The sequence below is a fragment of the Macrotis lagotis genome, chromosome 3, assembly GCF_037893015.1.
Source record: "Macrotis lagotis isolate mMagLag1 chromosome 3, bilby.v1.9.chrom.fasta, whole genome shotgun sequence".
NCBI classification, from domain to species: domain Eukaryota; kingdom Metazoa; phylum Chordata; class Mammalia; order Peramelemorphia; family Peramelidae; genus Macrotis; species Macrotis lagotis.
This window is the reverse complement of record NC_133660.1, coordinates 270,039,420-270,327,777: the sequence shown is the minus strand read 5'-3', so window position 1 is coordinate 270,327,777 and position 288,358 is coordinate 270,039,420. Positions and strand designations below refer to the sequence as shown.

General features: G+C 40.6%; 1 protein-coding gene and 1 long non-coding RNA gene across 8 annotated transcripts in view; both read left to right on the top strand.

The window, feature by feature from the left end:
- The window catches only part of LOC141518486 (uncharacterized), an 18,262-nt gene extending 11,592 nt beyond the window's left edge, over positions 1-6,670 (top strand). For 4 of the 5 annotated variants that reach the window (XR_012477205.1, XR_012477207.1, XR_012477206.1 and 1 more), the window contains exons 3-4: positions 6,023-6,192; positions 6,579-6,670. This is a non-coding gene — a long non-coding RNA (uncharacterized LOC141518486). The remainder of the gene's footprint in view (positions 1-6,022; positions 6,193-6,578) is intronic. The other variant, XR_012477208.1, reaches the window with a different exon arrangement.
- A 149,928-nt stretch (positions 6,671-156,598) lies between these two features.
- Positions 156,599-285,076, top strand: SYT13 (synaptotagmin 13). 3 transcript variants are annotated; one of them, XM_074230523.1, is made up of 8 exons: positions 156,599-156,695; positions 160,873-160,972; positions 227,246-227,346; positions 249,957-250,182; positions 253,253-253,387; positions 259,670-259,965; positions 268,316-268,445; positions 273,183-285,076. In XM_074230523.1, exons 3-8 carry the CDS (start codon positions 227,275-227,277, stop codon positions 273,485-273,487), a joined length of 1,164 nt encoding a protein of 387 aa, XP_074086624.1. In that variant the 5' UTR covers positions 156,599-156,695; positions 160,873-160,972; positions 227,246-227,274; the 3' UTR covers positions 273,488-285,076. The 3 variants fall into 3 exon arrangements, with proteins under 3 accessions (XP_074086624.1, XP_074086623.1, XP_074086622.1); XM_074230522.1 differs by having other exon boundaries at positions 156,599-156,750; XM_074230521.1 differs by lacking the exons at positions 156,599-156,695; positions 160,873-160,972; positions 227,246-227,346 and adding an exon at positions 227,892-228,118.
- The last annotated feature ends 3,282 nt before the right edge of the window (positions 285,077-288,358 follow it).

Genomic DNA, 288,358 nt, shown 5'->3' with positions numbered 1-288,358 from the left:
AATCCAATTCACTTGCTTGTCATGGCATCACTTCCCAATGCCATGGTCTTCTTCAGAACAAAGAATAAATGACCCTGATAATCCATTGAATCAGCTGGTATATATTTTATATTTACTTCCTGAGGATGCTTTTCTTTCTTTGCTTTCTCACCCCACCCCATCCCCAACACTTCCAATTCTCTCAAATAAGATATAAGCTTCTTGAGGGCAGGGATGGATTTGGTTTTGTTGCCATTCACCTAGCACAGTATCTGGTACAGTATAGATAAGTGCTTGTTGAATGAAATGAATGACCCTTCTGCTTGTTCTCTTTCTCAGGGAACTCTTTTCAATAAATAGATACAGAGTGCTTTGTAGTACAAGGATGGAAGGGAAATGGGGAGGGGGCAGAATCTAGGCTTTGATCAAGGAAGGAGTCAGAGCTTGCTAAAGAAAAACAAAAAAACAGCCAAAGAGAGGCAAGAGAGGAGTCAGATGCTTTGCAAGGTTCCCTTAAAAAGGAGTGGCTTTTGAACAGGGCCATGATATAGTGAGCTAGGAAAGAGCCTGGGAATCAAAAAGAAGGGTTCTAGTCTAAGCTCTGCCCCATCTGGGCTACCTAGGACAGGTTGGTGTTCCTCTCTAGACCTGGTTTTCTGACATGGTGTCAACTCAACTCTGACATTCCACACTATCTATTCATTTCCATATCTGACATCTTAAGTTGAGGTTCAAAAGCTCCATCTTACTTTTCACACTCTATGTTGTAAGGTATCTCCTAGTTCTAATAGCCTTAAGTTCTATGTACTAAGTGCCCCTCTCACATTCTGAATTCTATAATCAAGGGTTCCTTCCACTTGTAATGTTCTCGGTTCTAAGTTCATTTCCATTTCTGCCATTCTAGGTTCCAAGTTCTCTTCCTGCTCTGAGATTAGTCTAGCTTCTAAAGTCTCTTTTGGTTCTGACATCCTAGGTTTCCATAGTAGAAGGACTGAATTTTCCCCTTCTTTTTCACTGAATTGACCTTGTAAGAATAATAAAAACAAGAGAACAATGGATACAAATGAGAGCAGACACTTGGCACCCCTTTCCCTGGATTTCAAGTGAATGGCACTGAGCTAGTTAATGGAAATGAAAGAGAATGGTTCACCTTGACTGAGGGGCAGATCAACTGGAAAGCAGATTAGTACTTTAAAAAGAAAGAAGTCCTAATGAGCAAAGGACAGGCTTTAAGTGGGTAGGGGGCAAGTAGTTGATTAGATGAAGAATGTACATCTACAACTGTGCAGTCAATGGATGAAAAGGCCTTGTTACTGGTTGATGAAATGTGGTTGTCATTGCCTGGACGGTCCATGAAAAGTCCAGAATCAGAGATTAGCATTGGAATTAAGTACTGGGAGAGTTCAAGGAGGAAATAATCAAAATAAAATTCAATTTAAGAATTCAGTAGTAGAACTTTTTTCCTTAAGTCAGCCTTTGGTGATTTAAAATTCCTTGGATGTGAAAAGGTTCAGGGAACCAAGCACTGAATTTGGAGCTAGAGGTCTCAGGTTTGAATCTCAGCTCTTCCTCTTCCAGCTTTATATTTATGATCCTCTACCTCTGAGAGTTCTCCTGGCCCTAAGAGGTAAATGCCTCAAGTATTTGCCCTGACCTCCCAGGACCACTAAAAGAAAAAATCCTTTACAAACTTTAGTACAGAGATGGAAGGCAGTACATAAAAGAACATATGTTATCTATTCAGTTCTAAGCAGATGGATCCCAACCTCTGATGCTACAACAGAACTAATACCTTCCTCTCTAGTTGACTCTGCTTGTGACAGGGAATTTTACAAAGAGGAGATGAGGGGTGCTTGTGAAGAACTTGGATCTCGGGTCTCAAAGAGCCTAAAAGTAGGTTTCTTGTTGGTTATGGATAAGGGGTCCCACTTTCCTTATCACCACCCCCAACTACTGCTGACCAATTGCTGCCAACTGGCTGAAGGGCACAGAAACCCTAGGAGTGGCAGCAATTCACAGACCACTGGTCCTGCTTCAAGCCCATACTGCACAGCCATCATCAAGGGAAGCAACTCAACCAGTCTCAACCACTCAGGGCTGTCAAGCCAGTTGGATACCCTGAGGGAGAGACAAGAGGTAGCATGTCCCAGATAAGTCATACTGGTCACCATTTCTCCTCTTAGAGACAACCCAAGAACCATTGGCAGTCATGCTTCCTATACCCTGACTGCCTTTACCATCCTCGGAAGCAGAGCCTGTAGAAATGCAGCTTGGCTCCCATACCATCTATAGACCCAGAATGGAAAGTTCTGGTCACTAAAATCCTTGACCTGCTAAATGGCTCAATAATAGGGAAAAAGATAACAGTTTATTAGTAGAAATAGTATTAAAGAAGAGGCATGACCATCTGCTTTGCTGCTGCAACTGACTCTAGCTTCCTTTAAGTCCCAACTTAAACCCTGCCTTCTACAGGAAGGTTTTCCCAACCCCTATTCAATCCAGTGCCTTCCCTCTCTTAATTATCTCCCATTTATCCTGTATATCTTGATGTGTATACATTTGTTTGTATGCTGTCTCTCCCAGCAGACCGTAAGCTTCTTGAGGGCAGGGACTATTTTTTGCCTCTTTTTATAGCTCTAGGGCTTCCAAATGCATATGTGCTGTCTCCCCCAATTAGAATGTGAGCTTCTAGAACTCAGGGACTATTTTAGATTTCTTATTTGTATCACTAGAGCATAGCACAAAGCTTTGGATTTTACAAGGGCTTTATAAATGCTTCATCTCCTCACTCACTCACTCTTTCTTTTTTCTTTCTTTCTTTCCACTGGTTCTCCCATGGCAGGATGTCCAGTCTCCTCGTTGTCTTTGGTTCTGCTTTGACTTGTCTTTTCTCAAACATGGTGTCTACAACTAAACATTGCACTCTAGATGTAGTCTCAAGAACAGTGGAACTTATGGTGATTTCCTTAGTCCCAAACATTTAGTTTCTCCCTTAGCAGAATATTTGCTGCTTATGGCCTCCTTGCCATACTAATGACCTGAATGGAGACTGAAATTCACTGAAACACTGAGAGTTGTCTTTCACAAAGTGTTATCTAGCTCTTTCTTCTCCATTTTGGGGTTAGGAAGTTGATTTTTTAAGCCCAATTTCAAAATTTTACATTTATCAATTTTTATCTTGTCTAATTTGACCCATTCTTTTTGAGTCCTGTCTCTATTATACAACTCATTAGCTACCCCTACCTTGGTATCATATGCCAATTTGATAAGCATGCTATCTATAGCTTCACCCAATCAGACCTCCCTGGGGGGGGGTAATTTCTATAAAAAGCTATGCATGGCAGCCTTAGTCAGGAGGATAACCTCTTGTTTCTACTTTTCCCAATGAATTATCAAATCTGATTTACATTGTTTCAATGTTTAATGCCTTTCTTAGGAGCATAACCCCTCTTGGTGAGAGGGGTACTTGCCCTAGGGAGAAAAAACCCCAACAAACTACATAGATGTTTTACTGACGGAGCATATCAGGTATATTTTCTTTGTACACAAAAGACAACAAGTTCTCCCAGTAAACACAGATGTACACCTTGCAAGAAACGTGTAAGATCATGGATGAGTAAGAAGGAACTCTGGGCAACTTGCCCAAAGGCATCCAACCCAGTCTAGTGGCAGAAGATTAAATAGCTTAGACTGGTTGGTGACAAAACCCTAGATTTGGAGTCAGGGGACTTAAGTGTAAAGACTGGTCCTCCGACATACTACTTGATGGGCCTTAGGTAAGTCACTCTGGGCCCAATTTCTTAAAAAGTGGAAATTTTATTAGATGACCTAGAAGGCTCCTTTCGGATCCAAGTTTGGTAATTCTAAATTTATGATTTCATCTAAACTAAAGGTATAAGGTCCTGAAGGACATTAAGGCCAGTTTTAAACAAGGAAAAAAAGGCAAGTTGGGAAGTAATATGAAATTGATAAAAATGGAAAGTATGACTCACAGGATTAGGGCTGGATTTCTTCAAGCTGAATTTGTCATCAAAGCAAATTAGATAATGCATGCAAAGCGCTTTGAAGCTATAAAGTATTCTAAATATATGAGATATTACTATTACCAGGCATGGAGATTTGTGGTGAAAATACTTGCCTTGCATAAAATTAGATTGTATTTGGAGGAATGGGGAGGGAGAGAACATGTTGCACTGAACATCCTGGGCCTGCAATAACATTTATCAGATATGTACTCATAGGCAATTACCTTATGTATCCCCCCTGCCCCCAATGGCAACCCACATCCAAGTTCTTTGGTTTGGGGTCCTGTAACCCTGTTATTCCAAACCCTTATATATTCCTGCCTACCCACCCATCCCTACACATTTAACACTGGCTATTTTGAAATAATAGCATTTTATTTTTTCCAATTACATATATAATTTTCAAAATTCATTTTTGTAAGATTTTGAGTTCACATTTTTCTCCCTCCCTTCCCTCTCCCCTTCCCAAGCCAGCAAGTGATGTAATAGAGGTTTAGTACTGGAAGTTTTTGAACTTAGAACTGGGTGGGAGTGTGAGAGTTCATATGGGTCAGTCCCTCACAGACAAATATCCCCAAAGCAGAAGTCTCCCTACTCCCTTTTTGTCCTTTTCTTTGTTTTCCTCCAGCCAAAGTAATGATTGGATTAGTAGAGAATCAGAATTGCCTGTATCTTGTCAACTTCTGAAAGAACCATTGGCTCTGGTTGGCTTTTGGACTGGCTTGAACATAGGCATGAAAAGGAGTGACCCACTTATCTCTGAGACCCAATGTCATCATCCTTAAAGTGGGAATAATGATCTATCTATTATAACAGTCCCTGGATTATTGTGAGGAAAGGGCATCCAGAGGACTACAGAAATCTAAGTTGTGAATGGGAGTTTTAAACCTGATCCTAAGGTTTGTCTAGCTTTTTGGAATACATTTGTCAGTGGTAGCTGCTGGCCGGACTCAAAATGGGCAAGTCAGAAATGTTGACAAGAATATGAGCCTTTTGAGGGTGGGTAGTGTTTCTGTGTGTCTCTCTGTCTCACTTTGTCTTTGTCTCTGTCCCTGTATGTCTCTGTCTCTGTATGTCTCTGTCTCTTTCTCTCTATTTCTAATCTCTGTCTGTCTCTCTAGTCTTTCTCTCTTTGTCTCTCCCTTCAGTTCCCCTCTCTGTCTCTCTCTGTCTGTCTCTGTCTCTTTGTCTCTGTCTCTCTTCTCTGTGTCTGACTCTCTGTCTCTCTCTCTCTCTCCCCATCCCCACCCCCATTTCTAAGCCTGGTACATAATTGTTAAGCATTTTGTAAATGCTTCATGATTGGTCATTACTGATGCCCAAGAGACCTTGGTGATTCTGCAATCTGTCTTGTCTAGTCATTTAAGGGTTGCGAAGTCATGAATGACCTAGCCACACTTACTCCACCATAATCTGGTAAGGTTGGCTGTTTGTGAAGGAAGTTGTTCCTCCAAAGGAGAAAGGGTAGCGAAAAGAACCCTCAACTAGAAGCTAGACCATGCTAGAGCATGACAGGGAGGGTAACAGAAAAGAACAAAGGGTTGGAGAGAGATCAGACTTGACTTGGTCATTATTTAGGTGTAAGACCTCATTCCAATGACTTCCCTTCTTCTGGGTCAAAGTGTCCTCTGTTCAAAGATAGAGTCAGGATTGGAAGGGACCTTACAGAACATCTGTTTAAATATTCTGTAATCTTTTTAAGGTCTTTTCTAGCTCAAGTATTCTTGGAATTTTCAGCACTTAGCATGGTGCCTGAAAACAGTAGGAGCTTAATAAATGCATGTTGCTTGATTGACTCTAAGACCCATTCCAGCACTAGTATTCTATGTTGTATTCAGCAGCTGTGATCATCATGTTTTAAAGGCCCTTGTAGTATTGATATTCCATGAGTCTGTGAGTTGGGGAAGGAGGGTTTCTGGTTGGGAATTTATCCAATGATTTAAATGATTGGAGTGGACATGCTCACGTCCACTCCTGACTTCGGACTACCAATTACTAGCTTTTCTTTTTTCAAAAAGGATCATAAACATATTGATTTTACATCAAAAGGACAAGCTGGACAATCCCCATGAACAGAACACTCTGCAGAGAGGGGAGACACAGCAGAGACCTTTGGTTTTGCTGAATCATCTTGGAAAATGTTAATGCTGCACTGGAAAGGCCAAAGGGACTTGTCTACTTAATTCAGGTCTGAGCAATAACAGGGGCTAAGGTTTTTGGCAGTTTTTATTTCTATAGGGCCCTGCTGATTTAAAAAAAAAACAATACTCAAAACAGCTACCTAGGACCTTCAGTAAGTTTTACATTTTAGTGAGGACAACACTAAAAGAGAAAGGGAGATCCTGTCTTAAGAAACTCAATTGCTCATTTTAGTCTCTCTCTCTCTTTGAGATGTTTATCAGAAAGGGGCTTGATCTTTACTACAGCATCATATAACTGAAGTCAGGGAACTGTGAAAGACCATCAGGTCTAATTCCTGATGAGATAGGTGGCCTTAAGGGTCAGCTGGCCATCAAGGCCATTAGGCTGGACCGTGGGGGAAAGAAATATTTTTTCATCTCTCTTCCTCAACAGGACATATTATCTGTAAAGATGGGGAAGGAATGAGAAGATGGCAGGAGCACTATGACAGATACCCACAGAATGTGACAAATGATGAACTGATACCATGTGGCTCCTGGATCAATGGGGAAGAGTTGTCTTTAGTGGTTGTATCTCCCCTCTTCACCTCCTCAGGGAATTTCTAATCCTGTTCCCCCATATGGGCAAATCAGTGTTGTTTTTGTTCCTGCAGCTTGTTAAAGTGGAAGACTTAACTGGACTGGGTATCAGGAGATCTGAGTTCCCAAATTTGCTACTCACTCACTCTGAACTGGAGCAAATCACAAAGAATTATGGCATCTTGCCTAGCCTGTACTTGTATGATAATCTCCTTTACAACATATCTAACTGTTAAACAGGTTCAACCCAAAGACTTCCACTGATGGGGAGCTCACTATCTTCCCTGGCAGCTCATTGATGGGGAGCTCACTATCTCTTCTGGCAGCCTACTGATGGGGAGCTCCCTATCACCCTTAGCAGCCCACTGATGGGGAATTCACTATCTTCCCTGGCAGCTCATTGATAGAGAGCTCACTATCTTCCCTGGAAGTCACTGATGGGGAACTCACTAATTTCCCTGGAAGCTCACTGATGGAGAGTTCACTACCTTCCCTGGTAACCCCACTCAGTTTTCCACATTAGGGCCCCTAAATTATGCCTAAATCTAAGACTCTGCCACTTCTATCACTTCTGTCCTCTGCCTCAGTTCAGCAGTTGTTTCACAAGGCTATCGAGAAGAACAAATGAAGCATCCATTTAGGGTGAAAATGCTCTGAAAATGAAGAAGTACATTATAACACGGGGGTCCTTGGCACCCAGATAGCATTTATGAATTTGAAGCAGGGTGGATCTCCACAGAGCTAAGTCATGGTGCCCCATGTAGTAGCATAGGCTGAGGATGAACCCTAGCTCCTCCCTTAGTCTTTAGACTCCAGGGGTCAGAGCCTGGTGATGGTATAGTGAAGGCATCTATCACAGATGCTAAGAGCTGGAGGTATTAACTACTCTTACATATTATCTACACAATGCCCTCATTTTTTCAAGGGAGGGACCTAAGACTCAGAGAAATGATCTGCTTTACCTCCCCAGGCAAGTTCTTATATCCTTATCCTGGGTTCTACATGGAACAATTTCAGGGGTGGGGTGGGTTGTAACCTTGAATAGGGAAAAAAAATCTACATTATTTTTTACTTATTTTCTACATCTTTATTTTTACTAATCTCTAAGTATACTTTAACATTTGCTTCAATTAGTTTAAAACATTATTTTGAGGTGGGATTCAAAGTTTTGACAGGTGTCAAACCACAAAGGAGTCTATAACATTAAAAGGGTTAAGACTTCCATTCTAAGATCATCAGTTATAAGGAGAAATCGGCCTTCTGAATTGATGGAGGGAACTTTAGCACAGGGATTTCCCCACATTCATGATATCAGAGACTGAAGTCCAAACTCTCCCCACTCTGCCAAATGTAAGCCTTCCAGAAATGAGGTTAACCGTTAGCCTATTTGACAGATGAAGGGACTGAGGTAGTAGGATATTAAGCTTAGCCTGGTGGGGGGAGGAAGCAAGACATGGCAGGAATGCAAGCATATATTCATGTGTAATGATCAGAGAGAAAGGAGCAGAAAAGGAATCCCAGTTTGTTTGCTGTCGTTCCTTTGCCCAGGTTTTCCAGTGGAGAAATGGCCTTGCCACACTGCACCACGGGAACTGTGGAAACCACAGAGCCCCCATTATCTGAAGTGCAGGACTGATGGGAAAATATAAACTCCTGATTAGTGTTTTAATTTTAAGGATCTTTAGAGCAAGCTAAACAGCATGGGAGGGCCAACTGAGAAACTCAGCATTATTAAAGCTATAAATCCACTCTGGGAAAGTGGGAAGGGAGAGGACAGGAGAGGTGGGCAGGCTTTCCTTGGATACCCTAGGGGTGGAGAGGAGAGGGAGGAATGGGAGTGTTGGAAAGGCTCAGAGATTAAGTATGGCCAATGGATAGCTCTGTAGGCTGGGGTCTAGTAGTCTCCATGGCCTCATCATTGAGTTGCTAGGTGATCTTGGGAAAATTATCTCTGTTCTTTGGGCCCCAATTCCCAGTCTCTAAAATGTAACTTTATAGTGTGAGAGTAGATGAGAGAGTGTGACCAGAAAGATCTTTGATGATAAGAAAGGTAAAGGGATGGAAGTGGTGAAGCCTCATTTCAAATTCTCGAGGAATGTCTTTGTCATGGGCCCTCGGTGAATTAGTGTACAGAGAATGGGATTCCATCCAAGACTGGGATTGCCTCTTGATGAGGCTGTTGCTAAACCCTGTACTCTCCCTTTCTTGTACCCCAAAGCAGCCTTCAGATTAGCTAATTAGATTAAAGTGACTCAGCTCAAGAATCCAGCCTCCTTATTGCTTTCCCACTATCTGAACTGAAAAGTAGAATGCTGGGCCTCTTGGGATCATGGTGGAGGAAGAGAGAACTGGAAGTGGCTATTTCTATTCTTTTTCCATGAGCTCTCAGAACTTCTTCTCCAGTTCCTACATTTTATTTTTGTTCACTCGACCAATCAACAAATAGTTTTTAACCATCTACTGTGTGGAGAATTGGTGTCCAAACCCTTCCCCTCCATGTCAGAGACACAATAGAATGTCGGAGCTGGGAGGGACCTTAGAACAGGGAATGCCAGAGCCAGGAGGTACTTTAGAGCATGGAATGTTGACTTTGAATGGGGTCTACATGGTATTCTCCACATGGCAGATAGTTAACTATTTGTTGATTGGTCGAGTGAACAAAAATAAAATGTAGAGCTAGAGCCCAAGGGGACCTTAGCAATCATTTAGGCCCATTCCTTCATATTTTGGATGAGGAAGTTGAGGTCCAATAAGGGGGAAATAGCCATGGTGAGTTCATGCTGGAATCAGGATGAAAACCTAGGCCTCCTGATGACCACTGCAGGTGTCTACACCACCCTACTTGTCTACACCACTCTGCTTTGCTGTGCTGTATCTATCTCATGTACCATTGCACAGTATGGGAGAAATTAGTCCTTTTCCAGTTCAATAGCTCACTCTCTGAGGATCCCTGTCAAACAACTGCTATCTCTTTGTTCCTGTCATACCCATCTGTGAATTGTGGATGACTGTCTTCACAGCTCTCTCACTTCAGAGGATTTGGGATAAGAGAAGGAAAAGGAGATGAGTAGGGGAGCAAAGGGAAAGGGTAGAGGAGCTTATGAACTAGGGACCTATAACAAAACATCTTCAGAATTAAGACTGGGGAAAGTAGACCATAGCCACACTCTACCTTGCCAGTCTCTTTAAACATCATTTACTTTCATGACTAAAGACCAGTTAAATTACCTTCATAATTCTCCTCCTGCAGGACCCTCCATTCCCTTCTTTGTGGCTATACTGCCTGTCCCCCATTTCTAGGATGTACTTCACCCCTTCTCCCACCAAATACTGGAATCCCTAGTCTAGTCTCTTTTAAACTCCAGTTCAAATGCTTTCTTCTAGATGAAGCTTTTTCCTGAATTCCTCTGGTATACTCATAACTTTTTCTGAATTCCTCCCCTATACCCATAACTCTAGATATGAGACTATATATATATATATATATATATATATATATATATATATATATATATGTGTGTGTGTGTGTGTGTGTGTGTGTGTGTGTGTGTGTATGCATGTATGTTTGTATTGTAGGGGAAGTAGATGGCACATTAGGTAGTGCTCAAGAGGACCTCACATCCAGGGCCATCTCCAGGTATCCTGATCCATATCTGGGCACTGAACCCAGATGGCTCTGGAGGAGAAAGTGAGGCACAGCCTCCCCTCAGATGCCATGACGTGTTTGTCATGGCATCACCTCCCTGATGTCATGGCCTTCTTTGAGAATGAAGGGCAACTATCATATATGTACATGACATTCCCCCCCATCTTATTATAGGCTACCAAAGACAGATAACAGTTCACCTCTGGTTCTAGCTCCCCAGCCTCTCTCTGGCACAACACAGGCTCTTCACAAGTGCTGGCTGATTGACTGAGTTTGACCTTGGATGATGACTGTCTTGTTCTCTCTTTTCCAGACCAACAACCCCCCTGGTTCTTTTGACCATTCCTCATATGTCATTCTCAAATCCCCTCACTGCCCTCAAGACCATCCCCCAAACTGTTCCCTTGCCAGGTATGTCCTTTCTACTCATGACAATCCTCCCCCCGTCCTTCAAGGCTCAGTTCATCTTGCCAGACCATCATGATGCACACAGTTCTTGCTTGGGTGATTTTTTATCTTACTGTTTTCTAGAGACCTTGGAGGCCAGTTTGTCCAACCTCTCTCATTTACACATATGGAGCTGATGCCTAGACAGATTAAATAACTCACATGGGCAGTAAGCATCAGAGCAGCATTAGAACCCAAGCCTTGTTAACAAAGTGAGCATAAACTCCTTGAGGGAAGGGACCATGTCTTCTACACATTCCAAGACTTGGATTTTACTCCCAGCTCTGCATGTACAAAGATGCAAGGAAGATTTTTGTTTTTTCTTGCAGAGGCTAGAGGAAGAAGAGTGGGATTGTATTTCAGGATTCCATAGGTCCTTTGTTTTAGATCTGGAAGGAGCCATAGAGCTCCAGCCTCTAGCCTTTGATTAATGAGGAAACTGAGTCTCCAGAGTAAAATGATTTTTTCACAGTTCATGGGTGACAGAGGTGGGATCTGAACCCAGGTTTCCCTGCTCTTAGTCCATACCTCTATCCTCTGGGGCAACCTGTCTCTCCCAGGAAGACTCATTTGATTTCATTTTAAGAGATGCCATCCTCCCTCTATCCCCTCCCACTGACTTGCTAGCTCATGCCCTTGTCTTTTTCCTTGCTCTCAAACAATCTCTCACTGCCTCTGCTGTTGGCTGTTACAGGATTCTAAACCTTCTTGTATATCTACATGATAAACAAAGGGGAATTCTGCCCTTCTGTCAGGGCCTCGAACTATTCACGGCTCCCCAGGTTGGCCACTTTGGAGACATGCAGAAATCTTTCAGGGGAGGGGAGCTGAGCATGGAAAGTGGAGTTAGTTGAGGAGCTGGATGAGTCAGTTATTAATGAAGGGGCCTGCCAGAATCATCTGCATGGGGATATGGGAGGAAACTTCATGGAAAGTAAGAGCCAAAGGTGAGGTGGGTCCTCACACTGCACCTTACTCTCTTGCCCCTTCCTTGCCCAGAGGCCAGAGAAGGGTCATTGTCTTGCCAACTTGTTTGGCAAATCTCTAGTCTCAACAGTAAACCCTTAGAGATGTGCCTGGATTAACAGGCCCTGCTTCTGCCCTTTTTTTCCATGATTGGTAGCAGCTGAGTTTCTTGGTTTGGACTAACAATATAGGGGAGTAAGATGAGGCTAGGCATGACCTTTCAAGAAGGCTGTGGGTTTTACATAATGCCCCCTACCCCCACAGCTCCATAAAACCATCTGCTTTAGAAAATGGGCTGAATAACAGGCACAATTTCAGGTTTGTGTGATCTCAAGCTGCCTGGCTTGTTCATGGGAATCTTGTTCTGGTTTCCACTTCCCCACCCCCAGCCCTCATTTCTTTTTGAGCAGCTCATGGTTGAATGGTGAAAAAGACCAGTGAAATGCCTTGATCCTGTTTAATAAGGGGGATCTCAGCATGAAATATGGGGGTGGCAATACAGCCCAGGCTGCTTCTTTCAAATTCAAAGAACCCCAGATCTCCTAGAGCCATTGGCGAGATTTTGAAATTTTAGGAAATTGCCTTTGAGCAGGACTCTTCCCCATGGAGAAGGTCTGGTTGGGCCTGGGGACAGAAAGATGAAAAATGGCTATTAAGGTGGAGGGAGGCCCAGCTCCAGAGAGGCAGGGAAGAGAATGAGGAGTCGGGAGAAACCCCAGAGGACACCACCATCTTAGCCCAGACAGGGCCAGATTCCCAAGGAGGCAGAATGGGGACCACCTGCTTGGTTTGGAATAGAAAGGAACTCCCTCTTCATTATAAAACACCCCCTCACTAAGGTATTGAAGAACTTGAAATTCCACCATGAATTAGTTATTCATTCCTGTGTATCTGCTGCTGTTTGCCTTGAGCAAATCACTTCTATCTAGACTCTAATTATTTTAAATGTAAAATGAAGCTCCTTTTGGTGTCTTTAGCTCAATCATTCTATGTTCTAATGTTCTATATTCTATGTTCTAAGGTCCCTCCAAACTCTAGCATTCATATTTTAAGGTCCTTCCAGGGCTATCACTAAGTTTTAAGGTCCCTTTCCAGATCTAACATTCTATGATTTCAAACTCTTTTTCTTTCATATCAGCAAAAGAACTAGCTGGAGAAGGAATCAAAGAGGAGAGTGGAATGAGGAACCTAATGAAGCCTTTCCATAGGTCACTGGGATGATATGGATGGTTCAACTGTAAAATGAAGGAAAGGTTTGGATTGAGTAGTCTCAAAGTTTTCTTCCACCTCCAAAAAATAGACTTCTTAGGAAATAAGAGATCTCTCCCTCTTCTGAATGCCCATATCATTGGTCAATATAAATCTTATCTACCCCTCTCAGTAACACAGAAGGCAGGTGCTTTGCAGCTTTGTATCCCTTTCAGCATCAAATATAGTTCTTGGAACTAAAAATTTTGCTGCAGAACTTTAGGGGTAGGAAGAGCATTAAGAGAGGTCCTTTATTTTGCCCCAACCCTTCTCATCCTGGTGAAGTAATAGCAGGCAGATTGCCATGCATGGAAAGAACTAGCATCCATCAGTGTCCCTAATGCTGAAGCAAGGGCTTAGGGATACTTCTGGCTCAGGACCATCATGATCTGGTACTCTGAATATATTATCTTGAGGGTCAGGGGGGCTTTTGAAAGCATCAGTCAACATACCCTAGGGATGCTATCTTTAGATAGACTTCAGATCCCTTAAGAAGTGAGGAACTGAAGTCTCATTCCTATCCTGCTTGCATAATTTCCCAGACACAAGTCGACAAGTATTAGTCCATCCCCTGGGGCATAGCTATGGAAACAGAGGCCCATCTTTTCATTTTAATTTAATTGATATCTTTTGTTGTATCTCACCTTCACTTATGAATACACCCCCTCCTTCCTTTACCCACTGAGCCATCCTTTTTAATAAAATAAGGTATTAAATTCAAAGAAAAAAAGAGGCAGCTTGCAAAGTTGACCAACAGATCCATGAAACTTGGCAGTATAGACAGTGTTCCCCATCCATAGGCCCCCACCTCTTCAAAGAAGACCCAAGTGAATTTTCTCACCTCTAGTTGTAGAAGACGTATCTTTTTATTATAAGTATTCTTCTGGTGTTAATGTGGGCTGTGAGTCACGAAATAGCTATTACAGGTGAAAAATTTAACAAAAGCCTCTCCCAGAGAGCAATGGAGAGGTTCATGGCCAGTGTGACACATGACACGTCAAAAAGAAATTAGAGAAAAGGATTTTATTGAGTAAATGTATGCCTTAAAAAGGTCATGAGTTGGTCTTGTAGGTTAAATAAGACTTACATATGGACATTCAGAGGAGAGAACGATCTCTCCTTTCATAAGAAGTTATCTTTTAGAATTGGAAGAAACCTTAGAGATCACAATCCAAGCCCTTCCTTAACTTTATAACTGAACCATCAATAATCATCCCAGTTGACTTGGCATTAGGTCTCCCATCCCGTGCCCCAAACTTTCATCTTGGATGTTTTTTCTCTGACTCTTTTGCCAAACATGGAAGACCAGAGTTTGAAATGATCACTGATAACTTATGGACAGCCTACCTACTTCTAGGGTATTGGTGAGATGTCAACAGAACTCAACAAATGCTGTGGCATATTGGATAGATAGAATCACGAAGGATGGATGGCAAGGGAAGGATGCATTCTGATCACACACATCAGGGAGAGTCCAGAATCATTAGAGTCCTTAAATAATGGTCACCTCAATGGTGACCAGGATGCTGGAATTCAAACAAAACTCAGGAAGTTGTTCTGAGGACAGACTGGGGTAGAAGGCCAAATGCCGGGTGCTCAGCTGGCACTGACTATACTGTACAGAGAGAAATGGAGTGGAGACAGTCCCTTTAGCAAGATAATTTAATGGAATTTGAGGAGGAAAAGGAGAACTGTGGAGAAGGGAGTTGGCTCATAAATGAACCTTTAAAAGAGGGCACTCAAAATGACTAAATAGTAAAAGAGCATCTGAGAGTCATGTTTTATGGACTTCCAAAATATTGTGCCAGACCTGGGAGTACAAGAAAACCTTCAGACACCCAACCAAGCACATCATGCCTCAATCTATTTAACTCTAGACACAGATCCTGGGAAGTGGGGCTTTTAGTATGCTGGAGACACATCATATTTATTCTCTAGCTCTCTGAGTATATGCTTTGGAGGGAGAACAGAGGTCTTTCAGGGGTTAGGGAAACAAGGGACTCTGTATTGTTCACTGTTGTTTCCTTGTATCCTAAGATAGATGGTAAGCTCCTTGAGGGCAGGGACTGGTTCTATATTTGCAGACTATGTCATAGTATCTCAAAGTGGGAGGGTACCTTGGAAATGATCTCATCCAAATCCTGTTCATAAAACACCCCCCCAAGAAGAGCCACCTTTGGTTACTAATGAGAAGCCCCAAGGCAACCCACTGCATTTTGGGGTGACTCTAATTGTTAGGGCTTAAACGGGACTCTCTACAACTTCTATCTGCTGCTCCTGCTCCTATCCTCTGAGGCCAAGTAGAAATGAGCTAATCCCTCCTACACCTGACAGCCTTTCAAACACTGGATGAGAGTGATCCTGGCACCTCTCCCATTCTCCACAATCTTTCAAAAATCACTGACATCAGTTCAGCAATTGCAGCTGTTCGTTCTTTCAGAACAGGATGTAGGTCTGGTGACTCGAGCTCGTCAAGGGCAGCAAGCTGCTTTCTCACTATCTCCTCACATCACTTGGATTTGGGCTGCTGGTTAACCTCTGTATTTGTTTGTTCTGTCTGTTCCAGGCCAAAGATCATTTGTTCCCCTTGGCAGAGAAAAAAAAATCAGCAAGGAAAGAGTCATTCTGTCTTCTTTCCATTGGCCCTTAGCAGCATGGTCCCATCCCTGTTGCCATCTTCTTTTCTCAGCATGGCTATAAAGACTCTTTGGGCTGTCCTTGGTCTAAACTACCACCCCTCAGCTCATCCTGAATTTTACCCCATTGGAGTCACTCCCCTAAAAGGACTGTTCAGCTCTCTGACTTTCATCTGTAGTAACTTGTCCTTGATCCTTTCTTCTAAACATATCTTTCAAGTCACAATGGGTTGATGGGCTCCCTGGGCATCCACATTGGTTGTTTTAGATAGCTGACAGCACCCCAACCCTTCTTCTTCATTGGAATTTTCCCTCTGCTGATTCTAAGTTCATCAGTCTTTTTCATAACACTCTGCTTCTTTCTGGAGGTGCTGATCCTTACTGTGGTAGGACCCCAGTCCAGGCTGGGGGTGTTTCTCAGATTTCTCGATTAGTTCCTTCGTCTGTCCAGGTGGTTTGTAGGATTCCTCCATGTGACTTTGCTTTTCATTCTCCCTCTGTTCATCTTTCCCCAAATGTTCTCCCCAGGCCTTTTACTAAGAGTAAATCTTAATAGGCAATGTAATGATAGCTCCATTTCCCCCATCCCCTGGCTCCCCTCATCATTTCTACTCTTTTGAATGGAGAGTGTCCTTTTGAAGCCACATTCTCACAAGGTCCCATATCCGTGATATGCCTTTTTGTGTTGTGATTCATGTTCACCTACTCATTACCCACTCAGTGGGGAGAGAGGCAGGTGATGGAACAGATAGAATATCGGACTTGGAATTAGGAAGACCAAATTTCAAATCCATCCTTTTATTCTTATTAGCTGTGTGACCATGGGCAAGTTCTGAGTCTACATTTCCTCATCTCTAAAATGATTATGGTATTTACCTTATAGTGCTGGTAGGAGACTCAAGTGAGATTATATATTACACACACACACACACACACACACACACACACACACACGCATTTTATCAGTTATCCCCATCATCATCTAGAGATCTGGGGCTATGAATTTTTATTGATGTTTCCTCCCTCCCTCCCTTTGTCTCTACCTTCCTTCTTTTTTGGTTCCTTCCTCTTTTCCTCCCCCATTCTTTCCTTCCACCCTTCCTTCCCTCTCTCTCTCCCTCCTTTCTTCCTGAGGTATCTAAGTAGCACACTGGATAATGCATTGGGCCAGGAGTAAGGAAGATCTGAGTTCAAATGCAGCTGCAGATACTTCCAACCTAGGTGATCTTGGACAAGTCATTTTTACTGCAAGTCACTTTAAATGCTATCTGTTTCGGTTTTCTCAACTATAAAATGGGGATTATAATAGTATCTGCCTCCCAGGGTTGTTATATGGATCAAAAGAGATAAGATTTGTGAAATGCTTAGCATATTGTAATATATACCTTTTTCTCCTCCTCCTTCCCTCCTCCTTCCTTCTCTTCCTCCCACTTCTCCTCTTATTTTTCCTCCTCCTGCTTCATCCTTTTCCTCTTCTTTTTCCTCTTTCTCTTCCTCCTCCTCTTTCTTTCCTTTTTTTGCAAGGTAATAGGGTTAAGTGACTTGCCCAAGGTTACACAACTTTTTCTTCTTTTAAAAAAGATTTTGTTTCTGGGCTTTTCTACTACTAGCCTTCCTATAATGTAATTCCTTTCCTTTCTACAATCCTTTTACTTTTAAAGTTTAAGTTCTCTTAAATCTCAGTTCTCTCTACTTTCTAATCCATTCCTACACAACTGCCAAAATAATATTACCAAGAACAGGTCACTCCTTTGCTCAATAAACTCCAGTGGTTACCTATTTCCTATAGAATCAACTATCAGGTCACTACCTTCCTTTCCAGGCTCATTATACATTCTTGGACTTGGCTGGTTCTCTTGCAATCGCTTACACACAACATTCCATCTCCTGTCTCCAGGTATACACTCCTCATTTCTGGAATGTACTCCCTTATCACTTCTGTCTCTTAAAACCTTCGCTTCCTCTAAAATTCAAGTATCTCCTATATGATACTTTTGTAGATTCCATCAGCTTCCTCTGTCTGTCCCAAATTAGCCCATTTTTATTGTGTAAATATTTATATTGTACGTGTTTCTACTGATAGAATCTTAAGCTTCCTGCAGGCAAGGATTGTTTCATTTTTGCCTTTGTAGTTTCATAGCCCAGAAACTGCCAAATAAAGTTCTTAATAGACTGTCACTTGATCCAGTTTATAAGACTCCAGGAAAATATATTTTGATCAGATGATAATATGTGCACTCCTCCTCCACGAACCAGAAATTCAAAGTCCTTTTCTCAGACACCATAAACAACTGGTTGCTTGTTTACCTAATCTCCATCTTTCTTCCAAAGCCCTTCCTTCCAACACCTTTGCCCCTAAGGTCTTCACTTTATTTCCCAGGACTTCAAATACTTTATATATTTTTCTGGAAATATCATGAGAACTGCCAGAGGAGACAAGTAATCATAAGATTTAAAGGTTTTTCTTTATTATTGTCAAGCCTATGAATAGACTATTACCAATGACTATCACTTATTCTGATTTTTTTCAGGAGGATCAAGTCAATTGCAAATTCTCAGCATCCCTAATGTCCCTTTTCTTTTAAGATTAACAAAATGCTTTATGTAAACATAGTTTCAAATCATTTAGAGTAGAGGTTCTCAACCTAAGGTCCATTAGTCTATGGGATAGATTTCCAGGGGTCCATGAACTTCATTTGGGAAAAAAGCACATTATTTTAATATAATTGACTTCCTTTGTACTCAACCATATAAATTATGTTTTGTGTATCTGCAAACAAGATTCTGAGAAAGGGATCTTCAACTTTACTAGACTGACTGTCCAAGGTGTCCATGATATGTAAAAATAAGCCTAAAGAAAGGTTCTCAGCATGTTTCTCTATAGAAAATTTCAGAACATCAATATAAAGATTATTTAGAGCTTTCTATGTATCAGACACTGGGCTAAGCCCCACGGGTACAAAGAAAAGACAATCTTTGCCCTCAAGAAGCTTACTTTCTAGTGGGAAGCAGAGATTTTGAGAATGGATAGAGGAATTTTGATATTTACTGACAGAAAGTTCCACATTTGGCACCATACAATTAGGGCTAAAAGGGACCCTTAGAGTGATTTAGCTCAACTCTTTCAATTACAGATCCAAGTGATTTGTGATGATTGAGAAGGTAGTGAGTGACCAGGAAAAAAAATATGACAGCAGATCTTCTAACTCAAAATCCAGGATGCTTTTTGCCCTATACATCTTCCTTTTTCCTCTGAAATGTTTAAAATTTATATCCATTATGCCATTTTATTTTTAAAGCAACACCATAAAAAAACTGTTGATACTATTACAGTATCTCCATTATACTAAAGGGGAAACTGAGACTCAGGGAGCATACCTTGCTCATGTTTACCCAGCTACTAAGAGACAAGGTCTATCTTGACTCTAAATATTGCTGGGGTCACAGACAACATCCTCTTCCATAGGCTCCATAATGTTAGTAAGGAAAGAATCTTGGCTTATCTTATGGCTCCATGCATTCAGGAGACTTTCCTCCTGTCCCCCTGGGTCATCTCTCCCTTCTTCCCTCCTTATGACTCAGGCCAAGATTCCTTTTACCTCCTTCTATTTCTCTGTCTTTGGTACTCCTCTGAAGTGTGTTCATCATTCTTTCAAGGGGCACTTGCATTCCCTCAAGAAGCCTGGTGTGGGGAGTATTCTTCCTTCAGCTCTCCAGCCTTTCTATCAAGGAGGATGAACCACCTGGGCTCTAACAGATTTAACAGTTGCCAGATAATGGCAAATATCCACATGTACTATAAAGGTGGTGGCAAGGTTCCTCTGGTTCTCTATACTTGCTAACCCTAGCCCAAATCCCTATTATACAAGGCTCATGCGAGGTTAAGCATCTTGTCCACACTTGCACAGTTAAGTTTCAGTTAAGTTATCCTGACTCTAAATCTATCACCTCTACACTGAATTGCCTTCCTTGTATGGTAGTTACCGCAAAGAAGATGAGGATGATGATGATGAGGATGATGATGATTATCCTAAATGAGGTTTAGAGAAATTCAGATAAAATTCATTTCAATAAGCAACTACTATCTACCACTCAATGGGCTATGGGAGGCGGTGCTGCATAATGGAAGGGTCCTGGGATTGGGAACCAACATAGATTTGAATTTCAGTTCTGCATTTTTACCCATGTGAATCTGGGCAGGCCCTTTGGCCTTTCTCAGTCTCGTTTTCCTCATCTGTAAAGAGGGTTAACAAACAGTAGCTCATCTTTGTATAGTGATTTGAGACTTGTACTGCACTTTCCTTTGGTTTATAAAGACACTGTGAGGTAGTACCAAGCTTTAATTAGAATAGGAAATCCCATCTGGAGCTAGGATGCCAATCTGTGAGCCCAGGACTTTTTCTACTAGGCCAGTAGGGCATCTCAAGACCACCCCCAATAGAATGTAAGCTCCTTGAAGGTAGGGATGGTACCATCTTTGTCTTTGTATCTGTATGCTTGGGACATAGTCATCTTTATTGATATTTGTTGATTAATTCAGGAACACAATTTGGCAAACAAATTGTTAAGCCTCTACAAGGACCAGGCACAAATCAGTCAAGATGATTATAGTAAAATGCACCAAAATGTTCTATCTTCAGTTCCTGTCTCTTAGTTTTCTTCCTCAGACCCTGGAGAACTCTTTATAAATATGCAAACAGAAAAGCCTGAAGCCTTTGGGAGAGGAATAATGATTCAGAACCCTTGGTTCTTTCTGATGTTTTACCAGTAACTGAGGGAACTGATGTGGATAGAGCATTGGGTTCTAGAGCCCAGGTACTGCTTCTGACTCCCCTAGCCACTAGCTGGGTAACCTCTGTATCCCAGGCCTTGGTTGCCTCATCTGTAAAAGGAGGAAGTCAGAAAGTATGATGATTCTGTAATCTTGAAGGTCTCTGCCAATCTACATTTTACATTTTCGATATGATCCAACTCTGGCACTCTGTTCTGTGTTCTAAGGTCTCTTCCAGCTCTGACACTCTACATTCTAGGATTCCCTGTAGTTCCTACATTCCAAGTTCCAATTTTTAAGGTCTCTTCCAGCTCCTACATTTCTGTTCCATGTTCTAAGGTCTCTAACATTCTATGTCCTGTGTTCTAGGATTCCTTCTAGCTCCTAATTTCTAAGTTCTGTTTTTAAGATCTCTTTTTTAAATTAATTTTTGTTAAAGATATTGAGTTTTTCAATTTTCCCCCAATCTTACTTCCCTCCCCCACCCCCAGTTTTTAAGATCTCTTACAGCTCCTACATATCTGTTCCATGTCCTAAGGTCTCTAACATTCCATGTTCTGTGTTCTAGGGCCCCTTCCAGTTCCTACATTATACATTCCAATTTTTAAGGTCTCTTCTAGTCCTTCATTTCTATCACATGTCCTGAGGTCTCTAACATTCAATATTCTGTGTTCTAGGACTCCTTCTAGCTCCTAATTTCTAAATTCCATTTTTAAGGTCTCTCTTCCAATCCTGCATTTCTGTTCTATGTCCTAAGATCTCTAACATTCTTGTTCTATGTTCCAGGGCCCCTTCCAGTTCCTACATTATAAGTTCCAATTTTTAAGGTCTCTTCCAGTCCATCATTTCTATTACATGTCCTAAGGTCTCTAACATTCTATGTTCGATGTTCTAGGACTCCTTCTAGTGCCTACATTCTAAGTTCCAACTCCCACATTTCTGTTCTATGTACTAAGGGTTCTCTTACATGCTATGTTCTGTGTGCTATGACTCCTTCTAGCTCCTAATTTCTAAATTCCATTTTTTTAAGATCTCTTCCAACTTGTCCATTTTTGTTTCATGTCCTAAGGTCTCCAACATTCTATGTTTGTGTTCCAGGGCCCCTTCCAGCTTGGACATTCCATCATTCCAAATCCAGGCCATGTCTCTCCCTCTACCCAAATGGGTTAGACACTGTGGAAAGTACAACAGACAGGGTGCTATGCTCATCTGGCTGACATTTCAGCTTACAAAGATCTCTCCCTTAGGAGCCAATCTAATTTCCGTCCTGTGAAAAGCTGCTGTCTCACACACACACACAAGCAATACCCTCTGTGACCACAGATAGCTGCTTCAATAGTATTTAATTTACCTGAGAACTGAAGGTAAGGATGAAAAATATGTATCCGAGATGGTGCCAGGATTGGGAGCCATGATAAATGTAAAATAACTCAACTTTATGTACTGAGAGTTCTTGGGTGAGGGAGGTTATTGGGAAACTGTGTGTATGCTTGTGGGGGGAAGAGAAGGGAAGACGGTCCTGGGATGAGACTTGGAAAGCATCAGTAGCTCACAATAATTCATTGTGAAGTCCCTGCCCTTTGCTGGGTCTCATCTGTAAAATCTAGAGGCCAGACTACATGGTCTCAGGCTCCTCCAGCTCTGACATTTCAAGGGTCCTTCTAGCTCCTCCAGTTCCAGACTGACATTTTGTGATTTATGTTCTAAGGACCCTTCCAGCTCTGACGTACAAGGATTCTATGATTCTGTGTCTCATTGGTGTGGAGGCAGCCCTTGGGAAGAGGGTATTTAACAGTGGGTGAGGTAGAATGTAATTCATCTGTCCCTTCTCTCAACTAGTCCTGGGGGAATCAAGGAATATTGACAGTCTCCCACCATTTCAAGACACAAAAGGAACATAATATATTACCAAACAGCTAGGTGAAAGGAACATTTATTAAAATATCCCCAACTTCTGACTGGATCTTTTGGTTCCCCCTATCTCCCTTCCCACCCACCCTATGTTCCTCATTGGTCCCTGGCAGTGTAAGACCACTATGAAGAATACTGGCCTGGACCTCACTCTGGCTTTGTCCACTATACAATTCAGTCCCTCAGGGGCTCAATCATGGCTGTTTGCTGAGGTTTGCTCCTAATAGCCACAATCACAAAAGCATTCTAGTATCTTATTTCATACATTGTAGAGCCAGAAGAGACCTCTGAAGTCATCCTCCCTCTTTCCTTTCCAGATGAGGAAACTGAGGTCCAGAGAGGTTTACTGATTTGCCTAATGTTATATAGGAAGTAAGGAAGCAGCAGAGCTGGGATTTGAACTGGGGTCCCCTGACTTCAATTAGTGTCTTTTCTGCTATCTCAACCTGCCCTTTCCTCTCACAAGCTGTGCTTTGTTCTCCAGAGTTAAATGTTCTGTGAAAGTGTAGATATTCCTGTGAGCTACCCACAACTTGTACTGGCAGGTACAAGGTTTCTAGGTACATGGTGAGACTGCAATTCCAAAATTATAGTTCATGAACCCCAACCGATGTACTTACCTTTAATTGTTAAAGTGAAGAAACAATGATTAACTCAAAGCAAAGGCATTTTACTGAGATGTCCTTAGAGCAAGGGGATTCTCTCCTCTCTCTCTCTCTCAATATAAATTTATTTTTCCAACTACATGCAAAGACAGGTTTGAGCATTCATTTTTTAAGATTTTGCAAGATTTATTTTGAGTTTCACATTTTTCTCCCTCCCTTCCCTCCTGCCACCCTTGATGGTGAGTAATCTGATAGGGGTTATAAATGTATAATCATGCTAAACATATTTTCATTAGTCATGTTGTAAAGGAAGAATCATCACAAAAGGGAAAAATATGAGAGGGAAAAAGCATCAAGCATAAAATAAATGGTACATTCAGACTCTATAGTTCTTCCTCTGAATGTGGGTGGGATTTTTCCATCACAAGTCCTTTACTTTAGAGCAAGGGTGCTTAACTTTGGGTCCATGAGCTTGATTTTGTAAAAAACTATTTTGATAACTTTATTGCAATATGATTGGTTTTCTTTGAAATCCCATAATATCTGAGGAGTCCTCAGACTAAACCAGTTTGCCCAAGGAGTCAATAATCTACAAAAGATTAAAAATCTCTGCCTCAAATCCTTCTAATAACTATAATAACTAAACATTCTCCCATAAACATACATAGCATCAGTATGAAGAGTGACTATACTGGTGGAGCAGCACGAGTATGGAGGAATGTATGGCCAAATCGACTCATGTCTGAGATACTATGGTCATACCCCTCAGCACACTTAGCCTACAAATGCCTGGCCACCAAGGGTACCTGTAGACTTTCTGGGTGCTATGCAATCCAGATGCACAGACCAGTCAAGAAATCAGGCAACATGGCGGTAAGAAACCATCTTTGAGTAGAGAAGTATGATCTCACAGAGGAACCATGGTCTTCTTGGTCTTGACTGAGGAGATCCTCTGGTTCCCAAGCTGACAGAGGCAACAGGATCTGGACAAATGCCCCTAGAAAACTCCAAGCACCAGGACCTTAATGAACCCTTCCTAGAACCCCAGAGGTAGTGAATCTGCTTATTAACCTTTCCCTGGGAGATTAACAATGTGTTTTCTCCCAAGACCTCATGTCCATCTATTTTATTCTAGGAGGGGACAAGACTCCAAGGGGAAAAAGTGAGGAAAAAGAGCCCTGACCCTGGAGGGAAAAGACTGGTTTTTTTAAAAGATTATTTATTTTTAAATTTTTATTTTTTCAATTTAAATACAAAATAAGGAAAAAAATTAACTTAATTTTTTTTATTCCTCTCTCTCTCTCTCTCTCTCTCTCTCTCTCTCTCTCTCTCTCTCTCTCTCAGGTTTTTTGCAAGGCAAATGGGGTTAAGTGGTTTGGCCAAGGCCACACAGCTAGGTAATTATTAAGTGTCTGAGGTCAGATTTGAACTCAGGTACTCCTGACTCCAGGGCTGGTACTCTTTCCACTGCGCCACCTAGCTACCCCCAATTTTTTTATTCTTAAATATAAGTTAAGAAAAACATTTTGAGGATTCATAATATAAAGCAATAGTTTACATTTCAAGAATACCTATATAGTAAATACTACACATTGTGTTCAAAATTGTCCATCATTTTTTTGCTTCCTTTTAGATTGAGTTTTTAGGTGAGGCCAGGGTTTCCTATTAAGGGTAAGAAATTACAGGGGCTGGCCATGGAGCCAAGGAAACCTGAATTGAAGTTTCCTTCTGCTGCATACTACTTGGGTGACCATGGGCTAATTCAGTTAGCTCAACAGATGGTATGCTAAGTATGCTACTTCTGGAGAGGACCTGGGTTCTAATCCCAACTTGTATGCTTATTACCTGGGTTACCTTAGGTAAATTACTTTGATTTCATGATTTCATCCTTTCAATCTGTAAATTGACAGAGTTGGACTGGACACATCTAAGGTCACTTCAAGTTCTAAATCAGACATTACATCTAAGCTGCACCCACCTCCCAACCTTTTTCTCTTCACCACCATTAGGGCTGGATGTTTCCATACCATGAACTCTCTATATGGATAAAATTATGTGTCAAGACCACAAGGCAAGGAGTCCACTAACTTGGTTTTTCATAATTTGATAATTATATTTCAATACTGACATCCTTTGCAAACCAAATTATTCTTATTTTATGCATTTAAAACTATGATCCTGAAGAAGAGTCATAGGCTTCACTAGACTTCAAACGGTTGACATATGGGGCTGCTAGGTGGCACAGTGGAAAGAGCACCGGCCCTGGAGTCAGGAGTACCTGGGTTCAAATCCGGTCTCAGACACTTAATAATTACCTAGCTGTGTGGCCTTGGGCAAGCCACTTAACCCCATTGTCTTGCAAAAACCTAAAAAAAAAAAGGTTGACATAAAAAAAGGGAAGAACCTCTATAACAAAGAAACATTAGACCATATATGGGCATATTGATTATAATATTTATTTATGCATTTTTTTACACAAACAAATCAAGATGTTTTATGTTCTATGACATAAGGTTCTTTCCATCTCTGAAATTCTTTGTTCTGGCTATCTCTTGGTTTCTAATTTTATCATTTGTATATAAAAATTAAAAAATAAATTGTAATAAAATTGTAGTACCAAAAGATTTTGTATTTAAAATTAAAATGTGTATATAAAATTATAGTACAAAACAATTTGTATATAAAAATAAAATTTGTATATAAAATTATAAGATAAAATAATTTAAATTTAAAAATAATGTACTAAGTGTACAAAGAAATTAAGTGACTTGCTCAGGGAGACATGAGGTAAAACAACCCCATATCTTGTGGACTCTATCCTCTTCTCTTTAATTATTCTTTAAGTTTATCAGTTGCAGGGAAGTTGCCTCTCTAGATTGATAGAGGAAGTTCCTTATAATGAGATTTTTCAACAGATGAAACCTGTAAAATAGATTTTAAATCTCTCTAATTATATGTAAATATAATACTGGATATTATGTTCAGTCCAACTGACCTTGCTTATCTTTCCTTTTGTTATTCCAACTTTAGAGTCCAGGCCTCCATATATACATTCCCCCTGTTCCCTCCCCCCCACCCCAACTTCCAACTTCATGTCTTGAAATCCCCGGCTTGCTCCAGTTCAAGAGTCACTGGCTTGATCTATTTGACACTGAATCCAGATGATCCAGAAGAAACAATGAGGCTGGTGCCTTTGCTCAGCCCTCCAAAGGGCTTAAAACCAATTCACTTTTAAATTGTGGCACTTCCCTGATAACATGATCCTCTTTGAAAATGGACAAACAACATTTGTTATAAAAGGCTTTTTCCAATTCTATCAGCAGCTAGTACCTCTGTCCCTCACCTCAAGTAAAGAGTATATTTTTATATATTTGTGTATATTTGAATATCTAGAGACAGGTATACATGTGTTCAGATAGATTATAAGCTCCCTGAGGCCACAAATTGTTTTATTTGCTTTTTTTTTTTTGGTCCATTTTATTACCATTTTAAAGATGGGAAAACTAAAGCATAGAAAAAGCTCAGTGACTTGGCCATGATCTTAGAGCTAATGAATATCAATCAGAGTACGTATTTGAACCTGGCCAGGTTTTTTTCTCTTTCTTTCTTTCTTTGATTCTAAGTTAAGTCCTGGATCTTGATTTTCCTATCTTGTGAAATGAAAAGTTGAATTAAATTAGGAATTCTGAACCCTCTATGTGTGTATCATGGACCCTCTTGGGCAGTCTGGTGAAGCCTGTGGACCCCTATTCAGAATTTCAAATGCCTAAAATAAAATACATTGCCAAGGAAATCAATTATATTGAAATAAAGATGTAATTTTTCCCCTATCCAATTTCAAAGCCTCCTTGAAATCTATCCAAGAACCCCTTGGGGATCTGTTGACCCCAGTTTTAAGAACCTTTGGACCAGAAGGTCCCATCTGGTCTTTTATGTACTAATGTTCTTTCCAACTTTAATAATGTTCGAATGTCCTTTCCAGCTCATCCTACGTTCTATGGTCCCTTCCAACCCTGACATTCTCTGTTGTAAAATGCTTGCCAGGTCTGACATTCTTTGCTTCTAATGATAAAAAGGTGGCAAGAAGTAGCTCTTCCTCCTCTACCCCTCCCACCCTCCAATGTGGCCTCCTTCCAGAGTAGTCTGTTCCTAGGTCTGATGGATGAAAAGGTAATTCAAGCAACCGATGTGCACAAACAAGTTGGCAAAGTCCTTTGCAACGCAACGGAAATTAAAATGTAGAGTCCTGATTGATATGGTGAATGGAAAACAGCAGCCGGCTTGGCTGACACAGTGCCGAGACAGTAGGCTTAAACAACACTTCAAGTCAGTTTAATGAACATTTCCAGACATCTCCTCTACCTCGGAGCAGCGGGAGCCCTGCAAGCAATAGGGGACCCGTTAAAACTATTTATATCCTACCTGCCGACTGACAGTGGAATCGCATTTCCTCTCTGCCTTGACTTTTATTCTCCAATTGCATTTTGGGGGAAAAAAAAATCTAAGAAACTTGACTGGCAAGGAGCCATTCCACAAAATTGCAACCCCCAAGCAAGTTCTCTTTGGAGAGAGTTTAGAAAACTTAAAAATAACACTGGAAAAAAATAAAGGAGAAAGAAGTGAATTCTAGACCATAGTGTGCCACTCATAGAAGTGAGGGGCAGCTGTCACCTTCCTTGGCCCTCGGCTTTTCATCCCTAAAAGGCATCTCATGGTTTCCAGGGTCTGTGTTTTGTGTGTGTGTATGTTGGGGGGGACATTCTGGGATCTAAGTGTCCTTTTACACCTTCATTGAAGGGTGACAGTCTCTCTCAACTCAACATCCTGTTGTCCTATGGTTCTAGTTCCCTTTCACCCCCCCCCCTTTCTTTTGTGTTTGGGACCCACCTCGGGGGCACATGTTTGTTCCACCCTCCTCAGAATTTCACCATAGGGACTGGCATTGACCAAGTCTTACCCCTAACCAGGAGCCTGGACATGACTCCCCTGTACTGAGCAGTGCTCTTGGGGGGCCCTCAGGGATCATAAGCCTTGTGAAGACCCCCCTCCTCAATTCTCATCAAGGCAGAACTTGGCAAGCTGGCTGCCAGAATGAATGGGAATTTAAAGAGTTGTTGAATCTCCTGGTTCAGAGAGACGCCCACTGCTCAGAGAGTGGTACAGTATGTACTCACAGGACCTTAGAGAGATGGGATTGGAGCCACCCCTTGAAATTTTCCTTGGTGATAATAGGAGCTTAATGTTATTTTAACGCATTTAATCCTTGCCCAGACATTGCTCATATCTCAAATTGTGACTGCACAAAAGCCTCAAAAAGCTGGCCCGATGAGTTGGGTTTTCATCCGTGTGGATGACACTTTTTCAGAAAGTGGTGGATTCCATTTATCAGATGCTGTTTTTTTTCTCTTCCTCCTTATCCCCCATCTCCTCCACTCCAGGGTATAGTTGGAGGGACCTTAAGACAAAGCAGGAGCTAATCATTGAATTACCCCCCCCCATCCCAGCCCCTGACTCTGTTGACTCACACTGACAGCTGCTATTTGTGCCTGAGTAGAGCCAGGTTGAGTCACTCTCTTCTCCTGGTCCAGAACCCACCCCCCGCCATTGTGGGATGGGAGAGGGCAGTAACAGGTGGGGCCTTCCTAGCACCTGTTCCCTTGGATCTCCAAGGGCTTAAGGAATTGGATCCATGGTCTGGGGTCAGAAAGAAAAGAAGGGCAGCAGGTCTTCATGACCAAATCTGGACTTTGAGCTTACTAGTTTGGTGATCTGTGGCCAGGCTGGGCCTCAGTTTCCTTGTCTGTAATATAAAGGGTTGGCGATGGTGGACTTTCTAATTCTGTGATACAAAGGCAAAGTCACACCTGGCTTCAGGAAGTACCATCCTTATAGCAATCCAAATTGAAATATTATCACCTGAGTAATGAGGGCTCCAGGAGGGCAGCAGCCCCTTCATTGTCATTATGTCTCCAATACTTCACAGTGCTTTGCAATTGTCAGAAACACAAATATTCATTGAACTAAACTGAATTTAAAGACAGCTGAGGAAAATGAATGAGGCTCAGAGAGGATCTCAGGCTCATCAATAAGCTAAGAGAGACACGAAACTAACTCAGGTTTTCTGAGTTATTTTATCAGCTCCTATGATAGTTCTACGTTCTAAGTTTTAAGGTTGCTCTAAATTCTGACATTTCCTAGTTTTAGTTCCCTCCCAGCTCTAACAGTCTATATTCCAAAGTTCCCTCCCAGCTCTATGTTCTATGTTCTATGGTCCTTGTTATATGATATTCTGTGTTCTAAGCTTTCTTCCTAGTTCTGACATTCTAAGCTTTATGCTCTTATAGCATAGCTCTGATCAGAGCTTCTTAGCTCTGACATTCTGTACTCTAAGCTTTCTTCCAGCTCTAATATTTTATATTCTAAGGTCCTTCCTAGTTCTAACATTCTATCCTCTAAGTTTTCTTCCAGCTATTCTCTTATAGCATAGCTTCTGATCAGAGCTTCCTAGCTCTGATAGTCTATGTTCTAAGGTCCTTTCTAGCTCAAACATTCCATATTCTAAATTCTCTCCCAGCTCTAATAATCTATGTTCTAAGATACTTTGCATCCACATAGGCAGCTAAGTTTCATAATGGACAGAGCACTGAGCCTAAAGGCAGGAAGATCTGAGTTCAAATCCTTCCTCAGACACTTGTGTACTGCAGTATCCTCATTTGTAAAATGAGGATAATAACAGCATCTACCTCCCAGAGTAGTTGTGAGGGTCAAATGAAATAATACATGTAAGGCCCATAATAGGTGTGATATAAATGCTAACATGGTGACAAGGAAGATGAGGATGACAAGGGCAATAACTGGGTTGAAGGTCTCTCCCTAGCTCTGAGATTCTGTAATCTAAAAAATCTTCCAGGTCTGAGAGTCTATGTTCTATGAATGAATGAGAAAACTTTTGTTAAACCCTTATATGCACAGCACTGACTTTTTGCTGTAAGTCCATATACCCTGTAAATACCCCCTGGTAAGGGCACTGCAGAACGATGGCATATATCTAGTCACCTGACGAGCAGTCTCCCAACCAAGCCCTACTCTTGAAAAACAAACCAGCAGACAAATAAGAAAAAACCCCAGATAAACAGCCACCAGCAACTGGCAAGGCAGAGGAAGCCTGTCAACAGCTGGGGCTGGGGGCGGGGGTATCTCATAAAGCCTAGTAAACTCAACTCTGTGAATTTAAAATGCTGATCACTGGCCCAGTCTTATCGACAGGGATGTCTCGTTTCCTGCCAGAGTCCCCAGAGGGGGCCGGCAGTCACACGGCATTACTCTGGCATGGAGCATGAACAGAAGCTCCCCAGCCCAGATTCACTTGCACACACAGTCATCTTGGCAGAGGCTTCACTACCCACACTTACAGCAGACCCTCCATTCCCACCCAGCAGGACCTTGGCTTGGTAAACTCTGCTGCCCTATCGGTTTCAAGGTGGGTAGGCAGAGCCAACTCAGACCTGGCTGCTGGCTCAGGAGAGAATGAACTCTGTGGACCTACTGTATCCTTACAACAATAATGTTTTTGTTAGGGCTAGAGATGTGATCTCATGGTCAAGGGAACTACTTATAAGAAAATACCCTCATCCAAAGTAGATCAATACTCTTTCACAGTTCTTGGGAGGGGGGAAGAAGCACTGTAGAGTTAACCAACTTGCCCAGGGTGACAGAGTCAGTATGGATCTGTCAGAGGTAGAACTTGGACCTAGGGCTTCCTGATTCTTAGGACCCTCTCTATCCCTTTACCACACACACACACACACACACACACACACACACACAGTCTGTCAGGTAGATATGACACCCATTTTAAAGATGATGTTAAGGTTCAGAATGCTCCCTGAGGATAGGGATTGTTTCAGTTTTCTTTCTGTATCAGTGTCTCTCCAATATCTGTGAATGAAACTTACACTCGATCAATGATGGGGAGATGACACCCAGATAAGATCAATATGAAGAGGAGAAAGGCCAATAACTGATGCTTCTGTCTTCTAGTCCACCCTCCTCCATCCATGCAGGAGGGGAAGGACAGGGATGGTGACTGTGGCAATCCTTTGAGATTTGACATTCTATGTACTCTGACTCTTATGGCAAAACCAGGTGATGGGATCTTGGGGAGTTGTAGGGCTTGTGAGAGAGAAGCTAACTGTGGCCAGAGACCTGTCATGCATAGGCAGCTGATTAGCCAGCCTGGGAGGATGGTTGTGTGGATGCTGTAGTCCAAGCAGTGACCTAATCCCTCATTTTATAAATGGGGATTTATTCAAAGTCCTCTATGTGGTTCATCTTTCATACTGTTTTCAGGTCAAATTTACTTATAAATGGACAAAAAATATGGTCTCGTAGCTAGGCAATACACTGGAGAGAATACTGGGCTTGGAACCAGGAAGCATCATCTTCATGATTTCAAATCCAGTTTCACACACCTACTAGCTATGGGACCCTGGGTAAGTCACTTAACCTCTATTTGTCTCAGTCTCTTATCTATAAAATGAGTTGGAGAAGGCAATGGCCAACTATTCCACTGTCATTGCCAAGAAAACCCAAATAAGATCATGGAGAGTCCAACATGACTGAAATGACTCAACAACAAGTACATAGCTACCTCTTACCTCCTAGGAAAGTCCAAACTTCCCTTTCTTGGCATTCACTTCTCAGTTGCCTCATGCAATGACTAAGATGCATATGGAAGACACTTAGTACATGTCTGTGAATTAAATCCCATTTATAAACCTGTCCTTTGAGATGATGAAGGGAGAGTAAGGCTTAAGGGAGATATTTTTAATCCTTAATAGAAATACACATACACATACACACACGTGTCCCCAAGGTCTTTTCTCCTTTTTTGAGTGTTTGCAAGGCAAATGGGATTAAGTGACTTGCCCAAGGCCACACAGCTAGGTAATTAGTAAGTGTCTGAGGTCAGATTTGAACTCAGGTACTCCTGACTCCAGGGCCGGTGCTCTTATCCACTGCACCACATAGCCGATCCCCCCCCCCAAAGTCTTAAAAGTCCACTAAGGAGGCAGCTAGTGGTGCAGTGGATACAATGCCAGCCTTGGAGTCAGGAGGGCCTGAGTTCAAATTTGACTTTAGACACTTAATAATTATCTAGCTGTGTGACCTTGGGCAAGCCACTTAACCCCATTGCTTTGTAAAAAACAAAAGAAAAAAACCCCCAAAAGTCCACTAAGGTAAGATGAGCCATACTCAGCTCAAGAATATAAAAGAATGATACTGAGTTCTTGTAACAATAATTGTTAATACTTCTAGCCATTTTAACTTGAAGGTTTATAAAGCACTTTACAAATAGTTGATTCTTAAACAATTCTGTGAAGTAGATACTATCAAAATTCTTATTTTATAGTAGAAGAAGTCAGGGATGAAAGAAGTTAGCTCAGAGTTACACTGACTCAAGGTCACCTTCACAGAAAAAGTATGAAATGGAACATGGTCCTCCTGCCTCCAAATCCAGTAATCTATCCATTATACCACGTAGCTGCCTCTTAAAGTGGAATGGTACTTCCTTTGTCACTTCCATTAACAGATGGAAGATGAGAGAGAAGAAGAAAAATGAAAGAGGAAGAAAATGAAAATAAAAAAAAGAAAAAGAAAGAAGGAAATAAGAAAGAAAATAAGGAATGAAGGAAGAGGAAAGAACAAGAAAGAAAAAATAAATAGTATTCCACTACTGGCAGTGCCATTCTCCAGCTGTGTGGACCTGGGCAAGTCACTTCACACTTCTGGGTCTCAGGTCCTATTCTGCTTAAATGAGATGCAAGGAACAGAAGGCCTCTAAAAATCCTCTTCTAAATCCCGGGGCCCAATGACATGTGGGAGAAGCCAAAGTGAAGCCTCTATCATGGATAGACCAGTTAGACCCATGTCAAAGCTCTGGTACTATAACCACAGCTTTATGCCGAGGGTCAGAGGAAAGCAGAGTTCCAAAGTGACTTGGCAATCCCTTTCATGGTCTGGTCAGAAAGATCAGAAACCCTCCCCAGGAAATAATAGAATGGAAAATGTGAGAATTAGATGGGTCCAAAGAACACAATTATGGGGCAGAAGGACCCTTATTAACAGAATATAGCTTGATATGAGATTAATAGAACAGAGTTTGAAGAATCTTTAGAAAATAAAACATATAATATCAGCAGCAGAAGGAACCCTGGGTCATAAGGTATATGCCAAGAATAGAATAACTGACAGGCCCCTTAGAGACCAATTAGTCTAACCTCTTCATTTTTAGGTTATACACGTGCAGGCATGTAATTCATTTGCAGAATAGTTATGTTGTGAAAGAAAATATAAATTAAAAAACCCTCAAGAAAAATAAAGTTAAAAAAAGTATGCATCAATCTATATTCCGATATCAAGTTTTCCTCTGAGGATGGATAGCATTTTTCACCATGAGTCCTTCAGAGTTGCTTTAAATCATTGTATTCCTGAGAAAAGCTATGTCATTCACAGCTGATCATCCACAATATTGCTGTCACTTTGTACAGAGCACATTTCACTTTGCATCAGCTCATATAGATCTTTCTAGGTTTCCTGAGAGTATCCTGCTCATCATTTCTTATAGCAGAATGGTGTTCCATCATAATGACATACCACAATTTGTTTATCCATTTCCCAATTGATAGGCATCTTCTTAACATTCCCTTTATTTTAGAGAAGAAAGTGAGGAAAGAAATAACCTGTCCTAAGATATATGGAAAGTGATCTGGAACCAGCCTCAAGTTATCCTGAATGACTTGAGTCCAGAGCTCCCCTGGTCTCTTGGTAGCAGAAAGAGGCAGCTCCCTTCCCCTTATCATGGGTCCTGCAACCAGTTTTCAGAAGAAGCAGAGGAAAGAGAAGTTCTTTCCCCACCCCAGGAAAATAGGAACATGAGCATCTTTATATTTGCATGTCTGAGCACAAAGGGATGAATAGTAGGGTATTTTCTGATTGGGAAAGGCCTCAATAGCTCAGCTTCCCCCTGGAAAGGTCCAAGTTTAATGCCACCTGGTAACCAGGGGCTGCTGTGCCTTTGGCTGGCAGAGTGGTGCTCAGCATCGGGTGGCTGTGGACCTGAAGGGTCAACAGCCCAGGTATGCAGAAAATACCAAACTTTCCTCATGGTCAGGGGCCATACTGTCATAGTCATGATTTGAACAACTCCCATCTCTACCTCTTTGGTATCTTCATGACAAAGAGAGGATTCTTCCCACTGCTGCAGAATCCACTCCTTTCACTTGGTTTCATCCTGTGCCACTGCTATCCATGGGCTCCAAAAAATCTCTAGACAACCTACCTGTGAAACACCCTAGAAGTCTGCTTCTCGATTTTTTTGCAAGGCAGTGGGGTTAAGCAGCTTGCCCAAGGCCACACAGCTAGGTAATTATTAAGTGTCTGAGGCCGCATTTGAACTCAGGTACTCCTGACTCCAGGGCTGGTGTTCTATCCACTATGCCACCTAGTAGCCCCTGCTTCTCAATTTTAAAATAGATTTTTGTGGATGCCAGGATGGCATTGCCCAGATACTATACCATGATACTGGGCAATGGGACAATTATAACTGACTTAGAAATGAAAACTCCTATATATTTTATTTTCCCATTAGAATATGAGCTTCCTAAGAGTGGGGGCTGTTTGGCTTCTCTGTTGTCTTCTTAGTACTTAGCACAAGGTTTTGAATAAAGAAAGGGATTAATAAATGTGTTTTTTTCTCATTCATTCATTCATTCATTTATTTGGATTGTCCATCCAGTATTTTCTGTTCCTGACACAGTATGGGACCAGCCCATCTCCTTTTCTGGGTCCTCCTGCTCATGCACCTCTTCCTGAGTTCTACTTATATTCACCATATATCTCTCCATTGTCCTTTGAGCAATATTGATTTTTCTGAGATTGTGGCTGTCTGTTTATAATATCACCAGGAGAACATCAATATTAAAGAGATAGTATTTTGCAGCATCAATCAATTTTGGACATTTGCAATGTGATCCCATATGGTATCTTTTTCCTGCACAATTCTGGGCCATCTCATTTTCTCTCTCATTATCTTGACAAGTATCTCAGAGTTCAAGGTCACACAAAAGCAGGACTGGGATTTGAATCCAGATCCTTTAGATTCTAAATCCATGGCTCATTTAATTGATTGGGGAGGACTTTCTTTATTTCTGAAGGGCTATCACATGGAAGAGGGATCCAATTTGCTCTGTTAGGTCTGGGAAAGAAGAGTAACTGCCTGAAATTATAAGAAGATAGGTTTTGATATAATATGTGAAGATGGGAGCAAAGGATAAAGTATCAAGCCTGGAGTCAGAAAGACTCATCTTTCTGAGTTCAAATCTGATATCAGATGATTACTAGCTATGTGACCCTGGTCAAGTCATTTATCCCTGTTTGCCTCAATTTTCTTATCTATAAAATGAGGTAGAGAAAAAAATGGCAAACCATCCAGCATCTTTGCCAAGAAAAATCACAAATGGGGTCATGAACAATCAGACACAACTGAAAAACAACTGATCATCAGCAACAAGGATATTGCTTAACAATTAGTGTTTTAACAATTAACAATGAGAACAACAATGGACTTGACTGTCTTACAAAGTAGTGAGCTCTCCATCATTGGAAGTTCTCAAAAGTGAGTTGGACTTTAAGGTCCTTTCCAACTCTAAATCCGGATATGACTTTGGGGTAAAAATCTAGAAGGGATCCATATTTTGGGTTAGGGTTGGACTAGATAATATACTAATGTTGATTCTATATTAGGAATTTGAGGACTCTATTCTAATCAATCTGCATAAATAAAATCAGAAAAAAATAAAGAGAAAAACCCTAGGATTAATGAAGGGAAGTGTAGCTTGAACTTTGGAAGAAAATAAAGTCAGTAGAAGAGTTCAGGATGGGAATTTGTCTTGTCTAACAGGGTGGCACCTGGTAGGGAGGGTCTACACTTGAAGAGATGTTAAAATGTGGTAGGGTGAGATGGACAACACGCTGTGAACATGTAAACACTGGATGGGGACCAGAAGTCCAGGGCTCAATTAGCTCTGACACTTACTGGCTTTGTATCTTTGAGCAAATCAGTTTACTACTCTGATAAAATGTGGAAATAGAATGTGGAAATAACACTTCTGGGTCTACCTTCCTGGGTTGATGGAAGGTTGATGTAACCTGCTATTGTGAGCTTTTATTCTAGACTCACAGAAACATGATTTTTTTAGGAACTAGAAGAGAGACCTTGGCAGCCAGCTGGTCCAAGATATATCCAAAGGAATCCCCACTATAACATATTCAACAAGGGGTTATTCAGTCTCTGCTTGAAGATCTTCCAGGAGGGAAAAGCCTCCAATGCTTTCTAGCATGTCAAGATCTTTTTGGATCGTTTATGATTCAGCATGTTAGTTTTCCCTCGCAATTCTGGGTTATCTGAAAATCTGAGAAGCATGCTGTTGATGCCTTTTTCCAAGCCACTAATAAAAATGTTAGACAATTCAAAGCCAAGCAAAGATTCCTGGGGTACAGTACTGGAGACCTCCTGCCTTGGTGACGTTAATGACTACTCTTTGAAGTGCATTCATTCAACACTTCTGGACCTACCTAATTGTTTGATCTTCTAATCCACATATCACCAACTTCTTCACAAGATATTGTGGAGATAGGAACAACATTTGGCAACTGAGTGGTTATGTGAAGTGTGGAAAAGTAGTCTGTCAAGGATAATGCTGAGATTACAAAGCTAGAGATTTGGAAGGATGGAGGCACTTTTCACAGAGACAGTGAAGTTCAGAAGGGAGATGAGTTGGAAGGGAATATAATGAAGTTTATTTTATACATGATAAATCTGAGAAATAGAAAGGACAGTTTGTAATGTATAGCATGCAATTGGAGTTCAGGGGAGAGATCGGGGCTGGATATATAATTTTGGCAGTCACCTAGAGATAAGGAAGCCTATGGGGGCTGATAAAGTCACAGAGAGTATATAGAGAAAAGGATACAGGCTAAGGTCTTGGGATCACAGTTAGGGTTTGAGATGGATGATGAAAAGGAGGCTGAGATCTTAAGTAAATGGTAAACTCTGAAGGTACAAGATGCTCTGCCCTCTGGAGACAAACTTGAGTCCAGGCAGGACAAGGTCAAAGGGAGGTGGGGTTCAGAAGACAAGATGCTGAGGTTTAGAGGTATAGGAGAAAGAGGCAGATCAAATTGAGGACCTTGAAGAGCTCTTAGGACTAGAGACCTACAGAACAACATAACTGTCAAGACTGAATGATACTTTGACCAAGAGTCTAAAGTGAACTAGAGGATTGTATGGACCTGTTTTGAGGTCTACTCTGTCCATTCTTGTTCTTGAGATCTCTTGGTATTTAATGTCTTTAACTTCCCCATTTAGATAGGAACATAAAATACAAACTGTTGGGCTTTACCAAATAAAACTTAGAACATCAGAGCTTGAAAGAACCCAACTTCAATGAAGGATAAGGATGCAGGAGTTTCTAGAGTCTTGGAATTGTGGAACTTAGAATTTTGGCTTGAGATCCTAGGGATCACTAAGTATAACCTCCCCATGTTATATTGGTAAGGAAACTGAAGTCCAGAAAAGAAAAGAAGTTTCCTTAAGTTGACTGTCTTCTGAGTCCAATATTCTTCTGTCCATTACTCTGTCTCCTTGCCTGGTGGTAGAGGGTTACAATTCTCAGAACAGATTTGGAAATTATATATCCTACGATTATAGGTTCTGGAACTGGAATTTTATTCCATTAAAATGCTTATTAAATCCTCACTATATCTCAGGCACTAAGCTAAGCTGCTGGAACTACAAAGACAAAAATTGAATGTGTTAGCCCTCAAGAAACATTCACTTTACTGTAGGGATGTCTCACATATACACATTAGTAGGGATGTCTCACATACATACATCACATTAGTAAATCAAAGATAACTGGAAGACAGATGCAGCACTGGGAGGGAGACAGGTCCAGGAAGAGTTTACAAAACATGAAGGACCTAAGTCAGACCTTAAAGTAAAAAAAAAAAAAAGTAAGGATTCGAAGAATTAGTGCTGATGGAGAAGTATATTTTAGGGCAGAAAGAAGAATTACATGAATGCACCAAAGGGGAACTTGTAATGTCAAATCTGGCAAAGAGTAAGAAGATGATTTTGGCTTGAATGCAGAGCACTTGAAAGGAGTCAATAGAAATAAATCTGAAAAGTTAATGGAAAGCATTTTGTAGATTTTAAACATCAGACCAAGGAGCTTTTATTGAATCTTGGGGAAAATAGAAAACCACTGAAGATTTTTGAGAAGGGGAGCAGCATGGTCAGATAGACACTTTTCAGCAGTTGTGTGGAAAATGGACTGAACAGAAGGGAAACTAATTAGAAGGCTATTTGAGGAGTGATGGAACCTGAGGTAGTGGCTATGTGAGTGGAGAGAAAGAGAAGGATATGAGAGTCATGTTTGGAGAAGTAGCAACTGATAACTGATGGGAGTAAGGGAGATCAGGGAAAGGAGTCTAGGATGATTCTAAGGATACAAACTTGAATGCCTGGGAGGATGGTGGTGCTCTCAAAAGGAATAGGGAAATTTGGAAGAACAGATAGAGAAAAGGAAGAGAAAAAAAGTCTAGGACAATATCTCTGATGGCATTGATGCTCATGGGGTGACAAGGAAGACTAAGAAGGAATAGAAAGATAGACAAGGAGCTAATCATAAGAGAATAGTACTACAGAAGTGAAGGGGGAAACAGTATCCTGAAAGAGAAAGATAGTCAACAGTCTTAAAAGCAGTATTAAAAGAATGAGGATTGAGAAATATAATCTTTGGATTTATCTATTGAAAGACTATTGGCAATTTTTCGTGTTAGCAAAAACTGAAAATGAAGTAGATGCCCATTGATTGGTGATTGGCTGTACAAATTGTTGTACATGAATATAATGGAACATTATTGTATCATTGAAATTATGATTATGAAGAGTTCAGAGTAGACAGGAAGATATATATGAACTGATTCAGAGGGCAGTAAGTAGAATCAGGAAAACAAAATATATGATGACTTTAATAATGTGAACTGAAAGAATTTTTAAAAATCTAAATGATAAAGATAGTGACTAACTTTGGTGTTGAAGAAGAGATGAGAAAAAATATATATCTCCTTTCTTTGCAACAGTGTGGTACTGTGGCAGGGGCATACTGAATAAATCATAGGTTCTGTTGATATATTGGTTAATTTTGCCAGACTTTATTATTTATTTTATTTCTCTTTATTTTTTATTTTTGTTAAATGATCTAGTTTACTGGGTAGGAAAGAAAGAGGGGACATTTAGAAATGAAGATGATATAAAAAACAAAAGATCAATGTAAAATTTAACACTTTTGATGACTTTGGAAAGAGTAGCTTCAGGGGAGTGGTAGGGTGGGAAACCAGATTGGAAGATAAGGAGCAGTGAAGGAATGGTGAGGAACTAGCCATAAGAACTTTAGATATCAATTTATCCAAACAGTTCATTTTACTAATGTAAGGAGCAAATTCAGAATTCAAACCCAGATTTCCTAACTCTAAATCAGGACCAGCTGGAGGATCACCTTCCATCTGTATATTGGTATACTGGAGACTAGCCAAACAGCTCCCCTCTCACATCAGTCACTCCATCAAGCAGATACACTCCTGGGCCTGCAATGTGCTTCCTTCTCAACTCAAACTCTTGGAAAGATCAACTTCCTTCAGGATTGAGTTCCACCTTCTACAGGTAGCCATTCCAGATCTCACCCAACTGTTCTACCTCTTTTGCCTCCAAATTATCTTGATTCTCTTTTGTCTACCCCCATCTGTGAGACTGTAAGTGCATCAAAGGTAAGAGATGTTTCCCTTCTGTATTTGTATTCTCAGAGCCTAGCATAATGCCTAACATAATTAAAACAACAACAAAAAACAAAAAGCTTGTTGGTGGATTGATCTTAGGCTCTCAGTCTATTGCTTTAATGACATTCCTTTGTTACTGTGAACTCTTATCCAGATTGGGGGAAAGATGGGGGAACCAAGGATACAGATCTCAGAAGAAGGTGTCTGCATAAATGTTATCCCCTCCAGAAAAGAAATTCCTAAAGGTGGATGGCAATCATCAAGCTGAGAGGATTTCTCCCATGGTGAGCAGGCCAATTAGGAAGTGGAAGAAGGAACAATCAATCAGAACCCAAACAGATGGGATGCCTGTAGCCTGAAATGTAAGCCCCAGCATGGTTTCACCTGGACAAGATTGATAAAGGTTCAGACATATCAGAGTCTAGCCAGCCCCTTATAAACGCTGAAGGGCATAAACTTTGTACATACTCAAATTCACATACAAACACCCTGTGGGTTCACACAAATGTACATGCATACTTGCATACATTTCCATATTGGGGTCACAGATCCAAAGACTTCTACACATATTCACATTTGCACACATACACACACACACATGCATGCTACTAAGCAATATACATAGATCCCTTTCCATACCTAGACAGAACCTCCCTTCTTATCTAACCTGTCACTCACTAGCTGATGAAAATCAGGGAGGAGAGGAAGCATTCTGCTCATCTTAACCAATTCTGGGGCTTTCAGAAGGTCCCATTCCACTCCATCTGCCTGAAGCCCCTCAGTGACCCATGAGACAAATGAACTACTTTAATGGTATAGAGCAGTGCCAGGGGAAGTTAGATGTTGGGAAAGCTCTTCTCTTTTCATTTTCTTCTCTTCTCAGCTCACAAAATGGATCTGAGAGAGCACATTGGCTCATTCTGCTTCAACTGAGCCCCATTTCCCACTCTTCCCTGCATGTCTTCCCTGGAGCACCCCTCCTCTCCTGCCTGAAAGCATCAAGAACCAATCTGATATTTGCAGTGTGGTCTACAATTGTATTTTCTTGAAAAATGGACCTGTTTGACTCACAAGGGGCAGCCAAGCTTTAAATGAGTCAGAGCAGAAACCAACATGCGGCAGGTCAAAGCTTCAGCATATGAACAGAACTCTGGAGTTACTCAGCCTCTAGAGCTCTTAGCCTGGCTGTCATCAATCATGAAAAGAGTATTGGGGCAGCTGACTCATCACCTGTCTATCAGTCAGCCTTCAGGCTTTACTCCTTCCCTCTGATAGGCAGGAGAGATCCACAGGGACCTGAGGCCAGCGGCTGCTACCAAGAGCCAGAGAATTATCAGAGCGGTGAAGACTTGACTGAGATGAGCAATTAGTCAGATTACCTTACTTCTATTAACATAGAAAGTTTAACAGCTTCCAACAAAGAAGAATGTTAAAATTGGAAAGAACCTTAAAATACAGAACATAGATTATTGGAGCTAGAAGAGACCTTAGAACATAGACAATGTCATACTTGAAAAGGGCCTCAGAATCTAGCACACATACCAGACCTGAAGGAAACTTAGAACATAGAACATAGAATATTAGAATTAAAAAGGGTCTTCAAACATGTTATACCAGATTTAGAAGGGACCTTGGAACACAGAACACCGAACATCAGATGTGAAGGAACCTTAGTACATAGAACAGAGAATGTTAGAGTTAAAAGGGGTCTTCAAGGGGCAGCTAGGTGGCACAGTGGATAGAGCACCAGCCCTTGAGTCAGGAGTACCTGAGTTCAAATCTGACCTCAGACACTTGATTACCTAGCTGTGTGGCCTTGGGCAAGCCACTTAACCCAATTGCCTTGTGAACACCTAAAAAAAAAGGGGGGTCTTCAAACATGGAATGCCAGACTTCGGAGGGAACCTTAGAACATAGAATATCATACCTGAATGGGAACTTAGAATATAGGACACAGAGTTTTAAAGCAAGAAGTAACTTTAGGATGCAAAAGCTCATCTCTGGGTTATTTTCTTTATTTACCTTCTCTCCTCCCTTAACCAGCAGACACTAGTAAGAGAAAATGCTACAACTCTGATGAACAGGTTCCCTATCAATTTATGTTCACTAATCATAATTATCTTTGCTCTATATGGTAAAATCTTTCTTCCCCTCACATACAACAGTCATTCCAAAACTCTTTCCAAAATCCCTTACACATTTTACTTACCCTTCTTCAGCAGAAGATCTAACATACTGAGAAAATAGAGGCCATCTGTCATGGGCTCTTCCTTCTCTCCCACTTTACACCTAGAAAGCTCTCTCTATGACCTTCTGCTCTTCCTTTTTCTGAACCAGCCTCTGACAAAGAGATTGCCATTTTCCTTGCTCAGGTTATTTGTTTTAGTTTTGCCCTGGGTCCTAGTCTTCCCTGCCCCCCAGAAGCTTTCTTCTGCCTTATCTTCTGCCTTTCCCTATCCATAGGTTTGTCCACAGTCTACAAATATGAGAAGGTCTTTCTCTCAACATCTCCTCAAGCTTTTGTGCCATATTTTTTTCTCCTGTTCACTTAAAGTTGTTTGCTCTTGTTTCTTCAGTTTTCTCACCTCCCACTAAACCCTTTGCAATCTGGCTTCTGATCTTATCACTTGACTGAAATTGCTCTCTCCAGTTTAAACAAAACCCCTCAAATGATAAATCCAATGTCTTTTGCTCAGTCTTTATCTTTCTAATCTCTTTTAGGATTTTGAAATTGTTGACTGCTCCTTGTTCCTGAATACCCTCTCTTCACTTTGCTCCCAAGATCTCCTACTACCTATATGATCACTTTCTCAGTCTACTATGCTGGAGCATTTAGCTAAGTCCTCCTGCCCAGTTAGCATGGGTGATACCTGAACCCCTTTTTTTCCCTTGGGGAATTCCTCTGTTCCTTTTAGTTCAATTCTCTATGAAGATATCTCTCAAATATTTATATTCTCTAAGCTCTCTCCTGAATTCTTGTCCCTTATTGCTAACATCTCTAACTAGAATTACCATCAGCATCTTAAACTCAACATATCTAAAACAGAACTCATCTTCATATACTTCTCACTCCTCAACTTCCTTACCCTCCTTATACCTCTAAATATCTCTAATTCAGTCTTTTGGGCTGTTAGTTTGTTTTAAGTAATAAGCATTTAAAAAATTAATACTACTATTTAATTCTTTAATTTGAGAAATTAAAAAAATTAAAAAGCCAATTCCTTAATACAAATCTATACAGTCTAGTAAAATAAATTCTCATATTAGTTAGTCATATCTAGAAATGTATGTCTCCCTGCATATTAAGTTCATTAGCTCTCAGTCAGGTGAGTGGCACGCTTCATTTATCATCACATTGATCATAGTTTCAAAGTTGCTATTCTCTATAAGTTTATATAAACTGTTTTTCCAGTTCTGTTTAATATGCTCTGCATTGGTTCATAGAAGTCTTCTCAGATTCCTCTGAAATTGTTCATTTGATCATATCTTATGGCACAATAGTCTTTCATTGCATTCACATCTCATAATTTATTTAGTTATTCCCTTAGTTTTCCATTTTTGGCTACCATGAAAAAACTGCTATGAATATTTTTATACAGACAGATCCTTTTCCTCTTTAATTTTTTGGGGATATAGGCTTAATAATGACATATATAGATATGAATAGGGTGGCAACTTTCTCAGCATATTTTCAAATTGCTTTTCAAAATGACTGGATCAATTCCCAGCTCTACCAATATATACTAGAAAGGAAGGGAGGAAAAAGCACTTATGAAGTGCCTACAATGTGCAGGACATTGTGTTAAGAAATTACTATTACCAGTATTATTGCATTTGATCCTCAAAACAACCCTGGGGGGGATAGGCTGAAAAGTATTATTGTTGCAAAGATAGGTTAACTGATTTGCCCAGAGTCACACATCTAGGAAGGATCTGAGGTTAGATTTGAACTCAGGTCTTCCTGATTCTAGGACCAGTGCTCTTATCTACTAAGTCATTGGCTGCCTCCACTCTATTAGTATGCCGGTTTTCCCAAAGTTCCTCCAAAATTGATTATTTCCCTTTTTTTGTCATATTGCCAGTCTGATAGGTGTAAAGTGGAATCTCTAAGTTGTTTTAATTTGCCATTCTCTAATTATTAGTGATTTAGAACATTTTTTCATATGATTAATGATAGCTTTGATTTCTTTCTTTGAAAATTTCCTATTCATACTCTTTGATCATTTATCTATTTGGGGAAAGGCTTTTAGTCTAACAAATTAGAATGAGTACCTTATATTTCTTAGAAATGAGACCTTTATGAGACAAATTAGCTGCAAAGATTTTTTCCATTTCTAATTTTTGTTAATTAGATTTGTTTGTGCAAAACCTTTTAAATTTTATATAATCACAATTGTCTATTTTATCTTTGTGTAATGCTTTCCATCCCTTGTTTAGTCTAGTCATGAACTCTTCCCCTATCATTAGTTCCAAAAGCTAATTTCTCTCTTATTCATCTAATTTATTGAGACTTTCCAAGTCATGCGTACATTTGAAGCCTAGCTTCGATTTTTCAACCTCAGAGTCATTCTTGATTCTTCTCTCTAAGTGTCCTTTCAGCAGCCAAATTCTCAATTCTATTGATGTCCGACTTTGATCTCCTTCCTCATTATTCATGTGGCCACTAGCCTAAGTTGGGGCATATGTACCACCTTTGACTACTGAAAAAGCCTCCAAATTCCTCTGCCTGCTTCACATTTCTTCCTTTTCTCTTCCTAAAACCAAGGTCTGAGTAGTTCATCCCTCCCCCCCACCAAACTCTTTCCTCTTCCAACTATCTATGTGTATGTGTATGTGTATGTATATATATATATATATATATATATATATATATATATATATAAAATATATATGTACATGGGTATGTTTGCAGCTGTGAACTAATCCTTTACCAAACTACTCTAGATATGTATATATGTTGAAATAAATAACACTGAGATTTTCACTTTATAATTGCAGTCTCAACCCATTTAATGGAAAATAAGTTCTTTGTGAATAGGAATTATTTCCTTCTTCAAAGTGGTATCCTGAGTGAGCACATAGTAGACACTTAATAGAGTTTCTTGATTAATCAATGAATTACTGCAGAGCACAGAGCCAATGATCAAGCCTAGATGCCATGCTCCCTGCCCTCTCCCCCAAACCAAAACCATCTCTCCTTAGCAGCGAGCACCATTTTGTCCCTCTAGGTTGTCTTTGTCTCCATCCATTGAGCCAGTTCTCTTCCTCCTATTAATTTGATTTATTTACTAGTGTTGATTACCATCTGCTGCTCTCCTCCCTTCAGAAGTTTCCAGCTTCCTGCTCTACCTGGTGCTACAGGGGCAGAGTACATCACCAGCTCTGGAATGTGTTCACAGGTGAGGCGGGCTTATGGATGACCTGAGAGGTACTTGGCACAATCCTATCTTCCCCAAACACCTTCTGACCTGGGCCCCAGAGTGACTGAAATGTCATCATTAGAGATTCATTATTTTAAGATCTGAAGGCTTTTTAGACTTTTGAATCAATTCAATTTGATTCAGGAAGAATTTATTAAACAGTTATTATGTATTAAGCACTGGGATACAAAGAGGAAAACCAAAGTTTGACCTTCAAAAGGTCAGATTTATGGCAGAGAATCACTCTTCACATGTGCTGTATATGGTTCAGTCAAGCTGGCAACACTGATGTTCCATCTTGGAACTGCCAATCCTATCTTTTCTCTCTCCTTACTTCAACTTCACCAGGGAGTGAATCATGTCTGAAGGGAGAGATTATCTTCAGTTGGAAGCCAACTGAGTGCAAGGGGACAAGTCATGGTGGAGAGTCCTGGAAAAAGAGATACAGAGCACAAGCCTTACTCTTCATAGGCCAGTCTTAGTTCTGGAATAACGGCATCAAAAGCATCATGAGCCCTGACCTTGGGTCCTGATTCAGAAACCACCTCTGGCAAGAGAGGGGCTCCCTTGTGGGACCTCAGTTTCTTCCTGTATAAAAATGAAGGGGTTGCAGTAGATGACTGAAAAGGTTCCAACTTGTTCTAACCTTCTATGTTCCAGTTTGAATGTTGTTTGTTCTAAGGTACAGATATTCAGTGGCAAATGTTCTAATGTCTACCACTCTGTGTTCATGTTCTAAAGTCATTTCTGCTTCTAATAGTCTATGTTCACATGGATTTAGAGATACAAGGAACTTAAATGCCATTTAGTTAGATTAGGTAGATTTGGAAACTTCACCTCCTTAGGCCTCAGTTTCCAAATCTACCTAATCTAACTAAATGGCCAAAAGTCTATGGAACGAAGAGAGGTTGAATTTGAAAACTGTATCCTCCCCTCCCCAAAGGTGCAGGTGAAGAGAATGACACCTTTAACATTCCTTTGTACGTGTCTCCCCAGTCTCTAGAACTGTTCCTTACATACAGTAGGTATTTATAAACTCAAAGGACTGTCCTCCTTAAATAGTCACTCCTCTAGGCTGGCAGTAGTAGCTTCTTAGGTGGAGAGGAAGAGTCTGGCATTCCAGTCTCCTCTGGCTCCTGTCTGGGCCTTGTTTTAGTTAACCCATGGGGACTAAAGACCATGGCTGCTAGTCTCTTTTTCTCATCATATTTTTTTTCCCTCTCCTAAGTTCTGCTCTGATAATTTTATTGATCTGCTCTGGGTTACTGATGTAAGTTTACCCCCCCCAAAAAAAGCACAAAAGAAAATAGTTTATACCCCCCCCAAAAAAGGGTAGGCGGGGGAGTTGCAGCTACATGAGTTTTTGCTTATTTTCTGACCCTGGGGACACTGCTAGAACATGGTGCTGCATTTTAAATCGCTTCTGGGACTAGACTTTCTCAAGCCAATGAGAATGAGCAGGACAAATGGGCTGTCAAAGGTGAAGGATTGCTCTCCATTTGTCCTGACATTCAAACATACTCAACACCTCCCCACATTAAAATAACACTGAGGGTCTGTCAATCACAGACCACAAGTCAAGAGTCCTGACCTGGAGGGGAGGGGCAGGAGAGGGAGGGACATTATTTCTTCTACTGCTAGTTCCCCCTGTTCTACCAGGACCCTTCTCTTGCTTCCCTCACTCTTCTCTTTCTCCTCCTCTTTCTCTTTCCTCTTTCTCTATCTCTGTCTCTCCTTCCATCTCATCTCTCTCCCTGTCTCTTTCTGTCTCTGTCTCTGTCTCTGTCTCTGTCTCTCTCTTTTAGATTTTTGCAAGGCAAATGGGGTTAAGTGGCTTGCCCAAGGCCACACAGCCAGGTAATTATCAAGTGTCTGAGACCGGATTTGGACCCAGGTACTCCTGACTCCAGGGCCAGTACTTTATCCACTGCACCACCTAGCCACCCCTCACTCTATCTCTTTCTCTGTCTTTTTTATCTCTCCTTCCCTTGCAGTCTCTTTCTCTCTCTTCCTCTCTTTCCCAGTTTCACTCTCCCTCCCTTTCCTAGAGTCTCTATATCTTTTTGTGTTTCTCTCCTTCTTTGTCTCTAACTCTTTCTCTCCCTCTCTGTCTCTTTCTCTCTCTTCCTCTCTTCTGATTCTGTCTGTTTCTGTATGTGTTAACTCTCTTCTTCTCTTCCTCTCTCTCTCTCTCCTTCTTCTTCTTCTTCTTCTTCTTCTTCTTCTTCTTCTTTTTCTTCTTCTTCTTCTTCTCTCTCTCTCTCTCTCTCTCTCTCTCTCTCTCTCTCTCTCTCTCTGTCTTCCAAGACAGGGCCTCATTTTCCTTCCCTGAAAATAAGGGAATTGGGCTGAATGATTTTTTAAGGTATCTTCAAACTTTACCTGATCCAGTTTTAGTAAAGTCCAGGCTCCTGGGAAGAGCTTTAAAATGCTGAATAAAGCACCTGCCCTGGAGTCAGGAGTACCTAAGTTCAAATCCAACTCAGACACTTGATAATTACCTGGTTGTGTGACCTTGGGCAAGCCACTTAACCCCATTTGCCTTGCAAAACCCCCTAAATAAATAAATGAATGAATGAATGAATGAATGAATGAATAAATAAATAAATAAATAAATAAATAAATGCTTTTTCCACGACATTCTCAGAGAAGGCAATGTACAGGGCAGGGAGACCCCCACACACACCTTTTTCTGTGTCGCATTTATGGTTGGCTTTGCTAGCTGCTTTTCATTATTCTCCCTGCCCACCCACTTCCATTTCCTACCACATTGCCTTTAGGTAAGTCCCATTTTCCATAAAATCAACAATTTTGACATTGATATTGGAAAGGGTGTGTCAGTTTATTTCACCATGACTCTATTCACCATTTCTCACTTTTTTTGAAACCAAAATGTCTTTCCCTTGCAAGGAACTTCCCCATATTGTCTTCCCCTTTGGAATGTAAGCTCCTTGAGGGAAGGTCTGTCTGCTTTGTTTAGGAGTTCTCAATTTTTCAAACAGTAAGTACAAAATGTATACATTTTTCATCCATTCATCTATCCACCCACCCACCCATCCATCCATCCATGTATCTAATCTGGATGCCCTAGGAAGCCTTCATAGAGCATGGACTAAATAGTGAAAGCATTAATTCATGAGTAGGGATCATTTCATTGTAGCTTGTATGTCTCCCCAAATCATCCCACACAAAAATCTCCTGGGAAGCCATAAAAACTTCGAAGTAACCCTATTAGATGAACTCCTGCAGAAATGGCCAAAGTGGCCTTTGAATTCTGACTAGCCACCAATTCTCGCATTCTCGCCCCCCCCACCCCCGTCCTCATCTTTCAGTCATGAGTTGGTATCAGGTTTAAACCTTCACTTCACAACAAAGTAGAGATCCCTGCTCCTTGCCCCCATTGCCTGCTCAATAGACTGTCAGAACTAGAACAGGTCTGAGAAATGCTCTAGTGCACTCTTTTAATTTTATAAAGAGGGGAAACTGAGGCAGAATAAAATATATTTTCTCAGCAGTCAAACTGTATCAGTGGTCAGAATCTTGACTAACAGGTTCCCTGCTCCCTCCAGGGCATCATGGTCTCCCAATGGTGGCCTGTGTGCTAGGGGAACCTAGAAGTGCCCTAATCCCTGTCTAACCCCTCCACTTCCCAATCTTCTCACTCTCAGGATGGTGGCTCGCTGTTTAATTGTCTCTGTATCAAGCTGTAGGCTTTAAAAACTGCTGCCAGCAGATGTTAGCAATATCAATTCCCTACTTATCTGTAGTGATTGAAAAGGCTCTCTCTCTCCCTTCCCCCCCCTCCCTCCCTCTCTCTCCCTCTCTTCTCTCCCTTCTCCCTCTCCCTTCTCCCTCTCCCTTCTCCCTTCTCCCTCTCCCTCTCCCTCTCTTCCTCCCTCTCCCTCTCCCTTCTCCCTCTCCCTTCTCCCTCTCCCTCTCCCTCTCCCTTCTCCCTCTCCCTTCTCCCTCTCCCTCTCCCTCTCTTCCTCCCTCTCCCTCTCCCTCTCCCTTCTCCCTCTCCCTCTCCCTCTCTTCCTCCCTCTCCCTCTCCCTCTCCCTCTCCCTCTCCCTCTCCCTCTCCCTCTCCCTCCTCCTTCTCCCTCTCCCTTCTCCCTCTCCCTCTCCCTTCTCCTTCTCCCTCTCCCTCTCTTCCTCCCTCTCCTCTCTCCTCTCTCCCTCTCCCTCTTTCCCTGCTCTGTCTGTCTGTCTTTCTCCCTCCTCACCCCCACCCACCTCCCTCTCTCTCTTCTCATTTCCAACCCTCTAGAAGAAAACTCAGTTTAGGGATTAGTGCCACTTGGTGCTTTTCATGGTGGTGGTGGGAGGGGGTGTATTGGAATAACCAAGAGCACTTACCTTGGTCTCAATAGATCCAAAATGCCAGAGGGTTGCCTTTCCAGAAATGGCACTTCAGGGTAGACTGGTTTCAAGGCTACTTCAGGGCCAACCCCTATGAGTCTGACAGGTTCAGCTTTTCTCCCTAACCTATGCTTCTCTCCTTCCAACTGGGGGTGGGGGTCAGAGTAACAGGCAGAAAGCCCCATTGCCTCTCCCCTCTCCCGGTCCAGTGAGCACCCAACAGATGACGGACGATTACGGTTTTAGACAATGAAACGGATCATTTCCTCCTATCTTGAGCGAGGGTCATTACCCCTCATTTTTGCAGATGCACATTTCTGGCTTTGTTGTTATTGTTTGTATATGAAATCATTTCAATTAAAGATAAGGGGAAACATTTCCCTCCATTTCTTGAGCAAACAGAATCTTATCACCTCCCACAAAAATGAAAATAAAAAATCCCTAACTAGGGGACAGGAAGCTGTGGGTGAGAGGACATTTGTATATAGGAACAGTATTGGTAAAAACACATCCATCATCCTCAGCCAGAAGTCACTGTACAGTGACACTAATTGAAAAAACCCAGAACGCTCAAGCCTGCAGAATACAGGGAGAAGGGGACTCTGTACAATAGAAGCTCGGGTTCAAATCCCAGCTTATTCTACTTACTACTTGTGTGGCCTTGGGTAAATCATCTAATCTTTATGGGCCTTGGTTTCCTGCTCTGTAAATGAGGGGACTGGACAAGGCAGATCTCTTAGGTACCTTCTTGGTTCTAAATCAAAAGAGATAATATGTTAAAGTACTTTGCAAATTGTAAAGAGTTTTACAACTACTGACTGTCCAGAGGCAGCTAACCAGGTGGCAGCGGCAACACCTGGATTTGAGGCCTGCCTCAGACCTTTGCTTGCTGAAAGAATTACAAAAGAATTACAATTTCCTGTAGCCTCAGTTTCATCTGGCAAGGTGGGATTATTGATATCCCCTACCTATAGGGTGGTGGAAAGGATCAAATGAGCTATTTTTAAAGCATATTACAAATCTTAAAGCCCCATAGAAACACCAACTATTACTGTTATCCAGATGATTACAAGGATGATTATACCATATTAACTCTCATGGAGCTCTTGGGGGTGATACTACCTCCTTACTTATTTTATGTCATTTATAGAAACCTCTGTCATTAGAAACCTTATCAAGGTCTTTTTAAGATCCTTGAGAAACTCAGTGATGCCCAAATGTCCATGAAAACATAAAACAGCTGAACCAGAGACAAAAGAAGAAAACATGTTAAAACTCTTAGGGGCCCTCATACTTACGACACAAAACAAAGGTGACAGAATGTGAGAACTAGAAAGGAAGCTAGAACTCTACCTCTTAGAATGGCAAGGGACCTTAGACTAGGAATGGGAAGGGAGCATCAAATTGTTGAAGCTGGAAGTGGAGGTTGGTCATAGAAGACCCCAGGAGACAAAACAAGAGAATAATGGGGGGGGAGGGCCCGATTCGAGGCAGAAGACTAACCAGAGTTCAAATACCCTCTCTGATACTTAACCACCTTTCTGAGCCTCAGTTTCTCACCTGTTAAGGTGAGGTGGTTGGATTTGTTGGCCTTTGATGTCCCTTCCAGTTTTAGATCTATGATCTTTTGAACTCCAGAAGACCTTAGAAGAGAGTCCATTGAATATTAAAGAGGAGCCTCAAAACAAAAAAATATCAGAGCTGGGGACAGGGGGATTGCTTTTGTCTTTTCCACAAGGAGCCGCCATCCTTCAGAAATTCAATGCTGCCTTAACGTGGGTTCCCCACCACCACCCTTTAAATATGCCTACTCTGCAGCAACAACTTTAAATCTGTCCCCTTTATTAATGAGCCTGGCACAGCCTAAAGAGAAATGGGAAGGGAAGCTCTTTCAACAGAATCATTATGCATTAAAAATTAAGGGATCAAATAGGAATCACAGCTCAGCACCCTGGTGATAAACACACTCCTCATTTGCATAGATGGAGCTGAAGCTCCGTCTCCCACAGGGACCGCTGGCAGAAGAACTGAAGCTACTCTGGTCATCTTGGGACTTGTCCCCCCTCTTCTCTTCTAGGGTAGCCTTGGAGAAGAGAAGAAAGCTGGCTCATTCAGAGGCTGTGGAGAAGCTCTCCTCTCATTTCTCCCTTTTCTGCCCACTGACATTGTTCTTAGCCTGTGCCACAGTTGGGCCATTCCTACATCAGGGCCAGGAAGATGACCTCTTTTTTCTCTGCCTAGCCCCATCCTTCAAGACAAACATTCTTTATTAAATATATGAAGTACAGTGCATTAGATGTTATGTGAATGAATGGAGATATTTAAGTTTGGATGAGTCAGGGTCCCACCCTCATGGAGCTTATGTATCATACGTGAGCATGATATATACAAAGATATTGAATGCCTGATGTCTAAGAACTTTTACTATATATATGTTTCATAACTATTTTAATATAACTAATTTCCTTTGTAATCTTCTGTAATTTTATTTTTATTTAAAGATATTATTCTGAGTAGTTTATGAATTTCATCAGTCTGTCAAGGGGGGATCCTTGACCCAATCATTGAGGAAGAACCCCAATTTTCAAAGATGGACAGGAATTTTGAAGGCAAATTGAAGCAAGGACCTGCAAAAAGATTACCATGTCGGGGGTGGCTAGGTGGCATAGTGGATAAAGCACCAGCCTTGGAGTCAGGAGTACCTGGGTTCAAATCTGGTCTCAGACAAGCTGTGTGGCCTTGGGCAAGCCACTTAACCCCATTGCCTTGCAAAAACTAAAAAAAACCCAACACAAGACTACCATGTCTGCCAGGCCATATTTCAAGCTCTTATCACCTCTCACAGAGGCTTCAGGCATAATAACAGTAATAATAATAACAACAACAACAATAATAATAATTGCTAGTCTCCACCCTTTTTAATCCATCTTTGGCAATGTTTCTTCATGTGCTGCTCTGGTCACGGCACCACCCACCCCCTACTCAAAAGCCTTCAATGATTCCCCAGTGACTAGAAGATAAAGTCCATTGTTATTGGTCTAGCATGCTCAGATCCAAATCTATCCTCCCAAACTTTTTGCCTTTCTCTCTCATATACTTACATTCCATCCAAACTGGACTGCTCTCTGGCCCTGTTCTCATACAGCCCTCTCTGTATTTGTATAGACTATTTTTGCCTGATCTATGGTAGAGCCTTCCAAACTCATATTTGGTCTGAACAGCCACACTTGACTTCAACATAGTGGTGACATTTTGGTCATCTTCAAGAATGAAAGAAACAACCAACTAAACAACCATCAACCACCAACTGCCCTCTCCTCTGTTTCTTGTCTGTTCATATCCCATCTTTCTGACTTTCCTCATCCTTAATCTCCATCACAAAAGTTATTAATGTTTCCTTCCACCTCAAATTTTCCCTTTGGTTCTTTTTTTTCTCTCGGTACCTATATTGCTGTATATTTAACTGTATTCATGCCATATCCTTCCCAGAAGATCATAAGGCATTCCACTGAAGGTCAAGGCAAGTGACATAGGACTCTCACACTGTAGGTGTTTAACCAATAAATGCTGAATTTTAATTGAATGACTGTTCATGCTGGCTCCTGTTTGGCAAGGCATCCTCTACTTCTCCCTAACTCTTTGGATCATCTCTGATTGTAGAACTCTTTCCTTCTGGCCCTTCAAGGTCCAGCTTAGCCCCTTTACCCCAATGAAAGTCTTTCCTAATCTCTCCATTAGAAGAAAGTACAATAGAAGGATGAGGTCCAGAGTGGAAGGATTTGGGCACCCAAGTCTGACGATCTGGGTGACCTAATGCAAATGACTTCGACTTTTTCATTATTAGTTCCCTCTTTTGTAAAAATGGAAGGATTGGGATAGATTATATCCAAAGTCCCTCCCCACTCTAAACCTATGATCCTAGATGATTTCTTTAAAAAAAAGAAATTTGTCTTTGGAGTTCTCCTTTGTCTTTAGCACGTCATGACTTTACTCTTATTCTCTATGCATATGTCCTATCCTCCTACTAATCTAAAAACTCTAGGAGGATTGGAATTATTTTTAATTTATTTTTGTATCTTCTATAGTTCCCAGGTTTCAGCAAAAGACCTTCGAGATGCACATCATGTGCACAGAAAGTTTTGCTTTCTCTGAATTCCTATAGAATGCAGTGCCTTGGAATGTTTCTCTGATTAGGTGGGATTCTCTTATTTGCCCAAGGGAATTATTTTTCTCCTTGAGGAAGGAAAAGGGGGGAAGAAACTCCTTATTGGAAAGAACCCCAACTCTTCTATTACTCATGTATTCCCCACAGTCCAGCAACTGACTGGCAAATAAATGGTGTTCTTCAAATGCTTATCAGATCAAATCGAAATGAATTGACTTGAAGACCGCCATTTTGAAAATAAAGACGATGTTATTGAGGTTCAGTGTATTTCTAATGACAGCAAGAATAACGTTTAAAGGTCTTTTGTGAGGTATGAGAGAAGGCTGGAATCTGCCTAAGAACAGATTCTAAATTGGTCTTCAAAGCTCATAAGGAGACACCATAAATTAGTTTTTGACTGTATAGCTTTCTGCTTCATTAGCCAGGATAGTGATGACCTAAGGAGGGGACATCAGGTAGCTGCCCTCTCATTCCTCTAGGTTGCCTATAGAGAAATCTTCTCTTGGCAACAAACTTTGTGCACTAACACTTCTAGGTGACATTCAGTCTATTCAGGAACTTTCTATTGTTTTTTTCCTTCCAAAACGGGTAAAAAAAAGGAATCTCCAAAGAATAGGATGATTGGGAGAATAAGGAAACTATTTCCCTTTCAGACAGAGGAAATATTAACTTGTTCATTGTTATTCAGTCTTTTTTTCAGTTGTATGGCCCTGGAATTTTCTTGGCAAAGATATTGGAGTGGTTTGCCATTTCCTTCTCCAGCTCATTTTCTTGATTAGGAAACTGAGGCAAACGGGGTTAAATGACTTGCACATAGCTAATAAGGCCAGATTTGAACTTATGAAGATAATCTTCTTAACTCCAGGTCCAGTGCTCTAATATCTTGCTGTAGCTCCTTATTATAGAAACATGACTCCACCATGGACAATAACCTCTATTTCTGTAGCACTTTTGGGTAAGGGACTCTTTAGAACTCTATGGGGAAGGTATGTCACAGGTGATGTCACTTAGGAAGAAGAGGTAGAAAGAATTCCTCTCACCTTCTTGCCAATATGGGTGAGGTTGGGGGCTGATGAAGTTGGAAAAGAGAGTGAGTAGTTGCATTTCTGGGTGACCTAGTGCAAATTTAGGAACATTCAAGAAGTACAAGATGTGGTAGTGTAGCTGATAATGGCTTGTTTGGAAACCAGCCTGAATGCTGTGACTGTAGGACTGGTTACCATGAATATGTATTTCAGTTAAGAGAATTAATCAATTATGCAATTATGTCACGAGAGTGGCTACAATGTCCATATCCTTTGACCTAAAGACCCTACTGTTGGTCATATATTCCAAGGTGGTTATTGACAAAAAGAATAGCCCCTTAGACACAAAAATAATTATTTGTAGTCACAAAGAACTAGAAACAAAGAATATGCCCATCAATTGGGAAAATGCCAAACTGGTCTGTGAATATACTGGAATATTTCTGTGCTGTAAGAAATGATGAATATGATGAACACAGAGAAGCATGGGAACAGTTATCTGAACTGAAGCTGAATGAAGTAAACAAATCCAGGAAAACAATATATACAAATGACTACAACAATGGAAATGGAAAGATCTACCAACAAACAACTGAAATGGAATGCTTTGACAATATAATGGATAAGCTTAGTTCCAAAGAAGACAAAAGAGAACGTAGTTCTCCCTGCTTCTTTGCAGAAGTCAAGGGTTATAAGGGTGGAACATTGCAGGGGAGGCCAGAATTTTTTTAGTAGGTCTGGCTAAGGTGAGGATCCTCCCCCTATTTTTTTTTATTATTTGTTATAAGTGATAGGACTTTGAGAGGGGGAACAGAAGGTATATATGGTGTATGTAAAAAATATAAATGTAGAAAATGTAAAAGCCAAAGATATCAATTACAATTATTTTTAAATAAAGAAAGCAAGTAGAGAGAATGAGAACCCTTAATTTAAGCAGGTGGAATTCTGTCTCCTATAAGGTTTGCCTGGTATTTGCATGAGGATAAGACTTGTGGTCCATTTTCCTCCCCCATTTCCTTCCCCCTCCCTGCAACACATATCCAGTAGAAATCTGTACAGAATGGGTTGAGATGAGAACTATAAAATCAGATTATAATGTAACAGGAATCTTGGGCAGCTGGGCTGCCATCATTTCTTGGACTGACCCTACATGGCATGATCTCATGACCCTTCATCATCCTCTCCAGTGTATCGGTGTTCTTTTTTTTTTTAAGGTTTTTGCAAGGCAATGGGGTTAAATGGCTTGCCCAAGGCCACACAACTAAGTAATTATTAAGTGTCTGAGGCCGGATTTGAACCCAGATACTCCGACTCCAGTGCTAGTGCTCTATCCACTGTGTCACCTAGCCACCCCCTCGGTGTCCTTCTTAAAACAGGGTGTGCAAAAATTTGACACATGTCAGGTGAGGTCAACTGGACAGAAGGAAATGCCATGATCACTTCCCAGCACTGTACATCCAGTATTTCTTCATATAAAATTTTATTGACTGATATATCACATTGTCCATTCATATTCAGCTTTCAGTGTGAGACCTCTTCCAGAGGAACTAATACTATCTAGCCATACATCCCAAAGCTTCTGAAATTATTTTTATAATGTCTACTTATGCTGATCCTCATGAAATTCCATCTTCTTGCATTCAGCACATTGTTTTTGCCTGGTTAGGTCCTTTGGGATACTATCCCCCTCAGTGTTAGTTCTTCCCAATTTTGTGGCATCTAGAAACATCTGGACATAGTACATTGCTGCTTGGGCTCTCTTCCCTAGCACTGGTAAACATTTTAAAAAGCAGAGATGCCAGGAACAATAATATCTCACATCTAGATGAGAACAGTGTTTTTGTTGGACAATAGCCTTACTCCTAAAAAGGGCTTCTATTAAAGAACTGAGTCATTGATCCCTATTTTAAAATCTTGTGGATTCTACCCTACATTCTACATAGAGCAAGGAGTTTTTGGTCTTGCTTCTTAGTTGCCCTCTCATTTACTGGATGGATAGTGCAGGAATTGTTACCATGGCTTTAGAAGACAAGAAAATATTGTTTTCTTGTTATTAAGTGACTTTCCCAACATCAGAAATAGTGACTAAGGTGCTGTAATTTGAACTTACACCATCTAACTCCAAGCCTAGCCTTCTTTCCAAGGTGTCTCCTTGAATTCCTGCCACCAAAGGTAATATAGACAGGAACTCCTAACTCTTCCTACTTACTACTCATGTGATTTGAGGCAAATCAATTTTCTTCTCTGGGTCTCAGTCTCATCTGTAAATGGGCCACAGTTTCCTTATTTGTGAAATGAAGGGATAGAATTAGGTGCTCCTAGGGTCCCTTATTGTTTGAAACCCTATGGTCCCCCAAATCAGATCCCAATAATTAGCATCAGGGGGAAAGACAAAGAGCACACTATTTCTCCAGGGAAGTATGCATAGCTGAAAGGTTTGGTACCATTAAAAGTCTCATAGGAGATGGAGGAGATGATAGAAGGAAAAATCTCTAAATTGGTAGAAATCCCAACAGTCACTGCTTTAGTACCTTTCCTCCAAAGATATCTGATAACTCTCTTTTCAATTGCTTCCTGTAATGAGACATTAACCAGAGATAGCCATCACCTAACCCAAAGGTACCTTATATTGTTAACTACCAACAAAGAAGACCCAAGGGTAGGGAAAAATGAAACAGTGGTCACTTCAGCCAGTGACTATGCAAGGGAAGGTGTTATTAAGAAAAGATGCTCTTCCCCAAATTACCTTTTTGATATAAAAATCATCCTTCATTATGGCCTAAAAAGGGATTATTAAAGAGGTGAACATGGGGTTTAATGAATGTAGAGTAATAATGTACCTTGTATCAAATTAAAAATTCTAATGCCGCCATAAGAAGCAGTTTGAATACGAGTACCCAACGATGTATTCTTACTACTGGACTGTATGATTATCCTACAAGTTTGGGAATAATAGAAGCTGCTCTCTTCATCTAGTATTTAAATAATTGAGCCTTCCTCCACAGACAGAAACTGGTTGCCATTGAGGAACAAGACCATCAGACTGTGGAAGAAGTTGGAATATTAAGAAAAATTGACAGGATGAACAAGGATGCGTAAAACGAAGTCCCAGCATGGTGTAGTGGGAAGGATGCTGGGTTAAGAGGGTGAAGACGGGTCCTGCTACTTCCTACCTTCATGACTGTGGGCAAACAAGGAAATGTTTGTAAGCTCCTTGAGGGCAGGGACTTTGCTTGATATTTTTCTTTGGATATACCCTGAACCATCTTGAACACAAGTAGTTAATAAATAATGAATTCCAGAATTTAAGAACATTTGGATGCTAGATATTTCCCTTCAATATGATATAGTCCATCTATCCAGTAATTCTCTCTGGTCTGAATGCTCTTGTTCCCAAAAATGCAGCAAAGAGGATCTTAGTCTGTTCTCATGATCTAAAAATCAAAATGAATCTCCAGTACAAAATGCAACTGTGTCATAAAATCCTAATAGACTTTTATGTGTTCTGGACTCCAAACATTAGACATTTGCCAAGAATGGAAGAATAGTCCCAGACTGAAAAGTATTCTGGGAAAGTGGGTGGAGATATGTTTTGGGATGGATGCTTTAGAGGAAAAAGGGTTATAAAAATCTGGTCATTGCTAGCATGCAAAAAATGAATTTGAGGCACTTAGTGGGCGAATTAGAAGTGGGACATGGTGAATTTCACAGGAGAATATACGATCTTTCAGATTGGGTTTAAGGGCAGGGAGCTATGCCAGTAAACAGAAGTAATAATAAAAGTTGCAGAGAGGCAGATTCAAGTCTGAGGTAAGGGAAAACTTCATAATAATTAGTTTTTAGTTATCCAAAGTTGAAATGGACTACCTTGGAAGGTGGTGCATTCTTCCTTAATTAGAAGGTGTCAAGGAAAGGCCATTTATTTGAAAGAGATAATGAAGAAAGGACCCTTGTCCATATATTGGTTGGTCTGGATGTTTCTGAGATCTCTTATGATAGGGGGACTATTTTTCTGCTGAGACTTCCTTGTACCAGTTTTCCAGGTAATCCACATGAAGACTCTTAGAGCCTACTTGGATTCTTCCCTCTCCCATAACTCTTACATCCAATCAGTTTTGAAGTCTTCTCTACTCTGTGGGTACGACATCTCTTATTTCATCCTCTTTCTCTAGAATGACATCCTAGGCATCATGCTCTGTCTTCATCAACTTGTACCTGTTCTACTGCACCAGATCACCCAAGCAGATTTCCCTGCTTCCATAATTTCTTTCCTAATCCATCCACATAGCTTCCCTAAGACACAGGTTTGCCCATGTCACTCTTCTAACCAAAAATCTTCAGTAACTCCTTACTACCTCTAAGATAAGATACAAATTCCTCAACCCTCCATAGCCTGACTCCTGTTTACATTTTGATGTTTATTTCTTAATGCTCCTCTTCATGTACTTGGGGGCTCAGACAAATTGACCCACTAGTTTTCTCTGAAATTGGTTTATCAGTCTATTTCTGTCCTCCATGGTCCTTTGCTGACTGGATGCTCCATCTCTTTGTCTTTGCTTTTGAATCCCCATGTTCCTTCAAGACTCAACTTGGCTATCAACTCTTCCCCAAAGCTTTGGCAAATGCTACCTTTTCTCCAATGGCTTAGGTTCATGCCTTCCCATGTAATGACTCTAACACCCTAAGAGACTATAGCTCCTTGCTATATAGGCAAGATATTGTTTAGTTTTTGTCTTCAGGTACCCAGAACTGAGCAGAGAGAGTGGTTCATTTTAGGGGGTGGTGGTGGGTCCTGGATCACTCCTAAGGAGAAAGCATCCTCTTGCTATGCCTATCAACAATTAAGCAGATCAGTATAATCCTGCAATTAGTCTCCAAGCTACAATGGGTTAAACATAGGGTTTGAACTCAAGACTCTGTCTTAGGTTCCAAGGCCACACTCCCTTCTTCACTAAACTCTCATCAATGAGTATTTGTTGAATTAAATCAAATTATAAGAAAGACTACTCTATCTAGCAGACAAAACACCCAATTATGTGATGGGAGTCTCTATTCATAGTTTTACCATTAACACTTTTGGTTAGACAGTCCCTCAGTTTCCTCATTGGTAAAATGAAGGAGTCAGAAGATTTGGGTTCAAATTCCACTTCTGACACCAACTATCTGAATGACCTTGGACAGTTTCTTTTTTTGTAAAAACAAGGGGACCAGTCATCTGATATCCTTTCCAGAACTAGACCTATATTCATCTGATGATCCAAAAATTAGGTGATCCCTAAGTTTCCTTGTGGAGTAGATAGATGGTGCATAGAATGTTAGGCCTGGAGACAAGAAGACTGCTCCTCCTGAGTTCAAATCCTGCCTCAGACATTGTGTGACCCTGGACATGTCACTTAACCCTGTATGCTTCAATTTTTCATCTGTAAAATGAGCTGGAGAAGGAAATGGCAAACCATGTCAATCTCTTTGCCAAGGAAACCCCAAATGGGGTCATGAAGAGTTAAACATGACTGAATGACAACAACCAAGTTTCCTCATAGCTCTGATGATCTCCATGTTCTCCATTCTAAGGTTTTACCCCTGTTTGGACAGTCTAAGACCTATGTTCTAAGGTCTCCTAACTCTTACTTTTACATTCTCTGTTTTAAGGTCCCTTCTCATTGTACCCTCTTAGCATTCTATACATTTGAGGAAAAGTCCAGAATTACCAGCATAGTCCCTAAGACAAGATTTAAGACCCGGGACAGAAATAGACTATGGGGGGAAAGAGATGAGGGTGATTGGTGGCAATTAATTCCCTTTTGCCAATTGCAATAAAAACATTTTCTAGAGAGGAGGCATTTATTTCTCTCCATCCTCATGGCATGCTTTTTGAAATATCTCCAGAGCAGGAGAGATGACTGAGAAAATACAAATCTGTTAAACACAGGGCCAAAGAAAAAGTGGTTTCAATAAAAGAATGTCTAGCCTATATCAAAGGATTCTGAGGTCACAGATAGATGTTGGAAGTCTGCCAATTAGACCTAAATGGGCAAGAGCTTTAAATCTCAAAATTAAAGATGAGGACTGGTAATTAACCTGTCATCGAACTAAAAACATAACCATTAATGTTCAGTATAATTTAATATTTAAAAGATGATTGTAGCTAGTATCTACAAGTCCTGTTAGACAACATACAACAAAAGGTTCAAATCAGGTCTTAGACGTGGCTGGAGAAATTCCACAGTCATCCATCTGTTTTGAGGATGCTCACTCTTTACAAAACATCAGGGCAGTGTGGAAAGGACTAGAAATCATCTAAGAAGCTGTAACTGGAGCTCCATCTGACTCTTCCCAGATAAGAGTCATTCTTAGAACATGGGGTGGGCAATGATTGAGCTACTTTGTTATTAAGGACTTTTAACAGAGTCCATTAGGATGGATGATGCTAAACTGGGAGGACGCCAGGAATGGCCAACCACAACCTGTCTCTATGGTCAGCACCTAATGACCTTGAGTCAGTCATTGCCATTCACCATACTGGTGAAGCAAAAGGGCTGGAAGATCCCTGTTCATCCCCCCCTCCCCAGCATTATAATCAATTGAAAATCAGGAACGATTGGATTTTTGAAATATATTAGGATTATCAGCTCAAATCAACATGAGAAGATTCAACATGGAAAAAGTACCAGACTAAAATCCAAAAGCCTTGGTTTCTAGGCCTGCTTGGGAGGTTCTCCTAGTTGGATGAACATGAAGTCATTTAACCTCTCTGAGACTCAGCTTCCTCATTTGGAAAATGAGGACAATAATCTTCTACTTACTGGATTGTAATGAAGGAGGAAAATGGTTTGTAAAACTTTCAACATTTGGTGACTCTTATCTGCATTTTACAGAAAAAGAAACTGAGTCCCAATGTTAGACAGCTAGTGAATCAATTAAACTATTAAAATAAAAATGTATTTATTAATTGCCTGCTTTATGCCAGTGTCTGCTTTGGGGACTGGGAATACAGATACAGAGAAAGAGATAATTCCTACTCTCAAGACAGGAACCCATAAAGGATTAAGACAAAAATAATACAAATACACACAAATTGTGATTTTATGGTTATAGAACCCATTGCTTTGGCCTAGGAAGCAACATCCATGGACCAGGTGAGTTAAGTGGTCTAGACCATAATGGAGAGAAGGTGCTCTTATTGCTGTTGCTAGCCAAACTTCTGTCACTTGAGTTTGCCTGAAGAAGCTACTCCTCTTTACCTGCCCTCTTCAGGCCCTTTCACACCCATTCCCTCAGATCTGATTGGCTTCTGTGACATTTGGTCTCTCAAGTTGTTTGTGAAGACACTACAGACAAAGGAACTTTGCTCACATCTTCTGACCCTTTTCCCACTCTTATGCTGAGCCTGTAATTATCATTCTTTGTTTGGCCCCTTCACCACCTGGTGTATAGAAAAGGAACATCTGCATTGAGTTTGCTTGGGAAAAAGTGTCAGAGGAAAAGAGGTTTGAAGGAAAAAGGTAATAAATCACAATTTCACACACACACACACACACACACACACACACACACACACACACTCTTAAGAACACTGACAATCTGGCTTGCACCCAGAGGAGGGTAGCTAAAAAATAAGGAAGGGAGAACTGGAGAAAGTGTCACAAGGATCAACTGATTTTGTATGGAGTCTGGAGATATTTTACCTAGAAAAGGAAAAAGTTGGTGTGGGGTTATATGATCAATTGTACTTAATTAAGCATCTGAAGAGCATTTGATACAGAGCATCATGGAGTACTGGCTTAGAGTCAGGAAAGTTAGAGTTCAGATCTTGCTTCTAACCCTTAGGAGTTATGCAATCATGGACAAATTATTTAATTTTTCTGGCCCTCAGTTTTCTCATCTGTAAAATGGGGATAATAGCTCCACAAATAACTCAGAGGGTTGTTGAGAAGTGCAAGTGAGAGAATGTACAGTAAAAAGCTTAACTTTAAAGCACTATTTCAATGTTAGTCATCATCTCCATCCCCATCCTTATTATTATTATTATTATATATTATTATAAAGAGTGGTATACTGAATTGGAGCATCAGATTCTGGTCCTGCAGCTTGCTATCTGTATGACCTTGGGCAAGCCTCTCTATCTCTTTGGGTATCAGTTTTCTCATCTGCAAAACTAGAAGAGTGAGACTAAATCTGGGGCAGAGAAACTCTAAGTCCATGGGCCATATTGATCTAACTTTGTCAAGGTAAATTCAGGCAGGACTCAAAATCCAATAAATCTAGTAAGGGGGAATTAATTAAATGTCTGATCAAAAATAATCCATGAATGATGTTCTAAATATCCAGATGGCCCTTAGAAGATAAAAGGTTTCTCACCTCTGGACTAAGTGATTCCTCAAGGTTCCTTCCAGTTTCAAAATTGGAGGATTCTGAGTTGTACAGAAGAGACAGAATTGACCTCTATTTAAGGAAATCCTTCCTAATAAACAGAATCTTTCAGAAAGTGAGATGGTCTTTTATGTTGTGGGCTACCTAATCATGGATCACTTATAAATGTTATGCTGGGGGATTCCTAGAGAATTCCAAGTTCCTCTCCACTCCTAAGAGTCTATGATCTCATGGCGCAGTGGATACACTTAATAATTACCTAGCTATGTGGCCTTGGGCAAGCCACTTAACCCCATTTGCCTTGCAAAAACCTAAAAAAAAAAGATTCTATGATCTCTTATCTTTCCTATTGGGTTGTAAGGGCCATAAGAGAAAAGGCACAGTGTCCCAGGCATCTCTCTATCATCTCCAGAGTTAGTATGGTGCCTAAAGCAAGGGGTTATTGAAACTAAGGGGTTCAAAATCAGCACTCCTGTGACTCACATCCAAATCCTGATACTTAGAGGTTCTATTCCACCACCTTTGGTCTCAATACACCACTTGAATGGAATGAGGGGAAATGAAGGATGAAGACTGAATAGTATGTCAATGATTTTCTCTCTTGAAGAAAAAGAAACCTTTCTGATCAGAAGTTACCTTGAATCATACATTCCTTTCTTACTACCAGAAAGGGATATCCACAGAAGACTACCATTGCAAATCCAAGACAATTTCCAAAGGATTCATGATGAAAAAATGATGCAGTTTGAATGTAGATCAAAGCATATTATTTTCCCTTCCTTTATTTTTTTTTTCATTTTTTCCCTTTGGGTCTGTGTCTTCTTTCATAGTGTGACTGATATGGTAATATCTTTTCATGGCCGAACATGTATAACCTATATAAAATTGCTTGCTGTCTCAGGGAGGGGGAAAGTGAGAGAAAGAAAGAAAATTTGGAACTTAAATTTTTTTAAAATGAATATTAAAAATTGTTTTTTTCTTTAACTGGTAAAAAGGAAATATTAAAATATATAAGTAGATTAATTAAAAATAAAATGGAAGCTCACAGAAATTAAGGGTTTAGTTATCTAATGCATGTCCAATGTCTTTTACAGGATCAAGGCAAAAGAAGGCAAGAATTATTACCTCATGAACATTGTTCTAATGAAGTTGAAGTCAAGAATACCCTTCCTCTAATGCTTACATGGAAAACTTGGTTGTATCGTCAGGCCACACAAAAAACTATATAACTTACTTGCTCCAATGAGGGCACCTAGTATTTTGGTCAAAAGAGAGATGATGAAGAGGAAGCTTTTGGAGGGTTTTATAAAACTCATCACTATCTTTGAAAAATAATTAAATTGCTTCTATTGAAAATTGCTCAGTATAAGTATCTTTTTAAAAAGCATGTTATTGTGAAAAACTCTAATGAGCTGAATATTGGCTTTCAAGACTCACATAGCACCTTGGGTCATGTACTTAATGGAGGCTATTGTATGATGTCTATAATACTTTTGTTCTTTTCATGTCATATAGCAAACAGATATGCCACTCATTTTCCCAAGACAGATAGATATCAGGGGGAATTCTTAGGAAGAGTTACAAGACATTGGAGTTCTACTTGCTCTCTAAAAGCTGGAAAATACAGAATTGTTCTAAATGATTTACAGGGTTTTTGCTCTATAGCATTGATATTGTGCCACAAGAGGTAAAATTTTTGGACTGGGACAAGGTGGACCAGAGAGAAAGCATTTTTGTCAAGAACATTTTCATTAATCAATAATGAAAGTTAGAGGTTTGAAGATGATCAGATACCATCATAATTCCAATTAAATATATGATCCTACTAGTGACCCAGTGGTGTTATTCCCATGAGAAATCCAAGTCTTTGGGTTCCGGGGAGAGAATAGTTGAAGGTCTGAGAGGAAAGAGAATACGAATGATTAATTCATCAAGAGACAGGTTTGGATTTACCATGTTGTTGTAGTCCAATGTTGCTGAAACATCACAGTGCCTCGTGAACCCTGTGTTACTATTTTGTCACCAGATATCACATACTGGCACTTTGTCAGTGAGGTCACAGCATCCAGACCATCACCAAAATTCCTGTTTCCTATAAAATCAGACCATAAAGTGAAATGATTCTGGAAAAGGCAAATGAGAAGTCTATCTTTGCACAACATACCCCTCACTATAGTAAATCTAATGTGAGTCAAGCTAACATGAATATGTTTGGTGTGGTTTTGAATCGAAGGACAACTATTATTATTATTATCAGACGCAATTTACAGGATAAAAGAAATAAAGGAAAGGCTAGAAAAAAATTTAAAAATCAAAAAAATACTTTGTAGCCCTTAATAGATAGTTTTTGAATGAATAAGTTCCATGAGGTGGGGTATTACTTCCCCCATTTTACAAAGGAAGAAACTGAGGATCATATTGTTAGTAATTTCTTGTTTGCCACTCAGTAATTTTTCAGTCATGTCACACTTCATGACCCTATTTGGAGTTTTCTTGACAAAGACACTGGAGTGGTTTGCCATTTCTTTCTCCAGCTTATTTTATAGATGAAGAAATTGGGACAAACAGTAGTTAAGTGACTTACCTAGGATCACATAGCTAGTAAGTGTCTGAAGCTGAATTTGAACTCAGGAAGATGAGTCTTCTTGACTCAGACTCAGGATCTATGCATTGTGCCACCTAATTGTCCATTGTTAGCAATAATTGACAGTTTTTCTATAACGCCTTCAAGTCTTCGAGGTACCCTTAAAATGTTCTCTCACTTGATTTTCACAGTAATCCTGGGAGAAAGGTGCCATTATGACCTTCATTTTACAGCTGAAGAAACTGAAGTAAACAGAAGTTGTGACTTACCCAAGGTCATATAGTTAGTGAGTGTCTGAGGTTGAACTGGAAGGTCTAGTACACTATCTACTGGGTCACCCAGATGGAATGATTTTGCCCAGGGTGAACCAAGGTAAGGGAAAGATTCAAGACTGGAATCTAAGTCTTCCTTCTCCTGAAGCACAATGAAGAAAACATGAAAATACAACCAAAATAATGCCCCAAAATGGAGGTGGAGTGAGTAGCAGGAGAGACATTGTTTGCTTCCCTTTCCTCAACTCCAGAATGAGGATTTAGCTTCTTGGGTTGTTGTGAAGATTGAATAAGATAATATTATACAGCCCTGAGCATAGAGTACATGCTTGATAAATATTTATTCCTTTTTTTCCCTTCCATTGTGCTGCAGATAGAGGCAGAGCAGATGGAAAGGGCTGGTGGTCCAGCATCTCACCAGAAAGAATGGAGTTGTCAACACCTATTTCATTCAAGCCCTATAACCCATCAAACAGCCCAGGCAAAGAAGAAATGTAAGTGGGGGCAAGGGTGCCCCCAGTGATAAATGGGTTCTGGGGTGGAGAAGGGGTACACCTGGTAATGGGGGTCTCCCAAGATACCACACTGGCTCTCCAAGGAATCTGAGAAGGAATAGGTATTAAAAGTTAAAAGATTTGGCTGAAAAAATGTAGGCCATGTCCCTCCTTGCTGTCATCTCTTTAAAATGGAGGGGCCGGGAAAGTAGGTGGTACAAAGGCAAGATCATCAGCCCTGGAGTCCAAAGGATCTAAGTTCAAATTGGCCTCAGATACTTACTAGCTATGTGATCCTGGATAAGTCATTTAACCTCAATTGTCTCCTAACAAAAATAAACTAAAGTAGAGGGGCAACAGGGTGGAGATAATTTCCAAAAAAACAAGTACTGATCAGAAACAAGTACTGATCACAAATTCAGGGGTCTAAAAGCCAGTTTGAAATTCTCCAGAATCCAAAGGGACACTAAAAGCCCATTTCTTCCAGACCAGACTTGAATGAGGATCTCTCCTAAGACAGGTAGGGGTCATCTTGACTTTATGGGCAGAAACAGGTAGTTCACTCCTTCCAGGGCAGGCATCCTTTCCATTTTGGGTTAGTTCTGATTGTTAACAAGGATTTCCTCACCTTGAGTCAAAACTTGACTCTACCCCTCCTGCCCACTGATCTATCGCTGGTCTTCTGGGGCTAAGCAGAACAGTCTAATTGCTCCCTTGCAGGACAGCTCTTTAAATATGAAAAGACAGCTACTGGGCGTCCCCAAGTCTTTTCTGCTTCTATGTTACACATCATCAGTTCCTTCAATTGATACTCATATGCCATGATCTTAGGACCTTTACTCTCTTGGATGCCCCTTCTAGAGGCTTTCTAGCTGATTCTGTCTTGTTTTATTTTCATATTTTTGTCAAACCAGATTTCATGGGTCTAGGGGATTCCCAGTCTGGATTTTCCCTCTATCAGCAAGTTATAGTCTTAAAAGAGTTATCTGGGGGACTTAGATAAATATAATAACTGGATTCAAAGACTGACCTAGTTGCATTTCTGATACAGTGATCTGTCCTGGGACTCTGAACCCATCTTAGGAGCATGTTTGAGAGTCCCAGATGTAGCACATAGAACATTAATTACAAGGGACCTGAAAGCTATTCTGTTCCAATCCCTCCTTTTGACAGGTGAAGAACATCACAAAAAGGCAAAAGACAGTCCCTGCCCTCAAGGAGCTTACACTCTAAGGGATCTTGAAACAAGGTGATATGTCTGAGTTCTGTCACTATGCTAGGACTAGATCCCAAGCTGGTGCTCTTTCCCCTATATCAAGTTGTCTGTGGTTTGCCATGTGTTTTCTTTTTTAACCAGCTGTCTTGTGGAATGAAAGGAAATTATTCTTTTAACCATTGAGATGTTAGAGTGGTTTCATAGAATGCTTCTATCCTGTTCATCCCCCAACTGGTTTCTTCCCAAGGAGCCTGGCCTCTTGAATTCCAGGGCACTGGTTGTTTTGCTCTCAGGTGAGAATCTAGATCTCTTCCAAAGGGTGATGGGCCAGAGGCTTGGTAACTGGTCTACGAGTCTATGTGGTCAGCTCCTTTTGATATAGAAGCATGGAAACTTATGTCTAACTGAAGAAACCTAGCCCAAATTTAGCAGTCATGGACTTCATTGAGTCTTAATGGCTAGGACCAATTCCTAAATACCTGAGGACAGGGATGCAATTGCTCACAATGTGGTTCACCTTGGCCATTCTAGCTATGTCTGGGGCAGATCTCTAATTACAAACAAATCCTTACTATAACATTCTACAATCCACGTAACTGCAAGTTCAAAGTGAATCAACTGATCAATAAGTCAGATACAAAAGCTCATGTGAGGGGCAGCTAGGTGTGTAGTACATAGAGCACTGACCCTGGAGTCAGTAGGACCTGAGTTCAAATCCAACCTCAGAAACTTAATAATTACCCAGCTGTGTGACCTTGGGCAAGTCACTTAACCCTACTACCTTGCCAAAAAAAACCCAGAAATAAAAAAAGCTAATGTGATCTTGAATTGTGGGAAGCAAGGCATATATGACCAAGATTAGGGAGCTAAGACTCTCCCTAAATTCGGCCCTGGTTAACCCATCATTGAGTTTATTTTTATCAATAATTAACACATTTGAGGCAGGATGCTAAATATCTAAATAACATACAGAGAAGAACTGAGCTCAAATACAGCCTCACACAACACTGGCTGTGTGACCCTGGGTGAATCACTTAATCTCTGTTTGCCTCAGTTTCTCATCAGTAAAATGAGAACACACTTGAGAAGGAAATGGCAAACCACTCTAATGATTTTTCCAAGAAAGTTGATCAACAGTAACAATAATAGTGTGAAAAGACAACAACATGGAAGCATGGGAGCCAGATAAAGCTAAAATAGGGATTGGTAGGATTACTTCTGGTAGCAGGGTTTCCTTGGATGGATTCATCAGTGATTATTTCACCCCTTCCATTTCTTTGGGGAAAGAGGATTAACTAAATATATTACATCCCCAGCCAACTCTAGGATTCAGGAATTCCAAAGTCTAGTTCCAGATCTCATATTCTCTGTTCTGTGTTCTAACTGTTCTCATTCTGGTAAGGTGTGATTAGGAAGTCCCTTGTCTTTACAAGACTTGGCCAAGGTTCTTTCTGAAGCAGTCAGGGACTCCCCCTTTGAGAGCAAAAACAGGACCCTCTAATGGGTCTGTTAGAGCTTAAACAGGTGTAGTGATACCTCAGTTCAAATTAAACTTTAACACCTCAGGTCGCTCATGTCAATTTTTTCAACACAGTGAAAAAGGTAATTGTCAATTAATGAGCCCATCAGCTGAGGAGGGAAAAAAAAATCAATAACATGGAACAATATAGAGCTATATAATCCCAATCAGGCTTCTATAATAGAAAAGCTTTCACTCAGGTACACAGAATAATTGGCTTCTCCCTTGTGACCTGTCCTGTCGACTATACAACCCTTCAATTAAAATGTAATGCTGACAGCCCAATGGTGATTTGGGTTTTATACGTACCCGTCAATGTGCAATCAAAACTTGCAAACATGAGAGAAGCAGACGCAGAATTGCTAAAGGCTAGATCGGTGCCCGGGGAAATGAGCTAGCAGGACTGGCCAAATTGCAACTGCATTTTAATGGAAGCTGCTTGAGGGATTCCCCTGAAACTAGAGCACTCCAGATGGAAGCTTTGCTCCATTCCCATCTGGCCAGCCCTGTTTGGGTCTTGGCCCCTAGATAGCAACTCCCTGAGGCAAGTGATGAAGCATTCTGGCAGAGAGATGTTTCCCCTCCCTGTTTTGGTTGCTCCAAAAGCAGAGACATGTAGGGAAGGGAAAGGGGCTTCAGACTGTTGATTTGAGCTGATTCTCTCTTACTGTCCTTCATGTCTCTTCCAACCCAGCCTACAATCACACCAGATGATCCATTTCCCCCCTTTAATCACAGGCCAATTCTCATCCATGTCTGGAATGCTCTCACTCCTAATGTTCTCTCTCCTGGAGTTCTTGATTGCTTTTAAGTCACAGTCCAGGGGTCTATCACAGTTGATCAACCATACTCTTTCTGCCCCATCATTTTGTATTCACTTCTCTATGTACAAGGTGTTCTCTCTTTCTCCAAATCCAAAAGAAATTAAGTTTCTTGAAATCAGAGACTTTGAAAAAAGTTTTTTTTTATTTCCAGCTCTCAGCATAGTAGCCTTACATAATTATTCAGAAAATGTCCTATGGATTGAATTGGAATTAAATTGAATATGTACACATAAAAAAGAGAAAATAATCTACTGTGTAGATTATATTATTATTAACCATGTAAGATTATATTAACCATGTAAGCAACTGGCTTCATCTGTCTTCACCCCCCATTTCCCTTTCACATGAGTCAATGAGTATAAATCCCCAGAGGAGAGGTTCTTAACTTGGGATCCATGGACCCCTTTGGGTCAATGAATAGATTTAAGTGACTCTGTGAACCTAGATAAAAAAATGTCATATATAAAAATACACATATATTGCACATATGTGCATGTGTATTACTATATTCTAGTAAAACAAAAAAAACCTATAGGTTGGTGAAAATAAGGATATAAACCCAAATAAGGTTTAAATACAAAATACCATGATTATACATACATGCCATATATGTAGTATATTATATATGTATATGCTACATATCCTAGCTTATATAAATGTACATATATCTATATTTCCTTTTATCCCTACCTTGTGGTTTCCTTTGTAATCTTATATACTTTTGACATTTACAAATAGGATTCAGAACCTGGGCCCACAGGGTTCTCTAGACCACTTACTGCCCAAGGAGCTAGAACACAGACAAGGCAAAGAAGGCTTACTCCACAGTAATATGATATATACTTATCTATATGATTATATAATGTATGTACATATGGAACCAAAAACTTATGATAGGATGGTAGAGCTAGAAGGGAACCCATGGGCCATTCAGTACACCCTTTATCATTTTACAGATAAGAAAGATAATGCTCAGAAAAGGAAACGAACTCACCCAAAGTACCACAATTTCTCAATGGTAGAACTGGAATTTGAAAAGAGTTGTCCTGATTACTTTTGCTCTCATTTTAAAGATGAAGAAAATGAGGCACAAAGAGATATTTATTGAATAGGGACTTTGCCAAGGTTATACAACTAGGAAATGACACAACCAGTTCTCAAACCCAAGGGGTCTTTCAACCCAAAAATATTTATTGATTCATCAATAAGAGTTTATTAAGGGCTAACTACAAGTCAAACACTGACAAGGCACTAAGAATATACAAAGACAAAAAAATGAAACAGTTCATACTCTCAGGGAACTTTCTGTCAGGGGAGGCAGCAGTTATATATTTGAGTACATACAGAATAAATCCAAATAAATATGAGGCTGTTCAAAGATTATGAAAGGGAGGACATCGGCAGTTGGGGAAGGGCTTTGGGTAGAAAGTACTGTTTGACCTGCATCTTGAAGGAAGCTGGGGATATTTGGATATGAAGATGAGGATAGAGGTGAAGTGACTTGCCTGGGGTCACACAGCTCCTGAGTGTCTGAGGCTAGATTTAAATTCAGTTGTTTCTTCCTCCAAGCCCAGTGCTCTATCCACTGACTGCAGTGCCTAGCTGCCTCAATAGATAATGGAGCATTATATGGGAAAAACAGAGAAAAGTCCATTTTAGCTGAACTTGGCAGTGTGGGAAGAGTAACAGCTAATGAATCTGCAAAGATAGGGTGGAATCAGTATGTGAACAGTTCAAAAAGCCGAAACAAGGAGTTGATACATGACCCTAAAGGAAATAGGGAGTCACTGATTTATTCAATTTATCTATTTAATTCAATTTCTTTATTTAATTCAATTCAATTTGTTGAATAGGGAAGTGTCACAGTCAGATGTATACTTAAGGGAAAGCAATATGGCAGCTTTGTGGAGATTGAGTTGGAGTGGGAGGAAATGTAGTGGAGCAGGACCAAGGGGAGAGATGGAAAACAGCCGGAGCTGACAGCTGCATGGATGAATGGGGTGTCTCTTTCCCCCTCCCTCATCCTGCATGTGGCCACCAGATTCATCTTTGGAAAACATTTTCATTCAGTCTGGGTCCTGCTCAAAACCTTTCACTGTCTCCCTTTGCCCTCAGGGTGAAATCCCAACTCCTCATTCTGGTTTTATGAGACTCTCATTTCCAGCCCTTTCCCCAATGTCTTTTTGGCTCTCCCCAAGAGAAGTGTAGCTTCTTCAGGTCCTGTACTCGAGAGAGAGGAATTTTCAATGACAAAGCAGGTGTCCTACTTTTGGTCTCCTCCTAAAGGAAGAAAGAATCAGCTCAGAGGCAACAAGGGGAGGGGAAGGGGAAAAAATAGCTTCTGGTTAACCTAAGCAAGCGAGTGCTGAGCCCAAAAGACTGAGAAAGCCAGGAGCAGAGATGGAAGTGAGTTTGGAATACAGACTGTCAGAACAGGAAGGGACTTAAACAAGATCTGATGTTATCACAGATTTAACAAAAAGTTTGACATGGTTTCCTTTGATTTTCATAATTACCCTGAGTGAGGAGCATTATAACTATATTATATCCTTTATATAGGCAAAGAATCTGAGATGCAGAAAGATTAAATGTTTGCCCACAGTCATCTGGACAGAAGAGGCAAGGAGTCAGTTAGGTCTCTCCTGACTCCAAAGAGCTCACTTTTCAGAGTGCCACAGAACCCAGAATATTGGAGCTGGGAGAGCTTAAGAACATACCATATCAGGACCTTAAATGATTTTGAAAGATAGAAGATCAGAGCTGGAAGGGAGAGCAGAACATTGAATGGCAGAGCATTGAGGGGCATGGAAACATAGCATGTGAGGGTTGGAAGATCCCTTAAAACATAAACTAGCAAAGAGAGAAGGGACCCCCTAACACAGAGCACAAAGTCAGAGCCTGGTGTGTCCTGAGGAGGCATCTAGTGGAACCCTGTTACTTTACAGAAGTTGGAGAGGGACTGAAAACAGGTTATTTGGGAAATGGAATTTTTAGGGCAGAATAAAGTCATTCTGAAGACAAAAAAAGATTCTGTGAAGAAAAACCATTGCAGACTTCACACAACCCCACAGAGCATCATTCCAAGTGTCTCCATTAAGCATTGTTTGATGCTCTGTTTGTTTATCCTGGGGCTCTAGGCAGGTAATTTATCTGAAAAGAAATCTGTTTTCAGATGGGTCAAGTAGCCCACTAAGGCAAGGGAGAGAGGGGGGGGGGAATGGAGAAGAGGGAGAGAGAGAGACAGAGAAAGAAATAGAGAGAGAAAGAAAGCTAAATATACAAAGACAGAGAGAAAAAGAAGGGGGAGAGAAAGAGAGGGAGGAAGGGGGAAAAGGAGAGAGAAAGACAGATAAAAAAGATGAGGAAGAGGAGAAAAAAAGCAGAGGGAGAGATACAGATAGACAGAGACAGAGACAAAGACAGAGACAGAGACAGAGAGAGAGAGAGAGAGAGAGAGAGAGAGAGAGAGAGAGAGAGAGAGAGAGAAGTAATTCAAGGCAGGGGAAACCCAATGGTTGGTCTGACTAGATGCTTCCAAGGATGCGCTCTTGTCATATCCATTTTTAATAGCCTGGTATTGGTTAAGTGTGAACAAACCATGCTGATCTGCCCTTTTCAAGGATAGAGACAAAACACTACCAAAGTGCCTCAGAGGAATTGATATCTTGAATAGGTGAAGAATTCTGAGTCCAAAAGCAGATATGTTTTACTCAGGTGGGAAACAAGAAAGGAAGTGTGGCTCCTGCTGATCACACAGAGCTTTAACTACCCTGCTGGTAGCCTGGTCCCTGTTCCCTAAAGTTCTATGACATGGAAATTCATCTTGAAATCCTTTCTACCTTTAGTTTAGAAATGAGGCCAAGTGGAACTCTCCCTCTGCCAAGCCTGCCTCTCAGTTTGCAAAGCACACTGCAGCAGCCCTACTGGAATCTTCTGGGATCTCAGGATGAATCTAGACAGGTTGTTTTTCAGTATGGGGCCAAGTTCTTTCCAGAGACTGGGATTTCCTCAGCATGCACACCTCTCCCTCCACTGGTGCAGACTGCAGAACCTCCATGTCTCAGGAAGGAGTTTCCATGTGGATCTGTGACATAAAAAGACCCTTCCTGGTCTTTCAGTCCCTTAGAATTTAGTAAGGCTCATCCTTGACAGCAAACCCACTGTCAAATTCCAGGTCTGTCTAGTATGGTAGCACCTACTACCCCAGCTTGGGTTCCAGTTAATGAGCTTTTAAGAGCTCAGGGTCATCTCTAAAGGCACTGAATTACCAGAAGTTGTTAATGGAGGCAGCCATCCTCAAGGGAGCAAATGAAACCAGCAAGGGATCCCAATGTTTCCTAGGTCTGGGGCTGGTCAGCCTTGGACAAAACAGAGTTAAGACAGGGGAGAGGATCCCGATGCATTTTGCTTAGCACTTCCCATGTCTTGTGGAAGAGGGAACACAAGACATGGTTGGTTGTGAGCACCTCATCTGAGGAAAGACAATGATCATTGGGGATGTGACTAGAGGAGGCCAATGAAGGCAGTGAAGGCCTTTGAGGACATGCAGTATCACGACTCATACCTGGACAAAAAGCCCTTCTATAACATACTTGTCATCCAGACTTTGCTGGAAGCTATCTGGTAAGAAAGAACTCACTATTTCTTGGGGTTGCCCATTCCATTCTTAGATGGTTCAAATTATGAAGTATTTTTTTACACTAAGTCCAACTTTGCCTTTGTAACTTCTGCCCATTGCTCCTAAATTCTGCCCACCTGAGCCTTCAGATGGTATACAGGATAGAATGCTGAATTTAGACCCCATGAGTCTCAATTTCCCAACTGTAAAAATGGGAATCATTATTTCCTACCTCATCATATAAGGCTTAAATGAAATAGCATATATTATCATTTCACACCTTAGAGAACTAGACAAATGCAGCTTATTCTAATGAAGAAGCTGCTGGGTCATGGAGAAATCTATTTTCTTTGTCACAAGATAAACACGTCAGACCCTTGCCTAAGCATTGTCTCTTTTGGTCTAAATGGCCTCAATCCTTTCAGTGAATTCTCACATGGCTGAATGCTGAGTCCTTCCCTCATTCTCTTCCACTGAACATTCTCCAGATTATCAATGTCTTTTCTTGTGCTGATGTATATTGCGTGTTGAACATTGACTTACAGGTCTATGTGTTGTCCACCTCTAAGTACCTCAAAGGTAGAACCTACTTCATTTATAACATAGTACAGACACATAATATTGAATAATGAATGTTTATAGATTGATTGATTTCCTAAAATATGGGTGCCAAGAGCTTAACCCAAAATAACACACATGGAAGTCTGCTTAAGGCTGAAGACTGTGAGGGTATCACCTCCCTTACCCTTTACATTCTGCTTTTCTTAATACAGTCTTTGATCAAATTCATTTTAATAGATTATAGTTAACTTATGAACCATTATATCAACTGTAAATCCTATGAATCTATAATCCTATAAGACTTCAGATGTTCAAATGGAATGAATCTCTCTCTACTAGTGGGATTCTAGGTACTTTGGCAAGAGGAGAAAGATAAATAATCTGGGTCCAGAAACTGCCACCTATTCCTCAAAAATACCCCCATGTCCCATTAGGTCCATCCTCATGAGGGGAAGCAGTAGACATCTAATAACTGCTTATTGAATGAATGAATGCATGAATGATGAATGGAAGGAACTAATTACATTTCTTAAAGTTTCTTCCCTTTCATATCAATTAATTATGAACTCTAAGAAAAGGTAGAAAGTCCATTTAGAAGCTATGTATTTTCTATGCTGTACACAGTCCTCAGCATACTGAAACTAGTTAATGAACTTGGGGGCTATTTTCCCCTTCAGCTTGGGATTGTGAAAAATGAACCTTTCTCTGGTCAGCCTCAGCTAGTCACAGGGCCTTAGGGGTCCCTTCTAGTTCTAAGATTCCATACTCCTATGATATTCTAAGTAGAGGAATGGGGATAGGGTGCTTTTTTAGTACAAATATATAATTTCATCTGTGCAGAATCTCCCAGCATCCAAATTCTCTCCACAGATACAAATTGAGGCACATCTCAATCTAACAGGCTGACCTCAAGAGAACTGTCCCAGGTCCTCAGGGTGTTACTTGGTCAAAGTCAAGCTTGCTCTCTCTGACCTAATCCTAAGCAAAGCTCTCTCATGTTTCTCTTGTTTTAAAATCCTGTGTGGGTTCCAAAATTATATTGAACATTCTCCTCAATTATTACAGATTCTTAAAATCACTTTCCTCCAATTTTTGTAGGGAGCTCAGTGGAGCAGAGAAACAACTCAGCCTAGGAAGTAGAGAGATGAAGCCAAGCTTTGGTCCTGACTTGCTGTGTGACCTTGGACAACTAATTTCTCTTAAACTAGGCATCTATATCAGACTTGGTAGAAATAAGACAGGCTGAGATGGTCTCTGAAGTCTCTTCCAGTTCTGACATTCTGTGTTCTAAGGCACTGCTTCTTTTTCTTCCCCACCCCAAATCCTTGACATTATGTTCAAAGGCCCCTATTGGATCCAATGTTCTTTGATTCTGTGACTTTCAGCATAAGGGCCAAGCCCTCCACTTCCCTTGCATCTGTAACTGTCTTCCCTTCTCTCTTCATCTCATCAACTCTCCATCTGTTTTTAAATCTCCCTGGAAATCATCTTGCAAATAAACTACTCAGGCAAACTGTTGGAGCCTGCTCCAAGGGAGGGTGTACTTCTGCTCACACCTGTGTGTACACAGCTCACCTGTGTCTATTCTCCAATCAATCAAACATCAGGCACTTGGGCTCTCCTACTGGGTGCCATTGCCTCTTCCTCCTCTCCATCAATATCTCATCATCTTTCAGGATTTCAGAGCTTGACTCTAGGCTTGCATTCTTCCATATGGAAATCAATCCTTTGTAGTCACCCAAGACTACAGAAGGCTCCCTAACCTGGGGGTCCTGGCACATTCACTGCCCAGGCCTCTCCTCTGATACTTTTCATCTATTGCCTTTGTTTTCTGCTCCTGAGAATCTTCCAGTCTCCTCATTAAACTATAAATTCCTTGAAGGCAGGAAGTCTTGCCTTTCACTTAGTTCTCCCCTTTTGAATATCTAAAAAAGTGACTTCTTACACATGGAGGATTTGGAATCAGCCTTTATTTTTCCTTTGGGTCTGATCATGATAACACATATATAATACCTTAAAATGGGTAGAGAGCTTTTCTACCAATAGCCCTATTAGTATTCATTAATTAAATCCCATTTTACAGATGAGGAAACTGAGACAGTTTTAACGTGACTTGTCCAGGGTCACCCAGCTAGTCTGGGGCCAGATTTGAGCTCTGGTCTTCCTGAATCCTGTCTATCCAACTTCCTCCTTTTCCTAATGTTCTGGACCCTCTCTCCAGTTGTCCCCCATGAATGGAATGCTCTCTCCTCTGCTCTGACTGCCAACTTCCTTGATTTCCTTTAAAAGTCCCTGATTTTATATATATATATATATATATATATATATATATATATATATATATAATCAGGGAGATGATGCCATGACAAGCACATGAAATGGATTTGAGTGAGGGGGTCCTGTGCTAAGTCACCCGCCTCACCTTCTCCTTCTAGAACCATCTGGATCGGATATGAATCAGAACAACTGGAGATGGTCCTGGATATGAAGCAATCAGGCTTAAGTGACTTGCCTAAGGTCACACAGCTAGTTGTCGATTGTTTGAGGCTGGATTTGAACTTGTCCTCCTGATTTCAAGGCCAGTGCTGCCCTATTGACTTGAGGCTATGAATCCTTCCATATGGAAGATAGATAAATATAGATATGGATACTGATAGATGTAGATATAGGTACTTATATCTCTATATACATATGGCAGTAAATGCAGGTGTCTAATAGTTGTTTATTGATTTTTAATGATGATAGTAAATTTCTTTAGTCTCTAGATTCCCTATTCTCTCTGCCCATTGCTGCTTCCCGAGTACAGGCCCATTATTTTTAAAACCTTATGGTTATCTCCTTACTGATCTCCCTGATAGGACATAGCACCGGAAAGGAGTGAGCAGAGTGAACCTAAATTTGAAAAGGAACAAATGGAGGGGTGGAGAAGTAAAAAGCCTCATTATGTTTGTGGCAGAGGATTAGAATCCAGATCTCTTGCCTCCCTTCCTAGAGGAACTCGAGTTCCCAAGACAGACTGAAGTCATGCAGACAGAGCAGGCTGAAAGAAGGGGGTGGGAGTTCCATGTAGTAGCCACGACATCCTCAGAACAGAGATGTGGGAAGGCCCTGCTGGGTAATTGAATCTCTAAATGACTACATTTCATTCTAATTGAGACCTTTCTCTGAGGATCCAAAAGCTTTAAAAGGGAGGAAGTCTTCTTTCCTCAGGTGAGAGAAAGAAAAGCCAGAGCTCTCCTCTAATATCTAAGCCGAGAGAACCCAGAGGAAGGGAAGCCTGGGAGACCGTTAAGACTAGAGAAGAGAATCCTGGTTAGGATGAGAGTCCAGTCAGAGTCTGCTGTCCAGGTCGGGAGGGGGGCCTTGGGATGCTCAACTCGGCAAGGATACAAATGAGGAGCTAGCCCCAGATTTCAGCACTACGGAGAGTTCCACTTCTTGCCTCAGTGGCAATCAGGGTGCTCCCAGCCCAGAGGAGATGGTCCTGCCGCTGGTTTTCCTTGTCAGCTTCAATGATGCCCTTCATTATAGATGCAGGGGATCTGGGCCGGGGTCCAATGACGCTTCTCCATGGCTGCCCCTTTCCTGTGCTTTGGCACGATGCTCCAAACATGCCCTAGAAACATCTAGCCTGTAAAACTGCAGTTTCCTACCTAAGTTGGTGGTGGTGGTCTGACAGGGGCTGGGGCAGGCAGAGGGTATCCTGTGAGTGGAGTTGGCTATTCCTTTTTTTAATTATCCTTGGGAGTTGAATTTCCCATTGAACACTTGGGTTCTACTGCCATGCTTTAGTTTTTTGAAAATCAAATAGATTTTTCTCTTCCCTTTAATGAAAAACTGCACAGGGTTATTACTTGCAGGCTTGAAAGGGTGAGTCAAGTTAAAGATGTCCTGATCCCTGAGGCAGCTCACTCTATGGAAAGGCTCTTAAAAATAAAATAGAAATTGGGGAGGCAAGAGGGAGGGAGAGAAGGGGAGGAGGGGAGAATGAGAGGGCAAACAACTTGAAAAATAAATGTGGTGTTAAGTGAGGGCTTAAAAATTCCCCAGGTGATTCTGAAGGGCTGATCAGGGCCTGGAAAAGCAGAGCTGGGAAAGAGGGTGAGGGGGGCAGAGCAGTTTCTGTAAACAGCCCATTTGTTTGAGGTGTCAGTTGGGAAACCCAAGACCAACTGGCAGCTCATTAAGACCCCAGTCACCCGTTTGTTTACAAGACAAACTTCACTTTCAAAAGAGCTCCCTGAATTTTAAGACCCCAGAACCAGAGTAAGCTGGTTATTCCAAATCCTTGATAGCTTTAATGGTCAATCCCAAGGTTGGAAGACCAAGCTAGACCTGATTTTGGAAGCTCTGGGAAGAGAGGAGATAGTTATCATGGAGAGAGTGTTTCACAAAAAGCCTAAATTTTGATATGCTTGAAAGGAATACTGAACCTGTTAAATTTGACATCAAGCCTGAAATCAAATACAGCAATAGATTCAACATGTTAAAGGGGGAACATCGCCTTAAGTACCTGCATTACATTTCTCGGCTAGGCAGCACATTCCCTATGGAAGGCAGAGGCAGGAAAAGGAGGAGGGGAGGAGGAAGAAAGTCAATGCAAACTGGGTCATTAATTTAGTCTAGCAACAGGGGCCTGGATTAGTCAGAGCAAACAGTGAATGCCAATAAAGGGGTAGGCTCCGAAGGGCAAGGTGGGCATTAGCTGAGCCTGATGAGGGAGGTCCCCACTCATAAAGTGAACCCTCCCTCCATTGTGAGGGAAAGACATCAGCCTTTATCAATGTCATCCACCATTGAGGCTGCTTAATATCATTCTTCTTTAGCCTTGGGAACCATCTTGTTCCCAGGTTTCTTTAGTTGAAATCCTCCCCCTTAACTACATGGCCACTTCACAGAGCTGGCACTCCACAAAACTGTGTTCTATCAAGTGAACTGGATTTAACTGGATGGGGTGTTTCAGGTGGTTTGGGGAATCAGTGGACCTGAGTTTGAATCCCAGCTTGGCTAGTCCCTATCTGTGTGATTTGGGGATGGGTTACTTCTCCCAAGTCCTCAGTTTTCTAATCTTTAATAACAGGGTAGAATATTAGTCTCCTCAAGGTTTAAATATCATGATCTTATGTCTCCTCTAGACTTAATTTTCTTTTCTAAGATTCCCCCACCCTCCCACCCCCTACTGATATTCTGGTTCTGGGCAAAGTTTCTCTCTAGTGTCTTCCCATCTTCATGAACAAACCCTAATTCTTAAGATTCTCTTAGGAAGAATGTTGGGTTGTTTTTTTTTAGTGACATGTTTAAGGAATTTTTCTATTGTAAAACTAATGACAGAATTTTAGAAGTGCATTCTCTAGGCTGGTTATCTGGCTGGGACAGGGTGAAATGAGGGAGATGAGTTACCAAGAAAAGGTAGAGGGAATTAAAATCTGGGAGAAGGGAGTTTGCTTAGTCTTTAAGTTCAGGATATGCCAATCATTTCTATTCTGCCAATGATTGGAGTACAAGAAGGCTTGGCCACAGAAACTTAGCCTTGGTTCTGGAAGTCTTCAGAAAAGTTCGAGATAGAAGAAAGGTAGATTTCAGTTCAACATACCAAAAACCTTCCTAACTGCAAAAGGGGGAACAAGCTGCCTCAGGGTCAGGGAGATCCCCCATCACTAAAGGCCCTTAAGCAGAGGAGGTATTGTAGGTGTAACCTGTGACTTGGGTGTACCAGGACAAGTAACCTCTCAGGGACCTTTCTATTGGATTCTATGATTCTATGATTCCAGTGGTTTTCCTCAGAAGAAATGTGGCCTGGGGGGCGGCTAGGTAGCGGATAAAGCACTGGCCTTCGAGTCAGGAGTACCTGGGTTCAAGTCCAGTCTCAGACACTTAATAATTACCTAGCTGTGTGGCCTTGGGCAAGCCACTTAACCCCATCTGCCTTGGAAAAAACAAAAAAACAAAAACCTAAAAAAAAAAAAGAAATGTGGCCTGGGATCATCATGTTGGGGTGGGACTGATGATGACTACTTACAATATTAGGAAGTGATCTTAGAAATCATTTAATCACCCCTACTCCATTCCATTTGGGGATCTATGCTTCAAGGGGAGGTTAGATTAGGTGACCTCAGAGATTCTATGGATTGATGAGATGGTACCCATTTTCTAAACAGTCAAACAACAAGGCCAGTGAAACTTCACAGAGATCTTCCTGACCCAACCCTGCTTTCTAATATCATCTGCAATATTATGAAATGCAGTTTAAAGAGCAACAGGCCGTTTCTTCGTCTGCGCCCCTGCCTGGCAGCCACCCTCGACAACACTATAAGTCTTCACTTCAGGATCCATAACTCATGCTACGATCAATGACTAGTTTGGGGCTAGAATAAGCCAGAGATTTGGCAGAGCAGAGGAATGGAGAGAGAAGAATGGAATAGGCTTCTGAATTAGAGTCTGAGTTACAAGCTCAAGGTGTGAACAATTCCTTTCCCTTCCCTGGGCTTCTATGAAAAATAACCCTCCTCCCTAATGGCAAATGAGCCTTGAGTAGACCTGCTTTGCTGCAGATAGAAAGATGCCTTATGTATGTCATAATACAAAGGAAGGTTTTTGGTGGGGTTTTTTAATAACTAGGTATCCCTATCTCACCCAAGCTGAAAGTACAGAGAGGTGACTCACTGGTCTGATGCCTCCCTGACCATCACAGAAATTTGGACCTGCTGTTTTGTCCCTCCCAAGGCAATCTGGTAGCCCCATGCTCCCCCATCCTCAGCCCAGGGGCTCATCATATTAATGCAGAGCTTTGTTCCCTGCAACTCACACCTTTGGAGCTCAAGAGATCTGCCTCCTTGGCAGCATGCCAATTGAAGGTTCTGAGAACCTGTCATTTTAGGAAGAGGGTCCTTGAGTCTTCCTTTAGGAGAGGCAGGAAAGCCCATTCTGTGAGACTCCATCCAGTCTTTTTATCCCATCTACTCCTGTCTACTCCAGACTGACAGGTTAATACATCAGGTAAGCAGCTAGAATGTTCGGCCCTTCTATTCAACATTCATTCATGTATTCATTCAACGAGTATTTATGAAGCTGCTGTTGCAGGTGGAGCTGAGTGCCCAAGCACCAGGGAGATGCAGAACCCAAGCAAGACAATGACAGTTCTGTGTCTTCATCTAGCTGTGACCTTCACCAAGAACCTTCCCCTTCCTGGGCCTGGGTATCCTGCCCCATCCAATGATGGGAGGGTGGTGGAGGCTCTATATTCTTTGACTTTCTGCTGGCTATTAGTCCACACCCTGCTAGCCTTCTTCTCCTATTTGGAACTATTATCCCTCTGCAAGACTGCACACTAATCCAGGGCAGGGACTTGGGTCTCATTTATCCTTGTGACTCAAATTCTCACCACCCAAACTTGTTGCACACATGTCTTTTATTTCCCAGATTATTGCAATTGCTGCCCTGTGGACCTCCTTGTTTTCAGTCTCTCGCCCTAATACATCCTTTACATAGCTGCCAAAATGATATTTCTAAAGTAAAGCTCTGACCACATCACTCCCCTATTCAAGGAGTTTTTCCACTGGCTCTCTCTTATCTGTGGGTTTGAACTCAAACTCTTCTGTCTCAAATTTAAAGCCCTTACAAGCTTTGCTACAAGCTGCCTTTCTAGATTAATTTTATTCTCCTATTTAGCTCCTTTGCCTTGGAACCAAACTGACCACCTGCTATCAGTCCCTGTCCACAACCTGCTGCTTCCCACCTGCCTGATCCCTAAGTCTAAAATCTATGCCTCCCTTTGACTCCTAGAAGCCCTGATTCCTTCAGCAAACCTTTCCTGACCCCCACAGGCACATGGTGAGTGCCCTTCCTTCTTATCCACCCCTTGGGGAAATTATTTGTAACCAGTGAAAGATGCAGTGGACATAGCAAAGTACCTGGGGTAGGAAGACCTGAGTTCAAATGTTATCTAGTTGTGTAACCCAGGACAAGTCATTCAATCTGACTGCCTCAGTTTCCTTAAGCATATAATGGCCACAATAATACTATCTACCCTCCAGGGCTGTAGTGAGGATCAAATGTGATAATGTTTGGATCTAACTCAGATCAAGGCTAACTATTCAATTACACAAGCATCTGCATTTCCCTGGTAAAAACTCAGTTTCTCAGAGTAGGAAGTGATTTGTTTTTGTTTTGGTCTACCTGGAGTCTAACACAGTGCCTTGGTCATAATAGTAGGATCTTAATAAATTCTTCTGTAATTGAATTCTCTTCCCCATTTTCTGATACAGTACAGAGGACACTGAAGTCACTGAATGAACATTCCGAATGAATGAATGAATGAATGGTTTCCTGCTTATAACTCCTACAGTCTTAGCATAGAGGTGAGTCTGGGTTTTGGAAGGCTATGTCAGAAGGACACAGTTCTGGCAGATCCTCTCAAACTCCAAAGGTCCCTTGGCCCCTCCGTGTGGCTGCTGTGTCCAAGGACAGCCCAGAAGGCTTACACTGGAAGGGTATCCACCACAACAACCCCTTGACTGGACCCCAGCAGCAGCTACATGAATGAAATCACAGACCTCTGCAGGACTAATGCACTCACCTTGAGTGAGGGGGGTGGGAAGAAAGCTGGGGATAGGGGTGGGGTGGGGAATGAAGTTGGCCTAGTAGAAAGAGCCAGCAGTCTACAGACTGGTTTTGGCAAATCACTAGTCTCCTTGGGTCTTGTCCTACCTACCTTATGATAGTAGTGATAAAAATAGCTAGCATTTACTTTATGCTTCAAGGTTTGCAAAGCATTTTATAAATTTTTCATTTGATAATCACAACTACCAGAGAGATAGGGGATATTTTTATTCCCACTTTACAGATGAGGAAATTGGGACTGAAAGCAGTTAAGTGACTTGCCCAAGGTCACACATCTAGTAAGTATCTGAGGCAGGATTTGAATTTGGGCCTTCCTGATTCCAGATCTAACTTATCTTTCCACTGGATGCCTAGATCAGATGAGCAGGAGGCAATGAGAGATAAAAACCCACTGAAGAGGCCACATGTAAGAGATTATTAGGATGATCACCACTGTTCAGATATAGGCCTTCACCCTTCTCAGCTGGACTATTGCAATAGTCTCCTCAGGGGTTTTCCTGCCTCAAGTCTCTCTTGTTGCTGTTGCTGTTCAGTTGTTTCAATAGTGTTCAATTCTCCATGACTACATTTGAGGTTATCTTGATAGAAAAAGTAGAGTGGTTTGCCATTTCCTTCTCCAGCTCATTTTACAGATGAGGAAATTGAGGTAAACAGGGTTAAGTGACTTACTTACTCAGAGTCTGAGGTTGGATTTGAACTGGGAAATATAAGGAGGTCTGGGACTCTACCCCCTGCACCATCTGGCTACCCCAATAGCTATTCTGTATTTGTCTCCTATTAGAATGTTAGCTTCCTCCAAAGAGGCATTATTGTTCATTTATTGTATTTTTATTCAGGAGTACCTGGCATGTTATATGCGTGCAATAAAAACTTGTTGATTAATTGACTGATCCCAGTCATGGGAGGAAGCCAGTGCAAAGGCTGTCATCAATTGAAGAAGATACTTCATGTGTGAGTAGGGCAAGTATAACTGGAGTGTAGGGAATATGAAAGGGGTCAAAGTATCATGCAGTCTATGCAGAAAAGGGGTAATATCAAGGAATTAACCCACAAACTATAAGCCCCTGGGAGAAGAGACCCACACTATCACAGTCTAGATCAGAAAGAAAGCCTGAGATATGGAGAAAGATGCTTTGGGCTTAGATTCTGTCACTTGCTAAGAGTGTGATCTTGGGAGAGTCATTGTCAACTCTGCTCTGATGAAAGTACACCTCTAGATGAGAACCAAGAACAGGTCATGGCCCTCCCTGGATTTTGGGATAGCAGAGCTTAAAGAAACTTGAGAAGTCATGGAGTCCATCCCTCTCATTTTACATAGGAGGCCACTGAAGTCCACATGTGAAGTGATCTGTTCAAGGTCACACAGGAAACTTTAGTCTTCTTCCTTCTTGGGGTCTGGATAGAGACTATAGACTATTCTAAAGTAGGACACTCATCATCAGAGAGGTTCAAATACACTGCTATTCAGATAGGGTTGGTTTATGTTCTGAAAAGCAGCAGCTAATTGGTATTCTATTGCTGGCTAGCCCCCATTGGATGAAACTCAAAATGTAAAATGTGGCAGCTATCCATAGTTCAAGCTATATATAACATATAATAGATTTCTAGTTCAGGGGGGTGCAGTGGAAAGATGTGGGTCTCCATCCCAGGTCTTCTAGTTCTCATTCAATGACACTGAGCATCACCTCCCCTCTCTAAGCTTGTTTCTTCACCTGCAAGACAAGGCATTGGCCTGGTTGGTCTCAAAAGGTCCTTCTGTATTTAGTGTTTTCTGTTCAACAAATAGTCATTAAGCATCTTTTCTGTGGGAGGTGCAATGTTGGAAGTTTACCGTCTAGTGGGGGAATGCTTGGTATATACAGATTAATAACTAGAAGGGGGGGGGGGGGATGTTGACCACTAAGGGAGATTCCAGAAGGTTTCACAGAAGAGGAAGCAAATACAACTGGACCTGCCAACCAAGAAGAGTTTGCAAGATGGAGATGCCAATGGGTTCTGGAGTCCAACCTTACTGCTCTGGAAGATGTTTTATTTTCTCCTAATGGACATATGCTAGCAATCAGAAGATATTTCATCTAGTGTTTTATATTTCTTTGTTCCAAGATCCCTCCCATTCCTGATATTGGGTCAATGGTCTTTATTGGGGCACACTGAAAATAACAGAAATATTACCTTGGGATAAGAATTGGACAGACAGAATAAACAAAGAAGAAAACTATCTGGTCTATTTTTACCTCTGATCCACAAAAGGTTGGACATGAATCTGGAAACAGGCAAGCTGTTGCTGTTCTTCAAAGGGACCATCAAGTCTCTTTTTCTAGTCCTACGTGTAGTATCAGATTTAAACACAGTCTTGCTGCAGTGGATGTTCACTGCCCTCTACTTCAAGCCTTTGAGGCCCTCTCCTGGACCATCTGCTCTTGGAGTGGACTGCACAGAAGCTCGTTAAGACCAAGAATGATGGAGGATCCTCATTAAGGCACTGCTTTCCAACATCCAGAGAGATGCTTTTAGGGAAGGAGATGAAGGCAGTGAGAGCAGCATCTGGTCTCATGTTAACCTGAACAGTATCAAAGAGTGTATAAAGAATGTATGTGTCTCCAAGGTCATAAATTGTGTCTGTAGGTTAAGTACCCAGGATGATTTCAGGGCATCATCAACTACTGGCTAAAACACCACAGCCAACATTTTCATTGAGAATGAAATCAACTGTTGCCAAAATGCCTCTCCATCCTATAGGGAGGTCTGTTTGGTCTTAGCTGCTCAGTCAAGGCAGCCAAAGACTTGAGTTTTTCACAGAAAATCTTAGGCTGGAAGAACAGATGATAAGTCTATCAGGCTCCCTTGGCCTGACATGAGGGGAAGATAATGGATTTCTAAAACTTTGTTGATAGTGCCAGGACATTATCTGTTTCATTGCCCCCCTGCCCTGGGTGGGTGTGAAGTCAGTGCCAGAGAGAGAGAGAGAGAGAGAGAGAAGTAGGGAGATAAAAATGTAACCTGTCATTGGAAGGACCTCGGGTGTTCATCTCCCAAACTATCAGTCTAGGAAGTGGAGAGTGGTTGGTAGGGGGAGAAAGGGAAAAAGAAGAGACAGGAAGAAAGTCCTGGTAGAGATTCTCAAGCCAGGCCTCACAACCTTAAGTTTGAGTTCTGTTTCCCTTCTGTAGTGGACCTTCAACCTGAAAGTATCTTGGAAAGGGCCCAGGATTTTGAGTCAGAGGTTCTGGGTTCAAATTCTAACTGTCACTAGAACTGCTTGTGTGACTCAAGAGCAATCAGTTGTCCAGGTAATAATAACTCACATTTATGTAGCCCCTTACAGGTGAGGTGTAATAAAGGTGGCTTTCCATTTACCTTTGTAAATCAGGACCAAATTGTGAAGGGATTTTTTTTCTGTATAAAAGAGGAACTTAGATTTGTTCCCAGAGTTTGTAAAAGGAAGCCACAGGAATTTACTGAGTAGGAGAGTGACATAGACAGATGTGAATGCTGTTGGCTTCATGGAGGATGGATTGGAGCCAGGAAGGGAAACCATTGCAGGGGGCCATTGCAATAGTCCAGGTAATCATTAATGATGGTGGCTGAGCAGATGGCGATCAGGGAGATATGAATGTTGGGATGGTAAAAACAACAAGAGTGGATGAGAAGGTGGCGAGGGAGTCAGAGGTCCAAGATGACACCAAATTTGTGAGCCTTGGTGACTGGAAATGCCCCTGATAGAAATAGAGAAAGGTGGGTTGGAGAAGAAAGATAGCAAGTTCTGTTTTGAGCACACTGAGTTGGAGCATCCAGTTGGGAATGCCCATTAGATACTTGGTAATGAGGGACTGCAGCTCAGGACAGACTAAGGTTCAGGGAATCTCCGACAGAAATATGGTAGCAAAGCTTAGGGGAGCTCCCACTAAGTGGGAGAATGCAGAGAGTGGAAAGAAGGGGACCAAGAGCAGAGCCTTGGGGAGTCAGGGGGAGTGAGACACAGAGGAGTCTTGGGAGGGAGGGTCAGACAGCAGGAGAAGAAGTATCATGAAAACTCAGGGGGAGATACAGTCTAGGAGGTACTAGAAGAGGTCTGAGAAAGGACTACTGATAACCCAAGAGGGAAGAGTTTCAGCTGAGTGAGGAAGTAGAAAGTCAGATTGCAAACAGCTGAAGAAGGGGTAAGACGAAAGGAGCCAGAGACTCTTTGAAGATGCACAGAGGATGGATGGCCTGACCAAGGAGGAAAAGTCACAGATGTGTGCCTCAGTGTGAGCTGCCTGAATTCCACAGCCAGATGGCTCCAGTTTCCAGAGAATGGAGTGAGGAACTCCCGAAGACATAGGATCAGTCTAGAGTAGTGGAGAGGAGGCTGCTATCTATATTAAGACAAGGAAATAAAGAGGAAAAATTGAGTAGAGCAGAGACCTCAAATTCAAATGGAAACATCCCTAGGAACTGCAGATTGCTTCAGAAAACCACAAATTAACATTATTTACGTTGCATTGTATTTTTAAAAATTGTTAAACATTTCCCAAATAAATTTAAATCTGATTCAGGCCCAAACTGGAGTGATGAACTGGGAGTTTGACATCTTTGTAAAAGACTCATGGAGAAATGTGTAAATGAAAAAAGATGGTCTGATCATTTGAGCAAGAGCAAGGAAGGGGTGACCAAAGGTTGGGTGCTATGTTGATATCTTTTAGATGCCAACAGAAGGTCCTCAGCAGACTGGGAGATCTCCCTGTGGGAGATTTATGAAAGGATTTGGGCATGAGCTGCAAAGGAAGACAGAAATGAATTGATAGGGAGGGGTCTGCTAAGGGTCTGCTAGGAATGGTTGGGAAGGTATTTCTACCTTCAATCATAGGGAATAGCAGTCTTATTGGCATATTGGGGTATATATGTTTGTATGTGAGCTCTATGTAAGTATGAATGTCTATTGAGCTATTATACCTTATGAAGATGAGCATATAGACATACATGTTTACACATATATTATATATTATATACATATGCATAGAGTTGCATAGTTATTGTTCTGCCATGTTCAATTTTTTATGATCCATTTGGAATTTTCTTCACAAAGATACTGGGGTGATTGATTTGACATTTCCTTCTCCAGCTTATATTACTGATGAGGAAACTGAGTCAAACAGTGTTATGACTTAATTAGAATCTCATAGCTAGGAAGTATCTGAGGTCACATTTGAACTCTATCCACAGGAAGACTCATCTCCTTGAGTTCAACATACGCACATATGTGTACATATAAGTGTGTGCCTGCACACATGATTCACATGTACACATGTCTATCCATGTGTACCACACACATATGTGTGTATATATACATACATATATATATATGTTGGTATGTGCATGTGTGTTCATATATATCCTAGGAAGATTCACTCCTAAAAATGCTGTTACACTGAATGATGGTCACCTTTCTCTAGTGGCTTCTCACCACAATTCAGCCTAAAACAAATGATCTCCATTTTACATATAAGGAGATGGGATTAGAGTGGTAAGTAATTTGCTCAGAGATCCACAGATACTAAGCATCAGAACTGAGACTGGAACCCAGGTCTTCTGAGCAATTTTCAACTAAACTAAGGATTTTTTACTCTTCCTATTTCTTGCATGCCTGATGCATCTAAGTATTAAGGTGTCCTTGCTTTTAGATCACAAAAACCCAGACAGGAAGGAGGTAAAGACTCAAAAATCCCAGCTCAGCTTGCAGGTTTTTAAAAGATTTGACTGTTGCTGTTGAAATTGGGGGTAAAAAATCAAAGCCAGTCAAACACACACAAGGAAATAAATGTATGATCAGCTCCACTGCAACCAACAGCCTCAACAAACGGGATCAGTGGCCTGGAATCTCAACCCAGAGAAAGTCTCTATGGAAAACAGACTCAGGTTTACCCATGAAGCGTGCCTTCTCCTAGCTCTGTTTCATTATTCAAGTGCTATTCAGCCTCTGCTGTAGAAGGGGAGTGGAGAAAAGGCAGAGAGAATGGTTCAGGGGAAAGAGCCTTGGGTCCAAATCCGACTCCAATCTCTTGCCATTGTGGACAAGTCCCTTAATCACTCTAGGTCTCAGTTTCCTTATCTATAAAATCATGGAGTTGAGTGAATTAACTAAATCTGTGATCATCATTCTATTACATAAAACTGTTGTATAAAACCCCTTAACTGATAGGGGTTCCCTGAAGATGTTTCCCCCAGTCTCCTCCTCTTTTGGACTTTTGTTGATCCTGTCACAGACTCACCCCCCATGGGACTTTAGAAAACATCTAGATCAACCTTATATTTTTCAGATGATAAAACTAAGACCTATACAATGGTCTCTCCCCCTACTTCTGTGGGCTTTAAATCTTGCCTTTGTCTTTAAAGCTCATCTGAAATGCCCCCTCCTCCAGAAAACCTCCCCCCACTCCTTGTTGGTAATGGTCTGTAACCTCTGGCCTTCCTCAGCCCTTGGTTTATTCCTTTCTCATGCACTTGTCACTTAGTATTATTATATCTGAGAGTCATTTCTATATGCGCCCTTTGCCCTCATTTCTTTTCTCTGAAACATCTCTCCCCCAGTCCTATCTCAGGCTTTGTGCCCATCAAGGGTTGAATAAATGCTTTTTTGTATTGAATTGAATTGAATTTTTATAGGAACAGATAAAGCCAGACAGAAAGGTTTAGGGGAGCTTATTGTAAAGGAAATTCTGAATCAGTGGGTCCAGTCATATGAGTTACTAACAATTTAACGATTTTCCTGTTTCAATGAGGCCGTTTTCATGGCTCAAATGACACCGTGGTAATGTAGGCTGATGGAACCTGGGTTTGTTTTTTGAAAAAAACTAATCCTCTGATTTTCTCCCATTGTTCAGGTCTTACTCATTCTGTGCTGTTTATTAGAAAATTAGTAACCCCCTCTTTAATAGTCCCCTTATCGACCAGCCTTTTGTATAGGAAAGGAGAAAAATCAGAGAACGTGAGAGGCCAGATCTAAGCCCTGAATAATTTCTAGTTCAACTTGGGCTTTATTCCAAAGAGGAAAGACAAGAGGGGAAAGGGGAAGAAGGGAAAAGGCTCAGCCTGATGAACCCAAAGGAAAGCCTCATGGTGGAGAGGAATCTGTCCCAAGAACAGGCCCAGGGTTATGGTCCTAAAGAGCAGTACCCAGTTTGTCCATGACCCAAGCCAAGAACCTGATCTGGCTTCCCAATGTCCTTAGGATACGGACCCAAGTCCTCCTCATGATCTGAAGGATCCTCAACAGTCTCAGCCCTCTCCCCCAGCCCCTCAGGCCTTCCCTATGAGACCCTCAGTTTCTAGAAGCTTGGCCCCCTGATTTCTGCTGCATCTTTCTAAGGTTTGGGTGTGCCCTCTGACAACTGTAGTGATCTACAGAGCTGTTCTTTATCTCGGATGCACAGCATTGGGGCCTTTGGGGAGCCAGCATACAAATGTATGCTGATGAAATGTAAATCATGCAAACCCTCCAGAAAGGGATCTCTGGAAAGAGGAGATAGAGCTGACCCCACATTGTTTCTTCTCCACACTATTTCAACCTCTTTGCCTAATGTGGTCCAGTTAAAAGAAAGCTGGATTTGAACTCAAGGGACCTGAGTTCCAATCCTCCTGCTTCTGCTACTTAGAACCTATGTGACCTTGAATCTTTATCTTCTAGAGGTCCCATTTTCCTCAGGTATAAAAGGGGGGGGGTTGGATTAAACAGCCTCCAAGGCCCCCTACATTAATAAATTAATGTTTCTGCAGTCCCTGACCCTCCTCTTGGTCATCAGGAGCCCTAAAATCCTTTCCCAAAGGACATGGAAGCTAACCCCTATGAATTCTCACTAAGTCAGCTTCCTTTTTCTGGACCCTTGTCTCTTGCAGTGTGATCCTCCTCTTCTTTCTCCTTCCCGACTCCTCCCCCTAAACTAATCTTGGCTGATCAGGCGATCTCGAGAATCTGGATCCAGAGCTGAGGGGCATCATGTTGTCCTTCAATCCAATCATCCTCCTTTAAAACTAAGAAACCCAAGACCCAGAGAGAATGACATAGCCAAGTCCCACAGGATTTCAGAGGGATGCATGGAGATTCAGAGTCCTTGGCTTCAAATCCCAGCTCTGCCACCGATGCCCTGTTTGACTTTGGATGAGTTGCTTTACTCCTCTGTGACTTGATTTCTTTCATTGCAAAGTGAGGGGGCCTCTGTATTCGCTTCCCTCTCCAATAACTTAGATCCTCTGTCCATTCCATCCCTTTTGTACTGGGCCACTTGAGTACAAAAGCATTTACTAATCCCTGGCTATGTAGCTGGGACTCCCCAGGGAGGTTGGAGATACAAAGAAAAAGCAAAAACACTCTAGCCTCCAAGGAGATTATATTCTAATGAGTAAGGGGAACAATGTATACATAAATAGGCAACTATCAGATGCATAAAGAGTAGTGATCTTAGAGTGCAAGGCAATAGGAAAGACCTCCTGCAGAAGGTATCTAGAAGGATGATAAGGTTCTAAAAGTTGGAAATAAGTAGAGAAGGCATCCCAGGTGTCAAGGACAGCCAGTGCAAAGGCATGGAGGCTAGAGATGAAGAGTTGTGTGTTAGGAATGACATCAGCCAGGAGGGCAGGATCTAAGATTGTGTGGAGGGAAGTAATGGGCAATAAGATAGTAAATGTAGGAAAGGGCCAGGTTATGAAAAACTTTAAATGATGAATAAAAGAGTTTATGTTTGAATCTAGAGGTAATAGGGAGACACTGGGAATTTTATTGAGTAGTGATAGGTAGTGACAAGATAAGAGTTTCATTTTAAAAGCTCTATCTGTGAATGATAGATTGCAGGGCAACTTGACTTAGGGACAACAATTAAGGGGCTGTTGGAATAATTTAGCTGAGAGGTGATAAAGATCTGAATCAAGATGTTAGCTGGGGAAGTGGAAAGGGATGTATGCAACACATGATGTGGAACCATGGTGTCCAACTCCAGAAGAAATAGGGGTCATTAATCCTAATATAAGGGTCCCTATGGAACGAGATACACACTTGATTTCATTTTAAAATTAATTTTTTTCTATGATTTATTGTATTTTAACTTATTTTACTAAATCTCTCCCAATTACAGTTTAATCCTGAGTCGGGGCAATGAAACCTACAGCTGAGTTTGACACCTCTAATGTGAACATATAGATGATAATATTTGGCACCTGAAGGAGCTGAAAGTCCAGAGGTAGATTGGTTTTGGGGGTGGGTGATGCTTTTTGGGGGTGGGGGTGTTACCAAGATAAAGCAAGATACATTTATCTTCATTCAACTAAGTCAAGCATCTAACTATCACAAGAGACAAGATGGTACTTCATTTCTAAAGCTGGTGTGTCCAACCTTTGGGCCACATGTGGCCTTCAAAGCCCATTCAGGCAGAATTATTACATTTTATTATTATATTCATTGGTAATATGGGTTACATTATAACTAAATAAATAAACATTAAATTCTATATGTGACCCTTGACAAGAATTTGTTGGGCAATGCAGAGTAAAAGGTTGGATGCCTGTGTTCTAAAGAGTTGTCTTCAATTTTGATTAGTGTTATCTAATATTCAAGGAGAGATGTAACTACAATCAGATGTAACACGTAGATTTAGAACTGGAATGAACCTCGGAAATCACCTAGTTAGTGCAGCCCTTTCTACTTTTTTTTTTCTTACTGGTGAACCCCATAGAGATAAAGTGATTTGTCCCAAGTTTTCCAAATGGTAAGTCACTGTTCTGGGATTCAAACCCAGATTCTGTTCACTCAGAAGCCAGCATACTTTTCTCTACAGCATGTTTCCTGGATAGGCATCTTTAAAATCAATCATCAAGGGCGGCTAGGTGGTGCAGTGGATAGAGTACTGGCCTTGGAGTCAGGAGTACCTGAGTTCAAATCCGACCTCAGACACTTAATAATTACCTAGCCGTGTGGCCTTGGGCAAGCCACTTAACGCCATTGCTTTAGAAAAATCTAAAAAATTAAAAAAATTAAAAATAAATAAAAAACAAAACAAAATCAATCATCAATGCTCCTCTGCCCTCTTGTGCACCTTAGTCTCTCCTTGTCTTCGTCAGACCTTGGTTGTCACGTCTTGAGATGGGGGAGTGAAGATTTGAGATGAAGAGCTCTGGGAAGTCAGGGAGGGAAGAAGTTTGCTGTACCCCAGGTAGGAGGCCCGTGTTGCCAAGGCATGGCACAGGAAGATCACTGGGGAGAAAGAAGTCTGTCCCCCACAGGCTTGATGTCTTGGGGTTGTATTGATCCTACTCACAATTCCGAACCCAGGCTCAAGTACTTGTCTACCCACTCGGCCCAGTGAAGGACTCCTGGAAATCCCTAGTCCCTAGATATTCTGCTCCTGAAAACAGAAATCCAAATCATCTGGTGGAGTACAAGGTAGCTGGAGTAAGTGGGAAAAACAATAGGGGAGAGAATTATTTGCCTTAGAAATAGTAATCTTGGTTTTAAAATCTAGTAGGATAATGGTGTGTTTTTTCTTGTATTCAATGTTTAATTGTTTGTTAGGGGAAGACAAGTATGAGAGGAGGATGAGAGCCCTATCCTGGATAGGCTGAATAACAGAGTAGCCCTGGGTGGGGGTGGGGGTGGGGGTGGGGCACCCGAATTGTAGCTTTGGGTCTATGACTCCTTCACTGTAAAATGGGGGAACTGAACAAGGGGATCTCAGAGGTCCTTTCTAGTCTTGACATTGTGGGATTGTAAGGATGTCCATCACACCCCATCTTATCTAGGAGTGTCAATCTTGCTTCCTGCAGGCTCCCTAGGGGCTCTCTTTTACACTTACACTTCTGGGAACTTAGGCATAGGGGTGGGCTTTCTCTCCTGGCTGGGTCAGCCAACTCTAAGGACCTTGTTCTCCTGATCCTGGCCAGCTCCCCAAGCCATCAGCCCAGGAAAGCCCAGGGCAGACAAGTCCACTAAAGGTACCTAGGAACTCAGGGAGAGGGGAGGGCATGATACCAACCAGTCTTTAGCAGCTTGAGCTCAGATGAGAACGCAGATAAAGAACCTCTGAACCTAGGCAGATAGTGAATTCTGATCCCTCACGGAGAAGATGGAAAAACTGGTTCTCAGAAAGGTGAGCAGCATCAGACTGGGGCTTGCCCATGCTAAACCAGTCTTTGTCCTTCTTGTCCCATTGCTTTCACAAAATGCAAATACAGAAAAAGAGAATTTGTGGCTGGACAAACTGCCTTTTTAGATGTCACTTTCACTGTTGGATAGAAAGTCAGCATCACTTAATGGTTGCAATTCAGCACGGGGTGCGGTACACATTTGTGCAGCAAGAATCTAGAAAGGGACTGCTGAGAGATGTAGAGGAAGGAGGAGGAAGAAGAGAAGGGGCGAGAGACGGAGGTAGATATGTAGGAAGGAGCAGAGAGAAGAAAGACTTTAAAAGGGAGAGCAGGGAATTATGGAAACAGATCTATAGGAAGAAACAAAGAGCAGAAAGAGAATGAGGGACAGAGAGGAGGGAGAGTGGGGAAGAGAAAGAGGAAGTGGGGGAGAGAAATAGAGAACGGACAGACAGGTAGAAAAGAGCAGAGAGGGGAGAAACTTTAAAAGGGAGAATAGAGGCTGATGTACTAGAAGAAATAAAGAAAGGAAAGAGAGAATGGGAGAGGGAGAGAAAGAAGAGAGTGGGGAAGAGAAGGGGAGGGAGGGAGGGAGGGAGGGAGAGAGAGAGAGAGAGAGAGAGAGAGAGAGAGAGATCTGTAGAAAAGAGCAGAGAGGAGAAACTTTAAGAAGGAGAACAGAGACAGATCTACTGGAAGAAATAAAAAGAGGAAAGGGGGAGAGAGAGAATGGGGAGGGGGAGGGAGAGGAAGGTGGGGGAAAGAGGGGGGACGGGGGAGAGACACAGACGCACAGACTCACAGAGACACACACAGACTGACAGACACAGACACACACCCGGGGGGCTGCAGAGGGGCGGGGGGGCTATTCTTTCTGGCCAGACCCAGGGTTCTCCCCGTCACACTCCCCCCGGGCGCCCCCAGCCCACCCCGGCCCCCCAGCTCGGGGGCAGCGGCCCAGGCCGCGGTTTGCGGGGCTGCGGCGCCCTCGGGTGGCTGCCGGAGGAATCCTCGGGCGGGGCGGAGGAGCGCTGGCGGGGCCAGCCCGCTCCTGTCGGCCCCCGGGGCCCCGCTCCTGTCGGCCCCCCGGGGCCCCGCTCCTGTCGGCCCCCGGGGCCCCGCTCCTGTCGGCCCCCCGGGGCCCCGCTCCTGTCGGCCCCCCGGGCCCCGCTCCTGTCGGCCCCCCGGGGCCCCGCTCCTGTCGGCCCCCCGGGGCCCCGCTCCTGTCGGCCCCCCGGGGCCCCGCTCCTGTCGGCCCCCCGGGGCCCCGCTCCTGTCGGCCCCCCGGGGCCCCGCTCCTGTCGGCCCCCCGGGGCCCCGCTCCTGTCGGCCCCCCGGGGCCCCGCTCCTGTCGGCCCCCCGGGGCCCCGCTCCTGTCGGCCCCCCGGGGCCCCGCTCCTGTCGGCCCCCCGGGGCCCCGCTCCTGTCGGCCCCCCGGGGCCCCGCTCCTGTCGGCCCCCCGGGGCCCCGCTCCTGTCGGGGCCCCCGGCGGGGCCACGCGGGCGCCGAGCTTTCCGCAGGCCGAGGCCGGGCCCGGGGCCAGGCGCCCGCTCCGGGCCAGGCAGGCCGGTGGGGACGGGGCGCGGCGGGGCCCGCTCCCTGGTCCGGCCCCCCGGGGCCTCCGGGGCCGCTTCCCGCCAGCTCAGACCCGCGGGCCGGGGGTCTCCGGGACACGGAGGTCCGGGCGCCGCAGGCGCGGGCCAGCGGGCAGAGAGCGGGCAAGGCCGGGGCTGGATAAACGCCGACCGGCTGATCCGGATCCCACGCTGGTGCTGTGGAACCGAGGGCGAGGAGGTTCCTCCTCTCCGTACCTCAGTTTCCCCACTTGGGGGGCGGCAAGATGGCTCTGACCATGGGAAACACAGAGTGAGGATGGGGAAAACTTAAAACCGTGGTCCGGAGGGGAAGGCCCTTCTGGAGGCAGACATCCGAGGGACAGCGGATGGTCCTTAGGTTCCCTTTTAAATTTCCCACTAACTTCTTTATAACTGGTTTATTTCTTTCTTTATAACTGGCTTATTTATTTATTTGCACATGGTTACGCTCATAAAATTGTAGTTATGATAACAGGAAGTAAGATTACTCCAGAAGACGCATTTTCTTGGCTCTCTAAATGAATGGTCTGAGGCGCTTCCCCCATTCTGGAATAAGGAATTGCTTCATCCCCAACCCCTCCTTCTAGGAACCGTTATGTTGGGGCGTCCTCTTTTAATGATCTGTCATTCTTCAAAGGCCTCATGGGGTGGGGCCCCCCAGGAATCTGGGCTTGTAATCCAAGGGGCAAATACGGGAGCATCTTTGTAATCAATGTAATTCTGGGAGGCCAGATATTTTATTTCAAGAGTATTGGTACACTCCCATTTCTTCCCAGCCCTCCTTCCCCACCTCCTACAGACCGGGAGTGAATATACCTCCCCATTGGGAGACTGAAAGCACAATGATAAAACAGTGAATTAGTAGGACTTAGGCTGGGGACGGAAGGCCCGGGATATTCTCCTGGCTCCCTTGTGTTCTCATTACATTAAAGCTCACCAAAGAGAGCCTTCAATTCATAGATCCCAGAAAACATGAAAAATGATCCAGTTACAATAAGGGATTTATTGCATTTCTTGCCAAACATCTGATTTAATAGGGGGAAATGCTACCAGGAGGAACACCACAAGATAAAAAAGAAGAGCAAAAAAATGCACTTGTTAATGACACCTATTAAAAGAGCCTTAGAGATCCCTCTGTTGTAGTAGGGCGTTTTATTTAATGGCTACTGAGTTCTCCGAACTCCAAGATGGCTGGGATGTAATCAAAAGAAATTGATACTTGGAGGCAGAAGACTTGGGTTGGAGGTCTGGTTCTGCTGACTACCAAGGGGAACACCTCACCTGCCTGGGCCCAGCTTCTATCCTGGCTTCCCTGCTATGCCAACTGAGCCAGGCAACAGGTCCTGAGTTCTGGGGGGGGGGGGGGGGGTGGCAAGCTCCTCATTGCTGCTCCTTAATAGCTGGCTGAGCAGATAATGAAGCACTGCCATCTTCTACCCGGGTGACCCCGAAGAAGTGGCTTCCCATCTCTGGGCCCTGAGGGGGGAAAACACATGATTATTTCCAGATCTAAACCCCATCATACCTTTCAGACCTGCTGTCTTCCTTCTCCCCCTGGATTGGCTGGGGAGCCAATCCCCATCCTCAAGAATGCCTGGGGTCAAAGGTTACTTTTACTGCAGGTCTGGCCTTTCCTAAAGTCCCTCAGGGAAGCCTGGATCTCTCCGTGTTCATGCTGTCCAGGGCACCTCTCCAAGCCTCCAGCTGGCTACACGGAAGCATGCCTTCCCTCTCCTAAGAAACCAAAAGCAGATGGGCATGTTACCAAAGTGCCCAAATAACTGTTGGTCTGTATACCAGAGACAAAGGAAGGGTGGGGGATCCTCCTCATCCAAAGAGGTGAGAACAAGGAGAAAGCATCAGGGAAGTGTCTGATTTGCTGAGCTTGGGGATGAGGTAGAAGTTGAGGCTATGAGCCCCTCAGTAGGTCTTCAGATGAATCTAAAGGGGTGGAAGGGACACTGGAGACCATCCACTATCATAGATCCCTTTGGCAGGAACCTATTGACACCCTAGAATGTTTGAAAATACCTAAAATGAAATGCATCAGAATCCCAATTTAACAGAAAAACAACTATCATCAAAATAATATTTTGAAAAGACAAGTTCATGGCCCTCAAGTTTAGAACCACCTTTTAGATGAATGCAATCATTTACAGACCAGGAAACTGAGGTGAAGTGATGAGCCCCTGATCCCTGGTAACAAGGATAAGAGCCCAGTTAAAGAGGACCAGTCTGAACTCCAAGTTCTAGGCTCTTCCCACAGCACTCAGCTGCCTTTCAGACCCATTAAGGATCAAAGCTGGGTTTCAGCAGCACTTAACTCCGCTCCTTAGCAGTTGGAGATCAAAGCGAGCCATTAGCCCATCAATAATCCCTCAAGGAAGAAATTCACAAATGACAATTCTTTGGGGAATGCAGAAAAAACCCAATAACAACAACCAAAAAAAACCCCTCAAAACAAGCCAGGAAGTAGAAAATGAGACAGATAACCCTTGGCTGGGGCTGTCACAGAATCATTGACTGTTCAGTTCATCTGGTCTAACTTCTCTGTTACTGTTACTGATGGGGAAACTGAGGCTCCTAGAAAGTGAAGTGAATTTGGAGGTTATACAACTATTGTCTCAAGCTCCTCAGAAATGCCTTCTGGTCCCTGTTCACATTTAAAAAACAAAGCACTATCAAACAAACCTCAACCCATCCCTACCAGCACAGCTAAAATAACAGGACAGTCTGTTCTTGTGCCTATCAAGTCAGCATTTCAGGATAACAAGGTCGCACCCCATTTGATGTCGGAATCCAGTTCTCTTTAGGGAGTTGGGGGGTGGGGTGAAATAATTCTGACTTAGTGAAAAATCTCAGTTTCAGAATGTTTTCCCATTTTGAGATACAGTGAGAGATATTGGACAGAGTAATTCGGAGTTGGGAAATCTCTGGTCCTAGTCTTAACTCACTGTGTGTGACCTTGGAACAGTCACTTCCCACTTCTGAGACCTCAATTCACTTATCTGTAAAATGAGAACTTTTAATTGGATGCTAAGGCCCCTTCTAGGTACCCCATATATCGAAGGCTGACCTTCAATGTTCTGGGTTCCAGCTCCAATGCTCTCCATTCTTAAGTAACTTTCAATTCTGACATTGCAGGATCTAAGTCCTCTTCCTTCTCAGACATTCCATGTTTCTTGTTTGCTGTAGAATAGTAGAATGTGTAATAAGCTACAGGCATGCTTCTGTCTCAAGAGCAACTGCCCTCATCTTTTATTTCTGCAGTTTCCTTCTTTCAGGACCTCCACCTCCAAGGTTAGCACCAATTTTTTTCCTGTTGTTAAGGTTAACAAAGTACTTTACTCACAACAACCCAAGAAAAAAAGGCAAGGCAAATATTTTTATTCCCAATATTTCAATTAGGAAAGTGGGATTTAAATCAACAAAATTATTTACCCAAGAACTCAGACCCAGATCTTGGAATCTAAGATTAGAGCCTTTTCTAATCTGAGGGTAAGCCTCCAGACTCTGTCACTGAATTGCTGAGAGACCTTGGACAGATTGGTTGCAGATTTCTTCCCTATAAAATGAGCTTTATAATAAAACTGGCACTATCTTCCTTACAGGGCAGGGCTATTGTTAGGCTCAAGTGTAGGACTTTCTTCTGCTTAGTAATTAATTGCTAACTGATGTCTAAAGCTCAACTCTTATTGGTGGCAAGTTGTATGGCCCAGTGAGAGCAAGTTTGAAACCTGAAGACCTGGCTCCCTGTCTGGACAGGCAGATGCCTCCATGGTTCTCTAGTACAGCCTGTGCTAAAAAGAGAATCCCTTCCACAAGAGTGATCATCTAGCCATGGTTTAAAGACCATAAGTTAGAAAAAACCTACAAAATCCCAAGCCAATTCCACAATTCCACATCCTTTAAAAAGAAAACAAAAGGGTGGTGCAGTGGAATGGGCACCAGCCCTAGAGTCAGGAGGACCTGAATTCAAATCTGATTTCAGATACTTAATAATTACCTGGCTGTGTGACCTTGGGCACGTCACTCAACCCTATTGCCTTGTAGAAAACAAAACGACACACTTTTCCTAGAACTCCTTCTCATAGTCAGAACTCCTATCCACTCTCCTCACTAACATTTCCTCACATACCACTCACCTCTTAGCCTCTTATAGCCTAATTTTCAATTCAACCATCACTGAAATTATTCTCTCCAGGGTTACTAAGGACAGCCAGATCCATTGACTTTTATTAGCCTTCACCTTTCCTGACCTCTCTAGTCTTTGGTCTATTGACGATCCCTTGGTTTCACTGATATCACTATTTCAGTTCTCCCAACTTATTCCACAATGCTTTCTCAGGCTCTTTTGCTGCATCTTCACCATCCTTCTCCCTCCCAAAAGGCATGGGCTTGGTTTTGTTTGGCTTTAAAGCTATGACATTAAGGGAAAGGAGATGGTATTTCATCTCAATATGGGACAAGAAATTTTCCTTCAGTCCCTTAAATCATCTAAAACTAAAACTATCTCCTCTCTGGATCATTTATCTTGTTCAAATGGATCCTTAAAGTTCTGCCTTCAGATAGTCCTAGAATCATCCTTTAGGTCCAGGAAGAGACTTGGCCAAGGTTATACTGCTTTTGAATTGAAGGGCTGGGGTGCCCCTTTCCCTCTGCCTGCTGACCTTCTTTCCAAAGGAGGCTAAGCTGCTTTCCTGTTTACATGATTGATTTGCTCTGCAAAACCTTTTTTTTTCTATAGGTGGCAGGTTTAAAAGAAATGTCCAGATTATCTAAAAATTCCACATTTCCGGGAGTTTGAATTAATGAGGTTTTACTGAATTCCTGCAGATTTATTTTATTCTCCCATCCACCATCCATTAAAGCCTGGGAAGAAAAAGAGCCAAATTTAAAAGGTGACCTGAAATGGAAGTCTACATAGTTTTCAGTCAGTGGGGAGAGAGCAAAGGTGAAGAAGGTTAAAAGTTGGTTGATTGTCTGGGAAGAGGGAAAAACTCCCCATTGAAAGAAACAAAATCTTTTATTCCTTTTTCTGGAATGAGAGGCTTTGTTTTCTGTGAGAGATCTGACTTGAAATTCAGATCTCTTTTGGGAAGAGGAAAAGGTGACTAAATGCACACTGAGTTGCACTTGACTGATAGAAGAGCTTTTTCTTGAAGGCAAGTATTGATGAGGGTACCTCAAGTGGGAGAGAAGGGGGAGGACAAAAAGACTTGAGGAAGCCAGTGAGGCCAATCCCATTTTTATAGTTTTATTTCACATAAATAGGATCATAGATTTAGAGTTAGAAGGGACCTTAGAGGCCATTGAGTCCACCTTCCTTGTTTTACAGATGAGGAAAATGAGGACTACAGAGGTGAAATGATCTGCCCCCAGTCACAGAGTTGTGTCTGAGGTGGGATCTGAACTCTGATTATCCCAATTCCAAATAAGGAATCAATTAAAATGTTTTCTTCCCATCTTACAGACAAGGAAACTGAGTCTCAGATGGATGAAGTATCTGAAGTACCATCAGAAAGTGGCAGATTCAGGCTTTCTAATGTGGTAAGCAATGCTCTTTCTGTTTTTCCATCTTCCTCTCCACTATATGGCTGAAGAGGGGGACTTGCTATTATGAAGGCAATGAGTAGTCAGTTCAAGTGTGTGGGTCCCAGAGTTTGACAGGAAGGGATCTCAGAGACCATCTAATCTTGTCCATGGATGAGAAAAATGGACCAGAAAGAGTAAGCAAGTGAGAGATCAAGACGATACTGGATAAAGAAGAGCTGGGTCCAAGACACCACTGCTGTATACACTTGCAAGCAGATAACTCTAGGTAAGTTGCCTGGCTGGTCACCTTCAAGACTCAGTTTGTTCACTGGCACAATGAGGATGAGGCTCATCTATGAATGTCACAGGGCTGTGGTGAAGAACGTGGTGTGTAAGCCATATGGCTTACACTCGGTGAGTCAACTATCCTCATGTTGACTCACTGAGTAAGCCACAGGTACTTAGAGAATTTTTCTCATCTTATGCTTTTGTATTCACCACCAACCTCTCAGGCCCTTAGCCTCACAGCCTAGGAGTCAACCTGGACTTCCCACTCTCACCCTACCATGTCTAAGCTGATGTCAAAGTCTGTTACCTCACCTTTTCTACTCTGACCCAGTCCCCTCTGGTGCAAGCCCACATGACCTCACAGCTGGACTGCTGACACAGCTTTCTGGTGGACCTCTGCCCCAGGGCTCTCCCCACTCCGCTGCACCCTCCACTCCACTGTCAAAGTGATGTTGCTTAAGAACAAGTGTGATCTCCTCCCCTCATCCCCAACTCAACAAACTCCAGTGGCTTCCAAATTCTTCTAAAAGCAAACATAATTATTTTGTTTGGCATTCAAAGCCCCTTAAGACCTGCTCCCCACTTCTATTCACCTTTCAGAACTTTCATACCTTACATTCATTGACATTTTCTGCCATCCAGTGACATTGACTTGCTGAGCATTCTTTGAATAAGACTCTGGGTCTCCCCCATTGGCATTGTCACTGAAGACGACCAGACTGGAAGGCTGTTACATCTCCCTTCTGCCTCTTCAATTCCTTGGCTTCCTTTAAGGCCCAGCTAAAATTCTGCCTTTGATAAAAAAAAATTTCTGATTCCCCCTTAATTTTAGTGCCTTCTCTCTTTTTGATTCTTTCAAATTTTGGAGTAGCTAGATAGCACAAGTGGGTAGAGAGCCAATCCCAAAGCCAGGAGGACCTGAGTTCAAATCTTATCTCAGACACTTATTAGCTGGGTGACTTGGGCAAGTCACTTAACCCTGATTGCCTTGCATCCAGGACCATCTCCAGTCATCCTGATCCATATCTGGACATTGGATCCAAATGGCCATGGAGGAGAAAGTGAGGCTGGTGACAGCACAGCAGTCCTCACTCAAATCCAACTCATGTGCTTGTCATGGCATTACCTCCCCCTGATGTCATGGTCTACTTGAAGGATGAAGTACAAACATCATCACTTTTTCAAATTTATCTGAACTGACTGTCTCCCCCCAATAAACTGTCTTTTACTTTTTTTTGTGGTTCCAGCATTTAGCACAGTGTTGACCAACCCACTAACCTAATTTTTGCTGGTCTCCAAACTGGACTCCCTGCCTCAAGTCTTTCTACCTGACTTGCTGATGCCAAAAGATTTTCTGTTAAGTACAGGTCCAACCATGTCCTTCCCCATTTGGTCACCTCCATTGTTTTCTTGTGGTCTCTAAAATAAAAGAGACTTCTCTATAAAGTTTTTAAAGCACTCCAAATTGGCCTTCTCCTTATCTCTCACATAGACACCCCATTACTAATCTCCACGATTTTGCACAGACGGTCTATACCTCAGTTCCATTGAGTCCCTCAACTTCTAGAAGGTGTTGCCCAGGCACCATCTTTTATAAAAAACCTTTCCTGGCCTCCTTATAGGTAAAATACCTTGCATTTTACTTCTTTTTTTGTGTGTATATAATATATATATAAAATATATATGCACAAATAGATATAGATGCATATATGCAAATGTATATATATGTATTTCTATTTATGCTATATGTAGATATGTGTGTATAATATATATATATATATTGCTGATTGGGTTTTTTTTTTGAAGTTGCCCCTCCAGTAAAGCCAGGAGACACAATTCTTGCCCTCTGAAGCTCATGGTCTAGAGAAGGCAACAACCCTCAATAACAGCCTTCTTTGTCCACTATCAGACAGGGAGCAGCCCCGTGGGTCCAGAAAGGATCACGGGGGACTTCTATCTGCTGCTTTTACATAAACCTTACCATAAAAGCTTCTTAACAAAGGAGGGACATTGCTGACACCACATTTGTAATTTCCCCTCTCAACTAGGAATAACTTTCAAAATCTAAGAGATTTTGGGAGAGAAAGAGAAGGGGAAGGCAGTCAGTCCATCTGTCACCAAGGAAGTTTTCAATGACTCAGTGGCAATTGCCTGGCAAATGTGAGTCATCTGATCCAAGTCCAGAAGAAGCAAAGAACATGTGGGCAGGATGACCAAAAGCCCAGTCCCCCAGAGCCAGGAAGAGGCTGCTAGTCCAGGCAGAAGGCAAGGTGGGAATCAATTCACCTGCCTCCCTCTCATTTAACTCTGTCAAGGAAGACAAACCGTGTGACAGGAGGCTCAGATATAATTGTTTTTAATTAAGACCCCTGATTTTCCCAAATATAAACTACATTTCCAACATGACATGGTGCCACGTGTACCCATCTACTGGCAGCTGCCACTTTCCTTAACCTCAAGCGACACCTGGGAGCTGATGGGTATGTGCTGTCACCCTGCTGTGGGAAGGGACCTCCTATAGACGCCTCACCTTCTCACCTATCAGGAAAAGAGGGACTCCCAAAGGGGAGGCCGAGAGGCTCAGGCACAATACCTTCAGGAGGATCCTCCCGCAGATGTGGTGGCAGCTCCTCCGAGGGGGTTTCCATCTCCTCTTCTACCATCTCATCCAGGCTCTGCTCCTGTAGGAAAGAACACAGGGGTGAGGACAGGGAGGGTGGCCAGGTTTTGGTGCATGTCTCTGTTCTTTGCAATGTTCAGGTTAGAACATCAATCTGCAGGGATCTGCAGCACAGCACATTCAGTACTGGAGAGAGCTAAGAAGTCTTCGAGGTACCCTGGGAAGCCTGTCTCACCCTGGGCTCCAGAAGGCCCAGAAGGAAGTGGTCTAACTAGATGATGACCTTCTAGTACTGAATTCTGGGATCCTGAAAAAGCAACACTGTCTCACTGGTAGCTGAGACAAAAATAATCATAATAACTGACTATGGGCTGTATGCTTTACAATTATTATCTCATTTGCTCCACAAAATAAGGCTTTGATTCCTATTTTAGAGATGAGGAAACTGAGGCAAATAGCAGTTAAGTGACTTGCCCAAAGTCACACAGCTAATACACATCTGAGTTTGGATTTGGAATCAGGTCTTCCTGACTCCAGAGACTGTTATACCGACTGCTCCACTGACCTGCCTCCTAAGAAACCAAAAACCAAAACTCTCTTTTTATGGCTCAAGAAATAGTTAAAAACCCAGGATCTAGGATTTGAACCCATCATTCTTCCAGTGAAGCCCTAGAAGGTGATAAAACAAAAGATTGGCTAGCGCGATCACAGAATCCAAAGATGTAGATTTGAATGAGACTACAGCTGGAATTCTTACCTGTGAATTGATTTTTTAAAAATATTACGATAATCTTATTACAATGACACTGGTTTTCTTTGTAATCCCATTTGTTTTATTTTATGCCATTTAAAACCACTCTCCTGAGCAGGAGTTCCTAGACTTCCCCAGACTGCCAGAGGATCCAAGACACAAACAAGGTGAAGAATCCCAGCTTTAAACGTCCTCTGGCAAAGCCTCCTCATTTTACAGATGCCAAAAGCTGTGGCTGAGAGATGAATGATTACCCAGCCCCCCCCCCCCCAAGGAACAGGACTGGCATCTGAAGCCAGGGCTTGGAGCTCCAAATCTGGAGCTCTTTTCTCCTATGCCCTCATACCTTGATCCTGAAGGGATATTAGAACACAGAACACAGGGACCTTTAGAGTTTTTGTTTAACCCTTTTTTATTTTAAAGGCCCCAAGAAATCAGGCACCCTAGAAGTTTAGGTACAACTGGCCATAAGGAAAGTCTTTTGAAAATGATTTATTATTTCCAGAGAATGAGGATTTGAGGTTCCCTCTACCCAACAACCTGCTCCACTCCTCCAGCAAACACAGATTGTAACTGTTCATTGGTCCATCAAAAAAAACTTTGGAACTTGCAGCATCCTAAAACCCAACAGAGCCTAGAGACCTCAAGGTTACTTCCACCCATCCTTGATGAAGCATCAAAGGTTTTGTAGTGCAGGAAATGGGAGTTCTTGATACTGGTCTCTGGACTCCTGCCTCTTGACCTGGTCTTCCCTCCATACCACACTGATCTGACTTCAAACTGAAATCCCTGGGGTGCTGTTTTCTGGATTGGCCCAAAGAATTGAGAAGAATGGCATTACGTGCTGAATAGTTCAGTTCTAAGGATTTCTAATAAAGGCTTTCAACAGTGGTGCCTAACCTTGCCTTATTTCCCCCAGTGTCTGTCCAATCTCTCTTCCTGCTATATAACCTATCAGCCCATCCCTAGTGCCTCACGCCCTTGATTAGCTTCTTTCCTACTCATTAAATACACTGGTTCCATGGAAGTGTGCCAGCTGAAGGGGTTAACATTCCCAGAGACTCTTATAAATATTTCATGAAAATATCTTCTGAGATAACCTTAGACTGTTGATGTTGAAATTATTGCACCTGCAAATTTAATTGGTCAGAGAGAGAGAGAGAGAGAGAGAGCACATAATTGGTGCCTGCAAATCTATGAACCTGACTTGGCTGTAAAACTGGAGATTTTGTTATCTGGAGAACTTGATAACTACTTCAATCTAAATGAGAGCAAATGGGAAAGAGGTGGGCAGGTCAAGGCGAAGAGGGAAAGAGCATGTCATAGATACTTCCTCATCAGATCTGTCTGGCCCATGGGAAGGTGCATCCTTCACCTTTGTTCCCCTTGCTTTGTTCTAAATTACTAATAATGGTCTCCTTTTCAGCAGTTTTAGGGTTTGGCAGAGGCAAAATCTCTCTCTCTCTCTCTCTCTCTCTCTCTCTCTCTCTCTCTCTCTCTCTCTCTCTCCCTTCCTCCCTCCCTCCGTGTGTGTGTGTGTGTGTGTGTGTGTGTGTGTGTGTGTGTGTGTGGTGAGAGAGAGAGAGAGAGAGAGAGAGAGAGAGAGAGAGAGAGAGAGAGAGAGGTATAGAGGGAGGAGGGGGAGAGACAGAGACAGAGACAGAAAGAAACAGAGAGACAGCTGTGTCAAGTCACAAAAGTGATGACATGTTGAATTCAAGCTATGGCAATTAGCCCAATTTGACAAGAATGTAGAGCACAAGAAGGGATGTATAATAAACCTGGGAATATTGGGACAGCTAGATAGCCAAGGACTTTCAGTGACAACCTGAAGATTTTCCATTTTATCAAACAAAGGGAGCCAGAAAACCATTCTTGGGAAGGAGAGTCACAAGACTAAGATTTGCCGGTCAAGAATCTCATTTGGCAGCAGTGAGAAGCATGACATGGAGGGGAGAGACTAGAGGCCAGAGAGTAAATATGGAGGTTGTTTCAGTAGCCTGAGAAATGAAGGTATGACAAAGGGTGCTGAGATTGACTTCAGAGAGACTCTAAGGCCAGTTATTTCCTTATCTTCTATTATTTTTCCTTTCACTAAAAGACAAGTTCAGCTCCACCACCATGGCACAATCAATGGGGTTAGCCAAATCTAGTGTTTTCTAGCTAGTTCTTCCAGTCTGATAAGATCTTGGATAAGTTCTAGACATTGGACCTAGAGATAGTTGTAGTGATTCCTGATGCCAAGGACCTGAGTTATAAACTTGGTACCCTATGGTCAAATTGTGAAGGAGATAGGTTGTTTCTAATGCTCTTCCATCTCTCTTTTGTGAAAGTCTTCAATTGAAGATCTGGAAAGGGGTCTTCTCACAAAATGCTAGATCTAGGAAAGAGACTTTAGATCAGACACCATCAGAGCTGGGAGGGGCTTTAGAAAATGAAATTAGGAAGAGATCTCAAAATGTCACAGCTTAGAATGGAGAATGGCAGAGCTGGAGGGATCATGAAGACAAACGTATGGAAGAGCTGGGAAGGTCCTTAGAACAGAGAAGGGCAGAGCTGGGAAGGACCTTAGAATATACCATGGCAGAGTTGGGAAGGAATTTAGAATATGGAATATTGGCAAAGGGAGGGACCTTAGAAAAAAGGTCAGAGCTAAGAGGGAGCCTGGAACACAGAATGTCAGTCATAAAATGTGAAATGTCAGAAAAGAGCAGGACCTTAGAATACAGATGATCAGAGCTAGGAAGAGATCTTAGATATGATTATGTCAGAACTGGGAGGGGCTTTAGAACATGGTATGTCAGAACTGGGGAGACCCTTAGAATTTAGGAAGGGACCTCAGAATGTCACAGCTTGGAGGTACCTTACAATAGAGAAAATCTGAGCTAGGAGAGAGTTTAGAACATAGAATGTCGATCATAAAATGTGAAATGTCAGAAAAGGGCAGGACCTTAAAACAGCAGAGAATGCAGACTAGAAAAGCCAGAAGGGATCTAATATTGCAGAATGACAGACAATAAGAGACCTTGGAGACCATCTAGTCCATCCTATTGTCCATTTTACAGATGAGGAAACTGAGACTGGGGAGATGAAGTGTTCTGCCCTCAGCTAGGAACAAAGCTAACAGGCTTGGAATTCCAGTGTCTTAATTCTTTCTATTACACAATGTTTCTGTTGCCCCACCTAAAATATTATTTATGGTTTAATGCCAGTTTTCAATTCCTTCACTCTAAAAATAACCTATTCTTCATTCCTCCTCATGGATAAGCTTCATAAACTACTATTAAAGTCACAAGGACAGCTCTGGGTTCCTCTGCTATTTACTACCTATGTGGCCCTGTGCAGTTCTTTCAGGGTCTAAATTTCCCCAACAGTAAATCAAGAGGGTTGGATGAGATTTCCAAGGCCTCTTTTGATTCTGATCGCTCATGTTCTAAGGTCTACTCCAGTTGATACCCTGCATTCTGATGTTGCTCTAGGTTGTAAGACATGTGCTAGCTTTTACATTCTGTGATCTGACAATACTGCATCTCTTGGGGAACAAAACGAAAAGTTCAAGTAGTGTCGCCCAGCTGTTTTAGCTCCTAGCCAGAGAGTCCCTGAGAGCATCATCAACCAATGGAGCTTGTCAAGTCCTCGAACCTCAATCGCCTCAAGATTTAGGAAGCTGAGTGGCCTTTTAGATGCAGCTCCCATTGAGCAACAGCAGATAGAAACAAATCTGGCATCTGTGGTGACTGGCATGTTTCACATCTGAATTAAAATGCCAACGTTAGGATTATAAATAAGTTTAAGGATCTCACATTGGGTGAGAAGCAGCATCTCACTCACAGTATGTGGTGATGTGTCAGCCAGGAATCCAGGGCAGGTGGTGAGCTCCTGGGTCCTGGCCAAGTTTTCAAAGGCCCAAGGACAGGAGGATGATGCAGCCTCTTGGCTCCATCCCCTGACCAAAATGGGGGGATCTCAGGTAAATAGTAGAAATCTAACAGAAGTTCACTCAGCTGTAAAAATCCCTTGGTAAGGTGATCACTGAAAGAAGCTTTAGTCTCTACCTCCTAAAAGTGAAAAACAATCTTTGGCTCTGTGGAATCAGTCCCAACCTGGGCTTGCTTCCCTGGTCCTCAGTTTCCTTCCCTATAAAAAGGGGCTGGACTATATGGTAATTAAAAACCCATGTCTTTATAAAGATTTGCAGGTGATAAAACAACCCTAAAGAAAAGATAATATAGCTATTATTATAAATCCTATTTTACAGATGAAGAAACAAAAGGTCCAAGGGACATGACTTCTTTAAGATTGTATTGATTTATCTCTCAAGTACTAAATCACATAACTTCTGAGGTAGAAAGCAGGGAGCACAGTGAAAAAGACACCAGTGATGTAATACTCAAGAGAACTGGATCAAGAATGAGAGGTTCTGGGTTCAAATCCTGACTGTGGCATTCTGAGTTGTGTGACCATCTCTGGGGTCTGGATTTCATCATCTAGTAAATGGGTGGGTTCATCTGAAGACCTCTACCCCAGGACAAGGAGTCAGGAGAATGGAGGTCTGGACCCAACTTACCTCTCACTAGTTCATTGTGTGTGTCTATCTATCCACAGACTTTCCATCTGTTGGTCTTCATCTCTAAAGCTCTAGAATGTAGCAACCTCTGAAGTTGCTGCCATTTGTAAGAGTTAGTGAATCTGTGACATTCTCTGTGATTTCACATCTCATGATTCTGAATCCAAAGGGCCAGAAGATTTCCCCTCTTTTCCTACCTTTCCATTTTCTCCCCTCACACACAGCAGTGGGTTTCCCAGTTATATATAAAGCTTCTGCAAATCTTCTAGCTAGGGTCACTGGCTTCTCATTTAAGCACATATGGTCTCCCAGGAGTTATCCACTTAAGAACACTTTCTGCAAGCTTCACCAGTGAAAAGTATTATATCATTGGAGTTTCTTTAGAGATCATTGTAAGGAGACAATTAGCTTCCAAGAAGTAAGAAATTTCCAAGAGTGACTTCTCAATAGTTTCCCAAGAGGAATTTGGCTTCCTAAGGGGAAACAAGCTCTTTCCAAAGATCCATTTGGAACAAATTGTCCAGACTTCATGGGGTAGGTGGAGAGTTGTCATCTGGTGAGAGGGACAGTTTGATAGTTTAGTCTCAAAGGAGCTAGGATTGAATTTCTGCTATTTATTAAGTAGTCAGGTTTTTGAGCAAATACTTTAATTTCTCTTGGCCTTAGTTTCCTTATCTATAAAATCATGGAGTTCAAGAAGATGCCCTTTGAAAGAACCCTTCTAGCTCTGGGTCCATGATCCTGTGAACTCTTTCATTGGTGGGTTCCTTGGCTTCTATATAGGATTATCCATCTGTGTGTGTGTGTATACATATATGTATATATAATACATATATAAAAGAACAGGAGATGTTTAGCCTGAAGATGTAAACCAGGACTTAGCAGCTGTCCTCAGTATTTGAAGGTGGTCATGAGAAAAAGAGAATTTTTCAGCTTGATCTCACACAGTCAGAAATGGGAGCGGGGGTGGAAGCTATTAAAATGTCCAGAAGTTGGATGTAATGAAATGGGTCAAAGTTAGAGTTTTGCTTTCAAGTAAAGAAAAATAGGCTCCACCTTGTGAAGGAGAAAGTTCCCCATCAATGAAGGTATTCAAGTGGAGGCTGAATGCCTAATCATTTGTCAAAGACAAAGAGAGGTTGGACAAGAGATAACCAATGAAAGAGAGGTTGGCAGGGGTGATTACTTAGGTGCCTTACAGTTGCAATTGTCAATCAATCAATAAGTCCTTAGCAAATTCTTACTATGTTACCTGCCCCCAATAAGCTCATTTTCAACTAACCTACCTACATCCAAAGACTAGATAGCTTCCTGGCTCCTTACCCCCCCTCCATTTTATGTTTGAAGGTCTTTTCTCCCTATATTCTATGTCTTAAGCTCAGGCACAAAGGAGACTTAGAAAATACCTCCTCCCCATTCCTTGTAGAGATGGGAGGGGTCTGTGGCTGTGGGACCTTGTATATATTGTCAGGATTTTGTTGATGTAGTGATCATTTTACTGACTTTTCTCTCTTTTGCTTAAAATCTTCGTTATAAATAATGGTTTTCTGGAAGGGAGGATGAAGGGAGAAATTTAGGCAATATAAAAACAAAAGCTATCTTTGAAAATTTATTTAAAAAAGTATTCTATATTCCAAAGTCTCTTCCAGTTCTAAGAAGCTATTCTGTGTTCTGAGGTTCCTTCAAGCTCTGGCATTCTGTATTGTAAAGACACTTTAAGCTCTAACTTCTTACATTCTGAGCTCTAGTTCTAATGACCTACAACTGCAGATCTGATGGACATTGTTAATGAAACAGCTTGAACAGAATCAAACTTTAGCTATTTTTAATTTTTTCTGAAGAAAGGTCTGGGGAGTGGGGTGGAAGTGGGGATCATACAATTTTCTATCTTGGCCTAAAAACTGTCCTGTTATACAATAGTTCGTTGGGGTTTAGCTTTAGGTTGATAGTGAAGAAAGTTGCTTAAATGCATCACTAGTGTCAGAAAATGCCATTGGCAACAGCTTAAAGAAAATACCGCTCACCCCCAAATCCCTATCAACCCCTGCACATGGAGCCTTTCAGCAAAAATGGACTCTGTCATCCCTTGCTGTGCAGTATTAGCTCTTCAATCTTCTTGAAGAGATTGAATTTCTGAAGTTGCTGCCCAATTGGATCCTTTTGGCTGGAGAGTTATCAACAAAGACTGGGGCCTGATGGGAAAATCCTGACAGAGCTGTAAAAGGAAGCTGCATCTTCCTATAATTAGGCACATGTTTATTTAAAAGGGGTATAATTTAACCCCAGTTTCCTGCTAGATAAATACAGCGTTGAAATTTTTTTTTAAATTTGAAGTCTTGGAAAAACAAATTCAGGTTTTGACATGAATAGGGGCCTACATGCTTATTCTGGATGACATCTCTTGAATAGGCCACAACCAAGACTGGTTAAACAAGTCATGAGGCAATAGGAAGAAGATCTATTCCCCTTTCTGAGCCTCAGTTTCCTGGAAGTCTTCCTAAGCAGGCCACACTGTGAAGAGTTCACATAAGGGAAAATTTAAGAGGACTCTATCAAGGGAAAAAAAAAATTGGTTCCTGGACCAAGGATTGAGAAATACCCTTTTGTAACATGTTTTCTACTCCTATGCTTCATCATCTAATGAGAAACATATAATCCTTACCCACAGATTCTATGTATTTGTGGAAGAACACTCCTTGAGGGGATGTTTTAAATCAACTGTTCTTAATACATTTCTAAAGGAATACCTTTTCTAAAAGCTAATAGAGTCTACTGGATTGTTGTTGATGGGGAATATTGTGGTAGGGACTCAGGAACTCCTTAGAATTATATCTCTCAAGATTATATATAGGACCCTAAAGAAAATAGACATACCTCTGATCACCTAGCCTGTAAGAGAAAGTTCAAGCTATGGCAGCTAAATAAATGGCCTACAAGACAGAACACTGCACCTAAATCAGGAAGACCTGAATCAAATCTGGCCTCAGGCACTTAGTAGTTGTGTGATCCTGGGCAAAACTGGCTTGAGACTTTTACTAGTCCTGTGACTTTAGGCAGGATTGACTCAGTTTCCTTAACTGTAGAATATGGATAATAATGAATGAAGAATTTAGTAAGCATCACCATGAGTTAAGGGGGTTATGAATAGAACAGTAAAATGGTCCCTGCCCTTAAGGAGCTCACATTCTAATGGAGGAGATAATATGTATGGAAAATTTCAGCTGCAAGTCCGATAGAAAAGTCCCACTGCAGCCACAAAGTGGATACTGATGCCTCTTCTTAACGATCACATTTGAACTCAGATCTTCCTGATTCCAGGGCTGGTGCTGTGCTACCTCACAGCTTCTGTAAAGCATTTTTCAAAGTAGTAAAGATATACCAGCAATTACTATTGTCCCAGAGAGGTTGGGAGGCCTTTATCAATAAAGTCAAAAGTCCAGTTCCTAGGTCTATCCTGAAAGGACTTTATAACTGGAAAGTCTAATACCATGAGGAGGTCAAGGGGAAATAAAATAGGAAGCCATTGAGGGATAGAGGAAAGAAATTTCTGATTGTTAAACTGATGATATCACTCCCCAACTCAATCCTCTCAGGGGCCTCCCTTTTGCCTCTAGGATCTTTGGCTTTCTAAATCCTTCCCCACCCGTTCCCCACCCAGCTATCTAACTTCACTGGACATTCCCCTTTTATCTAGACTCAGTAGTCGGTATAAACTGGTTCCCTCTCTTCCTTACCCACAGCTCTACATTGGCCATTGCTGTGTAACCAGGGGACCAGCTGTCCCCCACATCTGGAATGCATCACTTCCTCATCTCTGTATCATAGAAGCTGACACAACTCAGGGATCCCCTTCTCCAGGAAGCCTCAAGGAGGGAGGGATTTATTTTGTATTCAGTGTCTTCATATTTAGTTTGAATATTTACGTATGTCCATATGTTCCAGGAACTAATAATAATTCCCCATTAGAATATGGGCAGCTAGTTGCCTTACTGGAAAGAGCACTTGTCTAGAGTCAGGAAGACATCTACGTGAGTTCAAATCTGGCCTTAAACCACTCCAGTATCTTTGCCAAGAAAACTCCAACTTGGGTTTAAAAAGAGTCAAATACAATAGAAATAATTGCACAACTCTTGTGAGTAGGATAATTTATCTTTTTTGTCTTTGTATTCCTAGCCACTGGCACATAGTTAGGTATTTAATAAATATTTACTTAATAATTTACTGAATATATTTTTTAATAATAGCCAGATTATTCATCCTAGTAACAAAAGAGTTTTGAAAGAAGATGAAAAAGGCAAAACAGAAAGATCAAACCAAACAGAATCACAGAACCCTTAGCATGGGAAGTGATCTTTGAAGCTGCTTAGTCCAACCCAAACATGAACAAAAATCTCTACAACATCCTGATAAGCTTTTATCCATCTTTGACTGAAGACTACAGTGAAAGAAGGACAGTCTTCCAGTTCCTGAGAAAGCTCATACCACTTTTGCATAGATCTCATTAATGAGAGCTGAACCAATGATTTTGCTAGTCGATTAACCCCAGCTTTGCCCATGGGTCCAAGCAACAATAGAGGACAGAGTTGTGAAGTGAGAACCCGAGGCTCACATCCTGTCTTTGAAGCCACTACCTGAGTGATCATTAGCCAGTCACCCAAGTTCCTTACTGTAAAGAGAGGGCTAGACTCTTCCATGGTTAAGTCTATAACCCAATGAGAGAACCTTAGTCCTCTTCTATGGGACCTTTAGATACCTGAAAACAGCTATCATTCCTTTAAATCTTTTCTTTTTCAGGTTCATCCTCTCCAGCTCCTTCAAAAGATACTCCTATGGAGAATCTTAAGACTCTTTATTGTCTTTCTGGTGATCTTTCTCAGAGTGCTCTATAGACTGCTGATCTCCTTAAAATGAAATACTCAGAAATCCATACATATTCTAGGCCTCTTTGAAAGCAGCTTAAGGATTCACTACATTTCTTGGCTGGCACATCTCTTTAGATGCTTACTAAATTTGCAGTATACTCAAACCCCCAGATTTGGCTTGACATAAACTGCTTATTGAGTCTGATTTCCCTATCTTGTACTTCTGAAGTTTATTTTTCAACTCCAAAATAGAATTTTATCTTACACTAATACCATTGTGTTGTGAGAAATAATGAAAGGGGCAGATGCAGACCTAAGAGAACAATTTACATAATAACAACAATATTGCGAAGACAAACAGCTTGAAAAGACTTGGGAACTCTGATCAACACTGATCAACCAGAATTCTAGAAGACTCATGATGAAATGTATTACTCACCTCCTGATAGAGAATGGATGCACTCAAGAGTGCAGATTAAGAGATCTCACACACACATTCACTCACAATTTTGACAGGGCCAATGTGGGAATTAGTTTTGCTTGACTATACATGTTTAAACAGGGGTTTCATTTTTCTTGATTTCTCAAAGGGGTTTTAGTAGAGAAGGAAAGGAGAGTTGGGAGGGATTTTTCATGTGAAATTAAATACAATTTAATTTTTAAAAAGCATGATTTTAGGATATGAACAGGAAGTTTTCAGATGAAGAAATTAAAGCTATCTCTCTAGTCAGATGAAAAAATGCTCTAAATCTCTATTAATTAGAGAAATGCAAATTAAAACAATGCTGAGGTGCCACTTCGTACCTTTCAGATTGGTTAATATGACAGAAAAGGAAAGTGATAAATATTGGAGGGGATGTGGGAACACTGGGACACCAATGTACTGTTGGTGGAGTTGTGAACTGATTCAACCATTCTGGAGAACAATTTGAAGTATTACCAAAGGGCTATAAAAACTGTGCATACCTTTTGATCAAAAAAAAAAAAAAAACCGGAAAAAGATCCACATGTGCAAAAATATTTATAGCAGCTCTTTTTGAGGTGGAAAATAATAGAAATTAAGGGGATGCCCCTCATTTGAGAAATGGTTGAACAAGTTGTGGTACATGAATGTGATGGAATACTGTTTTTCTTTAAGAAAAGATAAGCATAGGGGCAGCTAGGCAGCACAATGGATAGAGCACTGGTCCTGGAGTCAGGAGTATCTGAGTTCAAATCTGACTTCAGACATTTAATAATGTGGCCTTGGGCAAGCCACTTAATCCCACTGCCTTGCAAAAACCAAAGTAAGAAAGAAAGAAAGAAAGAAAGAAAGAAAGAAAGAAAGAAAGAAAGAAAGAAAGAAAGAAAGAAAGAAAGAAAGAAAGAAAGAAAGAAGAAAGGAAGGAAGGAAGGAAGGAAGGAAGGAAGGAAGGAAGGAAGGAAGGGAGGGAGAGAGAGAGAGAGAGAAATGATGAGCAGGTGGATTTCAGAAAAACCTGGAAAGATTTCCATGTACTGATGCTGAGTGAAGTGGGCAGAACCAGGAGAACATTGTACACAATAATAGTAACATTGCATGATGGTTATCTATGATAGACTTAGTTCTCCTCAGCAACACAGGGATCAAAGGCAATTACAAAAGATTTGTGATGGAAAATGACATCCTCATCCAGAGAAAGAACTATGGTGGTTGAATACAGATCAAAGCATACTATTTTCACCTTTTAAAATTTTTCTGTTTTTTTCTTTCCCTTTTGTACAGATTCTTCTTTTCACAACATGACCAATATGGAAACATGTTTAACATGATTGTACAAATCTAATCTATATCAAATTACTTGCTGTTTTGGCTAGGGGGAAGGAAGGGAGGGAGGGAGGGTGAAATATTTGGAACTAAAAATCTTACAAAAATGAATGTTGAAAACTAACTTTACATGTAATTAGAAAAAATAAAATACTATTAACCAAAAAAATATGCTTTTAAATCAAAGGCAAGTTTCATTGACAAAGTTGTAGAGTCCATTCTCTGCCTCTTTAAAAAAAAATAAACATTTACTAGTCAAGCAGCACTTATCTTTCTCCAGATCTTTTAAAAAATCACAAAGGTTTAGCAATCAAATCTCCCAATGCTTTCAGCACCTCAGGACATAGTAAATCTTGATTGAGTGACCTGAATTTACAAAGGACAGGGAGAGTTATGTAAATTGTTTTCTTAGGTCTGCATCTGCCCCTTTCATTATTTCTCACAGCACAATGATATTAGTGTAAGATAAAATTCTATATTAGAGTTGAAAAATAAATTTCAAAAGTATAATACTGGGAAATCAGGCTCAATAAGCAGTTTATGTTTCCCCCCCTTTTTTTTTTATCAAAAGGTATATACAGTATACTGTGGAAGAATGATCAGATCAGTTCATAACTCCACCAACAGTACACATCCCCTCCAATATTTATCACTTTCTTTTTCCATCATATTAACTAATCTGCTAGATTACTGTTTCCCTACTATTGGCCATCCACTGCCTTTGAGTTGTAATGTTCTTTTTCAGTTTAAGAATCCTTTTTCTTAGCAGATAAAGCAGAAGCAACAGCTCCATCTTCCTCTGTTACCCTCAATACTATTGTCATCTACTTATCCACACTGAGGAGACAATCTCATTTTTGAATGTCTTTGTCTGCCTTGTAAAGCCAAAAAAAAAACCAAACCCAATCCAAATAATTTTATTTTGATTTTTGCTTTTCTGAACATCTTTAAAGTTTTTGACTCTACTTTTCTAGGACCAATCCATCGTCTTCTGCTACTTAGAAAATTTTAAAAATTTAAGTGGTTGATGAGTAGTTTGTGCATCTACATCCGCTGCTTCTTTTTGGAGTTGTTCTGAACTTAATTCTTGAGAATTTTCTACCCTATTTAATTGACTTCCCCCCTAGAGTTTTAATCCATGAATCCTACTATTCTTTCTTGGAACACTCTTGCTATTTGCTTTCCCACATCCTTGAGTTCATGTCAAGGGATTCTAGGCATTTCCTTCCTTTTTCATCAGAAACTCCAGAAGAGAGCAATAATTTCCAAGATTCTCATCATTTCCATTTGTAACAGTTTTTCCTATTAGTGAGAAACATATCTAGAAAAAAAATTACTCTTTGATTCTTCAACTATTTGAAGGGTGAAATTATCATTAAGTCCAGTCAAGGGCAGTTAGGTTGCAGTAGATAGAACACCAGGTCTGGAGTCAGAAAGACTCATCTTCCTGAGTTCAAATCTGGCCTCAAATACTTATTAGGTGTGTAACCCTACTTGCCTCAGTTTCTTCATCTGTAAAATGAGCTGGAGAAGAAAATGGCAAACTGCTTTAGTATCTTTTCCAAGAAAATCCCAAATTGTGCCACAAAGGGTCAGATATGACTAAAATGACTGAATAATAAAGCAGTCAAGAAATAATTGGCTTCTCTGCTCTTGGCAAAAAGAAAACAATATCCAGATAAATGAAGTTTCCTACCACTATTCTACCATACTTTTGTGACTAGATTGTGATCTGCTTCTTGAACTTATCCACTTCCTCTATTTTCATGAATGAATAAAAAAAGAGGAAAAAGTGAGAAAAGGGAGTGAAGACACTTATCAGGTGGTGGCGGCGGCTAGGGAGAGGTTATTTTGGTTTGGAAAGTTATGGTGAATAGGGCTATATCAGAGTGGCTTGACACATCCTTTGGAGTAGCAATGACAATATTGGTTGGATTGTGATTCGAGAATGGGAAGTGGTGGAGTTAGAGGGGCTAGAAGGTACAAGAATGGCAGCAAAGGATGGGAAGACAATTAAGTCATGGCTGGAGCCTGCCTAGGTAAGGCCCTCACCAATCAAGACATCAGGATTTCAGGGTAGGGGTTTGGGAATTTTAGGGTTAGGTCCTCCAGGACATTGTTCCTTTTCCAGATGGCAAGGTGGCTGGGGAGGGGATGGCCTGGGGAGAATTCAGTTTCATCAGGGAGCTTTTGTTCTTGCTCTACTGAGTTTCATTCAAATGTTCTCCCAATGTACTTCTCTGCTCGGGTTTCTAGATTTCTTCACAAGAATATATCCCTTTTTAAGGAATTTTAACATCAATTTTATTGATATTTTTTGTTTTTATATAAAACCTTCCTTTCTCAGTATATCCTTTCTCTTTCCCCTCACTTAATCTTTTAAAACAAAAAAATAAAAGGGGGGGGGAGAATCAGTTCAGTAAAACTAATCTCACCTCAGTCAAGTCCGACAGCACATGCAGTCTTTTACGTCCACAAAGTCCCATCACCCAACCCATCTCAAAGTTGCTTTCTATGTACCCACTGAGGCTTAATTAAGTGACTCATTAGATAATGTGAGCTTTAAAGTAAAAAAGGATCTCATTTGTACCACCAGCCATCTCCTGGGAAAACAACTTGGGGATGGGTTGGGATGGCATAAAGGACTGAGAGCTGGATTCAGATTCCGGGTGACCAAGTCCTACCTTTGCTACAAACAGACTGTGAGACCCTGGACAAGTTTCTCCCCATGTCAGGGCCCATTAAGAGTTTTCAAGAAGCTTCTGATCCACACTGGAAGAAGGCATTTACTCAGAGGCAATTCCCTACACCAATGAAGACTAAGATCCAGACAATTAACAATGCCCCCTCTACCCCAAGAGCCACAATCGAGTTTTAGGTTACATTTTAAATAGGCCTCCTTGAGCTGGGCTCTCTATTTTACTTTGTTCATTTCCCATATTTTTCATACTTTTGATTTTACAGTTGCCCTATCCTTTTGAGTGTCTGACCTCCTATACTACTTACCATCATAAATCCATAGGATGTAGATTAGTAGATATTTGTGGGCAGTTTTCTCCCTCATTCCCCTTTTTTAGCTTGAAGAACTTTTGATTAGCTTGGCAGTGCTCTAAGCAAATTAATTCTTATCAACCTTTTGGTAGGTATGCTTCATCTTTGATCACAAGTATGTCATTTTCTATATTTTTAAGTTATACAAACATCAACCATATTCTAGATCAGACACTAACTTCTGACTCAGTGGTATGCTTTGTTTCTGGAGTCCTTGGATTCAGCTGGCAGTGGTCAGGAAGACACCACTGATGTTCCTCTTGCCCAAGACTTGGAAACCTTTGACCAGGCTTATCAGATTTGTCATGAAAATATTGTTGTTGTTCATAAATCACCAGATGGTAGTTAACTGTTCTTATAAGTAGTGGGAGAGTCTGCTATGCTCTGTACATCCCAGGGGATGGCTGGTGGTACAAATGGGATCTCTTTTACTTTAAAGCTCACATTATCTAAGGAGCCACTTAGTTAAGCCTCAGTTTCCTCATTTGTCAAATGGAATAATAATACTTGTGTTTTCAATCTCATAGTGCTGCTTTAATGAAAGTAGTCTATAAAACTTAAAATGCTATAGATATTTGAGTTGTTAATTATGCCAGGAGCATGGTTGTCCTGCTACAATATGGTCACCTCTATCCCTCACATCCCCCTATGCTATGAAGATGTCTAGTTATCTTGAAGACTGATAGACTAACACAGAAGAAAGTAACAATAAATTTCTGCTCCAGATATAATTACTGGGAAAAAGAAGACTGTTTTCTACCAAAGAAGATCTAGATAAAGAATAAAGAGGCCTAGATTTGGAACCAGAGGGCATTGAGTTTGAATCATGACATAGGTATAGATTGATGAAATGATCACTGATATCCCTTATCTTGAGATTCTGTTACTGTGAGATATTTATCAGTTCTGGGATTTGGAGCAAGCTACTCCCCCATTCATATTAGAACTGAAGGGACCTTTGAAAAATAGAACAAAGAATGTCAGAGCTAAAAAGGGATCTTAGAAATCCAATGGAATGATCATTTTCTATTTAAGTAGCTTGGGCAATATTGGGTGAGAGCTTGAACCTATTATTGATGAGGTCCAAATACTGATAGCTTCCAATCTTGCTGGGAGATTCTGTGCTCTACTCTGTGTTAAAAGGCACTCTGCTAATATGAGTCTTTCTGGGTTCTCAGAGTGCTGATTACTCTCTCCCATTAGCTTTACTCCTTTGGTGAGTAGCAAGACTTATATCCTCAGTTTAAGGATATAGAGTGTATGTGTGTATATATTTGTGTGTCTATGTGTCCAATAACATTTGTGGCTTGCAGAGTCTCTGACCACTAGGAAAACTGGCCTCTTCCAATACTATTTAGTTATCAATGGGCTTCAATCACATACAAGTTTGGTTAATGTAGTCAATCACACAAGCATGATATTGTTATATGCAGTTCTGTATTCATATATTTAGAAAGAAAAGGAAAATCCATACATATTAAAACAACTATCACTCTGTCTCTAACAAGAAGGAAGCTGTATATAAAGATAAAGAAAATGACATTCAGAAAAATGAAGATACACAGCTATCAAGAAGCAAACATTTTGTATTTTCAAAATATTAGTTGTTTGTCTTCAGGTCTGCTAGTTTTTTTTACTAGCAAGGATTACACTCCAATCTTATGGTTCCCAGTCCAAGGCAGTTATATGGACTCTAAAAGTTACTTACTCCAGGTTCTTGCCTCGTGAAAAAGTTTTCCTTCCTCCATTTCATTCTAAAAATAACCATGTTCCATTCTCACTCATTCTCCAAATTAATGTGGATTCATAGGGCCTTCAATCTCTCCACATTCCTATACTTCCAATTTATCAATCTAACCTTAGACCACTAACCATACTAATTTTGTTGTTCCTTACCTTTGGTTTTCATCTTCCATCTCCATGTCTTTGCATAGGCTTGGCTGAAATTCCACTAGTTATAGTAGGCCTTGCTTTTCTTTTTAATTTTTATTTATTTTAGGCAGTGGAGTTAAGAGTGACTTGCCCAAGGTCATACAGCTAGACAATTATTAAGTGTCTGAGGTTGGATTTGAACTCAGGTCCTCCTGATTCCAGGGCAGGTGCTCTAGCCACTGAGTCACCTAGCTGCCCCTATAGTAGGCCTTTCTCAATCACAGTTTACTTAAAGAATCCTTTCTACATTGAAAAAACTCAGCGTATCTGACAATTGTGACCCCCATTTGGGAGTTTTTCTGGCAAAGAGACTGAATTGGTTTGCTATTTCCTTTTCCAGCTCAATTTACAGTTAGGAAAACCTGAGGCAAACAGGACTAAGTGCCTTGCCCAGAGTCACACACCTAGTAATTGTCTGAGGCTGGATTTGAACCCATGAAGATGAGTCTTCCTGACTTTGGACCTGACACTGTCCACTGTGGTTACCTAGCTTCCCCATGATGCATGGCAAGCACTTAATAAATACCTATTGAAGGACTGACTGATGTAAAGTGTCTACAGGATCCTTCCTGGAGAGAAAATAGCTGCTTGGTCTGTATCTCTTGCCCTAGTTAATCCCCAGTGCTAGCATTTGTGTATTCTGTAGCATATTTGCCAAAAAATGAGAAAATAGACTGAGGAAATCAATAGCAAATTTATGCAAAGCCAAGTTCTCATCACATCAGGAATTTTCTATATATAAAGGAGGCCTAGAGGAAGCCAAAACTCATTGCAATAGACTGATTTTCTATCCATTCTGAGGATGTTTCAGGAATATAGAGGGCTGGCAGAAAAACAGAAATTAAAATTCAGCTATATACACAAAATTTTTCAAGACACATTTGGGGGAATCAGAATAAAACAACCCCCAAACAAAATCATCTAAGAAATCACCAATAAGTTCGATGGGGAGATCTTGTCCGGACATACATAGTGAATGAATGGAAATGAGTCTTCTAAAACTAAACAGAAAGAGACCTCTAGAGGATCCCTCCAAAACCTAGAATAGCCAAGAGATGGAAAACAGAGGATCTCCTGACCTCATACTGCAAGTTGTTGGCTTCTCTCCAGTGGCTGATCATGGAATGTTGTATAGAAGTTAGATGTGTTTGTGTTTTATTCCTGCTAGTTTAGAAGTACCACCAAGAAGGGAACTCTCATTCCTGCTCACATTTTCTCTTCCCTAGCACAAGACTTAGCAAATATTAACTGCTCAGTTCTCTAGGTGCTCCTAGAGAGGACCTGTTCCAGAGGCAGGAAGATCTATGTTCCAACCTTGCTTGCACCTAGTGGTTATATGATTCTGAAGGAGCCACTTACCCTCTGAAAGATCATATGTGGCAGATATGGGCTTCTCAGTGGAGAGAGTTTGCTTGAACTCACTCTACACCAGTGAAAGCACAGGTCTGGCTGGGCCAAAAGTAAATTCTACACATCCAATTCAATAAACATTTATCAAGCATCTATACCTTGAGGGCTGGTATGATATCCTGCACACAAGATGCTTAATAAAGTCTTGTTGAATACATGAATGAAGGACTGAAGAATGTCACAATCTAATCATGGACTGCCATGATTGTTACCAAGTGGGATGCCAATTAGTCTGCCAGCCAGCCTTCAGTGGAGCTGCATTCAGTTCCATTCCATAATTTATATCAGAATCATCTTCCTAAAGTCCAGTTCTGGTCACATTACTACCCTGATCACTTGCCCACAGGTAAACTCCCCACCCCCTAGGCTGGCATTTAAGGCTCTCTACAATTCAGCTTTAATCTACCCTACTCAGGATCCATGTCTCCATGAAAATTTCCCTAATCCCTGTGTGTTTCCTTTTCAAATCCTCAGAGCACTTTATATCTTTCCAATATCCTTGTCACATCCTTATTTGAATTTTAATTATTTGTGTAAGCATTGGAGTGGGAATCAACAGTTTGAATCCTGGTAGAGCAACTTTCTGACTCCATGATTTTGGGCTAACAACAGGTCTTATCTGAGATTTTGTATTATCATTTATAAAACAGGATCATGAATGACCTTTCTGGGATATTATGAAGAAAGTAGATCATATACCCTCGGTGCTATCAAAAGTATAAAGGAGGAGGAGGAAAAAATTGGGAATTCTTGTTGTACAGCTTAATAGTAGAGATGAGTTGTTTGAGGCCAGGGGCTGTGTCTCATTTGTCTTTGTAACCTCAGATGTACATAGAGAATGTACTATGTACCATGATAAGATGCCCCATAACCATTTTTTTGAATGAATTTAATGGAGTTCCAGAAAGATAAGTCTGACCCTGTCTGAAGTAAATTTCTATCAAATGGAATTATTTTTTTAAAATCTCTAAGCCCTTCTGGCTTCCTGTCCAGGATTTTGTCTGCAAGATCCAGGATTCACATTACAGGATACATACTGTGACATCACAATTGGCAGTCAAAGGAATGTCATGCAGTACAAGAAAGTGTTGAGACACAATCTCCAATGCTATGTCTTAAGTGGGTAAGCCATGAGCCAACTTGAAGGGTTTTCAGAGAAGATTAAATTAGGTGACTCTAGGGCAAGGCTAGCCAGAATTCCAGACTACAATGGTGGTCTAGACCAAACTGAACAATCTGTCTCAGAATACCATACCATCTATAATGTCTTTATTGGTTATTGTAAAAGCCTCTGACTTAGTTCCACATTGGACTTTGATGACTCTGAAGGAGAATGACACTGATGTCTTGCTGCAACTCTGCCTCTTTTAAATCCAATTAATGCTTAAGTCAAGACAACACCTTCATGCTGTTAACAGTCCTCTTCTAGAGCAAGGGATGAATAACCACTTCTGGCTAATTCCTGTATTGTAAACACACAGAAGAGACTCAAGTATAATGAAAATGCTAGGGAATCTGATGACTACTTGTAAAACTCTTCTCTGCCCATGATGATGTGAAAGACAACTGATATAATAGATGCTGCTTTTCCAGAGAGTTTAAGCTTGTTAAAATTCATCTCTTCCAAGTAAAGTTATGAATAGTTTCAAAATGAAAGAGGCAGTTGAACCAAAACATTTTTCAATTATTTGATATAAATGGATGAAATTAAGCTATATGGCTTTACCAAAAGACACATTAAATTTCTTCTTCTCATGTTGTCTTTCTCCAATTTTTTTAAATGTCATATGAATTCTCTAAGTGTAGAATTCTTAATTTTCTGCAAATGAAGACGGAGATTGAAGCTTCCAAAAGCTTGGATGAGGGCAATACATGCAACAAATACCTTGGTTTCCTCTTCCAGGCAAGGCAAGTCAAATATAAAACTATCAAAGAAAATAAACAGAAGATAGGGCCTATCACCTTAAAGCATGCATTAAAAAAAATGAACACTTTCTCACCTATCAAAAAGACTGATAGACATTTTCATAACATATATTAAATAGCTATTTAAAAACCTACAGAAATATTTTTGGAACAGACACCACTTCACAGAGAGACAGTAAAGGCTTATTCATGCACTCCATTGGGCTTGTTCAATGTAAATAAAAGCTCTTCCTTTCTATCTGATGAAAGAAATCAAAATGCCCTCTACAGATAATATCCATATGAACTCTACTAACAATATATCAAAAAGAAATAATGGAAAACAGAATTAGAGTTTATGGTGTAAATTCATAATCATAAGTGTCCCCAAATTACTGAAAATTTATCTTAAATAAATCTGATCAATGCAATTCTGCACTGAATCAACAGAGAACAAATACATCTGATCAATGCAATTATGCATTGAATCAACAGACAACAGAAATAACCAGGGGCTGCAAAAGTTTAGCACCTATCAGATATCTAGCAAGATATGACTTAGTGGATAGAATTAGTGCAGTGGATAAAGCACCAGCCTTGGAGTCAGGAGTACCTGGGTTCAAATCTGGTCTCAGACACTCAATAATTATCTAGCTGTGTGGCCTTGGGCAAGCCACTTAACCCCATTTGCCTTGCAAAAAAAAAAGAAACTCATTATCTCTCATGAACTCAAGTTTATACTACAAATACAGTCTTCAAATTATCTTAGAGAACTCAATGATTAAACTGTATGGGAGACAGAGCATTATCCCAGACCAAACTGCTGGCTCCAATGGCCAATACAGCACACTGATCTTTTAGAACTTAAGAACAGAGTTTTTAATAGATAGTGCCATATCAAGTATCCTCCATGCTGTGAGAAGTGGAAAAGTTTCAGAATCTAGAGACCAAGCAGAAGAAATTAAAATCATGCAGGAATAAGGCAAGGCATTTCTTATCCTATCACCTGTCTGTTTCTGGAGCTGTCCAGATGAGCTCATGACCCCCTAGTTTTATTCAACAAAAAAAGCAGTTATTTTACCCACATTGGCAAGTGGTCCCTAGAACATTAAATATAAAAGAATAATAGCAGGATAGTGACATTTCCCAGGATCATTTTTATCTAATTTCTATCAAACAGATAAGAAAAAGGACTTTCAGTGATAACAATAGGAAAGAGGGAAAGGAGGAAGGTGAAAAAGAGAAATATGAAGAACTAATATTTGTACATAAGTTTAAGATTTGCAAAGTGAGACATCATGATTTAAGCAGCCCAATAACTTTGTGAAATGAGAACTACAGATACCATAAGACTCATTTTACAGATCAGGAAACTGAATCTCAAAGAGATTAGGTAATGTGTCCAATGTCAGTTGCCACTAAGAGTCTAAGATAGAAGTCACACCAGATCCCAGTCCACTGGTCAGTCCAGCAGACCACACTAGTCCCTCTGCAGCTTAGGAGGTCGACTTTATGAATGGCTAAATCAACAAATCAAATCTGGCCATACACCCCCCAATGATAAACATTTCTGAACTAACCCTAACCCTAACAAATGACAAATGTACAGTATGTTTACAGGTTCACACTTTCAGGCAGTTAATCAATGAACATTTATTAAGGGCTTTCTATGTAAACCTATGTAGTATAAAAGGCAAAAAAATAGCCCCTGCCCCCAAGCAGCTCACACTTTAATAAATAACTAGGTAAGTGTAAGACATATCCAGTGTAAATGGAAAGTAATCTGCAAAGGGAAGCTGTGAATAGTTGGGAAGATTAGGAATGACCTCAGGCAAAGGTAGGATTTGAAGTTTTAATGGTGGAGGTGAAAGGTGAGGGAGCTGGGCAACCCAGAGATGGGAGATGGGAATGACCAGTTTTTTTTGCAGCTTGGTGTGAGTTTCTCTGGCATAGCTTTTGAAAACCAGGTCACACAAAAGGAAGTCTTCCCCTAAAGACACTGCCTCAGAGTCTGGTCAGGAAGCTTCTGTTAAGGTCAATGGCAAGGCAGGTGTCTTCTTCTGAAACCAGTGGATATTTAAAACATGAAAGCTGTATTAATACAGCACAAGAGGAAATTAGAAGGCAATCCCTATATATTCTTCATGACAGTCCTAGCTCCTTATTCTGCTGAACATATATTCTGGGATGAACATCAGGTAGAAGCAAAGTTATCTCTTTGCAATTTCTCCTCCCATAGGAGACAAGACTTGGAAGCATCAGACTCAGCTCCCACAAGCCCACAATGATCTTTCTCAGAAGTGACATCATATTTTGTGGCAATTCTCTAAGGCAGTTTTCAGCTGAGAGATACCACTGTAAATAAGGGCCCCAGTTTTTTGGTAGGATTAGTGTAGGTCCCTAGAAGATACTAGTAGAGTACTCAGGACTTGGAAGGGTGAGAAATACAAATCATATTAGCTGGAGGGAATGAGAATTAGCACCTAAGAAAATAGGAAGTGCTTTCAAAGCAGCACTTCAGCTTTCATTCAATCCCTCCATATTCTTGGCTTGATCTACCTTTGCAATGTTTCTATACATAGTTTTCTTTCGGGAAATCTGTAATCTGAACAAGTCTGCCTCCTTGCTGTTTCTGTAACTCAAAACTGGGTTTCTGACCCTTGTCATGGGCTGTGGTCACCCCTCCTCTGGCCTTCTCCCACACACAGAATGCCTTCTCTTCTCCCCTTCCCCCTGGATCTAAACTTGTCCTCATGGGGTAAATGGTTAGTTCTCTCTTCCTCCTCAGATGATCTCCTTGAGGGGATAATCAATATGGGGGGGGGGGGGGAGGGAAGGATTCAGGGGAAAGGATGGTGGTATGAAAACAAAAAATAACTTTTCTTAAGAGTATGAAAGTAAAAATTAATGCTTGGTGAATTGCACTGGACTAGAACTGAAAACCTCAAGTCTGAAATCCCTATGGAAGAAAGAATTCCTGAGCAATGCATCCCAGGGTCCTGTTCTGGTCTGGGGGGCTGTCCCTGACTTCCAGGGTCCTTTGGCAAGTCCCATGCCTCTCTTAAGCCTGTTTTCTCATCTACAGCAAAACTTGACCTAGATTTTTCCAAACTCTTGTGGTTCTAAAATTCTTCCATCTTTCTCATCAATTCATGAAAACAGCAATAGCTACACCTCTTATTTCTGCATAAAATGTTCCAGTCCTCTAGTTTATTTGTAGACTTCTTCCACAAAAGAAAGAAGAAATCCAGACTCACTTGTCACCAGGAAATCAAGAACACCCAAAATAATCCTATGAAGACATGCTGGCCTGGTCCCAATTCATTATCCAAGTGGAGAAAGGAGTGATGCTGGTATTCCCGATTAAAAAGGTATGCTTCCTCTTAAGTCAAATTGAAAATCTGGAGTTTCTCTGATGCTAGGCGGCCATAAATGCTACTTAGTCAAGGTGACAGGAGAATGAAATCAGTCCAAATTCCTGATCCTACATGAATACCAAGACCTCTGAAGTTCTTTAGTCTCACTAATGAGAGAATGTGAGAGCCCTCCCTCTCCATCTTCTCTGAGAATGTCAATGCTGAGAAGGATTTGGGAAGACACAATGTCAGAGCTGGAAGAGCTAGAATGTCAAGGTTGAAGAGAACCTTAGAATAGAGAACACATTATAACCAAACTGGAAGGGATCTCTGAACACTTAACATTATATATATCATATATATATATATATATATATATATATATATATATATATATATATATATATATGAACTGAACTGAACTTTAGAATGGATCATGTCAGAATTAGAAGTTCTAGAATAGAGAAGCTAAATGAGACCTAAGAACATAGACCACAGAATCACTGCCTCAGAAGGGACTTGAGAACATAAAACACACATTTCTAGAACTGGAGGGATTGTAAATAAGATAAGTCATGTCTGAACCAGAAGAAACTTGAAAAAGCACCTCCCTTCTCAATTAACAGATGAGAAAATGGCGGCCTAGAAAAGGAAAATAGTTCACACAAGGTCGCCAGCATCTCCTCTATGCCCCCAAAAATCCCTTAAAGGAAGCAAAGACCAGGTATTGATAGTTACAGAAACTTTAGCCCAAAGAGACAAGGGATTTTCTCTTGCAGGACATGGTAATCAAGGAAGGCAGTTTGAAGAATAGATAGGATTTCAGTTGGTAGAGATGTGCTAAAATCATAAAAGGAAATATTCAGTGGAATGAATACAGTCTGAAATATGGTGGGGGGAAAAAAGGAAAGTTGGTATTACATCTTGTAACCACTACTACATTTAGAAAATGAGGGGAGAGACATGAAAGAGAATAAGATTTTGTTAAATACTGTACTAAGTACTTTGCAAATATTATCCCATTTGATTCCCCAGAATAACTCTGGGAGGTGAGGGCTATTATTAGCAGACAGAGGGCAAATGATATGCTGGTGCCACACTGCTAGTTAAGTGCTTAAGTTCAGTTTTGAACTCAGGTCTTCTTTCTTGACTCCAAGTCCGGGTTCTGTGCTCTGTGGCCCCCTTAGTGAACTTCTAAGCTCTGACAGTAACAGAACCTGGCAGAGGGAACTGGGCTTCCAGGCCTGGCTCTACCACTGGCTCACTGTGTGACCATGAGAGGATCTCATGCCATCCTGGGTTTCTACACCAGAAAAGAGGAAGGGCCTAGGGTGAAATGGTACAAGATACAACATCAACACTTCATTCTCCTCTGGAAGAAAGAAGAGTCAAAGAAAACAGACTGAAAACTTTCAAAAAAAAATGCAAATGGATGAGAAGAGAAGAGCACTGAAAAAGATTTCATTTGTACTAGCCAACAAGTACCAGCACCCTATGCTTCTGGGTTGCTGCCAATGGAAAGCAACACTGTAGGCAAGACTGGAGGAGGTGATGCCTTAGGAAGTCCAGGCTCTGTCTCCATGGGGGCAGAGGACCCTCAGCTGAAATGGTGGTGAGTGAAATAGTCTGGTGGGAGCAGAGACCCTCTGTGGGGCAGTAGCTGTGGGATTTCCCTCGTGAGCACCTGTTACTCACTTCCCAGGCTTCCATCTTGGACTGAAGTTTCAAAGCCAGTTAAGTGAGAGGATTTCTAGAACTCTGAAACACTGCCGGGAATCCTAGCCTCTAGTCTGAAGCCCTGCCCTGCTCCTTATTAATTGCATGGCCTTGTTCTTCCTCTATGAAATGAGGCAGTTGGCCTCCATGGTCTTTCAGTTCCATGAGCACAGCCATCAGGGCAGCAATTACATCCTGAGTTGGCATTTTATGCTCTGAGATCTTCTTCAGTCACAGATTCCTGGGCAGATCTTGACTCCCAGGGTGGAGTCAAGGTAAAGAAATATGAAAGTAATGATTTCTGAGATGAATATGTTTGGGAAAAGGAAAATGCCAAACAACCAATGTTTAAGAATAACCCTTCTCCATGATACCTAGTTATTATCTAAATTAATCCTCACAACTTCCCCTGAAGCAAAAACTGCTTCAGAAGACTGCTTAGGTTGGTGATTTGAGCTCTGGAGGACATGTGTGCTGGGTGATCTTAGAAAGAGCTCATTGCCTCAAGTCCATCATTCACAAACTGCTCTCAATTAGGATTTATCAAGCTCAACTTTTCTGTGTTAGTCTCCTTTGGCAGTAGTAAGGACCCCTTCTGAGAATAATTTTCAATCAGAAGTTCTTAATTTGGGATCTGTGAATTAAAAAAAACCCTCATAATTATACTTCAATATAATTGGTTTCCTAAAATGCATTTTATTTAATGCATTTAAAAACATTACCATGAGATGGAGTCTATATCAAAGCAAACTGTCAAAGGGGTCTAAAATCAAAAAAGTTAGGAATTCCTGCTTTATATATATACATATATATATATGTATATATATAATATTATATTATATATCTATTATGTATATAATAAAATACATTAGGATTAAAAAAGAAGTCTATTATATTGAAATAAAAATGCAATTTTTTTCTACCATCCACATTCATGAACTTAATTGAGCTTCTTGCCCCAGATTTCAAAGGTCAGAGAAGTTGACTGGAAATTGGCTAAAGTAACAGAATAGGACTAGAGAATAAGACCTCCAAAAGAGCATCTCCCTAGACAGGGCTAATAGAGAGGGAAAACAGCTCACCCAAGGTCACCCTTAAAGGAAGGAAAAGTCAGGTATCATCACATTGACAACTATAGAAACAAGGGATTTTCTCTTTCAGAGCATGGTAATCAAGGCAGGCAGGCTGGAAGAAGCAACCTCGAAGAATAGGATTTTGGTTGGCAGAGATGTTCTCCTACATCCAGGAGGCCACAGTCACCATCCACACATGAGGAAATGCCAACACTACTCATTCATACCATGTTCTCCCCAGAATGAAAAAAAAAGCCGGGGCAGTTTGCCTGTCCCTATCCTAAAAGGCTTCCCTGAATTCTGTCACTGTGGTGCCTACCAAAGCCCTGTAGGATGGTGTACAAAGGAAAAAAAAAGACAGCAGCTGTTTTTAGAAGGCAAACAGAACAACCATCAGTGTGCATTTCTGCCTAAATATTTCTCACTCACAAACATTAGTTTTGCCAGCAAGCATTTCCAAAATTGAAACAGTGGTTTCAGTTGTTTTCATATTGGAAATATCTCAAGTGTGGTGGCTCAACAAGCTATTCATTCTGGCCACAGGACTGAGTAAATGGATTGGCAAACATGTCCACTGTCTAGTGGACACTCCCATGCCAGCTGCTAGAAGGGCCTATAATGAGGAGGGCACAAATATTTGAAGGGGAAAAAATACAGAGGGCCCCCAAATCCACTATCTGTGCCAGAGTTTCCTATTAGGTTTTTCCTAGGCAGAATCCACATGTGGCCTTTATTACTAGGAAAACTGCACAGTCAGTTAGTAAGGACATATCACTGCTGGGAACCTATTAACTAGCTAGTGTTTACTATTCACAAGATGGTACACTGGTCAGCTGCTCAGGTCCTGCTAAGTGCTGGTGTTAGGAGAGGCAGGAGAGAGAATCCATCCTTAGCAAAATCATCAGATTTTTAGAGCTGGAAGAGACCAGAAAGAGACTTTGAATGAAGATCAGACCCTGATATTTGACAACCAGGCACATCTTCCAAGGAGATCATTAACACAGAGAAAGGCTCTATATACACTAAAATATCCAAAGTAGCCTTTTTTGTAGTAGCAAATAACTGGAAGCAACATAGATGCCCATTGACTCGGGAATGGCCAAACAAGTTGTGATGCATAAAGGTGGCAGAATATTATTCTGCTGTAAGAAACAGTAATACTGTAAGAAACATAAACTGATGCAAAGTGGAATAAACAGGCAGGAAAACAACATACACCAAGACTACAACAATAAAAATGGAAAGCACAACAACTGTAACATAATCAAAACTAAATATTGCAAAATGACTAAGATCAAGCTTAATGTCAAAGAAAATATGAGAAGATACTTCCAATTCCACTTTGCAGAGGTGGGGATTCATGGGGGTGGAACATAGCATATCAAATCAATTTTTTTTTTGCAAGGCAATGGGGTTAAATGACTTGCCCAAGGCCACGCAGCTAGGAAATTATTAAGTGTCTGAGGCCACATTTAAACTCAGGTACTCCTGACTCCAGGGCCAGTGCTCTATCCACTGTGCCACCTAGCTGCCCCTAAATCAGATTTTTTTCAATATGTTGATTGGCTTTGTTGAATGTTTTCCCTTTTCTTTTTCTTAAAAAGTAAGGGATACAATATAAGAGAAATATATGAGGAAATGCAGGGAGTATAAAAGATATCAGGGGCAGCTAGATGGCGCAGTGGATAGAGCACTGGCCCTGGAGTCAGGAGTACCTGAGTTCAAATCTGACCTCAGACACTTAATAATTACCTAGCTGCGTGGCCTTGGGCAAGCCACTTAACCTATTTACCTTGCAAACCCCCCCCCCCCAAAAAAAAGATATCAAAAATATATTTTCTTAATAAAGGAATATACATTATAAGAATGGCTAGAATTTTATAGAATATCTAATCCAGAAACTCTTCATCTGAGGGTCTTAGACTTCCCAAGGGCTCCAAGTATTTGTTTTTTTTTAAATATTCTGGTAAATGTATTTCTTCTGTAATTTTATGAGTTTTATTTTATGCATATAAAAATATTATTCTGAGAAGGGTCCTTAGGCATCATCAGATGACCAGAGAGGTCTATGATACAAAAAAGGGTTAGGACTCCTGACGGAATCTAATTCTAATTTTACAGTTAGGGAAAACAAAGCAAAGTGCCTTACATATCAACTGTATCAGAACTAGGGCTCAATCTCAAATCTCCTAAACATCCCTAAACCATGGACACATAATGAAGGAGGCACAATGGGGCAGGGGAAAGACTCATGGACATCAATCCTGAGGATTCAAGTTTGGATCACAGGTTTTCCATTTGCTTCCTTGTTGATCTTGGGCAAGTCACTTTTCCACTTCCTCTGTAAAACATGGGAGATGGACTAGATGGTCTTTTTTTTTTTTTTGCAAGGCAAAGGGGTTGAGTGACTTGCCCAAAGTCACACAGCTAGGTAACTATTAAGTGTTTCAAGCCGGATTTGAACTCAGGTCCTCCTGAGTCCAGGGTTGGTACTCTATCCACTGCACCACCTAGCTGCCCCCTAGGTCTTTATGAACTCGAAATGTAGGACCCTGTGACTTAACAGAACATACAAGCCCTATTTATTTGCATTTCATTGTCCACACACACCTTGAGACTTCTCTGAACATGCACGGTATCAGTGAATGAGCATCTCCTGGCTTAAACACCCCTTTCTCAAAATCCATTGCTTAATAACTAATTCTGGAACCATTAGAGCCAGGGCCTGGGAAAGTGTGTCTTGCCCTATAATCAGGGTAGGGACAAGCTCATAATCATTCCCAGGCCTAGCCTTCCTTTAATTACAACTTTTATTCAGCCTGGAGTCATCCCCAAAGGCTTCAAAGCAGTTAATTACAGAAGCATAATCCCCTTCTTCAGGGGAGCTGATCTTCTAGGGTTGTGAGAAGATAAGATTTATGCCCCTTTCATTCCTTTATTCTCTCATCAACACCGATTCATATTTCAGTTTCCCACATTTGAAACAAAGAGGAAAGCCTGCTCAGCCTACTGCTGCCGGGGAGAGATAAATTAGGAGACACAAAGAACCAACCCTATAAACTCAATCTCTTTCTCTTCCTTTCATATTTGTGATTATAAACAGAGTCAAGGACAGATGAAATATATCCTCCTGCTTTCTCCAGCTGTAAAGGAGAATAAAAATATAGTGATAACAATCAGAATGGAAACAGGAAACTGAAACCCCTCCACATGACTTGCGCACAAGGAAGCAGCTGAGGAGCCAGAAGAAAATCTTGGATGTACCAGACAGGAGGCACAGAAGAGTCGAGTGTGAATCCTGACTAATGAGCAAGACTCTGTAGTGACACTTGGACCAGGAGGCAGGCAGGTGGATAAGGACCAGTCTTGGAGCCAGAAAGACCTGGGCTTGGGCCCTGCCTCTGACATTTTGTAGCTGTGAGACCTGGGTGAGAAGCAACAGCTGAATGTCCCTCAAGGAACACACTTTGTAAACTTTACAAAGTTTATGGAAATTGGTGTTATGATAATGTATTCCCTTTGTCTTTATGTCCTCAAGCACAATGTCTGCTATACAGTAGGTGATTAATATATGCCCTTTATATACTGACTGATCTGATATTTCTACTCTTTGTCTGGAAGCTCCACCCTGTTTACATAAAGAAACTATACTTTGTATTCTACTAGAAATCATGGAAGGCATTTTCACTAAGATCAGTTTGAAGATCTCAAAGCTTGAAATTGCATCAAGACTTTTAGGACATTGTGTTTTGCTCATGTTTAAGAATTGCAAGGTGCTTTGTTTATAAATGACCTCATTTGGTTCTCATAACCACTGTGGGTGGATGCAGTTGTTATCTTCATTTTATGAATGTGGAAATTAAGAATGAAAAGGTTAAGTGATTTGCCCAGAATTACACAGCTAGCATGTATCTGAGACAGGATTTGAATTTAGGTCTTCCTGGCTTCATCTCCAAGATTCTACTTGGCTTCTTGCTGGAGAAAGGTTGTGGTACAACAGGAAGAAAGTTCACCCTGAAGTCAAGAGACCTCTGGCAAGGCCTTGTGTAAAATAGACTTAATAAGCCTTGCATCTTGACCTCCTAAGATGATGGGGAAGATACAGATGAGACAAATGAGACCAAGCAACTCACCTAAAGTTACAGAATTTTGCTATTTTTTTTTTCAAATAAAGGACCTTAAAGTTAGACTAATGATATGGTCAGAGATGAGGACGGTGTGACAATCAGAATAATAATAAGCATTTACATGGTACTTTTAAGATTTGCAAAAAGCTTATAAATATAATCTTATTTGATCTTTACAATAACCCAGTAAAGAACATATTAATATTATCCCCATTTTACAACTGAATAAACTGAGGCAGATGGAGGTTAAGAACCTCGTTCAGGGATGCAGAGCATGTAACTGCCAAGGCAGCATTGGAATCTACAAATCAGAGTTTTGGCAATGACAAGGCTCTCCAAAGTCAGCTTGGTCAACCATCCCTGAAGAAGGTTTCCCCTGGATACTCAGTCAGTCATTTGGTCTGCCAGCCTTCCCTTGAAGACTTCCTTCCCAAGGCAGCTCTGGCCCCTTTTAGACCCTCTCATTGTTGTTAGGAGTCCTTTCTGACATTCACCTTAGACCTGTCTCTCTGTTGCCATTAATTACTGGTCCCAGTTCTGCCTTCTGGGTCAACTGTTCTTCTTCACGAAGTACAAGGCACTGGAGGCAAGTGGTCAAACCCTTCAATAGAGCCAGTCTTTCAAGTTCCAAGGAAGTAACTTCCAGGTTTTTTCAGATAACAAGGGTCAACCAGGAAAAATACCCCTTCAGGTCTCACAATGCCAGATCTCAAACTATACTACAAAGTAAAAGTCATCCAAACAATTTGCCAAGAAACATGAATCAGAGGTCAATGGAACAGACATAAATGAGAAGAGTAGCATGGTGTTTAATAAACTCAAAGGTCCCAGCCATTGGAGACAAGAACTGACTATTTAACAAAAACCACAGGGAAAACTGGAAAGCAGTCTGGCAGAAAGTAGGTACTGACCAACATTTCATACCATATATGTAGACAAGCTCTGAATGGGCCCATGACCTAGACCATCATAAAAAATTAGAGGGACACAGAAGAAATGACTTGTCAGAACTATGGATAGGGGAAGAGTTCATAACTAAACAAGATAGAAAGGTTCCCATGAGGTAACAAACAATTTAGATTATATAATTTTTTTTTAATTTGCACAATCAAAACCAATTTGGCTAAAATTAGAAGAGAAGCAGAAAAAGAGCAAAAAAAATCTTTGCAGCAAGTTTTTCTGATAAAGGTCTCTTTTCTAAGTTAGGGAATTATTTCAAATTTATAAGAACAAGAACCATTCCCCAATTGATAAATGGTCTAAAGATAGAAATAGTTATTTTCAGAGGAAGAAATCTAAGCTATCAACAGCCCCATGAAAAATGTTTTAAATCACTAATAATTAGAAAAATGCAAATTAAAACAACTCTGAGGTTCTGCCTCACATCCATCAGATTAGCAAAGCTGACGAAAAGGGAAAATGACAAAGGCTGGGGGATTTGTGAGAAAAGATACATCAATGCTCTCTTGGTAAAACCGTGAACTGGTCCAGCTGTTCTGTAAAACAATTTGAAAAGAAAACACTCCCTTCAGAAATCCTACTGCTGGGCTAAACAAAAGAGGGTGCTAGGGCAGCCTTGTCCCCAAGAGACGTCCATAGAGCTTGTGGTATGGTGACTGAAAGCAACACTGAATTTTAGAACTGACAAGGCTCTCAGTGGCTGTCCCATCCAATAGATCCACAAACCACAACATAATCAACTTCCGCTAAGAACCCACTGCTGCCCAAGAAGGCTGCGCACTCCATTGCTAAGCAGCATTAATTGTTGGGAATTTTTCCTGATATCAAACCTGCATCTGCTTCTCTGTTACCACCCCCTGTTCACTGATCTTGATTCTGCTCTGAAGCCTGTAAGGACCCTAGATGTCATCTAGAGCAGGCTCTCATTTTACAGAGGAGAAAACTCACACCCAGAGAGATCAGGCAGGGATTTGTCTCATCTCCCAAAGTTAATAAATACCAGAGAGCCAAGATTTGAGTTCAAGTCCTTGGATTTGAAATCCAGGACATTTTTTATTATGCCACACATTTTAAAAAATATTATTTCTGTAGAAATTCAATCCATACTTTTTTTTTGCAATTTTGGATTAATGATCCTCCCTCTACTTGCTTAGAGTCCCAAATAGGGAAAGAACAAGTGGGAAGAAGAAATCTAATTTCCTGAAATGTAATGAAGAAAGGGAGGAACAGGTAGGAAGAAACTGAATGCAGGAGTCAGGTTGGACCCCATTATAAAATACCAGGCTGAAAGATGTAAGACAACAGTGTTTAATAGACTTTGAGATTCAATTATCCCTTTATATTTTCCAGTAGCCTCATTCTCATCTAAATTATCCTTTCACTATAAACATGTCCTAATTCATAAATAGGATATAAAATAAATCATGTTGGAGAGTCGACTTTGTTCTGAACCATCAATCTTCACAGAAATAAAACTCTAGAATCACTTTCGGAGGAGGAAGGTTAACAAACAAAAAGTCTCCAACAGTGTTCACAGGGCACTGTTTCCCAAAGGAATGACAGAGATTGCCACAAAGGGAGTCAATCAGTGCACCAGGATGAAGTTCTGCCCTGGCACTTCCTCTCCAGGTGATATTACCTTGGGTGAGTCGTTTCCTTTTTCTGAGCTTTATTTTCTTTTATCCACAAAACTGGATTGGGATGAAAAGTTACCTTCTGCTCTAGCATTCTGGGTTCTGGGAGCTAAGGTCCCTCCTGGGGCTCATGTCCTACTGCCTAGGCTCTGAGGTTTTCTCCACTTCTGAAACTTCAGGTTCTCAGTTCTTTTCTTCTGGTAGTCCACATTCAGGCAACCTTTTGACCACTGACATCCTGAATCCAGACTGACTAATTAGCTTGAACTATCTTAAAATATCATAAGGTATCAATGAAGTCCTTTAAACTCTGGGTCTCATTCTTTTTCAATTTCCCATTTGACCATCTTTACTTAACCTTTCAGTGACCAGTGACTAACATCACTCTTCGGTTTGGCCCAGAGAGTTTTTCTGAGGCAAAGATATTTTCAAGTTTTATCTGTGATCCATTCAAGCACTACACATGGACACAAGAAGCAAGTTTTACATCTCCTATGTATCATATTGTGAAGTGTCCCACAGTGTGGGTCCCACAGTGACTGAGCACCCCTAAGGAGACCCACATGCTGAAACATGATGCCTATAAAATGCATACAGCCATAAATAACCAAAAAAAAATTCAGGAAACCATGTCAGGAAAGAATTCTCCAAAGAATCAAAGAATTTACTATGAGAAGGATAGTGGAGATAATACTGCATCAAGAAGCAGGAGACCTGGGTTCATGTCCTGGTCTGGACATATCCTGGCTTTGTGGGAAAATCACTTCACTGCACTCAGACTGGGTCTCAGGGACCCACAGAAAGAGAGAGTGGCATTCATCTTATCTCTCCAAAAGAGATATAACCCTTAGCTTTCCTAGATACTTGGGCTTTTATCAGCTAAGTGTTTTGCATACCAGAAAACACTGGTGAATGAACTTACTTCAACTCTCAGAGAATTAGAATTTCATCTTCTTGGACCAAATGACAAATCTACAACTAATGAGGGAGTCTGTGAGAACTGCTCTAGGGGGAAAAGAATGCTTTTGGTGTGACCCACTGGAGATGAGCCTCTCCAAAGTCAGTGGGTCTGGCTCCTGGGGTAGCCTGTCCTTGGGGTTTTTCTGGTTTTGGGAACCCAGGATTTATCTCCTTTTTATCTGCTAGTCCTCCACATCTAAAACAATCTCTGGTATACAGTAGGTTGACCACTCATGCATGGCAACCTGCCAGACACTGAGAAAGATACAAAGATAAATAAGTAACCTTTAGTCAGTAGGACTGGAGAGAAGGAATCCTGGAGAGGAAGAGAGAGCTGGGTTCTAATTCAGACTCTGTCACTGGCTGGCTGAAGGGATGAGACCTTGGGTAAATCACTTGCTGGAGGAGAGGATTGGATAGAATGAACTTTACAGTCCCTTCCATCTGTAAAGCCTGGGATCTTATGGCCAAAGAGGCTTCATATACAAGGAGAATAACTACAAACAGTCGAGAATCTGCTCCCTTGATGGAGCATCTGGGAGGGGGGAAAGGCATAAGAGACTTCTTGGGGAAAGTGGTGTTGAAGCTGAGATTTGAAGGGAACCAGGGATTATCTAAGGCAAAGGGGGTGAAGTGGCATCTGAGGCAGAGCAGATGGTCTGAGGAAGGGTACAAAGATGGAACATTAAGTCCTGTACCAAAGAGCACATGGAGGGTGTGATCCATGAGAAAGCTGAAAAGGGGGCCAGATGGAGAAGAGCTTTAAATGCCAAAGTGAGGGGTGTGTATTTGATCCTGGAGGTGAGAAGGAAGAGGAGGAGTAGGGGGAGAAGGAGAAAGAAGAGAGAGAGGAGGGGAAGGGGGAGGAGGAAAGGAGAAAGGAAGAAGGGGAGGAAAAGGAGGAAGAGAAAGAAGAGGAGGATGTTCACGACAGTTTGCATTTATACAGTAAAGCACTTTCCCCAGACTATCTCACTTGACCCTCCCAAGCCTGTGAGGTTGATATTATCATCCCCACTTTACAGGTGCTCCCTAGAGTAGGTAGTATCCCAGAAGTCCAGGACACCAGGACAGTGCGCTTCTGACTTGCAGGTAAGACTGATTACAGCAAGGGGCCATTCTGCAAAGCCTGACCTGGTAAGACCAGGATGGCTGGTGATCAATGGCAGACCTTGACATTTTAGAGTTAGTCTTTCCCGTGTCCCTGGGGTTCTTTGAAAGAACACATCATCAGCCCACTGACAGCAGGAAGATGACACGGTGGTCTGTCATCAAGAGGACCCAAACTTAAATCCAGCCTTGGATACTTACTACTTGTGTGAGCCTCTGTCTTCCTCAGTTTCCCCCAAGTATAAAATGAAGATAATAATAATAGTAGTTTTCTGGGGGCATCTAGGTAGTACAGTGGATAGAGCACCTGGAGTCAGGAGGACCTGAGTTCAAATCCAGCCTCAGACACTTAATAATTATCTAGCTGTGTGGCCTTGGGCAAGTCACTTAACCCCATTGCCTTGCAAAAAAATAATAGCAGCTACCTTCCAGAGTTGTAAGGATCAGATAGTAAGCATTTAATAACTGCCTTCTATTGTAAGTGCTTTACAAACAGTATTAGATTTGGTCTTGGATACTTCTTCAGACCCCCTCTCTAACCACAGGTGTCCCACACAGGGCTGGACCCTGGGCTCTCTTGGTCTCTCCCTCTACAACTCTTCACTTGGGGATCTCATCTGCTTCCTTGAATTAAATCACCATCCCTATGGTGCTGCTGATGCTCAAACCTACCTTTCCTGCCCCAACTTCTTGGCTCACCTCTAAATGACCTCCCCACTGTCTTTCTGCCATTTCAAACTAGATGTCCAGAAAACAGCTTAAACTCAGTATGTCCAAAACTAAACTCATGGTTTTCCCCCTAAACCCTCTCCCCTCCTAAACTATCCTATTAAGGCAGAGGGCAGCCCTATCCTCCCAATCCCTCAGGTTCACAATCCAAGATGTCACTGTGGATTCTTCCCTAGCTCTCACCTCCCATGTCCAAGTCTGATTTCACCTTTACATCCTCTTTTGAATACGCTTCCTTCACTCTTTCGGACCCTCCCCTCACTCTGGGGCAAATCCTCACCACCTCACACTTGGATTACTGCAACAGTTGCAGGGGGGATTCCTGGGAGTCCTCATACCCTGCTCCAGTTCAACCTCCATCCAGTCACCAAAGTGATTTTCCTCAAGCACAGGTCCAACCATTCAAATATTCCCACATATTCAGTAAACTCCAGTGGCTTCCTACTAGCTCCAGGAGCAAATACAAAATGGGTGCTTGGCCTTCAAAGCTCTTTCTCACTAACCTTCTACCTTTCTAGTTGCCTCACACCTTCCTGACACGTACTTGTCAATTAAATAGAACAGGCCCCTCAAGACCCTTGTCTCTCAGCTCAGGGTCTTCTCACTGACCATCCCCTAGCTGGTGATGCTCTCTCTTCTTCACTTTGACTAATGATCTCCCTGGATTCCTTTAAGTCCTGATAAAATCTGGGTTTTTGCATCTTTTCCGACTTCTCTTTATTCTTTCCCATTTGTCCTGTATATAGCTTGTGTCTTTTTGTTTGCTTGTTGTCTCTTTCATCAGATAGTCAGCTCCTAAAGGATGGGGACTAAATTTTGCCTCTTTTTTAGCCCCAAGCCTTAACACAGTGCCTGAGACAAAAGGCAGTTATTAAATTCTTACTAACAGATCCTTACAACTCTGTAAGGTAGCTGCTATTATTATTATTATCCCCATTTTACACAACTGAAGAAGGCTGAGGCTGGGTTTAGGCTTGGGTTTTATTCAACTCCAGACCACTGTCATCATCCTACCTCAAGGTCACACAGCTAAGTGTTTAAGTTGGGATTTGAGCTGAAAATCTAAGGGAAAAAATGTTTTTTTAAACCCAGCCCTGTGTGTTTGTGGGCAGGGCCTTGGAATCAGGAAGACCCGGGTATATTAGCTGTGATATCATCTACCATCACCTCAGTTCCTCAGGATCTTAGACTTGGTTCTAAGACTATAATGCACAAATGAATTTCTGATGTGCATTGGTGGAGGGAGTTTCCATCCTGAGAATTACATAGACAAATAAAATCCCAGGTATGGAAGGCAGCGAAGGAGTGAGAGAAGGGGAAGGGGAAGCAGATTGCTTTTTCTACAAGTTTGGCTGTGAAAAGAGATAGGAAATCAGCCTGAGGGGATGTGAGGTCAAGTTGGAGTTGGGGAAGATGTGAGCAACTGAAAGGAATGAGAGAAGATTATGGAAAGAGAATGATGGTAGAGGGATGGGTTTTGATGAGGAGACAGTCATCCCTTTGGGGAAATAGGCATCAACTCACAGGATTGTTGGAGATCCAAAATCCTTTTTAGGAGTTTTGTGAATCTCAATGTCCTATATACATGTGAAGTACTATTACAACTACCATAGCTAGGAAACATAAATCACTTCACTTCAGTAAGCCTTCCTTTGGACCTACTATGTGTCTGTTATCCACTAGTGGATTAAATGGCATGAATAATCTGAAGTCAGTACTCTTGATTTCCCTTCTCTTGGCAGGGAAGTTGCATCAAACATTGTGTGCTTTTCAGTCCCTCAATCAAAAGTCCATTTTGCTAAGTTTCTGTCAGCCTCCAGGACAGATTTCGCAAGGGAGGAAGGGGATTCCTAGTATTCAGTACTGTGCATCACTCAATGAAGGAGACACTCCTGAATGTATTTAATACAGAAGTAACTGTGCCAGCATCATATATGCAGGAGAGGAAATTCAAAAAGAGAATCCAGAATCTGCTCATGGAGCAAAGTGGCAGATGGTAATTGCTGAATGAGGGCTTGATTGTGACCTCAATTGGGATTCTGCTTCTGACACTTACTAGCCTTATCAATCATCTTTCCTGAGCACCTACTGTGGACCAGACACTGCAAAAGAGAGGGTGTACCAGCCCTCAGAGAACTCCTGTTCTGCTTGGAGTGACATAACATGATCATAAAACATAGAAACTATACAAACATAGGGAGACAGAAATTTTCCTGATTAACTGCAGCATGAAATGAAAAATAATAAAATAGAGCACCAGAACACACAATGTGCACAATAGAGAATTCAGGCAGAATGAACAGAGAACATGGTTCTCTGCCTCCTTAGCCTCCATTATGCTCCTGCTATGGGTCTATTCTGAATCAAGCACAATACTATGAGCTTGTATAGAAAGGACAAAAAATAGTCCTTGAACTTTCAGAGTTCACAGCTCACAAGGGAGACAATATGTAAACAAGAGAGAAATAGGATAATCTGGAGATCATCATCATATGGAAGCCATCAGCTTTAAGGGGAATAAGGGCAGTCTGCTGGTAGAATACAGAACTTTAGTTGAGCCTGGAGGAAATCAAAGAGCCTAGGTTGCAGGGAGAATGTGCCAAGCATGGGGGATAGACAGCCAAGGAATATGTCCATAGGGGAGAGATGGAAAGTCTCACTGGAAGAACAGCAAGAGGCTGGTGTCACTGGATTGCAGTATATGTAGCTGGGAGTAAAGTGTAAGAAGACTGAAAAGGAAGGAGGGAGCTAGATTGTGAAGGGCTTTGAATGCCAAAGAGGATATTATATTTGATCCTGGAGGTGATAAGTAGTCACTGGAGCTTCCTGAATGATGGAGAGTGTGATGTGTGTGACAGTCGGATCCACTCCTTAGGAAGATTAAATTGACAGCTGAGTGAAGGATGGATTAGTGGGAAGAGATTTTTGGTGGGGAGACTAACCAGCAGCTATTCTGATAGCCCATGTGGGGAGTGAAAGGGGCCTGCACCAGCGGGGTGGCAATATCAGAGGAGAGAAGGGAGTATATAATAAATATAAAAAAGGTAAAATAGGTAGGATTTAGGAAGAGATGAAAGATTAGAGAGGGAGGAGTACAACTGGGCTGCAAGCATGGGGGACTGGGAGGGTGGTAGGCGTCATTAACAGTAATTGGGAAGTCCAGAAAGGAGAATGGTTTTAGAAGAAAGATAATGAATTTAGTTTTGAACATGATGTATTTAACTCCAATTCAAGATATTTGATAACCAGCGAGAAATGGAGTCTGGAGATTATAGATCTGAAAACCATCTAATATAGGGAGGACAAGTGACTCTACAGGAGCTGATGAGGTCACCAAGTGACATAGTATGGAGGGAGAAGAGAAGGCAGCCCAAGACACATCCCTGACATCCACTTTTAGTAGGCATGACTTTGATGAAATTCATCAAAGAAGACTGAAGAGCAGTCAAGACAGGTAGAAAGAGAACCAAGAGATAGTATCAAAGAAACCTCAAAAGAAGCGAGTATCAAGAAGAGGGTGATGGACAGTGACAGAAGTTATAAATCTTGGTCAAGTAGGATGAAGATTGAAAACAGGTTATTAGGTCTTGGAAATGTGTCAGATTATGTGAATTCTAAAATTTTGCCAACTGAGGTCTTTCATCTCTTACCTGATCTCAATTTAGAAGCTCTCTACCTGCCTTTTGTTAGATAGATGTGGTGATTATGATCATAGGTATATATATATATTTATATATATATGTATATGTATATATATATACATATACATATATATATATATATACACACACACACACACACAATATAGTGTACTATATTGTAGACAAAGACATTCCTATTGACTGTTTTGGTTAAGAGGCATTGTTTACTCCAGGACATGATGGCATAACCTGCCTATATTCTATGGCTATGAATAAAGAGTTGTTATCTTCTCAAACAGAGGATTTTAGCTTTTACACCTTAGCCAACTAAAACTGAGATGGTTGCCCTAACCTTAGAGAGAAGAGCACATTAGCAGAGAGAGTAAGCCCCAAAGGCCTAGGAGAGAAGCTGTGCCCACAATGGAGCATGTTCAATAAGCCTAGAGGAAAAGCACAATGCCATCATCAGAAAGCAGCAGGGATCATACAAAATCAGAAGTATGTATTGCTCCTCCATGCATATTTCTAATGCTTGGGCCCTTCACATGCAATCATTTTCCAGGTTCTTTCTCTCCATGGGAACTGTTTATTTGTTGGAGACTGCACCCTGCATTTATGGGGAAACATTCTACTGTAAATATTCTTTACCATGCCATTTTGTTAAATGGTCTTGCTTTGAACTTATTGTTTCTTTTAGCTGACTAGGAAAAAGAAGCCACACCAGTAGGGGCTCAGAGATGTTGTTCTCAGTGTACTTACACAGCACATTAAATCTGGGCTAGCGATTACAAGGATCCCACTGAGAGAAAAGGCTACATAAGGAAGTGGGCACTAACAACTGGGGGAATGAGCAAGGTCTTCTAAAAGAGGTGACACTGAGATAACCCTTGAAGGGAGAGACGGTTTCTAAGAAGCAGAAGACTTTCTGCTAATGTTCTAAACATGGATGGTAGCATAGTCATAGGCCTAGTGGGAGAGGCAGAATGTTGTGTCTGAAGGATAACAAGCAAATCAATTTGGCTAGACCATGAAAGGAAGGGAAGGAGGGTAATGTAGAATTAGGTTGGAAAGGCAGGTAAGGTGAGAGGCTTTTAAATGCCAAACAAGGGAGTTTGCATTTTATCCTGGGGCAAGGAAGGGGAGCCAAGAACAATTCCTGTATAGGGGGAATGACATAATCTGTTGTGTCCTTTAATAATGGCAATTTGGCATCTGTGGAGAGAATAGCATGGAGTAGGAAGAACTGGGTGCAGGGAGACCAATTAAGAGGTTATTGCAAATAGTCTAGGCAAGAGGTGATGAGGGCCTGGACCAAACTAATTGTGGTATGGAAAGAAAAGTGTGGGCCTGAGAGATGGGGATCAGGGGCATTTCTCTTGGCCCCTCTGCACCCCAGTTTCCTCACTTATAAAAGTCAATAATGGTGGTCCCTACCTCAGTGACCAGGAAAACTATCCCTAGAGTGCCGAATAACAGCTGCAATACAATTCTACAAGCAATTATTAACTGTCTGCTATGTGCCAGACACAGGAATCACACTGTTTCCAATCTACACACAGTCACACAGGTGAGAATCAAATTAAAATGAACATCAAGGAAATGAGAACCAGGAGAACACCATAAACAATGCCTCCAATAAAGGAAAAACAATGCTGACAGGAGGCTGAACTTGACCTGCGACTGATCTTCCACGAGAACCGAGGATGAAGCAGCCTTTCCTCAGTCTGTAAAGGTGAGGGGATTCCAGGTGGAAGACAAACAAGCTGGTAGATGCAGGTATTCGGACAAGAGCTTTTTCTCTACTGTTTTTCAGTCATAAGGGTGGGTTCAATGAGATTGAGGGTGGGGTGGGGAATGGCTATGGTATAAAAAGTATAAATATATATAAAAAGCTATCAATAAAACTTAAACATCAGCAGCAACCTTGAAGAAGAAAAAGAGGTGAAGGATGACCTCTGAAGTATGTTTGGAATGCAGACATTTTTACTTGCTCAGATCTGGTGAGGCTGGAGGACTTAAAGAGGAAATGGAAGCTTCTGGAGGTCAAGGATTCTTTCAGTCTTGTTGCTGTATACCCAGTACTTCGAATTGCAGCTACTACATAGTAGCTGCCTAATCAATGCTTGGTGATTATTAGCCAATCTAGGGATAAGATGCTTGGATCTTAGCCCCAGGTAATATAATTACTTTGTGGCTCCCCAAATTCTTTTAGATCAGAGGAGTTAGCATTGGAAGGCACCTAAGAGCTCATAGCTCTAAATAGATAAGACACATTTGAGGTTACTTAGTCTAACCTGCTCATTTTACAGATGAAGAGACTTGGGCCAAGAGAGATCATCTACCTCTCAACCCACAGGTGAATAAGTAGCTGAGCTGGGATCTACATCCTGGTCTGAACTTATGAATGCATCAAAGCTTTTTAATCTCAGTTTCATGCCAGCATAAATGGCATCAATTATTGGCTCCTGCCATTCTCCAGTTATCAGTAAGTATCTATAATAAAATGATACATGACCAAGTGCCATTATTACAATGCATATATCAGACAAACAAGTTAGTGGGTAGCTTTTATAAACAGGCTTCAAAAGAAATTAAGTCTAGAGGCAGCTAGGTGGCACAGCAGATAGAGCAATGGCCCTGGAATCAGGAGGACTGAGTTCAAATGTGGCCTCAGACACTTAATAATTTCCTAGCTGTGTGACCTTGGGCAAATCACTTAGCCCCACTTACTTAAATAAATTAAAGTTTTAAAAAGTGAAAAGAAATTAGTCTGCTTGCTACTCCCTCCCACAAAAAGAAAAATCAGATTTTGGAGTATGAATTTTTAATGAAATCAGAGAGGAAGCCCTATGTCACAAATGTTACATTTAGAATTCAAGAAGTTCACAAAGAGAAGGGCCTTAGACATCACTGAATTTAGGTATGCTGAACCATGCTTTCGATCACAGACCCATCTGGCAATTTGGTGAAGATCAGAATCACTCTTCTCAGAATATTTTTTGAAAGAAATGTTCAATTTCAGTTACAGGTTTGTGAAAATAAAGATATGATTTTTTTCTAATTATAGTTCAAGGACCCTTTACATCTCTGAATCCCTTGGAGGGCTGTAGATCTCAGAAGAATTTGATCCAACTACCCCTGCTTTCTAAGACTGAGATCCAGAAAGGAAAAACAACTTGCCCAAGGTCATGTGGTGAGTAGGCTGCAGAGAGCCCAGAAATTAGGTCTCTCACTTTTCAGGTCAGGGTTCTTCTACTACACCCCAGATATGTTGAGGCTGTCATTGATAACTCTAACCTTATGTGATCTAAGACTCCATGTCTCACAGCTGGAAGGCATCTCAGGGATGGATTCTGTCTAGTCCCCTCATTTTACAAAAAAGGAAACAAAGACCCAGAGATGAAAAGCTGTCTGTCTAAAATCACACACACAGTACAGATGCTAAAAGTCATGATTAAAACCCTGGCTATAAATTGAAGTCTGCCTTGTACATATGGCATAACCAAAGATTACTTCCAAGAATGAGAACGTGAATATTCTATATAAGGGATTTTTTAAAAAAGATTTTTAGAGCCCATCTTAAACCCTGCCCAGTCATTCAGTTTATAAGTTTTCCTTCTGTAACTATTCCAGTGCTCGGAGTGGATGGCCTTGTGACAAAGGGAGTCAACTGCACCTTTAATTCACATTCTCTTTTCACAAAATAACAGCTAACATGCATGGAGTGTTTTAAGATTTGAAAGTCCTTTACAGTATTATTTAATTTAAGCTTCTCAACTCTATGACATATTATTATCCCTACTTTACAGATGAAGAAACCAGTTCAGAAGCTACATGACTTGCCCTGGGTCACAAAGCTCCTAAATGTCTGAGGCAGAATTTGAACTTTGGTCTTCCTGACTCTAGTATTAAAATGTACTGTAACACCTAGTCAACAAGGCATCTAAAGACCCTAACTACCTTATGAGGTCTGGGAAGAAGGGGGAATCAAGGTAGCCAAGTCAATATAGAATATTCAGTCATTTGGAAAATATATATGCATGTGTCTGTAATATATACAACATATAATTTTTAGAGCTTAGCAGAACTATATTATTTCCAGAGAGGCCTAAGCAGACACTCAATCACTATGTCACTGCAAATAGTTGTTAAAGTTGTAAACTAATTAAAAATGTAATCCTGTGATTTCATCTTAATCTCACTCATCAACTTTACTCAATGCCTATACGTACAATTTAGCTGCCATCTTCATTTAGATAAATGACTGAGTAGCCTACCTAGTCTTTTTAGTAGCAATCAGTGAACTACTAACATTCTGTGACTCATGATTAAAAAAAAACACACTAATTTAAAAAGCATTTTTATTAGCACCATCATTTCACTCCAGACACAAAGGAAATACTCTCTTTAATTAATTTTACATCAAGTCTGCTAACTGTACAAACAAGTCTTCCTATGTTTTCAGAGTCAAGTTGCAGTGTGCTGTGTGTATCTGTTAGAGGGAGAGTCAATAAATAAGGTGAACTGAAAATAAAGCATCAAAACAGTTTAATACTGAACTAAGACGATCAACAGATTTCATGGTAATTGTTTCCCAATTAGGGAATGGCTCAACAGGTTGTAATAGAATACTGTTATGTCTTAAGAAAAGATGAAAGAAATCATTTCAGAGAATCTGCAAAGTGAAGTGAGCAAAACAAGAACAATTTATACAAAAGAAAATAACATTGTAAAGAAAAACAATTTTGAAAGATTTGGAAAACTTTGATCAATGTGTGACAAACCATGCCTCTAGAGAACCCATGATGGGGCATACTGCCCATCTCCTGACAGGGTAAAGAAAGAGAAATACTTTTGGATCTGGTCACTGAGTGGATGTTTGACTTGACTAGGCATATCTATTACATGGGTCTTTTTTCCTTTCTTTCTCTAACTTTTTAAGTTGAGAGGCTAAGAGAGAAGGAAGAATTTACAATATTGATGCCAACAAGGAAGGCCACTGAAACGCACAGAAGAGAATAGGTCATTCAGAGAGAAGCACAGACAAGTAGGTCAGTTTTGAAAGTAGAATATGGAATTCATTATATACATGTTTAAAAGGGGTATAAAATAAAGATTTACACATTTAAATGAAGGTTCCATATACAATCCTCTTGGGTTCTGCTTTGCATATGGGATTTGTTTGTTTTGGTGTTTAAGTTCAGAATAAAGAAAACAAAAAGAACAAATACCCTCCAAACTCAGCACATTTGTTCCAACAACTGACAAGCTTCTCGATCCCATCAGAAGATATTTTTGGTAAAGGGCAAAACCAAGTATGTATAATATTCTGATAATTTGTATTACCCCTGAACTTGAATCCCCTTAAAACACCTCAAAGTGTGGAAATTTGAAGATACAACATGAGCTGTGTGGCAAATGTGGCAGGAGTTCAAAATCCCACTTCTTTCTGCAAACCCCAGGGGCTTTGGGAAGATGGGAATGCAGACTAGCCTGCAGCAGAATACTTCTTAAGCAATGGATGTAGGCCTGCTGCCTTGATGGTGCTATAAAGGAGTTCCCTAAGGAGATGTTTCTCACTATATTCTTGCCCTCATGGAAACATCCTGCTACAGGGATGAACTAGTCCCCAAACTTAGTTATCATCACTTTACTGGCACAGTTGAGTTCTGAAGTCTGTGGGTGAGAAATCTGTGTGCTTTTAATGGAGCCTCTTGGAGACATGACAGTCACTCTCCTGGTCTGTGGGCTTTAGAAAAAGGGCTGTAGATCCAACAAAGTCCCAGGTGCTGTGCCTTGTGGCAGAGGTGGGGTAGGTGCTTTGGGAGCCACTGGGAGCACCCATTATGGTTTGTTATAAATGATGACATACAGGTCCACTGGCTTTTATTTATCTCATGGGCACATTCTGTCTAATGGGATGGAATGGGTCTCCTGAATAAGGATGCCTGCACAATGAAATATGTCCAGTGAGAACCAGAACAGTATCTATTCACTGTGCTGGGGCAACCATTTCAGGATGGAGCCCACCATTGGTGCTGGTCACGTCCTAGGTCAAGATACTACAGGAAATGTCATTTGGTTTAGTGCCTTTAGACAGTGAGGCTTCATCATTCAACTGCAGTGCAATCAGACGGAGTGGCCACTCTTCAGAAAACCCTCTGTGAAGGTTTGATCAAATTTACACAGAAACAGTACACAAATTCAGACAGTCACAAGGAATGTGGCAATGAAGACACAGCTAGTACATGAATCTGTGAAAATTTTTAATTCACTTTAGTAACTGATTATGAGTCCTTAGAAAACATCAGCATCTCTCCCCCTAAATGTGGTCCATTACACAAGCAAAACTGCAAGTTGTACCAAGTTAAGAGGATTCCGTGACCTTCTCTCAGTTACTTGGGGGGCTCGGCTGCACCCTACAAAAAAAAAGAATTCAGGCTAAACAGCATCCAAGATATCACTCTAAAAAGTGAATGGGACTGGTGGAGATGTGAAGAGGGGCTTCAGTATTGCCAAGCAACTACTGCATTTAAGGAAGTTTGGGATGATTTAGTGGTATCCTCACCAGAAATTTCAGTCCAAAAGGAAAAACTCCCTATAAAATGGAATGGGTAGCTTTAGGTGGTGAGGTTCCTCTCCCTAGTTCTATTCAGAGACTAGATGATCAACCATTAATAATGTTTTAGAAGGAATTTCTAGTCAGGTGCAAACTGGATTAGATGATCAGTATGGTGGAAGGAATATGGTGAGGTACTCTAGAGTCAAAAGGCATGGGTTGGAATTCTGCCTCAAAAATTAACTCAGTAACCCTAGTTCAACTTAATCTCTCTGGGACAATTACCTCATCTATAAAATCTATGAAGTGTTTAACATGTAGCTCACAGGATAAGTAACTCAAGATACAGACACATACATGTATGTACACATATATCTATGTACATGAAACACTCTGTAAACTTTTGCACACCTTATCATATATATATATATATAGATAGATATAGATATATAGATATATATATTTATAATGATGATGCTCATAAACACTGAGGATCCTTCCTCAGAAGTTCAGATTTTCTGCAACTCTGAAACAATTCATCAGGAGATAACAACTTTTCAGACTATTAACCCCATGCATCTTTGATAAAATTGTTATTTTATCCACAATATGCCTGCGGTCCCAGCTTCAGCAAGTTCATGTGTTTAACACATATAACAAAGATGTTTAGTAAACATTTTTTTGAGTCATGTGTTAATCTGGTTTACTGAATATATTTCACAGTGACTGTCCTCTTAACATCCTGATTTCTCTGCTATTTCAATTAAGATGGGTAGATTACCCAAAATAGAAGTGCTGAAGCACTTTGATCAGCAATCACTATTTCCTGAAAAAACAGCTACAAATGTAGGTGGAAAGAGACTTTGCTGACAGTAGAGGTGTGACATTTGGACCCAAAACTATGTTAAGATTAGAGATATAGAGTTTGGTAGTGATACAACAAAATAACCTCATGAGGAGAGAACACCGCACTCTATCTTCCCTTATCTCTTGGTGGCTACTACATAGATGCAGATGCTCACAAATCTTATTAATTAGACACTCTAAGACTCCAGACCTCACGTCCCCCTCTTAGATCTTCTATATCTTATTCCACCCCCACCTACCCGACCAGGGTCATATCCAATCCAACAGGCCCAACAATTTTTGTCAATACAAATGTGGTCAGTGGTTGGGGAGAAGGGGATCTCTCTGTCTGCTAGTCAGCCTTCCTCATCATACTTCTGTCAACCTTCTGAATGGTCTACTTTCTCATTGAAATCTTCTAGCATATCATGTCTTTCTCCTCTTCCTTTCTTCTTGCCTATTCCTAGTCCTCATTCCTTGTACCCTCTATCATGTAATATAGCGAAGAAATACTGGGTCTAGGATGAAAAGACCTGGGATCAAGATGGAGCAACTTGTTCCCAGTAACAAAGCTACTGTGTGTGAGGCTGAAAACCGCTAAGGTAAGGTCCCACAGTCTACAATTCTAAATCAGAACGGCTGCTCCTTCACAACACTGACCATTTGTGAGGTCTTCGAAAACAATCTGGATGACCATTTACTGAGAATGCTAGAAAGAGCCAAATTTTTTTAGTTTGTTTTTGAAAGGCAATGGAGTTAAATGGCTTTCCCTAGGCCACACAGCTGGGTCATTATTAAGTGTCTACCCAGCTGCCCTGAGCCAAGCCCCTAAAATCGCTTCTGACTGAGACCGGACAATTCGACTTACAAGCACCTGTCCAACTCCATAATGTCATGAGATGGGGTGATCTGGCCTGTTCTAGGCTCCCTAGGACATGGCGTGATAGAAAAGGTGACATGGTGTGACAAAAGACATGGGCTGGCATGGCATGACAGAAATGACATGGGGTGGTATGGCATGCCAGAAATGACATGGGATGGCGGGCCAGGAACAAATGGGATATGATGGTGTGACGGAAACAACATGGGATAGGATGACATGCCAAAAAAATGACATGGGGGTCAGATGGTGTGCCAGAAATGACATGGGGTGGGATGGCATGCCAGAAACGACATGAGATGGCATGGAGCGACACAAACATAGGGTGGCATGGCATGGCATGACAGAAACTACATAGGGTGGCATGGCATGACAGAAACATCATGAGATGGGGTAACCTGGCATGCTCTAGCCCCCCTGTGACATGGGATGGCATGGTGTGCCAGAAACGACATGGGATGGCACGACATGACAGAAACAACATGGGAAGGCATGTCATGGCAGAAGCATCATGAGATGGGGTGACCTGGACTGTTCTAGGCTCCCCATGACATGTTGTGACAGAAATGATGTGGTGTTGAATGGCATGGCAGAAATGACATGGGGGCATGGCGAGGCAGAAATGACATGGGAAGACATGGTGTGACAGGAACGACATGAGATGGGGTGACCCAGCCTGTTCTAGGCTCCCGGTGACATGGCATGGTAGAAACGACATGGGGTCAGATGGCGTGCCAGAAATGACATGGGAAAGCATGACACGACAGAAACAACATATGGTGGCATAGCGTTACAGAAATGTCATGAGATGGGGTGACCTGGCATGTTCTAGCCCCTCTGTGACATGGCATGACAGAAACAAAAAGGGGTCAGATGGTGTGACAGAAATGACATGCGATGGCATGTCGTGCCAGAAACAAAAAGGGGTCAGATGGCGGGCAGAAAGACATGGGATGGCATACCAGAAACGGCATGGGATGGCATGGCATGACAGAAACGACACGGGGTCAGATGGCATGCCAGAAAGGACATGGGGTTGGGTGGCATGCCAGAAAGGACATGGGATGGCATGGTGTGACAGAAATGACATGGGGTGGCATGGCATGATAGAAAACACATGAGATGGGGTGACCTGGACTGTTCTAGGCTCCCTGTGACATGGCATGACAGAAATGACATGGGGTCAAACAGCATGACAGAAATGACATGGGGGCATGGTGAGGCAGAAACGACATGGGATGGGGTGACCTGGCCTGTTCTAGGCTCCCTGTGACATGGGGTGACAGAAACCATGGGGTGGCGTGATGTGACAGAAAAGACATGGGGGCATGGCGAGGCAGAAATGACATGGGAAGGCATGACATGACAGAAACAACATGGGAAGGCATGGCGTGACAGAAACAACATGGGATGGCATGACATGACAGAAACGACATGGGGTTGGATGGCATGCCAGAAAGGATATGGGATGGTATGGCATGACAGAAACGACACGATGTGGCACAGTGTGGCAGAAACGACATGGGGTGGCATGGCATGATAGAAGTGACATGGGGTGGCATGGCATGATAGAAAACACATGAGATGGGGTGACCTGGACTGTTCTAGGCTCCCTGTGACATGTTGTGACAGAAATGATGTGGTGTCTAATGGCATGGCAGAAATGACATGGGGGCATGGTGAGGCAGAAACGACATGGGATGGGGTGACCTGGCCTATTCTAGGCTCCCTGTGACATGGGGTGACAGAAACGTCATGGGGTGGGATGGCATGACGGAAATGACATGGGATGGCATGGCATGACCTGGCCTGCTCTGGGCTCACTATAGCACGCCCTGTTCTAAGCTCCCTGTGACATCCCCTGCTCTAGGCTCCCTGTGGGAAGACCTGTACCAGAAACGTAATGAGATGGGATGGAGTGACCTGGCCTGTTCTAGGATCCCTGTGACTTGGCGTGACAGAAACAACATGGCATGGCATGGTGTGACAGAAATGACAAGGGGTGGTGTGACCTGGCCTTGTTCTAGGCTCCCTGTGGCATGGTGTGCCAGAAACGACATGGGATAGGATAGGTGGGATACCCTGTTCTAAGCTCCCTCCCGGCTCTGACATGCCCTGTTCCCGGCTCTCTCCCGGCTCTGACATCCCCTGTTCTCAGCTCCCTCCAGGCTCTGACACGTCCTGTTCTCGGCTCCCTTGCGGCTCTGACACCCCTTCTTCTTGGCTCTCTCCCGGCTTTGACACCTCTTGTTCTGGGCTCCCTCCCAGTTCTGACACCCCTGTTCTCAGCTCCCTCCCAGGTCTGACACCCCCTGTTCTCGGCTCCCTCCCGGCTCTGAAATCCCCTGTTCTCAGCTCCGGTCCCAGCTCTGACATCCCGTTCGGGGCCCCTTCCTGGCTCTGACATCCCGTTCTGGGCTCTCTCCTGGTTCTGACGTCCCCTGTTCTCAGCTCCCTCCCTCATCTGACATACCCTGTTCTAAGCTCCCTGTGACACCCCCTGTTCTCGGCTCCCTCCCAGGTCTGACATCCCCTGTTCTCGGCTCCCTCCCAGGTCTGACACCCCCTGTTCTCGGCTCCCTCCCAGGTCTGACATCCCCTGTTCTCGGCTCCCTCCCAGGTCTGACACCCCCTGTTCTCAGCTCCCTCCCGGCTCTGACATCCCCTGTTCTCAGCTCCGTCACAGCTCTGACACCCCCTGTTCTCGGCTCCCTCCCGGCTCTGACACCCCCTGTTCTCAGCTCCGTCCCAGCTCTGACATCCCGTTCTGGGCTCTCTCCTGGTTCTGACGTCCCCTGTTCTCAGCTCCCTCCCTCATCTGACACCCCCTGTTCTCAGCTCCCTCCCAGGTCTGACACCCCCTGTTCTCGGCTCCCTCCCAGGTCTGACACCCCCTGTTCTCGGCTCCATCCCAGCTCTGACACCCCCTGTTCTCGGCTCCCTCCAGGCTCTGACACCCCCTGTTCTCGGCTCCCTCCAGGCTCTGACACCCCCTGTTCTCGGCTCCCTCCCAGGTCTGACACCCCCTGTTCTCGGCTCCCTCCCGGCTCTGACACCCCCTGTTCTCGGCTCCCTCCCAGCTCTGACACCCCCTGTTCCCGGCCCCCTCCCGGCTCGGGCACCTCCCGTGTTGTGGCTCCTCGGCCCCGGCCCCGCGCTCCCCGTGCTCAGGTCGCCCCCTCCTCGGGGGCTCGGGCCGGCCGGGCCCGGGAGCCGAGGCCGCTGCCCCGGCGCGGCTGGGCCGGCCCGTCCCCGCTTCCTCCCGGCGGCTCCTCCTCCTCCTCCTCCTCCTCCTCCTCCCCCTGGGCCCGGCTCCCTCCCCGCCCCCTCCCCGCCGCCTCCCGCCCACACTCACTTTCATGCTGGGCGCTCGGGGCGGGGTCGCCGCGCCGGCGGGGGAGGGCTGGCCGGGCCGGGCAGGGCCGGGCCGGGGCTGGGGCGGGGCCCGGGGGCTGGTCGCGCTCCCGCTTCCCCCGCTCCGCTCCTCCCTCACCCCCGCCAGGCCCCCGCGCAGAGAGGCGGAAACGACGTCTGGCGCCGGAAGCGGAAGCCCCCCGCGGCCGCGCAGCCGCGCCGGCCCCCCGGGCCCGGCCTCGACCCGTGCGTGACCCCGGTCTCCCAGCAACCCCGCGTTCCCGAGTCCTCCCTGCGCCCAGGGGCGGGGCCTCCCGGCCCCCCCCCCCCCGCCCTCGGACCCGGAAGAGTCGTCCCGTTCTGTTACCTGCCCTAGCGACCCTAGTGATGCCGAATGACGCCAAGGGCACCAGCCCGTGCCTCCAAAGAACTTAAAGGTGTGAGGAGCTGAAGGTGGACGGCCGGCCGGCCAGAAGGATGGATAGATGATAGGTAGATAGATGGGGGTGATAGACGAATAGATGATCGGTAGATGATAGATAAGTAAATGACAGATAGGCAGATGAGTAGAGAGATGGATAGGCAGATAGATGGTGGATGACAGACAGATGATGGATGATGGATAGATGATAGGTAGATGATACACAAGTAAATGATAGGCAGATGAGTTGATAGAGAGATGGATAGGCAGATACATGATAGATGACAGATAGATGATGGTAGATAAGTGAATGAATAGATAGATAAGTGAATGAATGGGCACATGGGTAGAAAGACCGATAGATAATTGATAGATGAATGAGGATAGATAGAGGTGGATAGATGGATAGGCAGAATAATAGATTGCTAGATTGATTAGATAAATGGAAATAGTAGAGATAGATGGTTAGATAGATATTGGCTCATTTGATCCTTGTAAGAACCCTGTTAAAATACTGATATCACAATCTTAGATGATAAAACTGAGGATGTGAGAGAATAAGCTCTAGAACTAGAAAAAAGCAAAATACAATTCCTGACCTCAAGAAAGTTACAAATTTGCTGCTACTAATTTTTTCCTTCTTTTGTTTGAAACTTTCCTCTGAAATACTCAAAGCAGGGATATGTGGCATTTAGATTGTTGTTTTGTGCTTATTATGTACTTCCAGCTATGAATGGTTTTTACATTTTTAAACTATATATATATAGGCATATGTGTATAAATTAAACTTATCTAAAAATGTAAAGCCATTCTTAGCTTGGTGGTAGCACAGAAACAAACAGGCCTTGCTGTTCTCTGCTTTGAAGGAAAAGAAATAGCAGGTGAAAAGTGAATTGGGTTCTGTAGAAACTGAAAGGGAATCCAAGAAGATTAATCAGATGCCCTAAATAATTCAAGATAAAAAAGACATAGCAAGGAGTTGGTTTGCATTCTATCCAACCAGCGAGGTAGAGGTTTTGTCCTCTTCTGAAAAGAGGGAACAGCTGGACTTGGCTTTTTAAGATCTGGTTTCCCGTGACCTTGGTATTCATCCTTGGGGAGCTCTCTGTAGCCTTCACCTCTCCTGGCTCATCCTTAGACTCCTTTCTTGCATCTTCATTCAGGTGGCGCTCAGCAGTGGTGGGAGTCTGTCCTAGCCCTTTTCCTCTAGATTTCACTTGGTGAGCTCATCAGCTTCCATGGATTCAATGACTCTTTCGATGCTGATGATTTTCAGATCTCCTGCTTCAGTCCTGCACCTTTCTCCTGACCTCAGGTCCACATTTCCAGCCTCCTATTAAAACATCTCGAGTTGGATGTCACCTATAAATCTCAGACAAGTCCAAAATTCAACTCATTGTCTTTTCCCCATCCCCCCACTTCCAAAGTTTTTTATTCTATTGCGGGCATCATCAACCCCACTTACCCAGGCATACAACCTGGGGGAGGTCTTCAATTCCTTATTCTAATCTGCTATTCCTTTCCTTTACATTGTCCTTCTTTCCTTGAACACTGTCACCACCAGGGTACAGGCCTTCATCAGATCATCCTTGAGCTATTGCAATTGCTTATTAGTTGTTCTCTTTGCTTCAATTTTCTTCCCCAACACTAATCCATCTTCTCCATTCAGAAGTTGAATTATTATTATTTTTTTTTGAAAGGCAATGGGGTTAAGTAGCTTTCCCAAAGCCACACAGCTAGGCAATTATTAAGTGTCTGAGACCAGATTTGAACTCAGATCCTCCTGACTCCAGGGCCAGTGCTATATCCACTGCACAACCTAGCCACCCCCTGAATTAATCTTAGAGCATAGATCTTACTATGTCAGCTACCCCTCTCCCTCTTATTCAATAAACTTCAGTGCCACCAAAGGCGAAACAATAGGTTTTAAAAATCTTTATAGGGGCGGCTAGGTGGCGTAGTGGATAAAGCACTGGCCCTGGAGTCAGGAGTACCTGGGTTCAAATCTGGTCTCAGACACTTAATAATTACCTAGCTGTGTGGCCTTGGGCAAGCCACTTAACCCCATTTGCCTTGCAAAAAAACCTAAAAAGAAATCTTGATAACCTGACCCCTTCTTAGTTTATTCAGTCTTCTTACATACTATGTCCCTCTACACACTATTATCCAGTGACATTGTCTTCATTTCTATTCCTCATCAGGACATTCCCATTCTCCCAATTCCAAGCATTGTCACTGGTTGTCCCTCATGCTTAGAACGTTATCTCTCCCCTGCTTCCTGGCCTTCCCTCTCTTCATTTAAGTCTCAGCTGAAGTCTCAGTCTTTACTAAAACTGTAAGGAGCCTTTCCCATTCCTTTTTAATCTCACTGCCTTCCATCTGAGACTATCCCTCTGTAGTCATGTATTTTTATCTTATTAGAATGTGAGCTCCCTGAGAATAGAAACCGTTTGTTTTTGTATCTCCAAATTTTAAAATGCCTGTTATATATTTGTTGATTGAATGATGGAATGCCAAAGATCTCTTCCAGCTCTTAATCCATTTTCTTAACCTTGGGTCCACAGATACATTTCAGGGGTATCTTAATTTGTTGTTTTTTCTTTTTTATTATATAAATATTTTATTTGTTTTCTAATTGCATCCAATGGTAGTTCCTACAAATTATTTTTTTTGCAAGGTTTTGAATTTGACAATTTCCCCCTCCTCCAACAGAAGGCAATTTGGTATATGTTTTAATCACAACCATAAGCCTGGGTTGAAATTGAACTTGTGGGAGAAGAATCAGATCCAAAAGGAAGAAAGAAAATATTAGAGATAGCAAAATTACATATTACATAAAACAGCATTTAAAAATTGAAGGTAATAATCTTTGGGCTTTGTTTAAACTCCACAATTCTTTCTTTGGATACAGATGGTATTCTCTATCGCAGATACCCTAAAATTGTCCCTGATTGTTTCACTGATGGAATGAGCAAGTCCATTAAGATTGATCACCACCCCTATGTTGCTGTTGGGGTGTACAGTGTTTTTCTAGTTCTGTTCATCTCACTCAGCATCAGTTCATACAAATTCTTCCATGCTTCCCTGAATTCCCATCCCTCCTGATTTCTAATAGAGCAATAGTGTACCACCACATACAGCTTATTAAGCCATTCCCCAATTGATGGACATTCCCTCAATTTCCAATTCTTTGCCACCACAAATAGGGCTGCTTTGAGATCAACTTTCCATCCATTCAGTTTTCTCTAGTAAAGTTTGCATGTCTTGAAGGCAGAAATCCTGTCCTAGTGACTTAGTCTTTGATTTGAGAAAAATTTCAATAGAATAGTCAGATTTTACTTTCCCCTTAGGGCTGTCCAGAGAGCAGGGTTCAGCATAATAAAGTGTTTTGAAGTGTAGAAATAGGACTTCAATTTGTTTGAATGCCAGTCCTAAATTACCAATTGCCAGATGGACATTGGGCCTGGGATAGAGGCATGATGCAGCAGAGATGGGGGACTTCATCTATCCAGACATTCTCTAGAGCTAACAAAAGCAGAGCAGCTATTCACTTTTGATTTCTTTAGAAATAATCTCATTCGTCAAAAAAGTGGGCAAGCCTAAAAGGGAAAATTCTACTCTGAACATGTTTCTTACTAACAAGAGGAACAAATTGGAAATGATGGGAACCTTGGAAGGAAGTTACCTCTTCATAATTAAGTTTTTAATAGACAAAAGGAGAACTGAGAATAGACTAGATTCAGGGAAAGCAATTTTCAATTGGTTCAGAAGAAAGATAGGATACCATGGAATAAAATGGTTCATGGGAAATTGGCTCAGGAGGGATGGGCAAAGCTCCAGAATGAAATACTGATGACATAAAAGAAAGCAATTTCAGTGAGGAGGAACAGTGGGATTTATCTGAAGAGACCAATATATTTGCATGGAGAAATCACTGATTTAGAGTTTTACAGGAAGAAGTCAGATGCAAAAGCAGTGATGGAAGATGAAGATGAAGCTAAGAGCATACAGGATTGTGAAAACATGATGCCATGGATGCTAGAACTCAAAATGAGCTGAAACTAGGGAGAAAGGAAAAGTGATAGCATTTGTAGAACAATTTAAGTTTTGACAAGCACTTTATAAGTATTATCTCATTTAATCAATATAACAGTCTTAGAAGTTAGTTGCTTTTGTCATCTCCATTTTTATAGGTGAAAAACCAAGGCAGAAAAAGGTTAAGTGATTCATCTAGGGTCACACATCTTGGGAGTGCCTTAGGCTGGATCTGAACTCAGATCTTCTGGACTACAGGTATGGTATTCTTTCCATGTGTCACCAAGCTGTCTAAAGGAACTTTTATAAAATATTCTGGGAGAAAAAATATGATACTTTTGCTTGCACTAATGGGGCAATAATAACTGGCAACAAAGAAAAGACAGAGCTCATTATATTTCTTCTGGTTTCTTTGTAAAGAAAAATGACCTTTACATTGAAAATGACAGACCAAAAATGACATAATAGAGAAAAGAGATCATAAGGAAACTTTTACTTCATTGATGAATTCATCCATCTGGCCTAATTGAAATACAACCTTGGGTCCTAAAAGAACCATAAGATTCTAGTTCTAAACCACTGACCATGATATTTGAAAGATGAAAACTGAGAGAAGACCCACAAAATTGAAGAAGGGCAACTATTGTCCCATTTTTCAAATGGAGCTCAGAGAACAGAATATACAAATTATAAATTTTGAGTTTGACTTGGATTATTGAAAAGATTCTAGAAAAGATCATGCTAAAAATCTCAGAAGGTGATTTTGAAAAAGAAACCTATTTTCGTCAATAACAGAATATACCTAAGTTCAGTTCCTCTTTTGACAGATAAACTGGTGGATGAGGAGAATACTATGGATATAGTTTATCTGAATTTTGTCCAAGTTGTTGGGTTTTTGTTTCTGTTTTTACAAAGTTGTTTTATCTCATATGCTATACATATGGAGAAGATGGATTATATGTTAATAGAATCAAATGGATTCAGAATTGGTTGTATGATCAGGCCCAAAGAATCACTGTTCATGATTCAATGTCAACATGACAGAAGGTCTTCAGTGAGGTGCTCAAGGGAATCTACTTGACCCTGTACTATTTAACATTTATATTACTGATTTGGGAAAAAACCCCATAGCTTTGCAGATAACACAGAGCTTATTGGGATAGTTGGCTTTGTTGTTTGTCTTTCATTCCTGAAGAAGTCTAATGTTATCAGGAAGGTGATATCATGACTTGCAAGTAAATTGGATTTAAGTGAGGAAGGGTTATGCAAAGCCTCAAGCCTCATGCTCTCTCCAGAGCTATCTGGCTCAAGATAGAGATCAGGATGACTAGAGGTGGCCCCTAATGCAGTGAGAAACTTTGGCTTTTTTCAGCTAAGATCTAAGATACTAGATGACAAAAACAGGATCCAACAAGATTTTGATACATTGGTACTCGGACTGAATCTAATAGAATGAAATTCAGCAGGGATAAAGACATTTGGCTAAAAGAGTCAACTCCACAGTTATAATATAGGGAAATCATGGATGGTTAGTTATACCCAAGAGTGATCTTGTGATTTAATGGTACACATGTTTGCTATGAATCAACAATGTGATGAGTCATTTTAGACTCATCACAAAAAGCTTAGACAGATGAGAAGTAATTGCCAGGAATTGGGAGGTGAGTATCTGAATGAACTTTGCCCTTTTAAGATTTCTTGTGGAGTATTGTGTACAGTTCTGGACATTATAATTTAAGAAGGATATTGAAAAACTGGAGAATGTCTAAAATAGCCCTTCATCCTGATGGTGGGTCCATTACATATAATGATCAGTTGAAGAAACTGAAACAAGTTTAGTCTGAAGAAGAGAAGATTCAGGGGGTAGGGAACATAATAACTGTTTTTAAATATTTGAAGGATCATCATATGGAAGAAGGATTAGCCTTTATTATATCTGACCCCAGTGAGTAGAATTAAAAAAGCATGTTTAGACTCAAGGTCAGAAAAAAACTTGATAACATTAAAACTGTTCTAAAATGGTGATAGCTTGCCTCATGAGGTGACATTTGAAGGCCTTAGGTAGAAGCTGGATAAGCATTTATCAGGGATATTAAAAGGGGATTGGATGATCACTGAAGTTCTTTCTCAACTCTTAAACTCTCTGATTTTATCATTCTCTGATACCTATTTAATCTTTGACAAGTCACTTAATTCAGTAAATATTTATTAAATTGCAAGACATGATCTTGGTGTGGGTACATAGATACAAAAAATTTACATTCCCTATTTGAAAATCTTCTCCTAAGGGTAAAACAGTTGAGAATCCTACATGTAAACAAATGAGTGTAATAAAAGTAGAGTATAATGGGATGCTTTGTTAACTTTTCTAGACTTTGACTTTATAAACTATAACATAGTGATTGGATAATTTGACTCCTAATATTTTTTACAACTCTAAGCCCCATCACTTTATGTCCTCTTTCTCTTAGCATAATCAGGAGGGCGGGACAATTGATCTTAAGGGCAGGAAGGTAGTATACTCTGAGATTTCCTATAGGCAGTATATAAACTTAAAGTATATTATGAGCCTTTGAGCTGGTATTTAATCTACTTTGACAGTATTACTGTGCAATTGAGTGTTTCATAAGAATAGAGAGTAAGAAAGTCATGTGAAACTTATTTGAGAAAAACAGGTACAGACCTGAGGGGTTCTGGCACCATTTTGCTTTCCTTGTGAACCTTGAGACCAAAGGTATTTTTGTTCAGTAGTTTTAATTGTGTCCTATTCTTCATGACCCCATTTGGGGTTTTCTAGGCAGAGATACTAGAATGATTTGTTATTTCCTTCTACAGCTCATTTTATATAGGAGGAAACAGAGGTAAATGGGATTAAGTGACTTGCCCAGGGATCCCAGCTTTTAAGTGTCTGAGGTTGGATGTGAACTCAGACAGATGACTCTTTCTGCCTCCATGTCTGGGCTCTATCCTCTGCATCTCTTAGCTGCTCCTTCAGCATCCAGTACACTAAAGGTCTGGCAACGATGCATCTATTCTTGACAAATACCTTCTGAACCTGACCCTTCTTTCTGGGGAGTGCCTGTGTTGGAGATGAAGTGATCCTTGTAGCCAGTGAGCTTAAGTCTGTCTTCCCTTTCCATTTAATTCACACTTTGCCTCTTTCAGTTCACCCAATTCCCCTTTCCTTTTCCTTAGGGTCCATCTATACCCCACAATGTCTTAGGCTTTCACCCCTATACCTACTGGAAAAGGTAAATGAGGAGCACTTAATGAAATCCTAAGTAGAAGAGATGAAAGGTCTAGTTGAAAGCAGCCTGGTTATCTAGGGTGGAACAAAGAATGTTGGTCCCCAGTGCCCAATTTTTATGTTAGTGAGTGTCTCTCATTTTTTGATAGGCCTGATAAGAGGAGCAATAGTTTCATTCTGAAAGGGCACTGTGCCTAATCTGCTATTTGATCTCTGAAGAAACTTGAAAAATAAATGTTTGAAAGACTCTTAGATTTAGGGCATAGAATAATATCAAAGAATCTTTTGTTGAGTGAAGCTGTGCAGATTTCCACTTTTTGGTGATCTAATGCTATTCTGCAGGTCATTCGTTACAGACACATTGATGGCAAAGAAAATTGTTTTACGATTTAACAAGAGGTTTCACCTAACAGACTTCTTTGCTTCCTTTGGAAAAGGCCACTTTTGAGAGCTCCTCTCATTTTCTCTGCAAAGAATGACCTACGATTTGAACAAAGCCTGACTAAGGTCTACTTTAGAAGTTCAAAATGATGTACTTTGCCATTTATGTGACACACCACATGAACAGTACTGCTCTCACTGTGTCTATAGCTCAATTAACTGCTGACATGTTGCCTCCTACTGCAGTGATTTCCAAGATCTTCTTTCTCCCTCAGGATTTTAAAATTTCACAATACCCCCTGAGACATTTGGCAACCCTGTGAAGTGTTGCAAAAACCAAGGTAGGAAATTCTTGCTTTATTAACTCATTCTTCACCAACTCTTTGTACCATCCAGAACTCAATGAAAAGGACATTTGTACCCTTTGAGCAAAGTTTGAGGACATCCCTTGCATTAGAGCTGGAACTTCTATTTTTTAGATATTGGACTTGATAAAAAATTAATAAAACTCATCGATAGAATGCTTTGTAATTTACAAAATACTTTATTTACAAAAACTTTGTGGGACAGGGAGTAGACAAATATTATTCACATATATGATATAGGCCATGTAGAACAGAATTGGATATGTTAGAAAACTGTATAAAAACAAACATCCTATTGTATCCCTTTGCCCCTCTATATGTTGTATCAATATAACCTACAATTTTTTTCTAAGTTGAGACTTAATTAAAAGCTTTATTATCCTCTGATCCATAGAGAAAAGGACAAAAAAGAATAAAGAGGCAGAAAAGGGAGACATGTTGGTTAGGGGTGATCTCCAAATGTACTTATTTGATCTGCTATGATTGATAGGAATAGACTACAGTATTAACAATAGAATTGTTAGCTCAGGTTAAACATTTTGAGTCTTGCTTATTTCAAGATAGGAAGCAGACAAAATGAAGTTATATAAATTGAAATTTGGTTGGGATGACTCATTTAACAATGGCTGAGCACTATGTAGTATAAAGAGTGCTAGCTTTGGAAATAGAGTGAATTCAGATCCCACCTATATTACTTGTTATGTGAATAACTTTGAGCAAGTCAAATAGGTTCCTTGAACCTTTGTCTCCTCATCTAAAAAGATGAAGGCAAAGAGACACATTCACATGTTTCACTGGAGTCTATTTTATGGAATGAGACAACTGACTAGAATATAATTCTCTAAAATATATTTTATTCCAAATGAAAATTATTTTAAGATTTTATTGACATCATTTGTTCTTTTTTATATCACCAAAATTTCTCCCAGTATCCCTTTCCCTTTTATTTCCCAGAAATTCACCCCCCATGAAACAAAAAATATTTTAAAATAAAGACAATAAAAGAAAAAGAAAAAACCAGCAAAAGTAGTAAATATATCCTCCAAAGTCTAAAAATATATTCAGTGGAGACTTCTGGGTCAGATGAACAAGATGGGATCAGATGACCAATAAGACATGTTCTCTGATTCCTACCATGTCACAGATATCTCTAAAATGGAAATTATATGCCGAAAATAAAGCAATTGCAATTATTTTCATGTTCTAGGAATCCCAAAAATCCAAAAGAAGGTAAAAACAAAAAAAAATTAAATGAACCAATGTTCACTTAGCACCTTAATTCTCATACTATTGGTGACAAGACTATACTAGCTGCCATAAGGACCTTGGGTTTGCAATATATAACCCAAGGATACAATAAGAACTCACTTTCAAAACCCTATCATATACTAATGCCTCTACCCTCTTTTTACTTCCATGGAGATCCCTACAGAAATCTTATTAGGCTACAACTGAGAGTCCACACTGAAGCATCCCAAGGGGCAGAAGTTTTCTGGGGTCTTGATAATGTCATGGCAGGAGTATTCTGTGCTGAAAAAAAAATTTCTACACAGGAGTAGAGACAGTAAGGGAAAAGGACAGCATATGTGTCTAGGTTTGAAATAGAATTCAACACTAGTCCTCATGCCATCCCTCCTCTCAGAGCCTCAGGGACCTCATCTACAAAATGCATAGCACCAGAGAAGTTCTCGACTGCAAATAACAGAAGAACAGAAGAGTAGGACAGAACACTGTGTATCTAGAAAGGTAGGGATTTGTAGTCCTGCATCAAATTTGAGGAAAAGAACTCGGCACCCAGTTAAAAGCAGTTCTGTTTTCCCCAACATTACTTGGGGACAGAGACTCAGGCTGGTAAAGGGTGAATTGGAAATGCCCATTAGAAGGGAAGGAAGCAGAAAAGGAGCAATAGGGAAGAATAAGGTGAGGGTGGGTGGAGTGAGGGAAGACTGAAATCACCAGACATCTCAGGAAGAAGAAAACTTAAATCAAGAGAGAGAAAAATTGATAGTAGGAGAAAATATGATCTCTAGATCTAGCAAATGAGTTTAGGTATTTATGAATAAAAACTGCAAAAAGAGAAAGTATCCATCTCCCATGAGAAAGGACCCTGTGCGCTTAGAGGACCCTGTAGAACATAGACCAACAACATACTATTCCTTTTTTTGCAAGGCAATGGGGTGAAGTGGTTTGCCCAAGGCCACACAGCTAGGTAATTATTATTAAGTGTCTGAGGCCAGATTTGAACCCAGATACTCCTGACTCCAAGGCTGGTGCTCTATCCACTGCACCACTTAGCTGCCCCAACATACTATTTCTGAATGTTTTAAAAGAGAAATGAGAATCATGAGAGCAGAATTTGTTTTGTACACATCAGAAATAGGGGGCAGAATAGAAAAAACTGGAATGTGTAATGGAAAATTTCATCAAAGAAACAAGAGAGAATAAATTGGAAAAGTAAATATATAGACGTGAAGGACAATCTAGAAGAAAAGAATCAGAAAAAAATAACATTTAAAGAAAATATGTTCATTGTCCAAAGAAAACATACTGTTTTTGAAGATAGGATGCATATAGACAACCTAAGGATCATAGATCTCCCCAAAAACAAAACAAAATCAAAAACCTTATCACAATGCAAGATATAATGCAACAGAACTGCTGAGCATTTCTGAATACAGAAAATAAAATACCAGTTGAAAGACTTCGGGATGGCTAGGTGGTGCAGTGGCTAGAGCACGGGCCCTGGAGTCAGTAGTACTTGAGTTCAGGTCCAGCCTCAGACAATAATTACCTAGCTGTGCGGCCTTGGGCAAGCCATTTAACCCTGTTTGCCTTGTGAAAGAAAAAGAAAGAAAGAAAGAAAGAAAGAAAGAAAGAAAGAAAGAAAGAAAGAAAGAAAGAAAGAAAGAAAGAAAGAAAGAAAGAAAGAAAGAAAGACAGACTTCACAGATCACCTCCAGAAGAAAAAATTCCAGTTTTCAAGCACTATGATGCATAGTGGTTAAATTTGACAATTCAGTTCAGGAACAAGTTCAACAAGCAAGCAGGAGAAAGACCTTCAAATTCGAAGGAAAATAAATTTTAATAACTCAAGACTCTTTTCCTACCAGAAAATACAAAAATGAATAGCATAGGCGTTTTCTGAATAGCTCAGGATGACACCCAGGGTGACCTACCCTGAAATTCTGACTATAAATGATTTTTTTTTTTTTTGCAAGGCAAATGGGGTTAAGTGGCTTGCCCAAGGCCACACAGCTAGGTAATTATTAAGTGTCTGAGACTGGATTTGAACCCAGGTGCTCCTGACTCCAAGGCCGGTGCTTTATCCACTACGCCACCTAGCCGCCCCTATAAATGATTTTAAAAAATGAATGTTTATTAATAAAAAGGTATTTGAAACATTTTCAGAAGAGTTGAAGAGATTTTTTTCTTCTCAAACCCTCCAAACAACAGAAATGCAGAAAGAGTAAAAGAATGTAAGAGCTAAGGATGGAACAGCAAAAAGATTAACACTAAAGAAAACAAGAAGAAATAGCATGAAGGTGGGAGTCAGGTGGAGGTGATAGTGAAGAGGCAGGTCTGGAACATTTTGGACAAAACTTTGTAACACCTAGCCTATGGTGAATCAGTGTGTTTTTAAGAATAATATTATAAAATTGGTGGTTGAATGAAAGTGAGAGAGGGAAGTTGATGGATAAAAAGGAGTCTGTGATTCTGTATCAAATTGATTACTAGCAAATAGGAAAGGTAACTTCTGTTGTCTCAGGAGGATTCTCCAGGGGAGTAGATGAAGAGGAAGGGGGAAGGATTAAAAAGATGGGGAGAAATATCCCTATCAATAAGGAGAGATGGTCTGTGAAGAAGTTAGAGACCTTGTGCTGCGGTGTGATCTGGAACCTTTGATCCTGTAAAAGAATATTCAATCCTACCTCAAGAGGAAGAGAAATGGAATTTTTTTTTTTAGGTTTTTTGCAAGGCAAATGGGGGGGGGGGGGGGGTTAAGTGGCTTGCCCAAGGCCACACAGCTAGGTAATTATTAAGTGTCTGAGGCCGGATTTAAACCCAGGTACTCCTGACTCGAGGTCGGTGTTTTATCCACTATGCCACCTAGCCGCCCTGAGAACTGGAATTCTTAGACAACTGACACCTGGGAAGGATGAGAGGATATGAATACTGGAAGATTTTGAGACAAAGCAATTGATCAATTCAACATTTATTAAGCATCTACGTGCCAGACATTGTGGGAGCCCTGGAAGGAATAAAAAGAGACAAAAGACAGTCCCTGCCCTCTAGGAACTTACAATCTAATGGGGGAGATGACATGCAAACAAATATCTAAAGGGAAAGGAAGTCTTCTTTTGCTATTCCTATCCTTATCTCTTGCATTCTTTTACTCTTCATGAATCTCTGGTGTTTGGAGTATGAAAGAAGCAAAATAATCTCTTCAACTCTTCCATACAAAATAAGTAGGAAATTATGCAAAGAAGGGTTAGGGAAGACTTACTATAGAATATGGGAATTTGAGGTGAGACTGGAGACACAAGGGAGATTAGTGGTCACTATACAGGAGGGAGATATGATCCAAGATATGCTTGGACTTGAGACATCAATGTCCAGTTCATGAAACAGCAAGAGAAGGGTATAAATCACTTGTGAGTTATGTAATCAGGGATATAAGTATGTGTGGGGTGTGTGTGCATCCTATCCTGGTCCTGTGTTCTGTCATCTGGGGGATTGTTATTGTTTTGGGAGTGAGGCACATTAGAAGAGGGTAATCCTTGGGGTAAGCTCTATAAAGTATTGGCAGAAATTGCCTAGAGTTGAGAAAGCCCCCAAATAGATACCTCAGTAGTTTTGATTTAATGAGGAATAGACAAATGGATAATTATTTTTGGAGAGAATGAGGGTCTGAAGTAGTAAAAAATAAAGAATGGATAATGAACCATATTCTTTTTTTTCTGATGGAGAGTCTTGCCTTGAAGTTGCTGGCTGTTGGATGATCAGGGTGGTGGTTACTGAAGTTTGAAGTGGCCGAGACAGTTTCTTAAAATAAGACAATGAAGTTGCTACATCGATGGACTCTTCCTTTCACTTGAACATTTAGAGGCCATTACAAGATTTTTAAATAATCCCATTTTAATATTATTATGTTTTGGGGATTAGGAAGGCCATTTTGGGCAGGTAGGTGATACATTTGATGGAGAGCTGAGTCTGGAGTCTGGACAACCTGAGTTCAAATCCAGCCTTAGATACTTCTTCACTGTATGACTTAACCCTGTTTGCCTCAGTTTCCTCATCTATAAAATGAACTGGAGAAGGAAACCACCCCAGTATCTCTGCCAAGAAAACCCCAGCTGGGGTAACAAAGACTTGAACAGGATTGAAAGCAACTGGATAGCAACAAAAACAAGAACAAGTCATCCAATCTTTGCTTGAAGAATTCCAGTCAGTGGGGAAACCCATGACCTTTTGAGGCATCCCATTGTACTTTTGGACAGTTTTAATTGTTAGGAATTTTCCTTTGACCTCACATTTAAAATTGTCCTTTCTAATTTGCATCCAATTCTGCCTTCTGGTGACAAATAGAACAAGAATTACTCCTCCTCCTCCATTTGGGAACCTTTAATCTATTTGAATATAATTATCATGTTTCCTCAGAATCTCTTCTCCAAGCTAAATGTACTCAGCTCCTTCACCTGATGCACTTGTCACCTAGCCCCACATTTTTCACCAACCCGATTGCCTTTTCCTAAGCATTCACCAGCTTCTCAATGTTCTTCTTTATCCATAGCACCCAGAACTCAACCTAATTCTTCGGATGAGATCCGATGAGGGTAAGGGACATGGAAACTATCACTGTCCTATTTCTGACATAGAGTCCAAGATGATGTTAAGTTTTGGACTACCTCCTCTACTGACTTATATTCAGCCTCCAGATGACTAAACCTTCAAATTTTTTTCAAACTATTGTTGTCCAACCATGTGGCCCCAATTTGTACTTAGGATATTGACTTTTGTTAACCAGTTAGAAGACTTTACATTTATCCTCACCGAAATTCATCTTAATAAATCCATGCTCTAGTCTGTTAAAATCTTTATGTGTCTACTCTGTCATTCACCAGGTTAGCTATTCCCTGCAATTTTATGCCATCTTCAGATTTGATGAGCATGCCATTTATATCTTTATCCAAGTCATTGATAAAAAAAAGTGTTAATTCAGATTCCTGGGATGTTCCATTAGAGCTCCCTTGCTTTGGTGACATTGAACCCTTAAAACTACTTTGAATCTTGCTGAATCTAGCTAATTTTACTATTATGTGATCCACATCTATCTTTTCCATGATAATAGTATTAAGATATTATATTGAATGCTTTGATTAAATTTATATAAATTATGCCCACAGATTTTCCTTTATCTACTAGTTTAGTGATCCTGCCAAAAAGTAAATTTAGATAGTCTGTCATGACTCATTCTTGAGATATTCATGACTGAGTGATGTGTAAAAGTGAGCTGTTTTAGAATTTTCCTGGGAAGCATAGTCAGGGTCATTTGTTCATAAAACTGAAAACTGTGTTCTCGTCCATTCTTTAAAAATAGGAACAACAAGGGGCAGCTAGGTGGGGAAATGGATAGAGCACCAGCACTGGAGTCAGGAGGACCTGAGTTCATATTTGGCCTCAGACACTTAATAATTACCTAGCTGTATGGCCTTGGGCAAGTCACTTAATCCCACTTCCTTGCAAAAAAAGGGACATTTGCTTTTTTTCTGATTATGTCCTCCCATTTATTTTCCATTTTTCAGATGTTACTGATAGTAACTCAGCAATCACAATTGTCAATTCTTTCATTATCCGAAGTTGTAGTTCATTTGGAACAGGTGACTTGAATCTACTTCCCTTTTCCAGTGGGAGAATCTATTTCCTAAGAATCAATGTTATAAGAGGTAAATGTGGGCTTTAGACTATGACCCTGGATGTCCTATACTATCTGACTATACACATCAGGAAGCCTCACCTGAGACAGTTATAGTAAAGGCAGACCCTTTTATTAAATAAACACTTCATTCTTTCTCTCTCCCCACTCCAAATCCTTTTTTATTTACCAGAATCCCCCTCTTAAATTTCATCTCTCCCCCTTTTTTTATTTAAGGCAATGGGATTAAGTGACTTGCCCAAGGTCCCACAGCTAGGTAATTATTAAGTGTTTGAGGTCATATTTGAACTCCTGACTCCAGGGCTGGTGCTCTATCCACTGTGCCAGCAGGGCAAAACTGACTTTAATCTATTCAGGGGTTTAGAAGACTAATTTGTTTTTTTAACCAATAAAATGAGAGCATACAACATGACAATCGTGTTAAACATGATTGTGCATGCATAACTTTCACGAGACTGTTCGCCACCATGGGGAGGGAAGGGAGGGTGGTAGGAAAATGTGGAACTCATAAATTTGTAAATGCCCCTCATCTCTCCCTTTTTTTTCTTTAAGGATTTTGCATTGCAAGGCAAATGGGGTTAAGTGACTTTCCCAAGGCCACACAGATAGGTGATTATTAAGTGTCTGAGGTCGTATTTGAACTCAGGTACTCCTGAGTCCAGGGCTGGTGCTCTATCCACTGTACCACCTAGCTGCCCCCCCCCATTTTTCCCTTTTCTGAATGAAAAACAAAACCAAGCCCTCTCTCTAGTTCCACAGCTAGGTCTTGTAGATCCTCCAGTATGGAAGGAACTAATTAGATCATTTTGGTCTATTCAGTGTTAGAATCTAATCATTTCTAAGGGAAACTACAGAAGATCTCCTAAATGTGTAGAATTTGAAAGGCTGAACATTACTTAGAGTGTCCTAATTTTATTTTATTTTATTATTGAATTTTTATTTTATTTTTACAGTTAAATGCAAAGGTAGTTTTCAACATTCATCCATTTACAAATTTATGAGTTCCACATTTTCCTACCACCCTCCCTTCCCTGCCCATGGTGGCGAACAGTCTCGTGAAAGTTATGCATGCACAATCATGTTTAACACGATTGTCATGTTGTATGTTCTCATTTTATTAATTAAAAAACAGTCTTCTTAACCCCTGAATAGATTAGATAAAGTCAGGTTTGCTCTGCTGATCTCTCTTTAACTTCCAGCCCTGGGACTTAGAGGTCATACAACTAGTAAGTATCAAGTATCTGAGCCCAAATTTGAACCCGGGTCCTCCTGACTCGAAGCCCCCTGGTATATGCTGCTTATGGACTTTTCTATTTCATAGTTAGCTCAGTTGTCTCCTGTGTATGAAGCTTTCCATGATCATCTTAGTTATTAGCATTTTCTCTGTTCTCAAATTAACTTATGGTTCAGTTGATAGAGTAATAGATTTGGAATCAGAGAGACCTGAGTTTCAAGCTTGACTTGGATACCAATTAGGGGTAACCCCAGACATGTGACTAAAGCTCTTTCAGCCTCAGTTTCTTAATTAAACCTTTTCAGGTTTGCAAAGTACTTTGCCTATATTCTTTCATTTGAGATAGACGTAATAATAAAATCTACATTCTGGAGTAGATGTGAAGATAAAAAATGAGAGATTTTCAAGTGCCTTGCAAACTTTACATATCTATATAGATATTAGCTTATTAATGTTTTCAGGGAGTGTCCTCTCAGTGGAATGCAGCTCCTTGTGGACAGAGATTTTTACTTTTGCCTTTGTGCTGTCCCGCAGTACTGGACATATACTCAATAGGTGCTTAATTAGTGATTGTTGAATTGCTTTGAACCGAAGAGAGCTCTTTCAGTAGCAGAATCATAATTTGAATGTAGTTCTCTAAAATATCCAACCTCTACCAATTTCTGATGCATTTCCTGGTCTTTGGCTCTAGAGTCTTGCAACACTTTTTCACTTTAAAAATAAGATTTTGCCAATTACTAGGTATTTGGAGGGTCAGAGGAAATATGAGAAGTATTGAAACATATAGGGATGTAGATAACTGATGTTAGAGTTGGTAGAGACATTTAGAATGAGTCAAGCAGTGTCGTATTCCTTTTGTATCAAGGTGGTATCAAATCATCTAGCTATTAATTTCCTTTAATGTTTAATTTTTCCTCCATAAGATGGATTGCATGTAGCAAATGAATTGGAACTAATATTTAGTAGTCGTGAATAGGTTTGAAAGCTAAAGCATCTCCCATCCCTTACTTTTATCTGCTGCTCTGTGGCAACTCTGAGTTGAACTCAAAGCTCATATAAGCTCCCAATTTCTTTTTTCTTAACATTTGACTCCTCTGTAATTTTGTGACCATAATTCTAAAGAAGTTTTTTTTTTCACTGTGCTACACATGATTAAAATGAAACTAAGGTGAAAAACTAGATGATCTGTTAATAAATGGGGAAAGATTGCCTTCTTTTAAGCCTTTTCTCGTCCCTAGACTGTGTTGTTTGGTCGATTCTTCTGTTTGACTCCTCATGACCCCATTTGGGATTTTCTTGGCAAAGATACTAGAGTGGTTTGCCATTTCCTTCTCCAGCTCATTTTACAGATGAGGAAACTGAGGCAAACAGGGTTTTAAGTGAGTTGTCCAGGGTCACATAGTAAATGTCCAAGACCACATTTAAACTCAGATCTTGCTGAATCTAGACCTACTGCTCTATCTGCTGTACACTGCCTAACTGCCCTAGGCCACTGCACAACTACTTCAAAATAGCATTTCCTTCCCTTAATTCTTTCCGTTCTTCCATATATTTAAAAGACTGATGAAATCGATCGATTAACTTTAGTGGGATTTGCGTGAATTGAGGTGTTAATAAGCTTTATGGAGAAATGATTTTTGCATGTTTTTTTGCACTAGATGGTAAAAATCTACCCAATGAACCAAAGTTTCCTTTAGTATCTTGCCGATATTTCTTGGGCTATCCATTGGCTGATTCTCTTTCTTACTGGCCCTTCTTCCTTTTTGATTGTATTTATAATCAACAATGTCTTTTACACTGCTTCTTCTAGGGTGTTTGGAGTATTCAGGGAGAATGTTCTCTGCTGTGAGGTCTTACTGAGCCCTTTTCAGGGATGCTCACCAACTTTTGTTGTCTCTCATCTGTTACTCAAGAAGCATGTGCAGAGACCACATGGAAAATGGGTTAAATCATGTTGAGGGTTATTTATGGGAATGTCTTCCTCAAATATTCCTGGTAGAAAGAATGAATGAGAACAGTTCATTCCAATGGTCATGAAGGTGGCTAAAGTGGGTACTGTGGAGGACTGAGAGCTTGGTCAAATATCAGACACCAAGATCACCCACTCCATTGTACTGTCACTGAACTTTGATGACTCTGAAAGAGAGAATAAGGTCAACCACTTTGTTCAACTCTGCCTCACTTAAATCCATACACAAGTCAAGAAATCACCACTGATATTACTTGTCCTCTTTGAAAATGAAGGATGAACAGCAGTAACAGAATAGAAAGATCAACCCTGATAACATCCCTTTTAATTATGTTCCTGTATTTGTTTTTGTGGCTAAATTCCTTGTCAAGGACATCCATGGTCCCTCTCTACTTCTTTTCCTCTCACCTCTTGTTTCTACCTTCTGACTCTTTTTTTTTAGTTTTTGCAAGGCAATGAGGTTAAGTGGCTTGCCCAAGGCCACATAGCTAGGTAATTATTAAGTGTCTGAGACCAGATTTGAACCCAGGTACTCCTGACTCCAGGGCTGGTGCTTTATCCACTGTGCCACCTAGCTGCCCCTACATTCTGACTCTTAACCACCTCATTCAGCTAAAACTGTTCTCCCCAAAGTTTCCAGTGATCTTTTAATTGTCAAATCTAAAAGCCTTTTCTTAGTCTTCATCCTTTGTGATCTCTCAATAGCTTTGAAACTATTTATCCCCTTCTCCTTGATGCCCAGGTATCTCTAGGGTTTTTTTGACATTGACATTTCCTGATTCATCTCCAATCAATGGAGGCAGGTATTACCTAGGTCCTCTTTTCTTCTTCCTCTAAACTACTTCACTTGGTGATGTGCTCAGTTCCCTTTGATTCAATTATCATCTCTCTGTCATTCTCAAATCTATTTGATTTAAGCCCTTGACCTCCAGTGTCACAACCTCAACTGCCTCTTGTTCATTATGAACTGAATGTACTTTAGGCATCTTAAATTCAACATGTCTAAAACTGAACATATTGTCATTCCCTCAAAATTCTATCCTTTACCAAACTTCCTGATTACTTTCAAAATATCACCATCTTCCCAGTTATCCAGTTCAAAATTTACGTGTCATCCTTGACTTCTCATTCTCTCTCATTCCTGCCACCATTTCCAATCAGTTGCCACTGTTTCCTTCTCTCTTTTCTCACTACCACTATCATGCTGCAGGTCCTCATCATCTCAGCAATGGACTACTAGGTCTCCCTGCTCCAAGTCTCTCCCTGCTCTAGTTTGTCTTCCACTCAGCTCTCACATTAATCATTCCAAAGTGCTCCAACCATATCATCCCCTGCTCATTAAACTCCAGAGGCTCCCCATGCCAACTAGAGGATTTTCTATTCAGTCCTGGAGGTAATGAGGAGTCTCTGGAGTTTGATGAGTGGAGAATGATATGGTTGGAGCTGTGTTTGTATAATATATATATATATATATATATATATATATATATATGTATATATATATATATATATATACATATATATACACATAAATACATACACATATATATGTATATAAATTAGCACACAATTGATGGCATGTTGCCTCCCCTATCAGACCATGACCTCCTTGGGGATAAGAACAGCTTCTCTTAGTCTTTCCAGAGTTTGGCACAGTGCCTGACCATAGTGGGCAGTCAATAAATGCTTAGATTGACTGGCAACAAGCAACAGTTTGAGTTTACCCATCATGTGCCTTTGCATTCTCCTTTGTGTGATTTGCAGATAGAATTCTTCTGAAATCACACTGCTTCATGATTCATGGGCATAATGACATCAGTAGGAGATTTAGCCACTGGAAGAAATTTGTACTTCCAGACATGATGCCAAGGTCTCACAAAGTGCCTCTGGAATCAGACTATTGGGAATGAACTCAGAATATAGGACAAGGTCATGAAGAGGCACTATACAGTGGTACCCTAGCAAGAATCTTGTGATGGGAGTCTGAGAGATCTGGGTTCCATCTAGCTTCAGTTCCATCACTGACTTTGGATGGGGGTTTTGGTTAAGTAGCTTCCTTTCTAGGCTTTGAGGTCTATATAAAATGTTATAAAATGAGGGAGTCTATTTCAATTCAACCAACATTTAAGTCTTTTCCATGGGTAGGGCACTATTCTACATACAGGAGGCCTAAAGAAGAAAACTTCTCTAGTTAATGCCCTCATTGAATTGTGAACCTGTTGTGAGAATGACTCCTTTTACACATAAGTAGGGGAGGGATGAGGAAGAGATCTGGATCATGTCCTTTACAACATTAGGAGGGAAAGAACACTTCCAGTTGGGGAGAATAGGGAAGATTCCATGGAGGAGATTGAACCTTAAACCTAACTGAACCTTGAAGGACAGGGATAGAGGGTGAGTGAGAATATAATCCAGATATTGGGAATGGCCTCTGTGAAAGTATGGAATCAGGAGAGAGCAGGAAATTGTAGTAATCTTGTTTGATTGAACAAAAGAAATATCAATTAATTAACAGGGATTTTACTATATGCATCTATTAAACACATTCACCAGGTATTTATCCAAGGACCAGGCCTTGTGCCATTTGCTGGGGACACAAAAAAAAGCAGGTTTTTCTCTCTAGGAGGTTTTGTATAGGCATACAAAACAGATCCATGGTAGTTTGGAGGGTAGAGATTGCACTAGCTATTTGGGGGTTAGGGATCTGGAAAGACCTTATGGGTAATATTGTACTTGAGCTGAACCATTAAGAAAACTAAGTATCATCAAAAGCAGGATAATGCAAAGAGGGAGTCTCTTTGGGACAGGGGGACTAGACAGTAATTACATAGACTTACAAGCATTGTGTATAGAGAATAATAAAAGACCAATTTGACTGGACCACAGTGTGTGTGGAAGAGTGTACAATAACACTGGAAAGGTGGATTGAGGCCAAGTTGAATAGAACTTTTAATTCTAAATAATTTATATTTGATCATTATGGGAAGTGGTAGTTGTAAGTCACCAAATTGATTTAGTAAAAGATTGGTATGGGCAGACATGCACTTTAAGAAAATCACTTTGAAGTTTGAATGAATGATGGGGTTGGAGAGAGGAGACTCAAGGAGGAAAGATGAATTAGGAGGCTATTGTAATAGTACCAGTGAAAAGTTATGAGGTTCTGTAATAGGTTGGTAAGTATGTGACTAGAGAGAAGGGCCCAGATTCAAGAAATATATAGGAAAAAGTGGAAACACTGGAGAACCAAGTGAGAATGAATTCAGTATAATAATGAAGTTGTGAGTGAGCCAGGGTGGCTGGAAGGTACTGATGCCCTTTATAGAAATGGGGAAGTTCAAGAAAAGGAGCAAGTTGAAGAGAAGGGAATGGAAATAATGAGTTTTAGTTTGGATATGTTGAGTTTGAGGTGCCTATGATTCATCCATTTTAAAGAATCCAAGTAGGTAGTTGGTGAGGTAATATTGGAGCTCAGGAGAGAGGAGGGCTGGAAATAGAAATCTGAGAAGCATTGGGAAAGAAATGATGCTGTCATTAAATCTGTGGGAGTTGATGAAGTCTCCCAGGGTGAGTGTCGAGTGAGAAGAAGCTCTAGGACAGAACCGTGCGGTGCAGCCACAGGTAAAGGGTGTATTGTGGAAGAAGATGGGAAGGAGTGGTCAGACTGGTAGAAGCAAAGGGAAGAGAGAACAATCAGCAAATCCTAAAGAGGAGAGAGGATCCATGAGAAGAATCCTAAAGAGGACTAAGGACAAGAAGGGTCAAGAAGGATGGAGAGATGGTCATTAGATTTGGCAATGAAATGATCACTGGTGACTCTGAAAACATCATTTTCTGTTGAGTGATGAAATAAGGCTGGAAAAACAGATTGATGCCAGATTCTAGAAGAAATTAAATGCCAGGTTAAGGAATTCATATTTTATCCTGTTGGCAATAGGGAGCCACTGAAGGATTTTGATCAAGGTAATGATATGCTCAGACCTGTGCATTAGGAAGATTGTTTTGGCAGTAGTGTAAAAGATTAACTGGTTGTAGGCAAATACATTTTGTGCTATTAACAGTAATCCAGGTAAGAGGTATGAATCTTTATGTTTGCTTAATTAGTCTCTGTCTGTTTCTGTCTGTTTCTCTCACTACACACACACACACACACACACACACACACTTCCTCCTACTTCTCTCTCGTCTCCTCTCTGCCTTTCTCACTCTCATAATCAGTGCTAAATGCAGAGGAGGAATAAATATGAAAGATATATATATGCATACATATATATATATATATATTTATGTATATATATATCATAAGACTTTGCTGCTGGGGTGGAAGGATTAGGGAGAGAGATGACCTGAAATGTCCCTTTTGGTTTTCATGTGATTCTATGAAGCTGAAGGTCATTGGAATCAGTAGTAACTTTAAACCCAAAGATCAGTCTAAAAAATGAATTGATTATTGTTATTGAATTAACATTTGAATTATTGAATTAACTTTGTTATTAGCATAGAGTGAAGTGCATAGAATACTGGGCTTAAAGTCAGGAAGACTCAGTTTCCTGGGTTCAAATCTGGCCTCAGAAAATTACTAGCTGTGTGATCTTGGGCAAGTCACTTAATCCTGTTTGCCTCAGTTTCCTCATCTGTAAAAAGAGCAGGAGAAGGAAATGGAAACCCTATGGTATTTATGCCAAAAAAGTCCCATAAGGAGTCACAAAGAGTCAGACTTGACTGAAGTGACTCAACAACAATATTGAACAATAGGGAGTCATCCAACTTGATATTTTCAGTCTCCTTCTTGGGTGGAGATGATATTAATTGCAAAGTTTTGGAGATTTGCCCCCTTTAGGTTTTTGAAAGGCAGAGGTTGCTCCATTCCTTATCATAAAATTCACTTCCCTAGTTCTTAAAGGGGGTAGGTCTGATCCATGACTGAGTCTAAGAGGTGCTGCCATTATTATCATTCTAAATTAGTTTTCCAGGATCCCCTCAACAGTAGAAGGATCAGAAAGAGACTAGAGAAAAGATTTCCTCATGGAGACATGAAGGAACCCATTTTATGAATTGTTCTAGGTTGTTAGAGAAGATCAGCACTTATAATTATGGTTGTTTGATAAATCCCTTGACTTTGAGTGGAAATGATTAGTTGTGCTCCATAAGACACATATCCTTGTATGGCCCTTCTCATTCACTTGGCCTCTGCTAAAGCATCTTAGGTTTCTGTACATCTGATTTGGGTCATCATTCCCCAAAGTTCTGATTTGTTTTGGATCTGACAGTCCTGCATTTTACAGATTTAATTTTCTACACCATACTGATAGACCTATCTTTATGCTGACTGAATAACATAATGGATATAACATTTAGTACCCTATGACTGTGTTTGTTCCTTTTGTATTTGCAAAATTGTTCTGACTCATTGATTTTTATTTCACTGTTGATGTTCTTCCTCCCATAGCATGACTCCAAAGCAAATTCCTTTAACCTGGTTGCTGTCTGTTGGGCTCCCCCCTAGAGAGTTTAGTCATATTTTCTTTGCTTATGGTTAAAGAGACTTTATATTGGGGATTTTTCACAAAGAGCAGCTAGGTGGCACAGTGGATAGAGCATCAACCCTGGAGTCAGGGAGACCTGAGTTCAAATTTGGCCTCAGACACTTAATAATTTTCTAGCTGTGTGACCTTGGGCAAGTCACTTAACCCCATAAATAAATAAAAAAAGAATTTCACAATAAGTAAGACTCTAGCACAAGTAAAGGAAGCATACCCACGTGACCACCTGAATAGTTTTAGAACAAAAACCAAATAGACTTGATTCTGATTGTCAGTTCATGCAACCCGTGATGGGGTACACCAGATGCTGGTGGACTCTAGACTCCTCTTCTTTTGACTTGTTCGATGGATTCACTATAAGAAGAGAATCTCAAGCAATAGTCTGATTACCATTTAGTCTGTTCTATTTCTTTAGAAAGTCAAACCTTCAGGTTGCTCTTACTATCTCCATATCTATCTTGCAAGTAATTGGCATAAGAAGATGGCAAAGGAAAGCTGACCTTCCCTCTGGGTCCCAAGGTCCTCTGAGGGGGGTTGTGTCCTCAAATGACTGGATCTTTGAATAACTGATGTAGTTCCAGTAACCTACTCAAACTTCAAAGGCACCAAGATATTGGATGGGGGCCATTCTGTCCTAATTATGATTCATGTATATTTTTTCCTTGCCTCTGCTTGCTTGTTGTTATGCTTGTGATTGAGTTGTGATCTGGAAAAGCTGATGTAAATTTTCACAGATTTCCATTATCCAATTTTCTCTCTCTGACAGCAGTAAATAATCAATTCTAGTGTGGGGGATGTAGATCACTAGACACATAACATTGTTTGCATTTTTCCATTTTCACACAGATGTCACTGTAGGCACTTTCATATTTTTCTTCTTTCTCCTTTTATTTTCTTGGATTTTAAAAAATACTTTCTTTTTGTGTTTTCATTCTTTTCTTCCCAATAGTATAAGAATTTGGCCAGAAAAATGTAGATAGATGAGTGTCCTTTTGTTTTTATTTTTTCATTCATTTTTATAATACAATTCATATCTACATATACTATATTTATATGTATACTATACAGTAGATAAAACAATTTTATATACAATGAGGTAGACATTGGAAGGTTATTTTACAAAAAATAGATCATATTACCTGTTCTCCAGCAGCAGGTTATATAAGGCAACAAAATCAATAAAAATTCATGACATACTTTCAGTTTATTTACTTATACTTAAATTTTTTCATTAATAGGTTTTCTTGATGCATCACATTTATCTACTGTTATAGTTGCCATACCTTATTTGCTGAGCATTTTCTTATTTTCTGTTCTTTGCTACTGAATAGCCAGAGGAGTCTCTTATCCTACTTTCTTAGGTTGTCTCCTGTTACACAATGCCAGTATGTTTAAGATTCAAATTATATTCAGTTCAAGTTAGAATTGGCTTCTGAAACTCTCTAGAAAGGTTGCTAATGTAGCTGATAGTTATAATTCCACCTTCTTTGTCCTCATTAACTCTTTGTAACTAATTTTTATAGATACCTTCTTTTGTTATTGGTCCATATTTGCTGAACCCATTGCCTCATTGGTGACATGACAGCTGCCACATTAGACCCCCGTGGGGCCCCAGCAGTCCGGCATGCTGATTTGGGGGATGATGAAAGCAGAGGAGGTCACTTATGATTCCATCCCTGACCACATCCATCTGTAGTCTCCTAACCTGTGCTTGGCTGTTTCAATAAATTATCCTCACCTGTCCTAGTGTCACTGTGCCATTCACTCAAATTCTGGCCTAACTTTGTATAATAATTCTTACAAAAAGGGATGTGAGAAGATGGTGGAGTAATTGGGAAATCATCATAACCCTCACCTCCAAACAACCATAAAATAGCTCCCTGAAGCAATCCTGGAACAACAGAACCAGCAAAAGGGGGGGTGGGGTGAACAATCTTTTATCCCAAGAAACTGGAAGATCATTAAGAAAGGTCTGTCTCTTTTGAGGAGAGCACAGTCCAGGACAGGAAATATGCTAGTAAGCCAGAAGTAGGACCCACCTCAGCAAACCAGCTCAGATCTTGAACCCCAGTGCAGTGAAACAATCAAATGCCATCACCAGGACCCTTCATGTGCCTTGACATAGCCGGGGAATGGCTGGACTCAACCACCAAGTGCTTCAGTGTAGCCTTAAGTCAACAGATGGTGCCAACCCTACAAGTGCCTAAGCTAATAGTCATCTGCCATGTGGCACCTGGTAAGCTGCCAAAACTCCAGCAGTGATGGCTACCCCCCACAACTCTCCCTCAATATAGCACCAAGACACAATGGTCTCCCTTGGGCTTCAAGGCAACATCAGTGAAGCACCAGGTAAATAGCCAGGGTCTGCAAACTCTGACATGAAAAGTCTGAGACAGCACCTTCCACCTCAGGAGCAGAGGTCAAATTTAAAAGAATGGGAAAAAAACCAAAAAAGATTAGCAAAACAACAAAAAGAATTTGAGCATAGAAAGTTATTGTGATGACAGTGAAGATAACACACAAACTTAGAAAAGGACATAATGTCAAAATAACCTATGGTCAAAGCTCCAAAGAAAAGAAGTGGTTTCAAGTCCAAAAGAACTCATAGAAGAGCTCAAAAAGGAGCTTAAAAATCATATGAAAAGTAGAAGAAATGTGAAAAGAAATGAGAGTGATGCAAGAGATTTATGAAAAGTGAATCAACAGTTTGGAAAAAAAATCAACTGCTTAAAAGGTTGAATTGATCACATGGAAAAGGTGATACAAAAATCCATGAAGAAACCAATTCCTTAAAAAATACAATTGGTCAAAATGGAAAAGGAAATACAAAAGCAAACTGAGGAAAGCAACTTCTTAAAGGTTAGGATTCGGCAAGCAGAAGGTAATGATTCAACAAGTCATCATGAATCATTCAAAAAGATTCAAATGTGAAATTTCCTCTGAGAGTTGTTGCTTTAGTTCCATCTTTATAGCAGATATCAGATGCTTAGTACATACATAAACACATACACATATTTGTGCAAAGATTTCCCCCTCCTCACCCTCCCCCCCAGTTGACAACTTCCTTTATAATCCTAATTGTGTTGTTTATGACAAATCTTCTCAAGTTCATGCAATCAAAATTATATTAAATTTGTCAGACTAGTCTTATGGTTTCATTGTGAAGAGAACTCTAAGAGAGGAAACTCCCTCTAGTGATGCCTATTGGCACTTGCTCTGTGCCTTCTGGTATTAGAGAGTTGTGAGGGATTTTGAGAAGTTGGGCAGCTCATCCAGGGTCTACATAGCCAATATATGACAGAGGATGGACTTATTTTAGAGTTAGATCTCAATCTCCTGTTCCATTCTGCCTCTCAGCATGGAGTCTTATATTCAATAGTAAGCTCTTTAAGAGGACATATCTTAATCCTTTTTATAGAGACTAGTACCTTGCTTTGTATTTTGTGGTATTTCTTATATGGCAACTGAATGAATTCTGTTTAATCTCTCTAATGCCATTTCTGCTTTCCATTATTTTTATTTTTAATCTAATAATGTTGGATATAAATCAAATTCTTTCTCAACTATCTCTTCCTTAGAACTCTCTAACACCTTCACTTGGGGGGGGATGCCTAGCTGTTCTATTGACATAGACTTGTTCTCATTAGTCTTTCTCTGGATTTTAAGAACTATATGAGAAACTTTATCCTTTAATTGATTCATGCTTCGAAGACTATGTTGCTAAGAGTTCCGTCCTGATGAAGGGAGACAACAGGCAGGGGAGTCAAACTGGAGTTAAACACAAAAGTTTCCCCTGGAGACCTGAAGGAAAATACATGAGCTTCACTTGCCTTACCTGTATATCTAATCTCCCCAACCTGTTAGGTTTCCATTTTGTATCTCTCCAACTTCTTCGGGTATCATTTTGTGATCCTCTTCCTCCACTCAGGGCAGCCCTTGATATTAACCTAAAATTGCCTTCATATCACTGGAAATGTGAATTTGTTGGATGATGATGTGAAAGAATAAGAATGGATGGTGCTACATTCAATCTGCTCTCTTGTACACTACCTACTACCTCTAGCTGGCCATTATTAAAGAATCTAGTGCTCTCTGACATAGAATTGTGTCCATGCAAGCTGTGAGAAGGAAGATTGCTATTCTCTCATTTGGTTATGTCATGCATTCCCATGCAGTCATTAATTACCTTGACACAGATGCCCTCCAAACCGGTCTAAGTTGCTCCACCCTCTTCCTTGAGCTCCAGTTTCAAATCTCCAATTGCTCATTAGATATTTCAACCTGCATGTCCTGCTAGTCCCTCAACTTAAAAAGTTCAAAACTGAACTCATCTTCCCTCCCAACAAATAAACCTCATTCTCTCAATTTTCTATTGATGGCACCACCATTTTGTCTTTTCAGACACACAGGCTTAAAGCCTCAGGGCCGTCTTTGATTTTTTTTCTTTTTTCTCACCTCCCAAAATCTAGTCTTATAGATCTTACCTTCAAAACACATCTTGGAACTCTACTCACTGCCAGTGGCCTAGTTTAGGCCCTCTTTATTTTTCAGCTAAATGATTATAATAACCTCTTAACTCATCTGGGATATCAAACACCAAAAAAAATAAATAGAAGTAAAAACCTAAGTAGGCATCATTGTCTTTAGTCTTCCCCTTTTCCTCAATCTATCCTTGTTGCTAAAAGTTGCTAAAAGAATCTCCTAAAGTACAATCCTGCTCATGCCACTCCCCTGACTCAAAAAACCCCCTGAAACTTTGGTAGCTCCCTGTTGCCTACTGGACCAAAAAACAAGCTTCTTAGCCTGATGTCTAAGGCCTTTCACAATCTGTCTCCAGTGTCCCTTTCTAGCATTAGTTCATGTTACTTCTGTTCAGGAAAGCTATTTTCCCATCAAACTGAACTATTATTATCTGTTCTCTGACCTTGAGCTGATGTTTCCTCTATCTAAGCATTTGTGTAGGGCAACAGTGTGGCCTGAAATATATTCCCTTCTCATCTCAGCCAGCTAAAATCCTTTTCTTCCTCCAAGGCTCAGCTCAAGTACCTTCTCTTTTGAAGCCTTTGCTGATCCCTTCCTCAATAGTGATCTCCCCCTCCTCATTTTTTCCTAGCTGCATCTCTGTTTCATCTTTTTTTATATGTACTTTGCTTGATACTTATTTGTGAACATATTGCATTACCCAAGGAGACCATAAACTGTTTAAGGGCAGGTCTTTACAGTTAAAGCACCTGGGTTGAAATCCCACCCTGGGTGCTTATGACATATGGAACCTTAAACAAGCTACTGAATTTTCCTGGGCTAAAATTTTTTTACCTATAAAACAAGTGCATTAGAGTAAATGTCCACTGAAGTCATTTAAGGAACCTATGAAGCCCAGGTGGTGTTTTTTTTGTTTTGTTTTGTTTTGTTTTTTTAGGTTTTTGCAAGGCAAATGAGGTTAAGTGGCTTGCCCAAGGACACACAGCTAGGTAATTATTAAGTGCCTGAGGTCTGATTTGAACTCAGGTACTCCTGACTCCAGGGCTGGTGCTTTATCCACTGTGCCACCTAGCCACCCCGCCTGGGTGGTTTTTAAAAAAGTCTATGGTTATGATATTTCAGGAGCTACAAGGTGGTGCTGAGTCTGGGGTCAGGAAGACTGGAGTTCAAATCTGTCCTCAGACACTTACTAGCTGTGTGACCCTGGGCAATTCTCACAGTTTGTCTTAATCCACTGGAGAAATAAATGATAAACCCACTCTAGTATCTTTGCCAAGAAAACTCCGCAGACAGTATGGTCCCTGGAGTCATAAAGAGTTGGAAACAACCGATTAATTCATCATCAACAAGATGTTGGACATAAAATCAGAAGACTGAGTTTGAGTCCTATTATTCTACCATGGAAAACTCAATTGCCCTCTCTAGGTCTCAGTTTTCTTATCTATGAAATGGGATTAATAGCATTTGTAACTACTGTCCACCTGGGGTTGTTGTGAAGAAAGGACTTAGTGAACCTTGAAATTCTGTACAGGAGAGCAATTATTACTACTACATTAACTCTTGTTGGATCTATAATTTTGTTGGTTTTAGTATGACTTCTGTGTAGATCACAGCTTCTCGACACCTCACCAGAAGTGGGGATGAGTCTGTTGGAAATATCAAAGGTAGGTTCCCAAACAACAGTATATTGCCAGGTTCATATTCAAAGCCTAATACCAGTCAGAGTTAATAGTGTAGCTTATTTAAGAACCCAAGCCTTTCTCCATGATGTGATGAAACACTCTTGAGATGCCTAACCACTCTCTTCCATTGACTGTTCTTTCCTCCCTCCCTTCCTTTGGTTATATATGAGTTTAATATGTCAATCACAGTTATTTCTCTGCCTGAATCAAACCCAACTTTGCATAGTAGAGAATGGCTAAACAAAAACTAACTAGAAATTTTTGTTTTATTTATTCTTTAAGTTATTTATATTCTCTATTTTTATGGAACACTTTGTAATTGAAGTTTTGTAATTTTGTTGATTGAGCCTCAGACATTTTATGCATTTTGTAGTTATTTTGAATGGGATTTTCCTTTCTGTTTTTGCCTCTTGGTTATTGTTATTATCAAATAGAAATGATGTTAATTTTTTGTGGGTTTATTTTGCTAAAGCTATTAATAGTCTCTATTAGTATCATTCCTGAATCAATGTATTTTTTATTGACTGTCCCATTTAAGCTATTAAAAAGTTACAAAATGTAAGCATGGGCGTTCTTTTTAATATCATAAAGAAATTTAAAACCCAAAGCAATCATATGAAATTGGAATATACTGGAAACTTTCTCAATGAATATAGGAATAAAGAAGGTAGGTGTACTTTCCCTCATTGTCTGATAAAGTTCTAGAAATCCTAGTGATAGCAATAAAATCAGAGGGAAAAAATTAAAAAATTAAAGACCTAAACATAATCAACCCTTATTTAATGATGATTTGATTTTTCCCCAGAAATTGAATCTGAACACAGTTCTCAGAAGAACTGAAAACTATTAACAATTATATAATATATAAAATATAAAAAATGTTCCAAATGACTAATAATTAGAGATGCAACCTAATACATCCTGAGGTTTCAAATGGGCAAAGATGACAAAAGATGATGGCAAGATTGGAACTATAGATTAGGGTATGATGATTATGATGATGTTGTTGCTGATGGAGGTTAGTTCAATCTAATGACAACTATAAATATAAAAACAATAATAAAGCAACTTTTAAAATGATATCAGAAGATGCAAAAAATTTGTTTTGCAAATATGTAAAAAAGTAAATTTTGTTTCAAACATTAAAAGTAGGAAAATTCCTTTCCTTAATATTGTAAATAGTATCTATTTAAACCCCAAAGTCATCATTATTTGTAAGAAAAATTAACCAAAGGTCTTTCTAATTAGATAAGGATTAAAGCAAAGATACCTATTAACACTTTTTTTTTTAAATCCAAGTACCCTAAAATATTAGTTTTAGCTGTAGGAGAGTTTATGACCAGATGAAAAATAAAGTGGAAAATTTTGCATACATAAAATTAAAAACGTTTACACAAAACCGGTGCAGTTATAATTAGAAGAGAAATAGTTCATTGAGAAAAAAAACATTTTAGCACTTTGAAGACAATCTTTTCCTCTTATAAAAATAAATAAGGAACTGATTCATGTCTTCCTGATTCAAATACTTAGTTTACTCCGAAATTAATCATTAATCCCTTATGAGGAAATCAAAGAACTGGGAAGAGAAACTGTCCATTCTTTTCTTCATCCTCCTAAGTCTCACCATCCTTTTCCTGGGCTAGAAAAATGCATACAGAAATATTGGGAGAGGACAAACATTCACAATAAAGACCACGAGAGGGCAGCACGAGGCCATACTTTCTAGAAGATCCTCTTCATTAAAGTCTCCATGGCATCTGGGCTGTTTATAAGAGTTTAGGAGCCCTATAACATGATGCTGATGGGAGAAATGGCAGAAGAAAAGATGGTGATGTATAGAATGGTATGACTGTAAGGTGGGGTATGCCCTTGGATGGTCGGAAAGCAAATGATGATGGGGAAAAACCAGAGCTGCTGATTGATTCCTCTAGTGCAGTCATAAATACCCCAGAAAGGGAGAACCCTAAGATGATGTCAATCCAGAATATCAATCCATTTTTCCACTCTGCCCTCCCAAGTTCTCACCCTGTTGCTCCCTTTGTCCTTAATTTTCTATTCATAACTCTAAGATGGTATCAAATCCCTTCTTTCACTCTGCCCTCCCAAGTCCTTACCCTGTTGCTCACAAATTCTCTTTGTCCTTTATCTTCTATTCATAACTCTAAGATGTTATCAGTCCAGAATATTACTCCCTTCTCTGCTCTGCCCTCCAAAGTTCTCACCCTGTTGCTCCCTTTGTCCTTTCTCTTCTACTCATAACTCTAAGATGGTATCAATCCCTTCTTCCCCTCTGTCCTCCCAAGTCCTTACCCCATTGCTCACAAATTCCTTTTGTCCTTTATCTTCTACTCATACTTCTTCTGATGACCAGTGAAATCTAAGTTTCTCTTTAACATGTCCAGAAAACATTGTCCTTATAAGCCAGTCACAACATCTCTGAGCCTCAGTTTCCTTATCTTCAAAATAAGGATAATAGTATCTACAAATCTAGCTGGTCACTATGGAAAATAATGAGATAATGTGAATCACTTTGCAAACCTTTACATTCTCTCTAAATACCAGCTATTGTTATTAAATCAGAGTTGAATCCCCAAACTGCCATGCATGAGGAGTCACTATATCAAGATAAAGCAAAGCCTTGGGCAGGAGTTTTGCTCTATTTGGATACATAGTTAACTGCAAATGATTATCACTGATCCACTGAACTGTTCATCAGGATCAGGTTAGTCAGTTTTAATTGGTTGCTACATCTAACTTTGTTGGGCAGCTTACTTGACTGGTAATTACAGGTGGTAGGAATAATGAAGAATACCACACTTGTTTCCTTCCTCCCTTTCACAAATTCAGCACAAAGGCAGATTCATGGCAACAGTCTGAGAAATCTACACATCTCCAGTGGAAGTTTCCACTTTGGAAACAGAAGAGCATCAGTGAATTTTCTCTGATCATCTACCAGCTATTCAAAGTCTCTCTTATGACCTTATACATAACTTTGATCTAAAGTGCTTTCAAATTCCACTCTTAGTATGGCCCTGGGAGGGTGCTACCCATACAAATAAGTTGATTTATAGAAACCACTGTCTAGATTTGTGCCACATTTCCAATAAAAGTAAAAGCCAATTCATGGAATCATAGAATCTTGGTTTTGGAATTTAAATTAGTGACATATTGATCAGCTTTTATTTTGATTTAAAGTTGGAAAGGATTATACAATTATGGGCTAAAAATGATCCTGACAGGTTAGAACAATGTGGCACAGAGGAGAGAATTGCCACTTGGAGTCAGAAAATCTGAGTTTGAACTGTGAAGTTCAAAACTTTCATCATGTTATTTTGTGATGCTGTTCTTTCTGGAGAGTTGATGGAGCCCATGGAGACAATGGTGCCTGGGAAACATCGTGGTGTGGTCAGCTTTATGAAGCGGGCACCAAATCCAACAGCCCAGATTGAACTTGTTGTTCCCTCAGGGCCTAGAATGTATTTGATGGTCCTGGGTATAGTTGGGTAGATGTCTACTTGTAGTCATATCCTTAGAGTATTGGGTAGATGCCTGCCTTTTAATTAATGTGATTTATTTTGGGATGGATAACTCTTTCCTGCTAATATTTTGAGAGATTAGTTGATCTGACCAATCCATTAAAACATTGTCACCTTCCAGAGAGTAAAGTTTTGTAAGGATGGGGGAAGATCAGGATTTTCTGCAATATTTGCTATAAGTTTATTGATTTAGGAAAACTAGTCTGCCTTTGGACCTTTGGATACCTTGACAAATTTATGATTTTAGGAATATATGCACTTATATCAGTGATATAGATCAAGGCTTTCTCATCTTTCACTTGTCCTCCACTGGCTGGGAGACTTCCTCTAGTTTCCGTGATTTTGTGTGGGTACCAACCCTTTCCACTCTGCCTCCCACTTATTTCCATGACATTCATGCTATCTGAGCATGACTGTCTCTGCCATTAGATTGGGAGTTTCTTGTTCTTCTTCTCTCTCCACCCTCGGCATAGTGCTTAGGATAGGTGATTAATAGCTGCCTAGAGACTTTACTGACTGACAAATGAAACCCATGGATTCTCTCATGTGTCTATTGCTCTTCCCATGTTAGTGGAGCAACTCCAATTTTGACCATACATTTCCTCAATTACATTCATTGCCTTGGAGTCAGGAGGACAGGAGTTTGAATCATGCCTCAGACACTTACTAGCTGTGTGGCCCTGGGTAAATTATTTTACCCTGATTGCCTTGCATTCAGAGCCATCTCCAGTTGTTCTGATCCATATCTGGCCACTGGACTCAGTGGAGGAGAAAGTGAGGCCAGTGACTTAGCACAGTCCCCCTGCCCCCACTCAATACCAGTTCATGTGCTTGTCGTGGCATTATCTGCCCTGATGTTATGGTCTTCTTTGAGAATGAAGGACAAAAAAAATCAATCATCATATTTCGTTCCTATTTTTAAACAAATACTTATATGATTCTTGGCACCTTGTTGGGTCCCCTTTCTTCTTTGTCACCATCACTGTAGGAGAAAATCATACAAGACTGAGGGCCACATTGTATTTTTATCTGTTTTAATCAACCAACTAACAGCAACTATAAATACATGTATATAGATATAAATACACACATATACTTATTATATATAGATACTTATGCTTTATATATATTTATATATACTTATGGTTTATATATGTATATGTGCAAATATATACACATATATATACAGGCACGCATGCATATAAACACATATAGATGATAGAGAGATAGAAAAATAGAAAGATAGGCAGATGAATAGATAGATGGATGATGGATGGATGGATAGACAGACAGATTGATTGATTTTAATTGCTATGTGGTAAACTGTGTGTTTTCCATGGTTGAAGGATTTATCTCCTAGAGGTGAACCTCCTGGTCTATAAGGGACTCTGGGCTGGATTTCAGAAAGCAGTTTCAGTCAATTACTTGAATTATACTTGGAAACTTCCTAGTTTGGTAGGAGTGTTCAGAGATTGACCTTGACTGATCTCAACTGTAAGAAGCCAAAATCACCTCCATGTCAGAATGGACTATCAGGGGAGATTATGGGGGATGTTTCTTTGGAGGTATATGTCCAAGTTTCAGATAGGTCCATGAGAGATGCAGTATAGTATTTTAGAAAGAACTCTCCTGGAGGTCTAATCTCAGGAGGTTCATTGTCTGGTCGTATAGCTTTAGAGAAATCCTTTCTCCTTTCAATTTCTAGTGCTCTCCTCAATTTGTCCATCTTAAAACAAGATTGACTAGGTGAAACTTTCAGTTTTTTAACATTTTATAATCTAACTTTGGGCAGCTAGGTGGAAAAGTGGATCCTGAGTTCAAATCCAGAATCAGACACTTAGACTTATTACCATGATTTATGTTCTTTTATATTTGTTTTATTATTTTTCTATTGCATTTTAATCAGATTTCAGCTGGATTCTGTAGTGTTGCTGCAGGCAACCCTGGGTTTGACACCACTGTTCTAAGGAACTCCTATCTTTATTCTATTCTAAGATTGTAGAATAACAAATTTGGAGGTGCAAGATCCATTAGAGATCACTAGACTATAATCAGAGAGGGACACACAGAGTGGGAAGGTAATGGAAGCACTTCCAGTTTTTCACCAGAAGAAACCACAGAGCTTACCTACTTGGTTTGCAAAAAAGAATTAGTTTTTTTTTTAAAGAAGAAATTAACAACCACCAACTAGATTTCTTTCTCCCTAAGGTGTCCTAGATCAAGGGCACCTTTCATATTGTTTACCCAAGGACATTGTTTGTACTGCTCCCTCCAAGTGCCAAATGACTACTATGACTCTAGAGATTACTTTGAACAAATAGTCATCTTATAGATTAGAAAATGAAGTTATGGAGAAAGTTAAGGGACTTGTCCAAGGTCACTTAGGTAGTAAACAAATCTGGGATTCAAATGCCATTTATCCTTATTTAAATAGAGTCCCATTTCCACTCTACCCTATTGTCTAGTTTTCCATGTTCTAAAATTCCCTATCAGCTCCTACTATGCTGTAAAGCACAGGGATGAGGATACCAAAGATGGAACACATTCCAGGTTTTTTTTTATTCCCCCCCAATTACTTGTTAAAATTTTTTTGATTTTTGTGGAGTTTTTTAAGTTTTTGAGTTCCAAATTCTATCCCTCCCTCCATCCTTTACCTTCTCCTTTCCTGAGATGGTAAGCCTACTGATATGGCTATACATGTTCAATTATGTAAATCATTTCTATATTAGCAATTTTATGCAAGAAGAGAAAAGAAAAAAGAATCAAAGAAAGTGAAAAACATCATGCTTCAACTTGTATTCAAACAATATTGGTTCTTTCTCTAGAATCAGATATTATGCTTCATCATTAGTCTTTTGGGATTGTCTTAGATCATTATATTGCTGAGAATAGCTAAGTCATTGATAATTCTTCATGGAACAATTCTGCTGTTAATGTATATAATGTTCTCCTGGTTCTGTTCACTTCACTTTGCCTCAGTTCATGTAAGTGTTTCCAGATTTTGCTGAAATCATCCTGGCTGTCATTTCTTATAACATACTAATACTTCATTACAATCATATCCCATAGCTTGTTCAGTCATTCCCCAGGACATCCCTTCAATTTCCAATTCTTAGCCACCAGGAAAAAAAAAGCCACTTTAAATTTTTTTGTTGGTTGGTTGGTTGGTTGGTTCGTTCTTGTCCTTTATTATTGAAGAAGATTAAAATGACATCACTATGTTAGAAATAAATTATAGTGTGTCTCTGTGGCTGAACAGATCAATATGAGCTTGGAATGCTCTACCTCAAGTTGGGCATACCTGGGAGTTTTCTCTATTTATGTATCTCTTGTCACCTTTAGTTGCTTCAATTCTGCTGTGCTCATAGAGCACAGCACCCTTTCTGATAAAGGCACACCATGCTGGGTGTCCTGTGCCAATATCTCCCAAGCTGCATATTGAATTCTAAAGTTTTTGAGAGAGATCTCCAGTGTGTTCCAATATCACTTCTTCTAACCTCCTTGTGAGCACTTGCCCTGTGTGAGTTCTCCATAATACAGTCTTTTTGGCAAGCGTACATCTGGCATTCTAACATGTCCAGCCCATTGTAGCTGCACTCTCTGTAGTAATGTTGGAATGCTAGGCAGTTTAACTCAAGACTTCAGTATCTGGTATCTTCTCCTTCATGATCTCTCATGACTTCATGATCTCATGATCTTCATAATCTTCCTAAGCCAATTTCAATGAAAGAGATTCAGTTTCCTGACATGGCCCTGGTAGACTGTCCAGGTTTCACAGATATATAGCAATGAGGCCAACACAACAGCTCTGTAGACCTTCAGTTTGGTAGTTAGTCTAATACCTCTTCTCTACCATATTTTTTTGCAGCCTCCCAAATATTGAACTAGCTCTGGCAATGCATGTGCCAACCTCATTATCAATGTGTACTTCCTTGGAAAGGACACTGCCAAAGTAAGTGAACTTGTCCACAGTATTCAAAACTTCTCCATCTGCTGTACGTGATGGTTCCACATATGGATGGTGTGGTACTGGCTAATGGAGACCCTGTGTTTTCTTGGTGTTAATTGTTAGACCAAAATTAGTACAAGTAACAGAGAACTGATCCATCCTTCATTGCATGTCAGCTTCAGAGGCTGCATTGAGGACACAGTTATCTGCAAATAGAAGATCATGCACTGAAATTCCCTCCACTTTGGTCTTGACTTGTAGCCTTTTGTAGCCTTTTCAAGTTGAAGAATTTACCATCAGTACAGTAGCTGAACATGAAGCTGTGTTCATCTTCAGCGAAGGTGTTTGATAATATGACTGAAAACATCCTACTAAAAATTAGCATAGGAGCAAGGACGCATCCTTGTTTCATTCCATTGTTGACTGGGAAATCATGAGAGCATCATCCACCATCCAGAACCCGGGCAAGCATGTCATCATGAAACTGATGTACAAGGCTGATCAACTTCTCCAGGCAATCAAATGTTGACATAGTTTTCCATAAGTCTTTCAAGGACTTGTACAAATGGGTCCTTTCCCCTTTGATGATGTGGTATTTGATCCAGTAGTGGTATTGCTGAATCAAAGGGTATACACAGGTTTCTAGCCCTTTGGACATAGTTCTCAAATTGTTCTTCAGAACAGTTAGAGCAGTTCACTTCTCCCAGTTTTGCTAAAGCCTTTGACACTGTTGGTCAGAATCAAAGGCTGGTCACCTGTCTTTATCCTTCTCTTCCTCCTACATCCCTATTCTCTCTCTCTCTCTTTGTCATGATTACTAAAGAACTTTGAAGAAACCAGTCAGTAAAACAGCTGCCCTTCCCAGATATCAAAAAGAGAGAACACCAAATCTTAAGATAATACTCCCCAAACCTATGAAGGTCTTTTGCACATGACTCATCTTTCTCCAGCTACTCATTTGTGACCTTCGGTGGCCTATATGGAAATATCTTTAACATAATTATACATGCTTAACCTATATCATATTACTTGCTGTCTTGGGGAAAGGGAAGGGAATGGAGGGAGGGAGAAAAATATGGAACTCAGAATCTTTCAAAAATTAATATTGAAAACTATACATTTAATTGGAAACAAATAAAATATATACCCCCCCCAAAAAGAAGTTATCTTAGCATTCACAGAGAAAATAAAATGAGTCAGTGATCTAGCCCTTTTACATAATCTGCTATAAACCCAAAACTTATGACAAGCAATGTTGGGAATTCAAATTGTAACTTTCTGAGACTGGCTCTTCTTTGTCAGAGCTTTCCTCCCTCTTCAGAAAATGATGTCCAAGCTCTTCTACCCTTCCTTAGATTGACTATTTCTCTTAAATTATTCTATTAGAACTTTCATGAGCACCCTTCATTGGCTCAATTCTTCTTCTCTGGACTGCTCCCTCTTTATTCCTCCTTCATTTTCTTTCCCATCCTATTCTTCCTTGCCTTCTTAGGTTTTTTAGAATTTGTTTTAGTTTTTGCAAGGCAGTGGGGTTAAGTGGCTTGCCCAAGGCCACACAGCTAGGTAATTATTAAGTGTCTGAGGCCAGATTTGAATTCAGCTCCTCCTGACTCCAGGGCCAGTGCTCTATCCACTGCACCACCTAGCCGCCCCCTTTCCTTGCCTTCTTCCCAGAGCTACAGTGAGGTGAGGATTCTCCATGCAATAGCTGTTTTGGAGTCTACACTATGACCCCCAAGTTCCAGTTCCCTTGTAGAGTAAACCTCTCTCTTTACTCTTACTTCTCCCTGTCATTGGCACCTACTTGACCTCATTGGCTTGTGCTGGCTTCTGTGACCCATCATTACTTGATTCTTTCCTAGTAGCCCTAACCAAAAAGAGATGGGAATGGATTTTTCTCCACAGCCATTCACCATGCTGCATTCCCTTCTTTCTGAAACCCCTTCCTTATGTTCATATCATGGAGTTGCTACTCAGGGAAGCACATAGGGAGGCAGTGAGGTATAATAATTCCTGGGATTCAGGCATGAGTCAACTATGTGACCTTGGCCTTAGATCATAGGATTGTAGAACTACAACTTCCCAATTCTACAGAGGAGAAAATCAGAAGGGAAAATTGTGTCTGAGGTGGCGCAACTAGTGACTCCAGTATTAGCTGTACCTCTCTAGTCTCAGTTTTCCCATCTGCAAATATGTAGGTCATTGTGTAGTGAGAAGAGCAGTGAATTTTGAGGCAAGTGATCTGGGTTTTCAATCAATTTATGCTATTCACTACCTGTGTGACTTTGGGTGAGGAATTTCCTTTCTATGGACCCCAGTTCCCTTATCTGTAAAGTGAGAGGGTATGATTGGATGTATCTTTATATTCCCTTCCAATTTCAAGTCCTATGACCCTATGACTAGTTTCCTAACAAATCTTGGATTCTTCTAGTCTAAAATTATAATTCACTGAATCATGTGGCAGACTATTACCACCAAGAATCTATATGAAGAAGCCTGTTCAGAAACAAAGACATCTCAGATTTGAAGTCTAATCTAGTAGAAGGGTATCCCCTGCTGACCACTCCCCTCCTTCCATCAGGCAGGATGGTCTCTAGAGGTGGAAGAAGTCAAGCCAAAGGTTAACCCTGGATTTGGCCAAGTGTTTTTCAGCATGTACAGTCAGTCAACATCTCAAATTGGTTGGCTGTTTGGTTCCTGTCCTTCATTATCCAAGAAAACCAAAATGACATGACTATATTAGAGACAAGTTACAACATCTACAGTCATTTAATCAATATCTCTTATTAATCTACTGTATGGTAGGTAAGCATAGTGCTAAGCTCTGGGGATGCAAAGAAAGGGGAAAAATCAACCCATCTTCTTCTCCCCCCCCCATTACAGAAATTAAAACAAACTAAAAGAAAATTAGACATAACCTTGAGAAGCTTCAAGTAGGGCAAGGCTGCTGTACTCAACCAAAGCTCAGAGTTGGAGTTGTAATGAAAATATTCCCGATCTGATTAGTAAATCAATTCCACCACTGAAAAATTGCTGCAACATCAGGTTTCTGGATGATGCTGAAGCCTGGGGGAACTCAAGGCCACAGGACTTGTCCATCAATATAATCATTCCTGTGGTTGCTGTCATGAATTTAGAACGCAACACAAAACCAGAAACTCTTCATACATCAAAATCCTTGAATATTGGAGACAGCTAAAATAGAAGATAAGACTTTCCCTTTCCTCCCCCTCCTTCCAAGAATTTTCTTCTTGTCTCTCTATTTCTATCTGCTTGAGTTGAATTGGGGTCAAATGACTCCAGAGATGCAAATAGTAGATAGGTAATTAAATATGGAAAAGAATGGGGTTCGAATTCTGCCTTTAATTGCTTGGTGGTATAGTAGATAGAGTGCAGGGCATCTCAGAAGTTCAAATTCTATTCCAAGACACTAGTTGTGTGACCCTGGGCAAATCACTTAACTTCTTGGTTCCTCAGTTTCCTCATCTGTAAAATGGGAACTGGCCTTAGAGTCAGGAGGACAGTATTCTGAATCCAACCTCAGATACTTGCCACTTAACCCTGAATTCCCCATATCCCAGGTACATCTGCAATTGCCCTGATTTATATCTGGCCACTGGATCCAGGTCTCTGGAGTTGAAAGTGAAGCTGGTGATTTAACATAGTCTTTCGTTCAACTCCAGTCCATGTGCTTGTCATGGCACCACCTCCCAGATATTGTGGTCTTCTTCAAAAATGAAAGACAAACATTATTAAGGATCAAATGAAATTGTGCAGAATGCTTTGTAAGCCTTAAAATTCTATATAAATATTATTTATTCTTTGACCATAAATAAGTAACTTGCTTAACCTCTCAGAGTTTCAGCATCTGCCTATCACTATAAGTTATGGAATAGTTTGGCAGAGATGACTAAGATTGTAGATTGTAAGCTCCTTGAGGGTAGGGACTGTCTTTTGCCTTTTTTTTAAGTATCACCAAGGCTTAGCATAGTAAATGTCTATTGATTGATGGGAAATCAAGATAAGGAAGAGGTCTTAGCTTGACTGTCATGTGGGTAGATGTCTCAGGAAAAAATCTCCAGTATAGTTTTGCAACAGGTCCAAGTTAATGCCACCCTATACCATCTACATCAGGAACAAGCTGAAATTGATAGAAAGATGCCCTCCAGTTGAGGAGTGATCCATGTTGATCTGGATTCCGGAGTTTTTGGTATGCTGCCATCGTTACAATAAAGATATCCAATTTGAACATTGTGGAGAAGAATAAAAATCAATAGAAATCATAGAAATCAATCTATACCTTTATTCAATATCTACTATGTTTCAGGTACTAAAATCATAGAATCTAGGGCTAGAAGGGCTGCAAATCATCTAGGATAGAAGGATCAAACATGTAGATTGCAGACACTCTGAGTGCCTCAAAGAACATTAAATTGGAATTGGGAACTACTTAACAATAAATAAAAGTATGATCAAATATAGATAACATTGAATTTTAAGAATGCCAGTATTGAACTGCAGGCATCCTTTTGTAGAGAATGGTACCCCACCTCCTTTTTATTTAGGTTTTACACCATTGATCTAGCCTAGCACTCATTTTACAAATAAATAAACCAAGACCTTAGGAGGGGGAGTGGTTATGATCATACAAGTGTGGAGAGAGTAACAGAACCAGGATCTGAAATCAGGGCTCGCTCCAAACAAGATCAGAGCAAGAAACGGGATCAGTTTTTTCTAGATCCTTATCTGAATCAAAAAGCATCAGATAGTTGGGACAGGGAAAGAAAGCCCAGACCTGGGCTGTAGATCAAGGTCTGAGACTGATTCATGCTTAAAGGGCGAGAGGAACACAGGGGGAAACTGATGGTTAATTCATGTTCAACCTCCCTGTCCCCAACTGGAGGAGGAAAGAGAATTTCCACCATGGGTGTAGGTCTTATTCTGAGAGGTGATTTAGGGTTAATTTTATTTGAAATTTCCCAAGGGGAATTCTTTGAGAGGCAGGAAGCTACTGTCTTCTTCACATTAAATAGAGGTCAGATAAACATATGCAGAGGACCTTTCAAAGCCATTGGATTTTATTGTGGAAGAAGCTTTAACTTCCAAATTTGAATGACAAATCCAGACCAGAAAGGTCAGGCAACTTGTCCAATGTTATCCTGGGAATAAGTATAAATGAGTTAATCATCAAGTTAAGTGCCTAATGCATGCCAAACACTGTATGAGGCACTGGACAATACAAAGACAAAAATGTAAAAAATCCTCACCATCAAGGAGTGATGGGAGACAGGACAAATATCTAGATGCTTACCTAGCTAGGACTATACAAATAGATAGGGAATAAAGACAAGGGGATTTGAATGGGGGAGCAGTAAAAGGGATGATGGAGAGAATCAGGACAACCTTTAATAGGAAATGGTATCTGAACTTAAGGAAATAAGAGGCTCTTAAGAGGGGGAGGTAGGGAGGGAGTGTATTCTAGGCATGAGCAACAGCCTGCATAAGGGCGTGGAGAGGGAGCATGGGACACCATGTGTAGGCTAGAACCATCTGCTTAGTTTGACTGAAATGTAGACATCCAGGGCTTTTGATTCTGGATCTAGAGTTCCTTTTAGTGCTATTGAAGGAGGCAGACCCATGGAGCAACCTAGAGACATGCTAGGAAGCTTTAGGGGACCATATTGTTGCTAATGATTTCATTGTTATTATCATTCAGGGGGTTGTAAAGATGTGCTTTTCCCACCCTATACCCTTATTGGTTAAATTATGGCTTTCAGGAGACCACCCAATTACATTTGCCTCCAACTGGAGCATTTCTGAGCCTTGGAGAAGCTGCTGAATGGGACTGGAAGTAGGAGGCATTCCCTCATTGCACTTTCTTGTTGGACTTCGGACCTTCTGGCCAGACTGGTTTTTCCAGTTTTCTATAGCTAAGAAGGCCCCTGTGAGGAGGGACTCTCTCTCCTTTACAAATTTATGGAAATATGTATGAATATACATGTATATTTATATACACATATTCTCTTCTCTGTCTTATTTCTCTTTCCTCTCTCCCTCTCTCCTCTTTTTTCTCTCTTCCCTTTTTATGTCTCTCTCTTCCCTCTCTGCTGTCTTCTCCTTCTCTCTCCTCTCCTTTCTCCTTTCGCACTCTCTCTCTCTCTCTCTCTCTCTCTCCTTCTCTCTTGCTCTCTTCTTTCTTTCTCCTTCCTCTTTCTATGTCTGTCTGTCCTTCTGTGTCTTTCTCTCTTTTCCCTGAAGTCAGAAAACTAAATCCAGCCTCAGACACTTACTATGTGACCCTGGGCAATCACTTAACCTTTGCCTCAGTTTTTTTCAAATATAAAATGGGGCTCATAATAGATCCTATCTCACAGGATTGTTGTAAGAATCAAATGAGATAATATTTACAAAGCACAATGTCTGGAACATATTAATTACTTGATAAATGCATGTTTTCTTCCTTCTATCTTTTGTCTGTAGGAACAAGGATTGTGCTATGAATAGAACATTTCTCCATTTATAATATAGATTTTATATGGACTAATTGTGAGGAAGGTTGTTTCCCTCTCATAGGTAGCTTGCTGGGGGACAATAGAAGGAAGAAGAGGAAGGCTGGTCAGCCTAAGTCTCCCTGTTCCCCTCAGTAATAGAGAGAAACAAGGTGATTGTGTCCTAAGGAATACTCTCCTCCCCACCTCTACCCATGAAAATGTTCATGATTAACCTCATATTTTGAGTGTTAATGGAAAGAAATGAATTCTGCTTTTTGCCAAACCAACCTACTCACTATTCTCTGTTGACAACTTTCTATGTCCCAAGTCCTGTCCTTTGCACAAGCTCATTTTCATGTGTAGAATGTCTTTCACCCTCCATCTTCACCACAGCCTCCTTTTGGTCTCCATAGCTCCCATCAATACTCGGCTCAAGTGCTATATGTTCTTCTTACATTCTCCGATTAGTTTCTCCCTATACTTCAATTATTTTATATATACATATATATGTATATATATATATATATATGCATTGATTTATGTTATGTTTATGTTATTTAACCTCAGGAGAATGTAAGTTACTTGGGGACAGGGTTAGTTTTCATTTGGGGCATTGAACCCCTAGTTGGGAAGCTGGGTGGCACAATGGATAGAGTGGTAGCTCTAAATTCAGGAAGACTAACTTTGTGACTCTGGGCAAATCACTAAACCCTGTTTGTCTCAGTTTTCTCATTTGTAAAATGAACTGGAGAAGAAAATGGTAAATCACTCTAGGATCTTTGCCAAGAAAATCCCCAAAGAGGTTAGGGGCAGTCATGAAGAGGTAGAAATGTTGAAATAACTGAACAACAGCAAATTCCTTTTTGCTAGTAGAGTACTTAGAGTAATTGATGAATTCTGTTCCAGTGAACTGAATACAAGAGAAATGGATAAGAAATCAATCTGGAAATGAAATCTGGAAAATTGTGAGTTGACCTTACTATGTAGAATCCTAAAACTGTGCATATTGAAACTGAATTTGATAATGTCTTTGCTTAACTACATAAAGCTAGGTAACCCTGAATGGAATTGGTTTTGATGGGATGTCCACTGAGTTGTCCAATGCTGCCCAAATCCAAGGCACAGAATATTCAAATACTCTGAGATTTCAAGATGAAAGAACATTGGAGATCATCTGTTCCAGAAACCTTATTACGGAGGAAGATTTTTTTTTAGGTTTTTGCAAGGCAAATGGGGTTAAGTGGCTTGCCCAAGGCCACACAGCTAGGTAATTATTAAGTGTCTGAGACTGGATTTGAACCCAGGTACTCCTGACTCCAAGGCTGGTGCTTTATCCACTACACCACCTAGCTGCCCCCAAAGGAAGATCTTGAGGTCCAGAGAGGAGACCTTGTCCAAGGTCATATAGATAGAATATGACAAACCAGAGATTTAAACTAGATCCCCTGACTCTAAACTCGGCATCCTTCTCTCTCATTGCCTTATGATAGGAGCTGAATTTCCTTTTTATGGTCACAATGACAGATGGAGAAGGGAAACATATCTCTGATGGAGAGATGTTCCAGATGCTTGGTCTAGGAATAAACTCTCTGCTTTACTTCCTGGACAGATTCCTTAAGTCCATGCTCTCAAAGCCAAAATTGGACCCTGTTCTCCAAAAGGTTGTAGTCCAGGTATCAAGATTAGAGAAGTCACTTTGGGCTCACTAGATTCTTGAGACATCAAGTAGGTGATATGGATTCCTGTGTTCTGACAATTGTTTTAGAAAATGGGCTTTGTTAGAGAAGATGAAAGGAATCTCTCTGGGTCTCATTTTCCTTATCAATGAATTGGAGAATTGGAAGAGATGAATTCTCCAACTCTTGGTTCTTTCTTCTCAACTGTATTCAGCCTAGGTCCCTTTGAAGAGCAAGGGGAATGCCAGAATTCAGATTCAGGGAATTCCTTCAACCTAAGACTCTCCCCAAGTAGAAGTTACTTATCTCTCATTTTAGTTTCTTCCTAGATAAATATGACTAAGACTGTTCCTGAGTCATTCACCAAGGTCCATGACAAACAGAGATCCATTGTTCACTCTAGTTTCCCCAAAACTCATAGAATTTCAGGGCAGATCTCCAAGCACAGACTACCAAGCCAGAAAGAGCCCTATTACAGAGAACTTAGAATGTCAGACCAGAAAGCAACCTTGGGACATAGGCTGTCTGAACTGGGAGAAACCCTTGGAACATGGGACATTAGAACTGGAAGGGGCTTTGAATTAAAATATCAGAATGAAAATGAGCCTTAATATATAAAAATAATCAGATCTAGACATTACTTTAGATCTCTCCTCACCTTCCAGATGGACAAAATGAAGCCCAAGAGAAATGACTTGTCCTAGTCTCCTGATTAGTGTCCTATGAAATACATAGAACTGTTTCTTAGAGTTGAGGCAGTAAGGGGGGTTAAGAATAATATACTAGCCCTAATGGGCAAAAGGTATTTTGCATCATGATTCTCATAATCCCGGTAAAGGGGAAGGGACAAAGATTCCCCTTGGCCTAGTATTCCCCTAATATTCCAATTTACATGATAATAATGTCTGGATGGGGGGACTAATCCTCTAGTATAAGTACAGTTTATGGACCTGCCCTCACTGACCTATGCAAGCTGGATAGCAGGCAGCAGCTTCTAGACCAAAGACATATCTTGGGTTTGCCTTAAAGATCACTACCCTCTCTTGTTTACAATACCTCAGTGACAAGGCACATAATTCTCATCTTTTCAGAGGAATATACTGAGGAAGAGACAGAAAGAAGGCCTCTAGGCCCCACAGAGTCAGTAAGTGAACAGAACCCAGGCATTTATGTGGGGGGGGGGGGTTCCCAGCTGGTGCACAGGCTCTCTGGCCCAACTCAAGTTGGCCAAGCTTTGCTTATAGAGCCCAGCATATCATTTATCAACAAGATGAAGTTAATCATGTGCAAAAGATCTTTTTGCAGGATTGGGAAGAAAGATAGGAAACATCTTTCAAGGGCAGATGGTCCTTCTTCTTAACATCAAGTTTCTTGACAGGCTTCTTCAAAGAACTTCTACTATAAGGCAGAGGGAAAGAAAAGCAAAGGGAGAGAAGTGAGAAGGGAAGGATAGGAAGGGAGAAAAAAGAGGGGGGGAGAAAACAAACCTAGACCATTGGTTTGTGATTCTTCCCAGATGAATCATGCATGTCCTTTCATGAGGAGATATGTCTTTGGAACCTTCTTCTGTCCCTTTCTCTGCCCCTATTCTTAACAGCTGCCTTCCCTTTTTTCCCATCTCATTCCTCTTAGAATCACAGAATAAAATCAGAGTTTAGAAGTTAGCACATGGAATGTGATTTAAAATTGAAGGACCATACAAATTTTTGCATTGTTTGAAAAGCCTGATCCTTAAAGTATTAAGCATTATGATATGGAGAAAAGATCCCTGGATTGGAAGACAAATGAGTTAGAAGCCCAGCTTTGCTTATTTCTTGTGTTACTTTTGTCAAGATTATGTTCTAGTTTTTTTAATCTTTAAAATGAGACTTAAGTAGCATTTCCCTTTCCCACCCTGACAACCCTCTCCCATTTTCAGATATTTTTTATGTTTTATCTTTCCGTATCCAAATGAAGAGATAGAGACTGCTTTGTTTTCTTGTTTTTGTTATCTCTTGCTCTTAGCACAGTTTTTATCATATATTAATCATTTAATTAATGTTCTATCTATATATCCATCCATCCATCCATCCATCTACATTTATCTTTCCATCCATATCTAAATCTATTTATCTATCTATCTCTCCACCTTTATATACATTCATACATCTACTGTCTATCTATCTTTCTATCTATCTATCTATCTATCTATCTATCTATCTATCTGTCTGTCTGTCTGTCTGTCATATTTCCAACTGAAGGCAGAATGAGCAACACTTCAAAGAGAAACTAAATTTTTTTAGACAAATGCAGTAATATGAAGAAAAATGGAACTAACAGTGCACAACAGACAGAATCTTCCAGGTCAAGAAATAGCAGCAAGAAATTCCAGAATGTTTCAAAAGAAAAATAAATTATATATAATTAGAAATTAGATATTAATTTGGGTCAGAAATTGGAGCTTCTATGCAAAATTAAACAATTATGATAATAAGAAAAATGAAATAATGATGGATAGCGTCTCCATAGATACTGAAACTCTGCTAGAGAGAAAAACAGATCCAGAAAATGAAATCCTTATATCTAAATCAGAGAAGAATAAACAATATAAGGGACCTATAGGTTAATATCTCTAAAGGATATCAATTCAATAATTTGAAATAAAATACTAGCAAAAAGACTAGCAATAGAGTCCAAAATTATTCACTGTGATCAAGTTGGATTTATAACTAGAGGCAAGGATGGTTTGACATTAGTAAGATAATATAATTACATATAATTATAGTAAAAGTAAAATCCTCTCAGTTCACATGATGGCATCAAAAGAAGAGAAAAAAGTCTTTGATAAAATTCAGCACTAGCTTATGACAAACCTCACCCCTACCCATAAAATATAAGCATAGGAGAATAAATTTTAATATAAAAATAAATATATAACTAAAACTAAAAGCTAGCATATTCTCTAAAGGGGAAATATTAGATGCTTTTCTAGTTAAAACATAAGTATACTATATCAGGGCTTGGGGGTTAAGTTAATGCCCTGGCCATTTTTGGTATGTTATTCATATGTATATATATATATATATATATATGTATATGTATTTATATATATTTTTCAGTGCCAATGAACTTATTCTTTGGGATGATGTGGCAAAGCCTTTAATATAGTGCCTGGCATATAGTAGGTGCTTAATAAATGCTTATTCCCTTCCCTTTCCTTTTTTAGTCATGGGGCTGAGTGGGAAGAAGTTATAAAGAGGATTGGCTCCTCTGTCTCTGTCTCTGTCTCTGTCTCTGTCTCTGTCTGTCTCTGTTTCTCTCTCATTCAGGCTCTGTGTGTCTCTGTCTCTCTGTCTGTGTTTGACTGTCTCTCCCCATCTCTCTAATCTTCTCTCTGTCTGTCTCTGTCTCTGTCTCTGTCTCTGTCTCTCTCTCTCTGTCTTCCAGAAACCCTCTTCTTTAAGGGGCAGAGGGTATCCTTCTCTACACTTTCTGTAGCCTCTCAATGACTGGTCATTATAGATTATCAGGGTCCATAGGTTTGGGGAAATGGAAATAAATTACTAAGATATGAAATGGTTTTTGTCTCCCTTAGGTTAGAAAATCCTTCTGGATCTTTGGGAGTATGTGAAAAAGAAGTTGCCCTTAATTATATGCTCCCTTGTATTATGGTTACCTTTGTAGGAATTTAAAGGCAAAGATCATGCATGCTTCATTCCTGTCCCTTAAAAACAAACATAGAAATGTGTTCAAACTAGGATTACTTAAGCCTTTACAAATATTATCTCATTTGATCTTCACAACCCTGGTGAAGTAGGTGATATTATTATCCCCATTTTACAAATGAGGCTCAGAGAGTTGAAGTGACTTACCTTATCTGGGTCACATAGCTAGAGTTTATTTGGAACCACATTTGAAATTAGGGTCTTTGTGAATCTAGTCCCACTCTTTCTCTACTGTGCTACCTTGCTTTACTCAGAATGAACCCATCAATCTCATCTTCAGGGCCCTTGCTCACTGCTTTCTGTCTGCATCCTTGTTTCTTCCATGGAGACCTTGTTCCCTGTATAAGGCAGTTTGGTGAGTCAGAATCTGGTACACAGTTTGAGGACAAGTCAAATCCTATCTATGACACCATTGTGTTTCTGAGAAGTCACTCAATGTTGCGAAGTTGAAACAGGTATGTTTATATGCTTATATAAGTATTTAGGCATTTATTATATGTGTGTATGTGTATCAGAGTTGATCCCCACTTGTAGTATGGGGGTATCATTGTATGACTTGAAGCTTTAGCTTCTTCTTCCCCCACCCTTCTCCATGAGACATTTTAATTCCTGCCAGAAAGGGAAGCAGGAGATTGGCTGCTTTGCCTTTCTTAGAGACGGTATGTATTGGGTCTAGAGTTATATCTGTCTGCTTCCTTAAATCCTATTAGTCTAGGGAATGAGATTTCCAATTTCAAGTTAAACTTCTGATGGTTTTTTCTTAATGGGAAAAGGAAGACCCCAAACTTTATATCTAAGACTTGCTTCCTTTCCCACCTAATACTAGTTCTATGATGACTATACATGATGAGGAGCAAAGAAACTCATTTATCCAACTTGATAGAAAAACATAAATTAGAGAAACTCTACATAAGAGAATAAATAACAAATAAAATAGAGTGAAGGAGCTGTCCCTTTGGGAACAAGGCCACCCACCTTAACCAAGACTACTTTAACAGGAAATTCTCTGGAGTCTCTAATGTAGCCAAACTGGGTAAAGGGACATGATGAAAATGGTCAGGTCCTCTCATGTTGTCTTCTTCCCAGAATCTTATTCTCTATTTAGCAAACTGGACTGGAATTGACTTTGTCTCTCTTCTTCAAAACTGGAAGTCAGAAGAACCTGAAGCAACTAGAGAGATACAAATAAACTCAAGAATTTAAGTAGGTCAAGAGATTCAAATTTATTTTCTCTCCAATTCTACCTCACTCTTTACAATGATGCAAAACATTAATCTCAACCAATAGGCTTTGGAACTACACATACACACACCCCCATACACACACACATGTGTATATACACTGACTTATAGGTGTGTAAGTTTATATATATATATATAGATATATAGATATATAGATATATGTGTGTGTGTATATATATATGCACACACACATATATCTAAATATATTAGGTCTGTGTGTCTAAATATTTTTATACATACAGATACATATATTCTTCAGTAGTATCTTGTGATTTCATTTGTGTGTATACGTTACACACTTGTAACTTAGAGTCTTTAGTTATCTATGGGCACTGTGAGGAAAAGGAACTTGCTTAGTCATGAAGTCAAGATGAATCAAAAGCAAGATTTGAACTTGGATCATCCTGATTCCAACTCCAAACTGCCTCTCCAAATTCAATTTAAAATCAATTAGTCTCTAGAGGGGCCCTAATAACCCCACTATTGCTATTTTAATTCCACTCTTTTGAAATCCTTTTTTTTTGCAGTTCTAGAATTCTATGATTCTAAATTTTTTTTTCATTGTCTGCTGAAAAACATTCAAATAGGAGTTAAATGAAACAGAAAAGGGCAAAAATGAGTGACCAACCAGAATGGAGCTATACAAGGGATTAGAGTTTTAATGTTTTATAGTTTTAAATATTTGTATTCTAATATGGAGAAATAATATAAGTCCACCCTCTGAACCTAATGTTATCAAGGTGAGAAAGAGAGAGAGAGAGAGAGAGAGAGAGAGAGAGAGAGAGAGAGAGAGAGAGAGAGAGAATTTGGCATAGGATATCTTCAACTCAACAAAACAAATAATAAGGAACATGGATAAAGGAGAGGAAAATAAAGGAGAAGACAGACTGGGGAGGTAGGATTGAACAGAAGTAAAACAAAATCCATTCCCAGAGAAGGTTTAAAAATAAAAGATAAGAACTTGTCTTTGTAATTTATTTAAAATGGAAGGGAACCAAGACAAATTACAAAAATAGGATCAGGTTTCCTATAGAAGGTGGTATCTGAACTAAGACTTGAACAAAACTAGGGGTTTGAAGAATCCAAGATTAGCAAGGATAGCAGTTCAGGTACAAGGGAAGCCTGTGTGAAAAATGGGAAGAAGGGAGATGGAGATTTATGTCCAAGGAACAAAGCTAGTTTGACTAAAAAGTAAAATATCTAAAGGGAAATGGTATGTGATAACTCTGGAAAGGTGGGCTGGAGTCACACTAAGAAGGGATGAAATGCCCTTTTATTTTTTATCAAGAGGCGATAGGGAGCCTTTAGAATGTCTTGAGTTGGGAAGTGGTATAGCCAGACTTTTTAAAAATTTATTTTAACCACAAGCATTTATTGATGGATTGAAGGATACAAGCTTAACGGAACAGGAAAGCAAAACCATGTTTTAAAAGTTTGCTATTCAGTTAGAGGGGGAAATTGCATTTTTTCCCCTTAAATATACAAGTAATGAAGCCACTTGTAATGTATATTTGGCAGCTATGTGGAAGTGACCCAAGGCTATCTAACCTGTGTTTCTATAAATGTTTTTATCTATGTATCTATCTATATCTTCTATCTATGTCTATTTTCCCTCACTCTAATTCAATTCATGTGCTTATCAAGTCATCACATCCCCTGATGTCATGGTCTTCTTCGAGAATGAAGGAGAAAAAAAATCAAAACTTCAAAAAACCAAAATACAAATCATCATTATCCCCATTTTACAAATGAGGCTCAGAGAGCTGAAGTGACTTATCTTATCTGGGTCACACAGCTAGAGCTTATTTGGAACCACATTTGAAATTAGGGTCTTTGTGAATCCAGTCCTATTCTCTCTCTACTGTGCTACCTTGCTTTATTCAGAATGAACCCATCAATCTCATCTTCAGGTCCCTTGATTGCTGATTTCTGTCTGCATCCCTCTCCCCACCCCACCCCGTTTCTTGTTATACCTCAGAAATCTGGGCCAAACAATTAGGTAGTTAAAAAGAAACTTATGGGAAGCAGACAAATCTAAAGGGAGGACACAACTCCTGTTTCCTTATCACCAATATCATTGGCTGGTGGCATTGTCAATAAGCCAGAATTTAATTCGTTATACCACTCAGGATGACTGACAGTTTATTCATTCAGTGACAGAGAAGATGGGGACACTTTCTCTCTCCTCTGCAGTTTCAATGCAAGAAGTTCCCTCACAGGAATCCAGGTTTGCAAAGTGATAGTGTGTAATAAATGATTAATGAAGGAATCAGGGCAGGCACAGATTCATTCATTAATCATTTATTAAAGAGCTGCTTTCTGGTAACCACAGACATTGCAGCTGTACTTAGTTACTTACTAGCTCTAGAACAGTGGACTAATTAATCATTTGCTCTTTCTAGGGCTCTGTTTTCTTCTCAGAAAAGGGTTCAACTTAAACTGGGGTCACCTTTTGGTCCCTTCTAGGCTCTAGGAGCACCTAAAAGGGACCAGTGTTCCAACTACCCCATGTAATTATAGTTCTGCCTAGAATACTTTTGGTAGAACCTCCCTTTATACTATGTTAAGTATATATAAACAAATGTCTATTTTGACGAACAATAAATTAGTAAAGGACCTTCAGGGCCTTCTTGACCACTATTAACTTGAATGTAGGATTTAGTATGAGATGGATGCGGGGGGCGGGGGGGGGCATTGAATCTACTCCTTCCCAAGTCAATAGTCTGGATTAGAATTGGTATGGTTCTAAAAATGAAATTTTAAAAAAAAGATAGTCTCTGCTTCTAAGGAACTTATAATCTAAAAGAGAAGAAAACACATAAAAGAAGATGAGAAGGTTTTCTGGTCGTGCTGAAGGAGGAAGTCCAGGGAGCCAGGAGAAGAATGAAGTAGAGAATAGGACTTCCTTGAGAATCACTCCATAAGATGGAGTTTCCTGGGAGGAAATGACCAATTAAAAGAAGAGGTTGCAGGGAAGAGGGGTCTTCCATGATGAGAAAACCACCACTTCATTTCCTGTTTGACTCTGTTGGGAAAGTTGCCGAATCTCTTTAGGTATCGATCTCTTTTCCTTTAAAATGACTCCATGGCTTCCAAGGTCACTTCCAACTCTAATAAATAATAATAATTATTTTATTATTTACCTATAAAATACATGTTCTATGTTTATAGAATATAAATTTTTCAAGGCCAGAAACGTGCATTTTTGTCTTTCTATACCAAGTTCTGATAATTCTCACTTTACCCAAATATCTATTACTCAAATTTGATTTTACACAGAGAATTCTGAAAGATATACGGCATTCTCCTAAATGTCCTATGTTAACCGTCCTGTAGAGTACTGAGCTTCCTTTTCACTTCTTCCATTTGACTGTGGCCTCTCCCCTCCAAAAAAAAAATAATAATCTTCAAGTGAAAGTAAAATGGATGATTGAGAGAATGTCACTGTCCTCCAGCATGATAAAGGATAGCTTTGCCCAGCCCTGCCCATGGATCCAGTGTCTGGGTCATGCGTGTCTGTCTTCTATCCATCCTGCTCCAGGCCCAACATATCCTCTCCCTTTTCTGCTTTTTAGTTCTGACCAGACCCCATTAAGACTGTCCCTTTCCCCTGTTCCTGTTCCTCTGTCCCCAGTCGCAGTATGTCCAGGAACTGTGTGTTGGTCCCCTCCCTCCATGGGCACATGGTTCCCTCCTTCCTTCCCCCATTTCCCACATCTGTGGGCAAAATCTCTTTACATAGAGGTCTGCAGAATGATCCACTTGCACAAAGCAAGAGCTGTCTGTAACCATGTACAATGTTGGCAAATAATAGATGCTTAATCAATCATATATTAAGCACAAATATACACAGACAGCTTTCACCAAACTGTCAGCCACTAAGGGGAGGGGAAAGCGAAGGGAGAGTGGTAGAAAAATGGGTGTCTTATAAATCTGCAAATGGATGAATCAATTAAAAAATCAATCATATAAACTTAGAGGTACTACTCCATTGAGGTTTGTCTAGATTCAGTTCTGAAGAATTGGACTTCTCAGTAAAGAAAGCAGACTTAGGGTGGCTAGGTGGTGCAGTGGGTAAAGCACCGGCTCTGGAGTCAGGAGTACCTGGGTTCAAATCCGGTCTCAGACACTTCATAATCACCTAGCTGTGTGGCCTTGGGCAAGCCACTTAACCCCATTTGCCTTGCAAAAACCTTAAAAAAAAAGCAAAGAAAGCAGACTCCTCCATTGCTATCTATATTCATTCATTCATGAAAGCTGCACTGGTACTACCCTAAGGATAATTCTGTTTTTTGCTAGTCAAGAGGAGAGAATAAATTACAAAAGAAATAAAATAGAAGACAGTTCATTATTCTCATAGAGGAAGCAATGATAAACATGAGAATCTCAATATGTGTTAACAGAATGATTTGAACAGGATTAAGTATCTTAACATATTACTACTAGTCTTATTAGTTGGGAATTGAATATTCAAGCATTTTGGGAAACATAATTTTTTTCCCCAAGGCTGCTGATTAGTCATGTGGCATCTTAGCTCTGTTGGCATTATCCAATTAAACATCCCAAGCTGGATCATTCTGGAGAAGTCTGTTTACTCTTACACAAGAGAATTCAAACTAACTAGGGAACTTGGTATGAGCTCAGTGTGAGGGCGTATTCCTCTGGGTGGAGAGCAGCAATACCTGCCATCATTATTTCAGAACAGAGAAGCCATTATCTGGAAGGCAGCTTTTAAAAGGACCACTAGACAGAAGCCACCTTTGGTTTATTAGGTGTGGCACTCTAAACCATTAACTTTTCTGGATCAGCAACCTGTCAGGGCTATGACTGGAAGCTGGCCTCCCAGAACTGCCCCATATTTACTAGAAATAGGTAGAAAATATCTGCACATAGTCTCCTGGGATTGTGGGGAGATAGGAAGGGTCCCACTTACATTAAAAATGCATGTTAGTTGACTGATAGGTATTTATATAGTGTGTTAGGATTTACAAAGTGCTTTCTACTCATCATCTTAGGTTAGTCTCACAATAACCCTTTGGGGTAAGCACTGTAGATATTATTATCCTCATTTTACAGAGGAAGAAACTGAGGCACAGAAGAGATGAAGTGACTTAGCCAGGATCACACAACCAGTGAATGTTCAAGGTATGATTAGAACCTGGATATTCCTTACTTTTAGTCCAGTATTCTCTGCACTGTTTCTCACCATAGCATAGCCAACAACAGTTTGGCTAACCAACCAGTTTAAACTGAGTGTGGTTGATTGACAGTTCAGTTATTCAGCGACATAGATAGGCAAGGTCTCCCCTATCCCTATAACTATTTATGGAGCTTTTAAAAATAACCAATTCCTGCACATGACTTAATCTTTAGAAATAAAAGACCAGAAAGAGAAAGGGATGGATGGATGGAGAGAGAGAGACAGACAGACAGACAGACAGACAGAGACAGAGACAGAGACAAAGACTGAGAGATTTGCTCAGGTCTCACAGGTAGGAAGGCATTATGTCCAAGGTATGCAGATTCTGTATGGATGGTTCCATGCTTTTCAGTTATCAGACAAGGTTATCACTTTTAAGGAACAGAATCTTGCTAAAAATAATCCTAGCTGTTGATTTTGAAGCTTCATGGGATGGGGACAGGAGTTGAGGAATGGGGAAAGTAAACGGGGGACCAGTCCCCAGATCTTTTTTTGTTTTAGGTTTTTGCAAGGCAAATGGGGTTAAGTGGCTTGCCCATATTAAGTGTCTGAGGCAGGATTTGAACTCAGGTCCTCCTGACTCAAGGGCATGTGCTCTATCCACTGTACCACCTAGCTGCCCCTGCCAATATTTTCTTGACTGTGACTTGGAGAAAAATCTTTCCTGTTTCCCCCATAGAAGCCTTTTTCTGTGGGACTACTTGTGTCATAGATGTTTAATCAGATGTCAGAGCTCGTCATCATCCTGCAAAGGTCTGTTTTCAGCCTCCTGGGTAAAGATGGTCTCTTCTCACTGACTGGAGCACTAGCCCAGAATATCTGAGACTGAGATGGCCCTGCCTGGCTTTGTCTCTGGGAGCAACCGGGTCAGACAACCTTTGAGATGCCTCAGGTGAAGGCTGTCCTTTTTTTTTTTTTTGAGTTACTGGGTACTGGGAATGAGAAACATGAGTGAGGAGACCAGCTGGGGAACTATCCAATATAGGGAGTGGGGGAAAGATCTTGACTATGGCATTCAATAGGCTCCTGAAAAAGCCAGTTGGGATTCAAGGCCTTGCTTTCATTACAGGCAGCTCACGTTTCTATGTGCGTCACAGCTGAGGAGCACCAGTCTCTCATTTAATCACAGCCCATTTTTCTCCAATGCATGAAGACTTTTTCTAACAATATTCCTGCAAAGGAAAGAAGTACTATAAATTGAATTAGTCCAATAATAAAACAGGTCAAGAGAATTAGGACCCTAGAGTAGAAACATGGAAGGGAAACTTTAATATCACCTAAGGCCAAAAGATCATAGATTTAGAGCTGGAAGGAGTTTCAAGGGCCATTTTGTTTAATATCATTCTATAGATGAGGAAACTGAATCACAGAGAAATAAAGTGATTGCATGTTTATCATTTGGTTATCTAGGTGGTCCAGGGGACAGAGATGTGAATCTGGAGTCAGAACAGATGTGAGTTCAAATCCATCTCAGCAACTTAACTGTGTGATACCTTAGCTCTGTCTGTCTCTTTTCTCATCTGTAAAATGGGGATCATAAAAGTGTCTACCTTCCAGGTTTGTTGTGAGAATAAAATTAGATATTTCTAAAGTATTATTTAAATGCTGCCTGTTATCATCATCATCATCATCATCATCATCATTAGCATTAGCATTCATACAACTGCCATATACCAGGTCTGATCTTGGTTCTGGACTCAAGTCCAATTTTTCTCTTAAGCCAATATTCACCCCAATACACTTAATTTTTAAAAGAAATAAAATAAATCAAAACTTTTATATTTTCTGCCTGCATAAGGAGAAATCATACATTGGTAAATGTTGAATGAATTGGTGAATTCTAGTGCCTTTACTGAACTCCATTTCATAATACTTAATTTCAGGCAGCTAGGTGACTTAGTGGATAGAGCACTAGACCTGGAATCAAGAGAACCTGAGTTCAAATCCAATCTCAGACACTTAATAATTGCCTAGCTGTCTGAGCTTGGCCAAGTCACTTAACCTCACTGCCTTGCAAAAACTAAAAATAATATTTATTCTTAATATATCACTAATTAATGTTTTGAATAGAGAGACCACCCCAATACAACTTCTGCCCATGCAAATGGATTGTCTTTCTGTGACACATTAAGATCTGTAAAACTGTCACTCTGCAACCCCTTGAAATAAGTAGTGCAAATATTATAACCATTTTATAGATGCAGAAATTGAAATCCCTAGAGGTTTAACAATCTCCTTTGAATTACACAACCACTAAGTGATGGAATTGAAATCTCCCCCCATCAAGAACAATTCTCTCTCAAGAGTTGAGTTTTTCCTTGATTGCTTATTTTTGCCTAAACTGTCTTGACTGTTGGCAGTGTTAGCTACTAAAATACATATGGCTCGGCAGATTTTCAGCCTGAATGAGGAACCAAGTTTTCTCCTTCATAATGCACACACACACACACACACACACACACACACACAAATATAAAATATATATTATACATATATTAGTATACAGATATAATCATAATATATTATAGGTATATGTATTTTCTAGATGTATTCATATCTGAATATATATATATATATATATACATATCTGAAACCCTCTCTTTACATATAGGCATAGCTACATATAAATGAAGTGATTATTTTAAGAAACACTTTAAAATTCTTGACCTTGTGAAATGCTATCATCTCAAAGTCAGGGAGATCAGTAGTCAGAGCAGAGGAGGGAGAGCATTCCAGGTATGAGGAATAATCAGAGAGAATGCTCACTGTGAAAAAAAATGGAGTGTTTGGTTCATGGAATAATTAGAAAATTAGTGTCACTAACTAAAAGAATATCTCTTGGGGATTAAGGTGTAAGGAGACTAGAAAGGTGTAGAAGGCAGCTAGATGATAGGGCTTTAAATTTTTGTACTCGATCCTAGAAGAAATAAGGAATCATTGGAGTTTATTGGGGGGGAGGGGATGATACTTTAGGAAAATCACTTAGTGGCTATACAGAGGATGGATTGACCTGGAGAGAGAGAGACCTGAAGGAAACAGAGCTCTCTAATTTGCTTATGGTATCGCCTTTTATTCTAAATCATGTACCCATTTTGAACTATTTTGGCATAGGGTATAAGATTCTGGTCTATGCCTAATTTTTGCCATACTGTTTTCCAGTGAATGGTTTTTTTTTAACCATTTCCTTATCTCAAGGAATTCACATCTAATGGAAGAGAAAACGTGCAGACCATTGTGAACAAATATGATAAATTAACTATAATCCAAAGCCACCAGCTGTAAAGGGGGTTGAAAAAGACTTCTTTTAGAAGGGAGATTTTAGCTAGGACTTGAAGGAAACCAAGGAGACCAGAAGGCAGAGATGAGGGAGAGGATTCCAAGTGTGTGAAACAGTCAGTGAAAATGACTGGACTTGGGAGATCAAAGGTTTTAGGTGAGGAACAGAAAAAAGGTCAGTGGCTTTGGATGGAGGGGAATAATATGTATGAAGACTGTAAAGAAAACTTTTGTTTTATTCCCACAATAACCCTGTAAGATAAGGAAGCAAAGATATTCTTATTCTTATTCCATAAATGACATCAAACTTTGCGAGGTAATATGGAGGAGAGCAGAATAATACCAAGTAGGTATTGCAGTAGGATTATAGGTCCATTGTTGGAAGGTCAACCTCTTCATTTTACAGTAGAGGAAACTGAGACCAAAAGATGTTAAATGATTATGGGACCCATGTTAGCAAACTAGGTTCTCTGACTTCAAATTCAGTTCCCTTTCCATTGAACCACATGCTTCAAAGAAATTTGTTTCAAATTATGTCAAGGAGTATTTTTTTTTCCTTTTAAAGCAAGGGTATCTTCAAATAGATAGATTTTCTAGGGACCTTTGCAGATTCAAGTCTAAGGTTCTTTAAGTGAATGGGGAATCTAGATCTGTGACTTCTGTGTAAGGAACAGTCAGGATGGAAACATTCTCCAATTAAGAGAATAACAACTTATCCATACTTTATAGGTTGAAAAATTATTTCCCATGGCTCCCAGAGTTTAGGGGATTTGGTCATGGTCAAACAAACTACATGTCTCAGAGTCAGGACTTGAATTTGGCTCTTTTTAATTCCAAATCTGACTCCCTACCCACCATGTCATACTGCCTCTCATTCCTACCCAATATGCAGGAGAAATGAATACATGGTTGAGGCTTCCTGTTTAAATGTTTAATCTACCAATCTCAAGGCAGGCAGTTAGTACAGTGGGTGAGAGCAATTGACTTGGAATCAGAAAGAACTGAGTTCAAATCGGACCTCAGATACTTCCTATGTGACCCTGGGCAAAAATTGTTTAACCTGTCTGCCTCAATTTTCTCAACTATAAAATGGGGACAATAACACCCCATAGGCTTGTTGGAAGGATAAAATGAGATAATATTTGTAAGCTTTGAAATCATTAAAATGCTATATAAAATGTTGGCTTAATTGACTAAATGCTTAATTAATGAATGCAATATTAATTAATGATAGTTTGATGAACTATAAATGGTAATTTAAATGATAAATACTAAATTAGTTAAATATCAACAAATGATGGTGTAATTGATAAATACTAAATAAACATAAATAAATGATAGTTTAATTGATAAACACTATATTAATTAGATAGTAATGAAAGTTGGTTTGATAAGTACTAAATTGATTAAACATTAAGAAGTGTTAGTTCAATTTCTAAACACTAAATTAATTAAATATTAATGAAAGTTAGTTTCATTAATAAGTATTAAATTAATTAAATATTAATAAATTTTGGTTTAATTGATAAACACTGAATTGATGAGATATTCATGGAAGTTAGTTTAATTGACAAGTACTAAATCAATTAAACATTAATAAATGTTAGTTTAATTAATTAACACTAAATTGATTAGATATTCATGAAAGTTAGTTTAATTAATAAGTATTAAATTAATTAAATATTAATAAATGTGGTTTAATTGATAACCACTAAATTGATTAGATATTCATGAAAGTTTAATAAGTATTAAATTGAATATTAGTAAATGTGGTTTAATTGATAAACACTAAATTGATAAGATATTCATGGAAGTTAGTTTAATTGACAAGTACTAAATTAATTAAACATTAATAAATGTTAGTTTAATTAATAAACACTAAATTGATTAGATATTCATGAAAGTTTAATTGGCTAGTAATAAATTAATCAAACCTTAATCAATGATAGTTTAATTACTAAAGACTAAATTAGATATTAATAAAGAATAATTTAATTGATAAATAATTAATTGAATAAATATGAATAAGTATTAGCTGTTATTCTCAGTCTCTTCATTATTATTGTCCTTCAGAGCTCACAGAAAGCATTCACTGGTTCCCTCATGGACCCAGGGCTGACAGATTAGGAGATCCAAATAGAAGTCATGTATTTCTCTCCACCCACAGTCCTCCAGCAGAAAGTTTAAGCCAATCACTTCCACCCTCAAGGGTTGACTATTAGTTTTCCAAATGAAGCAGAACATACTGTCCTCTCCAAAGATATTTTAGCTCTTATGGAGGGTCCAAGCTGACCAGGGTTTAAAGACATTTTAAAAACTAGAACAGTTTAGGATTCTCCCCTCCTCCTTCCACTAGAATTCAGAGAAATACTCAAATATCTGAGAGTGTTCTGATGACCTAACAGTCTCATCAGCTACACCGCCATCTCAGTGCCCTCCTGTCCCTGTTGTCTCATGGAAGATGCAGGCACAGAATTCTTACTCCAGGTTACGATCACTGAATTAATTCTTCCAGGGTCTGGTACACATGACAGAAGGGCAATTCAGATCTGGCAGAGAACTAATAAACAGACCACTGTATTATAAAGCTCTAGATTAAGAGCTGGAAGGTATTTTAGAAGGCATTTTTTCCAACTCTCTCATTTCACAGTTGAGGAAACTGAGGCACAGAGATGCTAAGTGACTTATCTGAATTCATACATGTAGTAAGAGAAAATCTTGAATTAAATTCTATATCTATCATTTAATACATGTGTGATTTTGTGGAAACCTGGAATTTAGACTTTGCTTCCCATTAACTAACCAATGTGATCATGAGATTGAAAAAATTCTCACAGATTATCAATTCTACTCTCCCACCTGATATCTCTTGTGATGGGAAGCTTACTACCTTACAAAGTAGTCCATTTCATCCTTTGAAAGCTCCAGGTGGAAGAAAATTCTATCATAGGTAATTTCTGCCTCTCTGAAACTCTGACTCTTTTCTCCTACTTATACCCTCAAGTCAATCACCCAAACACTAGCTAAATGCCTACGAGACATAGGGAAGCTAAGAAGTATAAGACTAATCCCTCTCCTACAATATATCCTTTAAATGTTTGAAGACAACATGGCTCTGCTTAGGCCTTTTTTTCATCAGGCTAAATATCCACAGTTTCCATTCCTCACATGGAATGGTTTTAATCCCTCTAAATCACCCTGGATGGACTCTTGGATGGACTATGGTAGGGGAGAGACTGGCAGGTAGAGAGGACTGTCATTGTGTGTCTTGAAGGAGACAGAAGAGGCATCTCTATTCTCTTCCTCCCCAACCTTTCTCCAAGAGAGATTTTCGTTCCTGATGAGAGGGGAAGGAAGAAGTTGGTGTCAGAGGCCACTCTGCTCTCCTCAGAAAGTTGTCCTACTGGCCTAGGATTATATCTAATTGCTCCCTTCAGGATTACCACTCTAAGGGATATGATTGAGTTAAGCTAATTCTAATTGATTTATCATTATTGGGAGGAAGAAAGACTACAAGTTTCATATCCAAGGTTTGAACCATTTCCCGCCAAATACCAATTCCACACTGAACATGGTAAACAGCAAAGATATCCATTTCTTCAAATCATATCAAAACTAAACTCAGAGAAAGTATACATAGGAGAATGTGTACCAGTCATACAGTTTGAAGAAGCTAAAATAACCCAGTTCAACCAAGAGAGAGAGAGAGCTCTAGATCTTACCCAAGGAGAGAGATCGATACAATTGAGGAGAGTTCCACATTTATGGACTTTGGATCAGAGATTATGCTCTAATTTGGTTAATAGTCTACTGGCTCAATTGTTAGTCATAGAGAGGAGAAAATGCCAACCTTAAGATAAGAAAGATTGGTCCTCCAGATTTTGTTGAGGGCCGGGGAGGTGATGGGAGGCTGTTCCTCCTGGTTGGTATATATAAACCTCAGGTCTTTGTGCTTCTCACCTACCAAAGCCCCCTCCAAGAAAAAGCTGGTAGAAGAGGGAGGGGGCTTTGGTAGGTGGTGCACAAAGACCTGAGACTTACATGTACATCCTTTCTCATCTTCCCTACCTCAAAGCTACACTTTTAGTCATGGAGATTACGATTATATATCAGAAGAACAATGAACTGGGAATCTGGAAAATCAGGATCTAATCTTGTCTCTGTCACTGGGTCATCATCTGATATACTAGGCATACCATGGGGTTTCTGTTTCCTTATGAATAAAAGGAAGGGATCAAATGAGAGGATCTCTAAGATTCTTCATACCTCTGCTATTCTATGTTCTTTGGTCTCATTTATCATCTAGGACCTACAATCTGTGTTTTGGGATATAAGACTCCTTCCAACTCTGAATTTCCACATTTTTGTGTAACTCTCAGCTCTAAAACTTTATATTCTAATGATGAATATGAAGAATTTAAGGTAGCATAGAAAGACATGTGAATGAATCAAGAGTGAAACAGAAAAAGGATTATATAAACAATGACTATAAAAATGTAGATGGAAAGAACAGATACCACTTAATTATAAAGAAAATGTTTGGTGGCACAGTGGATAAAGCACCGGCCCTGGAGTCACGAGTACCTAGGTTCAAATCCGGTCTCAGACACTTAATAATTACCTAGCTGTGTGGCCTTGGGCAAGCCACTTAACCCCGTTTGCCTTGCAAAAACCTAAAAACAAAAAAAGTTTGAACTTAATAGAATCCATTGGTGTGTCTGTTAGTTTTGCTAAGTTGACTTTATTCTTTCCCTCTTTAAGGGATGGCTTTCTATATAGTGAAGTGGAGAGGAATATATCCAGAAATCAATACTTTTTAAAAAAAATTAAATGATAATAAAGAAAAAATTCTATGTTCTAAGGCCTTTCTAACTCTAGGAAGGAAGGAAATAAACATTAAGTTCCTACAATGGGATAGAAACTGTATTAAGTGTTTTATAAATTGTCCTGTGAGGTATGCTACTATCCTCATTTTTCACTCAAGTAATCTAAGGCAAAAGTTAAGTGACTTGTTTAGAGTCACACAGGGCTAGAAAATGTTTGAGGCTGGATTTGAATGCAGATCTTTCTGAGTTTAAGCCCAAAGCTCTATAAAGGTGTAATGGAAAGAGATAGAATGTTATACATAAGAAAGAGCTAATCTACTAAAATGGTCAGAAGGGAGAGTGTACTTTGGTCTCCCTAGCTCTGCTATCTGTTATATATGATCCCCTTCTAGCTTTGACCTTCTATGTATGTTCTAAGCTCCCTTCTTTATCTAACATTCTATCATTTTGTGATCTCATTTGTACTAGGAAGATGTACTTACCGTGAGATTTTATGGGGAACCACCATTGATGGGTGGGAAAAACTCTTTGGATCCCTTCCTTGTTCTCCACTGTGGCAAGAACATTTGCCTGGAAGCTTACTGGTCAGTGACCAATAGTGGCCAATAACCAATGAATTAATCAACAAGTATGAGATACTAGAAGAATAAATAAAACAATCCCTACCCTAAGAGAACTTATTTTCTATCTGGAAAGACAAAAATTCTTAAGTAAGACTATATACAATAAATATTGTTGTTTTGGAGGAAAATCAGTAGTTGGGAGAATTTAATAGTGACCAGTAGCCCCAGGGTCCCTGTGTCCAGACAAGGACTATGTCTTAGAGATAGAAAGAGGCTAGGAACTGCCCCCCCCCCAATTCTTTTGGAGGCTTTGAAGCATTTGAGTCAGATCTGTGATGGAATCTCTCCAAAGGACTCCTTGTTTTCTTTTTTTTTTCCCCTGAAAAAATGATGTCTACCAATTGAATCATCCTTAATGGGAAATATATTATATTCTGGGTAATGGACTTTGCTCTAGGTTCTTGCTCTGATCTTCCAAAACTAAATGTGCTTAATAAATAAATGTTTACTGAATTCCTTGGGAATTCCTTTTCAAGTAAAAACTATACTGAACAATCCAGGCTCTTTGCAAAGGGTCAGAAATTACTGGAGAATTTTTCAGTCACCAGGGCATCCCCTGAACTAGACAGATAAGGGACAGATCTGGGGAACTAATTAGTGAGGTCCCTGTTAGGCTTTTCATCTTATTTTCTTATGAGAACTTTCAATTTGGAGCTAACCAGAAGCAACAGTTGTCTACTGAAATCTTCCCAGCAGCATCTGCAGGACTAACAAAGGTTGAGCATGACTTCAGACACTCTTATAGACAGACAGAGAGAAGAGACCTGAAATCCTGGAAAGAGAATCTCATTGCTGATTCATAGAATTATAGAATGTCAGAGCTAAAAAATAACTTATGACATAGAACACAGAGTAAAGGAACTGGAAATGACCTGAGAACATAGAATATCAGAGCTGGGACGAATCTTTAAATATTAGAAGGTCAGAGCTGGAGAGGACCTTAGAACATAGGATTATAGATTTTGATCTGGAAGACCTTAAAGGCTATATAATGCAATCTCCTCATTCTATGGTAGATACTTAATAAATAATGAATAAATGAATGTCTTTAGATAAAGAATCTGAGGACCAGAGAAGTTAAGGGGAACTTAATTAAGCACTTACAATGTGCTGGAGACACCCTAAACAATTCTGAGATACAAGGGAAGGCAAATCAACCTTCTCCGCCATCAAGGAAAACACATTCTATTGGGGGAAATATGTAAAAATGTATGTCCCAAGAAGATACATGCAGAGTAGACAGAAATCACTAGCAGTGGGAGGGACATGCAAGGGCATCTTTGCATGTGAGCTAATAATTGAAGGATGGTGTGAAAACTGGGAGTTGGATGCTGTGAGGCAAGAGGGCATTACTGGCATAGAGTGACATGGTTAGAACAAAGGCAGAGATGGAGTTTCCTAAGGAGGAGCAGCACTGGTCCTATAACTCCTCAGGTTCTTTTTTTTTTTTTGGTGAGACCGTCAGGGTTAAGTGACTTGCCCAGGGTCACATAGCTAGTATCAAGTGTCTGAGGCCACATTTGAACTCAAGTCCTCCTCAGTGCTCTACTGTATTACTTAACTGTCTCCTCAGGCTCTTTCTAGGGACTACAATGCAGGAAGGGGCTCAAGATTTCTGAACACACAATATTAGAACTGGAAGGAACCTAAAAACATAATAATAGTTGACATCTATAAAACACTTTAACATTATCAAAACATAAAAATAGCTGATGTTCATGTAGAGTTTACAAAACACTTTACAGATATCATCTCAATAGAGTCTCCCAATGCCATACCATAGGTATTATTAAGGTGAAGCTGTGATTAGAACACTGGCTAGGAGTTAGAAAGATCTGAGTTCAAATTCAGTCTCAGACACACACTGGTAGTGTGTCCTTTGTCTCAGTTGTGAAAATAGCAACCAGTGTTGTGAGGGTCAAAAAGATAACACTTATACTTAGCATAGTATTATTTAGTAACAACAGCAACACCACTAATGAAGATGGGGAAACTGGACATTAAATAAAGACTAAATAGAGTTCTTAAAGACCTCCAACTGATAAATATCCGAGGTAACATTTGAATTAGTTATAAGTACAGTAATCTAAAGTCCTACATTTTCTCTGGGAAAGCAAATGTTAGAGTTGAAAGATCATCTATTCTCCCCCACCCCTCATTTTTTGGATAAAATGATCTGTTTTATGAATCAGAGCCTACTGAAGGGGTGGGCAGGAGGCTTTCTTGGCATGGAGAGCTGGAAAGGATAGTCTGACCAATAGCAGTGCTGTAAAATCATTGGAAGCCCCCAAAAGAAAATTCATAGAGGGAGGTCTCCCTAATTTCCAGTCCTGTTAATCAGTCCTTCCAGGCTCAGTTGGAGACTAATGTCATTTGATGGCCTCCTGAAAGTTGTAATTTAGCTAGTAAGGGGACAACGGGGGAAAATCACATCTTTACAGCCCACTGACTAATGATAACAATGAAACCACTAGCAATAGTATGGCCCCCCAATGGGCTCCAAGTACCAAACAGACATGAACTAATTAAGCTTCTTTAGGGTCTACTTCAGAGGAGCTCTACTTTTGCAGACTGTTCCAGAGGGGCCTGTTTCCTTAGCAGAGAGGCAAATTGGAGCAAATGAAATGAACCCCCAAATCCAAAGTCCAAAAGCCCAGATTCCAGCTCTTCCTGTTTTCTTCAACTTGATCTTGTGTTGCCCTGGACAACATCCCTTCTGCAAGGACCTGTGGCTGCAATATTCTCAATCTTCATACACCTCAGGGAATTCTTCAGGATGCCACCTCCTAAAGGAAGTCTATTTTGAACCTCTATCTCCATCCTTCTTTCCAATGTTGCTGTCATCTCTACCAGAAATGACTTAGTATCAACATCTATTTTGCATTCACTTATCCATGTGTTCCTTGCTTTCCAGTGAGCTCCTTAAGGGGAAAGTGGGGAGGGATAGGAGAGTGTTTCATATTTGCCATTGTTTAATTATTTAGTAATGAATATTCTTTAGTAATAAATGGATTAATGAAGGGATGGCCATGTTGCTCAAGACCTTTTCATGAGCCTTATTTGTAAAATGGAAATAATAATACATGTATTCCATATCTAGGGCATGATTCAATTTATCATTCATTAACTGTCTGTTTACAACAATAATGACAATAACCTCACAGTTTCCACCCTGCTGAACACCCTGATCTCAAAGAGCTTTTCATTCTACTTGGGCACAGGGGAAACAACATGCCCAGAGACTATGGATCTCAGTTTACTCCTCTTTAAAATGAGGGCTTGGACTAGATGATCTAGGTCTCTTAAGAGCTATAAACATCTTATCTGTGAAAAGAGCTTGGTCCAAGGGACTCTCCCTCTGAGAGTTTTGGGACAAGGGAGATGCTTTCCATCCTGTCTAGGAGGCAGATTCCTCACACTGAGGTGCATGGACTCCTCTGTGATAGGAGAGAACAAATAGTTGGAGAAGGTTTGACTTTTTCCAAGGCAAGTAACTTGGGAAAGAGCCACATCCCTGTTCCCTCTCTGCTGCCCAGCCCAACCCCGATCCTTATTTGGAGAAGAGACAGGGGGAAAAAACCAAAGCTAGTTTTTTTTTTCCTTCATCTCTCCATCACAAACAGTGGCAAGATTCTGAGAACATTTAACAATGCCACTGCTTGGGGGCTTTCTCTATTGCTGGGAGAGACAACTATTGTATGGTGGAAAACACTGGAGTCCAGAGATGTGGGTTCTATTCCTACTTCTGTCATAGTGTGACCATGGACAAGCAACTCATCTCTCTGAACCTTAATATCCTCATCTTTAAAATGTTTATATTAACACTTTTGTTATCTACCCTCACTGGATTTTTCTATGGAAAGCATTTTGCCAGATAATAATTTAAGGCTTTTTTTTTTTTTGCTATTTGCAATGATACTTGTTACCTCCTAGATTATGAATGCTTTAGAGGCAAGGACACAGTTTTATGTCTATTTATAAGATTCACAATGTCATTGGGAGTCAAGAGACATGTTTGACCTTGGGCAAACCGTTTTTCCTCTCTAATCTTCAGTGTACTCATCTGTAAAATGAGAAAGCTGGATTAAAGTAGGCACTCAAAAGAATTCATCCATTCATTCAACAAACAAATATTTGTTGAAAGAATGAATGAATGCATGAAGCTGCTTTCTGGATTTTCAGGTCTTTGTCCTTGAGATAGGAGGCATTTTAACCACTCAGAGCTACACAGTGACTCATCAGAGAGAAAACTCAAGAATTGTTTAATATGGTCTAAACTTCAAATATTCAACAGCAAGATTCAGAAGATATGCTTTCTTATCCTGTTTCTGTCACTAACTCCATGTGTGACCTTAGAAAAGACTCTTTCCCTCCCTTTGGTCTCAAATTTCTCACCTGGAAAATCAGAGAGGAAAACTATATGATCTCCAAGGTTCCTTCCAGGTCTAATATTTCAGGTTGTAAGATTCCTTCCAAGGCTGGCATGACATGTTTTTTATATTTTAAAGTCTCTTCCAGCTGCAATATTCTATACTCAAAGCTTTCTGCTCTCTTACTCTAAATTTTATCTCCAAAAGTCCCTTTGGGTTCCAATACTCTAGTTTTTTATTTAAGTTTTCATTTGGCTTTGACATGTTAATGACTAAATTCTAAATTACTTTTTAGCTCTAAAATTCTATGTTCTAGGTTCCAAGGTTCCTTCTAGCTCTCCAATTCTGTTTGAAGATTTCATCTCAATTTGACATCCTGTGTTCTCTCTGTTCTAAGCCCCCTCCCAGTTATAATGTTTTGAATCTTTAATTTTCTATCTCCAACATTTCACCAAAGCCAGAAGACTCCTACTCAGACTTTATCTCCCTTTCATGATCTCTTTACTTCCCCCCCGCCCCAAATCTGGCAGTTCTTGTGTCTCTGGATTATTTGTAGACAGAGCACTCAGGTATTTCCAGTTGCTCAGCACCCTCTGCCAGCTGGCTCTCTTATCAATAAGGTTTATCCAGTTCTCAAAGAAAATAATCATTGGTTTTCTTGAGGGGGAAATCTCAATAAAGGCCTTGGTAAAAATAACAAGGATGGAAACAGCACCTTGTTCCTAAGATTGTAGAAGATTAAGAGGAGAAACGAGGTGGCCCAGGGCCAGAATTGACTTTGCTAAAGATTTGCTGTGTGACTCAGGGGAAGTCAACCAGCTTCTCTGTGACACTGCCTCTCCACATGTTACAAAGGAAGAGAGGCCATTTTCTTCACAGTGGGACCTCTAACCATATGGAACAAGAGACTGGCCCTCTATTCACAGGTGTCACCTTACTCATCTGCCCTGGATACCTTTGATGGAAGTTGTTCTCAGGGAGAATTTCAGGCAGTGGGAGGTTCAGAGATGATCGTTGTAATTAAGCATTTTGTTTCCCAAGGACTGTTTGCAGTCCTGGGCACAGAAGCCAAGGAATGGGGATGCCTTACTTGGAGGTCTGCTTAATTTCACAAACAGCAGCTGCGGGGGACGGGGGGACTCTTATCCCTGAGTTTGAGGGGAGAAATAGATACATAGATACATAGATGATAGAAACAGAGATAGACACAGAGATAGAGACAAAGAGAGAGAAACAGAGAGACAGAAATAGAGACAGACAGAGAGAGAGAGAAACAGAGACAGAGGAAAAGAAGGGAGTGAGATAAAAGAGAAAGGGGAAGAGAGACAAAGAGGTAGAGACAGACAGAGAAGGAGAGTGAAAGGGGAGAGAAAGAGTGAAAGAGAGGGTTGTGAGAGAGACAGGCAAAGAAACAGATAGAAAGGGAAGAGAGAGAGGAGAGAAAGAGAAAAAGATCTAGGAGAGAGAAGAGAGAGTGAAAGAGGGGGAGAGGGAGAGAGAGAAAAGGAGAGAGAAAGAACAGAGACAGTGAGAAAGAGAAAAGAGAGAGAAAGAAAAGAGAGCATGGGAGAGAGAGAGAGATAGAACAGGCAGAGAATGGAAAAGTGTAGAAGGTAAGGAATTAGAGGCCCAGGATCCATATGCATGTTAGAATGAATAAAACTGATGTGTCCATTAGGTAAACCTCTTCCTCCACCTCAGTTTTCTTATCTGTAAAATAAGGAGATTGGAGAAATAACCTTTAAGGATTTCCCCAGCTCAAAATAAATGATTCTATTATTTTAGTTCAACTTCCTCATTTTCAGATGAATCAACTGAGAAGCGGAGAAGGAAAATGACCTGTCCAAGGTCAAACATGCCTCAGGGGTGTATCAGACCGATAAGTCCTGGCCTTTGGAAGCTGCAGGTCAGAGATTAGAGGAGATGGAAAAACTAGAGATTTCTTTGCCAGGAGTGGGGGGTGATTTATCTGCTCTAGGGGCCAGTGGGGGTGGGGCAGCTGACAGAACTGGACGCGATACGGTGGGGGGCCACGGGGGGAGGGGTGGAAGTGAACCTGGAGGTACGGGAGAGCTTGGCGGGAGGTAGGGGTTTGGGGGGAAGGGGGGAGGGAGGGCGGGAAGGCCGTTCCCCATCTCTGACGTCTTCCTGTCTCCACTGCATAGTGGCTGCTCCCCTCCCCAACCCCTAACCCACCCCCAGCCCCAGCTCCGCCCCTCCCTCCTCTTCCAGCCCTTCCCCTCTGGGTCTCTCCGCCCGATTCATGAGAGCTGCGGGTTCCATCGGAGGCGCGGGGTGGCTGAGCTCCGGCAGTGGGCACCGGAGGGCGGCGCCAGGGGGCACGGAGTGGAGCCCGGGGAGCGTCCTGAGCCCGGAGGGGAGATGGAAGGGAGAGGGGTGTAAGGCCAGGGGGGTGAGGGAGAGGACGCCCCCGACTGCAGCCCTGCCCCCAGCCCCTCCCCGAAGGGGAGGTCGTGCCCGGCCGGACCATGGTGCTGTCCGTGCCCATGATCGCTCTGGGAGCCACGCTGGGGACGGCCACCAGTCTCCTGGCCCTGTGCGGCTTCACCTGCCTGTGCCGGCGCCTGAAGCCCAAGGAGGGCCTCCGGGATCAGGACCAAGGCCAGGACCCTGAGAAGGCGCTGGCCAGCGTGCTTCGGCCGGCCCAGCAGCAGCAGGTACCCGGGAGACCCGCACCTTGTCCCACTGACCGCACGCGGACCGGAGCCCGCAGCCAGGAGCAGCCCTCTGCCAGGAGCAGCCCTCTGCCAGGAGCAGCCCTCTGCCAGGAGCAGCCCTCTGCCACCGCGCCCCCTCCCCTGTCTGGAGGCGGGGCAGTCTGGCTGCCTATGGGGGGCGGGGGCTGGCCCCTTGGGGAGGGGGTGTGACCTCCTGGGCCAGAGGTGGGAGGGGGCTGTAGCTGGCGAAGGGGAGATCGAATAAGGGAGATGGTGGGGGGCATGGAGGAAGCGGAGAATTCTTGGGGAGGCATGGATGGGGGGGGGGCTATGGGTGGAGGGAGAACAGGTATTCTGAGGGAGAATGAGGGAAGTGGGGACCAGGGAAAGAGGAGGTGGCGATTGACGGATTCTGAGGGAGGATCAGGGGTCTGCCATGGAAAATTCTGGAGGAGAATTGAGGAAGGAGGACTAAAGGGGGGGCGGACACTAGGAGGTGAGATTGGAGGCTGTGGGCTGAATGCACTCTGTGGTTGAAAGAGGAGAGTCGAGGCTCCCAAAGGGGAGAGTAGTGTTATGTAGGTGGAAGGGGAGATGACAAAGGGGGGTCTCTAACTGAGGAAGTGGGGGTTCTTTTGGTTGCTTTGACTTAGGGGACATGATCTGAGACAATAGAATTGGAGGAATTGGAGCATTTGACTGGAGAATGGGGGGGGCAGAGGGAAGAGGGGCACTCAGGGAAAATGGAGCATTAGAGGGGGGATTGGAGAACTACAGCACAAATGGGAGGGGCAGGAGAAGTGAAAGATTCAGTCGGGGGGGCTTAGGGGGAGAATTAGAGAAGAAAGGATGGAGCTTTGACAGGAGGAAGAGTAAGGGTTGATGGAGAGGAGGATTGTGGGTGGGATAAGCAGGAGAATGTGAGAAGTGTATGATTCTAAAGAAGGATTGAGAAAAGTGGGGACTGTGAGGAACTTAGGGGGAATTGTGGATTTGGGGGCAAACATTAGGGACAATAAAGAAGCTTAAGAGGGAAATAAAGACTTGTGAGGGAAGAGTGGAGGAGGGGTTTCTGGAGATGGTGGAACATATGTGTGTGGGGTGTAAATGGAGATAAAAAAACCAGCAAAAACGTATGTGGGTCAGGAATCAAACTGAACCCCAAAGAAGCGGAAATTAAGTGATCACTCCAGGAGGGAAAATTCTACCCTCCAGGAGCATAGAAAGGACAATTTGTGGGGAGGTAGCAACACTTGTGGTCTAAACAAAATGCCCACTCATACAGAGGATTTGGGAAGAGAAGTGGAGAAGACACTGAATGCTAGAAAGACATCCCTGTCTTTCACCACCATCCTCCTCCTCTCTCTTCCCCCCCCCCCAAACTTCTGTTACTGCCCAACAGTCATAAATGCTGGGGTTGGTTCCATTTCCTTGAAAGAGATCACTGGGAGTAATAGAGGCACCAGCACCTGCATCTGTTCATCCTCAACCTTTAGAGAGCAGACAACTATTAAACTGGAAGGGTAGGGATGAGTAGGCAGAAGAATGTGTTCTTTCCCTGGAGAGCCAAAGAGCCAAGTCTGAGATGAGTCTAGGGAAGAAGGTGGATTAACTAGAAAGTCTTCCTTCAGCTTCAGGACAGAATTTTAAACCGCCTGAGAACTGGGGAGATGGTGGGCCAGGCTCCTGGATGCAAGTTCTGTCTTTGACTGTGGTGGTTAGATCTCTTATCATTCTCCTGAGGGGAGGACCACATGAATGTGAGAATAGGTTCAGAGAATCAGAACATATTCAAATAGCTTCCAGGAAACCCTAAAACCAAGAATGTTAGGGCTAAGAGGAACCTTAGAATATAGTCAAGGAACATTTTTTTTTTAATTGATCCCAGACTTGATGCTGAGAACAGTAAGAAAGGCAAAAAACACAGCTCCTGCCATCAAGAAACTCCCATTCAAAGGGGAGGAGACAATAAATGCACACAAAGTAAACACAGACTAGATAGAAGGTAACAACAGAATATTAAGTATCAGAATTAGGAGGGATCTTACAGCACAGAATGTTAGAACAGTGAGGGACCTTAGAACAGAGAATATTGTAGTATCAGAGCTAGAAAGGATGTTAAGATAGAGAATATCAAAGTGGAGAGTAATTTTCGGACATAGAATATTAGAGCTAGAAGAGATATTAAAATTCATTATTGGAGCTAGAAGAGACCTTAGAACAAAGAACACAGAATGTCAACACTGAAAGAAACCTTAGAACACAATTTATTACTGAGAGGGACTTTTGGATTTAGTATATTTAGAGCTGGAAGGGATCTTATAATACAGTCCTGGAATGTTAGAATTGGAAGAGAGCTTAGAACACAAACCTTCAATGTCATAGCTGGGAGAGACCTTAGAACACAGACTTGGAAGGTCAGAGTTGGAAGGGATCTTAGAAAAACAGACCTGGAATTCGGAGATGGAAGGGACTTTAACACAAAGAACTCTGGTTCTATCACTGCCTGAAGCATGAATCTTACACTTTCCTCCATTAAGTGTCCAGTCACTGTGTACTGTAGTCTTCAAAAACTTTTCTTAACAGACTCACCTAGAAGAGCTCTCTTTAATTGAGAAAGTCACCATGTCTCTCCTCTCTGTACACAGGTATCTATGAGTTCCCTTTTCCAAATTGACCCCAGAAATTTCTTCCTGGAATGCTGAAGGTCACCCTATGCAATTCAATTAAATTCAAGAACCATTTGTCTTTTTAGAATCCAAGATCCTCTCTGCCATAGGTCAAAACAGTTACGGCTAGAAAGGGCTTTAGAGGTCATGTAGTATAGTCTTGTCATTTGACCAAGGATGAAACTGGGGCTCAAAGGCTAGTTCACATAAGATTGCAATTAGCAGAGGCAGAATTCAGTTCCTAATTTGTCCATCTGACTTCAGATTGAGACTTTGAGATCCTGATTCAAAAGTCCAGGGAAAGCTCTACATAAGAGTAGCCATTGAGGTTAGACAGACAAGATACTTGACATGGTTCCTTGCCAGACAGATCAAGGTAGGTTTGGCCAGAAGGGAAGTTCTACCAATCCTCTTTCAGAATCTTGGTTTCAGTCCAGTTCAGTCTTACTTAACATTAGACTTGGTATGATAAACATGTTGTGGCTGGTTGCTTAGCAATGGAAAAAGCAGTCAGCTGTATGAATTTTTCATCAAGAAATTAGCATGGGTTATTTCAGGGAGATGTGCAGAACACTGCCTACTGGAGACGAAAGGCGTCCTTAGAAACCTTTGACATGCTGTCATTTTTTTACCCGAGCTTGTACTCAGAGGGTGATCCTGGAGTCTGTTGAAGCCTGATGGTTCCCTTCATTTTCTCTTCCTTGTAATGCATGGGAGTCCTCATGATAATGGCTCCTGTGGACCATAAACACCTTTCACTTTATTCCAACTCAAAGCAATTCGATAATCTAGGCATTTTTCAGTCTTTTAATCACAGACCATTGGTTTTGGTCAAAGTACACTTAAGAGACAGAAAGCAGGGAGAGGAGAGGACAGGGGAGGGAAAGGATGAAAGGAGAAAAGAGGAGAGAAGTATTGACTGAAAGAGATAGAGGTAAATAAATAGAAGATGAGATGGAAGAATAAACAGAGGAGAGAATAGGGGAGAGAAAACAGAGAATGAGAGACAGGGAGGAAAAAGAGAAGAAGAAAATGGTAGAGTAGAAGGATGGAAATTGAGAAACAAAAGACAGGGAGGGATAAAGGATGTCAGGAAAGAAAAGAACAGGATTAAGATCAAGAAGAGGAAGAGAAAGAAAAGCAGAGAATAGAGAGGGAAAGTAGAAAGAAGAAAATGGAAAAGAGACGAGTGGAAGCATAGAAAGGAAAAACAAGGAAGAGAAATTGAGAAAGGATAGGAAAGAAAAAGAGAAGAAAATGAAGAGGAGAGAGAAAGGGATGAAAGAAAGAGCAGATATAGAAAAGGGTAGAAAAGAAATAGACTAAACGAAAAGAAGAGATGGGGAAGGTATAGACTGAGAAAGAGGGAAAAAGGAGAGATTAGAGGAAAGAGAGAAAGGGAAAGGAAGTGAATCAGAATGATCACATAAAATAGAGAGACAGAAACAGGGAAGAGATGATAAGAGATTGATCAGTACATAGAGCAGCAGAGAAAATCAGAATGGGCTGATATTGTGACCTATGTGAGTCATGAAACAAAGGGAAAGCAAGGGAAGAAAAGAGAATCATATTGAAAGAAGGGGAAGAGAGACATATGGAAACTGAAAATTAATTAGATGGAGAGAGAGACACACAGAGAGAGGGAAGGAGAGAGAGGAATAGACAATGCTGTAGAAGAAGGAAAAGGATTAATTAGACCATGGCAGAGGCAAAGGAGACAGAAACCAAAATTCATCAGACAGAATAACATATAGGCTTTAGTGTCTCCCAGGAACTCAGGAGCAGCTCACCTATCATTCCTATCAGACTGTCAGTTCCCTAATCTCATTCCTTATTAATAATTCTTTATAAAAAATCTTTATAAAACCTTGTTGAGATTGGGGTGGCCAATAGCTTCATAGAGAGGAAATAGAGTGGTGAATTTTAGCTGAATTCCTTCTAGTAGGATTCATTTCTAGGCAATGTGCTGCAATGATAAAAATGAGACCTGTGATCTCATCTCATCTCTACCACTGGGGAACCTTGGGCAAGTCACTTTCCATCATTGGACCGTCCTCTGTACAATGATAGAGTTGTATCAGATAAGTTCTAAGGTCCTTTCTAGCTACAACACTGATTTTGAACTCTGGTCAAATAGGCAAAACCAGTAGTTTGAGGACATTTAAGTGAACACAAAATGGTGTACACAAATATTGAAAGTGCTGCAATAATACTCAGAGAATCAGCCATTCTCTCTCTTTCTCTTCTAGTTTGGTCTTATTTACATTGTATATGATTGGAAATTACAATTAACATTTTTTTGATTTAAGCAAGGTTGTATTTTACTTGGCAAATAAGAATTTTTTAGGTGCTCTGGACCCCACAGAACCATGATCTTAGTGATGAGTAGGTATGAGAAGGAAGGTTAAGAAGGAGTTGCCTTGAAGAAAGACATTGTGGAGTTAGTAGATTTTTACATTGTGCCTTGAATTTTGCAAAGTATTTTACATAGTTCTGAGACCTCTCAGAATTCCTTTGAAGTTTGTACTATTATCCACATTTTACATATGAAGAAAATGTAACTCACAGAGGTTATTTGCCAGTGGTATCAGAGATAGAATTGGAATGGTGGTCTCTCCTGATTTCAGACTAACATCCTTTTCTTTGCACCAAGCTCTCACTGCTTTGTGGGAAATGGAAGGGTTTAGAGTCTAAGAGTCCTGAGCACACTAGGTCAGATGAGGATTGATGGTTCTTTCCCATGCTTGGAAAAGGAAAAGGTACTTAGGGGAGAGAAAGCTATACGCAGGGAAAGGAGGGTGGTGAGTTGGAATGGACACAGAGTAGAATATGGGAGTTGATAGATATGACTGGATTGACCATAATTGGTCATGGATAAGATAAGTGATGGGGGCAAGGTGATGCATTGGGTTGAGTACCTGGCCTGGAATCAGGAAGACTGATCTTTCTGAGTGCCCATCTGACTTCAAAAGTTTCTAGCTGTGAGACTCTAAGGAAGTCACTGAACCCTGTTTGCCTCAATTTCCTCAATTGTAAAATGAGCTGGAGAGGGGACTGGCAAACCACTCCAGTATCTTTGCCAAGAAAACCCCAAATGGGGTCACTAAGAGTGGACTTGAATGAAACAACTCAACAGCAATAATAACAAGATTAGTGGTGGGGTGAAGTAGAAATGGAGCGATTAAACCCTCTATCTTATTAAAACTAAATTTGGAGGGGAGGATAAAGAGAAACCTTACCATTCACTTGCTAAGGACCTTAGGCAAATCTCTTAATCCCTTAATGTTTTACATCTGCAAAATGGCGTTAATGCCAATTGCATTAGCCACTTGCCTTATAAAGTTAACTCCTGTTTCTACAGTCTGTCTTCTTTTGCAAAATGCTTCGTTCATGATTACCCCCCTTGTTTTTTAGGGACCAAAAAAGTTTAAGTATTGCTGTGAATAGCAGAAGATAAGGGAAAGAGAAATTAGCAGCAGTAGCAACAGCTGTGTTAGCAGCTGCAAAAAGAAGATAAGCAATAAGGAAAAGTGTAGGGGCATGAGAGTTGATGTGGGGGCTGACCTCCAAAAGGAAGATGAGCCACCAGGGGCCAAGCAGTAAAGAAGGGTACAGGGGACATGAGAACTCATCTGGAGGATCATGCTCCCTAAGAGTGGACTGGGCTCCCAAAGGAAAATGAGCACCCTCATGTCTTTTTTGTTTGTTTGTTTTTAGGTTTTTGCAAGGCAATGGGGTTAAGTGGCTTGCCCAATGCCACACAGCTAGGTAATTATTAAGTGTCTGAGGCTGGATTTGAACTCAGGTCCTCCTGACTCCAGGTTCAGTGCTCTATCCACTGTGCCACCTAGCCACCCCAAGCAACCTCATTTCTTTTGAAGGAGGAAACCAGAACACTGAAGAGTAAAGTGCCTTGCCCAGAGTCATAGCTAGTAGGCTATGTACAAGCACTATACTAAGCTCTGGGAATATAAAGTCTAAGACATTTCAACTTGAACCCTGGTCTCCTGACTCTAGGTTCCTGCTAAAGTCTAGAGCAGCCATCTTCCTCCTTTCCTCTCTCTATACCAGTCCCTCCTCTATCTTTCTTGGTTCTTTTTTGCCTTTGTACTCTTGGGAAGAATGAGAAACCCCCTGAGATTCCTTCCCTGTCTGGCAATCTGGGCTTGGTGAAGTAGGAATGATATTATGCTTTTCTCAAATTAGCCCTACCAGGAAGACCCAGAAATTCTGGGATGGGTAGGTATGGGGCAGGGCTAGAAAGGCCACTATGGTCTGATGTGTCAAGGTGTGAAAAAAACAATGGACAAAGAAGAGGCAGTCCTTGGGTTAAGAATGGAGCCAGGACTTTCATAGGTCAGATATAACTGACAGCATGTTAGCAACCCTGAGCTTGCTTCCATCTCCTTCATAGATGACCAGAAGGCAATCACTCTGAGGCCTCAGTTTCCCTGTCTGTAAAATGGTAATCAGAATACTCAGATTTACTAGTCCACAAAGTGGTTGCTGCAAGTGTAGAGAGACCAGACTGTGAGGTGGGGCTGTCAAATAGAGGCTCACACAGCTATTGTTGGCCCTTGTACCAAGTGCCCTTCCTCAACAACACCCCTCTCCCAAATTCAGCTTTTCTTTGTGTCTCCATCTCTTATCATATTGTTTGACACAAGGTACTCACTTAATGAAGACTTGTTGATTGATTGACTACCTGTCAGATTCTCCCAGGTCTCTCTAATTTAGGAAATCACTTTGTAAATTCAAGACCATGATATAGATAAAAGATAAAATAAGAGAAATGGAGATTGAGAGGTAGGATGTCCAAGCACACTGACTTTGGAACTAATTACCTACATTCAAGTTTCCTGTAAAATTAAGTGGACCCAGATCTAGAGCTCCGAGGGATCTTAAAGGCTCCAATAACCTCATTCCCCAATTTTACAGATGAAGAAACTGAGACCCAAGAAGCAAAATATCTCACCTAAGGTCACACATATATCTTGAACCAGAAGGGGCTTCAGAATCATTTAACTGAGCCTTTCCCACCTGGCATTTTATAGATGAGGAAACCAAGACAAAGTGAAATGACTTGCCCAGTTCTGCACAAGAATAAATGGTAGGGCAGAGATTTGAACCCAGACCAACTCCAAATCCAGGACTTTTTTCCCACCATGACTATGAGTATGATACTGTTTACTTCACCAGATTATTGCAAGGAAAGAGCATTGTTGAAGGGTGATCCATTCTTGGTAGGTAAATGGGGCAGCTTCAGTACTTAAAGCAGCCATTTCCTGTACATGAAGTAGGACAGAGCAAAGGCATTGGACTTCACTTATTCAATAAATATTTACTGAGCATCTGAGAGGGTGCCAGTTCTGCCTAAATGTTTTTATTCATGATAAATCTTTTTTATTTCTCTTAAAATTAGTAAAAAGAATATTGGACTTAGACCCAAGACACTTGAGTGCGAATTCCAGTTTAGTCACTTAGTATCTGACAGTTGTCTGCTTGTTGGTAATCACAAGTCACTTTCCTTCTCTGGCCTTCAGGGTCTTCATCTATAAAATAAGACAGAGTGGAAAGAATGTAGTCTCAGTGTCAAGTGAAAAAGCCTGGGTTCCAATACTGATTCTTTAAAAATTTTATTTATTTAAGGTAATTGGGTTAAGTGACTTGCCTAAGATCATACAGCTAGGCAATGATTAAGTGTCTGAGGTCAGATCTGAACTGACTTCAGGGCCTGTTGCTCTATCCACTGTGCCACTAACTGCCCCTTGGATACTGTTTTTTTTTTTAAATACAACCTGTGGAACATTGAGGAAAGTGAATCCATCTCATAGGACTCAATTTCCCCAGATATAAGATGAAGGGGTTCTAAGGTTTTTTCTTGACATGAGATCTATAGACTAGATCACCTCCAAGTCTTCTCCCACCCCTCTGAATTTTCCAAGAAAAGTCTTGGATCTTGGCTGGCTTTTTCAGGAGTCTATTGAATCCCATAGTCAGGACCTTCCCCCCACTCCCTATAATGGATAGTTCCCCAGCTGGTCTCCTCACTCACGTTTCTCATTCCTAGTGCCCAGCAACTCCAAAGAAATGAAAGGACAGCCTTTAGGGGAGGGATCACAAAGGTTGACTGGTCTAAAGACAAAGCCAAGTAGGGCCACCTCAGGCTCAGTTATTCTGGGCCAGTGCGTCAGTCAGTGGGAGGCCATCTTTACCCAGGAGCCTGAAAACAGACTGTAGGATGATGACAAACTCTGACACCTGATTAAATATCTGTGACACAAGTAGCCTCACAAGAAAGGGTTTTCAATGAGGGAACAGGCAAGATTTTCTCCAAGTCCCAGTCAAGTGAAAATATTGATAAACCTAGAAACTGGTCCCCATTTACTTTCCCCATTCCTCAAACCTCCCCCTAAATCATGAAGTCTCAAAATCAGCAGCTGGGATTACTTTTTAGATAGAATTTGTTCCCTAGAAATGATGGCCTTGTCTGTTAACTGGAAAGCATGGAATCATCTTTGCAGAATCTGCATGCCTTGCACACAGTGCCTGCCTTTGCTCCCTTCCTGCCTTCTTTCTATCTTCTCTTTCTATCTCTGTCTCTCTGTCTTTCTCTCTGTCTCTCTATTCATCCATCTAGCCATCCATCCCCCTGGGCTTTCTTTTCTGAAGCTTAGCCCATATGCAGGAACATGCTATTAAAAAAGGCTCCATAAATAATTATAGGGGCGGGATACCATGCCTACCAATGTTCCTGACTAGCTGAGCTGTCAATCAGCATCACTCATAATTTAAATTGGTTGGTAACCAGTCTGTTGTTGACTTCCTCTGACTGTACCTCAGTGGGAATGGTTGGGCCACAGTGGGAAACAGTGCAGAGAATGCTGGCTGAAAGTTGGGAAGACCTGAGTTCTAGTTGTGTCTTGAACGTTCACTGGTTGTGTGACCCTGCCTAAGTTACTCTATCTCTTCTGTGCCCATTTCCTCACATGCAAAATTGAAATAACAATATCCACAGGGCTTACCCCAAACATTTGTTGTATCACACAAAATAATGTATGGCATGTCTATGATCCATTAGCAAGGATTTGTTAAGCTTGCACAAAGAGACAAGAGCTGTCCTAGGTACTGGGAAGGAAAATGCATCAATGGAATTGTTGGTTCTTGAGGATCATAGGTCTTAATCCTTTTCTCCATATGGGCATGTCACAGTCATCTTTGGCAGTTCGGATTGCTCCTCAGAACAATGCTTTTAAATAATTAAAGGAAATACTAAATTTCAGTTAGAGTTTAGTGAAAAGAAAGATGTATTTGTTTCATATAAATTCATGGGCCCTCCTAAAATCTATCCAGAGATCCTTTGAGTCTATTCAGATCCCAGCTCAAGAATCATTGTTTAGCCACACACACACACACACACACACACACACACACGTGTGTGTGTGTGTGTGTGTGTGTGTGTGTGTGTATAGTGATATTATTATTGTTATTTTATAATTTAGTAACAGCAATTCCCATTATTCTTTAGAACTGAGAAGAACCTTAAAGACCAGAAATCCAAAGTTCTTGTTTTACACACTAAGGCCCCAAGAGGTTAAATGATTTGCCAAAGGTCACACAGGGGATTGAATTTCATCTGCAGATTTCTCTGAGTCCCACAGTCTTGTTCATAGTGACAGAAAGGACATAAAAGGTCTTTTGCTTATTTATACTTTCCCCAAGGTGGCAATTATTTTGCATGCTCAGCATATAGTCAAAGGAGATTCCACCCAAAGAATTCTATAACCATCTGCAATTTCGGAGTTTTATCTGGATGTTTCTCCCTATCACTTCCTTATGATCAAAGGACATAAGAAAGTTGAACCCCCTCACTTTTCATAGGAGAAAACTCAAGTCCAGTGAGGACAAGTTATTTAGATAGCAAGTAAACTGGAAATCTACCTTCATTATAATCTGTGGTTTCCAGATTAACAACACGTGTATATAATTCGCTCATTCATTAAAATTCATTCATTAACCTTTTATTAAGGGCCTACAATGTTTGATACCCTTTGCAAAACTGGACTGCTGCCAAGGACTTTCTTTCTGTGTTTAATCAGAAGAGGAGAGAGGAGGTGTTCTAGTCTTCGCTGTCACTGGCTGACTGAACTGTCAGTCAGCATCAGACTAGCCAACAGTCAATTTAAGCAGTGACAGCTCAACCAATCAGTGACAATGATAGCATAAGGAGTGAGCCTGGCTTACCTCCCCCCCATATGATTATTTATAGAGGTTTTTAATAAAAAAAAAATTCTTGCATATGACCTAGATTTTAGAAATGAACGACAAGATGGATGTATGATTGGGGAGAGAGAGAGAGACAGAGACAGAGACAAAGAGACAGAGAGAGAAAGAGAGACAGAGAGAGAGACAGAGAGGCAGACAGAGAGACAGAGACAGGGAAGGGACAAAAAGAGAACTTCCTAAATGCTTGCTCTGCCTCAGATGTCTTTGACTTATGATCAATCCAGCCTCCATATAAGTGTCATATTGTTATTCCTGAAACATAGGTCTGACCACATCACTCTCCTTCTCAAACAATGCTATTGTATACAGACTATGTTGGGGTTTATAGCCCGACACAACCTGACTTCAGATTATCTTTCTAGATTTAATTACATGTTATTCTAGGGGACACAGAGGAAAGATCATTGGACCCAGAGTCAGAAAGATCTGATTTCAAATCTTAGATATTTATTAGTGGTGTATCCTTGAGCAAATGAGCAAGTCATTTAACCTTTGTTTGCCTCAGTTTCCTTATTTGTAAGTGGGAATAATAGCACCTATCTCTTAAAGTTGTTGAGAAATTCAAATGAGATAATATTTATAATATGTTTAGTATAGTGACTGCTGCATAGTGGTACATAGTATGAATGCAGAAAGGCAGTAAATAGGGTAATTAGGTAGTATAGTGGATATAGGGCTGAGTCTGTAGTCAGGAAGACTCTTCTCCCTGAGTTCAAATCCAGACTCAGACACTTATCTGTAAAATGATCTAGAGAGGACCAAGAAAATCCCAAAAAGAGTCATGAGGAGTTAAACCACAACAAAAACAGTGGTAGAGAGCTGATGACTTGGGTTCAAGTCTTTTTCAAAATTCAATCTGTGTGACCTTTCTAACATTAGCAATGGCAGAAATGTTGCTTGTTCTTTGATAGAAGGAATTTCCTCCTCTAGGAGTTCCTCCATCACTAGAATCAATGGTCTAGTCCCTTTCATTTCCCTTTTAGATGCTCTGTATCCCAGTCAAATTGGTCTATTTATTATGTTCCCTGTATGGAATTCTATATTCTTTCTCCATGTTTCCTGTATCTGGAGTGCCCTGCTTCCTCACTGCTGCATCTTCGAATGTTGTTATTGTTCTGTTTCTTCTTCCTCCTTAGTGATTTCAGTCATACATCACTCTGTGTGATCCTATTTGGGGTGTTCTTATCAAAAACACTGGAGTGGTTTGCCATTTCCTTTTTCACTTCATGTTACAGATGAGGAAACTAAAGCAAGCAGGGGTAAGTGACTTGCTCAGGATCACACAGCTATGAAGTATCTGAAACAGGATTTGAAGTCAGGTCCTCCTGACTCCAGGTCTCTAACTACTTGTCTCACTTAGTTACCATTTAGGGTCCTTAGTTTCCTTCAAACTCAGCTCAAGGGGCAGGTGGGTGACACTGTGGACAAAGCACTGGAGTTAGGAGGGCCTGAGTTCATATCCAGCCTCAGACACTTAATACTTACTTAACTATGTGATCTTGGGCAATGGCCTTGCAAAAAAACAAAAAACAAAAAGTCCCCTCAAGTGTTCCTCCCTACTTGAGATTTATCCTTGTTGTGATACCTCTGGTCCTCAGTTTTCTCCTCTGATCTCATACTCCTCCTTTTCTTTCAAAATTACTTACCGGATTATTTCCCCTCAGTGAAATTTAAGCTCCCTGAAGATAGGTTCTATCTTATTTTTTCTTTTATATCAGCCTTTGACTCAATGCTTTGAATACAGTAGATGCTTAATAAATACTTCCTGAATGAATGAATAGAAGGAGGTAGCATGATGCAGTGAAAAGAGTACACAGTTTAAAGTCAGAAGTCTTGGATTCAAATCCCAGCTTTGTCACTTAAATATTTGTGTGACCTTGGATCAATCAATACGTCTGAGTCTCAGTATCTTCATCTGTAAAGTGAGATGATCCCAAGGTCCTTTGCAACTTGGTCTATGATCCAATGAGTGAATGAATGAGATCTAAAGATAAAGACAAATGTATTGCTCTCTTTCAGTTCATTGAATGCAGAGGTGATGTTGTTATGGATGGAGAGGATGAGATCATGGAAAGGAACATGGATTTGGAATCACAAATCTTGACTCTCCTACTTAGTTGTGTGATCTTGACTCCTTTAACCTCTTTGGCTCTCACTTTCATCCTCTGCAAAATGAGAGGGTTGAATTCAGTGATCTCTGAAGTCTTTAAAAGTCTGAACTTCTTAAATCAGGTTTGGGGGAGGTTGGAAGAAGGAATGGCAGGGTGATGCCAGCTGGGAGGAAGGGAAAGCAAGAAGAGAAAAGAGCTGTTTTTAGAGTGAGTAATTGATGTAATTAAAGTTATTAGTAAAGAAGGGCTTGGCTATTAAGGGGCAAATGAGTCAGCAGCAAGTGGAAGTCAGGAGATAAGGGCCATGTGGTGTGTCTAGAATTCTTTATATTTCAGGGATGTCTGATTCCCTGGTAGGATGAACACCTCAGATCTGCCATCTGTATGGTGGATGAAAATAGCTTAGCTCACATAAGGGGACCTTGGACTTGACCTCAGTAGCTGCTAAGGGAAAGTCCTTGGGAAAGGTAATGAGTGGTGAAGCCAGCTGATATTAAAGAAGGTCCTTGGATGACTCTTGAATCTTCACTAATTTCATAAGAACATAAACTAAGACCTGGAAGAGACCTCAGAACTCATCTAATCCAACCCTCTCATATTACAAGGAAACTGAGACTCAGGGATAGTAAATAAACTAAATCATATGAATAAAAAGAGGCAGAGTCAGGTCTTTTGACTTCAGATCCAATGCTCTTTTTTTTATAGTGTCCTTCTTATATTGTAGTGGTGGTCTGGGTGATGTGAGTTGTCAAAGGCCAGATGTGTCACCAGTTTTGACAGATTTTACTAATCTGGAAAGCTGTCAAATGAACAGTTTGTGTATCTATTTTCTGAAGATCATCCTGGCTAAATTTGGAAGTATTCATCACAAACCTGGCCTCAGAATGATGAACTCATTGGGCCCAGAAGCCCTTATAGTCTGTTGACTCAGTTTAAATGAAATTTGACCCCTTAGGATAAAAGAAATATTACTCAGCCCAGGATTTAAAAATTTCCCACAATCTGGCTCTCATTGACCTTCATAATTTTTTATATTACTTTTTTCTCTGACTTCTAGCCAGACTTTCCATGATACTCCATCTCTTATCATCATACATTTGTCCAAATTGCCGTCCCCCCCGGCTGGAATGCCCTCCCTTCTTATAGAGTCTGTACCTCCTCCAAAGTACCACATCCTTCCCAAGACCTTTTCTCCAGTTATTAGCTTTCTCTACCCCCTTGAAATTACTTACTATTTAGTCTATGCATACTTGTGGGACTCTCTCCATCCCCTTATTCCCTGCAGCACCTAACAAAGTACCCAGAAAATAGTTGGCACTCAATTATTTGTTGAATAAAATTGAGTTGCAGTCTGGCTTCTGACACCATTACTTGACTGAAACTGGTCTCTTGAGTTCTTAATTGCTAAATGTAATGGCCTCTTCTCAGTGCTTTTCCTTCTTAACCTTGGAGTTGCTTTTGATTCTATTTGCCATGACCTTCTCCTAAAAATCTTCTGCTTGCCTAACACTGTTTTCATTTCATGTTTTCTCCTATTTCTCCTTCTCTATCATTATCCAGGCCCCATCCCTTCACCTTGGGGGCGTCAACGTATACTAAATCTCTCAAAACTATATTCTTGATAAAAAAGACTGATTTCTTTAAAGAGTACTCAACTTCACTTTCCAGTCACCTTATCGCTAAGTAAGAGAATATCTCTCCCTTTTTTAACTACAAACTCGGGAAGATAATGATCAAGATGCTGGAAGACTTACCCTCCCAGGAAGAGACAACAATTCACCAGATAATATTGCTATGATGGTCTTTGAGGAGCTATTTAGGCAACTTAATATTGCATAACCTTCATTATCAGACCACAAAGGAAGCTAATAATTTCCCCTCTCCTTTGTTTTTACATAGAAAGTTCCCCTCTCTCCAGTTTGGGGTGGCCATCTTGGACAATGACCTTGACTTATAGGTTAATGACAAGTCTCAGAGACTTTATGGCTATATTTCTGTCATTTTATTTCAACCATATATTTTCAAAGTTTACAGTTTTAAGGTTTACAGGGATAATGCTGGATGTTATTCTCTCTCTCTGTCTCTGTCTCTATCTGTCTCTGTCTCTCTGTCTTTCTCTGTCTCTGTCTCTATCTCTCTCTATCTCTCTCTGTCTCTCTCTCTCTGTCTCTGTCTGTCTGTCTCTCTCTTTCTCTCTTTCTCTCTCTCTCTCTCTCTCTCTCTCTCTCTCTCTCTCTCTCTCTCTCTCCTCCTCTCTCCATAACTCCCAAACCCCTTCCTTTTTCTTGGTGATGTAGTGGATAGAGTCCTGGGCTTGGATTCAAGAACCAAGTTCAGATCTGACTCACACTTACCAGATTTGTGATCCCAGGCAAGTCTCTTAACTTCTGTGTACCTCAGTTTCTACAACTGTAAAATGGAAATAACAATAGCACCTATCTTGCAGGTTGATGGGAGGATCAAAACAGCTATAAACAGCTTAGCACTTCATGTATTTGGTGCACAATAGGCACTATATAAATATCATCATCATCATCAAAGTCGTTGTCATCCTCATAATTATTGTGTGTCTTCCTTGTTTTCTCTCTCTCTCTTTCTCTCTCTCTCTCTCTGTTTCTGTCTCTATCTCTGTCTCTTATCAGATCTGTTCCCCTGCATCTTCTAGGCAGTTGGCCTTCTCTCTTCTTTCTCTAATCTCTCTTTGTTATTTCATTTCTTTCCATTGATTCAAGTGTTGTTATCTCCGAAAAGGTAACTCAAAGATCTACATTTGCAGCTCTCCTTTTTGCTGAGCTGCCACCTTAATATCTTCCAATAGCTGCTAGATATTTCCAACTGTAGGCAAAGTTGACTGGACTACAGAGTATATGAAGATGAATAATGTGCAATAAATTGGGAAAATAAGGCAGGGTCATGTTGTGAGGAGCTTTGAATGTTAAATAGAAGGTCTGGCCATTACTCACTGATTGTAGAGTATGTCGTTGGGGGAATAATCACGGCAAGCCACTCTAATATCTCTCTGCCAAAAAAACCCAGAAACAAACAAAAGCTCAAATGGGGTCATGAGTGTTGGATATGACTGAAAACAACTTAAAAAGCAATTATCATTGCTAAGACACATGCTTTGACAGCTAGGTGGTCCAGTGGTTAGAAAACTGGACATAGAATCAGGACCACCAAAGTTTGGATCCCACCTTAGACATTTAGTAGCTTTGTGAACCAAAACAAATGACTAAACCACTCTGAGCATCTCTGTTTCCTCATTGCTGAGAAAGAAATAATAATAATGATGATGATGATGATGATGATGATGATGATGATGATAATGATGATGATAAAAGCACCTACCTCACAGGTTATGAGGCTCAAATGTGATAATTAGAGCTTTATAAACCTTAAAGTGTGTTATGATAATTATTATTTGAATTTTTTCCTCAATATTAGTGAAGGCCTGTACTAGGTCTTCTACAATGCTTTGTGATCAAATTCCCATGTAATTCAGTCAACTAAATACATTTCTTGGATAATCCATCTCCCTATCCCTTTATATATTGGCTAGCTCCCTTGTTTGGGAATGTACTCTCTTCACTTAGAATCTCTAGTTCCAAGATTTAGTGCAAGCATTATTTTCTCTATGATCCATGAGCTACTACAATCTTCCCTCATTCCTCCTTATCTTGTATCTATCATATGTATACATACATACATACATATTATATATATATATATATATATATATATATTTCTATAGAGAAAAAGTATCTGCTACTTGAGAGTAGGGGCTATTTAATTTTCTTCTTTATTTCCAATTCTTAGAACAGCGCTTCATGGATTCTGATTGACTAATTAATTGTTTTATTGTGGAAATGGGCCAGGGAGTCAGGAGCTCTTTGATTGATCTCCTAGAAGATGAGTGGTAGATCTAGACCATGAGTGGGGAACCTTTTTTCTGCTAAGGGCCATTTGGATGTTTATAGCATCACTCATAGGCTACATTTGGTCAAACACTTATTTAATGCACCCCTAAAAAGCTTCTAGATTTATTGAATTTCTAGTCCCACCTGTGGGTGCCTTGGCATCACCACACCAATACAGCTCTCAGACTAGGGATTTCCTACCCCTGATCTAGACTCTGTAAATGAGAGGAGTGTAGTAGATTTTATCTAAGGTCCCTTGCAGCTCCTGGGTTCTATGATTATAATCACAGCCAAAGGCAAAATCAATGCATCCTCAGTTACACCAAGCTAGGTCACAGAAGCAGTGAAAGAATGGATGTTATTTATAGTAACTAACAGCAAGTATTCTGAGAAAAAAAAATCTGTTCTAAACATTTGCAGATGTTCTCAGATCAAACTCTATTTTTATGAAGAAATTCTGAATATTCTGCTTAGACATAGGCCTCTCCAGTGGAAAAGGAATTGGTTAACTACTCACCTCCTCCCTTTTCAATTACCTTGTATTTATATTTATATATATGTGTATATATGTATATACATATATATATGAATATATTTATATACATAATTTCCCATGATAGACTATAAGGCAAGGGCTGTATGGGTTTTTTCCTTTGAAACCCCAGTGCTTGGCACTGATTGATTGAAAAAGGAATCACTAAACTAAGCTAAATGGTGATTCTATTTCCCTATTTTGAATCAAATCAAGGTGTAAGATGTTGAAGAGAAATGTATCATGAACCTTTTTTCACATCGACAGCATAAACCAGAAAGAACAGATATGAATAGAAATTCCATCCAAAAATAACTATGGAATATAAAATATTTTGGAGTCTACATATTAAATTACCCACAGGAATGATAGAAATACAATTAAAATGCTCTTTACAGAAGTAAATATAGGCTTAAATAATTGGATCGATGCAAATTGCTCATGTTTGGTTTTTGCTTGTGTAATAAAAATGACAACTCTACTCGAATTTAGTTATTCAGTATGAAACACAGTAAACTACCAAAGGATTACTCTATAGAACTAGGGAAATAATAGTAAAATCCATCTAGAGGAACAAAAAGTTAGAAAGTGGGAAGGAAAGGATCTTAGAAGTATAAGGTCTCAAAGTGTATTATAAAGTAGTCCATTGAGAGACAGATTTGGATATACTGTTTGTAGCATTCTGTCACCAGAAATCACATGCTGGTGCTTGCCCAGAGTTGATGGTTGACTGAATTACCTCACTGATACAGGAGGAAAAGAAACCAATTCAAAGACCAAGAGACTCCTACAGTATCTAGATCTATAACAAAATTCTTATTTCTTATCAAATCAGACTAATGGCATAGAATGGTTCTGGAAAAGGCAAGTGAGAAGGATACCTTGCATAGTATACCCCCTTGTTATAATAAATATAATTGTGCAAGTCATGCCACCATTAATTTGATTGGTATGGTTGTCTTTAAAAATTTAAGGACAGGAGGTGGCTAGGTGGCGCAGTGGATAGAGCACCAGCCCTGGAGTCAGGAGTATCTGAGTCAAATCCAGCCTCAGACACTTAATAATGACCTAGCTGTGTGGCCTTGGGCAAGTCACTTAACCCCACTGCCTTGCAAAAACTAAAAAAAAAAAATTAAGGACAGCTATTATTATTATTATTAAAGTAGTAAACATTAAAACTAGTTAGTACTAGTTAAAAAACAGAGAAAACCATTTAGTGATTTTTAGAAACAAACATAGTATCAGAGTTTCTGATAAACTCCAAGACACCAGTTTCAGGAGTAAGGACTGCATAAAACCTCCAGGAGAAGCTTGAAAGAAATTAGCTAGACCAACATCTTACCCAATATACCACAATTTCCAAATAGATATCACATTATAAACAAATTTGAAGAGATTGGAAATACCTTTCATATTAATGGATAGGGGAATACTTCTTGAATAAACAAGGGATAGATAGATAGCCATAGAAGATTAAATGGGAAATTTAGATTACATAAAATTTAAAACTTTTGTACAAATAAAATCAATTCAATTAAAATCAAAAGGTGCTTAGCTAGAAAGATCATTGGAGCAAGTTTCTGTGATAAAGGTCTTGTATTCAAGATATAGATATACAGGGAATTGATCCAAATATATAATAGAAAAGCTATTTCCCTATTGGAGACAACTATAAATGGTCAAAGGATATGAACAGATGGTCTCAAGTGAAGAAAGTTATCAATAGCTACATAGAGATGTTCCAAATCACTAATAATATAAGAAATGAAAATTAAAACAAGTCTAAGGTTCTACCTCACATTTATCAGATTGGAAGAGATAACATAAAAGGGAAATGATAGTTGTCAGAAAGTATATGGGAAGACAGAAACACTGATACACTGCTGATAGAATTGATGGCATTATTCTGGAAAGCAATTTGGAACTATGTCCTCAAAGTCATTATACTGTACATACTCTTTGACATAGCCATTTTTCCACTAGACACATATCACAAAGAAATCAAATAAATAAGGAAAGAGCAAAATATCCACAGTAGTCCTTTTTTTTTGTTAAAGAATTAGAAATTAAGGAGGTTCACATCCACTAGGGAATGAACAAATTATGCCATATGAATTATGGTATAAAATTGTACCAAAAGAAATTATGAAAGGGAAAAGAGATTCAGAGAAACCTGAAAAGCCTTGTATAAACTGATACAGAAGTTAGAAGTCAGTTTAGAAGTTAATGTAATGACCAATCATGACTTTAGAGGACCAAACATAAAATATGCTTCTCACCCCTTGACAAAGAAGTAGATATAAGAAATAAGATGTCCATTTGGAGTAATTGCTAATACAGGATATGTTTTGCTTGATTATACTAATTTGTTAAAAGAAAAGATTTTATGAAGGTAAAAATGGGGAACAGGAGAAGTTAATGATAACAATGATAAAAAAAAGAAAGAAAAGAGAATCAGCAAAGCAGTTTAAAAAGTGCACAGAAGAGAATGTAATGAAAAGTCAAAAAGATACAGAAAGAGATGAAATAGCTTTTGGAATTAACATACTAAAATTAAGTATATACTTAACCAAACACAACAAGCTTAAACATAGGGGATGTAATCAAAATCCTCACAAATTGGGGTGGCTAGGTGGCACAATGGATAGAGCACTGGCCCTGGAGTCAGAAAGATCTGAGTTCAAATCTAGCCTCAGACAATTAATAATTACTTAGCTGTGTGCCCTTGGGTAAATCACTTAACCCCACTGCCTTGCAAAGAAAAAGAAACTAAAACAAAATCCTCACAAATTGAAGGGATTGTCCTATGGAAGAGGGATTAGGCTTTTTTAAACTTGACTCCTGAGAGCAATGGATTGGATTAGGAAAAAAAAAAACAAATTTCAGCTTGATGCAAGGAAGCCTGTCCTGGAAATATTCAAGAGTGTCTTTTTGCCCCTTGCCTCTGAAACACTGCTTCTTGAGAAGTCCCATGAATAGTAGTCTTCCACTTATAAAAGTGAACCCCCATTTTTAATAAACAGAGAAGTTCAAGATATCTCCTCTTTGACATCCTGATAGTACCATGTGTTGTTCTGTGACTTATATTTTAGGAAGAATGCTGACTAGTTGGAGAGTATCCACAAGAGTTGAATGGTGAAGGAACTAGAAACCATGCCAATCAGTCAACATTTATTATGCTTCTACCATGTACTAGACACAAAAAGAGAGAAAAGGTCTTTGAATTCAACAAGTTTACTTACAGTAAAAAGCCAGATTGAAGGGACTAGAGCTGTTGAGCCTGGGAAAGGAGAAAACTTGGGGGGGGAAGCATATTGTCTTCAACTCTTTGAGAGGTTAGACTTCTGAGGATAGAACTAGGAATAAGGAGTAAAACAGAGTAATGACTAGGAGACAGATTTCAGTCCCACATATGGAAAACCTTCATTCTTTCCAATAATGGAATGGACCACCAAAGAAGATATTTAGTTTCCACTCAGTTCAATTTAACCCCTATTTATTAACACCCTCTCTGAGCCTGCACTGGGTTAGGTGTCAGAGTATAAAGAGAAAGTATCTTCAAGCAGAGGGTAGCTACTTTGCAGGGTTGCTCTAGGAAGGATGCCCTTAGAATGGATTCCTAAGCTCTCATCAGCTCTGAGATTCTATCATGTTCCTACAGGTTTCAGAGATGATCTGCTTCCTTCACTGTCTTAGATCCCCATATATAGACCGGAGAGATATGGCAGTCTAGTTTCTTTACAGTGTGACCTTAGACAATTCACCAGAGACTCAAGCAGCAACTGACCTGACTCTGCTCTGGAGAAAAAGGTGTAGAAAGAAATGTGCCTTCCCATTCAGCTGTTTGCCCATATTGGTTGTGGTTTTGGGTAGGGGCATTTTGCTATGGGGAAAAGTGATCTGAAATCAGAAAGTCTGGATTCTAGTCCTGGTTCTTCTCTTAATCTCTGTATGATCTTTGTAGAATCACTTCATCTCTGGGGGTTGGAGGTGGAGCTGGTCTGTGTCTTTCTCTATAAAATGAGGGTTTGAGAATGAGATCTCTAAGATTCCTTCTGGCTCTAAGATCCTATGAGTCTAAGATCCAGGATTATCCTTAGAAGTCAAGTCTTCTCCAGTGCTTGGGATCAATCATAAACATTTATTGAGCACCTATAATATACTAAAGTCCTGAGTTAAGGGATGAAAAAGAGGCAAATAGAGTTCCTTCTCTGAAGGATCTCACAATTTAATGAGTGTGAGAGTGATGGTGAAGAACATAGTAAACAATCAAACCAATCAAGTAATGAAAGCAACCAATCAAGTAAAAAACTTGTATTTCAGTTCAATATTAAAAAATCCACGGAGCCTGTCCAGCCCAGAGCCCTCCTGAAATTCCCGGATATTTATGGACCTAAGCCAGCAGTGACTGCCCCAGAGGTCATCAACTATGCTGACTACACCTTGAGGACCACGGAGGAGGAACCGGTCCCTGCCAGTACACAGGCCTTGAATGACAGTCGTCTCAAAAGACAAGTCACGGAGGAGCTCTTCATCCTTCCTCAGAATGGTAGGCTCCCTCCCTCCTCCACTGTGTTGGTCATTGGTCTCATCAAATAGCCTTCCTCTGACCTGGCAGCCTGGGACATTCATAGGGGTCAATGGAGCAAAATACATTCTTGGCTTGGATGGGACAGTGGGATTCTCAGATGATCCAAGTTTCAGAGTTCTGGATAAAATGTGTGGGCATTGAGATCCCAAGCATAATTGTCCAGTCACAAGCTGCCCATTCTTCTCTCCATGTTTCCCATTGCCCTCCTGGAAATTGGGCAGTCTCAAGTTGATCATATGGTGAATTGAACTTCATGCTAGGGACTGTGGGATATAGCAGAAGCATGAGAGACATGTTACTCTTACACACTAAGAAGCTTCTTGTCTCCAGTCCATCCTTCATACAACCGCTAAAGTCATTTTCCCTAATTAGGTAAATCTTGTAAAATAGAAAGTCCTTGAGGTATGGATGAGTTTCTCCTTGTGTTTGGGTCTCCTGAACTTAACAGTGATTCTCCTGGCAAAGGATCCCTCCTCTGAGCAGACTCATTCTAAAAATACACTTCTTTAGGCAAAGCAACTCAGTTCCTACTGGGACATTCTTAATCCTAAAGTATTATCTGTGCCATTAAGAGGTTAATTGACTTTCCCAGGGTCATACAGTCAGAATGTATCACAATGGGGCTAGAATCCAGGCCTTTCATACTGAAGCCAATTATCTGTCTCCCTCAGGGATTCTTTGCCTGCATTCCTTGAACTCCTGGGGATTTGGGACCAAGGATGAGAAAAATGCATCCTTGATTTTTCCCAATCTATAACTAAAATTTAATATTTTCCTTCATTATGATTTTTTAAAACTTCCATGATTCTGAGCAGGGGTCCATCAGCCTCATCAAACTGTCAACAACATACAGGACCCACAAAGAGATTAGAACCTCTGATCTACGGCCTTTGACTTTGTATCCAGCAGGCAATTAATACCTGCATTCTAAATTGAATTGAGTTGAGTCCTGGCACTTTCCTGTTCCTTAGTGCCCTCTCCTATTATCTATTAGCTAATATAAAAATTCTTTAATCTGGCCTTCAAAGCCTGCCACAATCCTACTTTCCCAGCCTCACTTGAAAGCATTCCTATGGACACATTCCTTGTTCAAGTCAAGTTAAGCCAATAATCATTTGTCAAATTCCTAGGCAATGGGGATACATGTGTTATTCAGTCATATCTGACTCTTTATGACCCATTTGGAATTATTGGAGTCATGATTCCATTCAGAAATACTAAAGTGATTTTAGTTATTTCCTTCTCCAGCTCTTTTTATAGATAAGGAAACCGAGGCAAACAGGGTGAAGTGACTTGCCCAGGGTCACACAACTAATAAATGTCTGAGTCTGAATTTGAACTCAGGAAGATGAGTCTTCCTGACTCCTGACCAAGTGGTCTATCCACTGCCCCAGCTATTGTCTGTTCCATTATCAATAGCTCGTCTTCAATGTTTGAATGGCACCAGGGCTAGATGACCTCTGAGGGTCTTTCCATTTCTAATATGGGCAATAACAAATCTCCTTTTTGAGTCTACCTGCTCTTATCCTCTGCAGAGATGTTCAACCTCCTTGGTGAGAGAGACAATGATGGGGAAAGTAGGGTACTAAGGATAACCTTGGAGAGAAGTACAATGGGAAGGTCACTAATTCTGGAGATGGAAGAAGAGGGTTCCAATCTCAGTACTAATAGTTATTAGGCACTTGTACCAAGTGATGGAGATACAAAGAAAGACAAGAAGCAGTCCTCTCCCTCAAGTAGTTTACACTCTAATGGAAACAACAACCTGTAAACTACTATATACCAGACAGCATTGGTTAGGGGGTCCCCAAAGTCTCAGTATGGTTTGAAGTTTTAATATTTCAATAAGCTTTAAGATTTAATAGTTTTAAACCATACTGAGACTTTGGGGACACTCTGGATATATGATAAATTGGAATTAACCAACAGAGGGAAAGTATTTGCATTATAGTCAGATTACCTTCTCAGGACTCAGTTTCCTCATCTATAAAAATGAGCTGAAGAAGGAAATGGCAAACGACTCCAAAATATCTGCCAAGAAAAGTCCAAATGGGATCCCAACACATCAGAAATACCTGAAAAAGTCAATAGCCTCATTGAGTTCACCTTATTGTATCTCCAGTTTTGAATTCTCCTGGAGTGGCTTTGTATTCCTGAATAAGACACTCTTGAAGGTCCTCTAGTGTCTGGTATTTGTAAAGTCAACAAGCTGACCCGCTGCCCAAGTTCACCCACCCACCTCCACCAAGGAAAAGCCGTCACTAGACCACGAGTGATTCTGGAGTCTTGAGGTGTGGGAAAGCTAGCTGCAAGCTGCTTGAGGGCATCACCCTTTCCAAGGTGTTGCATTAGTCTCCAGGGCTCTGAGCCACTCAACTGACCCTGGCTTCCTGCTTGAGACTGTCACATCTTTAGAAACTCTAGCAAAACTCAGGTCCTCGCACTCTTAACCTTCCACAGAGTTAAAAATGTTCAGAAAATAAAATGCCAAGGCTAAAATGACTCTTAGAATAGGCAACAAAGAACTCCTGAGAGGCCAGGGATCTTAGCTCCGTAAGGCATAGGATGTTAGAGCTAGGAAGATGGGACAGAGAATATCCTAGCAAGAAGGCTCCTTGGAACCTAGAACCTGGAATGTCAAAGCTAGATGATAGAACATAGAACTTGCTATGTCTGACTTGGGGCAACATAAGACATTTAACTGAGTTTTGAGGTCTTTTAGTCTAACTCACTCATTTTTAGATGAGAAAACAGACTCAGAGAGGGGAAAGTGACTTGGCTGAAGATGCACAGCAGATGAGTGACATTATGCTGACATCAATTTATCAAGTTATGTCCTAAATGCCTACTCTGTAACAGGGCCGGGCTAGACTCTTGATGTTTGTGCACCTCTGTATTATAGGATGTTTTAGGCCAGTTTTGCTGCTAAAGAATTAAGTGGGAGCATAGGGGAAAGATGGAGTAGGGAGAGATGGAATCCCCTGGGGGGAGGGGTTGGAGATGACCCCTGTGCTCCTCCCTCCTACAGGTGTGGTGGAAGATGTCTGTGTGATTGAGACATGGAACCCAGAGAAGGCTGCCAGCTGGAACCAGGCCCCAAAACTTCACTATTCCCTGAGCTATGATCAGCAGAAGGCCCAACTGTCTGTGACGCTCCTGGAAGGTACATGTCTCATCTTTCCTTCTGACTCCACCCTAATTCTTTACCCCAAAGGTTCTTTTCAGATCAAGGCAATGAAGGGAGAGAAGAGGCAATGATTGAGTTCTCAATATTAAAGATCTTAAGACTCAGTGCTGGAAGAGACTTTTAATAACAGACAATTCAAATTTACCTCATTTTTTCCCTTTCGTTTGAAAGATTTTTTTTAATCCTTTGTTTTTACCTTGCCTACATTTCCCAATTTATCCCTTCCCTTTTGACTACCAGATAGCTATCCCTTACAAATAAAGAAGAAGTGGCGGCTAGGTGGTGCAGTGGATAGAGCACCGGCCCTGCAGTCAGGAGTACCTGAGTTCAAATCCAGCCCCAGACACTTAATAATTACCTAACTGTGTGACCTTGGACAAGCCACTTAACCCCATTGCCTTGCAAAAACCTTAAAAAAAACAAATAAAGAAGAAAAAGAAATTATTCAGCAAACCCAACCCATACATCCAATTAAATAATGAATGTATTGGTTGGGTTTGCTGAATTATTTATCTAACCTCAGTTTGAAAACATTTAGTGATTGTTCCAATCCAATCCCTTCTATCTTTTAATAGCTCTAGGTATTGGAAAGTTTTTCTTTATATTTAACTCATCAGCCTCTGCTGTGAGGTGAAAAAGGTTAGAGGGCTTGAATTCAAATTCTACCTCAGACACTTGTAAGCTATGTTCTTAGAACCTCAATTTCCTCCTTTGTACAATGAGATTATTGTATTTGATGTTCTCTTTCAATTCTAAAATTTCTGATTTCTCCTTTGAATTTCTTTCTGATCAGAACTATCTTTGGAATTTTCCCCATAGTTATTTTTGTTAATAATAGGTTAGGCATTCCAGAGGGCACAATGGAAGGGCAGATCAGAGCAGGATGAGTTCTTAAGAGGAAAACACTGAGGTAGATGGGAATTTGGAACCAGAAAATTGTGACAATAGGAATGAGTGTTTACCTAGTAGTCTGCATTTCCAAATCAGTCAAAAAAAAGAACCCTGGGGACAGTGAATTTTCTCATTCTTGCTGTGCTCACCCCGGCTCCACTGAACTTGACCCATTTGCCCTACTCTCTAGTGGCTGCTTGGCCTCTTGCCTTCCTTCTATCTCCAAGGTCTTGATTCTGGTATTATATTACCTGCAAGAGTGTTTAGGTTTAAATCAGTAGGAGTTTGTAAGCATTAGGAAAATATTATGGGTCCCTGATCAGGAGACCACAAGATGGAAGATTAAGGAGGTGATGGCAGTTATCAGGTAAGACTCTGCTTTCTTTGTGTGCCAAACACTAAAAGGGAGGTGCCACCTCTCCAAAGGAGCAGGGTGTTCCCAGGGCTCCTTCCCTCCACCTTAGACAAAGCTGACTGAGTACCAAGGAATACACATGCATCATGATATGCTGCTTGGGTCCTAGATTCTGATTGGTAGAAGAGTGGACCCTAGGACTTTTGTAGATATTTCTATCATCATTTGAAAGCAGTCTGCTAGAAAGGAAACTCTGAGAGATGGGTCATCAGGAGACCCCTGTTTAAATCCCAGTTCTGGTACCTATTATGCATGTGAAATCAAATGGATCCTTTTATTTCTCTGAGTATTGCTTTTTTATTAAAAATAGGAATAAACATACTCATTTTACTTCTATCACTAGGCTCTTATTAAGACTCCAAGTGATACAGAAATCTTTCATATTCTCCACAGTGCCTCCTTCTAACCTTCCTTAGACTTTTTTCTCTCCATTTTCTTTAAGAAAAAGTTACTGATTTTTTTGTTTGTTATATCACATTCGTTTCTGAGTATATCCATCTGCCATTGCCTTACACAGCAAGGCATCTTTTAGAAGAAGAAAAATGAAGCAATTCAGAAAAATAGACAAGATAATTGAGTCTGATGACATCCATAATACTTGAGGTAGTTTCCCATCTGCAAAGAAGAGGGAGAGGTATATTTTCTTACCTCTTCTCCATAGACAGCTAGGTGACACCTAGATAGAGCTCTGGACCTGGAATCAAGCAAACCTGAGTTCTGATGTGGCCTCAGACACCCTGGACAAATCACTTTACCTTTATCTGACTCACTTGGCTGAGAATACAAAGAATGGCAAAAGACATCCCTGCCCTTAGGGAGTTTACAATCTAATGGGATGCTTTAGTGTAGGTTACCTCACGGGATTACGAGATCAAATGATAAAATACCGTGCTTGGTTATGTAATAGATGTTTGTTTCATTCCTTATCCCTCCAGGGGAAAAGCTTAGTCATTATAATCACAGTCTCCTTTTCTTAAAGATTGCTGGTGATTGATGAGTATGTTGAAAGAAGGGACTGACTGTTACTGCTTTTCTTTGTATCACTAGACCCTAGTACAGAGTTGGTGCTCTTTGGTTGTTGACTTGAGTGGTATTATCCTAACTGCTCAATAGGAATCCACTCAAGGGTCCACATGAACCATGAGTTTCACCTTTCAAAGCACTTTCACCTAGATTATCTCACATGTACTGAAAGAAAAATCTGACCAAGGCACCCAGGTCAGTTCAAGAATCCTCAATGACTGCCTCTGGCTTCTAGGATAAATGTGAACTCAGCTTGGCATTTGAAGTCCTTCACTATTTTTGAATTTAGTCCACCTTTCCAGGCTCATTGCATATCACTGCCCTTCTCAGTCATTGACATACCTATCTTCTTTTTCTATGCCTTTTCCCTTGCTTGAAATATGGTCCCAATTCACCATCTTTTTTAAGTCCTTAAATTCCTTCAAGGACCAGCTCATGTACTCACCTATAGTAAACCCCTTAAAAAAAATTCCCTTAGTTGCTAATGGTGTCTCCTTTATTCTCTTTCTCTTTCTTCCTCCTTCTCTTTTTCTTTTTCTTCCTTCCTTCCTCCTCCATCCTCCACCTCCTTTTTCTTTCTTCCTCCTCCTCTTCTTCCTTCCTATCCTCCCCCAACCCCCTCCTCTTCTTTTCTCCTTCTCTATCCCCCTCCAATTATCATCTATATACTTGTTCATATATTATATTCTCAACCATACCCTCCAAAGAGATGTAAGATCCTTGAAGGCAGTTTTTCCTGTTTTGTCAGCAACGGACATCTTTTTAATTAATTAATTAATAATAATAATAGTATTAGGAAGTCATTAGTATATGCTTATTGAATTGGGTGGATTATATTGAATTGGGTCACAATGGATGGGTTGCATCAGATTGGAATGGATAGAATAATAAAATGAAATAGATTAGATTAGCCTGGAATAGAATGGATTATATTGGATTAAATAGGATTGGGTTGGATTGGCTTAATACAATTATTTATAATGATTGTAATGTATCTTCTTTATTTCCATTTATAGTTAGTTATCTTCTCCGGGTCCCATAATTAGATCCTGGTTGCCCAGGTTACCTGACTCCCAGATCAGTAATGTTCTCCTTTTCTAATGTTACTTAGATTCCTTCTCTTCCTTATGTGCCTACTATCTCTTCCCCAGTCAAAACCCAGTTCAGGGAGGGTGAGCTCCCATGTAATGTAATACCAGGGATTTGCTAGAGCCAGTTCCTCTGGTGAGCATCAACAACTCAGAAATGGGCCAATGCCACAAGTCACAGCTTGGTTTATTGTTTATTGATTGTCTAGACTTAAGTGATGGAGAAAAATCTTTAAAAAGGCAAATTGAATGTAAAAGCGTGTTATGGACACATTTAAAAGAATTGTAGATCTGGTTGTTAAGCAATAACCATTCCACCTTTGGATGAGAAGCATGCTTAGGTATGCAGTTATGATGATGGAGCGATTTGGTAAGGAAACATGATGTCTTTCTGGGGATTCGTAGCTGCATTTCTCTCTTGGCTGATCACTCCAGAATAGAGGTCTGGAAACTGTCATTTTGCTAGGAAGGGGGGGGATCAGGAGGTAACATTTTCTTGTCAGCCTGAGAGTGATCAGTCCTGGGTAGTCCCTCCTCTGAGGGCTATGAGTCAATGTAGTCTAGAGCCCAGGAGTCCCATTTTAATCCCCAAGACTATCCTGGTTTCCTTCCTCTAAGTATTGTTCTTTCTCTCCTTAAGCCTCAGTTTCTTCCCCTGTAAAATGAGAAGAGAAATAGAACCTTCCCATTTTCACTCAAATTGGGGGTTGGGGGGAGAGAATGTATCAGAGTGTACTGTATTCTCTGAGAGCCTCCCGTGCCAGGTTCTGGATAAACATAAATTAAAAACCATTAAGAATGTCAGTGATCAGAATACAAAATTACATTAATGAGCTAGCATCCAAATGACTCCCATTACAAATAGTTTTGTGGTAAATATTTTAAATACAGAATAATCTAATTATCATTTTTATAGGATCACAAAAACAACAAGCAATTTGGCCCTGGTGCTGTGATAGCAATAAAATCTTTTGACTGGAAAATCTCTGGAGAAATAGGTCACAGAGATACAATGATGGGATCATAGGATTTAGAGGTAAAAAGAAAATAGATATTAGAATGTCAGAGCTGGGCAGTTCCATAGAACACAGGATGTAAGAGCTGGGAGGGTTCTAAGAACATGGAATATCAGGGTTTGGAGGGGTCTTAGAACATGTCAGAGCTAAAAAGGACCTTCAGGCATAGAATGCAGAATGTTTGATCTGAAAGGGACTTTAGGTTTAGAATACTGGAGTTGGAAGAGATCATAAAGTATAAAACACAAATTGTTAAACGTTGAAGGGACTTTGTAATACAGAACACAATGTATGGGGCTGTGAAGGAACATCATCCAGTACCTAGAATGTTAGAGCTGGAGTAGAACATTAAACATGGAATATTAGCCATAGAAGAAATCATTGAATATGAAATAAGACGGGTAGATTAGAGACTAGAATATGGAATTCCAGACCTAGAAGACACTAAGTTTATGTGACCCCAATTGCTTCATTTTTAAAAATTAAGGGACTAAGGTCTAGAGTCTACCTAGGGAAGGAAAGGGAGGGATAGAAGGGAAGAAGGAAGGGAGAAAGGAAGGGAGGGAGGGAGGGAGGAGGGAAGGGAAGAAGGAAGGAAGGAAGGAAGGAAGGAAGGAAGGAAGGAAGGAAGGAAGGAAGGAAGGAAGGGAGGGAGGGAGGGAGGGAGGGAGGAGAGAAGGAAGGAGGGAACAAAGGGAGGAAAAAACCATCACTCATTAAACATCTACTCAGTTTCAAACTCTGCTGAGCGCTTTATAAATATTATTTCATATGATCATCACAACAACTGTGGGAATCAGGTGCTATTATCACCTCTGTTTTATAGATAAGAAAAATGAGGTAAATTGAGTTTATATGACTTGCCTTGGGTTACACAGCATCTAAGTGTCTGATGTTGCATTTGAATTCAGGTCTTCATCAGGCAAGCTTAATACTCTGTCCATGGTACCACCTAGCTGCTACAGAGAAAACTTCCTGAATCCCAGTGCAGAATTCTTTCCTTCATATAAGAATCATCTCCAATTATTTCAAGAAAACTTTCAGGTTTACCAAATTTTTTCATCTTAATCATCTTACCTTTGGGTCAGGTAGCTTGCACAAAAATTATCACTTTCATTTTTAATTGAGAGAATGGAGGTTCCCAGAGTTGAAGGGACTTGCCTTGGATCATCCAATTAGGAAGGGATGGAGCCAAGACTCAGGTTTGCCAGCTTCAAGTCCAAGGCTCTTGGCCTAATCTCCAAGACTAGACTATCCTGTCCTTAATAGGATTTGCCCACCCTCTTTTAAAAACATTTCTATAGAAGAGGTTTGCTCAGGGTTTGTTTAGGGGTGACTGCAAATGCTGGTACTCAGAACAGCTAGGGTTTTGTCCTGGATTTGCTTTTGACTTTTTTGTGTAACTTTTAGTAAGTCATCCCCCTCTTTGTTTTCCAGACTATTTATTTATTGGGATGAAAAGGATTTGATCTCTGAAGTCTCATTCTGCTCTAATAGTTTTGAGTTCATTGCACATCTTAGTTCTAAAGTGAAATTCTTCCATCAAAGTTGACCTTCCATTTTTTTCCATGTGACCCCCAACAAAGAGGTTTAGAGTCAGAAGACATGAGGTTCAATCTCATTTCTGATCATGATCTTGGATAAATTTCTACCCTTTCAGGACCTCTGTTTTCTCCTTTGTCAAATGAGGAAATTGGGCTGTATGATCTCTAAGTCCCTGCCAATGCTTGACATTCTGTGATTCAAAACAGAGGCCTTCCCTACATTCCCTTGCCAGCTATCACTTTGAGCCTGTGTTTTTATTTTTTATTCCATTTTCCTGTAGCTGTGACAGGGGACCATGATGTGGGCTGTGATTGCTACATTCAAGGAAGTGTGGCAAGTGTCACAAACACTGTTGAGGCACAGACAACCCTGAAGAAGAGGTTGCCCCATACCACCTGGGAGGAGGCCCTGGTTTTCCCCTTGTCTGAGGAAGAGAGACCAGCTGCCAGCCTGACTTTGACCTTGAGAACCTGTGACAGGTTCTCCCGGCACAGTGTGGTGGGAGAGCTCCAATTGCATCTGGATGAAATATCATTGGGGACAGCCCAGTGGGGAGAGTTGAAGACCTCAGCCAAGGTATGTCCATCTCATTCTGCTTTTTGGGGCCTTTTTTTTATTAGGTAAAAGGCAGTTTTTCCTGTCCAGCCTGAAGGACAGCATGAAGGGGAGGAAAAGAATGTGAAATGATCTGGGTCAGAGGCTCAACTCAGTTATTTTCTAGCTGTGTGACCCTAGGCAAATCTCTTCACTTTTTCAAGACTCAGTGTCCCCATCTGACAAGTAAGGATAATAATGCCTCTCTGTCTTTCCCACAAAGTAGTTATAAGTTAACAAGAGATATTAAATGAAATATTTTATAAATATAAATAAATATAGAATGTTATTATTACTTGGTTTATGAGAGAATAGAATCATTATAAAGGTAAAACAGGTGAATATACAAGCATAAAATCCCAGATTTGGAGCTGGAAGAGACCTGAGAGATCCTTCCCACCACAGTTGACCCCATTCACCCCCATTCCACAATCTTGTGCTTTATTTAGAAAATTAGGTCATTTGCCACTACCTGCCACCTCCCCACTTCTCCTCAGCTCACAACTTTGCCTTTCTGCACATCTTATAGATGCCATGATTTTCTCTTTTATGCCTGTCTTTGATGAAGAGGTGGTCTTTTTCCATTCCAAGGCCTATCTCTCTACACGTACTTTTTTGCTGTCATCCTTTAGTAATGTCTGACTCTTTACAAGCCCATTTGAAATTTTCTTAGCAAAGATATTGAGGTACTTTGCCATTCCTTTTCCAACTCATTTTATAGATGAGGAGACTGAGGCAAACAAGGTGAAGTGACCTGCCCAGGGTCTGAAGTCAGGATTTGAACTCAGGAAAATGAGTCTTTCTGTCTTCAGGCCCAGTATTCTATTCACTTTACCACCTTGGTCTCAGTCAATCCTCTATTTTCCAGCAGATTACTCTGATGTTGTATTTTCTTTTTCTAACCTTATTTCTCTCTATATAAAATAGTCCCTTCCTGTTCCTCCCATGTCTCAGTAGACCATCCCTGCTAACCCAAGAAACATTTATTTCTCAGTTAGATTCTTGGAAAAGTTCCATTCACTTAAAACTTCTGCTTCCTTTCCTCTTACTCTCTTAACTTTTTGCAGTTGGATTTCCAAACTCATCACTTCATTTAAAACCAAATCCCAGGAGCCCAGGGATTGCTTCATTTCCTGGCCTCATCCTTCCACTGTTGATCCTACTTCCTACTGGTCTCTCTCTATATGCTCCAACTTCTTTCCTGGTTCTCCTCCTGCCTGTCTAACTGTTCCTTCTTAAAACCTTTTACTGGCTTTTCATCTACATCATACCCCTGAACCACAAGAATCTCTTCTGGGTGCCCATTTCTTCAGTGTTTACACCTCCCCACTATGTGATCTCATCAGCTCCCATGGACTTAATTATTATTTCTTTCCTGATGCCTTCCAGCTCTATCTAAGATCAGAGCTACTGTTTGTACCCTGACTCCAGTCCCGCTACCAACTCTTTCCCCTCTTGGGTATTGCAAGTGTCCCCTCCCCCAAATTAACCTTGTATTTCTATTGTGTATAGTCTGAAAATATTCAATTACTATATACTTTTTCTTCTTATACTGTAAGCTTTGTGAGAGCAGAGATTATTGTATTCTTTGTTCTCAAATACCTAGTACCAAGAATAGCTGCCTAGTACTTAGCAGATTTTAAAGAAATGTTTGTTGATGGGATTAATTGGTTTAGTTCAATCCTCTCATTTTGTAGATAAGAAAAATTGAGACCTTAATTATGGAGATTCAGTGACTTTTTTCTTTTAGGTTTTTGCAAGGCAAATGGAGTTAAGTGGCTTACCCAAGGCCACACAGCTAGATAATTATTAAGTGTCTGAGACTGGATTTGAACTCAGGTACTCCTGACTCCAGTGCTCTATCCACTGCGCCACCTAGCCGCCCCCTTTCAGTGACTTTCTCAAAGTCACACTAGATCTGGAGTCAGGAAGACTCAGGCATTTATTCCTTGCCTCTAGTCTAAACCATTAATTTCTCTGGGTCTGTTTCCTTTTTTGTTTTTCTTAATGAAATGAAAGAGTTGGATTAGATGGCCATGATGCTATAAGACAATGCATGTCGTGAATAGGATTTGAACTCACATAGAACTTACATTGTCATGGTGCTTTTAAGATTTGCAAGAAAAATTTCTCACAACAACCCTATGAGGTGGATAATAGAATTAATATCACCATATTACAATTGGGGAGTCTCCACCAAAGTTTTCCTTTGAGAATTCAACTTCAGGCATGGTAGAGACCTGGGTTCTTCAAGGGCTTCCTGACTGAACACAAGCACTATCAGATCTTTCCAGAGAGGTCTAATATGCGTGAATCAAGGAGGATCTATACCAAATACAATCATGGATCACAGCTGCAGAGATGCTTGAAATATCAAGGTAGAGATAAATAAAATGGAGCGTTGGAGAGTTTGAACAACTTGCTCAGGACCACACAACTTGTTTATGTTTTTTGATTTTAAAAACAATGTTGCTGCTGTTGCTATTGCTATTTCCCCCCTAGCATTGAGTGCCTCTGGACAACTCTGATTCAGTATTGGTTGAATAAATTCCCTAGTCTTTTCTAGGCAAATATGTAGAAGTTCATGAAGTCAAAAAATTATAACTTTTAGAAAGGATGTTATCTAGTCCTCTCTATTATTATATATGAGGAGGCTGAGGCTCAGTTAAATAAGTGTAAACTGAAGTCAGCAAGGACTCACAGGTAGGAGGCATCATAAATAGGATTTGAATGCATGTCCTCTGACTCTAAATGCAATACTTTCTAGCTCTGATGGTTTATGCTCTGAAGTCCCTTCCATCTATGATATTTTATGTTCTCTTCTAATTCTAACTTTCTTCGAACAAATGAAAAAAAAAAATCTTTCCAACCAGCAGTCAATATTTTTATTACCACTTTTATGGAAGATACCTCTCCCAAACAGATGGCTGAGCTTCAGGGGAAAATTGGGCACTTATACATCCCACCCTGCCCATGCTTTGGGCTTTTATAATTCTCTCTTTCCCTTTTAACTATGAATTATTGATCTTAGAAAGTTAATCAGGTTTGGAGGAAGTTGGGACCACAGATTGAATCTTTATCTGAAGCCTGGGAGGTAATAATCTTCTGCACTTGGCTTTTCTGGGCAATCATTGACTGAAGGCCTGGGATGTTGGACCCACATTTTTGTTCATTAAGTTAATAAGCAAGCCATCTCAGGAGATGGAAATGTTCTTTAGTTGTGACTTTGAGACTTTCCTAGTTGCCCTCAGGACTAATTTCTGGCAAGCTTTGGTAGAGGAATTGGCAGAACTGCTGAGGAAATCTAGTACAAATCTCACTAAAGCTTTGGGGTGGGAAGAAATGTGAAAATATGATGGGGAAATGAGGCATTGAAAGGTTTGGGTACAGGTCTCAGAACTAGAATAATTTCCTAACTGTCCTTCATTTCATACCTGATCCAGTCTTTCCCTCACCCATCTTATGTCAGGGAAGATAGCTCTAACATTTTCAATAGGTTCTCTTTAAAGACACTTCTACTTTTGACCTTCTATGTTTCCTATTCCAAAATTGTCTCTGGTGTTGGATATTCTCTTCAAGCTCTGCTCTTACCTATGACTCAGCAGCATAGATGTCATCCTCACTGGACCTCAATATGCTATTGTTGTTCAGTCATTTTCAGTTACAACTGACTCTTTGTGATCATTTGGGGTCTTACCATTTCCTTCTCCAGCTCATTTTACAGCTGAAGAACCTGAGGCAAACAGGTTCCTTCAATTGAACATCATATCCCAATAACCCAAGGCTGCTCTCTATCCTCATTGGCCTTCCTGGGACACACTCCAATCTAATAATCGGCTAATTAATTAATTCAATCAATCAATCAAAACTTATTAAGTACCAACTACCAAGGATCACACAGTTACTAAGTGTCTGAGACTAGATTTGAAATCAAGAAGGTAAATCTTCCTGATTTAGACCTGACTCTTTATTATCCTCATGTATAAAATAAAGTTTGAGGCAATATGGTGCAGTGGAAAGACTGCTGAATTTAGCATCAGAGGATATGGTTTCAAATCTTGTCTTGGAAGCTCACTAGCTGTAAGATCTTAGTCAAGTCCCTTGACTTCCCTGGTTTTCAGTTTTCTCATCTGTAAAATCTGAGGCCCCTTGCTGCTCTCAATCTATTGTTCAGTTGTCTTTAAAGATCTATCTACTTTTCATGTTCTCTGTATCATATTCTAAAGTTCCTTCCAGTATTAGGGGCTCTCCTCCAGCTCTGTCATTTAATATTCTAAGGATACTCCCTGTTCTGCTATTCTATGCTCTATATTCTAGGTTCTTTACATCTTTATTATCTTGTGGGCTATGATTTTCTAAATGTTTTTCAAACCTTAAAAACATAATGCAAATATCAGTTATTATTATCATTATTATTATTCAACATATCCAAGTACACAAATCTGTATCATGATAGCCTCCCCAAAACCTAATGGAATATTTAAGAGGGGAAAAACTCCCCAGTCTTCTGACAAACTCCCCAGTTTTCTGACAGTCTTCTGCCTTCATTAGACTTCATCTGGACTATTACCTTTAGTTCTGGGCATCACCATTTAAGAAGGATGCTCCTCTCATTTGATTAGGATATACTTGAGGGCAGAGGTTGGCTTTTGTCTGTTTTTGTGTCCGCATTGCTTAGCTTGGACATGTAGTTGGTACTTAATAAAGTTTTGATTGATTTGATTAATTAATTAGTTAGCTAATTGTTAGATTGGAGCATGTCCCAGGGAGGCCAACGAGGATAGAGAGCAGCTTTGGGTTAGTGGGATATAATATTCGATTGAAGGAAATGGACAAGTTTAGTTTGGCCAGAGAAGACTCAGAAGACATTCTATCTATCTTCAAGTATTCATAAAGCAGCCATATGGAGAAGGGACTACACATGCTCTGTCTGACCTTGGAAGTCAGAATCGGGAGCCCTGGGAGGGGAAGAGGAAAAGAGATGTGTTAGCTAATTGCTAACAATTAAGACTGTCCCAAGATGGAATGGATTACCTCAAGTGGCAGGCCCCTCTTTAGAAATCTTCAAGGTATATTATTGGAATTTCTTTTGTATATGGGTTAGATTAGATGACTGCTGAGGCCCCTTGTAAGTTTTCAAGCCTGGGAGCCAGTGATTTTGTGATACATCCATAAGGTTCCTAGTGTGAGCACTCACCAGGAGGGCAGGGTTAAGGCTGGCACATGAGGCTGTTGGAGAATTTTCAGTAGAATAAAAGTACCCACCTCAAAGATCACCTGCTCCTTCTGGTTGAGTGATGCTTGGCAGGCACCATGAAAACAAGGGCAAATCTGTAAGATGTTGCATCTCAGCTAAATTTCTCATCTGGGGAGGAAGGGGTTAAGAGCAGTACTAGTCTTTGTTGAAAGCTGTGCCCTAGTTCTACCGGAAGATGCTTAGCAAAATAAAAGTCAGGTTTGCGTCACTAGGGACCCTGGAGAGCAACGTGCTGCCGAAATACACAGCTTGAATCATTCATTGAGAACTGGAGGCGAAGGAGAAGTGAGCAGAGCAAAGAGGAAAAGGTCTGGGAAACAATGAGAAGGGGAGAGGAGTTATTTTAGTCATTAAATCCTTTGAAGATGGAGGTGGATGGGTCAGGCAGGTGGGAGAAACATGATGTGGGACAAGCAGTTGGGGGCTTAGAACTGATGAATCTCTTGAGTCTCAGTTCTACACTCATTAGCTATGTGACTCAGTACAAGCAACTTCCCCTTTTTGAGACTCAGTTTCCTCATCTGTTTTTACAGTTTACGTCATTCATTTTGAATGATCTCTAAGTTTCCTTTTGATGTTGATGTTATGTTTATAGGATTTAAAATTGGAAGGGACCTCAGAGGTCATTTAGCCCATCCCCCTTTCATTTTACAGTTGAAGGAACTGAAGCCCAAGCGAAGAATTGGCCCAAAGTCACTGGTATTTAGGTACAGAGTGAGAATTTGAAGTCCTCTGATTCCTAATCTAACACTCTGCATACTAAAATGGATTGTTCAGATTTTAGATATCTGCCAAATCAATCAATCAATCAATCAACCAGAAAGTATTTATTAAGTACCTACTACTAGCCTAGATACTACACAAAGGGCTTAGGATACAACAGAAAAGCAGAAACAGCCCCTGCTCCAAGGAGCTTACAATCTAATGGGGGGACGCGACATGTACTTACATAAATATATGTGATATAGGTAAGTAGCTACAAAGTAGCAATAATTATTAATCTTATTAATCAGTTGCATCTATCTCTCAAATTTAAGCTTTAAATTCTTAAATAATAACCAAATTGCCTTGCCCCTCTCAAATCTAAGATTTCTTTCTTGTTACCTGACACAAATATGCATAGTCCAAAAAACATTCCCCCAAATTTCCACCTGGGTCATGTCCAATAATATGCACTTCAATTTGAATGTTAAGTTCATTAATTCTCTGACAGGAGTGTTTCTCTGCAGTCCTCTGGTATCATGACTTATTCTTGCCTTGGTCAGAGTTCCAAAATTTAACCATTGCTATTGAGGGTTTTCTGCGCCAGGGAGATCCTTCTCTCAATGAAATGCAGGACCAGCTTCTATCCCCTATCCTGCAATATTTCCACAGTTGCTAGGTGATTTATTGGAGTGAATGAAACATGGGTAGAAGGCCTGAGTCTGAATCCTCCTCATACGTGTGCCAGTCATGACTGGGCAGGTCACTCTTTGTTTCTTGTTTTTTCCTTAATCTGAAAAAATAGGGATAATGATAATAGTAATGACAGCAGTAATAATATCTGCCTCCCAGGGTTATCATGAGGATCAAATGAGGAAAGATTTGTAAAACACGTTGTAAACCTTTAAGCATTATATCAACGATATTTGTTGTTGTTAAACAAGGCGGCCACCCTATATTTATGCAGACTTGACATTCCTATAGGTCTTTAAAGTTAGCAAAATTATCCCCCCCCCAGGATTTTGTCATTTGATCCTCTTAGTTTCCTAGTTATGGAGGTACTACATGTGTTATCCCCATTTTACAGATGAAAAAATTGAGTGTCAAAGAGTGACTTTCAGAGGTATAAATTGCTGTCCAAATTCCACCACTTGTAATTTGATATCTTTGTTTTTTTGGAAAGGAAATAGCATGGTGCAGTGGAGATGACTTGGGTCAGAATCCCAGCTCTGTGACTCATCAGCTCTGGCTCTAGACAAGTCCCTTCTTTCTCTGAGTCTTAGGTTCTTCATCTGGAGAATGAGTATAACCTGCCTTGAAGAAGGGTTCTTTGGGAGAAAGCTGTTGGTGACTCAGAGTGCTGAAGAAATATCTTTTGCCACTTCAGGAGGTACATTCCTTCCTGAAGAGGCATATTGGGAGACTCTATTCACCCACTCACCCACTTACCTTGCTTATTATTATTAGGGCCCTTGTTTCCTCTTGCTCCCACACAGAGCCTGAAGCCTGATGGGGTTGGGCCCCAGCAATCAACTTTATCTCTCACCCTACCCAGGAATAGTGTCAGAATGTAGCATAGGGAAAAGAGCCCAGCTGTTTGTCAACCTTGGACGGGAGAGGAGGGAATGACTAAGGATGGGTGGGAAGTTGGTCAGTTCCTCTGATCCCCTCAACTGCTATGCCATGACTTTTCATTTATTTTATTTATTCTCTTGCTATTTTTCCATATATACTCATACAGAGAAGCCCCAAAATCTTTATATACATAATGCACTGAGATTTTGGGGATACCCTTTATATACCCTTGTTGTCTCCTCCATTAGGATGTAAGGCCCTTTTGAGTAGAAGTTGCCCCAGTTATTATCTTTGAATCTCCAGTGCAGAGATATGTACATACAAAAGTATGTATATGGTATATAGTACATAGTAGGTGCTCAATAAATGCTTGCTTGACCTTAGTTTGAATCTTGTATCTTTTATTTCTGAATCTGATCATCACTTCTATTTTTTAGATAATTACCTTGAAACCTTGAATGCAGAAAGGATCTTCAAGATGATTTAGCTCACTCCCCCCCCCCCCCCCCATTTTGCAGATGCAGAAATAGAACTAGATCAATTGGAGAAATCATTTATCCAAGGTCACACGAAAATACATATCAGCTGGGTCTTGAATTCAGTTCTTTTGACCCAGTGCTCCTCCTGTTAATATGAGAAATTCTATAGAAAATTGATGTGCTGCTGTTTCTATAAACATAAGATTTCCCGATTATCTGCCAGACCTCATAATAGGTGATTGATCCCAACCCTGCCTTATTCAGACAGAAGCTCACTCAGTGTCAACCTTTGTGCTTGGATCTCCTCTTCCCTTCTCAGACCCTGGCCACTGGCTCTGGTGAAGTCCTCCTCTCCATCAGCTACCTCCCAGCCGCCAACCGTCTCCTCGTGGTCCTGATCAAGGCAAAGAATCTGCATTCCAACCAGTCTAAAGATGTCCTGGGGAAGGGTGAGTGGGATAGCTTTGGGAGTTATGCGGAGTTCCTTTACTCTAACCTGAGTCATGTGTGGAGAGAGCCAGAGACAAGCATGGGGGACAACAGAATTTGGAGTCAGAAGACTTGAGTTTGAATAGCACCTCTACCAATTGCTATGCATGTGATTTGGCTTTCCCTTTTGTAAAATGAAGGCATTGATGTGCTCAGCAGTTCTCAGACTTTTTGGTTTTAAGCCAGGTGAATAGAAGTCCAAGCCTGGCCTGGGATCAGGATGATGTCTTTAAACCTAGTTTCAGATACTTATTAGCTATGTGACCCTAGGCAAGTTAGTTATTCTGCTTCAGTTTCCTCCACTGTTAAATGGAGATAATAATAGTGTTTATTTCCTAGGACTGATTTGAAGATCAAGGAAGAGAATATTTGGAAATTTAGCAAAATTCCTGGCAAATAGTAGGCACTTAATAAAGACTTATTTCCTTCCCCTGCCTTCTCAGGAATCTTTGGCAGTTTTATATATTATTATTTTTAGGATTTGATTTTTTTTTGCAAGACAATGGGTTAAGTGACTTGCCCAAGGTCACATAGGTAATTATTAAGAGTCTGAGGTCAGATTTGAACTCAGGTCCTCTTGATTACAGGGTGGTACTCTATTCTTTGCACCACCTAGCTGACTCAGTCATATATTATTGAGGACTGACCCCTCCACCCCTAAGTTTTTGTTCATGTCTATCTATATTTACCACTTTAGAAATAAAAAACTTACTAATATTATTACAAAGAGAATTTTGATCTCATGAACCCCCTGGGAAGGTCTCAGGAGTCCCAAGGGCCCTTTGACAACTGTTGGACCAGAGGATCTCCATATTTCCTTCCAACTCTTAAGTCCATGAACCTAACTTGCTACTTGATTACTTGCTGTTGAGATCATGGGTAGTTTCTTTTCTGAGGAGGCACAGAGGATAGATAAGATTAGGAAATCCTGAAATCAAATCCTGTCTCAAATACTTGCTAGATGTGTGAGTGGGACTAAGTCACATCATCTTTCTCTGTTCCAGTTTCTTCATCTGATAGTTTCTAAGTTCCTATGATGCTGGAACTTTCTTTCTTCATCTATAAAATATAAACATTTAATGTAAAATTAGTAAGGAAACTGCTAGAGTTTTGTATTGCTTTGTATTATCTATGTAGTTTTTATGACCCTGAATTCTTCATTTATATAACTCCACTAATAAGAACATATTGCTTTCCATATCACTGCATCTAGATCTGTTCTTTGGCCGATAATAATAATGATAATGATAATAATAATGATGATAATGACATCAACAATAATGATGATGACACTAATGATAATGATTAGCATTTATAAGAGCTTTAAGGTTGACAAAATAATTTACATATATTATTGAGCCCCCCCAACAAACCTGGGATAGGTGCTATTACTATTCTCATTTCACTTGTGGGAAACTGAGGAACGGGGAGGAAATGAATGACTGCCTAGGATCACATGGCTAGGAAGTGAATCAGACAGCATTTGAATTCAGGTCTTCATGATCCCAAGTTCAGCCATCAACCATTGTCTAGATCTAATCATCCTCCTCTTCAGAATTTGCCAGCTGAGTGTGTGTGATGACAGGAGGTTTGTGGGGTCTTGTTGATAGGGTCTGAGTCTCAGGGAATCTACTTGTTATGGGAACCAGAGAACCTATCCAAATAGACTCCTTTCAAGGCTCAGGATCCTGAGACTTTCTTTACTTGATGCCAGGTCTCCCAGAATCTCTGAGAAATCACCTTGCCATTGGTACCAGTGTTCCCTCACGGAGTGATGATGTGAGCTTACAGAACTGAGATCTGGAAGGACCTCAGAGGTCATGAATTTCCACTCCCTCATTTTACAAAAGAGAAAACCAAGGTCGAGGAAAAAGTGACTTGTCTAAAGTCACAGCAATAAATAACAGAGTCCAATTGAATCCAACTTTCCTATCTTCCAACTCATGGATTTTTCCACTGAACTACACATATCAAGAGGACAGAAATCTCTCAGTCTTGGCCACAGTCTCACCTTACTCTAAGAATGCAGAATCATAGAGAATGATAGAGCCTCAAAGCTGGAAGGGACACCAGCAGCTACCTAGTCCAACATCTGAGCTAAAACAAACTCCCTAACTTCCATGACAACTGCAGATCCAAGTTTCACTGAAAAAATGTCCCTTATGGGGCAACCCCCTAATTGTTAGGAAGAAATTGAACCCCAGAGAAAATCAATCATCTGTGAGTAGCAGAATTGAGATAGGAACCTTGTCCCATAATTCCAAAACTGGTAATCTACCCTGAATTTACCCTGTATTCTTGGGATACCTTTACAAAATGGAGACCCCAAGACTGGAGTTTAGAATTCTTGACTGAAAGGTCCTGGATGCTTGGGAGCATCAACTACCCTGGGGAAATCCCAAGAATGGAGACAAAGTCAAATTCTTCTTATTCCTTTCCATCTCTTGAGTTTTTCTTTTTCTTTTTTTTTTTTTTTTGGTCTTTCCAATAGATTGTAAGTTTCTTGAAGGTAGGGACTGTGTTTCTTTTTAGTGGAAAATAATGGGTTGCTAAATAATGTTTATTGGATTTACTGGATTTTCTTTATAACTCACTTCAGTTCAGTCCTCTTATAGCACTTGTCTCTCAAATATCATTCATTGTCAAAAGGAACTAACCACTCAGGGATGATAAATTATAGCAATAAACACTGAGTCTTAGTTATTCCCAAATTAGTTTCCATAATCTTGAGCTATTTGAAACTGGTTCTGGCTATTAGATTATATATGAAAATCTATTGTGGCATAATGGGAAATGCATTATATTTGAGGTTAGGGAAATTGAGATTGCATCTTTGCTCTTTGTTACCTTGTTTAAGTCCCTTCCCCATTCTGGGCCTCAGTTTTCTCACCTGGAATATGAAACAATTGGATAAGTCCTATGGTCTCTTCTAATTTTAAATTCTTTGACCTTGGTCTTAAAATTTCTGGGAGAAATTTCTTGTAGTACATCCAGAATCCTTTTCCCCTCAGGATCAAGGTGTCTACTTTTGCCCATTGAGTGAAATTTGGATTGTGTATTCAATATGGAACAGTGAGCACTTTGGAAGGGCAAGGCCCTGTAGGATCCCTGACACCATTAGGTTGATTTGAAAGTTGAGAGGTTGGGTGGCTAGGTGGTGTAGTGGATAAAGCACCGGCCCTGGAGTTAGGAGTACCTGGGTTCAAGTCTGGTCTCAGACACTTAATAATGACCTAGCTGTGTGGCCTTGGGCAAGCCACTTAACCCCGTTTGCCTTGCAAAAACCTAAAAAAAAAAAGTTGAGAGGCAAGTAGGACTCTGGGATGAAAAATGTTTCTGGGATTGGAGGGATCTGAGTTGAAATTCTATTTCTGATACTTAAAGTAACCTTTGGAGAATGATTGAACTTCCTGGGCCTCAGTTTCCACATCTGTAAAATGAGGATGTTGGAATAGGTGGTCCTTGCTCTAAGGTCTCTGATTGGGTGATTTCGGGGAGATCTTTTTCTCAGTTTTTGTTTGCCTAGCTGTTAAATGAAGGAGAAGATGACCTCTCAGGTCTCTTGTAGCTTTAAATCTATGAGTGCAGAGCCAAGGTTTATGTTTGAAAAAAGCCTTTTTCAAAGAACAAGAAACAGATGAGAGGAATCAAGCCAGACAGCCAGCCAAGAGACGAGTCATCTCCATGGACTTGGAAGGACATTGAAAACAAGTGAGAGGAAGATGAGTGATGGTTCCTCCCAGCCCCCACTTGTACTTGGAGAACAACGTTCCTTCTTCTCCCTATCCCTATCCTCAACTCTCTTTTTTTGGTATAGAGGAAAAAATGCTGACTCAGGATTCAAATTCCACCTCAAATGCTTATTACCTTTCCTGGCCTTGGGTGAGTACCTAACAAATAGAAGGTACTTCATAAATGGTTACTAATTAAATTAGTGAATTGAAGCTTCTTCACTCCCTGGGCCTCAGTTTCTACCTCTATAAAATAAAGGAGTTCAGTTAGATTGTCTCTGAGATTCCTTCCAACTTTAAATCTATGACTATCATCTCCATTTCAGCCCCTCCCCTTTGCTGAACAGAATTTATTTGAAATATAGTGATGTGTGACCATGAGTGACTTTCTAATCTGGGTTGCTCCTTCCTCCTTAGGGAGGCTAGAGACCATCTGCTCCCAGGGGCTCCCACCCAATAGGCTTAGCCTACTGTACCTCAGTCCTCCTGAGTTCAAACAATCCACTGGTCTCAGTCTTTTTTCAGTAGTCAACCTTTAAACATGAATTACCATACCCAGCATTCCTTCCAGCTTGAAATCTATGATTCCCTAAAGACAAACTATTTAAAATGCCACTAGGAGAATCTTCATGCCATTGTTCTTAGGAATAGGTGGGTGAGGGAGTGGAAATGTATGAGGTGAAAGGTTGGGTTCCTTGGCCCAATTCCATATTCTTTATCTCTATAAAAAAGGAGGTTGGATTAGGATACCCCTCAGGTGTTTTCCAGTTCCCAAATACTAGGACTCTATGATTGGTTCCACTCTGTCCCCTGTTTCCTGACTATTGACTTAGATGGGGCCCAGAAGGAATTGCAGAGGGTGCTCCATAGCTTTCCCCTAGACCAGGTGGAGGAACAGCTGTACTGAAGTTTACCAGGTCTATCTCTCTTACCCCTTCCCCACTCTTATGTCCCCATCCTTTGCAGATGTTTCTGTCAAGGTGACCTTGAAGCATCAAGCCCTGAAACTCAAGAAGAAGCAGACAAAGCGGGCCAAACACAAGCTGAATCCAGTGTGGAATGAGATGATCATGTTCGAGGTGCCTGATGACCTCCTCCGGGCCTCCAGTGTGGAGCTAGAGATGTTGGGCCAGGATGAGGCTGGTCAAAGTCATGTGCTTGGTCGCTGCAGCCTAGGCCTGCACTCCTCTGGCACCCAGCGCAGCCACTGGGAAGAGATGCTCAAGAATCCCCGCCGGCAGATTGCCATGTGGCATCAGCTCCAGATGTAGCCCCACGAGGCCTCTGCCATGATGCCAAGGCCTCTCCTCCTTGTCTCACCTACTTTCATCCATCCATGTCCCCACCTTCTCCCCATTCCACTTTCAGTCAGACCATGGGCTCAGGAGACCATGGAAGATCTTTGGAGAGGTCAAGACCCCATAGGATCCCTGACACCACCAGTCAGGTCATCCTTCAATGAGTTATAAAAAAGACCTTTGATCTCTGACCACAGAACAGAAATAAGACTTCAGTGGTCAAGCTACTGAGTACACACAGTGATTTCCTTCCCACTTGCCAAAAAGATGGGTGAGTTCCAGTCTGTGAGCATGAGACAGCCCACACACAGATGGGCAGATGGTCCCTGGAAAAAGGCAAAGGAAAGCTTGATCTAACAAACATTTCATTATTTTTGAAATGCCTGTTCTTGAACACCACGTTCCTTTTTATTGAATAAATAAAAGATATTCCTTATTTTTTAAAACTTATATGGAACCCAGGATGTTAATGGAGAAGGACTTTCAAGGGAGTCCAATCTCACATCCCAAAAAACTAGAAATAAACTCTAGAGTTTACCTGAGACAGTCATTCAATTGAACTAAGAAGCATCTATTAAAACCAGGTTTATCCTCTGCTTGAATACATCCAGTAATGAGATTTGGAGAGTTGGAAACAAAGCCAGGTTTGGAGTCCAAAGATTTAGGTTCTAATCTTGTCTCTACTTCTTAGTAAATGTGTGACCTTGGGAAAGAGAGGTAAAATGAGAAGGGTTAGCTAGACAATGCCTTCTATCTCCAAACCTATGCTCCTGAGGCAACTATTTTTTAAAATAAGTTTTATTGATTCCTTTTTGTTTCTTAATCATAATTCTGGAAATACCACTCTCCCCTTATCAACTTTAAATCCTATGTTCCTGTGAACAAAATTTCATTTGGATTCCAGTTATTAATTTCCATGTAACTACAGGCAAGTCCTATCACTCCTCCAGGGCTCAGTTTTCTCATCTATAAAATGAAGGTATGTCTACTACATCTTATAGGGTGAGGGAGCTATTCTAAGGAGCAAAACCTTACAGAAATATCAGCTACCATTAATAACTTAATTATGTAGTTCTCAGATCAAGCTTTCCTCTGCATTTTGGCAAAGTTCGGAAGGGTTCACCCATGAGTAAATGGGCAGATACACAAGGTTAGTTGACATGCACACTGAATACAGTTCCTTTGTTCACATTATAAGGAGAGTGGGAAGATTCTGGCTCTGACATTTACCATCTATGTGTCTTTGGGTGAGGCCCCTCCCAAGGGCTTCAGTTTCCCCATTGTAAAAATGAAGGGGTTATCTGATGCCCCTTCTAACTCTAGATCTGGAAATCCCCTTCTCATGTAGAAGGATTTCCAAAAAGTTGAATAGAACATGATGACATATAGTTGAGTGGACAGAACTTTATGCCTTGAACCCAGGGAAATCTGAGTGCTTTGTGTTTCTTCCCTTTGGTGTGAGGAAGAGCTCTAGGCAGCCCACTTAGTTTTTAATGACCTTGTTTTGGCTGTTTCTAAGATTAGATGAATGATATCTGGAGTTGAAGGTAGATGGAATACCTAAATAATCCTGGTGGGACATCTGGGAAATTTTTTTAATGATGAATCCATTGATTTGGATCACTTATCTTTCCCTTCTTGTTTTTTAGGAGGAAGCATCAGAAAAATTGTAGGAGTGTGCATAGCTATGATCAGGTACTCAGAAGTACCAGTCAGATATTTATCTTTCAGCATTCTGACAGACTGAAAAGCAGACCCTGTGCTCCAATGGGAAAAAGAAAATGTAGAACTCACAGAATATTTCTGTTCTAAGAGTTTTTAGAAAGTATTATATCGGTGTTAGAAGGGATCTTATCATTTGGAACATGGAGTGCTAGAAATAGATGGGATTTAGAACTATATAGAACATAGAATTTCACAGCTAGAAGGTATCTTAAATATAGAACATAGATTGTTAGAGCACAAAGAACCCTTGGTACACAGAATGTCAGAATTGGAAGGGACTTTAGAACATAGAATGTCAAAACTGGGAGAGGTCTTTGAACATAGGAGTTTAGACCTGGGAAGGACCTTTAGAACATAACATGTCAAAGTTCAGAGGGCCCTTAAAATAGAGAATTGCAGAAATGGAAGGAACCATAGTACATAAAATATCAGAGATGGGAGGGGTTTTGGAACATAGAATACTGGAGCTGAAGGAACTTCGGAGATCATTTACTCTCTCCTTTATTAAACATATAGGGAAACTGAGACCCCAAGAAGGGAAGAGACTTGCCTGAGCTCGCCAAAAGAATATCAGAATCAGGATTTTAAATCCCATCTCCTGATGCTTGGTTCCAGGAGAGCATCTTACCCCATCTATAGATTGCTCCTGGCATCTCCCATTAGAATTCTACTGATGGATCTTGAAATCTTTGTTCTCTGCTTCAATTTGTCTTCTGGAATGGGAACTTGATGTGCCTGGTAAACTAGAAAGTAGGCAATGGAGATGGAGAGCCAAGGAGCTGGAGACAAGGAGGAAGAAGGAAAGCCTCTATTCAGTGAATTGGGGATGTTCTTTTGGTCCTTGTTGGCTCTCCATAAAGTTGGGGAGTGAGAGTGACCAGACTTTTTGTATGGATTCCTTTTCCTCCTTTAATCCCAAAGTTAGGTTTATGGCCTCTCATCTCTGCCTTACAGACATTCTCCCTTTCCCACTTGTTAACAAGAGAGTGTGTGCATGGTAGGCTGAAGCTGTGGGGGCAGCATTGTGTGTGGCAGCCCAGCCATATTGTGGTCCCAGCCTTGATAGCAGACTGACTAGACCTCGTTCCTTCTGGCCTGTCTTGATGAATACCATCCAGCAGGTCAGCCTGCATCCTGACTGAGCTCTGATCTTTCACCACCTGGATCCATTTGCTTCCTATGGAGGTAGAGTGTTCCATTGGAGGGCCTGGGTGGCATAATTTCAAGGATCCCAAGAAGGCTCAATTGACCCTAAAAAAGTTTACTGGTTTGTTTCTGCCATACACTGAAATTAGGGCTTCAGTCTTTTGAATTAAGGATTTATCACCTTGCTTAAATACAAATGTAAAAGGAGGAGGTTGGACAAGATAACTTCTGTGGTACTTTCCTGTTTTAGAACTCTAACCCTTTGGTGTCTTTTTTTGGCTAATTTTATGATCCTATGGTCCTATGAGCTCTCTGGGAGAGGTGACTCACTATTAGTTCTTTGTAGCTGAATGTAGTTGAATTTTTCAGATCCCTTTAAGGGACCAAGTTCAGAGGAGGAAGAAAGTAGAAAGATCAGGAGACTGCTGAATCCCTTTAGGACAGAGGAGTGGGGAGAAAGGAGTGGCAGGAAGAGGAAAAGAGTGACAGGACCTAGAGGAGGAGATTGAGGACACCCAAGAGCAGTTTGCTCAAACTCACAATTTGTCTGTAGGTGCTTGTAAGGCATCTCCATAGATGGTTGCCCCTTCATCCGTCAGAAAGGGCTTCCTATTCATGCTGAGCCTTGAAAGGATTGAGATAAAGAGGAAGAGGAAGAGAGGATATCACAGGAACTAGGAGATCCTCAGAAGTGGGTAAAGGCAACCCCATCACCAAGTTCCTCTGGGTGCTAAACTCTATGAGCCAAAAGCAGATTTGATTCAGCATTCCTTCACTGAATGGAAGTTCCCTAGAGAGGTGCCAAGAAAACCACAGGTATCAGTTATTTTAATTACCAAATCTAATGAACTATTCTTTATCTTCATGCTTCATGACCTCTTTGTGGCATCCGAGACCTAATCCCGACCATTTACCTAATGGATGGGTATTTTTGAGGATCAGTCTTGCATTCTGGGTCCTGGTAAGATTATACCTGTAGAATGTTGTTCAGTTCTAGGTGCCAATTTGTAGGAAGGATATTGTTAACTTGTTAAGGTCAAGAGGAGAGTAGCTATACTGATGAAAAGATTGGAAAACATCATTTGGAGGAATTGGGGATGCTTTTCTTAGAGAAAAATGGGGCATGTACTTCAAAACTTCAAAAACGAATCTCTGATAGTGAATGATCAGGTGTAAAATTGATATTATGGGACAGTAAATTGCTGGTTAAACTCTATCATGTATTTTGTATTCAGTTTTGTTTTAAAGGGAAATTAACAATTATATCTGGAGGAAATCAGGGACAATGGTGGAAAGCCTGTCATAGAAGGATTGGTTGAAGGAATTAGAGATGGTTAGTCTGGAGAAGTCTTGGTGGAAATGAGATTTGATAGCTGTTGTGGATGGAAGACACACCTATGTGACATCATACGACTTACTTAATTTCTCTGAGCCTCAAGTTCCCTCATCTAGAGAAGCAGAGAATCAGACCAAATGACTTTTAAGGTTCTTTCCAGTCCTAAGTCCTGCCATTCTATGAAATAAAGTCAGTGAGGGAAAAAAACCCAATAAATTTCAACTGCCTGGTCTAAGTCAAATATCCTTATTCTTAAAACTAGAGATCTGAATATAGAATGCCAGAGCTAGAGGAAACTTCAAAATAATAATAAGGGCAGAAGGGACCTTGGAATAAAGGGACACTGAATGTGAAAGTAGACAGAAATTTTTCAAAATACAAAACAGAATGCCAGCACTGGAAGAATCTTTTAGCAGATGAATATTTGTTATGGAAGAGAGCTTAAAACAATAGATCCCAGAGAAGGAAGAGACTTCCCTATGTAGAATATTAGAGCTATGTAGCAACAGTAAACACAAAATATCAGAGTTGGAAGGAAACTAAGACAAAGGATATGGAGTGTTAAGACCAAGAGGGACTTCAGAACACAGAAACAAGAGTGCCAGATCTTATAAGGTACCTAAAACTACAATGGAGAAATGGAGGAGGAACTTAGGACATAGAACTTGGGATGTCAAAACTGGAAGGACTTGAAAACAGAAAAATAGAATGTCGTATCTGGAAAGAACCCTAAAAGTAGAATATTTGAGATGAATGAGGAGTTTAAGAGGATAAATTGTCAGTGGTAGGTAGGACCTTAGAACATGGATTGTCAGAGCCAAATGGGACCTTAGGCCATTGAATGTTAGCAATGGAACAGAACTTAGAATGTAGTTTATGGAATAGCAGAACAACATCCTACTAACAACAACATACTCTGGTGTGTTTCTATATATGTAGATCTTGGAATGTTGATAAACACTCAATCAGAATGTCTTCTGACTTCCGTTCTATTCAGCAAACATTGACTAATCAGTCAACTGGAATTTATTATGTGCCATACCCTGGGCTAAGGACCAAAGGCAAAAAATAAAAACAAAGTAAAAAAAGACAAAAAATGATCTCTGCCCACAAGGAGCAAGCATTCTAATGGGTGAAATGGCATATAAATAGCGAGGGACATAGAAGATAGAGGCAAAATAGAGGAAAGGCAATTTCAGAGAGAAGGCACTAGAGTTGAGGGGACTGAGAAAACTTCTTGCAGAGGGATTTAAACTGAGTCTTGAATGAAGCCAGGGAATTTAGGCAGAAGAAGGGAGGAGAGAGAGCATTTCAGGTAAGGAGGACAACCAATGTCTGCACACAATGGGGCACCTAAGTAATTCCATAGTGAATGGAGCCTGGAGTGAGGTAGATCCAGCTGAACTGAGTTCAAATCTAGTCTCAGACATTTACTAATTGTATGATTCCAGGCAAGTCATTTCACTCTACTTACTTCAGTTTCCCCATCTATAAAATGAGCTGGAGAAGGAAGTGGTAAACTACTCTGTATCTTTGCCAAGAAAACTTCAAATGAGGTCATACGGGTTGGATATTTTCTGATATAACTGAACAACAATGTGAGCTAAGTAATTGAGGGTACAAGATTAAAACAGAGGCTAAGTGACCCTCTTACTACTCATCTTCACTTAATACCTTCTTCATTTATAGACGTGTTGGACAACATAGTACAATGACCCAAAAGAAAGATTGGGTGTATATGTCATTACCCATTAAGTATGTTTACAATTTATCTAAACCAGTTGTGGGCATTGATATACTATTAGTTGGAATTAGATTAGTAATAACTTTTAGATTAGCTTTCTAGGTAATGCAAGTTTGTCCATGGGATCTTAAAATTAGAATGAAATGTTATCTCACCCTATGAAGTAATTCCCTCTTTGATACTCTTGATAGGGATCACGTGGTCTATGCTTGCATTCTTTCAGTGATAAGGATCTCTTTACCACATGAAGCCGATTCCATTGGTGAACAAGTCCAGTTGTTAGAAAGTGAGTTTCTTTGGGGTCACTGAACCAAAACATATCCCTAAAACTCTCTTCTATATAATAGAATTTCAGAATTGGAATATACATTAATTCCATCCCTCATTCCTCTCTTTTTTCTCTTCTCTAAACTCATCATTCTCAGTGCATAATATCTTACTTTATATAGTTCATTAAACTTTGCTATATGGTTTTTCCCACCATTAGTAGTAGTTAGTGAGGAGTTAATGAGTGAAAATATCATTATCTTGGTTTTACAGATAAGTAAGCTGAGGCCCAGGGAGCTTGAGTGACTTACCCAAGGTTATATAAGTAGAAAATAGTAGAATCTAGATCTTAGACTTTGAGAGATAATGCTATTTTTACTGAACTAGTCTCTTTCCCCCACATCTTTTCCATCATCTTGGTATCTCCCTTTAGATATGCTAATGTCAATGCCCTTTTTAAAATCTGGTGCCCAGAATTAGCTACAAAACTACAAAAGGGGCCTGACTAGCCCTTTGGGATGCTAAAATATTAACTCTACCATTTGCTACTCCACATTAGAGATAAATTTCTTGTGACCTGAAGTCTTTTCTATTTTTGAGAATCTCTTCTCCAATCAAAATATAAATTCCTTTGGATGGGTCACATCTTAACCATTTAGAAGAGAATATCTTGGTCAACTTTCATTAGCTTGGCATGGATGGGGAGGAGAGAGAACCCTGGTTCTGAATTCAGAGGACCTGGTTTCAAATTCTTCTGAGGTTTATTATTTATGTGACTTGGGGAAGCAATTTAATACTATTGACTGAGCCTCAGTTTCCACCTTTGTAAAAAGAGGGGATTGGACTAGACTATGTTCTTTGATGGTTCTTTTAGATCCAAAAAGCTCTAATAAGAACTGGCAGAAATGGGGCACAGGATGAGGGTAGGAGGAGATATGTTGCTAGTAGGGAAGAATTGTATCCTGATGGGACAAATGGAGAACCAATTATAGTATATTAGTCTTAGGGCTTGGAGATAATTGGATAGATTATTGAATCAAATATAATAATATGCTTTTTTAATAGAGATAAATATTTAATTTAATAGATAATGTTTTACATTTGGGTTCAAGAAAAACAATGTCACACATACAAAAGGAGGAATCAAGGCTAGAAAGTATTCCATCTGAAGAAGATCTGTGGGTCTAAATAGCTAGCTAGTTCAGCAAGTCAATAGGATAATTTGGCAACCAAGAAAGTTTCAGTATTGGGCCACATTGGGAGACTAAGAATCAAAGAAAAAGGAGGTCAGTTGAGATTCTCTGCCCTAACTGAAACACATTTGGACCATTGTGTTCAGTTCCAGGTATTATATTTTAAGAAGCATATTGATAATCTAGAAATAGCCCAGCAGAGGGTGAGGAACTTGGGGAAGGTTCTAGAAATTGACAATATGAAAATGAGTTGAAGGAGCTGGGAATGTATAAGTTAAAGAAGACTTTGGGGCAGAGTAAGATCAGGAGTGTGCTGGTAATTGTTTAAGGAAAAGATTTGTATGACTCACTTTTAAATATTATCTGTATTATGATCATTTCTCCCATCACTTTGATAATCAACAAAATGATAAATCAAGTCTTGATTTATAATATTTGTGATTTCTGAGGTGCAAATGTTTACAAGTAAAATTTAACAGTTGATTCTTGTGAGCTGGTATGAGCTGACCCCTGTGCATACCTGGGTAAAATAATGAATTTTAAGCATTTGAAGCTCTATTAATGAATCCTGTTTAGTCCTAGATGGTAGAATCAAAGGAAATAGGTAGAATTTAGGGGCAGGTAGGTGGTGCAGTGAATAGAGCACTGGCCCTAGGGTAAGGAGGATCTGAGGTCAAGTCTGGCCTCAGATATTTAATAATTGCATAGCTGTGTGACCTTGGGCAAGTCACTCAAACCCCATTACCTTAATTAAAAAAAAAAAAATTTTAAAAAGTGGATAGAATTTGCATTTAAATTTGAATCTGATGTCAGGAAAAATTTTCTAACAGTTGGCGCTATCCCAAAATAGAATGTACTAAAGGTCAGCATCGTGCTTTTCATTGGTCCCTCTTCTAGGTAAGGATAGAAAATCACTTACCAAATATATCAAAACGAGATTACTCTTCACAGGTATTGTTAGGGGATAGGGACTAGTTCTGTCATTTCATTGACATAGAGAACTGTTAAGATGAGGAAGCTTCTTTTAGGGATGAGTTGACTCAAATGACTTCTGAAATTGAAATTCTGTGACTCTATGAAGACCAGGTCTTGACTCCAAATCCAACCTCTTTCTATTATGCCAGAGATAGCAAACTCAAATAAAAAGAGATCCCTGCAGATGGCTTATTGGTTAAGAAAAGCACACATGAATATTATCTATGTTATATTGTATTTTCATTTATTTTATTAAACATGTTCCAATTATATTTAAATATAGTTTGGCCCCAAAGTCAGTTTCACTATTTTATGTACTTTTGCACTATGAAAAGAGGTCAGGAGACCTGAGGTCTTTTAAGCCCACTTGTCTTTATTACATTTTCAAAGATATTTTCAGGGTTCATATAGGGGGGTTACTAAAATGCTCTACCTGGACTCTCAAGGAAGTAGTCTGTAAGCCACAACTCATTGATTATGACTTTTTCTATCATTTTGGTGAAAATATAGCTTTTATATACTAAGAATTGAGATATTGAAGGTGGACCAGCTGTGTGGTAACTGGAATTTTTGACAGGAGGCAATACATTTCTCAAATCATCATCAGCTTACCTGACAATGCTCTTGGGTATGTTGGTTCACAGAAATTTTAATATCTGTTTTCTCCCTTCTATCAAAGGCCTTCTAAACCTGTTTCTTAAATTATGCCTATTTTTGTTGCCCTCATTATTCTGAATTTAAGATAATGGAGAGCATTGGATGTTGAGTCACAGTACCTGAATTTGAATTCATTTGACGTTCTGTAAGAGAATTGAGCTCCTATCTTAGTTATTGGCCTCCAAGTCAGGATTCATATTCCAGATCCAATTATAATTATCTTGATTTCATTCTCAGAATTAGATACAAATGCCTCTTGGTCTAGTGGATAGAGTATTCTATTGAGAATCAGAAAGGCTGAGGTTCAAATTCCATCTCAGATACTTATCTGTATAACTGGTAAAACCATCATAGGATGAAATAATTTGCAAGTATATGTCAAGCCCCTATTATTTGCCAGTCACTGTTCTAGAAAGAAATAATTTCTACTCTCAAGATGGTTCTCAGAGTGTCTTCTGGTCCAACCCCCTCATTTTAGAGGTGAAGATATTGAAATAATGGTAAAATGACTTACCCAAGGTCCCACAGGGCCAAGCAGGTCCTAAGACTTCACACTCAGCTCTCTTTCTACTGTAACACTCTGCTTCCAAATGATGTAACTTCTCTGAACCTCAGCTTCCTCATCTTTAAAATGGAGAAAATAATTGCACCCCGCTCTCAGCATTGCTGAAAGAACCAAATGAGATAATAGATTGCTTTGGAAACCATAAAGCTGGTTGAAAATATGAGCTGAGAAAAAGAATAGGACACATCTTAGAGTCAAGAAGACCTAGGTTTACGTCCCCATTTGACCAGATTTTTCTGGCCTAGAATGATTCACTTAACCTCTGAGTGTCCAAGGCAACTTACTAAAGCAAATAAATTGCAAAGAAGATGCCCTTCTGCACTGGTAGAAGAAATTACTCATACTAAAAACTTGAGCTTTTGTTCTTCTAATTTTTCTCATTTTGATGTTTGGATATAAATGGTCTGGGTCCATCTATTATTATCCTTTTATGTTTCACATGTGATCAACTATTGCTCTGGTGGATAAAGTGATTGATTTTGCAATTGAATCAAAGTATTTGGAATCAATGTTCATTTGTAGATTCGGTGTATCATTATTATTATTATTATATCATCATCATCATCACCATCATTATTAGAAGGCACCTTGAAGTCAGTCGACTTGGGTCCAAATCTTGGAGTTGACACTGACTAGTAGGGTAGACATGACAAATTGCATCATCTTCAGACTTTTCTAAATCCCTGGCATGTAAATCAGTGACAAGTGCTCCCTACCTCACAGGTTTGTTGGTAAAGAAAACTCTTTGAGAACCTAAGTATATGTTGTAAATGTATATTCTTATATTGATGTAATGACCAAGAGAGAACAGTCTCACCATGTGTGTCCCACCCTGGAGTTCTATCCTGAATTTTCAACCTCTGATTGCTTCCAGCTGCCAACACATGAGAAGATCTTTGTTGTGTCATCTGACCATGAATGGACTGGACTTGTTTGTGGTGAGCCCCAAAGTCAGAGTAATTGAGCTCATGTGAAGTGAGCACCTCATTCTGGGATATCCCTAATATGCATTTCACTATGGAAGACTTTCTAAGAACTAAATGAAGGATGTGACACAGAGATGAGATAATTATGAGATACCATCTCAGGTAGGGACATGATTGCCTCTCTGTTCCTCCAGAACTCAACGTGAAATCTAGGACTCTTAGGCCATTACATCTTACACTGAATTCAAATGGATCAACCACCATTGGCTGAGCTCTTGCTATGAACAAGGGGTTACTGTGTAAACCTGTGTCTAAACCAGATGGGGTCCTAGATGCGAATCCTTTAGGGAAATGGCCAAGGGGAATCCCAGAATGTTTTCTTTTTCACCAGGAACCTAGTTGCTACTTGGACCTTAAGGAGTCCAGGTGTGGGAGGTGAATGAAAAGCCAAATGACTTTGGGAGATAGGGAGTTGATCAAGAGTCCTATCCCTGGTGACCCTGTGTTCCTGTTTCCTGTTGTCTGTGCAGTGCTAAGTGTTTTGGTGTTTGTATTTCAACCATGATCTGAAGCACAAGGAGACAGTATGGGGTTTCTGTTGTTGTGTGTCTGGTGTGATGGGTGTCAGAGAACAGAAGCACCCTATGGTAAATAAATAATCTTCAACTGGGAGATCTGAGCAATAGTTTCTTTCTTGCCCAGGCTCTGATGGGGCTGACTGTTTGGAGGTGATTTGATTCAGTTCAACAAATACTTTAAAATGATTTTAATTTTAATTAAATTGTATTTTATTTTCAAATTAAGATCTGCTTTCTCTGCCTCCTACCTCCCCTCTCCACCCACAACTGACGAAGCAAGAAAAACAAAACTGCTATTACAAACATGTATAGCCAAGTATGGTTCTGGTACATAAAAAAAAGTCGGGAGGCCAAATCTTCTTCTTCCTTTGGACAAAGGGTTGGAGAAGCTAGGCTGATGTCCAAGGATGAGAAAAGAATAAGTGCAATCCTGAATTCCACCCATCTCAGGCCAACAGAGACACTATGAAGGTGCCCCACCTCCAGTACTTTCAGGTTGATCAAGGAGAGCCTTATCTTTGATGGCACAGATTTCTAAGACTGGGGGGGAACTTCTCTCCACATTGGGGAATTCAAGGAGGACTTTGCTGGTGGCAATTGTCTAAACCTACACGTTGAAAACTTGCCCTCTCTTAGAATACCTTAGCTCAGACACTTCCTGCCCTCCTAGCCTCCACATTTTACACATGTTTAAGGTATTACCCTTTAGATGTCCCTAAAGTCATCCAGTTTGGATTGAATGAATTCCAACATCCCTTCAGATTCTTTCATTCAATGTTCTGTTATGAAAATCTTTCCAACTCAGACACTGTATTTTTTTTTGTAAAAATATTCTTTCCAGCTCTAGCATTTCTTTCTCCTTTTTTAGTCCTCTTCCAAATTGGTCATTCTAAATTCTAAGGGTCTATCTTATTCAGATATTCCTCATCCGATGTTTCAATCTCTCTTCCAGCTCAGATTTTCCTTGTTATATGATGTAAGGTCCCTTCTAACCCTGACATTTTTTCCAGGTTCCTTCCAGAGCTGATATTTTTCTATGTTTCAAGTTCTAATGCCTCTTTGAGCTTTAATATGCTATGCTCTGATGTCCTTTTTGGTTTGAATATCATATTTAAGTTGGAATGCAGCTTTTAGCTATGACATTCAATGCTCTAATGTCTCTGTCAGTTCAAACATTTAGTTCTCTGGGACCCTTCCAAGTCTTGGCATTCTACCCCTAGCCATGTCATTTGAGGTCCTGGATAAACCATTTCTCATTTGTTTAAGTGCCCAAGTGGTATTTTCCATCAAAACACTTTTTTGATCTATAGAGCCAGTTGGAAACAGTCCACCCCACAGGTGGGATAGGCAAATCATCAGCTCTCATCTTCCTCCCAGGGCAGACACCTGGCAAGGAGAGAGGTACAGGATATGGTAGGTAGTAATTCCAGAGTTCCAGTCATTTTCCTGATGGGAGTACTGGATCACTGCTCCTATTCTCTCTCCCTTCACCCTGTGAAGGTGAGTCAGCCCAGATGGCCCTTTGGCATGAGCTTTTGCCTTAGTAGGTCCCTCTAGTCAAATGGAGGAGACACCTACCTGTGAGATGAATAGAGTGAGTCCTAGGATTTGAAAGGTACATGCTGCCATGGAAACCGGCTTAGGGTCAGCCTGTTTCCCAATGGAGAAATCTCATACTGGAGGGCAAGATAGGCCCTTGGGTTCTGCTAACTCTCTAACCGTCTTTCAGACACTTCATGTAGGTCATTGTGTCTTTCCTTCTTATGACCTCAGCCTCTTTTTGGGAAAGCTCATTGTCAAAAGGACAATGATAGAGATTCTGCCCCACAATGGCCCCATTACTGTTAGAAAAAACTGATCCAGGGGGTAGACAAGGAAGGACCTGGTCATCAAGGGGAGAAATGACTCTCCACCCTCTCCTTCAATTGCCAAGGGTTATGGTGATTTCAAAGCAAATTTAGTTCATGGGAGGAGGATTGGGGGGAAGCATTTCATAGCCCCAATGTGCTTCTGGAAAGTAGGTGGTTAAAATGGATTTGGTTAAAAGCATCAACTAAAGCATGCTGATTATGTAATCTCAAGTCTGACATATGGGCTGATGGACCTCAGTTTCATGAAATGATGCCTAATGGCTTCCATTTTGCTAGAGGAGCCATCATGACACAAAACCAGTGAAGGTTTCTGTCCTGGGTATCATCATCAGGAGCTGCAAGAGAAACGTACTAGTAGTGAGGAACAGCAAATCGCTCTTCTGCTTCACTCCAAAGAAATGTAAGCAGCTATAATCAAGTGGAGGAAGAGTGACTGGACTTGGTATCTCCAAGACAGGAGACTTGGGTTTGAATCACAACTCATACACTTATTAGCTGTAGGACCCTGAGCAAGTCACTTGACACTCCTGAAAGGCAATTTCTTCACCGTAAAATGAGGGAATTGGTCAAGGTGATCTCTAAGGTTTCTTCCACTTCTAACATTCTAAGTTCTAATAACGTTTACAACTCTAACATTCTATGCTCTGTGTTCTAAGGGACCTTTCAACTATATAAAAAGGTGCAAGCTGGTGGAACAGAAGGGCTTCTGGTGAGCAGCCCCAGGTTTAAATCCCAGTCTAGCCATTTGAGAAGTCACATCACCCAAAAATGAGGGAGTGTTAGACCAGATGATCTCTAAAGTTCCTTCCACCTCTAAATGTATGGTCTCATGTTCCTTGTTTGAAGGACCTCCCTGATATCCTATGCTCTAAATTGTGTTGTCCTGTGCTCTAAGGTTCTGCCATTTTATGCTTTGGGTTCTAAGATATCTGCCATCCCCAAACACAGTGACTGTGACTGCTATCTCTGCATATAATTCTCCCAAATTTGGCTTGAATTTTATCATGGAATTAATACCCAGTAGTTCCTCTCCTCTGGTCCCTGGCAGCTGCCAGCTTCCCTGCTTGGAGAGAAAATTTGAGATTTGGTGACATGAAGATGGAGGTCTCCCCATATTCTATCAGATTATTGTGATCATTACCACTATTTTGGTCTAGACCTGTACTTTCATGGAAATAGTTATCTCTATGATGAGGAAGCCTCCTTTTCTCAGTGCAGTCTTTAATCTGCTTGGTAATTTATAGTCAGAGTTGCCCACAGCTGTCATGCAGTCACACAGCTGTCAGAGACAGGATCTGAACCTGAGTTACATACATATTATATCATCATCACTCAAAAATCATTTATTACAAGTTGACTTTATAAGGTACTGGGTCATGTATTGGAGAAATAAAAAAGGCAAAAACAGTCCCTGCCCATATGGAGCTTACATTCTAAGGGGAAAAAACCCCCAGCAAGTACAGGACCTTAGAGAACAATTTGGCAGATGTTTATTACTTTTCTTTTTTCAGCATCTCTGAAATCTTTCTCCTTATCTATTTGTGTATGATGATTATCCTAGCTCTGTGCCCCACTATGTTCATTAGTAAATAAATGTGTATTGTTACTAGTTCTAACAAATAATGAAGAACAACAGGGCTGGGATTGGGAGATATGGGTGGGATAAAGGCAAGGATTTGAGACCAGCAAATAGATTTAAATGATTTTATTAACAATCATCTTACATTACAAGGATAATATGACAAAAGGAAAGCCTCCGTGTACATACTATAATATACCAACATAGCTCTATTTGTATCCAGTGTTCTAGGGCCCCTCACACAGGTACTATAAAGCAGAGTCTGTCAAATAATAACATTGA

Coding starts and splice junctions, on each gene's coding strand:
- SYT13 (XM_074230521.1), top strand. CDS start 227,930: ATGGTGCTGTCCGTGCCCATGATCGCTCTGGGAGCCACGCTGGGGACG. Junction 228,119..249,956: donor GGCCGGCCCAGCAGCAGCAG/GTACCCGGGAGA, acceptor CTTGTATTTCAG/TTCAATATTAAAAAATCCAC. Junction 250,183..253,252: donor CTTCATCCTTCCTCAGAATG/GTAGGCTCCCTC, acceptor TCCCTCCTACAG/GTGTGGTGGAAGATGTCTGT.